This window comes from Plectropomus leopardus, chromosome 13 (genome assembly GCF_008729295.1).
Source record: "Plectropomus leopardus isolate mb chromosome 13, YSFRI_Pleo_2.0, whole genome shotgun sequence".
Taxonomy (NCBI): domain Eukaryota; kingdom Metazoa; phylum Chordata; class Actinopteri; order Perciformes; family Serranidae; genus Plectropomus; species Plectropomus leopardus.
Window position 1 is genome coordinate 12,389,218 of NC_056475.1, and position 271,393 is coordinate 12,660,610.

The window sequence follows — 271,393 nt, forward strand, 5'->3', positions numbered from 1 at the left end:
TCTCCGCTTTAACATATGGCATAGATGTACCACCGTCTGAAAAGATCATTGGTTTTATCTCAATAAGTAACTGATGCTGTCAATAGTTTTTTAAAGCATTTTATATATGTTTTTTTTATATTAAGGCAGCAACCAGTTTCATTTTCTACAAAAAATCACTCACAGATGTCACAGCAAATGCATCACTTTTAAACACCGGTTTAATGCAGTAATGCAGAGACATGTATCATAAAATACAGCCTATGAGTCAATCACAGACTATGTGTCTTTCCCATGCACATAACAGCACTCTCCAATCAGAGTATCCACCATGTAAACAGCTACCACTGAGGAGAAGACAGCTGGGACAGATGCCCACACACCAAACAGCGATGCTCCTGCCTCTGAACTGCTCCTGCACCTTCTCTCTTGTCTCCTCCCCCCCTGCAGGGCTGCGCTAATAGTGGAAACTGGGGCTCTGGGTTTGGGCAGAGGTCCAGGCATTGGCTGCAAGTGTCAGAACAGGTTTGTGACCCCTGTAGCTGTCCTGGCTGAAGCACTGTCTGGACAGACTTCCTATTGTCTGTATGGTTGTTCACTCAGCAGGTTGTGGAACCTTGAGCGCCCAAACATGGAGCTCCCTTGCCTGTATGAGGTGCAGGGCGTTGTCCCTGCAGCCGAGGTGGGCACAAGACAGGTTTTCTGTTCCCAGCAGGAGCAGAGACTGACTTGGCATGATGCAGGAGTATGTGAAGATTAGTCTCAGCTATTGTGATGAAAATGATTGTTCTTTGGGGAAGTGTGAGTAATTACAACTTCAATTAATGTAATTATGGTATGGCAAAAACCTAAACTGAAATGCAATTAATGAAAATGAATAACAAATTAGACAGCAAGGCATCAAACAAACATGGCACATACAGTCTGTTCTTAGTATTTGCAGTGAGGGAATGTTTATATATCAGAACTTAAAATATTAAAATGAAGTGATTTATAAAGCAGTGTACAACATACCAGAACAGTTATCATCCACAATACATCCACAACAATAGTAAGGAGAAAACTGGGAAATTGCAGCAAATAACAGTGCTTCAAGTAATACTGTATTGAGTTGGGTGTTGAATTGTGTGTGTGTGTGTGTGTGTGTGTGTGTGTGTGTGTGTGTGTGTGTGTGTGTGAGAGAGAGAGAGAGAGAGGAAACCAATGCTGCTCGTCCTCCCTCACAGGGATTTAAGGATAAGAGACACCAGAGGAGGTGACTCCCCATTACTGGTGACTTTGTCTTACATGTCCTTCTCACATACATGCAATCAGCATTCAAGTCAAACACGTCAACCAAGTCACAACAATACACAATAAGTTATCAAGAAGGGGTTAGACATGATCTATGGCACATGGCCCTTCATTCATTGAGGAAAATACTACCTGATATGTACCGAAAGATTTTATCCTGGTATTCTCTGAGTTGTTTTAAGGAAGTTGTCTGAAAATCTTTTTGGATATCACATCAAAACATTAACAAACTCGCAACCTACGTCATATGTCAAGATACTTTTATTTTGCCCTCATGTGACCCTTTTTTTAAAACAATTTCCTTACTCCTTACATTAAAATGCAGAATTATATATTTAACCCTTAACCAAGCCTTCAACCCACTTTCACTGTTGCTCCCAGTAATAAATCTCCACTGTGTAGGATTTATTGGTGCTAGCAGTGAGGCTGCAGAACTGAAAAGAGTGTGTAGGAGAAGGTCGGTGACCGACTCAAAAACAAAAATGACCCCATCAAGAGCCAGGGTTTGGTTTGTCTTGTCAGGGCAACTGTAGAACAACATTGCAGACCCTGTGGAAGAGGACTTGCTCTGCATGTAGCTAAGACATAGTTATAAATATTATATACCATGTCTGCTAATAGATGCTCCTAAACCCTACATGGTAGCCCTTCAATACTTTGAGTGATTGTTGATACTATCACATTACTTCCATATTCATTTTTTAAAACATATACATGACTGCTTGTCTGAAATAGCATTTAAACAAGTCAACCATTTTTAATTCTAAAAATGTACCAACCAGCCTTTAACTGGATTTTAATGCAATAAAATTTTAAAAGGTATTAGTCCCAGTAATTCACTGATACATTATATTATTGAGGATCGATTCCTTATAAGCCCTTAGGTGTTTCTTCATCTCACCTAAGCAACCGTGTCTCTTTTTGTTGTTGTATTTCTGTTGTTTTTTTATGCAAATAAATCTTAAATCTTAAAATTGCATTGTTGTTACATTTAACAGGTCCCAAATGATTAAAATAGTGTACTTGGAAAAGCGTTTGAAGAATTTGCCGTTAAATATTAACTAAATTAATAGGAAAGTTTGGGACCTATGAAAAGGAAAAGTTTTTTATTTTGTGATCTGCTATACAAAACACCCAAATCAAGTAATCCTTTAACCAAGGGGGTTTTGTTGTTGCTGTTTTTTTATTCAGCTTTGAGGTCAGTGGAGATAATTTCATCTTCAACAAAACAGAGTAACACAGCAGCCTTCCATTCCTGTATCAGCAAGTAAGCACCATGGAGAATATGCAACCCAAACACCTTTTGATGACTGCATTCCCATGACATAAATGGTAACTCAACCAACAGCCAAATCATCTGAAGACTTCATTCTGCCTTTCATACCTCAGTCCCTTTCTCCTCTGAGTTTCTTTGATGTATTTCAGCAGGTGAAGAAAAAAATGAGCTGGCAGGGAGACCTTTATTTTCTCTGTGTGCATGCATAAAATTTGTCCTGCCTTTCAGCGTGTGGTTGCATCTATGTGTTAACTTGTATAATTGTGTGTGTTCATTGCATTCATTTGTTTGTGTGCGTGAGTAAAAGCCTGTGTTTATGCATATATTGTATGTATGCTGCTTTGTATGTCTGCCTGAATATTGTTCGACACTGATTGAGGCACCTGTATGTCCGTGTTGAGCGTGGGCATACGTGCATGTGTGTTTGTTGTGTTTGTGAGTCTGGCAGGCAGCATTGTTCACAGCAGTGGTGAAGGACACATCTCCATGGCCTGTGTACTTTTCCCCTCTGCCTGCTTCTATAAATAGCTTCCAATGTTTTTGCAGTGTGTTGTGTTTATGTCTGTGTCTCTCTCTGTGTGTGTGTGTGTGTGTGTGTGTGTGTGTGTGTGTGTGTGTGTGTTTGTGTGTGTGTGTGTGTGTTACCCTCTCTCTCAGAGATATTTACCAGGCTGTTGATGAAGGGAAGGTGAAAGAGAGACATGAAGAATAAAAGGGAAGAATTAATAATGAGGAAAACATAGTGCAAAGAGGGGGTGGACTTCATGAATGGGCGAAACACCTGCCTGCACAAATAAATTATAACTTTTAAAATAATATAGCATCAATCACATCCACACACTCCTTGTCCCAAGTAGCAGAGAAAGGTACATGAAATATTGAGTCGTATGACTTAATGCCACCAGAGGGCAGTACAGGAAGGCAGCTGAGGGTCCCTGTTTCCATCCTTGAAGCAAATCTGCCCATATTGATGTGACTGAATAAAAAAACTGTTAGTTGTCTAAATTCTTAAAGTGACACGGGACAGGATAAAGGAATGAGGAAACAGTAATAGTCAGCATTTATCAGTTTACTGTGGTTAGTTACTCTGATCACGAGGGTCATTTCCTCAGTTATCTCTCTGACTAATGATGGTAGTTTCTGTCCTTAATAAGGGACTATTTTAGCACACAGGAGAAATATATCATATTTGGACCTTTGGACACCTGTAGGACAATACCAGTTGGCCAAAACCTCTTGACATGCTGCTCTGATTAATTTATAGTGATGAGAATGTGCTGTTTAAATATTCAAACAATAACCTGCCACACCATATTATCAGTGAAGTTACATTGTTTGGCAATTTTATTCTGCATTTTTTTCAACCAAAAACAATCTTGATGGTATTTCTCAAACATTTTTGTGACATTTAATGCATCAATGACAATTTGATTAATTGAGAAAAAAATGATCAGCTTATGAAACTAGAATAAAAATATTCATGTCGTCCATTGTCTTGTTTTGCGCAACAGGCAGTCAAAAACCCAAAGATATTCAGTCTTTATCATATGTAGCACAAAAAAGCATCAAATGTTAAAATTTGAGAGGCTGGGGCTAACAAATGTGTTAGAGTTACCTATAACCTATGAAGTAAGAGCCAGGCTAGACTAAAACTTGACATCTCAAATACTCATAATACAGTTTTCTCAGTTAGTTTGATACATTTCTAAGATTTGTCTAAAATTCTCATAACTAATTGTTCAGCCTGCACATCATCTAGTTTTGTGCACATCATAAAAGCAGTTTCTCATTGTTTTGAACAAACTTCAAATACCTCTGAGCATTCAAGTGACTGTGTACAACTGTCTTTTTCCTACATTATCAGTTGCTTTTGTCATGTTTATCAGAATGTATTATACTAGTACTCTAATGCTGGTATTCCATAATGTGGTGCTGTATCTACGGAAATAATCTGATTGCTTTTAAGGATGATTTAAGAACGTGATTGAGAAAAACTTTAACTGTATGTATGTCTACTACACACAAAGCTAACCATAACATTTTCTGATGCTACTCATGGCCAAGTTTAGCCATATGCTGTGTACCTGTATCAACAATTGTGAATTGTTGTAGTTTTACATGTTTTTCTTCTGTACAGCTCTGTACATTATCTAAATAGAATGAGCTAACAAAGCCCACAGTGCAGAGATAACATTATCAGCCGTCAGTAATCAAATCTTATTCCGCTTTGTTTGTGACAGTCATGTGGCCTTTAGGCAAACAGACTGCCTGCATGAATATCAGATGGACTGTTTTGATGTGCCGTGTCACATAATCATTAACCTAAATGATAATAATCTGTAGCTCACAGGCTCTTAGAATCTAACCACACTGACCCATTAGGTCTGTTGTGTCTCCAGTTTGTTTGTCGGGTTCATGCAGCAGAATAATTTCTGCGCATACTACCAGAAATATACAACCCCTGACCAGGGGCGGAGCTAGATGTTGCATTCATCAGCCCAAATCTAGAAGGGAGGGGGTCTGGGGGCATTATTCATTGTTTAGTTTCAAACTATCATATTGTTGCTATATGTGTATTTCATATGTTTTCAGAAAAAAGAAAATGACAAACATATTGGGGGAAAAAACAAACATGTAGATCCAGGGCTTTTAAGAAAACATTCAGGGCTGGACCCCCAGAAGCCACTGCTCGCTCCTACCCTGCTCTTAACTAACTTATATGTTACTATAATTTATCATAATCAGTTTTAAATTGCCTGCAGTGAAAGATCTATTTTATTAACACGTGCATCTTTAAAACTAGATTTCAGTTGAATTATTTACTAGTGGGAAGCACACAGTCATGCATATTCTTCTGTCCCTCTCTTCCTCAGGTGTAACAACACACTGTAGGGAGTGTTGACGACCATTGACAGACTTTATATCTGAGAACAACATCCTGTTATCTTTATACTTATGAAGATTACTTGTCTTAGAGAACAAACATGGTAGGAAATAACTATTATGACAAGAGCACCGTTGAGGGCATTTTGTGGTGTGATTATGTCCATGGTGGTTAGGAAATACCTGCAATGTGAAACCTTTAATGTGAGTACCTATAATCACAGCAGAGGGTCCTTAAGGAAATGATTGCTTTTATTCAACAATAACCTATGTATCGTCTTGAAAGCTTTCCTCAGTACTGGTGTGCAATTACAAAAATAGAAAAGAAAAAAAAACAGAACAAACTTGATTAGTAGTCTATATACTACTGAGTTCTTTTTTATGTTCACTGATTTGTTATACACGGTTGAAAGAAATACTTTGGCCAAACAAAGCATGACATATGAGTATATTTGTTTACTACAAACTGAAATTACATGTATTATGTGCAGAAGGAGATCATTAAAAATGATCAGTAATTATACAAAAGTCATGATCGTTATGTTTTAAACTAAATCAAGGAAAATAAACTGATAAGAATAGATACTGAATGAAGTAGTAGCCGAGTGACAGGCAGCAATAATTTGAATCAATTGATCACATAATAATTAATTAAAAATGATGCAAGATGCAAGCTAAGTCGATGCTTTTAATTCTTTTGCGTAAATATCCCAAACACATCAATCTATATATTTGCTGTATCTTTTTATTCTTCTTTGGGGTTATATACGAGCTGCAGCCTGTATCCCAGCACTCATTAGGTGACAGAAAAAGACTGTTTTGCTAAAAAGAAACTGGCATTGTCTCATCTCTATTATGCAGATTTAATTACACAGACAAGAAAAGTTGTTTCTTTTTTTTTTTTTTATCCCTGTGTCTTGCTTGTATGTAATCCTTGTTATAAACAAGTTTCCAGACAGTCCATGTGTATCGGTAACTGCTGTGTAAACTCCTCTGAGGATGTTCTTTCCTGGGATTGAAGACATGTCTGCGTGCTGATGATAATTGCCTGTCAGAACCACAATCACTTTGAAAAATGCCCCATTGGCTATTTCTTTTTAAATTAGTGAGGCAACTTACTGAGAAGAAGATACTTTCGTCTTTGAAGTGTTATTGGGAGAAGGCTGGTGTGGACTGAGATACAGCGTACTCAGGAAGTTCACAGACACATGGTTTGTGTCCTGCGACTGTATTGTTGTATAACAAGGTTCAGCAAGTGCATGGCGCCCACTCTATCTAAACATATGGACGTTTCTCATTGTAATCCCCTTTATAATAACTGATTTTAAAGGGGGAGTTCACCCCCAAATAAAATAAGAACAAAGAATGCATATTTCCTTTCACCTGTATCATTATTTATCATTCTAGATCATTTTTGTGCGAGTTGCAGTATGTTGATATTAGCCATAGAGATTTCTGCCTTCTTTCAAATACAATGGAACTAGATTGCACTCAGTTTGTGGTGTGAAAAGTGCAAAAAAAAAAATAGAGTGGACAAAGAGAACTGCAGGTATCAAAAAACATTTCAATTCACAGTAAGTAGCATGTAGCTCACAGATTTACCAAGGCTGCCAGGCAAACAAAGTAGCACTGGATAATGGTCACGGGACAGTCAACGAAAAAATACATTTGAGAATTTCAACAGCGACGTCTCTTTTCATTTATCTACTCATTGACAAGAGGTTAATGCTCATGACAGTGAGACATACTTGTACATTAATAGCACCCCCCTTGACTGAGAGGTAACGTAGGCTAGCTCAGTGGTCTAGGTGATGTATTGTTTTGCACCTCGAGAACCACATGCAAAGTTAGTTCCATTATACAGAGGAGAAGGCAGATATCGCTACGGCCGATATCTCCAACACTTGACGACTCACACCAAAACAATCTAGATTGATAAACAGCACTTTAGGTAAGAGGAAAAATATGTATTTATAATTTGAGGGGAATTGTGACTTTAAGGAATTATTTTAAAATGTTAAGTGTTCACATAAAAAAAAAAAAACGCTGTCAAATATTGATATTGGACTCTTAAATCTAGTCTTGATCCAAACCCAAACTCACTGTTATTTGCTCTCTGCATCTGTTATTATTCTTCGAGGCCCTCCCTCATCCCCACCTCACCTCCACCCTCCTTTGACTCCGCTAAGTATTTACAAAGGGTCTCATACGGGAAGCGCTTCGTCACTTACTGCAGAGCGCCCTGGACGCGGACCAAGAGCAACGAAAACAAACTATCTTTCATGTCCACAGGGTCTGGTGTCTCTCTTTCTTCTCTCTATGCCAGGCCCTCCGCTGAGTCCATTGTTTGTTGCTTTAAGAGGAACTAGATGACTTATAATTCATCAGGAACACACTAAACCCCAGCGGCCTCTTGACATTTCAGCCTGCTGTTGTACTGGATGGTTTCAACACCTAACATTTGAAAATACTGGTCTGGGGCTCGATGTGTTAGTGTAGTTGATAAGGATCTCCTCAGAGCAGGGAATGAAAAAGAGAGTTCAAGCTCTTGTGTCAGGACTATGAGGGTCTGCTGGTGTGTATGTCATCACTGTGTTTGTGTGTGTGTGTGTGTGTGTGTGTGTGTGTGTGTGTGTGCGCGTGTGCATGTGTAGGACAGTATATCAGATTGTAACAGATAGAATTGTTCAAGCCCCCCGAGCAGAGCCGCCCACCTCCTTCCTCTGTCGTTTGCTGGACGTCCTGAAACTAATGTGGATTTCACGGTTTCACAGTGGTGGATGTCAGCTGCCAACAGTTTATCCAAACAGTTTTCTGCTTTCTATTGATTTTTCAACAATGTGTCAGATTAACTGGCTGCCAGCACAAAAGGCTGTTAAATGGATGCCTTGACATTTTGAATTTTCGTCTGTCATTTTTTCTTTGCCAGCCACTTGTCACAACGTGGAGGAAGCTACTATCTGCCTCGTGTCTTTTGGACTTCAACAAAGCTTTATTAGCATCCCTCATTGAACATGTGTGTTTGCTAGAAAGCTAATGAACTAGCTAATGGGAGGACAGTTAGCTGCAAGAATAATATAATTACAGGAGATGACTTTATTTCCTTTTCCAGGCTGAGGAAAGATACACCAGTGAAACTTAAAGAGTATCACACATAATGTCAGAATTATGGAAAAAGAAAAAAAATCATCACTGACATTCAGACTGAGTGAAAGTTGCCCTCGAGTTAATGAATGAACCTGCAAAATTACTACTTATTGCCACATTTCTGCACTTTTTTCAGCAATAAACAAATATATTTATATATGGGGATAGGGGTTATATTAGGTTTCAATGAAAATAAACCAATAAACAAAATCATAAAAAAGGCTGTGGGCGTTATCGATTGGCAAGCAAAAGCTGCATGAACACACTGAGTCCCGTTTCACACATCACGCATCAGGAGCGCATGAGCAGCGCCAATTTTTTACGCATGACGCACGTGTTTGTCAGCAGAAATAGACACTGAATGGTGTTTTGATGATTATATTGACTCTATGCCACTTTTTACTGCAGTTTAAAAATCTCTCTCTGTCACAGAGATGAGGAAATACAAAGACATCTGTTTTATTCCAACTTCCCTGCTTCCCTTTCACAATAAAATCCCCCTGACAGTGTCTCTGAAAAGAATTCCATCAGTTGCCTATAAAACTGCATTTTTTAATAAGTGGAATAAAATAGTAATATCTGTGGGCAGTGACGCAGCAGCGACATTGCAACAAAGCTGCATGTGTGAACACCACAAGCATGAAACACACTGCAGTTTGGCGAGGCTGAAGTCACGCACCTCTGACACGCAGTATAAAATGGATCTAAAAAAGGCTGTGGGCGTTATCAGTGTATCCACCCCCCATATTATGAATTAGCAAGCAAAAGCTGCATGACTGCCCTGATGCACGTGACCTCGTGGAAAGGTTTTCTTTGTTCAAAGGCAGATCATGACATTGACTCCCCAGGGCACATACATGCAAAATGCCCCACAGACTTTTTCTTTTTTTTGTTGTTTCCATGTATTTGTAGTCATCATTTGTTGTTTTGTGTCTCTCTGGTAATTATGTGTCTCCTTGTGGTAGTTTGCATCTCTGTAGTGGTTTGTATCTCTTTGAGCTCATGTTGTGTCTTTTTTGCTTGCTTTGTTTGTCTTTGTGGTTGTTTTGTCCCCTTTTGTGGTGATTTTGTGTCTTTTTGTGGTTTTTTAGCTGTTCTTTGTGGTTTTTTAGCTGCTCTTTGTGGGATTTTTTTTGTGCCTCTGTCATTTTGAGTCTCTTTATGGTCGACATTTTGCAGGTGAAGGGAAGGCCAGGTGGCCCCCTGGCACTCTGTGTTCCTGTGCCCAGTATGCTCATTCAGTGATTCATCCCTGTCTCTAATATTCGCTACGCCCAGGTTTCAGAGTGCACAAAATCACTCTAAGACAGAACAGCTAAAGAAAGCAAAGAAGTCTCAAAAGTGCAGAGAAAGCAGAGTTTCTGGTTGACAATTTCTACTAACAAGAGGTCTGCATGACGCTGAGAAAGGACCAGAATGCCCTGAGTGTGTGTTTCCTCTCCTCTCTTAATACTTAGGAAAGGGCGCCACCACACCCTGATTGGCCCAGATGGGAAATGCACCAAGCTGGTCTCAATTCCTAATCAGGGGTCAGTCTGCACACCATGTGCAACAGGTGATCTGAATAAACCTCCAATCAACTCAAGAGAAATGTGACATTCAGCCAAAAATGAAGTGGGAAAATGGAAAAGACAGCAAGTATCAAAGAATGGGTAACTGCTACAACTAAAGATAATTAAATGAAATAAAGTTTAAATGAATTGAATATTTTATGTGATAAAAGCATAACATTTAATTAGATTACTACTGACTATTTACAAAAAAAAAGGAAAAGAAAAAGAAAAACATGACGGATGGGTTTTCCCTTTCAAGAGAATATATGATGCATATGGTACATTTTACTGAATATTACCATTATATCCTCTTAATCAAAAAATGCTAAATTCGAAAACAGCCTTATTGGGGATATTTAACAGAATATGTTGTTTTTATGACCCACATCACTTTCAGAATATTGTCATATTTGGAATAATAGGGGAATATTGGTGTGCATGTAACCGTAGCCATTGTTGGAGGGCCTCCCCCCAGGCCCAAATGCAAGCACACTGACTGCACTTTCTATATTCACGCCGCTGAGCCTGCGATCAAAATATGTTTTCAAAAATTCTGCTCGCAGGTCCTCTTTTCTACATCTATCTTATCTTTCATATAGGAGCTAGATTTAATGCTAAAATCTTTCACTTTTTGATCGAAAATGCGATGGTCTTCAAGTTAGCACTGAAATGCCTTTATTTTTCTTTTTTTTATGAATTCCCAGTCAGGAGCTACTTTTTGCCTGAGGATAGTTTGTGGATTGACTCCAGTTCATTACAAAACACATTTAATGTGAAGCCAGTGTTTTTTGGACTGAGAAACGATCTCTGCTATTTAGAAGATAATCCAGTTTGCCTTCAATTTCTTCACTTCCTGTATGAGGAGAAACTTTCATACCAGACCCCGGGGAAAGTGTGTTGTATCACAATTAGTGTGAAAGATGTGATGTTATTCTATACAACAGCGTATACTTCAAGATTTAGGTCTGATAACACAGGTGCCTTTCTACATAAAAATCTTGCCTACTGCAGCTTAAATAACTGCTGCTTGTAAAAACACCAGGCGCTGTGGCAGGTGCACAGAAAAGTTTGCCTGACTCCCCTGTGGCACACTCAGCTATGAAACTTTGTCCTGCTGTTTCCAAAACGCCATCTGAGGGTGTGAGGCTGGATGGCAGACATAGGAAATAAAATCCTGAATTTTTACAAGAGCAAACGCTCCTTTTTAAGGTCCCTGAAGTTATAGTGGGAGAGGTTAGTAGTATAACTATACACCAGATTGAGCCAGTTAGGCCCTCAAAATGTGCTGGAAAAATAACATTTAGATTACAAAACAAAATGATTTTTAAAAGGGCCTCATGGGGAAAGAGTGAAAATGAGAGCTTTGTGAAGAAAGCCAGGTGCATGAAGTCTCTCCAGGTGCTTTTTGCTTTGTGCAGCTAAATTGATTTCCATTATTATGAATATGTCTGTTTGTTTGGCTTATTTCCAGGGTGTGTTTGTGTGAATCAGGCAGATGAGAGAGTTTAGACACCAATGGAAGGTTTTAGATTAGAAGGCAGACACAGCAGCAAGACAGAAAATAGCAGGAGGATACGGTCAGATTATGATAGAGTAAAAAAAACAGTCAATAAAGAGATGTAAAGCAGAAAATGATGAGTAGTCGATTCATCAACCCTTGTTTCTCAATCGGAGGCCTTGAAATAAACCCACAAGGACAGTCTGTATTTACTGTGCTGTCATAATAATCCCTGTCTTTTCTCTTCATTTTGTGGAGCTACAACATGAATTTAAAAATAATTCAAAATGTAAGATCATATAAGATAAGATTTTATAAGATTTTATAAGATAAGATAAGATTTTATAAGATAAGATCTTATAAGATAAGATTTTATAAAATAAGATAAGATAATCCTTTATTAGTCCCACAGTGGGACGAATAAAGTGCTGCTTGGTAAACAGTTGCCTATTTGCACATCCAGCAACTTTAGCATTTAATTGGAGTCATATTTCTGGCCAACCCATAAATATAAGTCCAATATTTACTCTCTCTCGTTAGCTCTGTATTTGTTAATGACAAACAAAGGCAAATATCTGGTTCTTTAGCTGCTAAATGTTTCGCTATATTCACCAACTGGTTGCAAAGTTTGTCTTTCTGCCGTTTGGTGCATTTAAGCACACTTTTTTTTTTTTTGGAAACAGCTTCCTGCTGCGACTGGAAACAATGCTGATGAGATGAGTAAGAGTGAACCAGACCACTATCACTATAGTTAAGTACAATCAAAACAATGAGCTGAAAGATAGCAGAGAATTCTCTGTAGGTTGTTTGCTATGAGACCCGTTGCACATTACATATTTGGTTCAATGTCATTAAAAAATAATGATTAATGCAGCTTTTCAATGATTCAAGTGTGAGAAGATACTTTGTCACAACAACTGCACAACTCTTTTTGAAAACATCTGCATCAGCATTTGGATTTTGCCGATCTTCGAGTCATTGCAGATATTTCTCTGGGATTCAAATCTGGGCTTTGAGGCTGCTGAAGGACTTTCACATTCTTGTTGTGAAGCCACTCCAACATTGATTTGGCAGCATGTTTGAGTCCTGTTGGAGGAGAAATTTTTTGGCCCCACTCTTAGGCCTTTGGCACACAGAAACTTACTCTCTTCGAGATTTGCCTGCGTTTGGATCCCTGCATTGTTCCTCTGGACCTCTGGCAAAGTCTCCCGGTCCTCTCTGGCCAAGACTGAAACTGCACCATCGCGCTTCGAGGTATGGATGGTGTTTGAGGGTTGATAAGCTCTGCCCAGTTTCAGCAGACACTTTGCATCAGCTGCTTTTTGAATTCTGTTTCATCAGATCGCAACTCTTTTGCATCATGCTCTCATCCTTTCACACATCTTTTGACAAACTCCAGGCTGCTGCCGTGTGTTGTTTCAGGAGAGGCTGACTTCTGAATTTATTTGAAGGCCTGTGCTGACAGTTTCTGCTCTGGCAAGTTATTCTATCATGATTGAAGAACACTGGAGTTTGTCAGAGTGGTCTTGAGATTCTTGGCCACGTTTCTGATCAAGGTCTTTCTTGGCAGGTTTGCTCCGTTTGGTCAAAAACCAGTTATAGGAGGAGTCCTGGTCCTTAAAGACTGGGTCAGCTGCCAACTTTGCAAATGTAAAAACTCAAAATGACAGATCCATGGTAAGATGCAGTGGAAATGAGGCTAAATGTGGTGCCCAGAAACCAAGGAAATTAATTCTAATGAATTTGGTTTCCTCCAACGCCACCAGAAGGCCAAAATTTTTCACGAATCTTGTGAATTTTATCAGCTATCTAATTGATGTTTTGGCACCAAATTTGTACTTAGGTGGTTCCCAGATTATAAATCCATTGGCTTCATCATGAGGTTCACTTTTAAAATATGAAGGTAAATGACAAAATAGGTGTTTATATTTCTGAAAATATTTCACAATTTGGGTATTTTGAATAGGTGTAGAAATATGTGTCTGTAACATTTTCAAATGCAGAAAACTTGAAAAGAAATACTTTCAGAGGGCACACAGGGAAAAAGATCACTGCATACAAATAAAGAGAATTTTATGTTTCATGAATACAAAGCTGGACTTACTTTAGTTTCTTGAGTAGCTGCTGATTTTAATCAACTCATCCTTAAACTCCAAAGATGTAGCAGGATCAAGGACAAAAGTAATTCCGTTTTTTTAACTTGGTTTTAAAAATGACCAATAAATCTACCTTCTCCCTTCTCTCATCTGAGAGGCTTCTTCAGTTCTAAAGGACTAGTTGGAAGTTGCAGGCTCTAAACCCTGTATGGGTGTGAACCCTTACAGAGTCGTTGAGTTCACAGGTGAGCCCTGAGTTTCACAGTCGTCAGCGTCACGTGTGTCGTTGACCCACCTGACCATCATTAGGGTCGGATGGGTCCAGGTTTAAATGGGTGTTAAGCTGTGAAGGGAACTTAGGACTGCAATTTAAAGGGGTCATGAGTGGTGTTGTAGGCCACTTTCTTTCTCAGAGAATTAATTAGAATTAGTATGATCTGGATGACTGAGAATCTTTACGGTGACATTTTCTAAAGTTTTCAAAATGATTTGTTATTATGATAATCCAGATCTATTGTTAACTGAGTGCTAAAAAAGCATTTTGTCTTTTTCAGTGACTTTTCTTTCTTTGTAAATCAGTTAGAAAAGGCCAATGAGAGCTCAGTTTGTGTGAACAGAGAGGCAGACAGTTTTGTGTACACAGAAAGCACTGCTTTATTGACTGCACTGGACTGGACTGGATTGGTCTGGACTGGATCAGATGGGACTGGGACTCCATCAGATGAGGGTGGGAGTTGAAGGGGCGGGATCAGAGTTGGGGGAGGGAGGGGCCAGACAGGTTAGGGGGTGGGATCATAGTGGGATGCAGCCATCGTTAAGGCAACACAAACAGCATGCAGATACAGTCACAGGAAACATCGTCATCATCATCATCATATTGCTTTTCAAAGTCTCGCTTAAAACATCGAAATTGTACAAAAAGGAAGAAAATAGGTTTTTCGCACTAATGAAAAATACATTTTGTTGATTTTTCCCTCCTACAAAGAAGATTCTAATACAAGAAAATAAATATAGCAAAAAAAGCCAAAAATAATTTAAAATAGCTCTTCTTTTTCATATATGTTCAATAGTTCTCTTTGCTATTAACAAATGGCACAACATTCTTTGAAACAAAGAATACAGAAGGATAAACTCCTGCAACATTCATATTATTGTATTGAAGAACCGATGCAGAGTGGAGGAGAAACTGGACACCACAGCAGAGATTTAACACCTTTATAAGGACAAATATGACAGGAGGAGGAGGAGGAAAAGCCTGTGTCCAGCTCCGCTTTGATTTCTGATTGGTACTAAAATAGTGCCTAAATACGACCAAATATAATATGACTATATATGATGTACAACAATCCCATGTTGTAGAATGATAAACAATAATATTTATTTAATGTCATGAGAGACAGAGAGAGGGAAGAGAAACTGTTCAAAGAAGCAACTTAATCTTAAACTTATGCCAAAAATGGAGGACATACTAAGTGCTTGAAATAACGCTAACATAAAAATTGGATATTCATAAGTGCTTACGGGAGAAAGTATTGAGGAAAAGTTGCTGTAATAAAAAGTTGCTGAAATTTTGCTAACCAAAACTCCACTGAATTCTTGTTTCATAATGTGTTTTAAACCTGAGGGAGAAAACTTTGAATTGCAGGTCAGGAGAGGGGAGCGAGAATTTTTGTGTTATTAATGAGAATCAGAAACTGCCTGCTCTGCACTGACGAGTGATACTGAGAGGAAAGGAAAGAAAGTGAATAAAAGGAGTGAAGTGGAGCAGAGAGTGAGAGAGAAAAAACAACACAAAGATAGCAGGTAAAGAGATTCATGATTATGAACAGGGAGGAGAGAGATGGAAATGCTTCAGAGCACAACTTCTTACATCTGTTTTGGGTCTTTGTCCACACCAAACTGGTGTTTTTCTAAATCAAAACAAACATTTTTCGAGAGCTGTCACCAGAGTGGATACACGCCAGTCTCTGCAGATGATAAAAACTTTCATAAAACACTGATGTAACCATGGATAGGCAATAAGTGGCAGTAAAGTTAAGACTTTTTGTTGCCTCTTCTCTCTGTGATCACTCATTTTAAATGTTAACATAAGATTCCACTATAAACATGTTGTCATCAAACTTCACCTGCCACTGTGCCTGAATGTGATAGCTGTTGTACTTCGAAAACCAACTTATTTAGATCTGTAGAAGCAACTTTCAAAGTTTTATTCGGACTTTGGATTGAGTCGCTACTTGTAATCTCTCCTCTCATCCAGCCACTTTGCTGTCACAGTGCTACTCTCTGTAACTGAAGTCTTTGTCTTGCACATGTGCACATGTAAAAAGCTGATAAGAAAATCAATTACGTGTCTACATGGCCTTGAAATTGGCTTTCTCCAGTAGAAGTGCATCTGAGAAAAACAATTTTTTCGAATCCCCTATCCTAACTACGGAAAGAAGAAATCAGTTCATCAACGGTTAAGCCGGATACTTCAATGTATGTAAACAAACCAAACTTTATTTATAAGGCTCAATGTCAAAGATCACACACTTGCCTTGAATTTAGGAATCATCGGGTATACCTAACTAGCTAGAAACTGTGTATTTTTAATGTTTAAGAAACTGGCAACTGAGTGATCGTTTAAATGACCAGCAGAGTGACCAGAGACTGACATATGACCAAGACAAGATTTCGCTATCCTATTGTTCAAGCATTTTAGTGTGGACGGAGATCTGAATGAAAATGCTGGTGTGGACTTGTGTTGTTTTCTTACAAAAATGGTGTTTTCAAAATGAGCCAGCTTAGTGTGGATGCAGCCACTAGGGAGAGAACATATTCATTTGGCCACAGACATACAGCCTGTATTATCAGAATAACACACACATGCATGCACGGTAGCACGCACACCAAAAAGAAACTAATCGGTTTAACTTTAAAAAAAGGCTGCCTTAAAATTTTACGTCAACTGAATCTGAACGGACAGGCTGAGGTAATTCTGTAATGATTCAACTTCTCTCCAGTTCAACCAACTTTAAGGCAGCCTAAACACTAACTTCTTTGAGTTTAAAAGAAATAGTTTGTTTTTACAGTGCACACACAGATAGAAGGAATGCTCTCTCCCCAATTTATGCAATCAAAACACACTTCCCTTCCCTGCATGTTTCAAAGTTTGTCAGCGGAATCAAATAGAAATGCGTTTTTGCCTCAGAGGAAGAAGATAAACACTTGATCTGTGTGTGAAAGAGAAAAAGAAGTCACATTACAAAATCAGTGAAGAGGAACAGCGAGGCATGAGATAAAATAACGAAAATCAGGAGACAGGCATTAAGCAGAGACAGACATAGCTGTGGAACTGTGAGTGGGAGAAAGAGCAGAGACAGAAACACAGTACAGAGGGCTTCTTAACAAATGGTCTAAGCCTGCATCTTAAATCTAGATTGTGTCTAGACGTGATTTATCTAGATTACATTTACACCTGGAAGTAAGGAGTCTCCAGTGCCTGAGCTGTAATTTCTCTTTTTCTCATAAAAAAGATTCCATTTGTTATATTTGTGTATAGCTTCTGGCTGAACTTAAATTTAACGTTACCAAATGTTGCTTTGATCATCAGTGAGAGATGGTAGCTTTGGCCAAATGGATCTTTAGTGTGTCTTGGTTGCATTTGCACCTCTAACTTGTTTGCAGTGAAATCTGTGTGAGTCTGAACTTCCCAGAAGGCTGATGGTAAAACCAGATATAATGGGATGCTAAATAAATTGCTAAGATTGTGAGGGAGGAACCATGAATAGGACTGAAGACATTTGTCCATCTAGTTTTCAAGTTACATTTACAAAAATGATATATTAAAAACTGATTCAATTTCAAGACTGAATCAGCATCTGTATTAACTGTTGACTTAAGTCAGTCAAATGTCTCGGTAAAACACATAACAACAGTTGGCGATTAAGACACATAAGTTACAAAAAATTAAAAGCTGGTATAAAAAAAAAAAAGATTTAATTTTTTTTTACCTTCTTGATTGTGACATTCAAAAAGTAAAGCTGGTGTTTTAGATTTTTCTTGTTGTTAACCCAACAAATCCAGTGGAAGGACCAAAACCATTGTTCCTACTAAATATGTATATATTAAAAATCAGCTAACAAAAACATAGTATTTTTTTTTTTCCTACAAAAAGAACAAAAGTATATTACTAAAACAACAGGGCACTGCAGTTTTCAGCAAACATTACTCAGAAAGGAGTAAATAGTGCATTTGTTGGGGACTGTTTTCAGCTGCAGATGAATACACATTTGGCAACGCTCTCTCATACCTCAACAATAGAAAGTTTTTATCCATGAATTTCCAAACAGCTAATATAATAAGCCCCAAATCAACTTACAGTCGCAGTTTAAAACATGTCCTTAATGTTATGAAACTGTCAGTTTCACTCTGAAACTTTTGGGTTAGGTTTAGGCAATAAAACAATGTGCGTAAGTGTAGGAAAAACATAATGCTTTGCAATTAAAAACGTTTTTTTGTCACTAACATAATGTGACGTGCATCACGTGACATACATCACATATAACATGCATAGTATGCTACATATACAAGCATACTATGCAAAATTGTCATAAGAAAAAGTCAGTGTTGACTTTGAGCCACAAATGCCAGTCTCCTGGGTGAAAGTCCAGTGATTGTTTGACCCTTCAACCATAGACGGACTTCTCTGACTTAATTGCTTTTTATACTACGTCATGTCACTGTTTCTTCGGTGATAGGGGGCCGCAATTGGTGCACTTGTAATTAGAGTAGCAGGATGGTGTATGTAGTATTGAGTTAAACCACTATTGTTTGTTTTTGGTACTGACGGAAAATGTCATTCAGTGTGACAACGGTGTTGCTCCTTCATCTATTTTAATTTTAATGGAGGTCTATGGTACAGAAGAATAAGCTCTATCAGACTTTGGATGGAACTTGGTTCTACTTATTAGTGGAATTATTAAATTGTTATAATTTGGCCTTTTCAAAGGATTTGTTAAGAAAAACATAGGGTATTGCCAGTCTTATCTTTGTAAGACTTGTTTGTGTTATCTGAGTCAGGTAATGTTGGCCAAATTGATGCTTTTGTCTGAATACAAATAAAAGCATTAACTAACTACATATAACTACATAGCGAGATTATTATAATTATGATTTATTTTATTATTACTAATAAAAGTCATGGTCCATATTAAAATACTGAATTGTTTTCCAGGCCGATGCCATTTAATGGAAATTTCACCGGTTTTTGTTCTGCTTTCCTGATTGGTTTATTACAGTTTGTAAAGCAAATACTTAGATGGAGACCCTGCTGTAGTGAGAGAAAGAGAAGAGAAAGTACAGAGAGAGAAAAAGAGAGAGACAGAGATGAGGAGGCGAGACGGCAAGTAGAAGGGAAGGGCCTGGTGTTGTTTATATTAGCTGCTTGTTAACTTGACTGTGTGGACAGGCTGCAAACAGAACGCAGGGGAAAGAACAAGTTGTACTCTTTCTCTGTCTGCTTCTCTGGCTCCGGTTCAGTAAACGTCTCCCTCCTCTCCGCTGAGTCTCTCTATCCATCTCTCTCTCTCTCCAGGCCAGAGCAAAGCAGACTGCAACGTTTTCCCCTCCTCACACGTACTTGCACAACACGTGCCTGTCATTATTTGTCCTTAAAGCTACAGACATCCTTTTTCTTCTCTTACTTTTTTTTTCTTTTTTCTTTTTTAATCGTCCTATGCTTCAAGCGATTCGCAAAGAGCCACGTGCCGGCCAAGGAGGCTGATCACCGGACAGAAGAGGAGGAGGAGGAGAGAGGAGGAGTTGTGGGCAGGAGGGACACAACAGGAGTGAGGTTTTTAGGGGGACTTTGCTGGTGATGGGAGGAGAAGTGAGGAAGATGTTGGATGGCGGAGACAGAGTAAGGTGCGCAGTTTATGCAGATTGGAGCTTTAATTAACAAAATAATAACGATCTTGGAGCTGCCCAGGAGGCAGACGTTATCTCACTGTCTGTGTTGAACCTTCAGGGTGGAGCCAAAGACAGTTTCAGGCTGAGTGATGTTGGACCGAAGCCCATTGAAAAGGAAAAGAGTAAAAAAATAGGAGGAAAGCTGGGTTGGGTTTTCTTAAACTTTTACATTAAAATACACATTTGGTCTTAAAAAAACCCTGTGGTTGGTGTTTTTTTTTTGTTGTCAACTCCTTATTTTTCAAGAACATGAGTGATAAGTTGCTTAAAAGAAAATTTGCTTTGTTTTGACCATCGATTTATCATTGCAGTTGTTTACCCACGCAAAACGGAAAATATTCTCGTTTCAGCTTCTCAAATGTAAAGATTTGCTGCCTTTATGACTTCTATAATTATAATATGATTATCTTTGGATACTGGACTGTTGGTTGGACAAAAAAAGCCATCTGAAGATCTTTAGATAGATCTCTATCTTTTCGGATTTCGATTGCCCACTGGTGGCTGGCTGCAGTATACGTCATAAACCGTCTCTATCTATGTTAGCAGATGGGTCATGGGCCAAACTAAAAACTAAATTTTTCCAAAGTTATTTTTGATAGTTCTTATCACACTGATGTATGTTCAAGTCTTTATTTTCCCGGTAAGTTTGGTTTTAAATACTTATTTGATGCTATGAAAAGGGTGTTTGATATCATGATTGACAGCTGCGTGCGCCAAACTGCAGCGCTGCATGTGATTGGTTAGGAGGGTGTTTGCAGGGGAACTCAATACTCCGCACCAACGCTGGCTCCAAATGATGTCGCCAGTGTGAGATGGTGGCGGCAATATCCATGATATTTCAGCTTCACTTTGGTACAGAGGGAGGAAACTAAGATGCTTTGCCTAACTTTATATACAATCATTGGACAAAAAAACATTTAAAGAACCCACAAAATAGTCACTTTTCTGTAATATAGGACAAAGAAAGGCAGCACATCCTCACAGCTAAGAAGCTGAAACTGAGAATATTTGCCATTTTTGCTTAAACAGAAAAAAAACCCAAGTGATTATTGGACCATCCAAACAGTTGCCAATTCATTTCAATAATCAATTATTCACTGTAGCTCTGAAAACATTTGATTTCTATAGGGGCCTAGGCAAAGCATATTTTAACATACTTCTCATTTATGTTTAAGCACTTAATTTAAATGGTTAGTTTAGCCCAGGGGACCTTCCAAGTTCAAACTGTCTGCCTTCGTTTCACTGATCTTGTTTTACCAATTAACTACCTTGCAAGATCATGAATGAACAAGAAAAAAGCCGTCTGATTCAAATCACTCTGTTTCTTTGACTCAACCAATTTAGGCTTAACTTGACAATTGAGCTTGTTTCTGCCTCCCCGGCGGCTCAGCCTGTATGACTAAACCTCCAATCTGTGCAGTGTGTCTGGGTTGTGGATGTTGAGACCTTGAAGCCATAACTTTGCTGTAACGGAGAGGAGAGCAAAGCGCCAGTAAAAACAGAGTAAGCAGATAATGAGTCAGCTTTCTAGTTTGATACGAGCCACAGCGGCCAGCTAAAGCGTTACAAAAGAAAAAAATAACAGCTTCCAAAGGCTTTTTCAAAACACGGAAAATGAAAATGTCTAGTAGTAGTAGTTGAACAGTATTATACATTATTGTAAATGTGTATAAACTCCAGCAGTAGGTAGGTAGTGGGTGGGCATTGAATGGCTGGTGTAGGACAATAAAGCGAGGACTGGACAACTGTGTCAGAAAAAGGAAGCACTACATTGGGTCAGTCTGCATTTCCAAATGATTAAATAGTGACAGTCATTTTGATCCATTTATAGACGGACCATCGATACAATTTTGGTCAAAATTTGAGTTCTAGATGCATTTCAAAAATCCGAATCCATTGCAACAAGTTGTGCTGTCACTCATCTTTGTTGCATCAAATGAATTTATCATGACTTAAGAATCCAAAGCATTTGCCAATCCTGACTTTACTGACCTAAGGACAGCCTCAAACCACTTTCATATTGGTTGAAGGAGCAACGACAGAGGAAGAGAGAAATCCTATGAACAGCATCTTGATGCCCTTCTGGTTCCTCGAAAACCACCTCAGGGCAAAAATCAGTTTTTGTCTTTAAATAACTGAAATTAAACCTTTCCAACCAATAGGGGAAACATCTGAAATTTACAGGATTTTTTAAAAAAGATTTTCTGTCTAAATCAAATAGATGGTTTGTTGCACATATTGGCCAACGTTTTGTGGCTGGATGGTCCTAACTCGCCTTTTTACAAATAAACTTTAAACATGATCTTTGCTCAGCTGAGGAAGTTCTGAAGAACCCAGCCCTGACGGTGCAGTGATGTCTTTCCAAAGAGTTTTACAACAGCGTCAGTACAGTAGACAGCAGCTGTGTGAATTACAGGCGAGGTTCCAATTGCCTGCAGCAATCAGTGTTGGCCTTTAACCAACTTTTCAGCAGAAGGCTAGGTGGAGTGCATCACCATGTGTAGGTGTGTTCCTGACCTGCCATTACGTGCACAATGCCCACCAGCTATATTTCTGTGGTGAAGCATGCATGCCAACTCCTGGAGAGGAGAGGGGGTTTTGCCCTCACACATGCAGAAGCTCACCATTTACAAAACTGTAGTTGTATATTTATCCATTATGCACAATGTCTTAACCATGCACTCTAAATGGTAAGCTTGCACAGGACAACATAACCTCCAATACTCCAGATCTTCCACCGATACTGACACCGATGCTTCACGCTGACCGATATTACAGATTAAACCCAGGAAAGAAAAGAAAAGTCTAATCTGGATATGCGACCTGACAGAGTTGTAAAATTCAAAGATCATCAGAGCACATTTCGGGCTATGAGCCAACACCCACACCAGCATACCACACAGAGGACAGTGATGCTTTGAAGTTGTATTCTAGTGGATATTGATAAAAAGAACCTGTAAAAGACTCCAGTCTACAGTATCTACTAAGCGGAAGGAGATGGCATTGAAGCCACACTGTAAATATAGAATAATAACCAGTTTGTGTTTGCCAAGGCTGCACAGTATCTAGGAAAAAAAATCAAAATGCAATTTGCCTGACAAGGTACTCTGGTGGAGAGTTCTTGGGTTCAAATCTGACTTGCAAACAGGAGAAAATCTTTACAAATAACTCACCTAACCACCTCCACAACTTCTGCAGAGGAAATTCAGCCAGAAAAAGGTGATTTTTTTCCATGACAACACTGTGCAGCCTTAGCATTTGCTACTACATGTTAAGGCCGTACATGTGAGGCCTTGTCTAATACCACTGTCTACAAAGTCAGGCTACTCTGAACACTGAATATTGAAACCAAGATTACATGTTTCTGTCTTAGCAACCCATGAATGGTAACAACCACCCCCAGTGGAAGAATCTGTGGGCTGTAATGACGATATGCCACAGATTCCTCGCTTCAAAACACAAGCTTTGTTGCAGCTATTGTATGAGTTGTGGTCAGTTTCCATGGGGGTTGTAATAACAGTAGCCAATGTAGAAGTCCAAAATCCTCCACCTGTCCTGTATGAAAGCTTTAGACAATACTTTAACACAAAAACCTTTCAAAAGAGGGGGTTTCCAGCCTCTCAATGGCAAAAAAGAGACAAGTGTGGACTATGTGAATCTTCTACGATGGTTACATCTGAAGGACAAAAGGGGACAGAGACACTGCTCTGTCTTTAGTTATAATACTCTCCTGCTGATAGGGGGCGTTTCACTCTGAGTAAGCTCATGCTTCCTGATGCAGTCAGGACCACATACATATAAAAAACTAGTCATCTTGTACATTATAACCCTGTTATACCAGCTCTGGTGTGTGTGTTTGTGTGTGTGTGTGTGTGTGTGTGTGTGTGTGTGTGTGTGTTTGTGTGTGTGTGTGTGTGTGTGTGTGTGTGTGTGTGTATGATAGAGAGAGAGCGGTGTGTTCAGTTCAGCAGCATTTGGCTTTTTCTGAAGGGGGTTAATATGTGTGACTTTAATAACCATCACAAGCCCATTTCTGTGGCGACAGGCTATTCCTATGTAACCCCCCCATGGGTGCAGATGTGGGAGAATCCAGGTTGGGTTCATGGGTGGTGGTGTAGTAGACTAAAGAGCGCCCCCATGTGAATTAGAGGAGGTCACGCAACACCACAACACCGTGCCTGAGCTTACGGCGTTTCCCCATCAAGCTGTGTCGAACCAGGCTGAAATTAAACTGAGCGGACCCGGACAGCAAGAGTTGTTTTGACATCCTTATCTACCATTCCTCAACTTCAAAAACAGAGACGGTGCATGTGTATGTGTGTTTGTGTAGATAAGATGTAAATATGCTGCCTTGATACACAGATCTGTTCTTTGGCGTGGTCACTTCAGAAGACAGGTTCGAAGCTGTCCATACAGAAAGAAAAAAAAAACAACAGAGACTGGACTGGCGCCTCTGTTTATCAGGCCTGGGTCAAGCAGCCCTTAATCACCTGTGATGCTTTATTTCACCCATGGGAACCAGATGGGTGTGTACTTGGCTGCAAGAAAGCTGGGAGATTGAGAAGAATGTCCCTTCTTGTGGGTGACCACGGGGCTAATATTATTTGAAACCTGTCCCACTCATTTGTTGACTCAAACAAGTTCAAATGGGCATTAATTATTGGTTGAGACTATTGAACCCAAGGCTAATGGTCATATGGTCATACTGAGAGAAGGAGCATGCTCAGTAGTAGTTGCGTAGGAGTTCAAACAGTGAAGCTTGTCAAATAAGGAAGTTTCTAGACATACACACATCACGTTATATATATATATACTGTATACGATATAAAATATGTATATATATATATATATATATATATGTATATATATATGTATCTCTGTCTTACGTCGCTTTTTCGATACATTTTTAAACCTTTTATTCTTTTTTTTTAAAGTTTTTTTAACCCCTGAGAATACCATGGACTGCTTTAAGTATAAAATACAACTCTCCGAGAGAACAACAAAAACGTATCTTTTTTTTTGAAAAACAAATTTACAAACAACTCAATTCAAGAACTTAAGAGCGTAGGCCTCTGAAGCTGATTATTACATTGTCATTATTCGTCTAACAGGAGAACAAATGCAGCAGAGCCATCGGTTACAAGAGCGTGGCCATGTCAAACTTAAGTGGAAGCCACATTGGTGCCCACTCAGTGCTCAGCATCTTACTAAACCCATAGCAAAACAGCAAAGATACACATGGATGAGATAAATTAGGACTAGTTTCTCTTGATGCCTAAAAATTGAACGCTGGTGGCCTCATATACTGTAGTAAACATAAATAACTTGTGACTTAGGGTTTTCACTACTTTTTCCAATGATATGGATAAACTGCACGTTATGTCATTTAAATTTCTAAAATGCTTATAAAGCTTGTCTCTCCATTTTTAGTTAATGTGACACAACCTAAGCCAGCAGAGAACTTGAGTCACATTTGGAAGCTCCAAAAAAGCCAGTGAATGGACCGTTGAGATTTGTCACGTCTCCAATTTTGACTAATCAATTCACAGAAAAAGGACAGTCGGTTTCCCACACATTCATTTATTTGTGGGGCATCGTAGGGGCCATAGAGCAAGCGACCAGAGACTTCCGCCAGCCGAGACAGCTAATTCCAGTTTAGCCCTCTGCTAAGTTAAATGTGGATAAAATGATGTAGTCGTTTGGCTCTTCTAGACTTTAGAAATGTTACTGGACCAAATGGAACATTTTTCTGGGATTGTGACCTTAAAAAAATGTATTCACTGATTTGCAGATGTCTCTTTCACAATATAAGTCCATGGGAAAAGTATTTTTGGACCCATGGCACCATATAATGGACCCAGAAGTTGTAATTTCACATTTTGCCACTATTTAAATAGGCACCAAAGCCCAGCGCTGTTTCTGGGGGCTCAAAAACCACCAATCTAAAAGACTTGGTATGAATGGGAGTTGGCTAGCAGGCTGATGTTTTTGTCTTTGTCCTTTCTCCATGCGTATCTATTGTTGCAGTCGGTTCTCTCAAGAAGAGGCAGTGACACGGCGCTCACAGTGTAACCTGGCCAAACCCTGTTTATCGACAGCTCTGGTCTGCAGTGACCTATTTAGAGATGTGGGTAGGGGGCACAGAACAGTAGGCAGCTCTCTGCACTGATAGTACGCTGTGGCTCTGCTTTGCTAACAGATGCTTTGTTGATTAATGGCAAACGCTGCATTTACATCCTTGTTTTCAGGCACTCGGCAATTGTTAAGGTGACAAGGAGCCCAATCCTGGCTACACTCGGTAACCAATCCAACGGGATTTCCTTTTGGTTTGATTGTTACAAATCCGATTGAGAAACGACTGATTGATCTACTCAGTGATTGTTTGGTTGATTGGTAAGGTCGGGGGGTGTTGAGGGAGGCAGGGGCACAGGGCAAGCGACAGAAGGCACAGAGTTTCTACGATGATCTTTCTCCAAATATTCAGGCTAAAAAAACCCCAAAAAACCTAAACTCAGAATTAGGAAGAATTTGAAAGCAGCTGACAAATGTCAGATCAATTATTTCAACAACGGCTGTGATGTGAGCAAAGGGATTTGCTTGTAGTAGTATGTGTGTCAGTATGTCTGTGTGTTTGTGTCTCTGTGTGACAATCTGAACTAGCACCAGGGTTGGGGTCAATCTATTTGCTTTAAAGAAATCAAAATAGCTGCAAACCTGTGGAGATAAATTTGAGAATGACGGCTTTAGTGTACATTTTGAACCGAGTCAACACAACAAGAATTGACCCCAACCCTGATTGAACGCATATTATACACACACACGAGTGCTTACATTACAGCTCTTATGACTTGCTAGTTGTGCTTTTCAAGGCTGAACATATCCCATGTCACCCTCTGTACAGATTCAGACCAGCTCTGGTGTGAAATTGTCTTTCCATTGAACGGTATTCAAGAAAACAAGGACTCATTGGATGCATCTCAGGCCACAAAGACCAAGAGCGAAGCAGACCCTGAAACCAGCTTGAATAATAATAATAATAATGCCCCAAAGTGTTTGTTCCCAAGTCTGGCAGATACCACATACATGAGGCCAGAAATGGGTACTTCAACGCCCAGAAACGAAAAAAAAAAAATCCGAAATAAAAAGCAAGGACTAAAGGTAATGTTTGTTTCCTATTTGTTGAATGTATCGCATCTTGTGGTAAGCTAACAACAAACTAAGGTCCGGTGGAGAAGCTTTACTGTACGACAGGCAAACAGCTACATTCAAATTCCCCCAAAAAACAAAGCAGGTAAGAGCTGAAGAGATTTTCCACTGGTAAATGTGACAGGGATTTGGTTGAACAAAGCCATCCAGCCGTGTTTTGTGGACTGTATATTGGGCACAGATGGAGAAACAATAAGCCAGCGGGACTTTGCTTGAATAACTGGTTGTTTGTGTGGGTTTCTTTGAGTCTCAGGTCTTTAGGATGCCAGCACGCTCCTTCTCAGCAGGTCCTCGTTCCCAGAATGCAACTGCGGCAAGCGGAGTTTGCGTCCTCCAGAGCGCATGTCCGAATCACTCTGCTCGCCATCAGAGAAGTACCCGTCAGTCTCGGCAGCGTCCAGAATGGACGTGTCCTTTCCTGTGAGCGGCAGGCTCACAGATTCCAGCCCTGCTATGCCTCCACCTCCACTGACGCCCCTTCCTTTTGATTTACCCTGGCGGGACAGACGGAGTCGCGGACCTCCACCACGAGTGATCGCCCCCGTGTCAGGCAACGTAGCCCCGGGGCTGGAGGCTGGATGTGGAGATGAGCTTGCAGTGAAACCAGATGCAACGCCATTTCCTGCGTAGACGCTGTCCCACGGGCCGCGGTCCTCCGAGATGTGACAGGAATCCATTTTGGAGATGGGTGGCTGCGGCGGTGGGTCCCTGTGCAGGTCAGAGCTCCTTGTCTGGTGGTGATGAAGGTGGTGATGGTGCAAGGCCTTGGATGACCCCCTGGACCTTTCTCCTTTCCGGCCCACATGGCTTGGCTTTTCCTCCGCCGCGCTCGCCCAGAGGCTCTTTGCGGTGGAGGGGTTGCTGGCGGCGGAGTCGTCTGCTGCGGACAGAAGCGTCTGGGGCTGGCTGGGGGTGGTGGCAGATTGCCCACGTGCACGGGTCTTGTTGCTCCCTCGTGGTTTGCGGCCCAGCTGGGGTGTTTTCCAGGTGGACTGCATGGAATTCTCCATCATAAGGTTTAGAAGGCTCTCCTCGCCTTGCAGCAGCTGGATGACAGGAGGAGAAGAAGAGGAGGTGAGAAGAGGATAGACAGAAATTGGAGATGAAGGAGGAGATGGGCGATGAGAGGATAAGAATGACCCTACTACATTCCTTTGAATTCTCTCGTTACTCATAACATTTGCTTTGAAGGCAGAAACTGATTTTTATCTTTTAAATTTTGGACTTAAAAATAAGGTAGATGTTACCCCCAAATCAAACATTTTCTGAACTGTATTTTTGGTTGTGAATTCATTAAATTTGTAGTAAGATGTCTCTATCTTGCTGCTGAACAGTTATATAGCTACAGGTGTGCAACTGGGATGTTAAGGTAGGTTGTTTATTTTTTATTTATTATTTTATTTTGTTGCTTATTTTTTTAAGAAGCTGCATCTAAAGCAATTACACTGTTTGCAAGACAAGGCATCGGTAGGAGGATGAGAAGCATTTTGTTTTGAGGTAGCAGTTAGTAGAAACAAAGAGACAATCAAGAACTGTAGTCAGATTTTAATAAATGAAAATGATGGCGGTCCCTTGGTCAATTTAGGTATTTCTATAGGCTTTGCAGGATATTCAACAAGCTTTCCAGTCAACAGGTTCTACAACCAAGGCAGTGCATTCAGTGGGTTGTTTAAGAGTCATTGGTTCTGTAAATGTACTGTATCAATATACAAAAATGAATTGAGATCGAAAAAGAATTATTAATTACGTTTTTTTTAAAGCAAGTAATCCAGTACTTTAACTCAAGTAATAATTTGAGTCGGACCAGGAGAATCTGTACTTTGACTCAAGTAACAGAGTTGTGTACTTTGTCCACCACCGACAACAACTAATTAGCATCTTGCTTGGCTTTTTAGTTTGGAAACCTCACATTCTTGCTTGCAATATTTGGGAGCAAAAACTCCCCACCCACTACCACCACCTACCCACAGTTCCAGCAGCTCAGCCGAGGAGCATGTAAGCAGCTGATGTCACGAGTGATTTTGTTGACAAGCAAAGAAATCTAATGACAAAGCTAACAGCTTTCTACATTGGAGTGTTTATTCTTTTCATGTGATTTGTTTGTTGAATCTTTAACTTGCTCTTTCATATTACAGAAAAGGAATTTTATGAATATCAACAATAAGCCACTTCAAGGTGGGACCTGTGGGTTTGTTTGATAAAATTCAGCTCACAACCTGTTAAAATTTCTTTTTATTTTTGCAGATCTTTCTTATTAGGTTTCACATTAACATCTCATCCTGTTTTATTGGAAAACCATGTTCCTGGGTTTTTGGGGTTTTTTTCATCCCTGAAGACATAACCAAACAATGGAGTTATATCATGCATTCTGGTTGAAGCTCCCTGCCAATCAATACACAAACAGAGCACATTCCTGAGAAGAACAGCAGGTCAGCCACAGTGCAACTCTGCTCCGACCATCACCGAACTGATCGACCTACAATGAGAATTGAGAAAAACTCACACAACTCCAAACTCCACTCATTCAGACGAAATACCTCAAAATAAAAGGTGGATGAATGTGGCTTTGAGTTTGGAGGCTTAACTCTTTTCTGTGAATTTGTGACATTTGACAAAAGACCTTTATATAGATGAGTTTCCGTTTTGTAAAATGTAGTTGATAATAATAGAATTTAAAAGCACAGCACAAATGTCTCTAGTCTAGTTATGAGATGTCAGTTTTAACAATACTGCCCTAAATAACAAATTGTCCTCAAAGGGCTCGTTAAATGTGCTATTAGAGCAGCAAGGAGCTAGGAGGGGCCTCTGTTGACTTTGTCAGCATTATGAACTTGAATGCCTAAAACTTAAACACTAATGATCCCTGAAACACTTTGGTGAGTTACTTTTGAGGACAGTTTAAACAGGAGCTTTGATGTCAGCTGGATCAATGAGACTTGACTGGAAAGCACGAGAGCTCACTTCCAACTTCTTTTATCCTCACATGGAGAAACTCACTCTGCCTGTGAATGGGAGGATCTCAGGATTCAAACTAATATTTCTGTCCTAAAAGGAATGCCATTTCTTTTACGAAAACTGGATGCCACTTAAATATGACGGCTTAATAAATTTCTAAAGTCATACATTTGCTCAGAATATTCAAGTTTTGAACGTAAATTCATTTTCTTTTACCGTTTCAATCTCATAGAATATCCAAGTTTTTAACTTGTAAATTTACAATTTTAATCTCAGAAATTACATTAGCCCCCACCTCTGTGCTTTTTTCAACTCTCAATGGCCCAAATACACCATCTTACTTAAATAATATTCTTCTAATAAATTTCTTTAAGACTGTCAACAAATCCAGCTAAAAGACCCAAACTATCAGTGTGTTAGTCCAACTCTCAATACTCTCCTTTTCTATCTGTAGAATTTAGGCTATTAGTTCCTTACTGAACACACAAGTTTTTTAAAGCAGGTCACAAATATAAAGTTTGTTCTTGAAAAAGACTGAACAATTTCATAAAACAGCTGGGCACTGTAGCTTTTAGCAAATGTACCTCAAGTAGTAGGTAGTCTATTTGATGGGGCCTATTTTCAACTGATTAACTTAGATTTGCCATTATGTATTTGTTGTTTAAGTTATTTTGTCATTAACCAAAACTTTCCATTTGTGCTTGTTGCAGTTCCTCATTTCACATAAATGCAAACACAACCTCAAGTAAAATGAATTACATTGAGCAAGAACTTTGACTGAGTTGGACCTTTGTGCTACATTTCAGTGCATTAACATGCAAAAACATACTTGTGAAGAATACACAAGTACGTTGTACACAAAGGTCAGTATGAGATGTTACAATGTATTACAAGTTTTGAAGTTGGTTTGAAACAGTTTACTTCTTGCAGATACCCCGCCTACAGATTTTTTCTGCTTTTGTGGACATCAGTTTTGTCTGGCTTTTGGCCCCTTTGGCCCCTTCTCTCGACTAAGACGAACTTTTTGACAAAGAATGTAACTTTGGATGTCCGTATCAATCACGTCTGCAGGAAGGATAGTTCCTTATTTGGCTTCTGGCTCTAGTTTCATCCACCAGTGAAGTGGACTGGGACTCAGTTCAAGAGGTGATAGACTGTTTGACACTGCTGCTGATTTCAGCTGTTTGAATTTTGCCCATGTGTGCTGCTGTTTACAGCCAAGAGCCCGACTGCAGCTCTGTCTAATGCAATCCTCCTCCTCCATTAACTGGTCTGATCTGTGTATTGGCGCTGAAATGAAGTTCAGCTTGCAGATCACTTTTTATTTTGGCAGCATTGAATTTGTAAAATTTCAACCTGTTGCATTATCAAAGTAGCATCTGCATGTATCAGTTACAATAACAATACAGTAAACTCAAAAACAGCTGAGGCATTGCTCTGCAGGCCTCCTGCTGCTGAAGGCCTACCTGATCGGAGAGCAGGCTCCCGCTCTTGTCCCGATGCTGGGCCCCCAGGGCCCACTGGCTCAGCATGTCATCAGCCGTGTTCTGAACCGGCTGGGCAACCCAGCTGTCGAACAAAGAGTTGTCCAACGGGAAGGACTTGGACAAACTGGGGGGAGGGGGGAGGGACATGAGCAGCAAGAGAGGAAGATGCAGGGAGGAAGAGATGGATTATATTAAGACGGAAACAGAGGGAGGGAAAGAGAGAGTGAGCAGGGGGTGACAAAGGTGGGAGACAAAGTGATGAGAAAGAATTGGTAGGGATGAAGGAAGAAAGATGGAGAGAAGAGGAGAAAGACAAAGCAAACAGGTGAGGGGTGTGGCACATTTTTATAGATAAAAATATAGCCCAGAGATAAAGTTGTAGTAAAAGTGTCATATGATTTGAGGGGAATTGTCTTTCAATTCAGAGACTAGAGACTAAGGAATAAATAGAGACAGAACACCAGAGCTTTTCAGACCTGCAATGCAAAACCTTAAAACCCACAATTCTGTTAAACACGGGGTTAGCGTCAATTCATTAAAGTCGGTTCACTCTATTCAAAAGTGGCACCTGCATTCAAGTAATAATATTTGGGCAAAGTTTTTTTGTCATTACTCAAAAAATGGCAATGAAACAAAATTTTCTTTTAACACATTCGCATTTTTTAAAATTTTAAAACAAGCAACTCAATTTGAAAGACCTCTCCAAAGTGGGGAATTCCAAAACTGAAACATTTATATCACAGAAACAAGGGCAAAATTTGCAATAGCTGCAACCATGTAAGTGCATGCATTCATGCGATCATGCACCCACACACACAGCCTCACACACACTTGACTTCTATGCCAAAATTACTCCTCTGAGGGTGAAAACTGTGGCCACAAAAGGGTGGAAGAATGTTAATGGACTGAATGATTGGCCAACCAACAGATCGAGCTATAGTGCTGCTGGTCGCAACTAATCATCGAAAGTTGACTGGCAGACCTCTGAAGTGTTTTTTATGAATGCTGGTGTTTTTTTTTTTTAATCCCCAATGAGGAGAGAGTGTATGGAGAAAAAGTGCCACGCCCAGCATCTTTTTTTCAGAACAATCCAGCTTTTTGTGGGTTTGCTCTGAGTGCTAAGTTTTCACAAAGAAAACCGCTTGTTGAGCTACTGTATTATATGTCAGTCACAAACTATCACAACAAAGATAGAAAACCCCGATTTTGGGGGCAGATCTGCTGGACACCACACGTTACTGGTGAGTGTCGTGATTTTATCACTGTACACGATGTAAGCGTGTTGTGCGTGAGTAGTCAACCCTCGATGAATGTAGCATTATGTAAGCTTCATAGTTAACGTTAATGTCAAGATATTATTTTCACAGAAACACATGTAGCACATCATTAAAAAAGTGCTGGGATGAAGTGCTCCTCAGCACCCTGCCATCGCTTTCCGATGCATTTCGGATTTTGCTGAAGAAAAACACTATGTGGACACATGCCAAAACCTGCAAAGTCTCCTTGCTTTTGATGCATGTGATGCTCTAATGCACAAAAAGTAAGAACAGAATAATGCATTCAGCTGACAACTGCTGTCTATACAAAACATAAAAAACAACAACAACAACAACAACAACAACAACAACAAAGTATCCCAGTCTGAGTTGGTGTAAAAAAACATATCGAGGTTAGAGGAAGCTAAATCTGAGGTATTTTTCTTTGTTTATGTTAATTATACCAACCACCAAAATGAATATAATAGTAATTTGTCATGTAAAATTTCCAAATTGATGTTACTCTCTCACATAGCACATCTAAATGTGTTTTTTTTCTGGGCCTGACAGAAAGAGAGAAAAAAAACCCCAACTTGACACCCTGACATTTACAGTACGCAGCGATAAGCTCCAAATCCAAACATACTGTTTCTGTCGCCTCATCAATAATGAAGATATAAACCCATTTTACAGCAGAAATCCTGTTTCCTGTCTCCTTCCCAACACTGCTGCTGTGAGTGCATGCATGTGTGTGTGTGTGTGTGTGTGTGTGTGTGTGTGTGTGCGTGTGTATGTATGTGTGTGTGTAATTAGGAGATTTTCATGGTTCCTTTTTCTATCATTGTGGGCCGTGAAAGTGCTGCCAAAGCACTGTGTGCCTGTCTGTGGCATTTTTTGTCTACACGCAAACTCAAACATACACACGATGCAGTGAAGACTGTGAGGCTTTAGGAGAACAGAGAATGGGGGGTGGGGGGTGGATCCATTATATCATGCACTTTTTCCTCTTGTTCCCACAGAAGAGGGTGCCCACAATTTGGCTTGCACTCATCTTTACATCCTCTTACACAAGAGTCGGTAGTCTGATAGCATTTCATTTCAAAGATCACATCCACCTTTTGAACGTCAGCTTTGTTCTGAAACTGTGTCATATTCAGTTTGGTTAGGGTTAGAGTAGCTTTTCGTCATTTGACAATGACTATAAATATAAACAACTATAACTTTTGCAAGATAGAGTACATGTTTGATACGTCCATAAATTATTACCTATAAAAAAGAGAGAGGAGATTACATGGATATTTTACAAATTTGAAACCAACCCCAAAACAGAATTTAACTTAGTTAGAAGCAATTCTCATATTTTGTTCTTTCATAGATGACAAAACTGTCAAAAACATTCTATGTTGGGATCCCAGGTAGTTGCACAAAAAGTTAGGCAGACATTTTACAATTTGAGCACATTTTAGAAATGTTTTTGAGTTGAACGAGCTATGATCAGTCCTCGCTCCCCCTGTGTACTTTGCAGCAAATGATGCCCAATGAAGCTTAAATTTGTTCAGACTCTAAAATGAGCAGTGATTAGCTTAAAAATTGGGTCAGAAATGGACTCAAATCGAACAGTGTATGCCCAGCTTAAGACACAAACCCTAATGTAATAAAATCCTGTGCTTGTAGTTTTTATACCAAAAAGGATGTTCACAGATGGTGGGATGATGATAACAGCAAGACCACCACGAACGATCGCAATTTTGGACTACTAAAATACCCTTCACTATTATTTTTATGAATGACTATCAACAACCACAGGAACCCTGTCAAAACTCAGTGTAGACAAGAAATAATCAAAGCTATTTCCTCTGAAAAACAACCTTTAGTAATTTCAGACCAATCAGAAACAGAACTGTGTTCAAAGGAAAATGCTCTTTGTTGGTAACAGCAGGAAAAAAAATTATGTGAAACAAAATCAAAATGATGTTAGACTCCAGAGGGTGTGTTATCTACTGAATGGAAAAATAATGAAATTTAGTGTTCTGACTTAGCCAGGAACAACTATTAACCTCTGCACGAGAACCCTGGGAGTCCGTCAGATCCACTTTGGGGAAAAACTGCCTCTTAACAACCCATAGGACCATATAAATATAAAAGCAGAGATGCCGATAATGTTAAATATATAAAACTTGCACACAGGCACATTATGAAAAATACCGACAAGTGCCTGCAGATGTTTGTGGTCTGAGCTTGTTTTCTTTTTTCTTTCCTCAACTATCTCTCCAGCCTCCCTGTAAATCTTCAGTGCCTATAATGATCTGCCAAGCGGGACGGCAGGAGGTGCTGTTAGGGTGGCTTTAACACCAGACTACACACACACACACACACACACACACACACAGAGCCGGTCGTTTCCATGACGCAGCATGTCTCTGCAGGAGTCAGGAGAGCTCCGAGGGAGGGAATAGGTGACGGAGGGGAAAAAAAAAAGCCAGTGAAGAAGTGTGAGGAAGACAGGAGGCGATGATGGAGGAGAGAGAAGCAAGTAGAGAGTTCAGAGAGACAAAGGTGGGAGGTAAACCTAAAACATGCCACTTTGTAGTCTTTAGCTATGCTCGAATTCTATCACACACTATGCATTCTTACATTATTTTTTGTATGCTTTACATCTTGGAAGATATAGACAGAAGACTAAGCGTATGCAGACATGCTAGCACCTCTGTGAGGCTGTCCTGAGACACAGCAGTGCTTTAAGCCAAAAGTTGGCATCACCATTGTAGCATGCTCTCAGTGACAGCATTGATGTATAATGTTTAGTGTTCACAATCCTAGCTTAGAGTGTCTAACATTTACTAATTAGCGTTAAACACAAAGCACAGCTGAGGCTGATGGAGATGTTATTACTTTTACAGATTTTCAGTCATAAACTGAAGGACAGCCTAGCTGAGCTACAAGATTAAATCATTTAATCCCCATTCAAGTTAGCAGAGCGCTAAACAGGAAGTAGTGGTGGTTGTCTGTAGTGTGCCTGCTGGGTCCCACAGCGCAGAAGCAGTGAAGATCATTCGGGTAATTTTACACGCAGCAGCTGAACGTTTTTTAATGCACCGCTGAGCAACTTCCATTGGAATGAATGGGGCCCCCATTTCCAATACTGTATCCAGTTCTCTTTACACATCCATGGTGATGACCAGCTGACAAACCACCATCCCTAGTGCCACAAGTGTGGCTTAATGACTTTTCTTTTCAACATCCCATGTTTAAACCATGCTGGTGTCACTTTGTTGTTGCTGCCATTTCACCACTTTACAGTTGAGGGACACTGGGGCATACATTTTACAAATTCATCACAACTATTTAGCTAACACCCACTTTTTCAGATGTAATGAGAGATTTTTTGTATTTTCTGTTCTCCTATTCTGCAAAAGTAGCAGTATATCTTCTTTGTAGTATGAGACTCTTTGGTTTTTCTCTCATCTCTCTATGGATTGTTTCATTTCTGTAGCTCTGAAAGATGATGGGATGTCATTGATTTTAATATCCTTTGCTGTTTCTCTTTTTTTTTTGGTAGTAGCCCAAATAATATTCATTTTCAGAGGAAGTCTACTGATAGTGGAGCTGTACCTTTTAAACCAGGTGACGACACTGACTCCTCCTCCTGCAGCTGCAGCTAACACGTTGAACTACTGTAGGCTAATGCTATGTATCAAAGGCTCTGTTATAGTCCTCTAAATCCCTTGTTTGAGGCTTTGTTGCGTGACAACAACAGTCTGGGGAAGCAGCCAGCTACGATGCGAATGCACACTGGTCCTACAGCTACAAAAAGCCCCAGGATGGCTTTACAGAACAGCTGATGTTGTAGCAATGATTCGCTAGCTAGCGCTGCTAAGGCAGAGTCAGGAATGCGCTAGCAGCAGGACAGGGCCAAGACCAGGCCGGTGACTGAGAGGGAGAGAGTGTGTGTGTTCACAGGTCTAAAGCCCTCACGACAGTCTGATGATTGTTCTCGGGTGCCAGCCGTCGGCCTGGAAACTCGACCAGGGAGACAAAGATAGACACAAGGAAACTGAAACAGAGTAAAAGTGCAGGGGGGGAACACAGCGGTCTCAAGACCCATCAGAGCGATAAAGGGGAGACAAGAGGAGCAGCAAACACAAAAAGAGCAAACTAAACAGCAGAAAAAAAGGGGCAAAATCATAATCGGACAAAATGATGGCAACCAGAATAAAAGGCACAGTGTGAATCAACAGAAATGAACCTGTCAGAGTTGCTCTCTATAACAATACGGACATTTCACTTGCCTACCTGTCTCTCACCATATCGGTTCAAAATGATCTCACATCATTCTGCTCTGTCATTTGGCCTCATTATCTTTTTGGCCACTTGAATGAAATGTAAATTTTCTTTGCTCTATTTCATCTTAATGCTAAAGGAAAAAATTCACCCCAAAACAACCTTAAAAGGGTTCAAACTAAAAAAGCTATTACGATGCAACCTTGACTTTTTCTTCTGTTGTGTTTTCGTTCAGAATAAAAGAGCACTAGCATCTTTCTGGGGATGCTATTCTGCACAGAAATTCAACAATAATAAAGAGGAAAAGCCATCAAACAGGACACAATGAGACCTATTTCTTGAGTTAACAACAGCCTGAATGCACTGCAGAGAGGACTGATAGTGCTCTGAGTGAGTGGCACTTTTTTCTCTTGTTACCAACAGTAAGAACTCAAGGCACTTTTACTTGTACTATTGATATCAGGCACAAAAGATAAAGAGAGGGAGTCATACCAAACAGGCAGATTATTACCTTTGATACCAAATGCCTCTAAAAATGCATGAAATATCACTGAATAATTAACAGATTAGGAAAACCATAGTAAATATTGGTGTGGCTTTCTAATACTGGAGACAGCTCCTGGAGAGTAAAAAGATGCAATTCGATGCTGAACTTGCAATGTTTCTTTTAGACTGGTGAGTAACATCTAATGCTGGCTATTGACAGAAACATATCTTTAGTGTAACTTATGAAAAAACAAACTGTAGGCTTACAGTTCGTGATAAACTTTTTAAATGACGTGATGTGACTGTTTTCTTGTTACTGTGGCGTTGCTAAAACTGAGCGAAGTAAGCTGTAAAGTAAGCTACACACAAACGCCACATGTGAAGGTCATAAGATAGCAGCCTTATTTTGACCGGCTGTATTCTTCCTCTGCTGTCAGTTATGAGTTGCCTTTGTTTATAATTGACGACTGTAAAATGTGGTTGTATGGACACAGTAGTACACCGACATTTCAAGGCTGAAATACTGCCCCCCATTTGGTTGGACTGTGTGGCTGGAAATTACAAATAGCTTCTTTGAGAAAGGTTGTTTGTTAAATTTCGCTACGTAACCTAACATACCTTTCTTTTGCTCCCCGGTTAATTTTTGGTGGATGTGTTCCAGTGAATGTAAATTGCAATGTCCAACAACACTGTAACTGAATTTCTCAGTTTTAAGGGTGAAACTCCTCACTGCATGTGAAGGTGACACCACGAAGACTTCAAAACAATCTCCCTTTTTTCAAATTACCACTGGCATATGGGCCCGACTAATAAACGTCGTGGCTAGGGGACAATACATCTGAGAAGGAGTTCTGGTACATGTCTGTCTTCTTGATCCCAGAACACTAAGAGGAAGACAAAGCCCTGGGAGTCAGGACCAGACCCGACAGAGAACAGATGGCCTGACACACAAACACACACCCTCACACACACTGAGACTGTGAGATATGATCACATACGGCATGCAAAAACAAACACACAGATGACATGCTGAGACAGGGACGATATATATATATATATATATATATATATATATATGTATAACAGCGACAAAGAAAGCCTACATGCGCACACACACACACACACACACACACATGCACACACACACAGACAAATGATGCAACAAGAGCACACCGCATACACAGAAGGGGGCTTGTTTGTCATGGAAACACAATGTGAGAGATGATCTCACAGCATCTATTCAACATCAAGTTGCAGGCCTTATCCCTCATCAGTCAGATGGAAAGACCGAAACAGAGAGGACAAAAGACGGAAAGATAAACACAGAGAGGGAGTGTTATAACACAGAGCCAGAGAGAGAGATGGAAGAGAGAGAGAGAGAGAGAGAGAGAGAAGAGAGAGAGAGAGAGAGAGAGAGAGAGAGAGAGAGAGAGAGAGAGAGAGAGAGAAGAGAGAGAGAGAGAGAGAGAGAAGAGCAATACTGAAAGAGATAAATAGAAAAAGGAGAGGGAGATAATATCAGAACAGGAAGCAAGTGAGGCAGAGCCGAACTATTCTCCTGTCCTGTGTTATCACCTCTCCATTTATTGATCATATTCACTTCGACAGGAAAATACTGTTAGCTCTGCAATGCTCAGCTGTGGTTAAATAAGGAAATGAGAGACAGTCCTGCGTCATTGCTGATAGTCTGTGTGTGTGTGTGTGCGCGTGTGTGTGTGTGTGTGTGTGTGTGTGTGTGTGTGTGTGTGTGTGTGTGTGCGTGTGGTGTGGGTGGGTGTGTGAAAAGCTCCAAACGTCTCTGCCAGATTGAATCTTGATTGTACTTTAAGATACAAATGCACATATAATGGACATGTTGGATTCTATACACTGAATGTTATATATGTGCTAGTGTTTGACTGGATCAGATGTTTAACCCTTTGAAACCTGAGCAAATTGGTTTGATGTCTTTCAAAAACATGTGAGGAAGGCATAGAGCAACTTAACAAGTAATGCAACAAATTAGAAAAACAAATTACAAGAAAATTACCAGGAAATTAAAAAAAAAAAAGCAAAATCTAATATTCATAAATAAAGTTCCTGGAAATTTTCCCTTTTTGGGGGTAATTTTCTGAAATTTATCTCTCTCTGTCTCTCTCTCTCTCTCTCCTTTTATTCAAACATTAATTTTTCGGGTCATCACCTTTACCAGTTTCTTGCAATTTGCTCATTGCCATTTCCCATAGTTTTGTAGATGATAAATCCTTTGCTCAGGTTCAATACATGTGAAGGGCGTCTGAATGCAGCAAAAGAAAAACTGATGTTCATCCAGGTTTCAAAGGGTTAAAGACTGATAATATTTATTATTAGTTTTATTAGTAGTTTCTTGAGAAGGTTATTCTTGTTGAAGTGAAATACCCTCTAAACCTCATTCAAACCATCACAGTGCAAAGAAACTCTCCACTAAACCCATTGTAATAACATTTTTCAAACTATCACTCCCGAAGGCCATGGCAACATTTTTATCTTGCTGAGAACACACAACTGTGGTTTTAACATCAATTCTATGACTATATTTAAATGTGAAGCAGGTCCTTATTAAATGTTCAAATGTTATTTAAACTGTGGATAGGATTCCTACAGAGATAGACCATTTTTTGAAACCCAGTGGAGCCCCAAATTTGCTATTGTCACACCCACCAGACTCTGTTTAAATAAATGGTATTTTTATCATCATTAAACACACTTCATTCAAAGTCCACAGAGACAAAATAAAACTCGCAAAAGCTGTCTTGGTTCATCTTTTGACTGTTTCAACTAACACCAACGCTGGCTTGCTTGAAATAAACTTTTCATTCATCCAGTTAGATGTGAAAACGTGCTCGCTCTATACACGCTAACATTACTGTTTATTTAAATGAAGTCTGGCGGGTTTGGCAATAATGATTTGGGGACCTTACTCTTTAAAAAAAGGTCTATATCTGCAGAGATCCTTTCCATAATGTTGTCAGACACTTGTAATAACAATCTGAGTCTGTCAGCGGCAAAAACAAGCACTTTTTGTTCCTTAAATTGTTCGTGCTTACTTGTCTGTAGGGTTTTCAGTTATACCGCTGCTGACTGCAGCCCTCTCGGTCAATACTAGACCAATTTAAGAAAATGTTGCTCCCATTAGTCACTATGGCACCAAACATGGTAAAATAGAGTTGGAAAAAAACAAAAATATCTCTTTAACTAATACCAAAACTTTCATATTTCAGACCAGATAAATAAATATGTGAGCGAATGCACTAGACACTAGAAAAAAGAGCCTGAAAATAGATAACACAACACATTTCTTATAAAATCCACCAATATACAAGTCCAACTTCAGTAATGTACACAACACTACTTTGCATTCAGACAGGTGATTTGAAGTGACAATACCTTCTACTTACAAGTCTGTGTCTCAAAACTCAAGCCTGCAGCTGACACACAAAGCCAGAACTTCAAACTGAATCTGATTCATTTTTTGATACATAAATATTAACAATAACGTGAGGTTTAACTGTATATAATTCCTACTAAAATGCAATAATCCCCCAAAGTCACAGCCCGTTTGGTTATCAACAGAGCGGCTCTGGGTTTCATCCTTTTGATGACAGCGTGAAGTCTTTGTTGGGCGGTTTTTGCAGCTTTGAGCAACATTCTGTCATGTTCGTTTTCTGAGATCACAGGAAGGAAACGAGCTCTTCACGTGTTGCTTTGGTGCTGCTGTCAGTGTGCCAATATGTCCTGTTTATGTGTTTTTTATGCTATTCATGTGTCTTATTTGTTGCATGTTGATGTGTCTGTTCCGCATGTCAAAACTCCCTATCATTCATACACAAAGTTGTATTTTTCCTATTTAAATTATGTCATTTAGCTGCAGGACACTGATGACTTGAACTCTGACCTCTCTTTGGAGAACGGCAGGAAGGTAAGTGAGAAGGAAATTCACCACTGAGAATCGATTAGGCCGTAAGTGCTACAAATATTATCTATCATGTAGATTAACCGCTTTTATTCATGTACATGCAAAGGAAGATAAAAAACATTTGAGAGCACAGTTAGTCATCAAAACTAGTTGTTTCATGGAGGCTCTCAGATATTAATTAATTAATTAATTAATGTACAGTAATTATCTGTGCAGCCAACAGCTTTTTACAGAATGTCACTGCAGGAATATTCATAACTTATTAGATCTGGATACGTTTAAACAAGGGTTATGTAAGACTACAAATCCGCCCACCTGATGTCCTACATATAGAAGCTATTCACAGCGGAGGAGCTTCTTTTCAGAGGAAGCCTGAAGATATAGAGGACTTTGTTTTCCATTTTGTTCGCCCACACAAACATGCTGTATATCACAAATTGAGTGTTTTTTTCCTGCCTTTCTTGTTTGCATGTTAATTACTTATTTTCTTACATAATAACAAAAACTTCAAATACATTTTGATTTTCTCCTTAAACTTGATGGTTTCATTGCCCAATATGTTGTTGTTGTAAGCAGGTAGAAGTGTTTTTTTATTAATGTATTTAATGACAACTGTAACTCTGTAACTCTAACGGGAGATGGCAAGCAACCACCACAACTGCAATTTTCATGTTTTTTCATTGGGAGTGCTGCGCATTTACACTGTGCTTAATAACTTCAAGACCAACAAGACCAGACGACCAACCATGACATCACTAAACATCAACAATGAAGAAGAAATTAATTCTAAACTCAGGGGGAAAACTATCATCTGGTGGTGTGCACCTCAAAGGTTGTGTCCTTTGCTGCAGCCTGGGGTCAATTCTGACCTGGGGCCCTTTGCTTCATGTCATCTTCCCTCTCTGTTCCATTTCCTGTCTATCCTTGGCTATACTATCAGTAAAATCCAAAAACGCCCTTCATCCAGGGCAAGTACTCCACCTTGTGTAGTCAATTTTACTTCCACGGATATTAGCACCCAGACGCAACCAACCATCTTTGTTCTGTATTAACAATGAACAAAAGTTTAATTTAGTTTAAAACTGTGTCATCTTTGTGATTTAAAAAGCAACAAGAAACTAATAATGGCCTCACAATTTAGTATATTTGCAAATCATTAAAATCAGGAAAAAATACGTTATTTGCAAAAACAAACAAAATTGATCCACTGATCCATTGATCACTACAGGGGAAATTCTTTCACTGCAACAGCCCAAGTTACAGTATCAGTTGCAGCCTCAGGAAATGAATGCCCGCTCTCTCCCCCGTTTCCAGTCTACTCTGTCAGCTGTCAAATAATGGCAAAAATGCCAAAAAACAAAATCTTAAAAATAACCCCATAGATGCATATAACTATATCACTGTGTTAAAAAAACATTTACAATGTTTGAAATTACTTGGGCTGTTACATCAACGCGTTAATCGTGATGCGATTAAGGTCTGTAATTAATGTGTTAATTTTTTTTTTTTTTATCGCGTTAATCGCTCTTGGACATTCCTAATCTTTAAGAGGCTTTATCGGGCTGAGTCAGGGGGTCGCATAATGCTTAGGCTAAACTTTGGCAATGGAAAAACAGCATGACCATTTTACAGGGGACCCTTGACCTCTGACCTCAAGATGTCTGAATGAAAATGGATTCTGTGGATTCTCATCAGTCTCCTCTTCACAGACATGCCCACTTTATGCTCGGCCCCTGTAGTTTTTTGCTGTCATTTGATTCCCAATAAAGACAATCTTGAATGAACTGCTTTATCTTGTCTGTATGGAATTTTAACAGTTTTGGAATGCAAAATAATGGGATAGAAAACATTCGACTAAAAAATGTGAATAATCACGATTAATAATTGAGATTAACTATAGAAATTCTATGACTAATAGTGACTGAAAATCTCAGATATTGCCAGAACAAATATGACAGGTAATAATGTCACTATTTGTACAATAAAGTGCAGACTAGTCACACATATCTAAAAACTGTATAATGTCGGTGCTGGACCAATAAAAGACAGCAATAAAACATGAAGAAAGGTCTGCACACTGTAGCTCCCTAAAGAGCAATTTATTAGCACATCCACAAGTGACGTTTTGAGCTAATGCTTTTCCTCATACTACATCTGAGCATTAGCTCAAAATGTCACTTGTGGATGTGCTAATAAATTGCTCTTAAGGGAGCTGAAGTGTGAGGACTATTTGGACAAAAAGCTTTTTTCAGATGCTATTTAATAGAAGAAAACCTCACAGATGCTCATCAGTTTAAGTGTAAAGGACCCAGTCTGTATTTTATTGACCATGCGGTTTCCCCCTCCCAGAAAAACGACCCTTTATTTGCTCTTCATGCTATAAATCATTTAACTTGTGTTTTTTGCCTTTTTCAAATGGCTTTGAATGGTTATGTAATTTTGGAGGGAAACATTTCCAAAATAAAAGCGATAGCCTGAAAGATATAACCTGAAAGAGAGGAAACACCGTGTTTGATCCTGACAGCGCGCTCTGGTTCTGCCATGAGCCGACAGCACCAGCTCTCATCAAACTGTCACAGCGCCGCTGTCCCATGAAGCAGCTGCATCTGAAAAAATAAACTGAGGATGTTTTCAGGATGTCAGGAAATATGACTTTACGGGAGCCGCCGACACATTGGAGAGTGCCAACCTTCAAAGAGAGCCCGTCTGCCTCAACGGATGCAGATAGAGAGGTAAATAGATGGACATGAACAGAGGGGAAGATACTCAGTTTTAAATCAGAAACTCCCATGTTTCTGAATAGAGAGGCTCTCGTATCTGCACCCCTGATTTAACACATTTGTCAACACATTTCTCCCCTCACTAACGTGAGCCTGGGTTACTTCTGCTCAGTGGAAAATAAAAATAAACGTCGGCCACTGCTCAGTGACAGACAAACTGCTCCAGAGTATCTTTTTGACTTTTATGAGGATGCCTGTGTATTGAAATGTTAATTTGCACCCCGATAATCAGGCAGGTGGCTTGTCTCGTGTTGACAGCTTAAAAGCTACAGATTCAATTGCCACAGCCGCCAGTGTGCGTGTCCATCAACAGTCTATCTTGTGTCCTCCAGCGAGACACTGAGCCTTTATCTTTGTTCACTTTAAGTCACCCTGTCAACTAAATGCCTGTAAACTGTCAATGTTACGAATAAATATCTACATACATACAATCTGCATGCTCACTTTCCACTTAATATCTGTCTCCTGAGTGTCATATGTGGCTGTAATGATTGGTGGTGGGGAATGGATCACCTTTTAGCAGGACAGACAACCATAATCATCCACCCTTGTCCCACTAATGACTAGGATTGGCAGTGACAAGCCTCTCTCCCTTATTCTAGTGATTTCTTTCTCCCAGTCGCTCATTAATGACAGATTAACAGAAACAGAGCTTCTCTGTGTCTTTGCAGTTTTACCATCATTTCTATGCCTGATTTTTCATTTTTTACCTCTCATTTCCAACTATCCATCCTTTTACACATATACATGTCTGGATTATGGGTGTCAATTTTTCTTAAAAAACTCAGGGACACTGTTTAGTCTAGGTGAGGTGAAATATACGCGTTAGCTGGATTTACGGGTCAGCAGTAGTCCCACAATAAATACAGCAGATTTTGATTTTTAGTTCATAGTTAGGTTTCTCTGATTGATAGCCGCAAGACTAGAAAAATGTATTGCGCATGATCAAGCAGCAGTATTGTGCTTTTATTATATTCCCCATGGTAACTGTGTTTACATGTGAGCAGTGGCGGGAACGTCCTGGGTCAGCTGGTCTTTCATACACTGTAACAGACAGCAGGCTTTGCAAGATGTGTGTTACCGAAAATAAGAAGATAACTAAGTCTCTTTTTTTAAAACTTGCTTCATGTTGTCTTCACTCTTACTCTACCAGCAACAAAAAGCACTAAAGCAAACAGCTGCAGTGCCATATTGTACATGACATTTTTTTTTTTCAAATCAGCAATGCACTGGATTATTTTACTTTTTCAACAAAGTCCAAAACTACAAGTCTATAAAACGCCAGATAATATAGACAAATGCGCACTGTCAGTTCCTGGAGAACCACATGACTTGTTGAAATTCCCAAAAAGGATTCATTTTACATTCAAAGAAGATAGAAATGAGCACAAATTGGCAATTTGCAACTGCACCCACATATGTGCATGCATCCTCCCATTGCTACGCTCCTTTTTACTCAATAGTGCAAATGCAAGCACAAATCTTCACACATCTCCACACATACTTAACCTCCATGCCATATGTCAGCCTTCTAGGACGAAAACTGTGCCTGCCAAAGGGTGGGGAAATTTTAATGGATGGACCGGCTAACCAAACAGCTGACAGAGTGAGCTAAGCTGCTGATCACACAAAAGACCTGTCCTTGTTTTATTAGACAAGTGGGAACCACCTTATATTTGGCATTATTAACTCCATAAATGACTTGAAACAATAAATCAATTTTAAAAATCGCACAACCGCAATTCCAAAACAGTTGGGAAATTGTGTAAAATGTAAGAAAAATCAGAATGCAGTGATTTACTCATCCTTTTTCAACTATGACCACTTGAATGTGTGAAAATTTATCCAGATTCTTCAAATCTTTCCATGATATTATGGACTGTAGATGGTGGAATCCCTCATTTCCTCGGCACTGTGCACTGAGAAAGGCTGTTAAACTTGCCCTAACATTATTTTTCAAAAAGTGACCGTTCTTGCTTGTCAACAGCTAAGTCTTTCAAGGATGCTCCTTTCACATCCAATAATGACACTTGAGTCTGTTTCCAGTTAAGCTATTTACAAGTGAAATGTGTGTAATTTGAGCATGACACAACTTCCAAAGTCTTTTGTTGCCCCTGCCTCAACTTTTACGAACTTTGTTGCAGGCATCATATTTAGATGTGTAGTGTAAATTTTACAAAAAGAAAGTTTTATCGGTTTGAACATTAATTATTAACATTTTGTCTCTTTACTGCCTTCAATTGAATGTAGAACTGAACAGATTTGCTGATTTTTGCATTTTGTATTTATTTCCATTTTACAGCGTTCCACCTTTTTTGGAATTGGAGGTTTTATTGCAACTGTAATTGTAATTGTAACAGTAAGTGTAATAATGGCCCTAATAAAGTCTACTCACGACTACATAGGGGATACCAGGCTTTCACTCTTGCTGTTGTAGCCTGTTTCGGTGGTGAGTGAGGTCATCTCTCAACCAGACGATAAAGCTCGATTCCCGTATGGACCTGCACTTATATGCTGCCTTTTTAGTCTTTCGACCTCTCATAGTATGTGTGTGCATATAGTATGTGTGTACATATGTCATATGCCCCCATTCACACACACAGGTGGTCAATGCTACCATACAAGGTGCCACATGCTACTGATATTTTTACGATATCCAGTCTTGCTGCATCTCTCTCCCTCACTTTTCTCGTTGAGTAACATTACTCTGCCAACCTCCAACAGATTGATGCATCAGATGAGACCTGCTGGGCCGAAAAGCACTCAAGTCCTATTAAAATTTTTCCAATGCAACCTGACACTTGGTCTACATTGAGCAATGCACAGGAAATATATGCCAACACTGATGATGGAGACATGAAGTTAAAAAAGAAGCAATAATCCAGCATGGTAGGGTTGCTGATCAAAGCAGAATATAACATGTTTTTGTTAAAGGTTGCAGCACTTTGGATGCATCAATAATTCATTTATGACAAAGTTTCCCCATATAAAGTCTTTACCTAGTCGAAATGAAATAATATCTTGAGATTTGCAACTTTTATAATGTCTTGGTTGTTTTGTCATTGCATTTTGGCCTTATGAAGATGTTGATATAAAATGCTGCCTCAAATAAATTACTGATGCATAAAGGCTATTAAATATGCTGAAACCTTGTGTCAGCAGGATCTTTCCTATGGACACACAAACACACACATGTGGCATATGTTCAGCCAATGAGTTGCATTCTATCAGTTTGGAAACGCTGCAAAACACTGCAGGGCGTACACCCACCCACGCACACATGCACACACAAACACACAATGTACCTAGCTCTTTTAGCAGGGAGCCATTCTCTGGCTTCAATCTCTCCTTTTTCTTCTCAGGACTACTCTTCCTCCTCTCCTTCCCTTTCTCCTTCACTCCATTCTGCTTCCTCTTTTCTCCCTTCTGGGTTTTCTCTGCAGGAGAGACACAGAAGACGGGCTCAGGTTAGGGGTTTAGTTGATTTATTCCATTTATGATAGATTTAAGATGGAAAGTTTCACAGGGACTTCTTCCTTTCAGGTGGACTTTGGACTTTTTTAGTGAGAAACTAGCAAACAAAAATATGAAAGTTTGAGAAATGTAGTGCAGAAAAAAAGATACATATTATTGAAAGTTTTCAGATTATTTGTTGACATTTTAGAAAAGAATTTTATTTGCAACAACCCAGCAGATGTAAGTACATCTAAATATAATTATTATTGTTTTGCAGAAGAGTAAAATGTGTTTGACATTTGGATGTAAACATACAATAGCTAATACGACAGAGTTTCCAGTGGGAGAAATAAACACAGAAAGGAAGATAGGAAAAACTGTGGAGTACAATCTAAACCTGGATTTAAGGCTTGAGGCAGAACAGTTTCTACACAAGAAAAACAAGATCAACTCCTTCATTGAATTGTATTGTGTTCAACCCTCCCAGAACGCTTTATGTTTGAAACAAGTGCAGAAGAGCTGGTGACTGACAGTTTTAAGTCTGATTAAGAAATTATTTTCCAGGACATCATCCTTGCTGAGTACACAGTAATTCTCAAAAGCTGGCCAAGGCCGTGCGCCAATTTGTGGTTACAGAAAAGAGACAGTGTTATTGGCCAAATGTGACTCACCTCCTGATGAGGTTTGGGGATTGAGCCGTAGTTCATCTTCAGTGGCACATTTACCCTTCTGCTCTACCCAGATAAAACCTAAAGGCCTGGGATGCATGTTAATGCTGGTGTTAAAGGTTGTTTAGTATTCTAGTTAAAGTTTGAGGTTGAGGCTGACAGATTCAAGACCCATGTGGCCTTGATGAACGATACCTTACTTAACCTCAGAGTTAAAACTCGAAATAAAGACTACTCCTGGGTTTCCCGGGCATCTCTAAGTGTGGATGGACTGTGTTGCGTGTTCTTGTTTCTCTCTAACCCCTAAATTCCACCAGCTCCGTCAATGGCAACGATTTTCTCAGCGTCAGTGGAGCCGATCATGGATGCTCTAGACAGAGCTGGTGATTCCACTGGGCATGCCTCAGAACATTTCAGAAGTGTCCTGGATGCTGTTCGACGCTCTGCTCTGGGTAAAATATGCGCCTAGTCTATTTTTGCTAGAGATGGACAGCAGCTGCGTCAAGATGCACAGAGCAGATCATACCAAGCAGGAAGTCAAGCAGTGGTGCATCCTGTCAATTTTCAAAATAAAATGCTTTGCATGGACTCGGAATGATGTTTCACTTAACTAAAATGTTACACCAACAGTATCTGCTCCTTCTCCTTGGTGGGTAAAAACATGAATAAAAAGTATTTAAACAGACAGAAAAGAAAAGCATTTATATATGTGTCTTACTCAGCCATGGTAGAATCACAAAAATCATAAAAAAATGATCACAAAATCAAGGGAAAATGACAAAATAAGAACAATTTAAACAAGTCCTGGTGGGATATAGAGCTGCATGGAAGACGGAGCACTGTAAAGAGCATGCCGAACCAACAGGCGGTAAACCCTAGAACGAGTCAGAATGAGTAGGTATAGCTGTGGCTGAAGCAGTTACTCAAGTTACGTGACTTGCAAACAATACCTACATGATCAGTCCCTTTGCTTCTTGGTCCAGAAATGGAAGCCCTGACGTCGTCACATGTTGTAGATTCAAATAACTGTTGTGTTGGTGGGTTTGTCTTCTACCGGTAATGGGTGCAGTTTGCAGGGCCACACCATGAAGGCTTTAAATGTTAAGTGGCTGCAGCTTTACTTGTCTCAATCAGAAGCCTGAAAAAAGTTTTACTAAAGGGCTACCTGGAGTAGTGATATCTGTAGTGCATTCTGAGGCCTCAGTTCTTCAATATCGTGAATGAGTAACTGTGATCTTATCTAAACGTAAAAAAATGTTAGCATGGTGAGAACCAGCACTTGTTTTGCCACGTAAGCCACTGCACAAAATGTTGCCATTTTTGCGTTGTCTCAAAAAGGAGAACTGCGCACACTGCAATGTTACAAACCAAAAAACTCTACAGGTCAACACTGAAAACAGTTTCTAAGCATTGTCCCCCTCAGAGGAGTTGTACGAAAGATCTATTTTCAGTGACCTGAAATGCATGGAAAAAACATTTTCCCCCTGCAAGTAAAAATCAAACATTCTAGCCCCCCTTTCAGATCATGTGAAAAGAAAAACACAACACTGTCAGATACACTGTCAGATTCTGCCTCTCTGGAAAGAGGCCACGCACATACTGCATATATACACTGTACATATACACACACAAACACATCGGCTGTGTGTTCAGATCTGTGAGCGTGCTGACACACACACTGTATGACAAGTAACAGAGCCCTGCAGAGCGCCTCCCTGCTGCGAGCTGTCCTCTCACTCCGGGAGACTTCGCTCTCTCCCTCCAGCTGAGAGTGTGGCAGGTAACACAACAAACACTGATCACATGATCAAAGACTAAATAAGAACAACACCTGACAGTATCATACAGTCAAATACACTGATACTGAAATAATTTAGAACTTAGCACAGTATCACTCTATGCACCCAATTTGATAAGGAGCTATATACAGTCTATACACTGTCTTTATATCTTGCTTAATTTGTTAACAAATCTTCATACAAAAAGGCTTATTTACTCAATATTTTCATTGTTCTGGGGTTAGCAGTGAGGGGTATCTGCGGGTCATTTCCCCCTTGTTCCCATTTTGCTGACACGAGAATGATGCTACATAATTTACTATTAATAATGAATTGGTTACATAAGAAAAACAAAGATTGTTCTGAGTAAGGAGTCACGGGCATGACAAGAGGGAATGTAAGTTTAAAAAAAACCGAAATTAATGTCAAATTTTAATGATTTATTCATTTGAGATTATATCATATGTGTAAAACTATTCTTGTATTTATATTTAACACACTTATAGATTTCTCAGCATTTTAATTTCTTTATTTACATTGTGGTTATGTAGTATGATACACATATTTGTACATATTTCTTATTTTTCTATTTTCTACATATATATTGTGTTATATATTGTAGCATAATGCACAAATTTGAACATTTTTTAACAATAATATTCTTCTTTTTTTTTTTTTAAGTAATTTTTTTAATGTGTACATATAAGAGCAACTGTTTAGGTCACCCAGTTTCCCCCAGGGATCAATGAAGAATTTGTGATTCTGATTTTAATATAAATATTAATGATAAATCAACAAATGAAAATAACGGCCAGTAATCAAATTTCCTGGTATTACTATGTACAGTCAAATTCCAATTTTCAGATAACTAATTTGCAATAATCCCGTTAGGGCTGAAACTCATAAATATTCATTCATAACTGAACAATCTATTGTTTTTACGACAGATTAATTAATCATTTTGTCTATAAAACATTGAAAATGGAGAAAAATGGCTGTCAGATGTTCCCAGATGACAAGACATGATACAACTGAAAGAAAATAACTGACTATTAATAAGCTCCGCATTAAACAGAAACACACAAACACATGCACACTTGACACGCTACACGTCTATACACACAGACACACAGCATGTAAGGAAACGATCCAGACGCATGCAGTCTCACTCCACTGACTCTCACACATACAGCGCAGTGACAATCTCTCTCTGCCTCGCAGTCTATGATATGGAGGCCCTTATTGTTGGGATGTCTTGTTGTAACAGGCTCCTGCTGTTTAGACAAACACAGAGTCCTGACTGCATGGCTCACTAACTCTCCTGCTGCTGTGAATCATGTTTATATACTGTATGTGTGTGTTGGTACAGCAGGTGGCACCTGCAGGCTTCATTACAGTTACATTGAGGTTGAGAAAAGCTCATTTTATTTGTTTACGTGTGTGTTGCACAGCAGTCACTGTGGGGTAAAATGGTTGACCTAGAGCAAGTTTATCAGTAAGTGTTTGCTTAAATAAACAACACTAAAACAGTATGTGAGCAGCTCATTATTTTCACATAAAAAATCTTTAATTTATCTGCATTTTCAAATAAATGGGGACATTCTATTTTTGTCTAACCATAATGCAAAACATGCATGAGAAAATGACAGTACAAAAGCACCACTTATTGTTTTCAACTGTCCTGACATGGAGCGTAATAGGCAGGTCTTTGAATACCGCTTTTTTTCTTCTCATTACTTTCTATTAACGAAGGTAGCTGCCTTCACTCCAAGATGACCCATCTTAACGCACACGGCGCTGAGCAGCACAAGAGCAAGGTGTAGAAACTTTCATTACCTCCGAGGTTATGTTTTCACTTTAGCCTGTTTGTCAACAGAATTACAGAAAAACTAATGGCCCAGTTTTCATGAAACTTGGAGGAGATGTGTCGCGTGGGTCAAGGAAGAACCAATTAAATCTTTCACTTTTCTTAACATTGCAAGTTAGGGCATTTGGCCTTGGAGGACATCTGTGCCCTCTGTGTGCCCTTACAGTTCCTAGATCAAAACCGGTCTCCTCCTATTATAAAATCTGAATATTTTCAGCGAAGCTTTGTAAACAAGACAGAAACAGTCAATGAAGCGGCTCTGGGAGTCAGCAGCAGTGCTTTGAGACATGCTAACAAACTACAGAAGGGGCTGTTGTCATTAGTTTTGTAGTTATCTGGTCATAAATCAAAGCATTGGACAAGTTAGAATGCTGACCTGATGACACTGCTACACGAAAATGCAGAAGATGTTGCAGTGACTACAATTCATCCTGAGGGGAACTTAAATGTCTGCATCAAATGTCATGGCAATCCATCCAATAGTTGTTGTTGTGCAGCTAGGATAAAGAGCATTTACCTTTAGTAAAAGCTTACATATTATACTTGTTCTGTAGCATACTGTAGAGATTCTCCTAAAACTATGTGTGTTGGCTTGCACTGTGTGTGTGGCTGTCATAGCCAGCAGTAGGCTGTCCTCATGCTTGCTTTAGCGTGGACAAGCAGGACATGCATGAATGGAGCTAAGAGAGACCAGAGAGAGATGTCACACTGAGACGACGATTTTGTGTGTGTGTGTGTGTGTGTGTGAGCATGTGTGTATGTTACAGGAGCGAGAGAGCATAGGAGAAGAGACTTTGACAGTGTAGTTCACTACAATACAATACAATGCTCAATGTTTGGAAAGAAAGGCGAAAGAAAGAAGAGAACATTCGTGTGTACTTTATGTTAGTGGAGCCCAAAAAAGTTTCCATTTTTGTTTAGGGATATATTTTGAAAAAAATATATTAGGGGATGTGGAAGAATAAACAATGGAAACTGACAGCGTGGATGCTGATCAGGAAGATGAAAAATGACAGAGTAAGGTGTAACAAGTGTGGAGGGGTTTAATTTCCAAGCCTGTGATGGATCATCACCCGGGCTGTTAGGAGAATGCTCGGATATATCCTCTACTGAAAAGGTATTTAGAGAGAATGCCGCAGTAGCTTGTGAAAATCATGAGTGTGACAAACATGTGGTGAACACAGGACACAGGAAGGACATCAAGGTGGGGGTGCAATTAAGTGTGAATCACGTTTACTAAATGGAAGCGTGGCGATTTTGTTCAGACACAACTCCCTAACAGCAACTAGATTTCTTTTAAGAATATTACACAGATGTAAAAGCATGGATGAATTAAAGTAAGCTTTTTTCCTCTATTTATTATAGCACCTGCCACTTGCAGCTTCTCGCATGCACAGCAGCTTCTCGATGTGTGAATCTCTACTTTAGGTGTGGCTGCACCAGAATACAAAGCTAACATCCTTCCTGTCTCCAGCGTTTACAGCCTGAACAGGCATCATTTACTTTTGCAAGGACTATAGATTAAGAGAAATGCTTGTCAAAATTACTTTTGCAAATGTTTCTCTTCACATAAGAGAAAATCTTACAAAAGAGATATTATTGATAAGACAGACATTGGCAGCCACAGGTTAGTCAAGTGAGATGCTACTGACATCACATTTCCATCTATAGCAGTTAAGATTACAGCGTACTGTTTGATGTGCTTTGCACTCATGATTGTCAGAACCAAATCAATAGACACATGTAGGCTTGTCTGCTAGTGTAACAACTATAATCCTTTTCGACAGCAGGAACTTTTTCAGGGAACCCAGAATTTTAGATATTTTTCTCAGCGTTTCAGCTGAAGGAAACACGGTCTGAATGTAGCTCCTGGTCTGTAGTTCATGTGTATGCAGTCTCCTTTTCTCTAACTACACTTTTCCTTTTCAACATTTGGTCAAACATCACCGTGGTACAGCAGTAAATGATTATATTCAAGAACAACATGATGTGTTCAAACATCACAGTGGTGAAGCAGTAAATTATTATATTTAAGAACAACATGATGTGTTTTTCTTTGTAACAGTGACTACGTTTACATGCACACTAATATTCAACTATTCCTATTAGTGAAATACTATTCCTAATGTGAAAATATTCAGAATTCGATATGGTTCATGGAAACAGTGTATGTGTATTTTCTGATTGTCAAATGAATCTTTCTATCGATCATTTTTTTTCATTTGGAAAATGCACAGCTGCATGTAAACGAGAATATTAGTGGAATATAGTCAGACATAGTCACTGTGTCTCAAACAAAGCCAATGCTTTTTGGTCTGGTGCGCTCAAAGTTTGTGGTTCTTCAGATGGGAAGCTAAAAAAACAAAAACAGAATTAAGCTTTTGAGTTCCTGATTTACTTCCTAATTTTAGTTTCTGCAGCCCCTTTGTTCCTGGTACAAACTGTTTGAAAAGAGTCACTGCAGGGCAATTTAAAACCCTTTCTGTTAAAGCAGAGAACAAATGCTTGATTTTGTTCATCATGACAGTTTTAGTAGAAGTGCATAAAAGATTAAGTGAATATTTATAAGATGCAACTGTGATGTGACTGCACTGTGACATTAAAACTTAAATTTGACATGTATATTAGTGTAAAGGTGGCAGGAGTACAATATGACTATATGAAACTTTTTTTTTATAAAAGAAGGATTTTTTAATGAGTGCAGGTACATTGGCAAGACACTTCTCCCCCCTTTTCCAATTTATTTCATGGCTGTTGCTGAAATTGCAGAGGCCATTAACGCCAGGGGATCTTTGAGAGAGCTCCCAAAGGGAACGCTGCTTCACACAACTCCTAAATTGTAATTTTTTCCTTTTTTTCTTGTTTTGACAGGAGGACCATCTTATCCACTGATCTCCAAGGGACCATTTTTCAACATTTTTCCCCCCATTTTTTTTCCTAATCTGATCTCATTCTTTTATATGTTCTACAGCTCGGAAAACTAGTCTTTGGGTTTTCAAGGACGCCTGCAGGCTCTGCTTTCCCCCTGCAGGTTGTAATCTCAGCACAAATCCAACTATCAGCAGTGGAAACCTTTTTAAACACTTTTTTTGTCAGATCTGTGCTTTTTTTGTGTCTTTTGTCTTTACATTCTGCTGTTGCCTTTCTCACCATTGCTGCAATATTATCCTCCCCTCCAAACCCCCTTCCCTCTCTTGTTTAGAAGGTGCAACAGCACCGGGGGATTCGTCTTTTTGAAGTGTGTGATTAATTTCCCCTCTTTCTAGGTGCACTGAACTGCAGCGTGTGAGTCTGTGTGTGTGTGTGTGTGTGTAGCCACTGTGTCCCATTTCTTACCTGAGCTCATTAGTGCAATATGAGAAAGTTTTTCCTCTCTCTCCCCTTACTGTCTTTTCCTCCCTCTCACCACCCTTTCACACTCCTTTCTCTCTCACCGTCGCCACTACTGTTCCTCTCTCGTCTTTCGCTCTTTCATCCTATTACCTTCTTGTCCCTTCCCATCCTCCTCTTCCTCCGTCCTTATTTTCTCTGTCTTCCTCACGCTCTATCTCTCTCTCTCACACACACACACACACACACACACACACACACACACACACACACACTTGCTGAGAGCAGATCAGAGAGGCCAATACTAACCACTGTCAGCTTGTCACAGCTCGGTTTGAGCCAGAATGTAAATGCAGTGCACTTCCTGCATAACAATAATACTGTGTGTGTGTGTGTGTGTGTGTGTGTGTGTGTGTGTGTTTGGAATAAAACTGAATCTGTATGTTTTATGTTAAGCAATATGTTTCTTCCAAAAGCAAGAACATTAAGGTTTGTAGTCACTGTGTTGAGTTTGTTTTAAGGTTAGCATGTATTAATCAACTGCTACAGAATGATATTATATGCTGTATCATAATGCACACTTTCTTGTAATTTTAGCATCATGCCTCTTTGTCTGCATGCAGGACTACAGGGATATTGTCTGCTCGCCTGTCCGCCTTGCTGGTAACATGCTAGCATTCACAAAGCATGACGAGAGCTGCCCCCGACATGACAGACAGGCAGATAAACATGACAGACAGACAGGTCGACTGGCAGACAGAACGTGGAACATGACAGATTAAGTACTATGAGAGACAGACAGGCGAAGAGAGGTTTATGGTTCTGTTTCAGGTGGGTTAGAGGATAGAGATGTGTTTTCCACATGGAAACAAGCCCGGAGGGAGATGAGGGGAGGAAGGATAGTTGTGCTGGTGCATGGAGAGCTCAGAGTATTTGCAGGTTTCTGAAAATCTGATTTTACAGTTGTAAAATGTTCCTTTGCTGCCTAGAATTGGATGTCAGACCAATTTTGAATGCCAAAGAAAATAAAATATTGGCAAAACAACATTTTTTATATCCCATAGTGTAAGACTGAAAATATTTTGAGCACATTCAGTATATTGAGACATGATATCCATCATGCTCTGCTCATTGTTTTACATCTGTTCTGCATTTACATAGGAGCAAAAATGAATTGGGATCAGAGTTAATTTGAAAAACTGAAGCGCAAGTCAAAACTGGCACACCACTGACAATGATCAGTCGGTCTTCACACAAGAAAAGCCCATATTGATCGTCTGGCTATATTTATGACCCATATTTATGTTTACCGCTCGGTGGCAACCTCTAGTGGCCACAGTAAATATGACAGGGGAAAAAAGGAAATCAGCTGACGTAGTATAATGGCTCATTCATGCTTAAGGTTAGATACATATACAAACATGGACAGAACTTTTATACATAATTTGCGCTCATTTGGTCTGAATTTGTGCTCCGTTTTCTGAAAGCTAGCGGATATAGACAAAACTGAGTCATACGACCGGAGTTTATGGGGCCAGTATTTCAGGCGAGGTACGACAGAATTTTCCATACACATGTTGCTGTATATCTAATGGTCTCACAGACTACCATCGCCTGCAACGCTGCCTCTGTTAAAAGGCAAATTATTGCGGCCTCCTCCACCGTCGCCATGTTTCTTGTTGTCAGAAACTTCTGACTCTGCCCTCTATTGCCCTCTATTGACTGTATTTACCTATGCCAACATAAAGAACAAACGGAAGTATGAGGGCAGAGAAAGTTACAGTGTTTGAAATAAACATATCTATTCTCTGATGTAAAGGGAGTATAAATGCTAAGTATAAAATATAAATAAATATTTACTTTTAAACCTAGTCAATCTGTGGTTTGACCGAGGGAAAATTGCATTAATAATCACTCAAGGTCGATATGTTGTTCTGGGATAGTCATTGGCAAATGACCAATAAAACCATATAAACACAGTTTGGCTGCAGTTTTAGCTAACAAATTAGAACTTTCAGCAAATTTTTCAGTTACTTTTAGTGTCACTTCTATGTTCATTTTGCATGACCAGAAGGACAAAAGAAGAGTGAACTTAACGACCACTGACGGACTGACTGAAGCAGATTGTCGGGTGAGACCAAAAATAAAATAGAGGGGAGAGAAAGAGGATACCCCAAATGAGTACAAAAGAAAGAAAGAAAACAGATGGAGGAGAAAATAGATTAAAGAAGAGGCTAAAGAGAAATAGGGAGTGGAAAATAAGAGAGAAAGATAAAAGAGGCAGAGAAAAGAGGTAGATACAAGGTGAGGGACACGACAAATCATTATAGCAGACAACCTCATCCTTCACTCTCTGGTGCTCTCTCTCTCACATACACTCGCATGCACACGCACACACACACACACACACACACACACACACACACACACACACAAACTATCCTCTCTAATCTAACTCCTGTGGCAGTGAGAATAGATATGGCTGTTTAGTGCCAGCAGCACAGCTCCTGGTACCTGATGGCAACAATCTGCTGAGTCAGCAGCTATGCTCTGCATGTGCATGTGTGTGCGCGCATGTCTGTGTGTGTACACACATTTGGGAGTGTGTGTGTGTTAGTGAGAGACACACAGAGGGAGTTAGAGAAAGTGTTTGTAAGATTTAGTGGCGTGCATAGATGTGTGTGTGAGTGTGTGTGTGTGTGTGTGTGCAGCCTTCCTCTGGGAATGATGAATGCTGCAAATTGAGCACTATAACCACACACACACACACACACCCACACACCCACACACACACACACACACACACACACACACAGACAGCCACAGGGGCAGGCTGACAAGAGTTCACTATCATTACCATGCCAGCAAGACATAACTGGGATTACCATGACAACAAGCTTTCACTGTCATCGTCATGACAGCTGCAGGTCACGACTACGAGAACTAATAGGGTTCCTTAAACGTTATCCAAAGGCAAATGCAGGTCACTTGCGTTGTATCACAACTAAACTCAACTATCGCTGTAACAACAACAGCTTGGACGTCTGGCAGCCAATGAGGAAGTGAGAAGCTAAAAATCTGTGTTTTATTCAATTTGAACCTTTCTTTTAATGATCAAGTTGAGAAGGTTGTTCACTCTCACTTATTTCAGCGGATATATATCTCCAAAAGAAACCTTTCTTTATCTCCCAATGACCTACAGGAAGTTGTTTTATTTCCTCTGGAGTCCTGGTTGCAGTTTCATTTACAGTATGTTTTTTTTTTTTACTTCTAACTTGGTGAATTAAGGATTTATTTCAACCAAACCAGAGACGGTGATTGTTGGAACAGTGGACTTACTAACTAGATTACTAAAAAGAGAAACCAAACCAGGTTTGAGTGAATTTTATTTTGTTCTGCTGAGTTTGAATGAAGTGTGTTTTATGATTACTTAACTTTCGTGACCGTCAGAAACTTGAATTTTCTGTTTAGTAAGGAGAGTAGGTGTGAGAATATTACTTTTTAAAATGTTTTGTGGGTTTCTATTATGCATTTTCTAGTCTGAAAAGCTGAAAGTAAGTAGCCCACTCACCATAAGGGGCAGTGGGGTTTGGCACCACATACTTATACTGTTGTATACTGTATACCCCCCTGTGAAATTTCAGGATGGTATGAAACATTACATACTGCCTAGATAGAATCTCTGTTAATTATACATTTAATAACATTGAAAATACTAAAGCTATGAAAAAGAAATCAATGTATTATTAGATTTCCATTCTAAGGCTGCACAGATTAAAAAACAGGGAATAAACAGGTTTCCAACCTGTAGATGTTGTGGCATTCTCTTCAGGAACAAACCCACTAGAGACGTGAGGTGTGCATTCAAAGACTTTCTGTATAAGCACTGTGTGGAGCTTATTAATTAAAAATTATACTACTTTGCTGTGGTATCAAAAGAGGTATCAAGTGTCATTTTTTTATACTATTATTGTATCAAAGTTTAAGATTCTGGTATGGTGACAACCCTAATACTGTAAGAAAGTGTAAATAAATGTTTATGTATTTATTAATATCATAATAATAATAATATAAATAATAATAATATAAAAATACATTTACTAAGACTGCAATGAGAATTTGCTGCTTTATGAGGAATGTTGTTATCAGGTGAAATTATAATGATGCAAATAATCCAGCGAGGTAAAAGACAAATGTAGTCGACTAAAATAAGTAATAAAAATACCAGTACTCAGATTATAAATGTCATACTGAACAGTTATCAAGCCAACACTGCAGCATCAACTCAGCCTGCCAGCTTCGTCCTTCCTGTTCTCCATCACAGAGCAGCTGCATGAAATGCACCGAGGTCAGTCATCTGTGCAGAGTGGATAGGAAATCGAGCTCCATTTATGTGGATGGTGTGTGTCACAGTATCTGGCTGAACTATTATTCCAGTGTTCTTTGCTGTGCAGGTGTCAAGTGTGGCCTGCTGTGCAAAAATGATGACAGGCTGTTTAAAAAACTGTCCACCCACCACACTCAGTCAACTAACCATTCTGCTCTTGAGCTTTCCAAACTGTACTTTTTTTTTGGGGTGGACAGAGTGTGTGCTGGCAGCCTTGGCTATAGTGCTAGAGTGGATAAAAGGTAACAGGCTTTTACACTGGCGTGTTTAGAACAAGAAACAGCCCACAGACACTCACTCATAGTCACTCACTCTTACCTCCAGCAATGTCCTCTTCCAGTAGTTGTATCTGCAGGTGGAAGATCTTCTCCTGGAGGTCACACAGGGTGTGTTTCATTTTCTCTCTCCGTGTCACCATGTAGCACAGGTTACGCACCTGAAACAAAAAGATAAATTCAGATGTTTTTGCAGGTTCATGAATGCAAAACAGGTGGAGCCTTCCAAGAGTTCCTTTTTTCCCCTCAGCAGCAGTCTGTGACTCGTTGGGTGGATGACTGAAATAAATGATTATTTGTCAATCCATTCAGAGCATAAACTCTATTTGTGGCAGCAGACTGTCTAACTGTGTCGAGGTGCCACAGATTAATCAATGTGTGGGAATCCCTTGAGTATACTTATATCAGACTTAGGTTCATCAGTTGATAGAACTATTAATGTTCCTCTGTGTCTGCTGGATGTATTAATAGCTTATATGTCAGAGGTGTTTGTTTTTCAGCTTGTTCTGCTACTTTTTAGTGACTAAAAGAACTTATCAAAGATAAAGATCAATGCAACAACATTTGACATGAGACAAATTTGTGCATTTAGTAATGAGACAATAAGAGGTAAAAGTCAAGGGGCGACTTCCTGTTTCCTGCCAGTTAACTGGATTGCAAACTCTTCATCCACTTAGATCCATTCTCCAGCTGAGCCCTGCTCCTCCATATTGCCAAATCACTGTCATATGGCCCTATAAGCAGTATATGAGTGTGTATGTGAGTGGATGGAGAGTAAAGAGCTTTGAGATGAACGTGCGCATGTTTATGCTAAGCGCATAGGGATGTTCAAAGAAAAGCTTTGGTTGTAAATGTGCGAGTTACTATTTTGAATTGGCAACACATAAGAGAGAGGACGGTGAGTAAAGAGGGTGAGACTGATATAAAGACACATAGAGAAAGACAGGTAGGGAGAGAGATACAGTGAGAAAGGCTGAGTAAACACACTTTGGCGTAATCCCCTGACAGCTGTGGTTATTAAATGCTATTAAAATCATTTTATCTACACATAAAACAGCGATTACAAATAGCAGATACCCATGTTAGCTGAGAATATTGACAGAAAACTCAAAGAAGGGGGAGAAATTCATTCAATTATTCACTTCATGCACAATTTAATCTGACTGAACTTTAACCTGCAACATTATGAGTCACTCCAAAGTCTGGGATTGATATTGTTTGTTCATATACACTTTTTGTTTGGACCACAAAGTAATATAAAAGGAAGGAGGGATGCTTAAGGTTGGGTTATGTTGGAAAAGAACACATTGGAAGAAGTAAGTGTAGCTCTTTCAAACAGCCACACTTGAAAGCCAGGTAAAAGCTGACTGTCCTTACGATGAACAAGATGCAATATTCTGCTTAAGTAGGGGGATACCAGTTCACACTTTGACACATTATTTCTTGGCTCTCACTCATTGTTTTGCACTTGGCTACATGCATGAAAAGTAACAGAAATTTAAAGCTTCAGATGTTTGAATCCTGCAGACTTTTTCATCTCAACACCAATGGCCAGTCCAGGGTTCCTTCATCTTAAGGCAAGTTAGATTTAAGACTATCAAAAAGGCAACTAATAATAAAATCAAATATCGAATTTTACAATCACGTAGTTTTATATAAAAAAAAAAAGGCGTTGCAGAAAGCACAGTAGAACAGAACTTGAACATTTCTGGCAGGTTTTCTTGGCATTTTGTGTTTCTCACTCGGCATGTGGGATTGGAAAACTTTTTGCATGAAGGACACCAAGCCTCATATGCATCACCTCATACTGGTTTCAGCTATGCCATGAAATCTTGGTTAAATAGCCAGTTTTCGTTGAATTGGCACTTCCCCATGACATCAAGGCTACAGTGACAGAGAGCTAGCAGACATCGGATCAACGGAGCAACCCGTCCAGAGACAAAATAAGAGTGTTTCTTATCTGCTATCGCTTTCTGTTCGTTAATGCGAGTCACTTGGTAATTATTTTTAAAATCTATTAAATGAATTATTTGTGATTTTACTATGCAACATCAGAAAACCTTCCCATGTCTTAGCATGCTTAAGCCCTTTGAAAGGCTGATTTTTGACATTTTATTACTGACTAAATCCTTTTTTTTAGATTAATGAATTCATTGCATTTTAAGACTATTTAAGGAGCCGTGGGAACTCTTCAAGTTGCTGTGTGAAGTGTGCATGATTGCTAGATTGTTAGTAATTATCAGAAACTTTGATGTCAAAAAGTTTAAGTGCTCAGTTGGAGAATACCAATGCCTTAATAATTATTTTTATACTAGCAGTAGTTTCCCATCCACAGTTTGCTACGGTGCTAAAAGGACAGCCAAATCTCGTCCGATTCTGGTATCATCTTGCCCCCAGACAGTTATTTATAGCAACTGATGGTTATTGATCTTATTTATTACTAGTCATGTACATTAGGGGTTGGGAATTAACCTGAGCATATATTGCTTTAGAGACTAATGGAGTTAATGTGAACTGAGAGTAAGAGATATAAACAGGAACACACAGCACTTAATGTACAACTTCACTGTTCTGTAAATGTTTTACAGCAGCATGTATACCACAGTAAAGCTTTATAGCTGTTTAATGTCCTCATAGGTGCTGTTGTATGTTGGGTTCAAAGCTATGCTGTTACAAACTTTAATATTTATGCACATGACAAATAATTGATCATCTTAGTTTAGGTATAGAACCTTCTGTTTTTTGGGAGGGTTATATAATGCACAAACTATCCAACAAATAGTCATGGCAACAAAGTAACTGAGGAAAGAGGGAGGCAGGGAGAGAAACTAATTGAGTCCAAGCCAGAGCACTTGAGTCCCAACCTAACAAGCCAGAAATGGGATCTCTGTCTCTCAAAACTGTAAATCAGTAATCATATGTCTCTAAGCACATACCTGTGTGTGTGTGTGTGTGCGTGTACGTGTGTGTGTGAGCCTGAAGATTTGCCATGGTGCTAATGGGACAGGACAGACTGTGTGTGTGTGTGGGAGTGTAGGAGTCACAGATTCAGGTATTAAAGAAGCAGAACAAACAAGGAAAATACAGATATACTGTAAAAACATAAATCAGAACAAAATTACACTGGTGTAAAAAAACACAACAGGCACAACATCCCAGACTACACCTACCCAAAGTAGTAAGTGTGCACAAGTGTGTGTGTGTTTGTTTGTGTGTGTGTGTGTCAGGAAACATGAGATTAAGAGGCAGAAGAGCAAAGGCTGGGATGAGTTTGCATTCATGATAAAGGAACAGTTTGGGTTTATTTGTTTACTTAAACAGTATATGTGTGGGGGTGTGTGCGTGCGTACTGGCTGTCCAGCAGGCCGATTTTTTATCTGTTGGTCTTGATGGATTCATCAGACCGGCCTATCTGACCCATTCCATCCCTGTTAGAGCGCTGCAGATAAAAATAGCTGCTCAACTGGGACACAATGTGCAGAGCCTGGCTTTGATTAGGACACTCTGTGTGTGTGTGTGTGTGTGTGTGCCATTTTCAAAAACAACTACCTCTGCCTGGACACATAGCAGAGGAGAGGAGAGCAGGTTGGGAGGTAAAGATGAGGAAGAGCAGTGAGAGAGGAGTTTGGAGCAAAACAACCACTCTGTTGAACTTTCCTGGTTTTGTTTACTTTCTCTTTTTTTCTTATATTTCTCTCACTAACTCTGCTTTTTCCCACTTAACTCGGGCCAGCTGTCTTAAACACTTACTGCAGCAAACTGAAAATGAACCAAACCAACATAATTTTAAAAACTGGAACATGGAGATGAAACATAAATATATACTGTCATTAAGTGACGTTACATAATTTGTGGATGCCGTATTTTCCATTACAGTGTTTTGAGGGGTTTGGTATATCAAAAAAATAAAAAATAATACTCCAAACATTTCAGTTTTCCAAGCTTTGATGTTTTGAATGCAACTCAGAAATATTTTATGTAAGCTCAAATGATATTAAGAATTCTTGCTTTGCTGCAAATACATGGGATCCAAGCACAAGTCTTGAGGGGCGTGAATTACCAAAGGCCATTTTTTGACAAATGTCAAAATGTAAAAGAAAAAATCGTGAAACATGCTTTTAGAAGGGTATTGTTTACATTCAAGATTTGGATTTTCAGATATGATTTCCTATTTAAAGCTTTTGTACATTTTTGACATTGGACCAATATTAGATAAATATCTGCAACTTATTTTGCTTTCAATAATCTATTATGCAAGAAGAATTCTGCAAAAGTCAACATGGTGAATAATATGTCTTGGATGTATAAAGGGAACTGGATAGAGCATTTAGGGTGAGGCCCCATCCAGTACTATGAAAGTTGGCTAGTGGTGCATGATGTAAAAAAAAAGTTAAACTGCCACAGTTAAGCTGTGTGGCAAATGTCGCACTAGAGACTTCAGCTGGCCGAGCTACTTCCAGTGTAGCGCTCCGCCAACTTGAATAGGGCTAATATGATTAAATCATGCAGCTCTTCTTGACTCTCCAATTTGTACTGAGCTGAATGGAACAAATTCTGATAGTGACACAAGTCTTTTCAGTGGGACTGTGACGCTAAATAAATGTACCAATGGGACAAAATTGTTTTGGGCTGCATTGTAGAACATGACAATGTAATAACACTGTTACGCCACAACAAAAATTGGCTTCAAAGCCCGCCGCACTTCCTGGGGGCCTAGTCTGTTATGCTAACACACTTTATGCTTAATTGTATTTTTTCAAAATGTCAATACCTGTCTTCAAACCAAATCTTTGTCCCAAGGCAGTAGAGTTTTTAAGATACAGTGACTTGAATTGAATTCATTTTTCCTTTGATACAAAAAGCCTCTGACCTTTTCTCTCTTCTGTCTGTTCGAGACTCCTGACTTCACCAGCTCTCTCCTTTGTCATTATTTCCTCCACGATTCAATCCTTCTACCTGCACTGAAACATATTATCCCAAAGACTCATCTGTAATTCTGTCAGGCTTTTTATTCCCCCATAACTCTATCTGTGTTTGTCTCTATCTGAGTCTATTCATTCATAGTAAGCGGCTATCTGTCTCTAAATCAGCGTACACAGCAGTTTCTTTGCCCCACTTGCATACATTCACCCACAGACACAAATCCGAAAACATGTGTCGAGAGTTAAATTTGTTTTAGTGAAATATTCCACAGCTGTCTACACTGGGGATGGAGGTGGTAGAATGCGTCTTCTGGTGGATAAGTCATCAAAGATAAAAAAAAGTCTAGCAAATTTTTCAACAAACACCTTTTAGAGCCTCAGAAACACACATCACTCTGACAGAGCGCAAATGTAATCAAAGCAAAACATCACGTTTGCGTCAGGACGGAGGAGCAGATGAGATTTCATTGTTTTTCTTCTGAGAGAGATGTTATTGTGGTTGCACTTTAGAAAAGTATCAATATTTTTTATAAGTCTGATAATCAGGAGGGACTATTTGTCTCTGGATATCTTCCCCTGACTGAAGTCAAATAAAAACAGGCCCTTTTTATGCTGAGAGGCTTTTACCTGAAAGCGGAGGTGTTGTGAATATGTCTTTGCACAGATATTGGGAAAATCAGCCAGTGAGCAATGATCACACGCTCATAGAAATTGTATAAATGTAATATATGTCTCCTTTACCTTCACCGGTCAGGTGAGATGTCATTTGTTGCACCTTCACAAAGTCAATATGACACATTTGTGGACACTGGACATTCATTAATTTTGCCACTGTAAATTAAACTTGACAGGTAATTTGCTTTTTTGGCAGGTGAACCAGAGAGGTCATTTAAAACACTGTAAAAGTCAGAAGTAATAAAATAACATCAATCCATCAATGTGCAACATTTACAATACTAGAACTGTTTTGTTTTTTGTTCAATGCCTGACGCCAGGAAACAGCATTTCTGCTTTTCTCCCTCTAACCATCCATCTCCTGTTCTTCATACTACTTCATCCATCCTCCATCCTCCCTTAATCCCTGGACGACTGAGCCCACCTCCTTTCTATCTCATCCATCCATGACACGACAGGCCGCAGATAATCAGCATTACAAGTGTATTAACTGTGCTGAGCAAAGCCACCGCCTCTCATACCGCGCCGCCTCCCTCTAACCTTCACACTGTGAGAATCTCTCACCCTCTCTCTCTGTCAGTGTCATCACCTCTCATGTCTCTACTGTCCGTACAATGAATGCACATTTAAAGGATTGCACACATGTATGCACAAACATGTTCACAATCACTGACTGTTTATTTTTCTCTCACACTCCTTCTCTCTCCATCGCGTGCACACACACACACACACACACACACACACACACACACACACACACACACACACACAGTGGTCAGAAGAGCACTGGCTGTCATCAACCACTAATTACTTCAACAGGTGTCTGGCATGAGGGCACCATGCCCTTTGTGTGTGTGTGTGTGTGTGTGTGTGTGTGAGAGATAGAGGGAGGGATTGGGTACTTTTCCATAAAAAATATTACAAGTTTTAGGCTCATTTTCAAACACACATTTTTTTTTACATAAACACAAATTTATTTTAAGACATTTAAGATGGATACAGACAAATTTTCCCTCCTAGTGTTTCTAAGTGGTATTATTGTTGATGCTGCTGTATCAAAGATAACTGGATCATTTTTCATTTTCCTCAGAGTAGCAACTACCAACAACTAGGGGTGTCTTGATACATGCGATATTTAAAAATGAAATATTGATATCATGTTGATAATGCACACATGATCATATTGTGCAAATAATTCATCTCCTCTCAAGTAATTTCCGTTTATTTCTGTCCTCACTTTGTCTCCCTCCCCCAATGCCATCTGGTTGCTTTTTCACAATCGATTCCAAGCAATTGATCTCTATGAAAAATTTGAACCATTACAATTAAATACTTTTTCTTCAACTCCCTTCACTCATATTTTGAGTGTAATCCATTTGCCAAAAAACAGAGAAAAAAATGCACATTAAATAAAGCACATAATTTATAAAGCATAAATGATCTTTTCTCTTTTTAAAATTTCCTATAGATGTCATAATAAATCATTTTCGTGAACTCTTCTGACCACAATAGTCATGTAGTGAAAATCCTTTATCGTGTCAGCAACAACACAGCACAAAAGCGTGAGTCATCCTTCGGTTTGCCAGGAGGCTGCACACGGTGCCAGGCAGAAGTGCAAATGACAACGAGGCTTTTTGGGAACTAACCTATACACCAATGTGGTTCTTATTTTATATATAGTCATTACATCCAGCAATCAATGTTTACTTCATAATGAATTAAATTTGCCTATTGGCCTATTGCCAGTGTAAGTATTCAGTTAAAAAATAAAGTTTACCACTAAAAATTACATTAAAAGTTATTGCGACTATCAATTTTGAACAATAAACGTCACTTAACACACTTTGACTTGTCATAGCAGGAAATAGTCATTAACATTAATGATGGCTCTGTTTTGTTCAAGCATCCCACTGAGCCACGACAGTGTGATAGGGGGCCCTAATCATTTATTATAAACATTTCCATCGACATTTATTGCATGTACTCTTTTTAATATGCTTTCTCAACTCTTTCCACCTCAGCCTGACAGCTATTAAAACTTTAGGATTTTTTTTCTTTCCATTTTTGACATTTCCACTCAGGTTATCTAATGCACACTTTCAAAACATGCATAACAACATGTGGGTGGAAACATACAGTTTTTAATGGCTGTCTCTTTGTGTCTTTCCATTCGGAGGTGGTGTGTAGGTGAATTTGTGTATGCACAAGAAAGACAGTGTGTTTCCATATGTGTGTGTGCTGCCCCAGGCGGAGAGGCAGCAGCTACGTCAGAACTAATTCCCAAACTGATCTCTGAGATAGAGATAAACCCAGCGGGCCCAGGCAGGGAATGCATGTGTGCGTATTGTGTGTGTCTAAGTGTCTGTGACTAAAAATGGATTTCATGGTATTGACTTAAGTGATATGTGACTCACATTTGGCAGATTACTGTGCAGATACTAACAGGGAGAAAGGAAGAGATATAATACAGATAGTAAGACAAAAGAAAAATCTGATAGAAGGATGAAAAGTGCCACTTTTTAATTTCACCAATGAGTTATATCTTTCAGTTAGAGTGTAAAAGTGTAGAAATAAGATAAGAGACAAAGGAGATAACAGTCTCTGTCTTTTTTACTTCTACGACTAACTTCTAGCTCAGATCTACATTGACCTGACCCTCTCAGCTCCCAGCGTATTGACTCCAAACCTGTGCTGCTTACTAATGAGCACCATCGACTGTTCATTGGCCTTGAAACACACAGACACCACTGTGAGGAAGCAGCAGGCTAAAGATCAGGATTATTGATCTTTAATTGGCCCAATATCACCCCAAAACCCAATGTGGAGAGCCCGGGTTAATTACTAACAAGACAATCCCAACTGGAATAATTAAACTGGAGTGTGCTCTTAAATGCAGGCAGCTTGTTATAACAGGAGCTCTGCTGTGATTACAAGACCAAACAGTTAATCAATTGGTCACATGTTGCTCAAGTATGTTTCATCTATTAGTAACACTGTCGGGATTATTGGGCTGATAAACACCACAGTGTGTCGCTAAAGAGTAGTGCAGGGACGAGGTTTTTCATGGGCCAACCAGAAAGATAGCTTTGCCCTGGTTCCCTCAACCAAATACCAATGGGAATTTTCCATTGTATTATGGATTACTGCAGAAAAAAAGCTTTGCGGCAAATATATGTTTATGATACTTTCAAGTCTGTTCTGTAAGACACCATGGTTGCATGATTTCAAAGTCACTACCTCTATCTTCCCCCCAAAAAATTAATTAGATTCGAAAATATTAGAAATTGATAAATCTCTTATTTGGAAGGTTTGAGTTAGAACGGTTTGCAGGAGTGCAGATATAAATATGAGGCTGTAAAGATGGGCTAGTGAGTCTATGAGTTTGCGTGTTGGGCGTCATTAGTTTAATGTCCCTCAACCATCCTCTATTGTGTCATCAAGCCACTTGTCAGCCATATCCTTTCTAAGGCAGGTAAAAATCTTCAAAATTCATGACTGGGTTATTTACTGACGTATCTTATGATCTAACCAAAAACCCACTGAAAAAAACCTTTTACTTTAAGAAGAGTTAATTGGGAGACGTGCAGAAATGCAAACTTGTTTCTTGGTTTGTTCCTGCATCACTCTATTCAAATCCACACCAATAATAACTAAGACAGCTATAAAAAAAAAAAATAAAACAACCAATAAAAGCAAATGTAGGCTGTTGTTGTTCTACAATGATAAAGAAATGACAATAAACACAAGGGATGGATATCAGCACTGCCTCGATTGAGTCTCCATTAGTTTAAAACCAATATTGAACAGAGCACCTCTCAGTGTTTATCCTGGGAATTTAAATTTCTTCAACATTCAACATGTGAGCAACATTATTGTTTCCTTGACTATATGAAGTTGCTTGTATAGTGAGAAATTCTCAGTTATAAAGCATTTAGCAGCTGAAGAAAACACTATAGCACCAAGCAGCATTTTCTCCACACTAACAAGCCTTATGCCATTAGAATTACATTTGACTTTGACTCTCGGTTGGAAGATTTTGCCTGATGACATAGTAAACAAAACCATAATACTGGTAATTAACTACAAAGGACATCTATTAAGTAATATCTAGTCCATCTAGTAAATGGTGTCTTTAAAGGTTCTCCTTCAGAGTCCACACTCAGAAATACAACACCCCTGTGACCTGCACCGGCAAACCAAAAGGCCTGTGCAAAAAGTCATGAATCCTTTTCATGATCCTGCAGGGACAGCTAGATAACTCCACCACCTAGCATCCTCATCTGTCACAACATTACAAATTTATGAAAGAAAATAAAAACCTGTCTGTGAGATGTAAATAATGTGAATCTGGAGCCAGAAAACAAAGTTTAGTTCATGGTTGTCAAATGGTGTGGTTGTGCTTAAAAAACACAAACGATGCTTGAATCACAGTGGGTGAAAAAATAAACAGAGACACTTAAAGCTACTGATGCTGCATTGATGACACAGCCCTGTGGTTAAGAAGGAACTAATTATCAATCAGGACTATTGATCTGCCTCAGCATTTTATTTTTGATAGCCTGATGCAAACTGAGAGCCAGTCAGTGATAAAAGACACCAACATAGAATTGATTGATCTTTATCTCACTGGTTAGTTACAAGTAAGAGCAGTGTTGTAGTGCTCAAGATCATTTTAATACTTGTGACGGATCTCTAGACCACTTTAAAAGGTCTTGGTTGTCTCAATTCGCCCGCTCTTTAACTCAGTGTTGTCTTAAACTCAAACATAGAGGATTTGGAATTTTAGATCAAGACCGATCGAGGCCAAAATGTCTTGGATATCACTATATTTACCGTGCTAAAATTGTGTTGAATAAAAATGGTTAAGGTGATTTCAACTCCTTAGTGTTTTTTTGAATTTGCGCGCTCATAGCACAGAAAAAACAATGTATATATTACACTGTTTAAGAGACAAAAAATAATTATAATTCTGTTTCTCCAAATAAAAAAAGAAAAGAGACTGAGATTAGTATTTTTGTAAATGAAAAAATCTTTAAAGAACAGCTTGTCATTTTGTGAAATATGCTCATGCACTTTCTTGTCAAGTGTTACATAGCATGTCTGTACGGTAGATCTGAAGCCACAGCCAAATATCTTTGCTTAGCATAAAGACTGGAACAGGGAAAAAGCTGACCTGGTCAGGTATCTTATGTTATTTGTGGGATTATGGGCTGGACTATTTCTTAGCTAGAAGCAAGTGACTTCCTCCAGCCTCCACTGGTTAGCAGTCAAAGCTCATTTCCCAAAATGTTGAACTATTCGTTCAAAATATGGTGAGTACTAAGGGATTAATGTCAAACAAGAACCTGAAAAAAATGCTTTTATTTGGGCTGGATTAAGTGGATATCAGACAGCTGCGGCTCAGGAGCAGAACACGTTATACTCCAGGTCTGAAATTGCTGCTTTGGCTATAAAATACTATTACTTGTTTATGAAGCACAAAATACTTTGAGACCAAAATCAATCTCATGTCTCTCGTGTCCTCAGGGACCTTCTGATCCGAGGGTTAAAACATAACATGGTGAAGCAGCATTTTTCACATTTTCCCATCAAGGCGAAAGACATTCCTGCCTTTTTATCACAGTTGAAGCACTTGATCACTGATAGTATTTTAATTCATTATTTCCTGCTCATTCTCTTTTTCAATATTGTCGACTGCCATATGTAAACACTTTGAAACATCTTTGTGTTTAAAAGGTGCTATACAAATAAACTTGCCTTGACTTGCCAAATTCTCCACAAGTCCCTGCAACATAAACAGACTGTATAAAATACTGTGGGCTGAAATAATAGCTGCCGTAAAAGCAGATCTTGGCAGCAGGAACACAAATATCCGTGTTGTGAATCGTAAAGACCTTCAGATAATATCAGCTACCTGGAGGATAAAGTAGCTCAGTGTGAATTTGTTACCTTCCCTCTGTAGTGCCCTTCAGAGGACCCTAAAACAGTTGGTGACTCGATTTCACCCACTGAAGCTGTCAGAGCACAGAGCAATAACACTACTCACAGTGGGGGAACGTCGGCCATCGTGCTTTATCTTGGTCCTTTAACTACTGGTCATGACCCAAAATAGATCATAAGCATGTGAGGCGAGCGGGCGCCCACAAGATAAGAGTAGCAATATCTGGAGTCAATAAGCCTGAATGTAAGGGTGATATTAAATTTCTATCTCGGGTCCTGTGTTCTGAAGGACTTCCTCTCTGTTTTTGCTTTTGTGTTTTTACTCTCCATTGTCTAGAAAGAAATGCTGTTATTTCCCAGCTACTGTTTATTTCATTCTTACCTCTGCTGCTGGAAATATAAAACACATCATTTCTTATGTTTCTGCAGAGTTGAACTAAGGTGGGTAAAAACACAACAAATATTATTTATTTCTTTAAAATGTGGCTTACTGTAACACCTGTTTTGATTAAAGCGCCCACAAAAAATCCTGATGGACACCAATGAATTTTTTGGTCATGAGTGTCTTTTACTTCTTTTGTCAAAATTTCCAGCTGACAGTAAGAAAGGGGAAGCCTTCATTTACATGCTATGATAACTAGAAGCATTGTCAGTTTTTGTTAATTTTGCTTTTGATTGCCCAACACCCATTAACCGATAATTAACTGGTAAATGTTAAAAAGAAAAACGCATAAAGTCATGAAATACAAAAAGCCTTTTCTTTTGGTCCGGTGCGCCATTGACTCAGTGAGGTTTAGCCCCGCACTTCAAAGAACTATCCATTTAGAGGTTGTTCAATTAAAATGTTTCCTGTTGTAAATACTAAGCCTTTTACTTTATTTTCTAATGGCTTTGATGACGGACAGTTGGGCAGCAGGGTTAACATTCAAAATTACAGTGCCCACTGCCCTCTCTTTTGTTCCACTGGTTAGCAAGACTCAACCGCTTCCCAGGTCAGGTGGGAGCTAGCTAGTGGCACTGCTCATTTGGGGGCAGGACAGAACTGCTGCGGAAACATGACTACCCTCCAGTTTCCCCTCATGTAGCCGCAGTGAGTAAGCAACTTTGTTTTGAGCTGCAAAACCTCTTCAGCATTGTTAACTATGCTAGCACTACTGGCCGTGCTGATGCTGCTTAAGGGGCTTTGTGGCTCAAAATTGAGCTGCTTACTCACCTTGGGGGGGACAGGAGGGTGTTCACAGTATTTCCGCAGCAACATTGTCAGTCTAGGGATGGCATTACTAGTGGTGAGCGGTGCCACTAGGTAGATCCCACCAGACCTGAGCGTTGCACAGTGCAGTAAATTAAAGAACAGCAAAAATAAGCTACAGACTGCTGAGTTCAAAAATATCTTTGGCATTTAACTCTCAACATGCCTAATAAGAAGTTCAATAATAATTGCATGTTTTAGTTTATAAGAATAGAGTTTTTTCACAGTATCTCTGGTTCCTTCCAGGAAGAGCACGCTCAGTTTTGGAACAAGAGTTGTACAGCCTCCCCAGCATAAACATGTATGTCAGTTTAAATGCAATTTTGAACCAATAGCTCCAATTAAATGTGTCATGCACCTGCAAAATGTCACTGGAAACAACAGTGGCACAAACGCTGTTCTCTTTGTTTGCAGCATTTAGTGTCAGCGTGGCTACCTTTCGGCTGCATTCACACCAAATAAGGCGTTGCGGTGATTAGCCACAAAGAGTTGTGTGGCGGTGTGGGAGTGACACTTGAATGGCCCATTTGTATTGAAGTGAGGGGTGAAGATTACCTATAGAAAGCCAACCTCCCATCTCAGCGACAATTTGTTTTCAGAAGCTTTGTTTATGTTGGCTTAAAAGATCAGCAGAATTCCTTTTAACTATCATTAGCCTGCTGTATTATCTTTACTGTCTTTACCACAAAAGACATGCACGCACGCCCGCACAACGTGAGTACTTTCCTTTGTAGAATACTAAACAGCATAAATACATGCTGTTAATACATACTTTACTCACTATGATATTTAACAATAAAAAGGGATTGTATTAATTGTTCCTGTGGACTGTGGGCATAAAGCAGTCTGATCACAGGTTGTGTGACTGGCCACCGCAGTGTGACATCAGTTTGCGTTTCTTCCAAAGTGCTTTCTGTTTTAACTTTTTGCCGCAGACCGCTGCATTTTTTTTCCTTCCATTCCCTGTGGCTGAATGGAAGGAGTGATGTTTTTTCTGCAACACCTGCTTTGGTGTGAATGCAGCTTTACAGTGTGCTTTGACTCAAACTATCAGGAGAGACCTAAAATATTGTGGGGTCTGTCACTTTGGATGTTTCCCCGCCACTAGCACCAAAATGACTCCATTTTATCGGACCTGAAGCTAGAGGTGAGAATGAATCTGGATCTGGGTTGATAAAAGTTTAAAAACAGAAGATGGATAACTCATGAATAGCATATGAGAGAGTCTATGTAGGCAGAGATGGACCGGCTGCAAGGCAAGGAGACAGATAGGCAGCGAAACAAGAATAAAACAAGGACAGAGAAAGAGGTTAACCATTGAGAGTGACTTGATTTGGGGTTGAGTGTCTCGCACAAGGACACTTTGACATGTGGACAGTCAGAGTTTGGGATTGAACCACCAAGGAAAACTACCATCTTTTACTTCATCAATGATTTCTTCACCATTTCCATCAGCATCAGAGAACAAAAGGAGCCAATCACCCCATTTTCAAGGAGGTGCACATCAGCTATGCCTGTAAATTTGGCGACTATGTGAATATGATGACGTAGCTACTCTGTAAAGCCTTAGATGTAAGAACAGATACAAAATACAGATTGTAAAAATGAATAAACATGAGGAAAAATGAATGACATGCTGTGTTCATTCAGCTTGTCAAAATTACAAGGCATACAAAAGGAGTGAGGGAAGAAAGGATTAAGGGCATGTGAAAGGGATAGAGGGAGGAGGGAAGGAAGGACAGAAGGAGCTAACAAAGGAAGGAGCGAGGGAAGGGAAGAGGAGAAAGTGGGTCAGACAGGCAGACAGACAGTGGAGGCTGCTGCAGCTGGATACGGCAGACTGAAGCTTTGTGAGACCCTCCCTGATGTGCAACACACACACACACACACACACACACACACACACACACACACACACAAGCGCTACAATCAAGCGCACACACCAGAGTCTTTCACTTCCAAACACTTTCAGACACACACACAAACTACATGATTTATTAGCTCCTGCTAGTCACTCACTGACAGCAAAGCCACGCCCATCTGGGATCCATGGCAACATCATGCTCCAATCATCAAATAAGCTCTTGGCTCTACGTTTTCCTCACATGTACTTTCATCTGTGTGTATTTTATATCACTTTCTTTATCTGTGTGGAAACTTTCACAGTGTGTATAACATTACAAGAATGTATGTGGGATTACACACACACATCATATATACACACAGACGTGCTGGCTGGAGGAGTACGGGGAGGGAGTCTGGAGTTCTGCCAAAGCAATAAACTCTAAATAAACCTTGTGACACCAACACTCTGCTCCTCTTTCTCCTTTCATTCCTCTACATCCAAATGCTCCTCTTTTCTTTTTCCATGTGCACTACTCTACTCCTCCTGTCTTTCTTGCTCCCCCTCCCTGTTCAATCCTTTCCTTTTCTCATCGTCTTCAGTTCCCTACTGTCCCGCCTCTCCCCTCCAACAGCTCCTCTACCTTTCTCCTGTCTTTTACTTATCTCCCCACTCCCTTTCTTCAGGTTCCTCATGCACAGTCTATGTAGAGATTAGGGGAAAAAGAGATGGATGATGGAAAATAGAGCAACAAACAGGCAGAACACACACACACACACACACACACACACACACACACACTAGTTATTACACACACACACACACACACACACACACACACACACACACACACACACACTTTAATTAAAATGAGAATAAAGTGCACATGCACCACACTATGACTAATAGCAAATATGTAAAGATCAAATCCCGGTTATGAAAACCTTATTACTCCAAAGCCCTCGTCTCCATTGGATTGAGGTTTTATTGGGCAAACTGTTTCATGTCAGCAAACAAAACAGGATTTGGGGAGGGATTAAATTGTCTCCAAAATCTCACTTGACAATGTATCCAGACAGCATGGATCGCCTGTCTTGCATGCAGCATGCATAAGCCCTGACAGGATTAAAAAAGAGACCGGTCTGAGCTTTTGGATATTTCTAGTCCGTCTTGCCACAGTTGCTTAAGGAATCCCTGGTGCTGTAACATAATTATAGTCTCCTACTGGTGGTCTGCAGCCCTTCACTCACAGTTACTACATGTTGTACTAAATAATGTTTATCTGAACTTATTCATTAAAAAAAATAAACTGCAAAAGTTAAAATAATATATTTTCATATTATTATAGTATTAAATTTCCATACTACAATTTAATGTGGCAAAAAAAATACCAAGGTTAAAAGTATTATCACAAAATTTATCAAACTTTCTTGAGGAAGCTGAAGCTGTTTTCCAGGGTTTTAATGAACCTTCCAAACACTCAACACTGAACTGCATATTGTAACTGTGTTGGAATCTACCAAATCATTATCTAAGCAATATAAAAACACTTCTCAGGACACTTCTTCTCGGGAAGGGAAGTGAGGGAGGAAGGAAGTAGTTCAGACTCAAATCACACTCAGCAGCAGGAGAAGGGCTTCACACAGCAAGGAGTAAAGCCTAATTGGCTATGTTTTATTGCCCGGCCAGCCAGGGGTAAGTGGAGGTCTGAGGAATGTGTTTGCAGATGCTACAGGGTGCTCAGCGGGGAAGCTTTATTCCATAATGGTGTGAGAGGCTGGCTGGGATAAAATTATAGCATGTGGGAAAGTTGGCAAAACCGTGTTCAGAGCTTTACGCTGAAACTCAGTTATGGAAGTGATGGATTTCTGGCACTAACAGGGTGGGCCCAGCTGACTGTAATCTTTGAAACCTCCCAATTAGTTTCAATTTATTGTACTCTGGATTTACAGACTGAGGACAGGCTTCCCTGCTGAAAGAGAGCAGGGTGGATATTGTATGCTGGCAGCGGCTTTGGTCTGCTCTGAGAGTAAAAGCAAGTTAAGCAGGTGATCATAATAAAACACTCTGCTCTCATCTGTGTTGGTATTTACTACCTCTTTCAGCATCAGACCATCTCTGCCCTCTTACAAGCAGATTAAAGTCCTCTTCACACCACCAACAAATCCAAAGTTGCTGTTAATTTGAACTTGTTCAAACAATGCTGTGACCTTTATTATTGGCGTAAAATTTTAAATGAATCATTGAGGGTTTTTTGAAGTGCTCTGAGTGATGGAGGTCATTTTATGTCTAACTGCGTGGTTACAGCGATCTAATGGTTGGGAGTGGGCGATGCCTGTTATTTTACTTTCATGGTTGATGATCTGAGAAATTTCATCTCACTGATTGATTCATAAACAGCTGCTATTACATCGTCTAATATTAATAAATAAGGAACAGTTTACACCCAAATCTGAAATCCATATTTTTTCTCTTGAAAATAATAGAGCTAGACTGCACTTGGCTTGTGGTGCTCTAGTGCCGAAAAAATACATTTTAACAACTTAAAAAGCAAAATCTCTTACCAGAAATCATGACCCAGTTACTCAACAACCACAGACCTTGTTGTGAGCAGTTTCATGTAGGAACTATTTTCTTTCAACCCCCAACCTTATCACTGTGCAAAGGGAAGCGTGCATCTGTTCAAGGACAAGAGTATCCTACTTTCAACATCACAAGATGTAAACTTTAATGGCGCCCTCCTTGGCTAAGCTGTAACATTTGCTGGCTCAGTGGTGCTGAGTGAGTTTGCAGTAGATGCACGCTTCCTTCTGTGCAGTGATACAGTTGGCTGGTGTAGCTCAGTAGAGAAAAAACAGTTCCTACGAGAAACTGCTCACAACAAGGTCTGTGGATTATCTTGAGTAACTGGGTCATGATTTCTGGAAAGAGACTCTGCAGTTGAGTTTTTCAAATGACATTTTTTGGCACTTTGAGAATCACATGCAACTCACACCAACAAAGTCTAGCTTGATAAAGAGCACTACGCATAAGAGAAAAAATCTGTATTTTTGATGTGGGGATAACCTGTCCCTTTAATTCCAATGACATATCTACGAAGAAGCTCAAAATGACTGACTTCTTAAAGAACGTAAACTTTGGACCCCATCTCACTGCTAATGTTGTGAAACAAACTTGTGAATGTACAAAGATGTCACACATGCAACAGTTGTTGCTGTGCTCTCTGTTTTTGTACTGCAGGTGTTAAAGTGAAGCAGCGACCACCAGATTTCAGTTTGTTTGAGATGTTTTTTTTTTTTTTTATTCAGAGCTTAGTATAACTTCAGTTATTACTGAGTAACTAAAGACCACTACACGACTATATGGAAGGTTGGAAGGTCATAACCGACAATTTCATCTACATTGAACAACATCAATGAGGACACTTCTGCACTAGAAAGAATGCAAACATGCAAAAGTAGGCCACTGGAAACCACAAACATCTTACTTTATGCTTCTATACTGACTCAACAAAGACTTGAGAAACTAACAAAAAAACACTATGATTCTTCAGTGTCATCCTCAGCTAACTGCAAGAATACCCTGAGTAAAATTCCCTCAATGCAAATACTATAAACCATCTTATAAATGCCCACTTTTTGCAGCCTTGAAGAACCTCATATTCTAGCAAATAAACACCCGTCTCCAATAAATGCCTGGTCAAGAGACTGTTTACTCTGCAGGTCATAAAACTGCTCACAAAACACTAAAATGTGCCTGAAGCAGCCGTGATAACATCACTGAAGAATGTCGCTAATATAATTTAGGTCTTTAATATTTAAACTGGACACAGTCAACTATAATGCTGCACAATAAATATGAGATGTTTCTATATAGCATCTTGATTTGATGTGCAGAAAAAAAATAAAGTCTGCTTTGGTTTAGAGATCTAAAGTGGTTATCTGTGGCTGATTCCATGGCTGAAATAAATTAAGTTTTGATTAGAAGTCTTACTTAAAAATAAACAATAAAAGTAGCTGAAAGGAAACAGACTCTGTGTCTGAATCTAATACATTCTGTCTTTTGCCTGTATAATGCTGGAAATATTGCTTTCACTAGGAGATTTGTGTAGGTAGACAAACACACACACAAACACATACATACACACACACGCACGCGCGCGCGCACACACACACACACACACACACACACACACACACACACGCACACCCTGAGTGTAAAATAGCAGTGAAACTTAGATAAATCAATACAGCAGGTAGGTACATTTATGAGACAAAAATCTTTGCCAGTGGAAAACTTGTTTTCTCTGACTGTCAGTCAATACAATCAAAATCAAATCTGATTGGCTGCCTGCTGAGTTGATCGATTTGAAGTGGTGGCACCAAAACTTCTCCAAAATTTATTTTCTGTTTCTCTGTTGTCTGTGTGGTTAGTAGCATGATTAGATTTAAAAATGAAGGGTTGCATGCTTAAAAACACTCAAGTACTGATTTTAAATTAAGTTGCACTTACATGTTATGAGTTGCCACTGTATAAGTGATAATGCGTGTACCTGATCAATAAATATTCATCCCTGCAGCTCCAACAAAATATTCAAAGGAAAAAAAAAAATAGAAATGAAAACGCAATCAAGAACCCATTGGCTTCTAATGTTTTTATCAGGTGAGTAATCGCTCTTGGTTTGTCTTCTGTTCTTGCGTCGTTTATATTTATGTTGTACTTAAGCCATTACAGCAGTATAACAAAACCCACCCTCTGATGGCTAATTATTATGAGCCATCATAGCTGTGAGTTAAAAGCCAGAAAACAAAATGCATTTTAAAATGGGATTTAAAAACAGGCAGTGTAGGTTCCTGCATAACAGGTAGAGGCAACTCGTTGCAGAGTTTGGGGGCTTTAAAAATGCACAGTCTCCTTGTGCTTTAACTTAAGCTTCCTCATCTTTATTCTTCACTTCCACCACCAGTGTTTGGACTCTATCAGAGGAATATTCCTCAACTAATTATGGCATCACTACCCTCTAGGTATACACATCATGATGGGGTCTAATCGCCAAAGACTTTTCCACTATTCTTCTCCATCCTGCACTAATTATTGTTCACTCTAAATGAAGTCTCTCCTGATTGAAATGGTGCTCTTCACACCTCATTGTGATCCAGCAGATAATGTTACTGCTGCTTGACTGTTACTGCCCCTTCACAGGCCCTGCCTGTGAACTGAACTTGTGATCAAAACTGTATCACATCAGTTTCTACACTGACAGGATATATGTGGGCAGGAAGATGAGATAATAACACTGCCCCTCCCTCGCTGTAACCACTGAGGTGCTCTTGAGCAAGGCGCTTAACCCTGAACTGCTCAAGTGACGCTGCTTCCTTGTAAACTGTGTGATTTTACTGGTGTGGTTTACTGATCAGCCTGCAAGTGTAAATGTGTGTAACTGACAGACAGGTTCTCGATTGCAGGTGCTTTACAAGACGCCAATATAAATAAAGCAAAATTATTAACATGGTACAAGTCAAATAAGGACCTAAAGCTCAAAAACAAGTCTAAGTACCCCAAAAGACCTCATGCATAAACTTCCTCACAAACCTTCTGCAGTAGCTTTTAATCTTACATATAGTCAGCTATATGAAGCGCTATTTGAATTGCCTGCTTTGACAAGCTCTCTGAGAATGTTATTAAATTGGACCTTAGAGGGCGGCGCTTGCCATCGAGTCCTGTGAAGTGAGATTTTACGGTTGAGTTAGGGCATTGTGTCGGCTGGTAGCGTCTGAGAGACCCTACTGTAAAATATTAAAGGCCCAGGTCAACTGGGGGGCCCTCATATCGCTCTCATTACTTATTGACGCACCCCTATCTGTGTGCAGCGCAGCTAGTGAGCCTGTAGGAGTGTGCTGCAAGGGACAAAGTGGACATGGCTGACATGGGCAAACACTCGCCGGCGCACAAAAGTACACACACGTTTATGCAGGAATAGACTCGAATGGAAACTTTAAACGCACACAAGTGTAGCAGCAATGAAGCGGTCACATAGAAAAGTAATAAACATAATAAACATTTCAGCTGTATAACATGGCCCATGTGTGTACAGCACTAGTGTTTATAACTGCATTTGTGTGTTTAGGTTGCATGTAAGCTTATCAGTGTGCGCCAATGTGTGCATTTCATTTCATGCAAAAACATGCTTGCACGGGTGCGTTTTCATAGGTGATTACTGTATGACATGATATCTGTGGTAAACACATATGCGCAGGGACATGCACTTTCATACATTTATGTCTACATGTGTGAGGGCACATATGCTCGGTGCCAGGTGGTGTGTGTTTTCTGTGTGTTGGCTGCCATGCTGCTCCTATTGTCTCATCAAAGTGATGTGAATTTAAGGTTTAACTTGCAGTGAATTATTTATCCCTGCAGCAGCCTTGGCACCTGCACTGGCCAAGGGTCTGAAAACATATACTACAGACACACACACACACACACACACACACACACGCAAACACACCGTACATGTATGTATGCACACACACAGTGCTACAACACACTGACGCGCAAAATTATACAGCTGAAGCAGCTATAAATATTTATCCTTCTTCCGCCTCATATTTATTTCATCCAACAGAGCTCATATCAGAGGGGCAGCGGGATGGTGAGGATATCCAGGGAGAGAAGGAGGGAGAGAGGAGGAGGTGCTAGCGAGACAAATAGATAGAGATGGAGGAGGAAGAAAAAAGAGAGAAAGTGAGAGAGGAGGATGAAATAAAAAAATATTTCCAGGTGATAAAATACAGCAAAATGAGGCAACATAATAAGAAAAAGGATGCAACGGACAGAATAAAAGGAAAATATCAACTAAAAGTTCTGTATTGGTGGATGTGTAGGAAAAAAGATGCTGACAGACAAAAGATGTAAGAGAACATAAAAACAGGTTAGACGCAGAGTGATAGGAGGTGAGTGGAGAGTTGAAGTCACTCGGGAGTGTCAGTGTTGCTACTATCGAGCAGTCTAAACGGCAGCCATTGGAGTGCACAATTGAAGCTGGCCTAGCATGACACTTAGCGGGGATAAAAGGCTGCGTGGTCTGGCCTGTCGCTCTGGCTGGAAAAGGCCGGCTGCTGGGTTGCAGCAGCCAGGCGAGAAATGTCACAGAAAATATCAATCTGTTTCCAAAAATAAAAGCAGAGAAAGAGACACAGTCAGAAGAGGCTTTGTTTCACCAAAAGCTGAAGACAAAGTTTGCCTCTTGAGAGTCCTATTCTGTTACGTTATGCATATTTCAGCAATATGTAAATGTCTCCAAGCAATGGGGGGGGGGGGGTATTGGAAATAATATATTTGATTTTGAATCTATTGACTGTTGTCTATGACTTGCAGTTATGTTTAATTCCAGTTAAAAGTGAAGTGTGCAAGATTTAGGCAGATTTGGTGGTGTCTAGTGGTGAGGATTGCAGACTGCAACCAGCTAAAACTTCTCCATGCAAGAATTCCTTCAGTGTTCATTAAGGTTCTTACTGGGAGCTGAATTATCTGCAGAAGTCACTTCCTTTCCAAAACAGACGGAGCCAGTGATTAAAACTGCTTTTCACATTACAAATCAGTGTTTTTGTTATGCTGCTCATTGCAGTTTTCTTCAAACTACAGTGGCATGAAAATGTGAAAGACCCTATCTGGAGCTATTGTTTGGTTTGTGTGATTTTTCTTTCTTGTAAATTTCATGTCAGAATACAACTCAAAAATCGTTAATAATATACATGTTCTGTGTTTTGCCATGGGGTTGTAGCTGTGCCTATGTGCAATAAACTTTAAATTATTTAGTTGTTGATATTTGTGAATAAGGACCGTAATATAACAAAAGTTAGAGGGAAATGTGTATTTTTAGCTCCTGGAGGAATCAAGGAAAATGAACATATATGGACTCAATAAAATGATTTGTTTGTATTATCTAGCTTGAATCTTTATAACAAGAGTTCCTCGCAGATTCCTTATAGCAAAAAGTTTTTGGCAAATATATCCTCCGTGATTTATTACATCCTGCGACTAACATGTCAGAATGTCTTGTGAATCTCTCAAATGTAGATCTGGCTCTTTACACCAAAAGACATGTACTTTTATTGAAGTTGGCATAATTAAGCGTTTCTGATCCCTTCCTCGTGCCCTGGAAGGCAGCTCAGTGACCTTGTGGCAGAGCATCACAAAGGTTGGAGCGAAAGGAGCTGCTCTCTGTAAGCTTTGAAGCCTTGGGGCTGTGTTACACAGTCGAGCTTAGCATGCAGCATTTTAAACAGCAGTGGATCTCAACAGGCGGTTTCTAGCAGAGCGAACGCAGCTCGAGGCTACCTGAAGGTGTAAAGCCTGTTCTCGCCTTCAGCTCATATGCAATGCTGCAGCCAGATTCACGAGCAGATCAAAGAAGGGAGCAAAGGAGCATTTTCACATTTGCAGAGGATTTCAGAAGATTGTACTTGTCATTTCTAATATTTTGTAACTCCATAGTTTGACCCCTCCTTATAATTGTAAGCTTTTACACCCATGGCTATCCCATTTCTCAAACTGAGGACTAAAGGCATTTTCTTTTAATTTTGCCTCTTATTCACACTTGATTCTAGGTGTCACTTCTTTATTAATTTAATATTTGTGGCTCAAACAATCAATTATATTTCATATATTTTTAATTCTTTCTGGCATGTGTTTAGTCTTTTTATGTTCTTTTCCCTATGAATCACCTTGTAACAAATTAATGTCACAATTTTTGAATATGTATGCCAGAACAACTTCATCTAAATTTACTATAATTCAAGTTGGCTTTTTCATAATAGCTGTAGTATCTTGCCCTATATACATATATGCTTTAAATTTTAGCGATTTTCTATAGCTTTAAAACACAAATACGGCTTTGCGACGGCTTGTTCATTCCAAACTGGGAAAACCTCATAGACTCATATAGATCTCATATAAAAATCATGGATGAAGCCACCATGAGGTCAACCACTGGTCTATAAACTGCTGGCTTAAAGCCTCCAGTTTGGCATTTTGGCCTTTGCCACTTTGGATTTTTGGAGCCAAAAGTGGCCATATTTGGACGAGAGGGTCACGTTGTGGAGGAGCAAGGGGTGGATCTTACTAACAGACTGTGGTGACGTATCATTCAAAGTGTCCACTACCTTAATTATGCGTAAATTTAAGCCTTAATAACATTAATAACAGTTTTCATGAATGAGGAAATAGCTTTAGAGACCAAAACTGTATTTTTTTTGTACGAGGCTATAAGCATGTTCATTTCTAATGTAATTTAACATGGGGGTCTATAGGACTTAATTTGCTTTTGGAGCCAGCCTGAAGTATCTGTTTCAGAAACTAGTTTTTGGGTCTTCAGTGGTAGCTTCATTTTTCAGCCCTGGAAGTTGCTCCTTGATACATCCATGGAAAAGCACGCAATGCATTTTTCTTTCAGTAGTATGTACATGTAGTATCATGACGGTTGGGCCCTTGTCATAAATTGAGGAACCATAAGCCTCATTGAAAATCCAATATATTTAGAGCTACAAACAAAATTTCAACAACAATAACAACAAATGCATTAAAAGTTGTTTAAATTGCAACCTGAAGATGTGATCTATAAAATCTAACCGAGCCAAAAGGTGGAGACTTTCACCTACGAAGATGTTACTGACCAAACCTGCAGTTATAAAAACATCTCTCACCTATAGTACCATCTTTCAAATACATAAAGCAGTCCTGATATTTTGTTCAACCTTTTGTTTGATTTAAAATGTGAAATAAGCCTCACAATATCAAATGATTTTATTAATCCCTCTGGATAAGTAGGGTTACGTTGCAGCTGGTCTCATCTGAATGAGCTCAGACAAAGCGTTGTGATGCGTTGTGTTTGATCATTCCTCTAAAAACTGTACTTCCAAAATCCCATCAATCAAAACATTTTTTGATGTCTGGGAAGTCTCTCTGGAGAATCCATCAGCAAGCACGAACACAGGCCAAAATCCTGCAGCAGGGAGCTCGTAAACTACAGCGAGAACCAGACTGCTTCCCCTCAGGAGTCTACGTTACTCTACCGGTCACTCTGGAAGCAAGCCAACCATGATTTCCAGGTCCTTTCTAAATCTACAAATGGAACCTGGTTGCCTGGTAAAACACTTAAAGTGGCTGTTGAATGTTGAGATGTAACAGTAATCGTTGCTGGTGGACAGAAAAGGCCCTTGTCTTGGATCTCTCTTAGTACCCTGAAGCATCTTGGAAACAGACAGAGTAAGATGAAGAAGTAAGGATTGTGTGTAGTGAGCCAGTATTAGGTTTGGAGCAGAGCTGTGTGTGGGGAGCCAGGTTGACGTTGATCCAACAGGGTGGGTCTGTCTGCTGCATGACTCGGCCCGTCTGGCCCGCAGCGAGAAGCCCCCCTCCCCCTGCAGTTATGTGTGTAGGTGTAACAGTGTGTGCATGCAAGCAATACCTCTTTCGGTATGCATGTGGGCGGTGAATGATTTTGTATATGTGTGCATGACCGTGTGTGTTCATGCAAGTGGCAGTGGAGCGTGTAAGTCGACATCACTGTGTGTATATAAATGTGTATGTGTGTGAAAGAGAAAGATGGATGTTATAACCAAACAGGCAGAGCACCAAAGTCAGTGTCGCTCTGTCCACGTCTCTGTCCTCTCTCTGACCCTACCTAACGTTGCGTAACACTAGAGACGGTTTCATGCCAGATGAGCGGCTGGGGAAGGGTGCATGAGGTTATGTCTAAAAGAATCAGACAGATATAATGATAAGAAATGAAAGGAAAAAGAAGGAGTGTCAAATGACAAATCCCTCACCACCTTGTAAGTCTCCCCCTCATCTGTCTCTGTCTTTGTTGTCTGTTCTCTTTTCTGCTACTGAACTGAATGTGCTGCAAAGTGAAATGACTTAGAGAGAAGCATCAGGTCAAACGAAAACTGGTGCATTACATATATAATGTACAAAGAAACATGCAAACAATCTTACAAGAGATGCACAACATTCCACTGATTTTACACATTAAATTGAGTTTGCTAGGCATGAGGAGTGCTACTCAGCCAGTGAAAGTAGGTCTGTAATGTCCTCCGTGGCTCTGGAGGAATTTTGTGAGGTTGGACTATATATCTTGGACACATTTCTAACAAAAAGGAAGGACACAGACATTTAAAAATTTTATATTAAAGCTCTACTAAAGATCATTGTTTAAGGTTAAGGAGGAATTTACATGGAATAAGTAACTTTAAGTGGTAAAACGACCCGATTTGATGCTTTAAGGATGACAGAGGTTCTAAATATTGCTTGTTGATTAAGAAAAATCAGATATTAAATTCATAGACAAGATCCGGAGATGATTAAGACAAGCAACAAGCAACAAGCTTACAGCTGGAACAGTCCTGAAGTTAACCGGAGGAAACCAGAAGCCTATGAAAGAATGTCATCCCGAATGCTGTATGAGCACTGTGCAGAGTGGCAGCAATGAGCTAGCTAGGAGGATACACACACAGGAACTCACATGCACTAACATGCATGCTTAGCCTGAACAACGACCAAAAAACAAAAGAGCAGAGGAGCTCAGAATACAACACACAAAGAGGTAGCATAACTTCACTCTCTGCTCAGGATGGCGTCACTACATTTCATAGAAAATAGTTGATGGCTGCTATGTTTATGCTTGGGATATTATATAGAGCCCATTTAAGGGGTTGGGGACAGATTATGAGATCAAGACAGCATTGTTAAAATTTTATGAAATGTTATAAAATGTCTGTAAGTAATTGTCATTTGTTTGGCACTTAAAAAAGGTTTCATCATTTATGCATGCTATCATTAGTAAAAACTCAGACTGATAAATGTACACTTTACATTTTTTACTTTTGTTCCAGTTTCTTTTATGTCAAACAAAAATGTTATGTCAAAAATATAAGTATTTCAATCTTTGTATAACAAGATTGATGGCACCATTTGTGCTTGTTGTAAAGGCTTATTGTTACATGTTACAAGCAATACGTGATTTCTGAATATAATTAGGAAAGGCAGAGCATAAATGAAAATAGCAAGTTGCCACCAGTAAAAAAAACAACTAAAAATGACTGTATAAATAAATGAAAAAATAATGTAATCCTTGGATGATTTCATAAAAAAGAGATTATGAAATAAAGAAGAGTCAAGTGGTTTTCTCTGGTTCCCTCTGTTAAAAAAATAAAATAAAATAGAAGAAACTGAAAGTGTAAGACTTGTTTGGGGGGTTATGTGGATCTTGGCATTTTGCATTGTGAATTTGAGTCAACACAGGCTGCAAAACTTGTAGGAAATCCAAATACGTTGGCAGTCTGAGATAATAAAGATACAAGCAAGCCTCATTTGTCAAAAAGCTTTTTTTTGTCTAAAGCATCTTCAGAATGTTCCTCTCTTTAACCTTCCCCTGCCTGGACTTTGGCAGCACTGTGAATAAAAACTTCTGATCACAAGCTTGTGTATACATATATTTCCCCTCATTCTTTACTTTGCTTCGAAACTTCCTCTCTGCTCGTTTCAAACAGAACAAAAACCGAGGGGGGTTTGTGGAAAGAAAACAAACTGTGAAACTGTTACCTGTAGCCAAGGAAAACTAGCTGATGAGCTTTTTCTCCTCCCCTCGCCTCAGCACACAGTGTACCGACAGAGTTTACCTGACAGATATCAGTGCTCAACCACCCGGCTGCTTACAAATCTGCAGCTAAAGGCTCGGGGTGCTGCCGCTGCTGCCCTCTGTCAAGGTTTGGCTCCTTAAAACTTGACTGCCCCAAAACTTCCCTCCCAAATCCGTGCTTTCTCACTCTCTGGTCTCATCTTTCTTCAACTCTCTTTCCCATAAATACCCTCCTTCTCATCACATTTCTCTTCTCTTACCCTCCTTCCATGCTTGTGAGTGCTCAGTAGTGAAAGAAGATATATAAAACATATGTTAGCTGCTCATAATCAAAATTTTTCCCTGCTCTCCCTTTCCCTAAGTGGACTGTTTCATAAGTGTACTGTTCTGCTCTGAGGGCCTCCTGGGTGTGGGACTGCTGACCTGCTGGGCTGAGTGTGCTGCCAAGTCTTTACCGTGAGAGAGCGAAGGAGAGCAGAGGGCAGGGCACAGACCGGCACTGTGCCACCGGACACTTTGCCAGCCTTGGCTGGAGTACCGATGTACCGACGGGAGGGAAAAGACTAACTGCAATTGTTCGACTCAAGTAGTTATAGATGTGAAAACACCCGAGAGGAAATGAGTAAGGAAAAGGGATTCTTTCACACCTGCTTTCCCTCCGTCAGCCCCAGCTCTCCCCTGCCTCCTGTCCCTGGCATTTCCCCCTGTTTCACCCACCTCCTCCCCGGGCTCCAGCACCTCTCCTACAGTCTTTAGCCCTGTCCTTTCACTGTAAAGTCCAGTCCTGCTCCTTTCTCTCTGTGTGCTTCCAGAGCCTGAGCCTCCACCCTGCGCTTCTCCTCCTCCCCCTTCTCTTTGGCTGTAACCTACTTTCACCCAGCTCCAGCTTTCTCCCCACTCGCCTCAACTTCTGCACACTTCTCCGGCTAAAACCCTGACCCTTTGCTTCAGGACTTAACCTCATCTCAGTCCTTTTCCAAAACCCAGCTAGTGAATGTAAATACACTTTTAACAGCAGTTTAGTCCTCTGTAGAGGATCCAGTAAAAAGTAGAGGTCTATGAATGAATCCAAATCCTTGGGCTGGGTATCAGTACTTGATACTTCTGAGGTACCAACCAAAATAACCCAACTCCAAGTGATATTGAAACTTCCTCAGACAAACCATACCAGTATTCGATCCTTTTTGTACACAGATCTAGAAAAAAAAAAAAAGTATTTTTAAGTGTTCTTTGATTTGATGCTACATGTGATCAGCTCACTAACCGCAGCAGCTGTAACCCTTACAGTCTATGGGGTGGTGAAGTCGATTGTGGTGTATTTGATACAGTTCAGCCAAGCAGCAACCTCCAGGAACGAAAACTGAAACCAACATGTAAGTGTCAAAAACTGCAGTTCCTTGAATGGCCACTTAAGGCTGAAGAAGGCTGGATGCCAAAACACGTCTAAGTATCCATTGTTTTTTAATCTGGTTCTACTTTTAGAACCTGCCAATGTAATAACAGCATTTTAAGATGAGTGCCTTCGTTCCTTCCTGTTTTTTCTAATTTGTTCATGTCCTTCACCGAAAAGCACTGTCTTTTTTGTACTTTTTTTGTACTATTACTAGTTTCAAGAAGCTCTCCAAAGTCATTTTTTGAGTCAACTGAATTTAGAAACAAGTCTAATCTAGAAAATAATTTATTTCTACTTAATTTTAACAAGCCAATTTTTACTTTTTTTGGCTCATGTCTTGGATATTTAGGTCTAAACATTACTTATCTAAATGGCTGATTTAATATTTCTTTTCACACACACACACACACACACACCACACACACACACACACACACACACACACACACACACACACACACACACACACACACCGCATCTTTACCTGATCTGAAAACACCACACAAACCGGGATAAAAAACGAGCAACATTTAGCAGCTAACTTATGCTACCCAATCACCGTGCCACACATTGCTTCGACATGTTGCACGCTGATTGGATGAGTGATGTGGGTGAAAGGGGGCTTTGGGGCGGCACTCAGGAGAGGAGTACAGAAATGGAGAAAGCTCACCAGTGCATTAGGGACAGCACGGTGCAATTCGTTCCATTGGCAGCACTTCAAAGAGGAAGAGGAGGGGGATAATCCACCCCAACATTAGCCCCCCGGATTCTTCCACCACCACCACCAACATGCACACACACACACACACACACACACACACACACATACACACGTTTATTCACAAAAGCAGCAGGCTGGAGGGTTTGGTCGTGGGGTCTGATTGGGTTGGGGTCTGGGGATGACGGGGATGGAAGGATGGAGGGGATTTTTCAATTTGCCAGCAAATCAGAGATGATTGGAATACTCTCTCGTGCACAGATACACACACTCGCCTATACACACACACACTCAAATACAATGCCATACACACAAACACATGTCCATCTCCATGGAGAAGACCTCACACTGGAACTCAGAGAAGAAAAACAAAAAAAAAACCCAGACTAAACACAAAAATCGAGCAGAACATTTGCTTACAACACTGAGTATAGCCGAACTATAGTAATATGGGTTAAAAACATGGGTCACCAGTGAGGCTCTGTTTCTTAAATCTATGTGTGAGAAACAGAAGCAAATATCAGGAGAAAGAAAAGAGAAGATGAAAGAAAGGGAGTGCAGGGTGGAGGAAAGTGAAGGAGACAGAAGAAGAGAAAGAGAGCTTGTATATCGACAGCCACAAGCATCAGTAGCGGTGAGCTGTCAACACTCGCTCAGCCAATACGCGACCAACTGATGATCAATCCTCCTCATGGGAGACCTGCCAGCAGCAAACACAATCAATCCTCCTCTCTATGTCAGACCTTCGAGCAATGTTAAAGAGGAATGCTGCTCGATTCGAAGCAGCCTGAGATTCAACAACTTGTTGTCGTTCAAACCACCTCTGAATGTAGTAAACATGTCACCACCCATTGATGACACAGTCCCCCCCCGTGGGAACCATCAGTAACAAACGTCACCTTGTTTTCATCTGCATTTGTGGACTAACAAGCGATACTTTAACAATGCTTCACCGCAAGAGATGCAGGATTCCTTAAAGTTCAGACAAGGTCCTGCTACTGTTTAAAATACCCTGTGTATGAAAGCAAAAAGCTCTCAATGCACTGCAGTTTCAGAAAAACACAAGTGACAGTTGCCATCGTCAGCCCTAAAACAAGCTTTTAGCCACGCACTGGACTGGTCTGACACACTGGATGAATTGTGGGATACACTCAGCTCTAAAAAGCATTTAAAAGCTGCATTAGGGTAAGTGTGCATCAAGTGTGGGTGATGTTTACTGTGTGTTAGCATTTTTTTAGACATGGGACATACTTACTAAGTACCTGGAGGCGCATTAGAGTGAAATGCTTAAGATGTTAAATTTGGGTAATTACAAGCATGTTTATCTGTTTTACTGTCCCCTCTACTGTTATATTGTGTTTACAAATGACTAACTCCTCAATTAAACAGGCATAATTCCAAACCGGTATTACAGATGGATGAACAACTAAATGAACAATCAGATCAATTTACAAGCAACTGTTCATGTGGTGCTTTACATTTTGTCAGATCAATGGTTAATTGTTATTTTCTCCTTATTGTCTTCAGTTGTTTTACCTTTTATTGATGGGATAAGTTAACCTTGGAGATTTGAAGCGGTATGGTCCACTTCTACAACACACACTCAGACACGTCAATAAAGAAGTAGTCTAGGGGGAAAACAGTTATGGAGTCAATAGATACACTGACTGGTCAGGAAGTTAGCGTGGCCTGCAACAATCAATAAACCCTGACCACTGGAGACCACTGTGGTGTAGCTTCTGTTACACAAGTCTATAGGAAAAAAACACCTCTTTACAGTAATCAGGGCTCCTACAGCTTAAGGCAAGTTAGATTTTAGTCCTTTTAAGACATTTTCAATGCCACTCGGGATTAAATTTAGGAGCAATTTTATGATAACCAAAACTGAAGGAGAAAAAAAAACTGACATAAATTTCTCAGGGTTAGGGACAGTTTTACCCATTGTTTAACATAAAGCATGACCTTTTTGGTCAAGTTAAAAAGTCAGACGATCTACTTCAAATGCTGGGGGAAAAAAAAAAATCTTACACCCTGATCTGCATGACATTACTGCAAGAGACATTCAGTAAATTATTTTTAAAACATAGATATTATTATCAAAATATTTTCGAGATTTTAGAATGCAACATTTGAAAAAATGATTCATGATATCCCACTTCCTACGTCACTGCATTTTTAAGACTAAAAGACTGATTTAAGACATTTTAATGCCAATTAAGGACTTATTTTTAGATGAATTACTTTAATGCCTTTTAAGACTTTTTAAAGATCTGCAGGAACCCTAAGTAATGTTTCCATCAAAGAAATTATTATATATTGAAAGCAGTGTGCATAGCTACTGACTCACAACCCAATGTAGACCTAATGTAGTTGGGTCTTTCCTTTATCTTTTGGCTTGCATTTCAAGAGGAAAACAGATTGATGGCACAGTGAACTTTCTGTCTAGATCATGAATTGGATCAGCCACTTGTAAACTGTTACAACCCACCTGCTTTGTGGGAAATTATTTTTCACTCCATCATTTCAAGTTAAGAGGTGAGAAATTGTTATCTAAAAGCCAAATTAACCCAGTGGGATGCTGGGTGATGCACGCTGATCCACTGGTCTAATCAGAACTCTTTTAGGCCACTCAACATGTATTACCAGCTGAGGCTAAATGGGAAAACCAATGAGCAATTAAAATATGTCACCCAATTATTTGCAGTGTTTGTATGTTATTATTATACTTTGTTAGAGAATAGTGGGTCATTTGGTTGATATGCAGCCACCTAATTGCCAAAAGGTTGTCCCACTGTGAGCCAAATTAAATCAATGAAGCTGAACCAAACCAAGGCGAGCCAACTGCACCATATCAAATCACATGCCAAAGAAATAAAGGAAAAAAGTATTTAGGACACCAGATGATTTGGTTTATCTTACAGTCTGCTGAAAGAAAATACATCCAAACTGGTTGTTAAGAGGATTTGTGGGGGAAACTTTCTCAACACAGATTCTTTTTGGCATATTTAGTATCAGAAAGTAAGCAAATACCATAGGATGTTTCTTAGATTGTGGTATTGATATAAAACATTTGTCCAAACATGAGAGGCAAAATAGCAGTCTCGCCATGTGTCCTTGGCAGGCCAGAGTTAACTGTATCCCCCTAAACTCGGGTTGCAGTAGATGTTTGGCTGTGGGCGGCCCGCTGTCATTCAGATTTTGTAGGGTAGATTGCAGGGTCAGAAAGAGGTTTTGAGAGCACCGCTGCAGAGAATGCCAATCAACTATCAGAGCACTGCGAACATGAGCCTGGAGTGAGGTTATGGGCATGGGCGCAACCAATCCGAGAAACCAAGCAAGGAAATTTACATAGTGGTTAGCATTCAGCTGCCAAGGTTGAGCTATGATACTGAAGGCAGAAGGGAAATACTTCACCATTCTGACTGACCTCAAAACTGTACTACTATAGTTGAGGTTCACACTGAACTGCAGTATGCATTTATTAAATACCTGATACTGATGATTACAATGATCACGTCTCCCTGATCACAGCTCCCCAAAGGAAGACTGCAAGTTGCATGAAAGCTTTTTTCTTTAACGTTTTCTTTTTTTTCTTGAGAAAAAAAAAAGAAAAAAAAATAAGAAATAGAAAAGAAATAAAACTAAATCCCCAGTAACTCCCCCAGTTTGGAATCAGTCCAGGTTACAATAGTGAGTATACTGTACAGGTTGAAACATAGCAAGAACCCTGTTAAACAAGACAACCCAAAAATATCCAGAGCATCTTGTGGTAAATTGCATTGATCTTTCGCAATTTAATGGACAACTTTTTGAGTCTGCCAAGACCAAAGAGGTCTTCGTCTTCTCCCTGGCCTCCTTGAACTTTTGTTTCCACAACCACAGAACCTGTTGTCCATCTGGCCTGCCAATGCCTGTCTGCTTTTTCCCAAGTTTTCTGAACTAACTAAGCTTGAAAGGCCTCATTCTTCATCTTAACTGCTTCCTTAACCTCCACTAGCTGTGTCTACGGTTGCCGCCACAAGTTTGGCCACAGGTCCAAGCAGCTGCTTCACAAGGCAGGCTTTGAACACAACTCACTGAGACATCCTGTCTCCAACCTTCATGCAGATGCAGGTATTCTTTGGGAGGTGTGAGTTTATGACCTTGTAGACAGGAGCCTCAGCCAAATATCGCCATTTCACTGGAACTGCACATTTCCCAGTTCTGTCGGGAAGAAACCGCCCACTATCTGATCCACCAACCAACCAAAAGGTGATAACCAGTGAACAGCTAGTGTACGAGATGTATATCCAAAGATATGATGTTACAACTATAATGGATTGTTGCTCTTTGGCCCAAGATGTTCTGTTACCTTGATCAAACACACAAAATCACACTATGCCTGGCAGCCCGGCCTCAAAGTAGCTTTTGGATCCCATACTTGACTTTTGGGTAACACCACAGTAAACCCATTTGCGGCAATGACGTAGTACAAAGAGCCATTAAGTCTGCTCGGTGTTGAAGGGAGGGGTGGTTGATGGTAGGGCTGTACCCTTCTCTGAATTGAGTCAGTCGAATCAGATTTGGCTGTTAAACATGAATATTCAACGATTCATTTTGTTTTTTCATACAAAGTGTTATAGTCTGAACAGGGCTCAGCAGGGTTAAGTGTGACAGTTGCATTCATGTGATATAGTAAACACGCTAACAGTGCTAATGAACGGTTGAAAATGCGCAAGAACTAGACATATAAAAATAAGCTGGAGGCTGGGTCATGTTAAGTTGTCGTGAGCTGGAAAAACACCACTTCTAAGAAGAAGAGGGAAGACGATATTATTTCGGAGCCTTACAGTGCAGAGCCTCTCTTCCTCTGTGCTGCTGCATCACGTCTGCTGCAGCCTCTACCAGAGGGTAGTGTGACAGTCAGGAGCACTCATTCTGCAGCAAAGTCCAGGGACTAAAACGTCCCAAGAGGCACAGTGCACAGCACACTGATAAGCAAAAAAAAAAAAACAAAACCAAAACCCCAAAAACGTCTGCTTGACCTGGAGCAGTCGGGGGGATCCAACTGATGATTTGAATCTCCGACTTTCAGGGGGCAGCCCCAGTTAATTCGAAGCTCAATGCCAAAGTACCACTTGGGTTTCGATCAGGTAGGATGTTTCCTTCTAGGACCTTAATGTTGAGGTTCCTCAGCAGAACTATGGAGTCCCTTGGCAGCATCCTCTCTAGGACCCTCCAGCAGACTGCTAAAAATAAGCCTTCCTCAATATGACATGCAGCTGCACAAACATTAGCATATTTCTCTCTGGGGAACTCGAACACAGTGGCGCTCAGCAAGGGACTCATGATAATGTACTCTGAGTCTTTCAGAAAAAAACAGGATTCAGTCCCAACTACATCTAGCTGGTACCACTCAACACTACTCTATTGGTAACTTTCCATATCCCAGGAGACATGCATATGCTATTTCTTTGCTCTGGGTCACCTAAGACTGAATTTGAAGTCCATCTGTCCAAAAGCCAGTAGCACATGAACCAAAGCACACCTGATGAAAAAGCCCACTGTGCCAAATGGCTTTTACATATAGCGAATAAAGTGTCACCAAACGAATTCGGTGCGGTGGGTGGATATTCGCTTCAATTTCCAACACGGAGGTATCATTCATTCACTCATCATACAGCCATTTCATTATGCCTTCATCCTTCCGGCTATTCATTCATTTAACATTAATATTCATGAAAGCAAAAAATCAACTTTATATGATACTGTCAATGATCTTTTTAATTAACATTCTAAAAAATGTAAATTACTCCTTAAATATCATCAACACTGGCTGGATCGAGCTCTGAGCAGCATACACCAGAGTGTGCAAACACACACACAGATTTGCACACAAAATGAAAAAAATACCTCCTGTCTGAATAATGCACTGTGCAAAGCAACAAGTTTCACTGACACACACACACACACACACACACACACACACACACACACACACACAGGCACACGCACACGCACATATCTCCGACTCACCCTCTCCAGGTCTTGTCGGAGGTGTGTGAAGAGTTTGAGGCGTCTGTAGAGGACGTCCTGCTCCTGCTGGGCCAAGTTGTCCACCTCATCCCTCTTTAAGGTCACCAGAGGTCGATTAAAGTTGGCCTTCCTCTTCATCTTCCAGAACTGATATAAGAAGTCCACCTGGGAGAGAGGACAAAATAATTTATTTTTTTTTAAATTACAATGTTCTAATGAAAATCAATGGACTGACATGTCAATTGCTTCTAATTAAAAAAAACAAGAAAATCCATTTTTACACTTGAAAATTTTACACAGGGAGAAATTGTCCTAAAAAAAACTGTTCTAAATGTACAAATCTCAGTCAAAAAATAAAAATTATTCCACTGAAGCTACTGGGTTTTCATTTTGTAAAATAATGTTTTCTCACAGTTGTACTCTTCCTTTTTAGTGAAAAAAGCTCTTGCCTGCAGCCAGAACCATATTTGGAAAGCAAAGGCCAGTTAATCTAGGCGAGCTCCAAACAAAAGCCTGTGATTTATCAGACAGTTTACCTGTGAATAGGGAGCACTTTATCTGATGCACTAGAGCCAGCACTCTAAATGCAACTCGTCAATACCACATCCAATTACATCAAATTAATTGTGGAAGTCTTGACTAATGATTAACTGTGCATTAAAATTCTGGGGAAAGATCAGAATGGAGACCTTATCATGTTTCCATTTGTTATTATTTTTTATTTTATGAGATTCTAAGCCAACATGAAAACATTGTAAAGTGCTTCATTGATTTATTGTGTTTGGTCAGACCAAGTAATATTTTCCAGCCAAGTACAAGAGGCTTCACTTACTTCATGTACAGAAATGGAACTTTCCATCTGCGTCACAGTATTTGCATATTTGTTGTCTATTAGCATGAACAAGTGTTGCTATTCTGACTCGCTTCATCAGAGAGTTGTGTGTCGACCCTGTCTGTGTGCTTAATACTTATGCTTTATTTATACCTGACTCACTGTCTGGGGGAGTAGGTTATTTTTGGTGCTTATGGAGGCATACAGTGAATTACAAGTGTGTGCTATTATGTCTTATCATTTCATATGACAAATCAGAGTTTTTCAGCTTACCTGAGAGATGGGCAACGCCAAGTTTTCGGCCACCTCCCTGGGGTCCACTAGTTGGTAAAACTCATCCTCCAGCTCCTGGAGCTTCTGTTTTCTCTGGCTCACCTTCTCCCTTTCCAGCTGGTCCCGCTCAGCTCGCTCCGATGCCGACACCGAAATCGGGTATAATACCGATCTTTGCTCCGGGTCGCTGCTGATGTTTGGCTGGTGCTGTTGGTCTGGCCGGAGCTCAGAACTGACGCCAGTGGTGGCCAACTCAGGTCTGGCTGCGCCGTGTGCTCCATTGGTGGTGGAAGTGGTGGCGTGGTTGCCGTTGCTCACACTGGTCAAACTGGAGAAGTTGTTGGTGGTTGCACTGCTGTTGCTGGCAGTGCAGCTGTGCTCCAGGCAGAAGGACTTGAAACGCACCTCGTCGTTCTCTGCCAGGATGGTCCTCATCTCCAGGCCGTGGTCGAAGGCGCACGTCACATGGAAGGCCACGATACAGGAGGGCATGGAGCACTGAGAGGGAAGAAGAGACAGATTATACAGTTAAGGACAGAGAAAAGGGGAAAAGGGACAAGAAGGAACTGCAGAGTGATGCAGGGAGCCGAAAGATGGATGACGCACAGGAATTACAAAGGAGAGAAAAAACAGAGAATGGAAGGCGAAACAGGGAAAGAGAAATCCCATTTGAGTGTGAAACAACTGCCTGTGGGTTCATTAAAATAAGGCAGATTGAAATGCCTGATAGAAAACAAACTGTTTTTGTTATTATCTTGGAGCGACTTCCCTTTGACTCTCACTTTCTGAGGAACACATGGATGTAAACACACACACACACACACACACACACACACACACACACTTTTTTCTTCAATTTCTCAGACACTTTGTCACAGCTATTTGTTTTAAAGTGTCATTTTCGGTCCATTTCTTGTGTTATCAAGGTTCCAATACAAGTGCAGCAAAGCAGAAAGACAAGCCAAGTCACAACAAACACGGTTCCCCCATTTCTGCTGACATTTCGGTAAGTTGGGATGTGTGTGTGTGTGCGTGTGTGTGTGTGTGTGTGTGTGTGTGTGTGTGTGTATCTCAGTGCTATCCATTACAGGTCATACTAAGAGGCGACCTCCCACTGAGTCCCTCCAGGCATGGTGTGATTTTGTGTGTGTGAGCCCTTGCGGCTGTGTGTTGTTGTCACCGTGTGCTCATATGTGCACATTTGTCAGCGTTTGCGTTTGTGTGTGTGTGTGTGTGTGTGTGCATGCAGGTCTGTGCTTGTACTTTTCAGAGGAGTTCAGCATTCAGCAGGATGGTGACTCTCCTCACTGTGTTGTTTATGTGCGTGGTGACAACAACCTGACTGATCCTACTGACTCCACCGTCTGGAAAACAACTTCTGTCTAACGTTTCTACAAACAACCTTTCCACCCTCACTCTCTGTCTCAACGGCTTTCTGCGACTAGAAAATTTCCACTTTAAAAGCAAAATATACAGCAGCTCTTTGGTAACATTAAAACTCTTACAAATAATGCTTAAAAGAGGCAAGCCTTACATCAAAAATTTAAAGCTTTTAGCTGATTTTACACATAATAGTAATAAAAGTGGGCAGTTAAGCTTATCCAGCAGTTATCCTCATGGTGTGTGGCCACCAAAGCGTTATTTCACAGCTGAAAATGCCAGGCCCTCCTCAGGAAACGCCCAGCTGGGAATGCTTGAGAGCGCTTTGGAGGTGCAGTGTTTTCTCAGCTGAGACATTTTGGTTGCGTCTGGTTGCTATGACACAGAATATTTGCGGAAATAAAAAAGTCGGCTTAAGGTAGAGTGCTTGCTCTGGATGATGGGAAGGCTGAAACACATGGGGGGAGAGGATGGACCCACCAATCTCTGAGGGTTCATGAGAGGAAACATATCTTACTGTAAAGACATACACACACACATTATCTGCTGTTATGAATGGCTGAGTAAAAAGTCACAGTGACGAGCAGCTGCTGTGTTTCACCGACAACTGAATGCTCTGTGCAAAATGCACTGTTAGTGTCTCGTTACTCTGCTGGTGTTTGTAGCATTACGTAATCACACGGCACTCCTATGCAATTAATTTCAAAAACACACTGGCCTCAGGAAAAAAACACTTCATTGGACATGATCCCTTATTCATGTATTATCTTGTTGAGAAAACCTTTAACAGGAATTACTTATTACTAAAGAAAAAGTTAGTAAGTAAGTAATCCTTAAGAGTGGTTGACTGGTATCACACTTTAAAATACTTCCTAATGTGGTTTATATGATGTGGCTAAAATGTAGAAAAATACATTTATAACTTTCAAGGCTATTATATTTTATTTTTGCTGTAATCACCTTGAACTCAGGCTAGTCGATGCTGCATTTTTCTTCATCACTCGCTGTCACACCCTCAACAACAATACACTGAATTTGAACTAAAATAGGTCATCAGTACATGAGGTAAACCAGTTTATCATCACAGGCGCATAAAATCTGTCTGTCTGCAACCTGAGTGTTGCTTTGAGGTCTACCTGTACTCCTTTTTTGTTTGGTAGGGACCACAATAAAATGCACAACACATAAGGTACGTTTCTGTAATTTTGTTTCTCAGTATTGAGGCCTAAAGATAAACAGAAACATCATGCTTGAACCTAAACTTACATCATGTCGCATATGAATGCATATGAATCCGCCACTCTTGTTGACCTGATCTGCAACAAAGTTGTCAATATAAAAGTGATCAGTTGTGTAAAAAAGTGTTCCTGTTGGAGATTATTCAGAGTAACTACTGTGTTTGGAAAGAGATGTGGCTTTTGAATCTTTTTAAAGTAAGTTTTTTAAAAAATTCCAAGTTCTTATTCTGTGTCCTTGTGTTAATTGTTTATTGTTGGAGGTATGTGTTTGGATTTTGGCTGGCAAAAACTCTGCCTATCCAAAGAATCTTGGTCATGGACCAATTGAGTCATTCCACCCTCATCTCCCTCATCCTGATCTAACAACACAGGTGAAGGACATGTGAAGGCAAACAGTCCATTGAAGCTCCATGATGCACTGTGTTGTTATAACCAGATCAACTTTTAGCGATTCAATCACATGTTAGGGATTTGATTTAAACCCCGCTTGTAACTAAACCCCCTCCACATGTTCTGTTTCTGTCACAAATATGTCTCGTTACTAGAGCTAAAAACTACAACTTCTGTTTCGCTGACTTCAAAGCTGCTTTCCCAGTGTTTAGTCTCTTGTAATATTGTTTGTTTTGTTTCTTTTATTGGTGAAACTTAACATCTCACCAATGTTTAGTCTTCATATGACATATGACTCATATCACAACTATTGATACATCATCTTGTTAAAAAAGTGGAGTTACAGTCCACACCGTATAGATCTGTTTTATCACTGACATCCCAAAATGTCAGAGTGAGCCCGCTGCAGCTGCTCTCACTTATTTGGTGTCAAAAGGCGAAAGGTTGAGCGCAGCGGGGAGTCTGCTAGATGTGTTGTTTGGTGCAGGACGAGTCATCGCAAAAAATACTCAACTGGCCTTTTCGACTGCACCTGCTCAGTTCTGGCAGGGAATAAGGTTGTTATCACTGCCCACGCCAAGTGATTTCTTTTAGGTGTTTGCAGATACCAGCACGTTGTTTTATTTAACCCTTTGCATAAGGTTACCAAGAAAAAAAAAGATATTAATCATATTTTTAATTAATCCTATTTTATTTATCAAACTGCTGAAAGTGGCATTTTGGATGTAAGTGAAAGTTAGATTTCCTCTAATGTACCTCTGCGACCAACAGTAGACTTTCCTCCCTGCTACAGTTTTTTTTCTTTTGTACAGAATTCAGCTAATATCCAAATGTCTCATCCCTATTTATATGTTTAATTATTAGGCACATTAAATACCTGTAAGTAGGAGTAAATCGCTTGATAAATATCTTATTCTTCACACTAAGGAAAGAAACTTTGTATACCTCGGTTGGTACTTTAGAGCAGTCATGATAGGGCTGAGAAACTGTCACAATACTTGAGTGCCGTGTTGCAATGTCTGTATTGCACTCCTGCAAGTGTTGTGATTCAATATTACAATTTATTGGAATTTTTGTTTATTTTTTAAACACCAGACCATCGGGAAAAGTTAAAACATACACTTCTATAGTCTGTATATCATAAAACGTATGTATAAAATAATGCACATCTCATGATTGTTTCAGTGACATCATATACATTAGCGGCATCAGTATATGATGCCGCTAACAAACAACTGTTTCACTGTCTTAATTTTAGCAATTTTATTTAGTTTGGCACATTGTGACCTTGATATAAGAAAGCTGTTACATGCAATTTTTTGTGTACTTTTTACATTGTATGTTTTATGTGGCATAGAATGAATAACAAGATATATTAAACTGCCATATTAAGTTGTCCCAGCTCATCAAGCTTACAGTTTTGCCTAGATAACAATTCATCTGTTGCAGCTCACAAAATATCAAAATTGCCCTCCTCTTGTCTATTTTGTTTTGTTCGATTTTAGTTTTTAAAATGGGTTTTTATTGTAGAGCTGGGTATGCAATGATTGGCTGAGCCCCTTGCCCCATTCTCGCTCTATCTCTCTGTTTAAGAGACCAAAATGAGACAAGAATTTGCGAGCTAGTTGGCTAGTCACCCCTTAGTCCCTTTGCCTCTCCCCGCTGCTGAGAGACTTATAATGGTGAAGAGAGCGGGTGGGAGCTCCAGACACAGATCTCACAGTCGCAGCTGCAGCAACTCAAATTCAGCCGGCGCAAACCACTGCAGTAAGAAAAAGTCTGGTGATTCTGCTTATTCAATTAAATATTGTTAAAAGAAAAATGCCTATGCTTAAATTGATTAATTTTCTTCCCACCCCTAATTCACAAATCTAATTGTTTTGTAGCTTGATAAACATGGGCTCTGGTGCGTTTCTGACGAGGACAGAATCCCTGCTGACTCAACATTCATATTCTTGATTTCTATGAATTTCAAACACACCTACGCTAATTTTTATTCATTATTATTTTAATTATCTTTGATGTTCGACACAGACGCATCTCAAACTGTTTTGATCTGTCTCAAAACAAACACATCACCTAAGACCCTTACTTCCCACACACATCTGGTGAGCATTTCTCAATTATTAAGTGGTGAGCACTGGACACAGGCTTATGAGGACGGCAGCAATTTCAATGCTTTTTAAAATCTACTTGAAAAATCTAGTTTGGCAGAATTTAAGAACTCAAACTGGTATACCTTGGGGTGGAAAAATCTAGGTCTACCTTTTTTATTTCTAACCCTGCCAAGTGAAGAAATCCTGATGAAATCATTGATTTTAAGACTTACAGTATTTCTGTGCCAATATCAACCACACAATTCTGAACCTTGGATAGAGAGAGAGTCTGACACCTGAGGAATATTGATGATTTGTTCGGCTATATTTTTATCTATTCATTTTCAAAACCTTTGATTTTCCCCAAACCTACAAACATTTTATGCCCAGTGGGGAATCTAAGCCTATTTTTACCCCCCGTGGACATTGATTTTTCTGATTTAAGCCTTTCATGTGGTGCCCTATATGGTGTTGGCCTACACTAACAACAGTGTGGCAACAGTGCGATCAGCTGAGCTAAACCATAAATAAGGACAAAGCAGAAGTCAAGTGCAATTTAAAATACTGTAGACCCCATCCACTTAGGGCAGAGGAAGACCATTACATGTGGTAAAAATCTCCGACAGCAGCGGACCTTAAATTAAGGGGTTTTTTTTTCATCAGGATGTAGGTTTACTTTAGGTGCGTTCAACCTGCTTTGTGTCACAATATGTGTATTTCATTTTATTAGAATAACTTTTCCCCAAACGTCTGTCTGTGTCCTTATTTTTTGAAGTAAGTGTAATTGATTTTTTTCTCTCTATGCTCCTATCTAACTCTCTTGAATAAAAAAGTATATTTTTTTTTAGAAAAAAATAAGTCTGCAATGTAAAGATTAAACTACTTAACATCCAGGTTTCCTGTTTTAGTCCCCCTCTTTGTGACTGTTAAAATCAGCTTATTCCACGCTGTATGAGAGAACTTTATACTGAATGTATTGTCATTATATTGCAGCATTTCATTGTAGCTATGTAATGTTTATACTTTTATACAAAATCACATGAGGTTCTTATCCATAGTCATAGTCTACCTATCAGTAGACAGTGCCATTACAAAAACTAAGTAATGTACTCCTATGGACAGAGGTGACAGCAAAACACATTTTAGCCACCCGAAAAACTGTAACAGTTTCCATGTATGCTATATTGGGAATATTTTCACTGCTTTACTTTTCTGTCAGACAGCCCATTCCAACAGGGAAGCAGTTAATGGAGGAAAGGAAAAACAGTAATTTTATCTCGCTGATCACCAGAGTTGCCGATCTACCACTGCCTCCATCAGTTACTTTGTTATTGTGCGACTTTGGTGAATCCAAACTAACCACATTAAACACCAAAGTCACTCAATAAAATAAAGTAATTAACTGATTGAGGCAGCAGTAGATCAGCAGCTCTGGTGTTTAGCGATGTTAAATGATGTTTTTTCATAATGGAGCCTGGCTTTCAAGAGAGCGGAAAACAGCCTCAGTTCCCCATCGAAAATTGCTGTCTAATGGCAAGGTAAAGCAGTGGAAAAATGCTGAAAATAGCCTACTCTTAAACTGATATTGATTTTTAAATTTTTTTATGTACATTTTTGGGGTTGCCAAAATATGTTTTGCAGCTTCCTCCATCCACAGCAGTACATTGCTCAGCTTCCTTGCCAGTACTCCTGCCTGCCTTTGCAAACTAGAGCCATGCCGACTGACATCTACTGTATGTAATACACTGACTATAGATCAGAACTTCATACAGCCCCACTTAAAAAGATCCAATCTATCCCTTTAACCCAAGAACCCCCACAATTTTGAGGTTGAACTGTTAAATAGAAATGCTCTAGATGTCTTGTGTTTTTTTTAACACATTACCCCTAAAATTCAACCTGGATTATTTGATATCTTGTAAACTTTGGGATCTCTACTGGGCTCGAAAGTAAAGCTTTGTATGTTGGTACAATCTTAAGTTGCATCGCAAAAGGTTTTAGCCAAATAACTGTAGTTTTAGCTGCAGTATTCACCTGCTGTACCTATTGCATGTCTACAAAAAAAAATTAAAGGCCTGCCATGTTCCTCTGTAAAGAAGACAAACTAACCATGAAGCTGAGGTACTTTCTTAATTAGCAGCTTGTGTCACCCTATCACTGACTCTCAGCTTTAACAAATACAGTACAGGTTTGACTGGTTGACCTTTCCAGTACACCTTCCTTTAATAAAGCACTAATTAGGAGTCTCATTACACTTGCAGAACTTGCAAGTTATTACAGGAAGTCATTAAATACAAAATATTTAGGTCTGAACACTGAGAGACACCCGAGTATCATTATTGGAGGAACTGCCAGCACATGAAAAGAGACTCAGCAAGGTGTCATTAGCCGAACGAAAGTTTGTTACCACCAAATTACCAAAAGATGAAATGACCAAAGACTTGAAGAATCTGCAGTGTGATTTATACTATAACTAGAATTTGTTGTATGCCTCCACAAACCACTGAATATACACCTACACTTCACATCCACGTCTGTGAAGCAGCACAGAAGATCTATACAATAACAATGTCATCACTTTATCATTGTATCCTGCTAGAAATTTGTGGGAACTTTTGTTCCAATTAATGTATGAATTCTTGAGTTATGGCCAAAAACATGTCCCGTGAGTTCACCGTGACCTTGACCTTTGACTACCAAATTCTAATCAGCTAATTCTTAAGTGACGCTTGTGCCAAATTTGAGGAAACTCCTCGATAGCCATCTTTAGATATTGTGTTCATGGGAAAGAGACAACCTCAAGGTCACCTTGACCTTTGACCACCAACTTCTCATCACTTAAGCCATGACTTGTGCCAAATCTACAAAATCCCCTCCAGGTGTTTTTGAGATAACACTTCTGAGAGAATGACATGGATGTAAGGTCACAGTGACCTTGACCTTTGATCACAAAATTTCCAGTCAATTCATTGTTAAGTACAAGTGGACGTTTGTGCCAAATAAAACATAAAATAATTTAAATTGTGATTTCATACTTTTCCATACATTAACAGCCTACACAGGACTCCTGCTGTTCAAGGTGCCGCATCGCGCTGCATCTCTACCTCGTGTGTGAGGTGGCAGCTCATCAGTGAGTGTGTTTGTACAGCCACCTGCCTCCAGCCATGGAAACAGGAGAGAGAGACTCATTCCCTGCAGGCAATTCTGGCTCAAGGACTTGCCGTTAATCTAAAGCATCAATAATGTGACAACAAACACCCCTCGCGCTGCACAAACAAGTATCTGGACACACTTGTAGGTACACACCTTCATATACATCCAGCACAAATGTGTATACAGCAAGCGTAGTGCTTTAGCAATCCAGTTCACCTTGGGGGCACTTTTAAAGCTGAACGGTCCACAAGCTAATAGCTGTAAAGTGGGTTGGTGTTAGTGTGTCAGCGGGGGGTTTGTTTGCGTACTCTGCAGCATGTTAAAGAGGTGCTGGGTTCAAATAAATCCCCCCGCACCCAGCGGGAGGCTAAGAACTATGATGATCGCTGTCGTTGAGAGATGTCAGTTTATGTCAGTGTGCTGAGTTTATCATTTGAAACTATTCCACAAGAGCGATGCTGTGCTTGTGTGCATGTACACGAGTATACTTCTCTGTGTGGGTGTGCCTGTAAGGCTTTATTTCAGAATGTACATCTCTCTGTTTGTCAGGATGAGTGGGTCTTATATTGATAATAATATTGAATTTCACACACAATTAAAACTTTCACTAATTTCCTTCAAGCTTGTTTTCATTCCAGCACCACCTCCAGATGATGTACATGCATGCAGATGGCATGAAGATTGGAATTATGATGAGATGAAGAAGAAAAAAGGAAGAAGAGGAGAATTTGAAATGAACAGTGCATTAGTTTGGCTCTTAATAGTGGAGGGCAGCTGTCAGAGCAAAATTCAAACATGACAACAGCATGCATGGATAGCAGAGTCCAAAATCAAATAAGATGATTATTACGTTCCTTTTTAAGAAAATTGTGACCAACAACTGCATAAAAACTGACAATGCATCTCAAATTGTTCCCACTGTACAGACATGAAGCCAAAATACCCTGGACACAGCCATTGTCATCTTGTGCTTTTGATGTTATTCGGAGCCCGAGTCTGCACAGTCGCAATCCCCATGGTATCAAGTTCACGCTGTGTCAACCAACTGCTAGCACCCCCATCGGCACACACGATTGTCAATCATAACAGCAAACCCCCCTTTAATGGCATCAAATAAGTAATTAAATCCAAACTTATCTGAAAAATAAACACTTGAAGAAATATCAGCTTGGTTAAAACTTCCTAAAATGATGGAAACAGTCTTTGGGAAAAATGTATTTCATGCGTACATTCATGTGTGAGTTTTGACCCTTGTCCCACCTGCAAACATGTTGGAGGCGGGGTTTATGACCTGTACTGCAGCCAGAGGGCTATCAGGATGTTTTGGCTTCATTTTTGGGGAGCTTTCATGTTGTGCATCTTTTTTATACAGTTTATGTAACTTTGGGACAATACACAGATTTGGAGATATTTTTTCAATCTGTTAAAAATACAATCTAACAAGCACAAGTGGGATGCTAAACGAAGGGTTAATTACCTATTTTAAGGTTAATGTTGACATAGCCATTAAGAGTAGGCAATAAATTGTGCTTTATCAGTGATCAGTCAATGTTTTAGGCATGATTATAGAAAAACAACCTGAAAACGAACAAGTAATTCATAGCAGATCTTAATTGGATATTGAGTGTTGCTCATATTTTCATTTAATTTTTTTCTGAGGTCACTTTTTAACAACCTAAGGCACAGTGGATTTAGTGATTAGTGTTTATGTGATGTACCTGTATGCAGGTTCCTGTGTGTTCTCGACACAGGCTGCAGGACAGAGCCCAGCGGCTGGCGGGGATGTGGGACACCTTGGTAATTGGCTCCATCTTCTCTGGACAGCCTATACTCACCTGCAGGGAACAGGAAGAAACATAAACATATATCTGATTACAACACAAAGCACCATTTGTGATAAAGTATCAAACAATCAACATTGTGTGAAGGTTGATCCTACTTGTTCATTATCATCCTAGGAACACGTGTGGCTGCTATGTTAACAGTTTCATCTTGATATTTTTTATCGCTGCAAAAATAATCTCCATTGACAGGAAATTTATCACCACAAATGTTGACAATAAATTATTAATTTGACTCACTGATTCACCAAAATGACAAACATACTCAGGTTCCAGTTTCTCGAATGTGAAAATTTACGGGTTTTCTCTGTTTCATATTGAAATTAAAAATATAAATTAAATATCTTCAGCCTTTGGAGTGTTGGCTGGCTAAAACAACCCATCTGAAGGCATCTTCAAGGGCTCTGGGATATCTGTGATGGGTTTTTTCACCACTTAAAATTTAAAATTTAATCTTGTAGTCGTGGTGTTAGATTATATCATTAACACAAATATGTAAAAAAAATAGCAGCTGGAGATTATGCTTTACCAATCTTTTTTAGCAAGCACAAAATCTCTGATTTGATTTCCGTCTTTATTTTGTAAAACGATCACAATTACTACCAAACCTTCTCCTGAATGATAATAATCAACCCATTGTGGCCAGAATAATAATTTCTTCAGCATCTTCCAATTCCAAAAGCCAAGATGTTGAATTAGAAAGTCTGTCCTTGGACCCAGAGCAGGGACACCTGTGCTCCTTGGAAAAACATGATTGTAAAACCCAGTGTGACTCACTCTCTCTGAGCGGTCTATTCAGAACGGCTTTGGCCCCCAAACCCTTTTCCACCAAATACAACCAAAAAGTCATTGACCTGTGCCAACCAGCGATGCAGAATAGAGTGGAGAGCACTCATCACCAAAGTGCCATTACTTCCTTCCTTCCTCCGCTGCCTGTTTCTTTCCAAAAACCATTCCACCTCTTTCACATTCACTTATTCTCATATTTGCGGCATTGCCCTCTTTCCTTGTCCTTCACACTTACATTAACAAGCTGACGACTGATTTCCGCAGGTCATGCCCCTCCCTCTCTCCGTCCACTCATCCTTTTATCTGATTTTCTGCTCCTCCTCTCGTTTGCTCACAAGCACATGGCCTCAGCTTTTTCTGTTATTATTGATGTCTTTTGTGCTGCACACTCGATCGGAGTAGGGGTCAATTTTCACTCCATTGAGGATGTCAATAGAAAGTGCAACTCAGACAATGATGCCACAGCTGTCACCGTCAATGTTCGCTTCTTTTACACGGCTGATGTGCGAATCGCTCGATGGCAAAAGGATTTTCACTTTATGAATGCTGTAGTTAATTGATTGGATGGTTCTCAACCGTGATGCCCACACATACAGCACATACTGTACACACAAATACACACTCTCAAAGAGGTTGCACATAAAACAATTGCTGCACTCCTCCTCTGTTGGTTTGTCAATACTCCAAAAGTCAGGGCTGTAGTTTTCCATGAGTGTATATATATAGCTTCTTTGCCACTGCACAAAAAAACACAAACATTCACTAATATCTGGCTTTTTTACTGAATTGGAAACAATCAGCATTTACTCCCAGATCAAATGACTCTGTAGCAGCCACAGGTATTTATTGTCTCCAGCCCCGATTAGCTTCCATTGGCAGTGATGGAAGTACAACACCCAGATGGACACACAAATTTTAGCCTCAGCACAGCCATGATGCAATGATGGGCTGCCAGAAAACGTCTGTCTGTCTCCACCCAAGCAGTACTCATCATCATCCAAATTATTCTATATCAAGTTTGAAAAAGAGCCTGAATAGGTGAAATAAAAAAGACACCACCATAACATTTTCATTGGCCTCCATGCTGCTTTCTACTGTTTACTAACCCATTTACTGGCCAGTCTATGATATCAAATGTGTCATACAAGAAACAAAATGTACACACACACACACCCCCACACACACGCACAGAAAAGACAGACTCTTTTGCTGCAGAGTTGTGTATAAAGCTCCCGTCTACTGGCTATGGGAGGGGAGTCTATTTTTAACGTTTTTCCTATGTTTACAAAAACCTGCATTCAGGTGCTAACTTTGGTGGGAAAGGGGTATCTGTTGGGGATGGGGGAAAAAATTGTTACAGCACAGTATGATGATATTTTGCTAGATAATATTCTATCCATACACAGACATATCATTTTGCCAAAAGAAAAATACAAAAATTATTAATACTGCAAATGCACGTTAACTTTTGGCAGCCAATTAGAACAATACAATCCTGCTTTTTATTTTGCACTAGATACATTTTGCTCCAATAAAAATGATGAAAATGAGATGAAAAGACTGAAAACTTTATCTTACTAAATAAAAACATGTTTACAAAGTTTTTCCTTAATTGTAGTTGAAAAAAGGGTAACAAATCGCAATGCAACTTATCACAATACTCAGAATATCACAAATATTTAATATTGTAATAAATTGCAAGGTGACCTAATTGTATTGTAATTATATTGTGTCTGGGGGCCTCTGGTGATTCCCACCTCCTAGTATGTGTGTGTAAGCACATGCAGGCCTTAAACACGCTCATTCCCTGATGAGCATATTCCAGCCCCAATTACTTCACATTTCAAAGGAAGTAGATGGAAAACTGACAAAATTTGAAATCACTTAAGTGGAAATGGGTGGAAATCACAGCATTAAATGAAAAGGCATTTTAAAAGAGGGACTTTTTGTGAATGTGTGTGTGTGTGTGTGTGTGTGTGTGTGTGTTGTGAAAAGCCGTTTAAAGAGGGACCTCTCTCTAGGGGTTGAAGGCAGAGGGCAGGCTGCAGCTATACACACAGCACCGCAGGGGGTTTGTATCGTTTGAAGGCTGGGTGGTGTGTTCTTGCACACAAACACACACATACACAAACATGCATCCAATCCAGCACTCTCTATGAATGGCACTCTCACACACAGTGCCTCTTTTCTGGAAATTTCCACTACTATCATATTCAGTGAGACTCTACTCCCCAGTGTTGTGATATGTGTGTGTGTGTGTGTGTGAGTGTGTGTGTTTATTTGTGTAGACGTCTGCTATTAACGCCTCTTTAGCTCAAGCACACGCAAACATCTATGCAAGGACACAAGCACAAACACACACACAGCACAGACATGCAAATTATCTTTTTTTTTTCTCTAGCCTTCCACGGTAGGAAGAGAAAACAAAAGCGAACGGAGCAACGAAAACAATTAGCCCAATCAAGGGTGACAGAAGGCAATTAGAAGTAAAAGGTTTGAGCTGCCAAAAGTCACTCTATTACTGAGGAATCTGCTGGTGGAGTGTGTTGCTGAATAGGCTGAAGACACATGACTGACTGTCTTAACAGTTTAAAGGTGTGTGCAAGGCATGAAGCAACATCCGTCCCTGAACTGCCAGAATAAGCACCTGCTTTACGTCCATTTGGAGCTTTCAGATGAGACGTTTCTGAAAAAGGTATCATCAAGACACATCAAGTGGAATGAGCGGCTGCTTGGCTGCACGCTTGACAAACAGGTTCCTTGTGAATCAATTTACATTATCTGCAGACTGATGAGAGCAGGGTCTTGACTGAAGACGCTACATGATATATTTTAAGCATTTACTGTAAACAAGGAAACACAAATTGAAGAAAAACTGACTGGTCTGAGTGTTTGTCAAAATCTAGGCCACATTTCCTGCTGTTGTTTGGTATATTTTTTTAAATGTCCTCCCATGCCATTTGAACACTGAAATATTTTTGGTTTTGCTGTAATTATTCCTCCTCTGAGCCAAAGCTAAAATGAGGCTTTAAAAGTCAGGGTTAAAAAAAATCAAATTGTGTTTCTGTGGTCTGCATTTCCTAGCTAATCTGCAATGTTGGGACAGTTTCTGGTATTACAAATAGATTTGCTAACCACAAAATGCTGCATTCACATGGATTCAGGCAGACAGCAAATAAGATATCATTTTATTTGATTTTATATCATCTTATTTTATTTTTAAGTGCTTTATTTAGCTTGACAAAGATAGAAAAATGAAAACAAATTATACAATTGTGCCAAATCAAGCCCTACCCTCCGCTACCACGCTCCACTCCATGGTCAATAGATAAAAAAAACTTCACAATGATGAATAAGTACAAAAATAAATAAATGAATACATTAATTAATTAAAAAATGTAGTTAGCATTTTGACAGAGTAGAGGAGGATGCTAAAATAAGGTGAGGTTGGCAGAGGATATAGGTTAAGGTTACCATAGATGGAATTGCTTTCCAAAATGTAAACTATGCCATCCTCTGTGAAGGAATTTATAACTGGATGTTATGTAGCTCCCTCACACAAGGAAAAAACTATCCGGACGATGAGGCGCTAATAATTTTGATGCAACAAAAGCTGGAATTATATGATCACAGTTTGAAATCCTATTGAGATATCACAAGCAAAGCTGACACATGGCATTCAATCAGCACAGAGGTGGGTGGAATACCAGGTAGGTAATATAATAAATGTGTTATAGTATACTAGATAACAAGCTATCTGGCTAGCTATTAAGTAAGGGTGTAAAACAAAAGTTTCATCATTACACGATATTATATTGATTCTTTGGATATCAATATGATATTTGCAAAAACCACACATTCTGCTATGATACTATTTTAGGGGCCTGTGATTGATATGAGACAATAGTACATTTCTTCACTGCCCTTTGTTTTGGCTGCTTACCATTATGGTGCTAGGATGCTTGCTATGTTGTGAATTTTAAGCAAGGAGATGTGCTCGAATAAAGACGGAGACACTGAGGTGCCATGGGAATTTTAAAATAAAGGTGTATCTTAAAGATTATGATATGTATTGATGTTTTCACTTTGCATCTATAATATTAGATCATTGATCATTAAATCTGTAAATCTAGCCAGATCAGTTGTTGAATCCCTTTAATTAACCATCACCATGGCAACATCATCCTACATGTTTCATTTGCCGTGCCGTGGCTTTTTTTTTTCACGCGGTGTCCAGCAGGTTTTGTCCATCTACCATTTGCCTGAATCCATTTTAATGCAGCATAAACCCTGTGCCTCCCCTTGGGTCTTACCTCAGGGATCCATAAGGCACAGCTGACGTGGACCCACTTGGTTCCACTGCGGGTGGGCTTGAGGGCCCCCCCTCTCTTGGGGCAGAGCAGACATTTGGGTTGGACTCCCAGAGCGCAGGTCCGACACAGCCAGTTCCCCTGGGGGACCTTCAGGATGCCATAACAGGCCTGTGACAGGGACAAAGAAAAAAAGACGTTAGGACAGGTGAGACCTACAAAGAGAGACACTTTATAGTATCATATATGTTAATTACTTCGCTTAAGAAGAGAGGGTATGCACTTTCTGTTATTTTGGGACAAAGCCAGGCTCATTGTTTCACTGCTATTTCAAGACTTCATACTTAGCTTTCTGGATTCTATCAGTAAATTCATAACTAGTGGACATCTACCTACTGGCAATAAAACAAATAAGTGTCCATCCCAAGATTTTATGCTATTCCTTTAACATTTTGCCCAATAAGACTTTGGAAAGTTGTTAAGGAAAAAAAACGTAATATTAAAAGAGTATACAAGACAGTTAATGCTTTCAGTCCACTATAAAAATCAACTTGGAGCAACTGGTGATGTGCCTTTGAAACACAATCTGTTCCAGTCAATATTTACTGTTATCACCTTTATTATTTCATCTTTCTTTGTTAAAGCCATCTGAGCTTTGATAGTCAGCTTTTGTGCATTCACAGGCTGTGACATCAGGAAATTAAACCCAGATCACACACAGTGAATACACATGGACATTGTGAAACAGACAACAATTTGGAGGTTTGAATAATCCCAAAAGCACATGTACAGTATGTTTCTCACTTTTTTGAATTAATAAATAAGTAAGAGACTGGAACCAGACTGGAAAGAACAACGTTTTACAACAGGCTGGATTTGAACTCAGACAGGATTTTAACCAGCTATGCCACAAGTTACCCCATCATCTTGTTTTCATGTCAGAATCCCCAAACCTTTTATTTCTGTAAGCAGTATACTTTCAGTGGTTTTCGCTTCTAAACGGACAACTTGTGGAGTAATTACATTCTGCTGCTTATTTCTTCTGTCACATAAAATTTGCAAATTCACAAATTTCAAAGTGACACATGGCAAAACACTCAGATTTGTCTCATTTCACAGCTCTTTCGATGTCAAGCTCGCTGCTGCTCCGAAAATCAAAAGAACGCCAAAACACTGTTAAACAATCCCTTTACATATTTTTGTCCCACCCAAAACTTTTCTTTGGACCAGAATTACAATGACCTACGGACGCAAGACATTTTCAAAATGCCACTTAGTGTTGTTTTAAAAACACAGCAGGTTATTGTATCATCAGCACTACACCCATTTCCCCTTCCGCTAACATACGGTGGTGCCCTGAATGTTTCTCATGCCAGCATTATACCTCACTGACTTTTATTTGATAAGATTCAGTGCCCACAGTCAGAGACAGAGAATGATTTTATTGTTGGATATAATTTACTGTCTGGACGTATCTCTGTTGTGGGGTGTGAATCATTCTTGACATCAATGTCTCCTCCATCACTATAACATCTACGTCAGATCTATCAGATTTCATTTCTAACAGGTCAAATCATTCTATGTTTTTTTTTTTGGTTGAAGCCCAAAATAAATTTCAAGGCCAGAGCCCCCCTGAGCATCCCCAAACAAAATTTAAAGACCGACTGCTGCTACATTCAAGCCAGGTCTCAGTATGTAATCACTCACATTACTCTACAGGAGGGAGGACACATAGCATGTTATATGACCACAAAAAAATTGAACACGACGTATAAGAAGAAGATAAAATACCGAAAAGGTACAAAAACAAACTCTGCACTGACAGGAGGAAAGAAAATGAGACATCAAAGTCTCCGTCTTCATTAACAGCAATTAAAGCTCTTCATTGATCAAAAGGATTTTACTGATCAAACAAAACGCTTCAGTAAGAAGGGGCTGTTTTTCTACCTGCTGAAGGTTAAAAAGGCCGCCTTAGAAGGAAAGCAACAGTCAGTGTTGAATGTGTTCACCCCATAAAGGCAAAAATATTACTAATACTCCTCCCAATTTCTTTCACTGATTGTTAATTTTGTTTCTGTGCCACGCACAGTCCACTACAAAAGAACTACAATCAAGCCAGCCGCAACCATCTCACCAACATGAAAATATGCTAGCTTTAAATTGGATATTCAACAGACATTTATTCCAGACCCAGGAGCATCTTCTTTGTTTCACTTTTACCAAAAGTTGGCAGCAGGAGGCTGAAAAGCTCACCCCTCAGACCTTGCGTTTACAGCTCCGGGCTTACACTGACCCTCAATTGTATAATGAATTAGCCAAATAAGCCAAGGTAACAAACCCGAAACTCCTATCCCAAAATCCGGGGACTGCAAAAAAGCAGAGACACATATAAAGTACACATAGTGAAACTATGATAACCTAAACTGTACCAAAAAGATTTGTCCAAATGGCATCAAAATATGTTTTTGATGTGGCCGTTTTCCTACTTCTATGGTCTTGTTAAAACAGTCACATAAAAAAAGATTTTAAGACAGCAGTGTTTCTTTGACCAGCTGTCAGTGTTTCAGCAGTTTGGTTGAATTTTGCTGATCTTGCCCTGCTGGTAGTGAGTGGTTGGCTTGGAGGTAAATTACTGCCACCCATAAATTTGGAGCATCTAGCCAGGCATTACACATTGCCCCTTTGAGCTGATCCTTAAATAAACTCAGTAATTGTCAAAAAAAACAAAAAACATCCTAGTGCATGAAAGACATGAAAGATTTCCAAATTTTGAGACTGGGATGATCTCGTCATCCTTCTGTCTCTAAATTAGTCCACTTTTAGGTGAGAGACCAACATGAGATTTGGTCTGCAGTTGGAGGCAACTATTTCCATCCAGTGTCATAACAGCAGGTAAACAGGGGCAGTCTGATGACACTGAAGGTGTGTAAATGCCAACGGGGCCGACAGAACAATTAACACTATGTCACTGTGTAACAAACACAGCAGCAGTATCCTCAAGCCTCAGGTTGTCACAGGAAGCATTTGTGAAATTGCTACAATACGTGTACTTTCATGCAGCTGATAAATGAAGTCTGAGGGGGAAAAATTATGTGGAGCTGCTGTGAGGAAAACAAAACCTTGTCTTTGAACAACCTTGATTTTGTATTTATGCTTTCAGCAGTTTTTTTTTCCTCAGAGTGACTTTCTTAATGTGTGAAAAAGTTTTTAAAAAGCCAAAAGAAAAACTTAAAAATACATGCACAAACACATATTCTTCAACAGAGTCTCTTAACCCCTAATTTCTGACCTGATGAACGCAGACATTGCACTTGTCACAGAAGACCATCTCGTTGCCGTCCTCTCCCTCTGGCGAGCGGCAGACATCACACACCACGTCTTCATCATACTCGATGCCCAGACCTTCCTCCGTCTCGATGGCCTGCCGCATCTTCTCCTCACACACACTTTCCAGCTCGACCAGGACACACTCCATCGTCAGCTCGTCCAGCTCTGGTAATGCTGGTGGCGAGAAGGCAGCAAGGACAACTTGATTAGGTTTCGTTCATCCTCAACCAGAAGATCAAAACCAATCATCCAACTGTGGTAAGCAAGGAAAGATTGGGATGGGGAGGATATTTTAATGCAGATCTTCTCTACTGTTGAAAATAAATTTAAAAAAAAAAAGTGTTGAAAGCAGATGGGAGCGATGAATATTTGAGAGAATACTGAGCCTGTACAGAGCAATTAAAACTAAGAGTGCAGTAACAGGGTCAATGCTCGGAGGCTTCTTTTACTTCTTGTTATCAAGAAGGATAACAGTAACGGGAAGCTGCTCATAGAAAGCTTAAAATGAGTGAGCCAATTTACCAAATCCCAGTTATTTTTGGCCAAAACACGTTGTCTCACACTTTAATTGGAAATGCTCACAGCTTTCCTTCACATGTGCACCTCGCACAGGTCACTTTCTGTTTTCCCTGGGCCAGCTTTGGATGAAATGTGCAGAAAATTAGCTGCAGGATGTGGGAGTTTGCGGAGCTGCAGTTAACTATTTGCTAACCAGGGAGAAGCAGAGAGACGCTACATGTGCTCCATCGCTACAAGCCCATTCGCTATCAAAGCCAAAAACAACGAGATTTGTCATTAAGCCCTTCTTGCCGACAGCTCAGTTCACTGTGCCAATACGTGTCGGCATTAGTATTCCTGCTCCATTTGCATCTCAAAGTAATGCCTTGCTCTAAGGCTGCTTAATAGTTGATGAAAACTGATTTAACTGGCAAATGCAAGCTTTCTTCCTCATAAAATATAAAGTATTTGAGGTACCAGGAAAGTAAACAGTCTGGTTTCCAGGATGGTGGCAAACAGATGTGGAATATTATTATCTCATTAAATGCAACAAAATTACAATGATTATACAAAATGGGTAACGGCAACGCATTAAATCTAGTATGAAAAAGTATCATTTTTTCCAGAAATAAAGATGATTATTTGGATAACTTTTGAAAAGCAGAGCAAAACATTTTAGATGATAATACTTGAAAAATGTAATATGGCACAAATCCTGATTACAGTCTGTGAATGAAGAACATGCCAACACAAATCAAGTTACAATCTGTAGAGTCGAGTAAATCTTTCACAGCCACAATGTCTGAATTTTGTATTTACATAGAAATCATTGAGTGGGTTATCATCTCTAGATTCAGCATTGCCTCTTGTTGCCTCTCCCAAATTCTCCAACACGCAATAAAGAAACTTCTGCTGTCCTAAAATCTGTATTTAAAGATTTTTTATTGATTCAGTTGATGGATCAGAATTCAGCTGGGTCTTTTTTGGCTGAGCATCCTGTCACTATTATTTATGTAACTCAAACCTTTTCCATCCAAAAATAAAATACATTTAAAAAAACAACTACTTTATTTCGTGGTTCTTGAGCATCTTGTTACCAACAGGGTTGATTTACAACTTGAGCTGTAGATGTAAAGCTAAGACACAAATCCAAACAAAACACTGTTACACTTTCAAATGATGTAACATAAACCTCAATATGAAAGTGAGCACCTGCTGCTGATGTTGAAAACAGATCAACTTTATTTTTTTTTAACTTTACTTTTATTATTTTTTTTTTTCATATATTGGTCTTGAATTTGGACATTAACAAAAGCTTTGGCATGAATAAAGAAGTAAAAAGGAACTGCGTGACTGTAGATATTGTGGATTTAGAAGCGGCTTTTGAAGCAGAAGAGAAAAGGGAAGTAGAGTTAGATATTAACCTGCTGTGACATTTACATCATGAGCTGGACACACACAGGCGGGGAAGAAACAACACTACCAATCACACACGAGTGTGTGAGTGTGTGTGTGTACTTTCAGTGTATTTGCTTATTATTTATCTTCTGTGCGTATGTTTCTGTGCTTGTACATATGACCGCTGTGTGCACATGCAGGTGCACATTTATCATTGGGTGTATGTGGTCCTGACTGCTCTTATCTGTCTGAAAGCAACATAGCGTCCAGTAGCGCTTTTCAATACACATTTGACTCTGCACATCAGCCCAGCGTAGCAAGGATTTGTTTTGATATAACAGTACTACCTGCTCGAAAAGTGTGTTTTTAAACTGATTATGCGCTTGTGTTTGTGAATGAAAAGAACATTTTTCTGTTTGCTCAGCGTTATTGTGATCACAAACTTCCTTGTACTGTTGTATGAGTTTTTAGATTTGTCTCAGCGTTGCATTAATGTATGCCAATCCTCTCCAGCTTGTTAGCAATGTCCTGCCAGACCTTCTCATTTCTTGTTGCACCAGCCAAGTCACCCTGCAAGGTCCTCTTGCTCCAACAGCAAGCACGGCTTGTATTTCATCCGCAGACCTAACACTTTTCACTTTCTTTTCTCTCTTTTTTTTTTTTTTTTTTCAATGCAGCTGATGAAGTATCTGCTATGTCTGGCAACAGCAGCAGAAGCTGATTCATGTCAAGGTTGTCTACAGGTATCAGACACTTTAATTTAATCCTTTTTAAGACATTTTTCAGATCAAACCAAATTTAAGACTGGCTTGTGGACGAATAATCTTTTTCTTTCTACAGCATTGCAGGTAAGAAAAAACACAAGTAAAATATAGTGTATGTGGTCTTGTGCAGAGGTAGGTTTCATGTAGGAATATGGTTGATGGACTGAGTTAAAATTAACCTACATTTTTTCTACAGGTAAGTGCAAGTATAAAGTACAAAGCCAGTTTTAGATTCAGTAGTCGATTTGTAACATCATAAATATGGAAAAGGAGAAAGGAATTTAAAATTGATTAATTAAACTAGACAAAATGTTTGTGGCAACTAAGACCTCACAAATTTAAATTTAGGAACCTTTTATGACTTTTAAGGCCTGAAATGTATTAAATTAAGGACATTTTGAGACTTTTAAAGGACCTGCAGATGTCCTGATGTCGCGGAATCATTGCTGAATGTCGAGACTGAATAATAACGTAAATCAAAGCAAAATGGTTTGAAGCAGCACAGCCAAAAGTGCCAAACACACACACTCAAGACAGACACATAGACTGAACTGTTTCCTTCACATTTCAGTATTTCCCATTACTTTATTTCTGCCCATTACCCCTTCATTCTGTGCCTTCATGTACTTTGATAATCCCAATCAACATAGTTTATGAATCCATTATAATGCCATGAAGCCTGGTGTCCCAAACCAAGTGTTTTCTGTATTACTACTGACACACAATTGTACGCATGTACACATTAAGTGGAGGACTGAGATAGAAAATGCTGAATCATCCCATGACAAGTCGAGAGCCATAGAGTCTCGCCCAGCAGAACCAATCAAACGTCTGTTTGTTTGGTCTAGCATTGAAGGTTATGAGAAACAACCCGCCTCTGCTCCAGCAAGAGCCTGTGTGTGTGTGTGTGTGTGTGTGTGTGTGTGTGTGTGTGTGTGCGCGTGCGTACGTGCGTGCACACGCGTGTGTGTGTTTGAATTAAGGAGAATATGTCCCAGAAATAAAGGCCTGAAACCCCAGCGGGGATTTATAAACACAATTACGACGCTTTATCTGAAAGGAGCCGATCAGATATCAAATAAAATGGTGGAGATGGGAGAGATGCTCGGGGTCAGCAGTTGTCACCATGGCAAAATGGAGGAAAAAGCACGGCAGAGGAGCAGGAAAGTGATAGTAACTGTAGAAGAAGAGAAACAGAGAAGACAGAGGACGCAGGTGATGCTAAGGGAAGAGAGGAGGGAATAACCAGAGGAAAGACAGATTTCAGAAACCAGATTTTGATACCATTTAAGACTTTTTAAAATGATACTTGGGGTTGAATTTTTAACTTCTAACAACAGATAAACAGTTTTACAAGTTGGTTTTTGGTGGAACATATCAAATAAAAGTTCATGTGATTGTGAAGGGGCAGGTTTTCTTACTGGTCCACTTTTTTTATACAGCTGGTTATGTATTATCCCAACTTAACAGTGATGAAGCAACTTTTTAGTTTATCAATAAGTCAACTGACAGAAAATTTAAAAGAACTCTCACAATCAGTTCATTTTTAAAGTCATTTATCAGGAAAAAATGCAAACATTGCTTGTTTTAGCTCAGAAAATGTTTAGATTAGCTTATTTTCTCTGTTTCATATTCTTGTAAATATAATATATTTGGATTTTGAACTGTTGAAAGAGAAAAACTAAGCAATTTAAAGCAGGAATTTGGATATTGTGAATTGCATTTTCACTTGAGATATGGATATGCCCTTTAAAGGAATGTTTATTCCCCCAAATAATTGTCTGTATATGTATAACTGTGTCACCTTGAGTTATAGCAGAAACTTCTCTCTTTTTTTCTGTATTATATTTCAGCACTTAGAACTATGTTGTGTATTGGAAAATCTTTTTTTCCGTTCAGTGTCAAAGTGTTTCCTGGCTATCATTTATCAAATTAGGAGTCAGTTTGCACTCACCCATCTGTCTGAACTCATGGTTGACCAGCTCCAGCCAGGCAACATCCAGGTCATCCAGGTCATAGCAGGTGTAACGCTGGGTGGGAGGAGGCTGTGCGCTGCTCTCCCTCTCCTGCCTGTTGTTGGAAATACTGCCTGTCGCCTCAGTCGGCAGCAACCTGGAACAAACACAAAGATACACGCAGAGAGTTTATCATATGGTCCTTGAAAAGCCTTAAAATGCCACAAAATGAAAGTAAATAAGACTAATATTGAACATGTTGATGGTTATTGATTCCAACTGTTGACTGACAAATTAATTAAGCCATAACATGGAGTGATGTGGTGGCTGGCACTTGAAAGCTCATGTATAAGCACACTGTTCACACTTGTCCTGATACAAGAATGTTAATGCTTTAATGCCGCATTAACAACATTTAGCGCTGCATCCATCAGAAAAGTGAAGAAAGAGGCTTTGAATTTTAATAGTTTTCAAAGTCAACTCTATTGTCAGTTCTGCCATATTTAAAGAACATGGACGAGACTGAAATGCTGCAGTTATGCAAAGACATGTTGCGATTACGTATTATCAGTCCCAGGGGCAGCATATACAGGGTGAACAGAGCAGGTCCCAAAACTGACCCTTGTGGTATTCCATGTATGGACTGAGCAGTTTCTTGAAGAAATTTCTCCTACAGAAACAAAATATGTCCTGCCAGCTCTGTATGAGGAAAACCAGTCCCGAGCAGTTCCAGTAATACCCACCCAGCGTTTTAGTCTGTCTATAAAGAAGGAATGGTCAACTGTGTCAAATGCTGCACTGAGATCAAGCAACATTAGCACAGAACAAGCACTAGAGTCGCAACCATTATTAAATAATTTCTTCAATCCATGTTGGAGCCCTTAATATGAGACCAATGTTACATGTTAAACTCTGGATGTCAGACAGAATATTACACTGGATTACCATAATAAAAGTTATCCATACAAGTCATCTTTCTCCGCCCTTGAGAGTTTATGAAATCTTGTCAACTGCACATACACAACTGTGGTCCCTTTAAAACCCTGTATATTCTGTACATGCTCTGTGACAAACAACAAAATCCAGCAGTTCTCATGACAACAGGATTTATCGGGACGCCCTTCTCATGTCTGGGGCTCTCCCTTACAGTCATGTCCTGACCTCATGGTCCAGAATGACTGAATCAGTGTTTGACGGATGCCAAAAAAGTCAAGAAAAAAAAGGCAATTGAAACAATGACAAATCAAGTGGTTTAAGGCAGCAGTGACAGGGAGATCCTCCAGGCAGTGTCTGGTCCCTGGAGCCTCGGGTCTGAATGTCTCTCTGTCAACAACAGCAGGAAATGGGGTCAGGAACTCTGCTCGACCCACTGGGAGCCAATAAAGACTCAAACATGCTCACACACACTTGTCCACACACACACACACAAACTCACACACGGGCCAATGTAAAACATCTGGATGCTCAAAGAGCTGATAGATACAAATAGAGATGCACAAAATACAGCATCCACCCACAAAACACACACACGGCATCGGGCAGGCAGACACCACACCCGAGTAATCAGAGAGAAACACACTCACACACCATTTCTCCACAACAGCTCTGTGTTTTGCATCGTAAAAGACACACACACACACCAATGATTCACACGCTCGCTTGGCAGAGCCGTGACCTTTGTGTGAAAAGGTGAAGTGCGTCAGTGATCAAAACAACAAAACAAAACAACCTTTAGCTCTCTGTTTAGCTCGCTGTCTTCAATGGCCTCATTATCATACCGCTTCAGTTATTATCATCATCCTCCGTCACCGCCGTCGCCCTCACATCAAGCAGCACTGTGATCATCATCCTCATCATTATCATTATCCTTCCCATTATCATCACCACCACTGCCGTCGACATCACAACAGCTGCCACAATTTAATTCACTAATCTTCACTAGAATGGCATCTCATGTGTGTTGACAACGCAGTTAGGATATGAAATGAAAATAACAAAACCAATCAAATAAATAATTTTAACTGTCAATTTGGACTGTCACTGAAATAAAATCAGAGTGGGAGTTATTCTATTATACTATAAAATATGTAAATTGGAGCAATTAGAGAATATTACACAATGAAACATCTAATTGTCTACAACGAGATGGTAACATTCATTTTTAATTCCAACAATACTTATTCCTCCTTACATTTGCATCCTTTTCTTATCCTTCCTCATTTGTCTCCTCGCCATTTATTTCCAAATTCCTTTTCACACTGTTCTTTCACATTCATCGTCTTCTTACATTATCCCATTGCTCCTACTTCTTTGTCTCTTCTTAATTCACATCCATTTTTCTTTCACTTCCACCTTCCAACTCTTCTTCCTTAGATGCTTTTCTGATAGTAAAAACATGCAAATCTCTCTGTGGACACACAAAATGTTGCCCTGCATATACAGTACATGAACTTCTCTGGCCGAATTTTTCTGTAGCTTGTATTTCCTGATCAATCAATGTCACTACCCAAATAATAACAGTATCAGTGATTTTTTCCCTTTTGATACTGCATCCATTAATCTAATAAAAAGCACTGATCTGATCTATTTCTGTTTGCCAATTTTGACCACCAGTGCAGGATCAATAGAGACAAATGTGTAATCATTAAGAAATACAAATTCTACTATCTTTCTGTGAGGACAAAAAGAAAAAAATGAACCTTGTCTTGGCCTGGTATCAGGCTGATATCTGATACTGGGCAAACAGGCCTGGCCAGTAGACTGTCAGGGGAGTTAGGGGAGAAAAGAAGGAGACAAAGACACACATACAAAGGGAGAATAGGTTTCATACTGGAAACACTGGGCTGGTTGTTTCTGTTATGTAACGTTAAAAGCTACTTCAGTGTCTTATTGCATTGTTGGGTGGTGTTATTGCATTATCAAAGGAAAGGCCTGGTGTTATTCTATAGTTTGTTATTATCAACAAACCCCCTGAAAAGACCAAAACCAACAGCGTGTTCTCTCAAATACTTTCCAACTGCCAACAGCCCCAAGCCCATTAGCTCTCACTGAAGACGTGAATCTCTAAAAACAAGGGACAAAGATTAAGTTTTTTTTTTTTTACAGGCTAAAAACTGCAATTTTTAGGAAATGTTATTTAAGCAAGAATAAAGGGCAGTCGACACTACAACAAAAACGATATGAGTGTCCATGCTGATGAATGACAATGTTCAAAGAACAGCAGCGCCTGTAAATTCAGATGGATTAATACAGACTGCGAGTGTTTTTTTACACTCATCAAACCAGTCTGTAAGTGATCACAGCAAAATTGTGGGGACAAAATTAATTTGGGTTAGAGCAATTTTTTAAGATATTATAATTTTTTCACATTATAGAAAACAGGTAAACATTGTAACCATGGAATTCAAGTGTAAAAAAAAAAGGTTTTGTCCGTACATCTGTTTTAATACTGTGGTTACAACCTATAGGGAAAGTCTATAATGAGGTCTATGAAAAGTCTTCAGGTTAAAACAAAGTACTTGAGGGCTTTACATACGTTATATCAGTGTTTTTGTAAAGGCAAAAGAAAGAGCCCCTTCCTTCACCATTTGACTTCCAGTTAAAAATAATACGTGTGCGAGCCACCAGTGAAGCAAATGTTGTGACATTTGCCTGCAGAGTTGTGACCTTGCAAAACAATATATTTGTAGTTATTGTTAAAGTTATCGATGTGGATTCACTTGTTGGGGACTCTTAAACATGCAGATTGAAACATGTTTGCCGCTCTGATGATGATCAAAAACAGAAGAAACTTTTAATGAAAGGGTGTGGCTCACCTGTGTGTTTTTGTAGTTTTTGGAGGTCTGTAGCACAGAGGAATAGACTAAACTAAACTTGCTTGTTTTGGTGTTCTTGTGGGGTTTGCTGATAGTAGGAAAAATACAGAGTAAAGCCAGGCAAAAACTGACTTCTGAGTCAATAATGTAATAACCAGTCAGTAGTGTCACACACTGAGATGTTATCAGATAATGTTGTTGGAGTTTATGACATTAAAAGGTTTGTTTATTTTTATTACATTACCTTTTATGACTTTTACTGGTGTTTGTGGGGTTTCTAGCTATGACTGGTAGTGTTGATTTGTTCTAGCAATATGGAGATGTAAAAAGAAAAAGAAAGAAAGAAGTGAAAATGTGAAAGAAAATTAGACAGAAAGAAAAAGACAGGGGGAACACAGCCAACACTTAGACTCTGAGTAGTGATATCTTTACCAAAAGTGAAGGTAAATTTAAAGCAAAAATACAAACCTAATCTGAAGCCTGCCCCGTTCAACTGATGTCAATTCAAACAACCATTCAAAGAGTTTTAAAAGGGACATAATGATCATAAAGGGTAAATTTAGTGCTTGTTTCTACCGTACCTGTCAAATGCCTAAGAATCATCTCTTGATGACTCACGTGGTGACATTTAAGTTGAGCTTCCAGTTTCTTATGTCAGAGGTAGAGGACACAAAACATGAAGTGAGACATGAAAGGAAAGCATCGCCTCATAATAATGTCAAGTCATCACATCTAACAGGATGTGACTCAATGGGGGTCAGAGTACAATGTGTTCTTCCACCGCTAAGTATCATGTATCACAAACACACACACACACACACACACACACACACACACACACACACACACACACACACCTTACATAATGTAGGTAAACAAAACCATGTGCATAAGGCATCCTGTTTGTCCAGGTTTTTGTCATGATTACAAAGGCAAAGAGATAAGTAAAGTATAAGATAAAGTGCAGAGTAATTTGTCAACATTGAAGACAATTACAGCTCTCTACCAGACTGTCAATAGATTTTCTGTCTTTTTATGGATGTTCTGACCAATTCTGGGAAATGTATATGAGCCAAAGCTTTTCTTGACTTCCCTAACTGTCATGTGATGCACATACAATGTCAGTATCTGTATCTGATTTCACAGCACTGACCTTTACAAGCTTAAAAAGCATCAATCTGAATGGGGCATGCTTCTCACTTCAGATGTTCTTTTAGATTAATGAACTTCCACAAGGCATTTTGTAAAATATTTATGAAATACAACATCATCATACTTTTTTTTAGAAGGATAAATACTTATCTTACTGTCGTCCCTGTTGTTTGATTGTCCGCAATGCTTTCTTAGAGAAGAGAAGTGGTTTTCCATGTCTGAGTTGAGAAATATTGTAAAATAAGACGTAAAAACTAGAAAATTCAATTATAACTGCAGACTTTTAATTAAGATTTTTCAAGAGGAAAAGGAAGCACAGTAGATGGTAGAACTGTAATGGTTTGTGTATTTGTACCTAGCCGTCACAGTCCAGGGTCATGGTTGTGCGCATGCAGTTGACGCTGAAAACATGGCATGTACACTGAAGTTTGTAAACTTTTAGGTGCACACCTTTGGCAACAGGGGCTGAGCTTAACACAAGTAAATTGCCGAGCGCAAATAAATCGGCAAAGCTAAAAGACATGCCTGCAAGTTAGCTGTCAGCTACAGCAGCAACAGTGTTGTCAGTGTTGCTCCATCGTTTTTGGGGACGTGAATGGAAACACATTAAACATGTTACTCCACATTCAACAGCAGCACCCACATGTGCTGATCACCGAGAAGACGAGATAAGAAACCGAAGCCTAACTCTTTACTTCTGCTTTCAAGCGAAAGATACAAAAGTTGAACAGGTTTTTTTTAAACTACTTTTTTTCTTAATATATTTATTTTGTATTTTCAGATTTATAGCATTAGAGATGCTTTTCAGTTTAATAGCCTATTTTAACTTGTTTCCTTTTGGGAAAATGGATAAATGTGTTGGAAATGTTCCTTTTTATTTTCCCCAGCAAGAGGATTTTATCTGTCTTTGACACTTGCACTGCTGTCTGTCAAAATAAACGAGAAGAAGCATATTCTTTTATGTGACTTTTGCACACGGCGAAACCCCTAGTAGAAGGTATCCTAAATGCACACTGAGGTAGATAAAATATTAGGAGTAAAGTGTGTCTAATTTTGTGATCAAAGATTTCTAATTTATACAGCTTTTTAATCACCGAGGTCACTGAGTTTTCCCCTTTTTTAAAACCAGTTAATTGATATAGTATGAATATTTTAGCTAATGATAATAATGATGATAGTAATAATAACAATAACAATAAAGAAAACTTCAAAATCACTTCTGAGGAGTCCTAATGAGGAGAGCAGCGCAGTGGGAATATTTGGATGTTCCCTCGTTGGAATCATAACAATACGACAGCTGAGTTTCCTTTGATCTTAATGGTGCGTCCCATGAAATATTTATCAGGGGGAACTACACACTGTGGGGCTCTGATTCTTAAAACAATAAAACACCAAAGTCCCCCCTCCATCCCTCCTCTAGCTCTGAGGCCCTGAGGAGAAGTGTCTCTGGTTTACTACGCGGGATGTGCCTCTGGGGAGCAGAAGAGTGGGAACTGTAAAGTATATCTTGTGGCAGAACACTGCTGAATGGGATGTTATATGAGCACGGGCAGGGAGTGATTTATATGTTTGTGACTGCTTGAATGAAAGTTTGAGACACAGAACTGATGCAAATAATTCTTGCACTTTTGCTTCAGTGGAATATGCCAAGATTTTGTCTGACATAAACCCAGTTCAGACCAAAGATTTGCAATAAGACAATGAAATGCGTCTACAGAGACAGATGTTGTACAGTCTCCATTGCTTAAACTCTCTTTACTTCCATTTTTACTTCAAGACTTTCAGGCTTATTTTATATCTGAATATAATTTGCAGCTTCTTAAAATAAGAATCAGGATAGTGATAGTAAGAGACTGGCTGACAATGCATTTTTAGAAGTGATGAAACAGTGAAAAACATTTTAAAAAAAGTTTCAGGAGAAACACAAACAAAAAATGTGGCTTTTAAACTTTTTCTTACTATATGCAAATGAGGCTTAGACAGATATAGGACATAATATAATTACCTAAATTACATTACAGCTTTTAGTCTTTCTTAATTTGTCAATTTAAAGGAAATACTATAAGCATACTGCACTATGACTCAGCTCAGTTAATGTCCAAATATTTGCAGCAATTTATACTAGCTGCAAAATCTGTAAATAAACATTGTCATTCATAAGTTAATATTTATAATAAAACACTTTATGGCAGGAAAATCAGGTTTGCATTTTGGTTCTCTTTGACTGTCATTTAGCAGAGAAGTAATAAAATAAATAAATAAATATATAATAACAAATATTTATACTGGTATTGTCTCCAATATTTCGGGTAATACTGAGAAGTATTTCCAATATTTTGTCCGTCTCATTAATATCAATAAGAATAGACTAAATATTAGCAAACACTTCTATGTATCACACAATTTAACTCAACAGCAACACAAACTACAGCCTCAAAAATGATCATAGAGTTGAATCAGCACATTTAAAACAAAACCAAAGATAAAAACTTTCATGAAGTTTTATTGAAGGACTGTTTCTGACTGCGTTAGTTTTAGCTGGGTGTACGTACCAAACTGGTAACAAAGGACATATTGCCCTGCTTTTGAGTGAAACTGACAATGAAAGGACAAAGCAAGCAAAAGGAGCAGAGAAAGCTAAACAGATCAAAACTGAAAAAAATAGAAGGTAAGGGAAAAAGTCAGCCAACCTCTTTACTTTCCGCACTGCCATATGTTCCTCACCACTGTGTGAATCTCACTTTCCTCCTTTTCATAAAACGTCAATAATAATCTCCTCTCAAGGAGGGATGAAGTGGATGGTGTTTACATAAGACATTTCCAGTGTGGGCAGAGCGACAGCGGCGGAGCTCAGCTCTCAGTCTGACTCTCTGCCCACACAGGACACATCTAGTTTACACAGACATCAACTACTGACAGATCACTCATGAGGAGCAGGAAGTCCTTCTGAACGATGCTGTAAATGTATATGAGGCTAAAAGGGAAAAAAGGGGGAGGGAGGAGGGCACGGATGACAGAGAAATAAAGAAAGACATGATTTGGGGAGGAAAATGAGGGATTACAGGAAAGAAATGTAGGATGGAAGAAATGAAATGATCTAAAAGAAAGAATAAAAGCTTCAAACTTCAACTGAGAGATGCTGACTGCTGTAAACATCTGGCATTATGCTTTATTTACAACTGACAACTACTGTACTTTGCTAGCTGCCAAATTCAAGCCTGTTTTTTTTTTTTTTTTAAATCAACTTGCAGAAATAGTCTTAATTAGCTACAGCTGATTAAATTTACCAGCAACAGCTGTCAGCTGGTAATATTGACAATTGCCTGCGGAAACTTTCACCTCCTCACAACATGTAAAGACAGCTTTGTTAATAATCTGAGCTATAATTAAAATCACAGCACTTGAAGGTTCAGGGTTTCCTACACTGTTTTATGGTGAGGAGAGTCAGACTAAATTATTAAATTTCCGTGATATATCATAACAGGCTTATTAAGCTTCAGGGAGAACGAGCAGTGGCGCTAAAATCTTACAGCAAAGCCAATGTATTTAATAAAGAAGTTGATCGTTCATTCTGATTCATCTCAGCAGGTGATTAATTAATGAATCACATCCTATTATACGTTCGCTTTGCAAAACCTAATCAGAGCAGCATGTCGCAATTTTGGGGGGGATAAAAGAGTTTTTACAAATTGAGAAAAGTGGATTCAATCAGCCCAATCAGTTGCAATCAGGTGGGGATGTGAGAAAAAAAACCTCACTGCTGTTGCAGGTCAGACGGCAGGCTGAAGAACACCAGTTGGACACAATTTAGAGTCTTTCAATCCAGAGTCTTTCATGATCTGAGACTCAACTTGACAATATCAAGAAAGACCTGTAACTCAACCTGGACTTTAACATTATTGACTCATGACTTTACTTGGACTTGGATGCTTGTGACTTGAAGACATTTGATACCTTACTACAAGACCAAAGATAGAAAGTAGGTTATATGAGTACCACAAATCAATTGATTTCTCTTTATTTCCTGATTCACCTAACATGCTCGCTGTTCATTTCCGGCAAGTCAACACTTAATTCCCCCAATCCACTTTGTTTGAACCAACTCGACAGCATCCAGTCAAGCTGCAGGAAAGAAGAAAAAGTGTTCATGTTTTGGGTTTTTTTTTGGTGAATTTAATATATTATAACTCTGCTGGCAAAATGGCATTTGGTAAAGAGCGGATTATGACATGTTTAGTACTCAAAACTCAAATTTAAGAACCTAGGACTTACTAGTCTTGAACTGCAACTTGACTTGGGACTTGCTTATCTTGACTAGGGACTTTACTGCCAAGACTTCAGACTTCCTTGTGATTTGCAAGACAATGACTTGGTCCCATCTGTAATTAAAAGTCTGTATTTTTTAACTAGTTGGATTGATTGACCGGAAAGTGAATGTTGCACTCTATGACATCACGATTTCAGCATAGGAATGATTTATCAATCAGCTATAAAAGGGAAGGAGGGTACTCCAAGAGGAAAGAAGGAATGATATACTGATACAAATCAATTAAGAAACTCATGCCTGAGCAAAGCAAGAAAGGAAGCTTAGGATGGAGAAAGCTGTGAAAAAGGAGAAGAGGGGTTTAAAATACAGCTGGTGCAGGAAGTAATAAAATGAGAAGGAACAGAAGAGAGAGGATACAGAAAGATGCTTCTCCTCTAGTCAATTTTAATTCCAAAAGTAGATGTCAAGTTCAGTTCATTTAAAGTCAAGACTTTAAATTCTTTCAACAAGCTCCTCTCTTCTTTTGAATTCCCCCAATGCGATACAATATCCCTTTAAACATGTTAAGTGAATGTAAAAGCAGCTTCCAAAGCTGCAGTGCACATTATCTGCACGATAACAGCACTGCAGCCAGCGGACTACGTGTCTGCAACATCACAGAAGGAGAAGTTTCTTTTACTTTTGCTGCAAAAAACTTGACGATAAGGGTGTTACTCTGCATGCAAGATTAAGCCACTTGTTCAGACATACCATTCTTGTCTGATGCAAACAATCACTTCCCTGTAGTGTACACACTGTGTGTGTGTGTGTGTGTGTGTGTGTGTGTGTGTGCGCTTGTGTGTTTGAAATAATCTCTCATTCTTGAAATACCTCACTGTCACAGTACGGCTGAGAAAACCGGCTATTCCCTTTTCTTCCCTGTAATCCCTCTCTTTCTTCCCTGAGTTTTCACACCAGACTGTGTGTGTGTGTGTGTGTGTGTGTGTGTGTGTGTGTGTGTGTGTGAGACAGTGTGTAGTGCCAACAGCCCCTTATCCTTGGGCAACCCGCACAAACCCCCTACTCTAAAATACAATCCCATATCAGCATGCAGACTGAAGCAGGATCCAGGCCAGCATCCAGCAGGGCACAGGGTTACCCACCCCAGGGTCCAGGGGCAACCCTGTGTGGTGCGTGTGTATGTGTGTAGGATTTGTGAGAATTAAATATTTTTGCCTGCAGGTTTTCATATCTGTCCGTCCATCTTGGCATCCCATGTCACAGAGATGGGTGATACAGTATGGAGAAAAAAGTGGATGTATGACTGTCTGCATATGCAAAGAGATACCTAAAGTTTAATATAGACTAATCTGCCAGCTGACAGGAATCTAAGTCCAATATTCAATCTCCTTCAAGCTTTGTTTTTGGTCTCCACCAGCTGTCTCTTTAGCTGCTACATGCACTATTATATTCTCTAGTTACTTACTAACTTTCTATAAATTTGACTGTTTAGAAAAGGGCTGCAATTAATAACAAATTATGTTGATTTATTTTTAGATTAATATCTAGGTGTTTGGTCTGTCGGAAAATGCCGACAGTGACAGTTTACTGTTATACACCAGAAAAGAAATCATAAAATATTGACTTTGCTTTCTGAAAAAAATCCCTCAAACTGATTAATAAATCAAATGAGTTGATGATTAGTTTAATAGTTGACTACTAATCAACTGACTGTTGCAGCTCTAGTTGACTAAGGTTGCATTGCAAAAGAATATGACCAGTATTTGACTTAGGACAACATATGTACATGGCCCAAATCAGAATTTAAAAGATCAGGTTGCATGCAATTTATGCTTTTTACACTTTTGTGAGTCACATGTTTTGTTTTATCAGCTTTTTCTGCAAAAACAGCTGCCTGCTGCTTTTCAAAATTACTCTATGAGAGCAGTGATTGAACCAAAACAGTGAAGTTGCAGTCAGAAAATTAAAAATATGAGCTCACAAAAGGCAATAAAGTACCATTCAGAGCTGAGTGGTGCTGTAGAGTCAGGTGATTTGAGTGATTATAGCAGTCTGTTTAAGTCATGTTAGAAAAAATTACTTCCACAAATAGACAGGTAGCCTGAGTGAATGTGGAAATTATTCAGGCTCTAAAAACACAGTATGAAATTGGTTATGACATACTTTTAGGGATTTATTTTTATTTTTTGGTCCAACCTCAACTTTGGATGTGAAACTGCTCTGTAACCCCTGTCTGCAATACTTGCTATCTTAACATAATAAATGAACAGCCTTGCCATCCAATTACTTCTTGCTTTGTAATTAGATAAAATATATAATTTAATGAAATAATAAATAAATTAAATAAATAACATAAAATGCCACAGCAGTGATGGTAGCTTGTTTACTTTTCCCTTCAACCCAGAGTCGTCTGTGTCCTCAAAACTGACACTTACACACAGTGGGAGGGCACACAGAACCAGACAGATGTTAATAAATTGTTGATGCCCACGCAGACACACACACACACACAAAATTGGATTGTTAGTGTTGCTTTGGAGAAGTGAGTCATCTTCATGTCATATTTATGTGGAGAAAACACACAGGGAGTCATCTTTGTTATATTTATGTGAAATAAATGATGTAACTATATCTCAAACACACACACAATCACACACACACACGCATGCACACAGAAATGATTGTACCGTGATCCTTGAGAGCGGTGAGTCATCTTAATGTCATATTCATGTCAATGAAATCAATCATCTCCCGAAAGACACAAACATCATTTGCACAGTGACCTTTCAGAGATGACTCACCCGTGTTTCTGTGTTTAATAGCAATCGGATAGAGTACCACACAAACAAACATACACACACACAGAAATACAGACAAATACAGAAAATGTGAAGCATCATCTTTAGAGCATGACTATCCCATTGCATGTGTCTTGCATCGATCTAAACCTCTATTTAACTTTACAAACACTCAATAAAACGTATCAAATCAGATGATTACATTAAATGAAACATGAATAATAGCACGATTGAGGGGAAAAAAACGGCAAACAAGTGGCAGCAGAAGACAGAATATCTGTTGGAAATTTGAAAAACTGTAATACCTAAAATATACTCAAAGTAAGTTTTCTTGTAGCAGGAAAAGAAGTTTACTTGGGGGATTAAAAAGAAAAAAAAAAACATAATAGTTAGTATAGGTATCTATTCCAACTTTCCAACAGAAACACCAAGGAGGGGATGTTAGAGAGCTGCCCACACTGTTTGACTGACAGTTGATCTCTGAGAGATGCAGTGTAGAAGCTCCACAGTAATGAGCACTGAGCACCAAAGATGGAGAGAACATTTTTTTTTAAAAATGGCAATCCAGAAAATTTCCATTTTTAGTAGGAGCTCATGAATGAAAAATGCGGCTTCGTTATAGGTCCCCCCCTCTCTGTATGTCAATGCCACTCACTCTTTCTCCATCTCCTACTCGTTGTGTTTTTTTTTGCATGTTTTAAAATATCTGTCCATCACAACCAGAAATATCACTGTCAAGTCTGCGTCTGTGTAAGGAATGCACAATTGAGTTAAAAAAAATAAAGATATGGCTTAAAATCATGTGACCCTTTTTGCTGTTTATGGTATGATTTATTATTTTAACCTTTGAATGAAAGCTTAAAATACCTACAGCCAAGAACAACTCAACCAGGACTACTGATTTAAAAACTTTATTTATATCTATTCTATGTGTTTTGTTACTTTTACTGTAAGAAGTTAAATTTCCTGTACCCTGCAGATGGAAACAGATCTAAAATAAAACGTCTAAGAGCTAGACGGAAGTTTAGCCAATAACGTGTTGCAGTAAACGCAAAGTTATAAAATATTACTTAAGGGGCATACCATCACAATAACACTAACTAACCGACCAGTGGCAGTGGAAACTATTAACTCCTTGTGTTCTGCAAGGTGAAATTAGTGTTTCTGTCAAAGGAGTCTGGTGGCTGCAGACGGGGCAGCCCCAAAAACATATGTCAACCTCCTCAAAAAGGACCACCTAAAAAAAAGTCATTTTAGTTTAAGTGTGCGCTCTATTAAGATTATTCTTACCGCTTTACCTTTTCATCAGACAGCCCTTTCTGACGGGGAACTGAAGTCCTTGTCCTTGTCCTCTATGGTCTCCTCAAAGCCACCAGACTCCATTGACAGAAACACTAATTTTACCTCACAGCACACTGGGAGTTCCCGGTCTGCTGCCTCCTTGATTGATTAGTTTGTTTTTGTTACTGAGGTGTCCATGGCCATGTGTGGGTTTATAATTAGCAACAACATCATGCAGAAATCTGCATCGCGTAACATGGGAAAGAAATTTTTTTGCATTTTTTATGAGGCTAAACCATACATACTTTGACAAAAAATGAATTTTTGGGATTGAACACATTAGGAACACTACTTGAAAGAATGGTATAATAACCACTAAAAAATGTTGGGTGAAGCAAACCTTTAATTTTCACAAAAATAACACATATTACTTCACCTTAATGTAATTATTTTCAAATCAGAGTATGAATTTGATTGCCCACTTTGATGTCCCGACACAAGTTTCCCTGATTAAAGACAATTTTAAAGAACTGGTACTTAATTATGTAAAAACAACAACATTCAATATAAAGGGTTACAGTTATAAGTAAAACTGTAGTCGAATACCACTTAGTGAGAGAATATGATAAAAAAAAAATCTACATGAAAAAACATTTAGTGGATGTGTAGAGAAGAGCTGTAGTTGTCTAAGCAGAATTTGTGAACTTCACAGTCAAATGCAGCCTTTCTGAAGCCATAAAGTTGGCCGTTAGGTCAAAGTTGAAGGAAATTAACGTCTCATTCCCATCACTCATGGAGTTAAGGGGATTGTTTATCAGGGACTCTTTGTACACAGGAAGCCAGTGTCAGTGTGTTTTACAGTGAGCTGCCATTTTGTTCTGTGGTTCAGATGCAAGTACAGTCTGCCCGTTGTCATGGATATGACTCAGACTTATTAACACCACTACTCTAAAGCTCTGCGGGCTACTGCACACACACACAAAGACACACTACATTTGCTCACACTGCCAAGTGCGCAAACAGATACTAAAATGCACACACACACACAATTAAAACTCAAGTTCCCAAGAGTGCAAAATCTAACACACATGACCACACACACTTCTAAATAGATGCACACACACACACACACACACACACACACACACACACACACACGAGTCTTAGTGTGTCACCCTGTTTGCCTTCCCTCTCCCCTCTCAAAACTCCCACAGTTCCTCTACAAACAGTAAAAAAAAAAAGAAACACCAAAACTAACCCCGCCCCCAGCTCCTTTCTTTCAGCCCTGTCCTCAGAATGTGCAAACAATGTTAAACAAAAGAGACGAGGCCCAAAATAACAAGAGGAAAAGAAATGTAGGGGGCAGTGGAGAGAGAGAGAGAAAGAGAGAGAGAGTGAGAGAGAGAGACAGACAGACAGAGAGATGGGGCGCAGTGTTTGTGCCTGCAGCAGGGTTTGGGCAAACGAGGCGGGGGAGTGTTTTCATTCATATTTTCCACCCAGTTAGTTAGGAGCCAGAGAGGAGACAGGAGTGAGAGACCGACACAGTGAGAGGGGCGAGAGACTCAGAAAGAGAGGCTAAAAAGTGGAAGTCAGGGCAGACAGGAGACACCAAAGATCTGTTTCATGTTTTGTGGCCGACTTCCACTTCAGCTCTCTTTCTGTCAGCGTTGCCAGATGGGTAATGGTAAACTGGTACCAGCAGCTTTAAATTACTGTATGCTGAGGTGAAATACTGTATGTGACTCATAACCACAAGAAAAATTGGTGGGGAGTTGTAATTTTTAGGGCTGTCAAATGATTCATCGCAGAATTTCAATAGTTCATTGCGATTAATTGCATTTTTTAATCGCATGTTTTCGAATCGATTTTTTTAATCAATTTTCACTACAAATGAGTCAATATTGACAAGGGGAAAAAATCTTATTAGATTGTCTTGATTAGGATGCAGATGACAGCAAAAATCCGCATTAAACTAGCAAAAAGTGGGCATGTATGCAAAGGGGAGACTAATGGGTACACTAAAATTTAGCCTAACATTGAAACACTATTTACCCCCCTTCCTGAGAAGCTAGCATGACATGGCTGGTACCACTGGACCTCAGGTCTTCTGTTTTGAGATGATACCAGTATCATTACTCTTAGCCCAGTACGGCCTCTTAAAGATGGAAATGTCAGCCAGCGATTAATACAATATAAAAATTCTTTTAAAAGTGTTATGTACAGACCTTCATCATGATTAACATGTAAACATCGACAGTCCTAGTTATTTTACAAAACATGTATTGAAACATCTCCTCGTCATGCCTATTAAACTATCCAAATTGATTTTGAGAGGTATGGGTCCATCAGTCCATTATTTTGACAATTTTGGTCATAGCCAACTTTTACAAAATTAAGCTGCAAGACAGCATGGCTGGAGCCCTGTTTATCTTCTGCATGACAACAGTTTCATCCATAGACGTAGCTAATTAAATAAATAACTGGGTTACCCCGTTCATTCAAAACAACTTGGCTTGATCACAGAATTCCTTAGTGAGAACGTCAAAGCGCCACAATGAGAGCTCTTCTCACGGGTCATGTTGAGATTAGCGAAGTGCTAATGAATGAACAAAGTCACGCCTTCAACGCCATATCCAGGTCCCTTAATACATCCATGATCTTGGGTTGTTTCAAAATTTACAAAGATGAAAAAGAAAAATCAAAACTGAATTCCATTGAATCTTTCACCCAACCAATTTAGGTTCAGCTTTTGATATTTGAAATGATACAGGTTTAAGTAGTGTGAAAATACATATTTACAACTTGTAACTACACCCTGAATATGAGAAGATATCAGGGACAAAAATAATCATTAAATAGTTCACACTTTGTGCAGTAAAATCTCAATTAAATTATCCTGGAAGAAGAAACAGTAACTTTCCGGCACACTGGCAGAAAAAAAAACAACTAACAGCCAAGTGCTTGGTTACTGCACAAGCTGTTCAAGAGAAATTCGATTATCACTTTATGCCTTTTTTGGAACAAGACCACTTTCACTTTAATAGTTGAAAAGAAAGCAGTGAGAGACTGAAAAGCATTAGCACACTGGACGTGTATGGTGCCCTTATGAATTTCAATTGACTTCCCACTGCTGGGTGGGGGAGGTTGAGATGTAGAAAAAAATAATCTGTTTCTGGGTTGTACTGTCCCTTTAAGAAAATATGCAGGCAATTTTTTAGTAAAATCAGACCTATTACTTCACTTTAATGTCATTATGTTCAAGCTAGTGTAATCAAAGTATGAACTGAGTGCCCACTTTAATGCCAACAACACCTTAAAAAAACACAAGGATCCCAGGGGGAAAGAAAATGTCAGAGTGTTGGCACTTACTTGTGTAAAGAGTGTATATTTTAAAGGCTCGTTGATGTGAACAAGTTTTGGGAAGCAACAGCTTAACAAGCTTTCCACAGTCACCCAGTCCTCGAGGCAGGAGAGGAATGTCACCCAACTGAGCCACAATGTTCCCTATGTTCCTTTTAGGAGGGAACACTAATACCTCTTTATATAAATGATTACACAACAATGGGCCAGTTCGCAAGACGGGCCGCTGTGTGTGTGTGTGTGTGTGTTGGGAAGACAGGGCGGGTGGCTGGCTGGCTGAAACACACACACACACACACACACACACACACACACACACACACGCACTCATTCAGACAGAAAAGAACATGAAAAAGGAAGAAAAACAAACACAGACAACCAACACACAAAAACACATACAGACATAGAAGCACACTAAATACAAACACAAGTAAACACAAACTGACAGCAAAAGTGTGTGCACACACACACGCGCGCGCGCACGCACACACATGCGCACACACACACACTGATGGGAGATGCCTTCATTGTGCAGATTTGTCATCAGAAACTCCTCCCTCATGAGGCTCTCTGCTCTGCAAACACACGCCAACTCATTTTAAATCCTTACATGAAAATGTTATTGTTCATGTAAATATTTCTAAGGTACATGGAAGTCTATCTGCCCAACTTTAGTCTATCAATTAGAGTAAATTAGAAAAAGAGAGCGGCATTCAGCGGCAGAGTGAAGCAGGGGTTGTTTTCTCAAAAGTCTTTTAGGTTTTAAAAAACTATCAACTTCGTGTCATTTTACCTGAGTCTCTTACTAGACTCAAATCTATGAGCAAAAGTCATATTACTTCTCTATCTCAAATGCTGTTTATGTCCAATTCCTACCCTATACATGATGTAACTTAAAAATAGTAAGATCAGGACATTTTTGCCTCTTTTTTGGTGGCGGGATGGCCCATTTTACAAAGCGATCCCGTGAAACTGCTGCAATGATGACCGTTCACTACACCACCTAGGCTTTTTTAGACAGAGGCAAACAGCGCAATGTAATTTCGCCCCAGTTTGAGACAGATTTTAGACAGCATGCCTACGATTTGGAAGCAAAAGAGGCGTGATGTGTAACACAACAGCAACGGCCTCCGTAGTGAGACATATAACATACCCATTGGGCAGCATTTCTAAACTAATAATATCTTTTACTACAATTATTTACTATCCTTGTTGCATGGCGGCTGATCTTATCCTCTGCTTAGGTGGTAAGGAGCTTTCGGTTGCAGTTCTTACTCTTTGGTTTAGCTGCTAACTGCTTTATAAATTTGGCAGTGGGTGGCACACATAACACATCCTCTAAACATCATGCCTGTCCCGTTCATGGGCTGTTCTTGCCAGCTGTTTACAGCTTCTGGCTCTGCCCCTGGCTGCATGAAAAACAAAACTCATTAAGGGCTGCATTGGTGGAAGTTTGCTGTTACAACTTCAAGCAAGAAGATGAACTATAATTCAGTCAACTTTGGGTGACAGCATGCAGTTTGAAGGCTTAGAAACACCAAAACACTGAACAGCAGCCCTTTCTGATAGTAGAAGATAGATTTTCTCAACCCTAAAAAGCCATTTTATCCTCCATTGATCGAAAGGCAGATAGTAGATATGCTGTCCATGTTACAAAGGAATCTATCAGCAATGTGTGCTTGTTTGTTTGATCAGCAAACATGCATTGACATGTTATTTCTTCTCATTGAAATGAATGAGGGGTTTGTTGTTTTTTTTCCATGTGGATCTGAACAGCCATATTCAGCCCTCAAAGTGACCAATAAGCTAAAATATATGTGTATATCCTCCAGGTGTTATCTGATGGCTGCTGTTGAATGTTTTGCTGCTATTGAGGAGATTATTTCCTGATGAGAATAAAGCGTCTTGACTTCTGTGTTTCAGAAATAAACCACAGAAATACAATGTCACAGTGGTAAGACCTCTTAATGCTTCCCAATGACCACTTAAAAGAGCTCGGCAGGAGTGTGGGAGTGAGTGAAACCCAGTTTTGGAAAAAGCAGCAGCTAAATCTTCTGGTTATCGCTGATTCTTGTTATAATGTGTTTTAGATGATTATTTCTCTTTTATTGACTTAGTGAATTGGATTTCCTCTCAAGGATCAATCAAGTATGACTTATATTTTTCTTTTATCTTCTTATTTCATTGACAACACGTTTAAAAGATGCTATACAATGTGTACTTATATTATTTATTTGCCCAAAAAGTTTTCTAAATTCGAGGTTGTCTTATCACCAATGTCATTTTTTATTTGAGCTCAAAATACAAATGTGCCTTTATGGAGTCTTCCATTACTCCCCACAACTGGTACTACAGGTCTGTTACATATTAGTAGGCATTTTACAGCTGGACACCAGATTTCAAAGAAAAAATAAACACATGTTGGACTGTCACATGCTATCTGGGGATGCGTTAAAAGTCCCAAGATCAATGTAAGGATGATGAAAAACAAGAAGATTGCTGTGCCACATTTTGACAGCTTTAGCTGCCCTTTGGTTCACTCTGAGATTACAGCCAGGATTTTAAAATGTGACTCCTCATACAGATCCAATAAAACGCTGCAGAAAAATAGACTGCGGAGCAAATAAAAGGTCTTGTGGAAAAACATGTTGACAGGCTTTCAGTCTGATAACACTGCCTAGCCTCTGTTCTTCTCTCTCTGTGTGTGTGTGTGTGTGTGTGTGTGTGTGTGTGTGTTTTATTATCGCAGTGTTTATGAATATGAGATGTGTTAGTGCTTATGCAAGTTTCTCTGAAAGCGAAATGCATCTGCAGTGTGGGTCTTTGTGCATATAGGTGTATGTGTGTGTATGTAAAAGCAAGCTCTATTTTGTTTTTGAGGGCTCTGGCCCTTATTACATGCATGAGGCAAATCACAAATTGTGCAACCATATATGTGTGTATGTGTGTGTTTGTGTGCATGTGTTTTGCTTCTGTGCTTTTGTAAGACAGATCAGAGTAAGCGTGTGGGAGTTGTTTTAAAAAGCTCCCTTAAAAGATAAGAGACCAGAGAGAAAGGGAAAAGAGACGGGGGGTGAGAGAGAGAGAGAGAGAAAGCAAAGAATGTATAAGGCGCTGAGATGAGGTAGAGATGAAAAAAGCCAAAGAGAGACAGTAAAAGGAAAGAAAAAGAAAGGTCACACAGACAAAGAAGGTGGTAATTTTGTTTTGGATGATGTCATGAAAGTTCCAATCTTTACATGGTGTGTGTGTGTGTGCGGTGTGTTTCGGTGTGTAAATTGCTTTTCACCTGCCGTGGGATAAGCATGAGTCACTTTTCTCCAGGAACAAATGTAATCTTCTATAGTGTGCACATGAAAGATGTGTTTATGTGTATATAAACACAACACTAAGCCCTTCCTACACCGACTTGATAGCAAGGATTACATTTCTATAAGAGGCTTCAGTATACAGATGCACAGACAGGCAGGCTGAGCTGCGTTTTCATCATCTCTTTGCCACAAAATCCATCAGTGATGCACTCTCACACCTGTGACCTTCACAGTATGTAATAGGTTTGGAGATGGAAAGCATTTTATCGAATCGGAATGCAGCAGCAAATCTGCTGATCAAATTTGAATCCTTTCGGATCCCTTATTAAACTGAAAATTTAAAAAGTTAAACATCAAAAGAGTAAACTCCATAAACAGAAATTGACAGATTATTTTAAAAAAAGATTTTGGTAGTTTAGTAGTTTTGAGCAAGCTTTGGTTGCATGCAGGTAAACAGTTTACATGGAGAGTAAACGAGGCAGAATGCCTTGGTCGAAATGTAGTCCCTATACCCGCTGGCTACTGACAGATTATTTAGCTTTTTATTAGACTTGTTTTTTTTAACCTATTTGCATACATATGCCAGTGTTTCCTACACGTTCATCTGTTTGTGGTACACCACTAAAATATCAGCCTTTGCCACCACATTAAGATTTTTTTAGAGCTGTAGTTCTCTCTCTTTATCTTGCAGCAGAGCGTACTCTGGGCACAGATGGAGCAGCAGAGCTCCAAGCAAAGTGAAAGTGAAACTAAGTTGTTTGTTAATTCATATAGTTAGTGTTGCCAATAACTTTACCAACCTACTTTAGATTAAATGGGTTGCATTCCCATAGAAAACACACATCCTAAGGTCCAGCGCATGGTTTGACTAGCAAAATAAAATTGCTTTTACTCACCTTCTTCCTTTTTCATGTTCTTTTCTGTCTGAATGAGTGTGCGTGTGTGTCTGTGTGTGTGTGTGTGTGTGTGTGTGTGTGTGTGTGTGTGTTTCAGCCAGCCACCCGCCCTGTCTTCCCAACACACACACACACACACAGTGGCCCGTCTTGCGAACTGGCCCATTGTTGTGTAATCATTTATATAAAGAGGTATTAGTGTTCCCTCCTAAAAGGAACATAGGGAACATTGTGGCTCAGTTGGGTGACATTCCTCTCCTGCCGCAGCGGCTGCTCCTCAAATCCATAGATCTGATCTGACTACAAACTGATCATGTGGAGGCTTGAATGTGATGATCAAAGAGTTTGTTTCCAAATTCTCCATCCTGCGACTCAACTCAACAAACTGCTGATGAGGAAAAAAGTGTCTTGCATAAACAATAACTGGCATCTCGGACTGGATATCTGCTGGCTACATTGGGATCCCCTAATAATTGGCTGTTGCCCCCAAAGGCTAAATCATCATCTGATTGTCCAAAGACTGACCTAAGATCTATAACCAGATTTTGTTGGCTGGGCAACCAGAACTACTTCATTTTTTTGTAATGCAACTAATGGCAACCTGTGGCTACAACCTCAAAGTGACACGAGGAGCAAAAGATATGAAATGATGATTATAAATTTGAATATATGAATTTGACCAGTGGAAATAAAATGTCTAGCCTTTATTTGTACACATTATTTCTCACCAGTTACTTGTTCCATGAACTTGAGGTTCTGTTTCAGAACTATAAGTTTGATAAACTCAAAATATCAATACATATATGGAACTTTAACTGGGAGACTCAACAGAAATGTTTGTTGCAAACCAAGACTTGTGAATTTGTTGTTCTTGTTGAACTGCAAGAACCCACAGTTCACTTGCAAAGTGTTGTTAGAGAGTGGTGCTTCTTTCCCTGACAAATGACTTTTGGCCAAGTACAGACATTTGCTTGTCAAGAACACATTAACCAGTCAACAAACCAAAAGTTTAATTTTGGCCTTTTGGCAAGTTACTTAGGCCATTAACATTAATTAGCCACAGCTGATACAATCTGCTGGCGGCTGCGTTTCTCATTATAATTTAACCAGCAAAAGCGACGGTCAGCCTGAAGCATCCTGGTGGGCTGGTGGATTAGATGCATGCCATGTCCCCAGTTTAATACTGGCTGAGACCTTTGTTGCATGTTGTTTCTGTCTCACTCCATCTCCACGTTTCCTGTCTGTAGCTCTACAGTCATTAGCAAATTTTAAAAAAGAGTCCAGCTTCCAAAATGTTTGACAAGATTTCATAGAATATTCAATAAGAGATTTGTTAGCCTTGGAGTTTAGCTAATCTGGGTATTTTAGTAACCTGGATCCAAATCCAAAAGAGAACCAGCCATTAGAGCCCAATCCTATTATCGTTGATGTAGTTCGTCTTATGGTCACAATCCTCCATTTGCACTCTTTTCATTTGCACGCTTTTATTTTTGGTTTTACTTTGTTCTGCAGGCTGCTATCTGCTCCAGCAATGACCCGATTTCCCCATAGGGGTGATTAAATCAAATTTAATCAAATCAAATCTAATATAATCTGTGATTTATAATACCACTATCTACTATTTCAGAAGAACAGCCAGAAGACTCTCCTAACTCCCTCCTTCTCCCTGTCAAAGCCCAGTGTGCTGCCCTGAATACAGACAAGCGGATAAGAAAAACAACAAAAAAAAGAGAAACGGTATAAGTACAGAATGAAGAATCGTTTCTCCCCTGGCGCCCAAAACACCGCACACACATGCACGTACGCATGCATGCACACATGCGCGCACACACACACAGAGCAAGAGAAAATGATGGGAGCAGACAGTCAAGTGTTTTCAGTTCTGTGAAACATATACAGGTCATGAATATTAACAAAAAACAGTTGGTGGCTAAGGAAGAGAGACAGACAGAGAGAGAGAGAGAAAGAGAGAGAGAGATGTGTTTTTGCTGTCATGTTGTCAAGCAAGACGCGTGTGTGTGTGTGTCTGTCAGGGAATGAGAAAGAGGGAGAGAGAGTGTGTTTCAGGGAAAGACTATACAACCAATTAGCTGCAATAAACTGTCCTGAACTGGTTCATTGTCAACACTCTTAACAAGCGCAAAAAAAAAAAACACTGAAGAGGGAGAGACAGAGAAAGTCATGAGCTCTACACACACACACACACACACACACACACACACACACACACACACACACAGTCTGTCTATGAACACTATCAGTCAGCTTGTGTATGAGAAGGTGAGAGAGTTCGAAGCAAAGAGTGGGAGACAAAACAAGGGATAGGGACTCCACTGTCCATATACTTTTCTGTTCCTTTACCTTCTTTGTTTGGGCTTGGCTCTTTGTTCTGACACACTTGATGACATTTAGACTAAAGTCAAAGTCTGGGGAAGTCCCCATACAATGCCCCTGTGCACAAAGCCAGGTCCATAAAGACATGGTTTTCCCAGTGTGATGTGGAAGAACTCGACTAACATGACACAGAAAACCTGTGGGATAAACCAAAGGCCGACTCTGAGCCAGGCACATATTGCCATCATCAGTGGGCAACCTTCTAATGCTCTTGTGGCTAAATGAGAGCAAATCTCTGCTGCCAGTTTTCCAAAATTGTGTGTAAAACTTTCCCTGGAGAGTAGAGACTGTCAGCAAAGCAAATGAATTCCCGTGATTTCGAAATGAATGTTCAACCAGTACATATGGAGGTAATGTCCGGGTGCACACACTTTTGGCATCTGTTTATGGCAACAGCCTGTCTACTTATATACAGATATTTTTGAAAACGGATGTTTCCTCAAGATTTTGGCCCCTCATCCACATGCAAACAGAGTTTTGGTCACTAAAACAGAAATTTTTTAAAAACGCCTTCTTAGATGTAGATTTTTCAAAACTCCCCTTCCTGTTTATCTGTGTAAGACATGTACAACACAGCATTTGGGAAACAATAACATAATATTTTCAATTCAAGCATACTGATCATTGCTTTGTGTGGTGAGTATATGCTAGAAACAACAATTTGTGGAATACCTGTTTGCTAACGTTTGCTAGCACTGCTTAGTACGCTGCTCAACTGACTACTTTAGACTTGATCTTATTATTGCTGCACCATTTCTTGGACGAATGGAGGCTTCTGCTGCGACCAATGTCTTTGCTCCGCCTCAGCATCCGTGGTTTAAAGTCCACCAGAATTGATGGTTTTGGATCAGACCCTATCGGACCAACAGATGGTGGGACACTTTCCAAAGTGGGATTGTTCGATGAGGAATGAAGGATAAGTGAAGCATGTCCAGAGCATCACTCATGTTTGAATGAGTTCCTTTATTTTCCTATCAAATGGAAATCAACTGTGAGAAGATCTCTATGAGGACGTGTTTTAAAAAAGGGAATGTTAGCCTGTACGCCCTGACAGAGGGAGTCTGCTGAAGACAGCAAGCGTTTGGAGTTGTTTTTGCATTCTAGTGTGTACAGAGGTATTTTGTAAAACAAAGGTTGTGTGGGCAGAATTACTTTTTAAAACAGAGGGTGAAAATATCCAGTTTTTACTCTTTTGCCTTTTTGTTACCTGGTCAAAACTAGGAATGTAAATTAAGAGAAATGTGGCAAAGAAAGAATGCAAAAGACAGATGTTTAGCCACAAGGCAAAACTAAACAGAAACTTAGCTTGGTCCTTATTTTGTTGTCAGTACATGCAACATTAATGTGATGACAGACAAAACTCTCAGGTGGAGTAGTGGTGACACACAAACACTGCTCAAATCTCTGTGACCCGAGTGACACACTTATGGTATCAAGCGCATTTGATATGGAAGAGTGTCACTCAAAAAGACATGGTTGTAGAGCACCAAAACAGCACGACTCCAACATTATCACCGCAGGATGGTAGCAATGTCTGCCAAATTCAAATTCTGACTTGAGCCTGACTTGGACCAGTCCTGACTGTTAGCCAATGCTAACAAATCCCAGATGAGATCAAATCCAAAGAGCTGGTGAAAGCAGATGAGGAGAAAAGTGGGGGCATTGCAAGAAATATTGAGAGTATGAAATGCAAAGAGAGAGACAGAGGGATGATTCAAACAGACAGAAAGTGAGAGCGCTTACTCCCACTTCTCTCAATGTCTGCTCTTCTGTGTCTCCTCAAGACAAAAGTTAATAGGCCAACTTTCTGCCTGTGCTCCTCCAGCAGCCCGATACTGAGGGCTGCTTCACTGCAGAGCCTCCAGCTACCCTGTCGGCAATTTGTCTTTTTGCCAACGCAAGGGTTTTTTCCCCACTTTTTTTTTCTCCTTTTGCTAAATCAACATTTCTCGAGCAAATACAGCACAAACCTGCAATCTGGTTTATTCGAGGTGCTAAGTGTAGCATTTTGAACATCAGTAAATCATTAGCATATTCATTTGGAGAGATTAGTCTAATTACCATATACAAACAAGGCCCGTGCCAAAATGTATGGTAGCCTCTGCTGTCCATGTGCGGCAATGAGGCAAATGTCACCAGAAATCAGAAACATGAGGTGATGCTGCTTTAAATTAATTAGTTATGTTCCCCAGTTAATTAGTTAATTAGTTGCAGTTGGTAACTGTTTTTTTGAATCAGCCTGAATCCCACCCCCTGCCTGAGCAAGCCACATCTCAGCGTGGCAGCACATAATTTAGGTCTGGTGTTGTATAATAGGCAGGATTAATAATTGGAGATGTCATCCTCCTACATAGCTAGCTAGCTATAAGGGTTGGGGGATATGTTCAAATTTTCCAACCGGCCACCTACAGCCTAACAACCAGTGATGGCGATATATTTTAGCAGGTGTGTATGTTTGTAAGGTGAATTTGCTACGTTTCACAACCTCCGTTAGGTTTTCACTCTGATTAAATAAAGTAATAAACTCAAAAAATGTCAAGAACGTAAATATTCTTACCTGAATTCAAGTTTCTCTCTTTCACTGAGCTAGGACTAGCTTATTTGCCTTGTTAAGTCAACGTAAAACACACTTTATTTGCATGCAACAGTAACAAAATAAAACTCATAAAACTGTCTTGGTTAGTCTTTCTACTGTACCAACAATAACAAATTCTGGTCAAGCCAGTAATTCACCAAGTTAGATGTGAAAATATGTTGTTTTCCATGCTGTCTCTCTCTGCCGGCTGAGAAGCAGCTGTCACTTGTTATTCAGAAGCATTCCAGGAAAAAAGCAGAATGAAAAGACAGAAATCGCCCCCAAAGTAAAACAACTGGTTATGTAGTCAGTCAATCATCAATCTATTTGTCTAAATACCCAATGCAACATGCTACTGTACCTCGCTACATTCACTAAAGGTGGCAACAAACTTGGATGAGTAAGTTGCCTTAAATCAACTAATTTCTTTGATCAAGAATATTAACTGTTGCCATTAATCACTTTCTGCTGTGGGACTGGATGCGTAAGTCCACAAAAAACCCAAAACAAATATAAAAAGAGCCCCACCTCCTAAAAAAAAAACATCAAACATGAACAGTTTCAAGCTGAGTGAAACTAAATGGTCAATCAGTCTGTGCTGTCCCACTGATGATTTTTCTTGAGTCACAAAATAAATCTGTTAAAAAAAAAAAAAAAAGCATTGAGGTTTTTCTCAATCCTTTAATTTAATGTCTTTTACTTTAATGTCACTTCCTCATTAACCTTCTTCCCCTGTTAATTACAAACGAGACCACAGTGGAGTCGTAGCCAGATGTGTGAAAGACTGAGTGGTTGGAGTTTTCTTTTTGTACCTCACCTCCTTCTCTGCAGCTGGCAGTGCATGCACACAGACACACACACAGACACACAGACACACACACACACACACACACACACACACACACACACAGAAACACACACCGGGCCTGCAGTTTAAGGATAAGAGGGGGGTCGATGAAACTGGCAGTAAAATGTGAGATGTATACTGCTGAAGTTTGAAAGGTTGGTTGGAGGGAGCAGAAAGCAGAAATTACTGACACAAGAAAGGAACATTTTGCCAATCTCAGCATGATACTTTCCTTTATAACACAGATATTTGTGACTGGAAAAAGGAAATTCAGCTTCATTCCGCAAAGACTTGCAGCTGTCACGGTGGTTTCACAGCTGTCCGAACATCAACGCAGCCACAGTTTGTTATTATTGATATATTGATCCGAGTTCCCTGTGATCATGGAAGAATCACCAGAACTGTGAATTACGATGGGTTTGTACTTCGAGACCGGCAGAAAGCAAAGTTGTTGGTGACATGAAGATTGAAACTCCCTTGTAGTAACTCCTGAGCACTGTTAAGTTACTTCATGTTGTATTTATGTTCATTCTACATTTCCCCTTAACAGTATAAAAGAAGAACTTGCTCTTCCACAGTTGGTGCTAATGAAAATAAAGAGGGCCGTATGTATAATTACATTCATGAACTTTTTTAACCTCGTTATTTTCATACAAGACATTCAAGATCTCTCTTTACATCACCCTGCCCTCAAGATGTGTCAAAGATTATGGTTCAAAAATAACTAAGATTCATGAATTCAGATATTTCTATGTGCTTTGGTTGATATATTACACTAATCTTCTGGTACTGGGTTTAAATATCAGAGGTATGCAAAAAGTTACCAACCCAGGTACCAGAAGTAAATGTTGGCATTGAACATTTCAAACTTCTAACTCGTATTATATCAGCATTTATAAAGTGACTCAGAATATGAGCTGACTTTGTCTTCAGAAGATGGAGGGGACGGTGGATGGTGTGACACCTTAGTGAGACGCCTGCTGAGCTGCAGACCACTATTTGAAACCAACAAAAAACAAATTTGTTGTGTTTTAGCAAGCTTTGTTTCCAACAGCTTTTCAAGGAGCCAAGCCTGGGTGTTTCGTATCGACCTGTTGGCAGGCATAGTGCCATGAAAAGCGGTTATTTTTTACTGAGACATCGCTGCTTTCCTGCCGGGATTGTGTCCCCAAAACTGGAGTGTTTCAAACCAGGCATATTCTTTTCCTATCCATTACCAAGTGGTTTTTGTGCCTTACCCTTACCACATGTTAACCACAGCGTTGTTGAAATGCAGAGTTTCATTGTATCTGCTACACAATATAAAAATGTAACATGTGCATGGTTTACACAAAAATACGGTGCCAAAATGTTTTCTGGTGATTCGACTGAAGTTACAATACTGTGGTGAGATGATGCTGGACGCTTTTTCAGTCTATTTCCAACTGCTAGTTAGAACTGTTTGACATTGCTTTTGTACTGCATGAAGAACACATGCATTGGTGCATTAAGTTAAACCTAAACTAAATATCCTTTAATATGATTTGGTTTTCATTTTTTGACACAATTCTACAGTTACCAAAATGACTATTTTGTAAAATAAGTGTACTTTCATTTGATCTGTATTGGACAGAAAATTTGCTCAAACTGAACTGCTGCATTTAATGACTGAGCAGTTTAAACTTCTTAATTTCCTCAGTGTTATAAAATACTACAGACTAGCTGCTTTGGTAAACACACGTCTCTCTTTCCACCTGCTGCGAGGGTTTGGGCAGAGTGTGTAACAGCTGAAAGGAAAGTCATTTCTAATAGACTGCTTTGCTGAACAGTCCAATAATTGGCTTGGATTCTGAGAAAAACTGAACATTCCCGAGTGGAAAAAAAGCGTCAACCCGACCAGACTGAGAAAAGATGAGGAACGATCTACTAATAATCTGCGGAAGCTTTGATTCTTTTGATGCCATCGACTGTTGTGATTCGTCTCCTGTGATGCTTCAAATTTCAAGGAAGCTGATCCAAATCTGAACCACAGGGGGCTACAGCTGAACGCTTTTTAGTACTATGAATATTAACACATCAATCATTATTTTGGTCTTCTTTTCTGTTTTTTTTTACAGGCCCAGGGGAGCCTAGGATGTTTACATACCCAGTATTAAATGGGACCGATATCAGTTGTTGTGGCATTTGTTATTGTCTGTGTTCCTTTTCTTCCTGTGACTGTAAAACTAATTTCCTCTGGAGGGACAGTAAAGATGACCTTGGATGTTTTTTCTGAATTAATCGCCGTTGTCATGGGAAAACTCTCATTTTAGTCATGTTCCAGGTTTATACTCAAATTTTAACGCAAAAACCTAAAAGACACATTCCTAGTGTTTTCTAGTAATTCAAGGTTTAAAAAAATTACACCAGTGTTTACAACATGAAGTTTTGTTACCTTGAAAATAGCAGCCCAGTGTCAGCTTCATTACCAGAGACACTGTGGGAAACCCCTGTAGGCTTTGAAACTGAGGCGATGGGGGTGGAATAACTGGTTGAAGCAATGAGGCTTTGCATGCACGCACACTTATAGGCATGTCCAAACACACACACCACACATATGTACACATGAAGAGTGAGGGGGCTACCCGAGCCTGTCTCCATACATCGCACGCACACGTGCGCGCACACACACACACACACACACACACACACACACACACACACAAACACACTTCCACCCTCTTCCTGCATTCCTTTCCTGTCTGACACACTTCCAGTAAAGCCCACCAGCACTTCAAAAACAGCCCACCACCACCAACCCTCCACAGACGACAGCGGCTGCTAAAAATATGCCCAGCCCTGTCGCACAAAGACACAAACACTACCTTCTTATTAGAAACGAAGAGAAAAACAGGCCACAGGTGCAGCCAAACGATACCAAGAAGTCAGGCACTGGTCAGATTTTACAATTTAAAATTCAAGTTTGCTTGTAAAAGTAGTAGTGAAGAAAAGTAATTTAAAGTTAATTTCTCACCAAAAACACGAAACACCACCCAGTTTCAGCTTCTAAACAGCAAAAATGTTACATTATAAAATATCTTTGGGTTTGGACAAATTTATTGGACAAATAAAACATTTTCAAGCTATAACCTTCAAGATATAACCTACAACTTTTGTGGGAGTTTGTAAACTGATGTTTTGACATAGTTTACTGTTCTTTATTGTTCAGTTTTATTTATGAACAATGTCCAACTTTTTTCGGATTCTTTGTTCACCATGTTGGCATGCAAGAAAAACTAAGCTCTCTTCAAAAAGGTAACACGTGGTGAGTAATTGATACACAAATGGTGACTTTGTGGGTGAGGTATTCCTTTAATTTAATTTTGTCTATCTCCAGTTAATAAAAACGGTGCTATGGATGTTAAAAGCTAAGCCAAAAGTGATAATTATTCCTCAACAAGTAAACAATAACAACAGGTGCAGACGAGACAGAATAAGGTGCCAGTACTCAATTTTCCTCTTTTTATTTCCAGGAAATTAAGGATTTTCTTAATGCAGAGGAAAATGCATCAAGAGCTTCCTCACCCACCACTGGGCTGTTTTGATGAGCTTTGTTTCAATTTCTTCTTTGCGTTAGTAGCAGGGCACACCACTTCAAGTCTGTTCCTTAGAGGTACATTCCCACTTGCTTTAATTCTGTGCCTGAAAGGTTCGATTAAACCCACATTCACAGACAACGGCGGATAGGCAACACAAGGGAGAGGAGCGGAGAGACGAACGAGGCTTATACTGTTACTTGATAAAGTGATGGCAAAGCTCTGTTGTGTGTCCATCTCTCTCTCTCTTTCCCTCTCTTTGTCATTCCCAGCAGATCTACAGTCTTTGTGCCGCTCCACTCAACCGCCTCATCTACCTGTTTGTTTACTTATTCCCTCAGTTCCTCACCCATCAACATCCCTCCTCACAGCGTCTCTATCCCTCCATTTTGCCTCTTTGTCTGTCCCGCATTCATCTCTCTCCCTCTGTTTCTCCATTACTTCTTCTTTCTCTCTTTTATTCCAGTTCTTTTGTTTATCCATGATGCAGTGAAGAGAGAGTGAGACAGAAGTTCATCTTTAACATGGGCTACTGTTAGATAAAGGCACCAGAGAGAAAAGGCAGTTAGCACATATCAGTGTGTGGTTTCGGGGGTTTTCTCTGCTTGGTTATCAGTATCTGGGGGGTGCCGCTCTCATGAGGGACAGAATCCATATGCAAATATGTGCTTTTAAAACCATATTTGCACCAAAATTTGTTTGGGTATAAAGTAAATAAAGACCTGAAAAATAAAAATCAAAACTACAATCCTATTCTCAAGATCCTATACCTCCAACCCACGTTGTTCTAAGATCACCTAAACACAGACCAAATCATGACCGAAATTTGAGTTTATCAAGACAGAGATGAGACCAATACCAAACTTGAGCACTTGAGTACACAGCTACCTCGCAAAAACACTGTACTGCTACCATCTTAACATATATGAAGAATATGCAGTGGTTGACTGCTGTCTGACTTAAATAATTCATAAATCTCTTAGGAACTTTCAGCATCTTCAATTTAGATAATCATTGTTTTAAATATCAACATTTTTGAGAATGAGTTGCGGTTAGAAAATGATCAAGCTATATCATGCTACAGAGTTACAAAACTCATCACACATGTTCCTTTTTACTGCAACAGGAATGTATGCTCCTTTTTCCAAACCCAAAATTCAAAAGACATGCAGCAGACTTTTCTGCTTAACAACTAACCAAGTTCTGGCTCCTACGGCTCCTCTTTTTTTCTGCATTGTGCAGAATCAAAAGATAGCTGCTTATTAGGTAACGGACTGAAATGTTTAGATTTGTCTGTCACTTTTGGTTTAAGGAAAAACACCTGCAGGAAAACTGTGACTGCATTTGAGCAATATTTACAAGAAAAACAATGAAAAACCCTCCTTTATACTGCACGGTGTGTCTACTGTCACCAATAAAATAAAATCGCTGTTTGAGAAATTTCTGCAAGTCACTCTCTCGTATATTTGCTACTTAGATAAATGGCAAGAGAGCCATACAATCAGACACACTTTGGTCTAAATGCTCAAAAAAAGTTTTATGTGTCCATCAATCTATCATGCCTATCTAGGGTGATCTACCTTTTTTCCTATCTATTAATCCATCCATCTAAATCCAAGGAGGGGATTTTATGAGAGGCCTGTGCCTTGGGGCTCCGCTGGGTGACAAAGCAGCAGTAAACAGTGTTTACTCTCCTGGAGGCGGTTGGGTTTATAAGTGGCCAGCCAGGGTGCAGCAGCCTCCCTTATGTGACCATTAAAGTCAATGGCCACATAAGGGAGCCTGGTGTAGCAACCAGGCTGAGGGCGTCGGTGGAGGGAACGAAGAGAGGGAAGCAGTAATATGAGAACTGGTGCTGATAACAATGCATGCACAAACCTCTATCAAACCTGCAGAAGTGTCTTAAAGATCAGGGGGGGGGGGGCAAGGCAAACAAAAAAAGATGATCGTTGCAGGTTGACACATTAAGTGTACTCAAATTGAGCGCACGCACGCACACACACACACACACACACACACACACACACACACACACACACACACACACACAGAGCAGTGAAAGAAAGAAGGGGAACTCCACTATCTGGTATCTACTCCTGTGTCTCACTCTCTCTCTGTCTGTTTCTCACGCGCGCGCACACACACACACACACACACACACACACACACACACACACACACACACACACACACACACACACACACACACACACACACACACACACACACAGAGCAGTCAAGTGCGGCTGGCAGATGGTAGATTCGTAAAAGGCGGACGGCATGGTCCAGATGTTGCTGAACCCACAGTGCAGAAGGCAAATGGCTTTGATGTGCTTTACCACAGAGGAACTACTGTAGGAGATGAGAGGATGCTAACTGGTCCTTTAAAGTGAAGACAGAGAGTGAAGTGGAGTAAATATCTTTGTTTGTGTGTCTAAATAAGAGAGAGTGAGTTAGTATAGCAGAGCGAGGCGAGAGGTGGATGATATTCCCATGTGAGATGTATCAGTGTTTACGAGAAAATACCAGAGGGATAACTCATATGTATCTCACACACACACACACACACACACACACACACACACACACACACACACACACGGATACCCACGGATACCCACAAAACACGCATAACTGTGTATCCACGAAGCAGGCGCCCATACACACACACAGTCCAGACTCCCACACATGGTTCCTTGGGTTTATTCACATGACACATGACATCCATGTGGGGAACAACAAAGACACTTATATATATATATGCACACACACACACACACACACATACACACACACACACACAGCACATGAAACCGACCCACATTGAGCCTGGGGGTAGCCTGCAGTAAACATCACCAGCCACACATGCCACACATGCTGGGTTGTGATCCAGGGAATTGCTTTAATACCCACAAACACACCGAGCTGTTTTTCTCACAATGTAATTTAAGAAAAGCAGCATTCATTTATCAACTCGCAACAGTTCTCCTTGTCAGACTTTTTCCGTAATTTAAGCATAGCGCTCTTGGTAAAGCCACAAAATAAGTTTGTTTTTTTTTGTTGTTGTTTTGTTTTTTATGTCAATGGCGCTAAATAGTAGCACCCTGGTTGAATAAAGGTTAAACAAATAAAAATCTGCAAACTGAATCTCGGGGTAGGGAATGTGGAGTGGGCACATGCCAGCGCATTTAGGTTTTGGCACACGGCTTTGCCAGCTCTAACGCACACAACTCAGCAGGTCAAAAACTATTGTTTGGAGGTGAAATTTTTAAATTTCTCTAGTTCCAGTCCTCAGGCTGAGGCCAGTCTTTGCCCGCGAGCAAACCATTCAGAGGTGAATGGGTTTAGCTTTAAGTCTGACTCACCCGCTGGAATCAGAAAATGGGCTCAGTTCTGGCCAATGCTCAGTCACTGCGGTCAGAGAGTCGGCCTGCCAGTCGCACAGGGAACCAGTCATTCAGCCACCTTGCCAGTTCTGACTTCTCTGACATTTCAGCGAGGTCAGCCAGCCAGTCGGCAAGCCAGCCAGTCAGTCAATACAGTCAGGCAGCTGGCCCTAAAATGTGGTCAAAGATGGACCACTCAAGCAGTCATTCTGCTATTTGGTTGGATAATGGCCATTAGTACAAGAAGAAAGTTCACTAAGACTGCCAAATGTCAGTCAGCAAACAAGGCAGCTTGTCTTTTATGTGATTAATAAAGCTCCCGGTGACCTAGCCACACGCTGCGGTGATGAGAGCGTAGAGGATTTTCTTCTCATTTTCATTCAACCACCCATTGACCCTTTACCCATCCATTCAGTCAGTCAGGGAAACGGTTGTTCTGCCAGGCAGTCGACAAGCATGCCACCCAAGCAAGTGGTCACTGCGGTCGGTTAGCCAGTCAGGCAGTGAGCCTGAAATGTGGTAAGTGACAGCCCCACTGACCCAGTCAAGTGGTGAAGAGGCAGAAAATGTGTGCTTGGATAATGGCAGAGAATACAAGGTCTGATGTTACCTCGTTTTTCATTAAGTCAAGAAACAAGTCAATCAGCCGGCAGAGCAGCCAGTCAGCCAAGAGGCAAGCAGTTTAATCAATCAGCTAATCAGTCAGCCATTCGTCTTATCCATCAATACACCCGTCAGCCAGCGAACTGGTCAGTCACTCCGCCAGTCAATGACTCAATCAACCAGGCATGGCTCAGTCAGAAAAGTTGTCTCCGTTAACTGTGGTGAAAGATGGACCCAGTGACTCCATGAACTCATCCAGAAATGAGAATGTATTATTATGTTGCTTTATTTGCCATTACAGTTCCCCTCCAGCCTCAGTGGGAAGTTTATCAAGCCCCTTCCCCCAGGACGCAGATCAAAAGCTATTTCTCACTATAACATGTTATTAGTTTTGTCATTTGGGGACCTACCAGATACAGGCGCAAGAGTCCAATTTGGCTCTGTAGCCCATACTTTAAGAAATACAGTTCTCATATTCACTCGTCCATGCAGCCAAAAGCAACCAAATCAGCCTGTGGTCAGAAATACACCCGGTGACCGCTCATAGCAATGTGGTGATGAGTAATTGTGGGTGAATTTGGCTTTTGTTAGAGTCCTGACTGTCCATCAACAGGTTAGTAAGTCATCCACTCAAGTAATTGCTGAGGTTAATCATCCCTGGCTGCCACTCACATCATCAAGGAATCCATTTTGTTCTTATACAGTCATCAGTCGTTATTAAGTTACCCATCAGGCAGTCAGCTGTTTAATAAGACATGTGCAACTAAGCCAGATCTTATTCCCCATTTGACCAATTTTACCTCACAAAACACTTGGGCTGGGAATTGTTTTAAAACTTACTGTGCCAGTACTAACACCAGTACTCTTTAAGTGATACAGATACCAATAGAGTACTTCATTTGATACCCATTACGTGAATGGAGTCGCGTGTAGTATCAGCCCATTCTCAATCTGAATTTGTAAAATAGCACCACTTTGTCAGCGCTTTTGGTGCAAGTGCGCGATGCCACAAGGCACCTTTCATGAGCATATCAAACACTGCTGGATGGCATCAGGTGAGAAAGCGGTAAGACAGAACCAGTCAGGTTGTCATTATACGCTGGAGGATGGCCGAATGGCTGGACGGCTTTTGCCATGTAAACATGATGCGCGCACAGGCAGCGTCACTCGACAATGTGGCTGGACAGTAAAATACTGCTAGTAACGGCGTGATATAAGAAGCACGAGGGCGCCTATAGGATGTAGTTGGAAGGGTTGGCGGATGGGTCCCATAATCATTGGACAATTATTATGCAGTAGTCCAGTGTTTGCTTCCAGTACGAATGTGATGTTTTTTATTGACACTCTACCATGTAGCTCTTAGGCCTAAACCTAACCATCTATGCCCTTGTTTCCTAAACCTAACCACCGATGTTGGTTGCCATGTGCTCCTGTTGTCTAAACATAATCACATGCAGCGTCATCCTATGATGTGTATTTGTTGGCATCATGGTTGCGGCATCAGAGAGCGTGAACAGCAGATGCAGAAGGATACCTAGAGCGTAATAACTTGACGTTGAAGTCCACTGACAAAGCAGCAACATGTGACGAGCAGGGATGAGAACACCTTGGTAGATGTTCACCTTTTTTGGATTTTACGTTTCACCATGGAGGCATGCAAGAAAAGCAAAGTTTTCTTCCCAAATTCAGTGTAACACAGGGTGAGTGATTGATATTCAAATTGTATTTGGTAAGTATTCTTTCAAATCACAAGTACACTAAGAAATATATCACAACACCTACCGGTCAATTACATATTGGACAAAAAAGCCCACACAAAGAAGACAAAAAACCTACATTAGTATGACAAGATGAAGATGGAGAAAGTTAACCAAAAAATTTAAAAAACTTGTATTCAACCAGTAACTAACTAAAACTAAAGAGCATGATGAGGTCTGCCTACATGATATTCCAGTTTCCAAATACAGTAGGACAAAATAAACAAATAAAAACTGATATTGTTTCAGATTCTAGAGATGCTTGCTTTCAAAAGCTTTTGTATCTCTTTCACATGAGTCTGAGGTACAGTAAGCCTGATGCAACGTGTAGTAACTACAGCCAGACAGTAAATCATTAATTCATACACTCTGAAAAGTCTTCCAATCATCAAATCCATCTGTCACATCACATATCCATCAGGTCTGCATCTCCCAGAGCAGCAGCTTCAACACATAGTACATGTATGTGTCCTTCATTCATCCATCTAACCGACTACATTAGAGGAGCCTCAATACAATAGACTACCAACAAACCTCAACGGTGTGTGGAAGCCATTAGTTCACATACACCCACTGACCCTGTGCACGATGAGGCTGATGATGCGACTCTTAGTCATCCTATTATCTGATGAAGAGCTTTGGAAAGAGCAGACAAATCTCAGGGGAATTTCCAGATGTTGTTGTGGACATACGGCTACATACAAACAGACACACTTTGATGAAATGTGTGTACATACAATGTACACTCATAAAAGCAAACATTCTCACACACATGATGACTTACTCATTCACTGGTGGACGAGTCTGCAGCTGGGCAGAATCCCCAATGGGCTAACAGTCATCTAACCACCACTCGTTTCCTCCCTCCCTTGCTGTTTTCCAAGTGTTTATAGTTTGTCCTTCATGTACTTGCATCAGTGATTCTGTCATGACAATTCACTGGCTATTTCTCTTTATCACATACATTAAGGAGTTAAAACAAATGTCACATTTATTTCAAGTGTTCCTGACTCTCTTTATTCCAGACAGGGCAAGATAAAGACTTTGATCATTTATACAAGGAAGAAAAAAATCATCAGAGAGATTATAAAGGAATATGTAAATATGCCTTCTTGTTAAAAGTTCTTGCACACATAGATTGTGTTAGACTATTTCATTTTGCGTTTTCAGACTAAACAGTTCTGGGTACTCCTTGAGAAGAACTGCCCATTGGGTAGCTCCTGTGAGAGCTCCACACCTTCGACAGGATTAAAAAAATCTGCCACCACGTATTGATCTTATATTTTTTAAGCTGGACTGTTCATTAAGTGCTCAGCGTTTGGTTATTCATTGCACCTCTTGGAGTGCAGAGTGTACTCTGGGTACAGATGGAGCAGCAGAACTCCCAGTGCAGTGAAAGTGAAACTTAACCGTGCATTGCGCTGGGTCTGAAAGTTTGCTTTCACTTCCTCTACAGCAGCTGCTCCTCTCTTCCATCGATCGGATCTGGCCATCTCTGACTGGATCAACAGATCAATTATCCAACCCATGAGTCAAAGAACTCAAACAGCTGCTGTGGAAAAAAAAAAGCTTGTGATGAGCTCCAGCTGTGATGTGTTCATGGACATTCAAAAATGTCCAAATTCAGGGAGGGGACAAAGTATTTTAAAAAAAGCTACCACCACACTTAGATTCTAATTCTGTGGGAGAGACTGTTAAAGGGTTTTTTATGATTGAGCTTCCAACAAGAACGCTGAAGTGATGTACTACACGAGGGCCTGCGGATGGTATAGCAACGTCACTTTCAGTCTGACGAGTCAAAAATCATTCTACCATCACACATGCTCAGTAAAGCCTGGACTTCATTATTCATTTGTCAGCTGTCCTTACAATGTGTATGTGTTATGTGTTCTGTTGTTTACAAGGCTAACAGATTTAAAAAGTGGCAGTAGCTGGTGATGCATAGGCTGTGTTTGACCATTCACCTTTAACTTACGGTACAAAAACTAAAAAAAGTCCCTTCAAAATGGTGTACTAAGAACAGTGTTCCTTGCTGTTACATTGGGGGTACATCAAAAACAGCAGTTCTTAGAAACAAAAATGTTCCTCTAGTCCGAAACGCCTTAGGACGTTGGACTATTCTACTTCAACTTGAGTCGAACTGTAGTGTTAAGGTGACTTTTTTGAGCTGATAACAGTGTTAAAAAAACCAGGAAGGGCATTTTGTAATGTTCCAACTTAGTTATGAGAAGCCACAGAGAGTCCTCTCCAAACAAATAATGAAGATATTTTTCTATTCTCAAACCACATCAACACACTAATGAGCTAACTTGTGGCTCTCTGTGTCCCCCTGATTAATGAAAAGTGTTAACAATTGCAAAAAGCTATTTCAGGCAACAGGCAAATGAAAAATAACATTATTAAACTCTGGATATGACAAGAGCCTTGGTGGAGAAAAATTACCAGCAATAGCTGAAAATGTCAAGGTATATATTCTAAGCTTTAAATACAGCTAAAGCTTTGCAAAGCGTGACATTTAGACTGTCCTCCATCTTCACTATCCAGCTATTTGTCCTTCTCTCCATCTCTCAGTCTATCTTAGTGCCCTCGGGCTCTCTTCAATCCATTATCTGTACGTGTGTGTGTGCGTGTGACAGTCACTGAGTCATTAGTTGCCGATTAGCCTTGTGACCCACTGTCTACACTGTCTGACTTACCCAGTGTAAGAATGTGTTTCTCCTTGTGTGTGGACCAGATGTATTTGTTTATATCAACAGAGACCATGCTTTACATACTGTGTGATGTTCCATAGGAATCCCATCTATTCAAATTATGCTGGCTGGCACTTCCTTTCTGTCCCCACACCTGAATGCAAAGCTTTACACGTGCGCTTCGCCTCTCTAAAGCCCCATTCCAGCTTCATCAGTTTTACTGGGGAAGGTCCAGGCCAATTATAATTCTTTTATCCAGGCTGGACCTGCCAAGTCTACAGCTCTTACAAGTCCAGAAAACTTGACAAATTACTGAATGTTTTTTCAGCAGTACTCAGTTTCAGCTGAGATCTCTGTAATGTTATAATGTGTTCAGTATTTGGCAGCTGTCAGATTGTCATAACACATGCAGGCTAATAGTCTAAATTGACTTTGGAACAGGTCTGCTGCTGTGTTTCAGTTGTGTTTGCTGGAGATATATTTTCTATGCATGTAAGCCTGCAGTACTTTTACTAAAAACTCAACACGTCTGCAGGCGGCATCTTCAAAAATATCTAGCCAAATTGCTGGGATGTTAGCCATCAACGGCTTAAGGTTGTTTTTTTTTTTAAAGGGACAGCATCTTTTTTTTTATGCTGCGCCACATTTTCTAGGTTTACTCCACATGATTAGACTCCATGTTATATTGAATTTGTGTGTACACCTAGAGGTCTTAAAAAGCAACAGCATCACATCCTCTCTTAGCGTTCATACTTTCCATCTCCTCTGGGTAGGGGTCAGAGCTTGCTGACCAAATGTTTTACATAGCATCCGTGCCTGCCTGACTCAAGTTTTGCATATGATCACAGCTGCCAGAAACCTGATAAATATTCCACCACTGACGACCATACGATGTATGTCACTGTCCTGCAATCACCACTGATCTTCACTGATCTTTACATGTCAAGAGTACCATGGATTCTTTGTCAACCAACCAATCCATTCCTTCAAATGTTACAAGTCTGTGAAATATTTGTGTGCCCACTGCACAGTTGAGAAGTTAAAAGTACAATTTCACAAAAAAAAAGCACAATCAATCTTTTATCCAGCAGCAGACAAGCCACTTTGGTAAGGAGTCTCCATGTGATGCTCCCCGCGGCCGCAGCTTTACACGCCGTTCAGAAAGCCAATGTGTTCAGCCAAACCACAAACAACGGGTTCACATTCACCGACTCGGCCACCAGTCCAAGGGGGAAAAAATGAAGCAATAAATAAAATAACCACTATCTCATTTCTTTCATTTTGTGAAAAGGCGCAGATCTTCTCATGTGTGTGTGTAATTATTTCCCTCTCCGGCTCAGCGTTGTCATTGGGGACCGAGGCTGTCGAGTCGCTGCCAAAGCCCCATTCACTGTCTGCACATAGCCAGTGTTACGCAACGGCTAATTACTTCCACTCAGCCCCGACAAAACCATGGAGAGGGAGAGCAACAGAGAGAGAAGGGAAAAAAAGGGGGAAGTCAGTGATAAAATAAAATAGACAGAGGGGAGGAGTGACGGACAGAGAGGGGGACAAGCAAGAGGAAAGAAAAAGAACATAATTATAAAGGTGATGAGGGGCAGTGGGTGGAGAAAGACATGGAGAAACATGAGAGGAAAAAAAGACAGAAGGAGGAAAAAGAGGGACAGAAAGTAAAGGACAGAAAGAAAGTGGGTGGAGAAGGACAGGGAGACAGAGAGGGAAGGAGAGCTCCTCATCTTGCTCTTCTCTCTGCATCTCTCCTGCAGTGTTTTGGTAAGAGGAGGCACAAAAAAAACAACATCAAACCATAATGACCTCTTCACCATCCGCCACAACAGTTTTACCGAAAATCATGCCGCAGCAGCCAAATTGGTCCAAAGAGAGAGAGCGAAAGAGAGAGAGAGAGAGAGAAATGTGGAAGAGCAGTGTTGTCAAAGCCAGACAGGGCCCGCAGCCCTTTTCCTCTCCAACAATTTTTGGAGATGATGTCATTATTCATAAAAAAATAAAAAACAGAAAAAGAAAAATGTGTCTGTGCCTGCGGCTCAACTAGAGCAAAAGTAAGAGGGGAAGGTGGGAGTGGAAGCAGGGAAGCCAGGGAAAGGGAGAGAGACGAAGACATGGACAAGTGCAGAAGAAAAAAAAGAAACAGGAGAGAGGATAAAAATAACTTAAAGGAAAGAAACATGACATAAATGGAGAGAGAGAGAGAGAGAGAGAGAGTAGGAGAGGGAAACTACCTCAATTTATACTTTTACTCCTCTCATGTTTGGATTAACAGAATACCTTTAGTATGAGCAAAATTTAGAATGAAAGCAGCGCCCTGTTTGCCAACAGCAGCAGCAAAAGACGCACATGTATTATATGGCATATGTAATAAATAAGAAAAAAAACAGCTTAAAAACCATCAGGTGGCACATTATAAATATTATTGTAAGGGAATAAGGGCATCTTGAAGGCATAATAACTAGATATATTGATTGGTGAGCTTAAAAGGTGCTGGAATGCAGACTGGTTGAGCCAGGCCGTTATCCAGTCTTTGTGCTAAGCTAACCGACCACTACCTTATATTGACACATAATAGCTGCATCAATCTTCTAATCAATACTTTACACCAATATGCACTATTGTTTTTCTGAGGAGAGATCACGTCCAACCATGTCAAAACCAAATTGCTAAAATAAATGTTGGCATTGTACATTTCAGCAAACCACGGATATGCTAAATTTGTATGTTTCTTATGTAGTGATTATGTTGAAACTTCAATTTAGAGCAGATAAATTATTCATGCAGCAACTCAAACTCCTCAAACAGCTGCTGATGGAAAAAAAAAAACAACACAGGACGAATTCTGTCAGCGCTGCGTTCTCTGAACCAAAAAAACATCCATATTTAGAGAGGGGACACAGAATGATAAAAAAAGAGACACAGACAAGAAAAAAATTACTTATGAACATAAATCCTTCTTAAGCGCTCTGTACATTAGTTGCCAGATGCTGCACAGCACAACATGCTGTGCAGGCTATTGTTTTAAAGCAGCAAATAACTGATTTCTGCAAAAACTGCTGTTTTATTCAGGTATGAACCTACTTTAAAGGTTTTTATCAGATCAGTGCATAGACTTGAATAGTAGTCACATTTTAGGCAGTATTGCGGGCATTTCGGATACTGGTATCGGTATCTAAACAAATTTACAGAAAATCCACCAGCTTGTCTTTAAAAATACCTAGTTTTGTTGGTTGTTGATCTTGAACAGTCGACTTCAGCTGGGCTAGCTGGCACCTGTTTTGGTAATCTGCACTACAACACTTCAGAAAGAAGTATAATTGTAATGTATTCAGGGTTTGAGGAAATGTACAATGCCAACATTCAAACACTGCACAGCACTGAATTAATGCTGTAACACTGCACTGAAAGTCTTACTCATTCTTTTGTTCTCCACTAAACGATGCATACTTTTTACAGCAGATATTTGAACATCCTGTTATAACACAAAGGATCAAATCTACTGTGGAATATTGTATTCACACCAATGGAGGCCTTAGGCATTTTTCTTGAAGGACAAGCCTATTCAGGACTTCAAAAACCGTATTGAGCCAGTTTCTGTGAAACTGTAACACAATTTTTGTATTTGTTGCACGGACATATCCTCATTGCCATAACCAGCAGCATTTTTTGTGTTGAACCTCCCCTAGGTGAACTATTGCAAAAGTGCAGTCACTTTCAAATTTGATGTTTTTTACATAAGAAAATGAAATGTAAGTTTTACAGCACTTGTTTGTGCTTAATGGATTAACTGAATCAAGAGACTTTTGATATATATTCATCTTGCTTGGTTATAAGACTTTTTACCTAATACTGAGAAGCCATCACTTTCTGTGCAGGAATACGGTTTCCTACCGCTAATTCTGCCCGACCACAGAAACTTGTTTGGGTAAAACCAAGGAAGTCTCAAGCCTCGCTGGTGATTTCAGCCCAAACATATCAAAAGGACAGAGCGAGGAAAGACAGAAAGATGCAGAGAGAGAGAAAAGTAGTGGCTCTGAGATGACAGACGACAGAAAAAAAGATGAACAAATCGCTGTCAGGGACTCTGACAGAAACCATCAGCTCAGTCACACTTACACTCACCCCTCTTCTCCTCTATCTCCCCATCTATCCATCATCACTCCATTTCAGCATCACTGTACATCACTTCATCATCCGACACATGCAAGATAATATATTAGCCCCCATTCATCCATCTATCCTTATCTATCTCTGCTATTGCTCTTTCTCTCCCAATCTGCTCATCTATCTCTCTGCCTTCAGGCTCTCTTCAATCTGTTAGCTCCATACTGTTTGTGTGTGTGTGTGCATGTGTCACATATGTGTGTCTGCTGAGATATTAACCTATTAGACAATGTAAACAGTCAGGGCGACACATTTATCCTTTCAAATCTTAGAATCAGAAAGAAGATCCAGATTTTTTTTGCTGTATTTTCATCTTAATTATTTATTACCTTTGTCTTCTGCCCTCATTGACTCTGAGGGAGTCGTTCATTCTTCTGTCTTTGTTGAACTGCATATTATCTTGTTTTCTATTATGGAACCTTTATTCATCATTGCAAGTAAAACTGTTACTGCAAGTCTTTTCACTTGATAGTCAATGATGCAATTCAGGTTCTCCAGTTTCCTCGTAATGTATTGCCATTTCATTTGGCAACACTTGATGTGATTTATGCCTTGTTTCTTTTATTCTGAAGTGTTTATTTTATGTTCTTGGATCTGACTGACTTCTCTTTTCTTTTTCACTTGCCCAGTTAGAGGTGCTATTAAGCATAACAGAGCAGTTTCACTTTTTATGACACAATCACAAATCAGACTCTACTTTTTTTTTTTGAGGGTGCTGTTACGGCCCTAAAAAGACAACTAAGCAAATATATTTTTATTCCTATTTCAAATGGACTCTTACTGAATGAACCTATTCAGTGGATTGTTTACTTGCTGCTACATAGTGACACTTTTTCGCTCTAGTCACTGAGTAATCAACTGAGGACAAAGGACGACAAACTGCACAAATGTCTCCAGTAATATGAAATAGTAAAGCAAAGGCCTTAAACTCCAGTAAAGAGTAGAAACAAGAAGAACACACAATTAAACTCTGACAAAATGGGGGTGACCTCGAGCTCACATGGTAGAGTGTGTGTTTCGGCACCTAAGAGCACAAGGAGATAAGAATGCTGGGTTCAAATACGAGGCAGAAGCACCGCCAAAAGCTCTGAAGCCAGGAAGCCGCTTGCAGAACTCAACTGATGGCTTCTTGGCTCTGCGCTCTTTGCAGAAGGGAAAACGGAGCTCTGCAGAGCCACAAAGTTCAGAAAGGAGGTCGGCATTGCAAAGTGCCCCAAAGCTGGAAAGCCAGCCACGAAGCTACGTTGATTTTCCAGCAAGCAAAACTGTTGCTGCCGTGCTGATTGTTTCGGCCTATCTAGTCTGTGTTTTCCTTTTTATTTTACTTAGCCTAATATTACTGCTGTTTGTAATTTTGTTTTTTAAAAAATAAGGCACTTATTTCACATATTTGTCAGTTGTGTCTCAACAAAGAGTGAAAAATACAAGCAGACACACCCATACACACACACACACACACACACAGACACACACAAGCAGGTAGAAAGACAGATAAAGACTTATTCCTATGTGTGATTAGAATAAGGCAGAGGAGCAGAATCTGTTGTTCACTTCAGCTTGTTTAAAACTTTAACTTTTGTTATTACAGAAAGAGTAAAGTACTGAAAAAATGTAAAGGTTCAAATGTGGACGGCATCCAGTCCTAATGAATACAGAACATTTGACTACATCTCACATGGCTGAATTATTTGTCTGTTGTATTCCAAAGAGAACGTGTGTGTGGCCTCCCTGTGTGACATGTCTATCTAACAGGCATTACCAGGCAGTCTGGGCATTTTCATTAGTTCCTTGAATGCCAAACAAACCACATGGGTATGTGCAGCAGCTGCAATAGTACTAGAGAGCCACAGCAACCCATAGCAACTCACTTGGGCATGAGAGAGACAGAGAGAGAGAGAGAGAGAGAGAGAGAGAGAGAGAGAGAGAGAGAGAGGGGCGGAGAGGGAGCGTGCCCAGACTGATCTACAATATGAGTGAATATAAGTGGGTCGAAGTGCATGCCTGCACACATCTGCCCACCAGCTTGCTTCTGTCAGTTGTGTCTCAACTGTGTGTGTGTGTGTGTTAATGTTTCATTGCTGCACGTGCATCCAAAACCTGATTCCCAGTGTGTGTGTGTGTGTGTGTGTGTGTGTGTGTGCGTGTGTGTGTGTGTGTGTGTGTGTGTGTACAACTGAGTTCAAAAAGCAGAGGGTCTCAGTTTGTGTCCTTGTAGGCTTCTGCATTTAGGTGCATGTGTGCATGTATTCCATTAACATGTATATAAGGCGAATAAGTGTTCCCACAGTCTTTTTATCGCAAATCAATGCCAATTTATTTCCTGAACATTTCCAAAATGTTGATAAATGTACGACAGCTGTGCATAAAAAAAAGGTTACGTTGGATAATTCCAGAAAAAACTAATCTTTCTGGTTTCTCCACACACTCACTGTATCATGTTTTTTCAAAGTTACTGCAGCAAATGTAGCTTTCAAGGCTGCATCGTTTACAATCTCAAATTTGACAAGTTTTCCAAAGTTCAATGACAATTTGGCAATTTTCCAAAACAACTATTAGTCATGGCAAACAGAAGTTCAGGTCTCATAACCCTTGCAAGATCTTTGTGACCGTGGGAACTCTGCCAGTGTGTTTAGATGGTGACATAATGTCTCTGCAGCCAGAGGCTCAGCTGCTAGTGAATCACTTTTTTAAACGAAAAAACAATACATGACGTGCTATCCTCACGTACTTGATTGCTGTTTATTTGTGTCTATGCGTCATGCATTGGGTGTGCGTCCTACCTGACCACAGGCTCTGGTATGGCCTCCAGGCTGGCAGGGACTTGCACTCCCTTCTCCCACTCTTGTCTCCAAGGATCCGAGAGCACGTAGAAGTCGTCCGGGCCGAGCTGGGCCGAGTCCGGCAGCTTCATGGCTGTGATAAAGTCGGTACGAAATACCTGCACAGAGATTTAAAAAAGTGGAGAGAGGGTTTAATTATTAGTCAAAATATGCAGTATACCTCCACTCATTTTGGGGTGCTCACAGGGCAAAATTCAGTTTCTCAGCGTCTTTAGATGGAGGGATTGAGTTAAAGCGGAAGGGTCATTAAATATTCGCACAGCCTGTTGGCTCATTCTCATGAAGAAATCTTCACTGATAAAATCTCATGCATGATTCCATGGTTTGGCTTGAACATAAATCCACTGGGACCTCTAAATGACGCATTTTTTACATTTCTGCTGCTCAACACTTAACATCAGTTTAACATTAGAGCAGGTGAAGATTATGTAGAACAGATGCGTGAAGGCGTTGAGTAGCATTTGTCTAGCAAAGCCTTAATCCCTCATTCTGCAGTGTTAACTAGATCCATATCTTTGGCTTGCTTAAGTAGTAAGTCATCACCTCTGTAGTTTTCCCCTGGATGTCTGAGTGGTTTTCCGTTGCAGTTTTTCTGACCTTTTTTTAAGTTTGTGGTGCTACTTTTGGGTGCAAAGTCACATATGGAGGCTTTGACTGTCATCATTGCATCGCTTTGGATGATGCTGAGAGGGAAGGATGTCTCATTTCATTACAAACTCTATCATCAAATCTTTTCCTTGCATCTCTCAGCAAGTGGTCTCCTCATTTCCCCCACTTACAGCTTTTCCTCACATCGTATTCCCTACCATGTAAGACATGATGAAGAGAAGTGATGAAAGGCTGTAAAGCGAGAGAAATGAAGAGACGTTTAAGAGAATTGAGACCTACCACTATGACTGACAGAGCAAGTAGAGGGATGGGAAGGAAAAGGAAGGAGGAAGAAGCGAGGGAATGACTGATAAGCTGATGTGCCATGGTCACGGTAACCACTAACTAAATTGTTATTAACCCAGAAACCTTTATGGGTTAACCCTTTGAAATCTGAGCAATTTGGCTTGATTTTTGTAAAATAAAAAATAAAAAATAAAAAAAAAAAAACATGGGAAAAAGACAATGAGCAACAAAAGAAAAAATGACCTAAAAATTGGCAATAAATAAATTATTGAAAACTATAATAATATTACACAAAATGAATTAGTCAAAAAAATATATATAAAAACAGACATTTTTCCCTTTTTAATCAAATCTGCTATCTCTAAATCTATTGATTTCTTGCTCATTGCCTTGTTGCTTATGTTTTTGAAAGAAGTCACACAAATTTGCTCAGTGTTTAAAGGTTTAAATACTGAAAGGTGTCTGAAAGCACCACAAGAAAAGTCACTCCAGGTTTCAAAGGGTTAATGCCAAGTACATAAAATACATGTACAAAGAGTGTGCACGTAGGAGGATTGTGAAAAAACAAACAAGGTGAGCGTTTTGGAAGACCTGAGGGAGTGGGTGTATTCAAGCAGACAATCATTCTCACACCAACCAAATGTGAACACACACACACACAAATGTGAACACACACACACACACACACACACACACACACACACACACACACACACACACACACACACATATACAGTCTCTCTCTCCATCTGCTCTAACAGGGACCTGAAGCAATGATATTATCAGTCATATAGTCAAGGACATCAGCCAAGAACACACACAGGAAAACAAGCAACACACACACACACACAAACACACACAGACAGCAGCAGTGCCAAATCAACCGTATGACTTCACTCTACATTTTATCATTACTTTCTAAGCCTCCTTATCCCTGCTTTATTAGCTCTTCTCCTCCATCCTACTCCCTCACTCCCCCTCCGTCTCTCCATTAACCTCTCCCCCCCCCCACTCCCCTCCCCCCTACTCTTACTCAGCCCACTAAATGTGGATTTTATTACCTGCTTTATTTTGACCTAAGAGACACAAAGTAGAAAAGTGTCAAAAAAGAGATTTGTGAAAAGAAAAACAAGGTAATATGAGGGAGATAGAGGAACGCTAGAAAGAGTGTGAAATAAAATGAATTGTTAGAGGAGAGAAGTGAATAAAATATTATTAGGAAATTTCGACAAACGAGAGAACACTGAGAGACAGTTTTCCATAATATTTTACATGTCACTATAATGCAAGAGCTTTTGATTTATTGTTCACCAAAGGCTGTGAATCATTTGAAATATTTTATATGGGTACGGATCAAACTGTAACCTCTGGAGCTGAAAATGAAGCTAAAATGGAAATGCCAAAAACTGCAGTTCTTTGAAAAGTCACTTGAGGCAAGCTCCAAAACAGAGTCAAACCCCTATAGACAACCATGTCATAAAATGCCCAATTTTACATCAGATTAAAATATGTTTACAGCCTGGTGAAAATAGTGGGTTTGGTCTCTATAGCTAATATCATTATTCATAACTGTGCAGGAGGTTATTTTTATATTTTAACTCACTCATCCTTTAAAAGTTACTCAGTGGCGCATGAAGCCAAAAGTGCTCTATTTCTGCAGTATCAAAGTACCCAGATCTACGCTGTTATGGGGCCCACGGAGCTTCCAGTCTAGTGCTTAACTAACTTAAATGGGGATAAAATGATTTGATTTGCTAGCTCTTCTATACTTTAATTTTATTGGACCAAATGGATTAAATCCTGATGGTGAAAAGAGTGATTTCTCTTTTTTTTTTTGGTTCGACACTCTAGAAAATGACCCCCTGAATTACAGACATCTTTTTTCCCCAAGTCTTTTTGGGCCCTATGGCATTACATGATGGACTCTGACTGTGTAATTCCACTTTTGGACACTATGTAAAACCAGCTTTAAACCAAGGGTGCTGTTCCTGGGGGCTTGGTTGCAACAGTCTATAAGTCAGATCCACCCTTCACTCCTCCACATCTTCACTCTATTGTCCAAATATAGTCACCTCTGATGAAAAAAAAAGGTGGCTATAAAGTCTACTAATCTAATACTAATCTAGTCTACTAATACAATACTTGACCTTTCTGTATCAAATGATGCAAAATTATACTTTTTTCAAAAGTCTAGTCTTATATTCTTATAGAATTAAACACATGTCTCTATAAAACCCTTTGTGCTCCAAGAACCTCCATTAGAAGTTTTAAAAAACACAGTCTAAACTCTGGTTCCCCCTGATTTAAACAGGAAAATGTGATTACAAATCTGATCAAAAATAAGTAAACAAGACAGTCTACAGTCATGCAAGCAGATCTGTGAAGCAGTTTGAGCTTGAACATTAGCATGCTAACATGTAGATGTTTAGAAGGTATAATGTTCACCAAATTATTGCTATCATGGCTTAAAAAGACAGAAATCCATTTAATTTGATAAGTGGCTGGTATTCAAAAGTTTTTAACAATGATTCCCAGCACTATTTGTGTCACTTCAAAAGTTTGCATGCTATTCGCCTACAAGTTGAAAAAAAACCCAGTTACTCTGCAATAGAGATAAAAAGAGACAGAAACAAAGAGGGATAAAAAGAGAGTGTGGAGTAATATGCCATATATTTGTCTTGATCCAAAGAGGAACTGAACTTTCAGACTGGACAGCTGGAAAGAAATGACCGTGGAGGGGAGGACAGAAGAGGATAGAAGAGGAAAGGAAAGAAGAGAAGAGGAGAGGAGAGGGACGTTTAACTAAGTGAAGAAGGAAGAGGGAGGACAAGAGGAGAAAGAGAAGACAAATCACCAAGTATGAGAGGAACAAGGAAAAGAAAGAGAGAAAAGGGATTGATATTATTGAGGAAAGAGGGATGAAAGACAAGGACAGACGAGGAAAAAACTGGTGTGTTTGTGCATCCGTGTGTGCACACGTGTGTGTGCGTGTGTGTGTGTCACAGAGGAGTATATGAAAAGGCCATATGTAAAAGCAGCATCCTTGCTTCTGCTGCTTGGCTGCCTCCACTGTCTGCCAGCCAGCACAAATAAATAATGCAATGGAGTAAGGGGCCATGTGTGTGTGTGTGCGCGAGTGTGTGTGTGTGTGTGTGTGTGTGTGTGTGTGTGTGTGCACGCGTGCGCGTGTAAGTGTGTGTGAGAGCCAAGGCCATGATAAATCATGCCTTCCCCTTTGGCAATATGAGAGGAGGACAGACAGAGACAGAGGGTGGTCCATTCCTCCTTAATCTTTTTCTGTCTTTCTGTCTTTTTCTTTCTTTTCTCCCATTTTACCTTATACACCAGTGAGGAGAGGAGTGGAAGAAAAGGAGATGAGTAGAAAAATGGAGGAAAAAAGAAGGGGAAAGTAGGAGATGAGAGGTGACGAGACAAGAAGAGAGGATATGGACATTAAAGATAGGGAAGGAGAAGAGAGGAGAGCACGGAAAAAGGAAGGCAAAAGAGAAAGGAAAAAGGAGTAGAGTACAGAAAAGGGGAGGAAAGGGAGGAGAAGGAAGTACAAAGGTGGAGGAGAGGAGAAAAGGAAAGGGGGGCAAAAGGTTAACAGGGTAGAAAAAGAAAGTAAAATGTTGTGGAGAAGAGAGGATTAAAGAGGGGAAAAGGGAAAGGGGACAAAATCAGAAGGGGGAGAAAGAGGGAGAGGAGAGGAGTGGAGATAAGAAGTGAGGAGAGCAGAGGTTAAAAAGGAGGACAGGAAAGGGGAGGGGAGGGGAAGAAAATGAGAAGACAAGGAAAGAGAAGAAAAGAGCAAAGAGGGGGAGAGGAAAGAAGATGGTTGAGAGGAGGGGAGGACAGGATGAAAGAGAAAAACTAAGGAAACAAGTGGCAAAGGTAGGAGAGGAGATATAAGAGAAGAAAACTGAGGAAAAAAGGAGATGAGAGAAGAGGAAATAAGAAGTGAGGAGAAGAGCAGATCAAAAGGAGGAGGAAAAGGGAGGAGTGGGGAGGAAAATGCAAAGAGAAAGTGAGGAGAAAACAGGAGAGGAAAAGGAGGGGAAGAGAAAAAAGTAGAAAGAGAAGAGCTGAGAGGAGTAAAGAGATAATAGGTGGTGAGCAGAAGCAGAAGAAAAGGAGGAGAGGAGAGGATGTCAGTATATCAGTTTTATTGCGGTGTGTTTGTACAGGAATGACTGCAGCTAATTAATGTGTAGGAAACACTATTACAAGCTCCTGCAGTTTTATGTTCTGCCTTGTTTCTCTCTCTCCCTCTCCAGCTCGTCTCCATCCTGCTCTCCCTCCCATCCCCCGCCCGCCCTCTTCGTCTTTTTACTCTTTCTGTGACAGACAGTTGGGAGCCATCGAGCCTCAGTGATGGATGACAGGCACACAGATGGAAAAGGACCATCATAAAAAGATGAGGTAGACAGGCGGAGAGTCAGACAGGTAGAGAGGCAGACAAGCAGTTTCCAAACTGTCAAGCAAATTTTACGCAAAATATAAAACACAAATGAGGTGCATTTCCCTCGGCTTTCACAGAGTCAGACTAGATATAACGCCGCTCAGCTGTATGCCGCCGCGCACCAGTCAAGTTGCACTTACAGTTTACATCCACGCTTCACACACATCTTCCCCCTGACAGCACAGATGATTTATAAAATCAGCACTCTTTCAAGGTGGTTCTTAAGGGTTCTTGAGTCATGGCTAAAAACGTCACCATAACCTTGACCCTTTGCGACCAGATTATAATCATCTCATTCTTGAGTCCAAGTGAACGTTGAAAATTTGAGGAAATTCCCTCAAGGCCGTCATCAGAAATTGTGAAAACAGAACAGATGTAAGGTCACAGTGACCTTAAACACCAACTTTAATCAACTCATTATTGAGCTGGAATGAATGCTTGTGTCAAATTTGAAGAAATTCCCTCATGGTGTTCTTGAGAAATTGTTTTTGCAAGAATGAGACAAATGCATGGTCACCATGACCTTGACCTTTGACCACCAAAATCATTACTTTATCCTTGAGTCCACTTGAACCTTTGCACCAAATATGAAGAAATTCCCTCAAGGTGTTCTTGAAATATCGCATTCACAAGAACAATCACAGTTACTTTCACCTTTGACTTTTGACCACCACAATCTCATCAGCTCATTCTTGAGTCCAAAAGGTTGTGCGATAAAAATTGCCTCAAAGTTTTCTCGAGATATTGGGCTCAGAAGAATGAGATAGATGAGGACCTTGAACTTTGACCACCAAAATTAAAATAGCTCATTGTTCAATCCAAGTAAATGTGTGTGTCAAATTTGAAAAAAAAAAAAACCCTCAATACGTTCTTGAGACATATATAAGAATGTGCTGGCTGGCCAGACGAACGGACAACCTGAAAACATAATGCCTATGGCCTCAGCTATTACCCGGAGGCATAAAAAAACATAGGAGAAAAACAGAGTCCTTCCAGAGCTGATTAGATTTGAGTAAACTGTTTGTCTTCTGCAGAGTCCGATAATATCTGTTATATTTCATGTTAAGGTAAAAACAAAGAAATGTATTCAGCTGTTTTATAACAGAGTAAATGATGGAGACTCATGTACAGGAGTGACAGTACAAATGTCTTTTCTGGCTGCTTTTGGTGGACACAGACTCAGTTGTGCAATGAGCCCACGGAAACTGTCAGCAATTACTCAAAAAGTGCATTGCTTTTTCCATCTATTTCATGCTTTATTTATCTGCTGGAGAGATTTTCCGCATCGATCAACTTTAATAACTTTGTTCTAAAGAACATGTGATTGAATTTTGCCATTTCCACTCAGCTTTCCAAATTTGATAAATCATGATTTGCAAATGAAAAATATTGAGTGGATGCAACTCCTGCAGAACGGAGGAATGACACAGTGAATTTCGAACAGATAAGACAGAAAATCCCCTTTGGCATGGAGTTAATTTATATGCCATCACCATCATGCATTTTATTCAGCTGCTTGCAGTCATTTCATTGCATTGCTCATCGGATTTGTTTACACATGTTCTATTTTTCTGTTGTAACAAGGTGAAAGCACCTAATTATTTGATGAAAACGCCAACAGTAGCTCAATTCACTCTTTCTACAATTATCTACACACCAGAGACATCGCTTAAATCTGCCTCCCTCTTCTGAGCAGCTTCTGCATCATTCAGTTTGGGAATCCTAAAACTCAAATGATAAATTTTCCCTCTAAACCATGATTAAGCAACAATCAAATGATTTAGTTTCTGTCTGCAGAGAGCCTGTGCTTCATTTCCCCAAATGTGACAAGCTGTCATGCTGCAAACGTCGCACTAATTTGCATTTCAATAACTCAAGTTTTAATTTTTTTGTTCCGTCATCAGTTTGGTTTGCATCACAAGCCATCCAATCATGCAGTGCAGAGTGATCGATGACCTCTCACTGAAGCTGAATAGATGAGATTCAGCTGCTCAGATAAAGCTCCACAGAAACTGTAGTTCAACATTACCATGAGAGTGAGATAACACACACACACACACACAAACACACAAAGAAACTGTTGCATATACACACACAGAGCATCAGAGGCTCGAGCATGATCAAACAAACACAAGTTGTCTCTGTCACGCAGTCAAACACACACACACACAAACACACTTTCCTCTGGCCAGTCAGTCAGTCAGTAGGTCAGTGTGTTATGTTGAGTTATGGGCTGTATGCATGCAGCGCTCTCATTAAGTCCAATCTAGATCTGGACTGATGACATGAGCAGGGGCTGTGTGTGTGTGTGTGTGTGTGTGTGTGTGTGTGTGTGTGTGTGTGTGTGTGTGTGTGTGTGTGTGTGTGTACTGGTAGGGGGGCTGACGGCCTGACAGGCATTAATAATCACAGTCAAAAACACAGGCACTCATGGGACAGCACTGTGTTGAGGAATTACTCTCTATAATCTCTAGTACTACTACGACTACAACTACAGTACTACAAATTTCAATAAAGAGATCTCTAAGAGAACTTATGACAACTGCTTAATAATATGACAACTACCACTACTACCCACTACTAATAGTGCTGCTCTTGACACCAGTATTACTATAAAGACTTTTCATTTACTTCTATCAAAACTATCACAATTGATACAACTACTACGATTACTCAGGTTCCAAATATGACTATTACTGTTCCAGTACCACTGCTGTTATTACTAATACTGTAGCAGCTTCCAGTGGTGCTACACGTACTACTGCTGCTGCTGGTACAAAGCTACTATGCTTCTAACACTACTCTTAATTAGTAACTCATTTTATTTACTGCAAATTAAATTAGCCAGCCCACATGGACTTATAAGACTTAATGAACTTGTTTCAGTGGTGAAAAATTTAACTTCTTAAATTTTCTTGTTAGAATCAAAACGAGAAATACTTTACTGACCCTCAAGGAGAAATAAGGTCACATCACAGCTGATCTTGTAAAGAAAAAATATAAAAAAAGAAAAATAAATGCTATTTTGCTACACTGTATACTATATAACTATATAACACTATTCATAGAGGGAAAAAAACATGAAATATGTACAAAAACAATGGCCATTGTACTATAATGCATAAACCAAGCTCAATGAATAAAATCTGCCGCAAAATGGTCCCTAATGCCAGTAAAGCAACATAATATTAACTTATTACCAAATAATAAAGTATGCATCGTGAGACTTCAAGTTGCTAACAACTGATTCTAATTCTAACATTTTTACCACTCCTTACATGAGTCAAAGTACTTCTGCTACCACTTATTATAGTGTTATTACTGCTGGTATAAATATTACTGCTGCCTTTGCTTCTACTACTACAACTACTACTACTATTTTGGTTGGGCAATGTAGAGAAAATCAAATATCACAATACTGTTGACCAAATACCTTGATGTCAATGTTGCAAAGGTACTGAAGGGTTGACTACTGGTGCTGTCACAAAACTACTGGTGCTATCTTTAGAAACTTAAGATAGCACGTTATACAAAACTAAGACATCTTGTCTCATATTACAGTATCTGTATAATATCAATACATTGCTCAGCTCTACTACTATTCATCCTGCTATAAATAATAATACTATGTTGGCAACACACTTTTGTTGCTGCTGGTACCAATGCTGCCAATAAGTACCACTGTACCAATGCAGCTGCTGCAACTACTGGCATTTCTGTAACCCCCCATACTACAACTTGTACAAAATATGCAGTAATTACATGTTTATACAGCATTAGTGAACCACAAAGACAAAATAAACTGCCACTGCATATGGATAAATAATACAAAATCTGTCAGAGTTTGTACAGGAGCAGGACAGGATATTCCAACCTGGACTCCTCCAGGAATAATTCTCACCGTGTTGTGCAGCTCCTAGCTTCTACCAGCTCTGATTCAGCTTGTTTGTATGCTGTATGAGGCCTCTCTGTCTTATTTTTGGGACTGACTCTAATCTCTGACCATCTGTGGAGCGCTGATAGATTAGCAGTCGGCTTCGACCTGAGCTGAACAGAACAGAAACCACAGAGGATGACTGTTTAAATCTGACATTTCAAACCAGGAAGCACGCACACTCACTCCGGCAGATAGATACACACACACACACGATCCCACTAACACCAAAGCAGAAAAACACTTGCATAAACACAGACACAAATACACACAGATGTACAGTACTGACACAAGTTACCACATGCATATGGTGAAAGAAAAATACACATGACACACACACACACACACATGGATGTATAAAGGCTCACACAAATGCATTAAACACAAAAACACACACTCCAGCACACCCAGCCAGGGTTGCCTCCCCACACAATAGACCTTGTCATTATGGTACTGCTGAGCCAGTTTCCTTGAAGCACAGTGACAAAGTGCTTTAAGTGCTTTTAAAGGCCAGCTGACATCACACACTAGCGTAACACTCGATGGTTATCTTGAAAAACAATCAGCATTGTTCATGTGTGACTTTGAAAGGGATAAGAGTACTGATAGAAAGAAAAGTAGAGAGAGGATGCTCCGTCCTTCAGTTTTCACCACGCTCTTATTATTAGACTGCTAAACTCCAGCTCTACTGTGATTATGGGTGCAACAGTGGTGTGATAGTTATCAGCACCCCATAAGGTGCTAACGACCCATAAGGGCAGCTCAATGTACCGAATGTACAATGAAGTAGCAACATGTTTTTGATCAAAAATAACTTTAGCACTCAAATCACAATCAAATCAAAGCAACTACCAACTACATCAGGCAACATAAATCAAGTGTGACACGAGATAGCTCAACAGAGTTTTATGTAACTGCCAAAAGGTCATGACTCAAAGGAATGTTAATTCACCACCGAAACTGCATACTATAACACTACACTGAATTGAAATAACAAGATCCAAGTAAAAAATACAGATTGATCGACAGATATAGTTATAAACCTGTGATAAGGGAAGATATGTTTTTAGTCAAAGAAAACAGGTTGGGTTGTGTCGGCTTCCCATTAATTGACAGAGTGAATCCCAATTTCTGCAAAAACGAAACATTTTAAATTACCAACATTTTAAAAACTATAAAATACTGAACCTTTACAAATGTTTTAAATCACCACAGACAGAGAAACTAGTTTATTCTGACATTCCTGTTGAACTTTCTGAAATGAAACTTTATATGGTTCCCAAAGTGAGTTAAATGGCAACCTGGAATGCCTTAAAGAAAAAACGTTGGTATTTTTTTTAACTGAACCTATTTTCCCACGTTTCTGCATCTGAGTGACTGATGAGAATAATACATACATTTTTTTTTAAGTGATCCAGCAATGAAGAAGAGCACTGCAGCTGACAGCTGCAAATCAGGCTCCAATGTAATCACTAAGGAAATAGCGCAACATCAATGTACGTCCACTAAAAGTGCTGTTTTTTAAAGAAAGCACTCTACAGAGAAATAAACTTTTTCTTTCCCTTTTTCTTTCCCCTTTCCGCTTGCCGGTCTGTTTATTATTGTCGTCCTGCAACAAGTCAGCTCGCCAAACTTCAGAACGAGACTTCTCCTTAAGTGAGACTTGTTTGGACACAAACAGGTCGGATCAAGTGAACGGTCGGTGTCAACAACAAGCACTTTTAGCAGACGTACTGAAGATAACATTGCGGCTGCAGGCTGTCAGCTGCAGCTGTCTTGCTCAATACAGTTTCATAAATGACTGTTCCCATTAGTCACTCAGACACAAAAAGATGGGACAATAGATTCTAGGTTGAAAAATACCATTTCAGGATGGGTCAACAGTCACCACGCAAACAAAAACCTTTCTATTTTATTATCAAACATATAAAAACAGTATAAATTTGAGGTATTACAAATATGCAGTAAATGACATGACAGCTAACAGTTGGTGGTTGTCATAGTAGCGCTTTCCCGCATGTGAGTTTTCTAAGAGCAAATAAGTTACAGCAACTGTCAGTGCAGTGATGGAAAGATTTGTCAATGTAAACAGAGCTCAAAAAAATACTGATATACCTGAGCACTTAACATGTGCCGACTAAACCTGAGCTGACCAAAGAAACGATAGGATAAAAAAAAAAAAGTGAAAGAACTTTGCTGACAACTTTTTGTGAATATACAAGGTACAAGGTAGCTGCCTATGCAATCTCATTTGCAGAGAAAAACGTCAGATGCAGTAACATTTGGAGACACAACACCCACATTGACAACAAGGATATTAAATACTCGAAGCAAATTCGAGAGGTAACGACAAAGAAGAATTAACTGAATTTGAATCTGCTAATCTGCACTGTAGATTGATGAGGAAGTGCAATGAAAAACAAAATGAAGGAGTGTTTTAAAAGTTCTGAAACTGCTGCTATAATTAATCAGATAGAGAAAAAGAATAAGGAAAAAGGATAAAGGAAATCCTTTTAAGACAATGCAGCTGAATTATATTTCCCATGCAAAAAGTCAACTAGTTCACTTAAAGGACATGAGGATGATGCCATGACTCTACTGACTGAACTGTGAAGGACTACATGCAGCCTCTGGCATGTGACAAATTCTGGTGAACGAGGTTTATAATGTTCACTCTGTGCTGTCAAAAAGTAATACAGGAGCAGAACCAGCAGCAGTGTGCAGTGAGTCAGACATCATACCTGAGCCTCAAATGGCTTAACATTTGACTTAACAGAATGAAAAGGATACCAAAAGAGACCTGCTGAACACACACAAGAAGAAACATGGCGGTAAAGATGAAAGCAGTCACACAGTGTGAAAGGGAAGAGAGGGAAAGAAAAGGAAATGAAAGGGAGGGGAAGTGCGGAGGTGAGAGGAGAGGAATAAGAAGAAATAAATAAGGAGAGGAGTAATTCTTATTCTTCCTCTGGGCATCATGGCTACCTGGCTCTCCACAGTGCGTCATGGCAGATGTCGACTCACAGAGAGAGGAGGCTAATTTTAGCAGCCACATCACAGCACAGGGACGGGCTTTAATGATTGGCTGCTTGGAAGGTCCACAGGACTCGGGGAGAAGTGTGTGTGCGTGTGTTATTTGTGTGTGTGTGTTTGAGAGTGTTGAGTGGGTGATTAAGAGTGAGAAAAAGACAGAGAAGGAGAGAAAGGGCTTGATGAGGGAGTGACAGAATGAGAGAGAGGAGAAGAGAGCAGTGACTCAGTGATTTGAGCAGGAAACACAATCTCCCTAACACGCACCGAGACCAGAATCTAGAACCACAAAGCCAACAGAATGTAGTGACTTTAACCAATTATAACATAGTATAAGAATTTAATCCAAGGATAATACATGTACAGTGCACATGTAGCATTGTCTGGTGTGACACATCATCTTGATAAAATAACGTTTGCATTGTATTCATGGAGCCGAAAAGAACAAAGACTTCTTTTCTTTAGCAAAAAGATGAACAAAATAACAAAACAGTAACTTAAAATGCCACTGGGCTTAGGAAATTATTCCATTATATTCATAACAAAACAGTACAACTACAGTTCAATATGAACAAACCTGACATAAGCATGTCTCAAGAGTAATTTTTTAATGAATATAATTACATTTCAATAAACATACACACAGGGATGCTGTATAAAATATTAAATACTTTAAGGTCCAGTGTGTAGGATTTTAGGGGAAAATATAATCAGAAACTGAATTTAATATAATAGGTGTGTTTTCTTTAAAGTATAATCACCTGAAAAAAGGAACTGTTGTGTTTTCATAACCTTAGAATGAGCTGTTTATATCTACATAGGGAGCGAGTCCTCGTCTTCAGAGATCATCATGTTGCACCGCTACATTTCTACGGTAGCCCAAAGCGGACAAACCAAACACTACCTCTGGATAGGGTCATTTGTGTTTTTGCACCAGCCCCCCTAATGAGAAGCCCCTCTGTGACGAGCCAAGCAGTGTCAGAATTATACTATTTTTTTAATGTGAAATTGATTTGTTCAGGGGTTTAAATCACTAGGTCTGATTGTTTTGAAGGAAGAGACCTGCGGATAATTTGGCCATTGGTAAAAACTTCCTGGACAATGAGCACTAATGTAATTCTAACCGGGAGAAGTTTCAGCTGGTTGCAATCTGCAGTCTGCACTGCTAGATGCTACTAAATCCTACTTACTGCCTCTCTTAACACAAAACAAAGCAAAATGGAGCTGGCACAAGGACAGTGAGCTGCATGAGGAACAACTTGCACATTATGATGAGGCTTAAGATCAGTAAACCAGCTCGTAAAGTTAAAACAAAACTAGAACAAAACTAGAATAACTTTGGGATCCCCAAAGAGTAAGATTTACATAAGTTGTTAGTGTTTCTACCAAGTTTTAACACTCAGCTTCAAAGAGGACTCACCTCTCCTCAGCAAGGCTTCCCACCAACTGAGAAGAGCAGCGTGAATCACACAGGTAGTGAGTGCAGAAGGGAGAGAATAAAGGGAGAAAAGAAGCAAAAGTGCAAATTCAACTGGCTAGCATCTATTTCTGACATTCTTCCAGGAGAAGCCTTTTATTCTACAACTTGTATTTTACCTCTATGTTTTCACACACAAGGGAAAAGTAGACAGAAAAGATAAGCCATCTAGAAGACAAATATGCACTGAGAAATTGTCCCGGATCAGCCAAGAAACTGCCCAGGAACATAATCAAGACTGGATTAGCACACAGCCCCAGGTGTTCTTACAGTAAATATCCATGACATTTTTCACAACACGCTACTCTCTATCTTGATACATTACACTGGTGGTTTAACCTTTGACCAGTTTATAAAAGCATCAAAACAAGTGTTCAAAAACACTTTCTTTTCCAGAAAAAACACTCTGCACTCCAGGCAGCAGCAACCACCATTAGCTTTACACTAGAATTACCGCCTCAGGGTTGTATACCTCCGTGAACCAAGTCAAATTGCAGTTACAGTTTACATCCATGTCTGTGAAAACATGGATGGTTCTCCATGGAAGCACAAAAGATAATAAATAAAAGGTGTGCATGCAAAATTTGTGTCACAAGTTCCTCCCCTTCTATTCTATAATGATATTTTGGACTGGCCAGAAGAATGTTTTTTAAGAAGACTATAATGTCAAAATGAAGTTGAACTTTCACCTTCTGATTACAAAATGTCATCACTTCATCCTATTAGACGTTTGTGAGAAATGCTGTCATAATTAAGTATGAATCTTGAGTTATGACCAAAAACATTTTTATGAAGTCAAAATGACCTTGATCTTAGACCACTAAATTCTTATCACTTCACTCTCGAGTGGATGTTTGTATTAATTTTGAAGAAACTGAAGAAATGACACAAAGAGTTTGTGTCAGTTTTGTAAAAAATCCACCAAGGTGTTCCTGAGACAGCGGGTTCACAAGAATGAGACAGACGAGGTCACAGTAACCTTGACCTTTGACCACTAAAACCGAATAAGTTCATCATGATGTTCAAATGGACGTTTGTGCCAAATTCTAGGAAATTTCCTTTAGATATCACGTTCACATGAATGGGATGGACAGACAACCTGAAAACATAATAAAATAATAAACTAGCAAAAGAGGACATGAGCACTAAGCATCCAAGGTGTTGCTAACGTTAAAATCAATAAGACTCCTAAACAAATAAAGCCAAAACAGCACTACAGTACAGTGTGTTTCTTAATAAGCACATGCAGAATAACGTCAAATTAAACAGTACACACACAGTATATTAAAAATACCACTTTACATGTGTAGCACAACCTTTTCATGACAAAACTGGTTCTATTTATGCAAACTCTTTGACAACCCACCTGTGATTTACACAGCTGAGCCCTGAGGTGCAATTCAGAAGTATTTTTCCCCCTCTATGGAGTCAGACATAGTTCAGACAGCGGTTTATTCTTTGTATGAGCGCTGCAGAACAGGCACCATGCAGGGCGAAGAGAGCACAGGCCTGAAGAAACCTTTCAGTGCCCTCGCTCCGCGGCTGCTTCAGCTCAGGACGGATGAGAGGGGGAAAGAGGCGTAAAAGCAAAAGTGAAGGGAGTCACCATTATTATGCAGAAACATTATCTCTCGCTAAACTGAATCGCTCGCATCAACAGCCTTTACCGACTCGACACTTCTCGTATAACACATAAAGGGTTTGATAGCGGTATGAAAAGGATTTCCTCTTGCTTCTTTCTATAGTCCCCTCTCCCGTCTCAGAACTGAAATGTCACATCCGTAGCTATTAGCCAAACTTGGTACCGCCGAGCTCTGAAAAGGCACTCAGCCTACAATTTATGCCCCTCATTAGCGTGAGACGAGACAGTGAACAAGTCCTTTTGAGATGTCTCTGAACGCCGGCTCCTCATCACAAGCCCCTGGCCTGAATGATGCGTGGAGCGACGGCGCTCCCCTCCACGCCAAGGGCAGGCTGATTGCCAAGGCTTCACTCAAAGGTCATGCAATTAAGCTTTGTTCCCGCTTCAATAAGGATTTGACTGACTGCGCTCTGCCGTTTGAACAGATGTGATTTTTGGCCTCTAGCAAGCTAAAATTCTGCCCTCTGTTCACATATTCAAATAAATTAATCTGAGAAAGAGGAATCCTTAAAAAAGAATGAAAAAATGATTATCTGTGCAGCTTGTCCACAACTTTAAATATCAATATTCAGGTCTGCAGTAGCTTAGAGGTTAATATGTAAGCTGGGTTTTGAGAGAAAGGCTTCTTGGACTAGAGTCTGGTCAGAGTATAGCTCTTCTCCCTGAATGTCCTTGGGCAAGGCATTTAACCTGCAAACTGCTTCACTGGAGCTACTAAATGACCATATGTCGAAGACGGTAAATGTACTGGGCAGCTTGTATGTGCTGAACAGCTCGTGTAACAGCATGAATTTTAAAGGATGTCTCCTGCATTTCTAAACCTGGACCCTATTTTCCAATACATTTTGCTCTAAGTGACTGTATAATCAAAAACTTTTGAAACTGGTCCAGTTTTGTGCAAGAGGGCAGCAGCTGGCAGCAAATACTAGCGTTACTATATTCTCTCCCTCTCTCACTCATATTTCCACAGTTGTCTTCCTGCCACAAGTCAAATCTTGTGAAATTATAGAACAAGACTTCCACTTACTGAGACAACAGCGCCTTTCACACTGCCTGTTCAAGGTGGGAATAGTATGCCTCGCCGTTCAGTATGTGAGGTAGAATTACATGAGAGGTGCAATGAGAGGTGAGAGTTGAGTCGCCTTTGAGCCAGATACAGAGGTATTCACAGTGCTGAATTACGGTCTGTGTAAAAGAGAAGCCGGCATGATGGGATCATGGGTGGCACGGGTGGGACTTTGTGATGGTGTGTTATGTATGTGACCCACTGCCTGGAGTAAGTGTTGACTAATATTGTTTTTTTTTAGGGCCAATACTGATACCCATTATTAGTAGTTAATGAGACCAATAATCGATATTTGGAACCAATATACGTTTACAATAAAAAATAAAATATTCTTCTAAAATGTTTTAATATTATATCTTAATATTTAGAATTTGGAATTTAACAAACTCCACCGTCAAACTTTGTTGAAATGCCTTTAGCAAATCTTTAATCAAAACTGAATGTTCATATCACAGACACATCATATACAGCAAGTTCCCAGCAACTTTTTTTTATAAAGTTAAGTGAAAATTCAAATAAAAAATAAATAAATAACAATAGCTCGCATGCTGGCACTTTCTTTGCATTTTTTCATTTATTAATTTCATTGGCGATCAAAACAAAATACTGATGATTGGCAAAATGCCAAATATTGGCCTTAAAAGTCGGCCAGGTTAATAATCTGTTGTTTCTTAGCCAGGAGATTTAAAAAGCAAATAGTAGCAATGAGCAGCTAACTAACAAGAACAGTGGCCTTAGATTGTCCTCAAGTTTGCAAAACAATGAGATTTGAGAGAATCTTAACATCCAAGCAGAGGGTAAGATTAGCCGCCAAATAACAGCGACGATAAATGATTGTTATTGCCTTGTTATGCCTTTATTGTTTATAAAGCGCTGCACACACTTTTGTTATATGTCACACTAGAGGCTGACGCTGTTGTGTTAGCTGTCACGACCATCACGTTTCTTTTGCCAATGCTGTCTAAAGTCACACACTGGCACAGCACGATGCCACCACTGTTAGTGTAAAAATGCAAAAACAAAATAAAGAAGGAACTTCGCAGTGACCCTATAATGCAACTTCTGTGTAAAAAGAGCTGAACACAAGCAGACTGGACCAAGGCAAAGATAAAAACGCACTTATGGCTCTTCTAATAACAATCTGAGCTTGTCTCTAGCAAAAGTAACCAATTTTGATGGACATACAGTGACAGTGTATGAGTGGTGATGTTCTTAAATTGCCCTGTATGTTTACTTTGTGGCCTTTGCAAGACTGCCAGTTACTGCTTTCTTGCTGAATACGGGACCAATTTCAAAAATTGTAAGCAAGCGTTGCTGATAAAGAGCACACGATTGTATCAATTGTAAGTGGTTATGAAAGGAATAAGAGAAAAACAACACCACTAATTCAATATAAAAATTCAAGCTTTTAAACAGCAACTGGCACAACAAAAGGTATGTATCCCCCCAAAACCACTCAAGTGGATCTGCTCAGTGGAGGCTGCGCTTGTACTCTGCAGCTCCCAGGTGTGAATGTGTGTAAAATCATGAATATGAAGCAAGATGTTTCTGAGAGAGAGAGAGAGAGAGAGAGAGAGAGAGAGAGAACATGCTCAGAAAACCTCCCCTCAATAAATAAAGGTTAAAAAACTGGGTCACTGACAAGAAAGAGTGCAGGAGACTTAAGAGGCAGGAGCAATAAGCCAATTTCCCCCCACGGAGTCTGATGCAAATATCATTCTTCGTATGGCGGACCAGGCAGACGATCTGGTAAAATGGCAAGCAAAAGCTGGGGGGGGGTGTGACCTAGTTTTGGAGATGTGTGGCTGAAAAAAACAACCAAAACAACTACATGATTAATGCTGCTTCGCATGTCTGCCTCTGCTGCAACTTGAGTCTGTTGTCACGCTTTTTAGCAGCCGAATTTACTAATGGGGAATAACGAAGTTGATTAAGATGGAAGCAAGCCCGTAGCTGCCTGCTCTGATGCTCAGCGGGTTTACGTGACATGCAGCTTTAACAAATATACATCAAGAACAGAACCAGGATACGGTATCAGAAGTCAAAACAGCATTGGACAGATCTGTAGCTCGTGTCAGATGAGTGGTTTCTGTCACAAAGAACAATATTTTTGTCAGTTACTTTTTGTATACTTTTCTGTATTGCTCTGATACACCAGACTCCACCCATCTGGTGCTGTGTGCAGACCAAAATAAACCCTATGACTTGTGAATAGGAGTTGGGCCGCAGAGTCCTATAACAACACAGCAACTTCTAAGCTGGCCCTTATATTGACGCCCACTCTAACGCTAAGAGGTTCAGAGTCATTTTAAGTAACAACCGCTCATGAAAATATCTATTTTCTTAATATTTTCAAAGAGGGAAATGTCTGCTGTCAGAGACTACTGCAGTAATATATCACCAATCTGTGATGTTCAGTGTGTTCCAGGAGCAATTTTATTTTCAACTGCGGTACTTGAGCTTTTTTGGTCCCTCAATCTGTCTCATCTGCTTCTACTACAGTCAGTGATTCAGGACATTCACAAGAATGAGTTTGCGTAACACCCAGAAATTGAGATCTTCTTCCAGCTGAGAAAAGTGAGAGACACAACATGTCTTGTGGACAGATTGCTGGTCTATTAATGCTGTTCTTAGCTGTTTAGGTATCAGTAGCACATGAGGGGTCTAAAAAGAATCCTTCACTCTTGAATTTGTCTGCTGTATATCTGTGGAAATAGAATTTAAGCAAATTCAGTTAAGGTTTTGCAGGGGGAAAAATGTAACCAGATACAAAACAAAATCATACATAGTCACGCATATGTGAAAAATACTAAAATATAGAAGGAACATGTTTAAAGAATCTTTTAGTTTAAAAATTGTAATTTCGAATCATTTGCATAGTTGAATGTTGCTTTACATTAAGGAGTTGTGTCCAACAAAGCATTTTTCCTAAGGCCAATGTCTTTTTTGTTAATGCTTTGCAATAACAGCGCCACATAATTACAATATGCTTCAAATGGCAACAGCAACAGGAGGTGCTGAGCGTCTATTTTGCGCTGAGCACAGCACATTCAGCTTTTTTTCCAAGTGCCGAAAATTAAAAAATGTTCACTTTTGAGTAAAACACAGCGCTTGTCATTGTCACTTTTTACCCAGCTGTTCAGTCAGTCAGTCAGTCATTTTCTGTAACTGCTTGGGTCGCAGGGGAGGCTGGAGCCAATCCCAGCTGTCATTGGGTGGAAGGCAGGTACACCCTGGACAGTTCGCCAGACCATCGCAGGGTTGACACATATAGACAAACAACAGTCACACCTAAGGACTGTGGGAGGAAGCTGGAAACCCTGGAGAGAACCCACACAGACACAGGGAGCATGCAAACTCAGGGAACATGCAAACTCCACACAGAAGGGCCCCTGCCTGGAACGAACCCTGTTCCAACTGGGATTTGAACCAGGGACCCTCTTGCTATGAGGCAACAGTGCAAACCACAAAGCCACCGTGCCGCCCCCCAGCTGTTCACTCACAAAAAACAGACAAATACCATGGAAACCAACCGTCAAATCTTTAATGTACAAGTGCTGAACAAAAACAATGTAGGAGAAATATGTGAATATACTATAAATACTTTAATATACTTTTTCTGCCATGAACCCACATACACCAGTAGCCTCATCTTCTCTCCCTAAGTATTCTACCTTGCACCAACATTTTCACTTTCCCGAATATTGCATATGACAGCAACCAGAGGCAGCCAAAGTGTCTCAGCTGGGAAAAAAGCTGCATCCCCAAAGCTCTCTAAAGCGCTCCCAGCTGGGTGTTTCCTGTGGAGTACCCGGCATTTTCAGCTGGGAAATAACGCTTTGGTTGACACAGTGGCCAAGACTGTAATGTGGTTGAACTTGCTTTCTAAGTACTACTGCTCCCGTTCTTTGCGTACAAAGTGACACATTTTCTGACCTTTTAGTGGTTAAATAAATATTGTGTTTTGATGATGCTGAGTTTAGTCACTAGCGAACATAAGATGACTTAACAGAAGGTGCAGTTTTCTGAAGTAATAACTTCTACAGTTTCTTTTTGTGTAGAAATAGAGCTGCAATGATTAATGGATTAGCTGTCCACTATTAAATAAATCACCAACTAAATGATGATTGATTGAACAGCCTAAGTGAGTAAAATTCTCTGACTCCAGCTTCTTAATCGTGAATATTTAAATTTTTTTTCACTAATTTATGACAGTAAACTGAACATCTTTGTGTTGGGGACAAATTTAAGGCATTTGATGACATCATCTTTGGGAAACAATGCTCAACATATTTCACCATTTTCTGGCATTTCACAGACTTAGCAACTAAAAAATTTACCAAGAATAATGGCATCAAGCCATCAGTGACATGAGTATGAAAACAGGAGATGACCAGATGATGTGATCTAAATCTGCATTGTGGCTTAAACATGATTACAACTATCTGAAAACCTTGCAGACTTCAGTTTTTGATCTTCCTTTAAAACTTTCATCAAAGTGATGAGTTGCACGATGTTTCAATACTTCTCGCTCCCCCTCTGTCCTTGAAACTATGGTGATGATGTTGGTGGTGTGTGTGTGTGTGTGTGTGTGTGTGTGTGTGTGTGTACAGGGAAGCAGAGGTAATGCAGAATTGGCTGCCAAAACCTTATTATCATTAATCTTTTAGAACAAACACCTGAGCATCAATAGTGCACACTGTAATATGAGGCAAGCGATAACGATGACAAACACCTTGAACAGCACGGACACTGATGCAAGCACAGAAAAAAACTTCAGAACGACAACTCTGAAGTGCAGGACAGCGAGAAGTCAGAATAGGAAAAAAAAAAGTTGTTTTGGGCAACTACTGTTGTGCCAGTTCAATTCGTGTTTTTCGCAGCATCTTTATCTGATGGGCACACTTTCCTTTCTGTTGCACTTTTTCATTAAAGTTTTTTTTCACTTAATCCTTTTGTTTCTTTGTTTCTCCCATGCTGTACATCTTCTGTTTTCTCTCAGGAGATTACAAACACAGCCAGGTACAGCCTCTGATGTTATACCTCACTGTACTGCTCCTCTCTCTCCTTCCATACTTTTAAATCCATCTTTCCCTCCAATCACTTCCATCTCACTCTGTCAACCTAAGCAACCTTTTCAACACCTTTTCTTTGTAAACAATGTGTTTATGTTGTTTTAGATTTCACCACCTGGTAGGTAAGCAACAGGAGCAATACTGACAGCTTAATAGAACCGCTGGAGGCTATGTTGACTCGTGTGTGTGTGTGTGTGTGTGTGTGTGTGTGTGTGTGTTTGCATATGTTTATTTGCACTCATCTCCCCACTGGTATGTGTCGACATGCAAAGCTCTCCACCATCCATCCAGGCTGCTCATCCACTCACTGAGCTTGGCACATGGAGTGAGAGAGAAACTGTAACACCAACTCTGCGCATTCCTGTAGCTGTTTGCATCTGGTTGCCATGGAGTTTCACAGCTGTTTCTACCAGACCCTAATGAGCTACAACAGCTGCGAGCCGGCTAGGACATGCACACACACAAACAAACACACACACACACACACACACACATGCACACACACACACACACACACACACACACACACACACATATACATACACATGCTAGTATCTGTAAACATGATTACTTAACCATTAATACATGTGGACATTCAGCAGTACTCCAGAGGGTTGGAACTTGTTATGTCTTGCAAGGATGTTGGCACATTGGTGAGTTAACACAATAAAGCCTATCACCCCTTTGACCGCGATCAGCTTATAAAATCTGCACATCTGGATGCACATACAACTGCCTTGGAACTATGACTCTGAGCTTAACATAGGAGTTGTTGAAAACACCTGAGAATGGTTCACAGAGCCTCTCAATAGCCTGCGGAAATTTTCCAATGTCCTAATTTGATGACGATATTACCTCGACAAGTGCAAACAATGACGAAGGAAAAAGATCAGGCCGCACACTCTGTTATTCATCAGTTGGCTGCTGTTTTAAACTTGAATTATGTGCTTTTCAAACACTCTTGCTTGACTCCTACAGTGTTTACTTTCAGTAAAAGCTATTGCACTCTCTAGTTTATTTATAACCACTGATTATTACTGATATCCACTAACATTCTATGCCAGTAAAGCCATTCACAATGATTTTCACCTGCTGTGATTATGTAAAAGTGATGCTAATGTCCACATGTTTACACAACATGATGTTTTACGATTTCTGATATTAGTAAGAAAATAGAAAAACCACCCAGTTGTACATCCATGCTGTGAAAACATGGTTGCTTCACACACATCATCTCCAGGCAGAACAGAAGATCTATACAATCAGCACAGTTTCAAGGTGGACACCCAAGTGTAACCAATTCAGTATCTGACCAAATGTCTCCCCTTTTATTTCTGACATATGACAATGAATGATGGCAAGGATGGCAAAGATTGCAGCGATAACATTTTGCAACATTATGATGTCATAGTAAAGTTGACATTTGACTTTTTGGATGTAAAATGTCATCACTTCATCATTTTATCCTATTACACATCTCTGTGATTTTTTTTTCATATTTAGCATATGAATTTTTGAATTATGGCCCAAACATGTTTTGTGAAGTCACAGCGACCTTGACCGTTGACCAGCAAAATCTAATCAGTTCAAGTCCAAGTGGACATTTGTGCCAAATTTTGGGAAACTCTCTCAATGCTTTCTTAAGAAATTGTTTTTAAGACAATGAGACACAGTGGCCCTGACCTCTGACCACCAAATTTTCCTCAGTTCCTCGTTGAGTCCAAATTAATGTTTGTGACAAATGTGAAGATATTGTGTTCATTAGAAAAGAAAAAAACTCTGGCTATGCTCACTGGTACGCAGATATAAAAATGGAAATTAAAGATGAAAACAGAGAAACTTCCCATCTTGGCAGGCTAGCATGGGTGTAGATTTTCAGGGGGGATGCAGAGGACACGCCCCCCCTCAAAATCTGAAAAATGCACATTAGTCCTCCCCAAGTGTGGTACAACTATCATGGAATATTTTACTATTGAAGATGCAAATATTAAACACTTTTAGGCTTATACTTTGCTAACTGGCTGACAGATGTCCAGTAAAATCACACAGCAGGATATATCAAACATGGATCCTGTCAACATATTAAATACAAGTCAACTACATTTTACCACGAAAACAATTCAACGATTAAAAGAGTCACACTCGATTGAGCCACACCTGTATGACCACTGCATGTCCACCACAGATAAACATACAACCCACTGAATACCAGCAAAAAATGCATATCGAGTTTATGTATATTCAGAATCTTAAAAGGTTGTGGTTTACTTTTACAGGCCCTGAAAAAGTCCTGCAGCTTCCACCCCTCCTTCACACATCCCTTTCAGGTTATCGTGCAGTCACATACACTAACTGCAGGCACATCTGACATGCACCTTCACACACGAGCATAAACAAACTCTTATTTATGCACATTAAACAATGGCGATACAGAGCGAGTTTCACACCTGCTCAGCTAGAATCTTTTTTGGCAACCCCCATCAATACCACTTCCTTCCTCCCATGGTGCACTGTTCAACAGCCTCCTCTGCGGTGTGGTAACAGTAGAGTCTGCTCAAATAAAATTTGGCTTAACCTATTTGCCTGTAGACTGGTTTCATCATTTAAAATACTTTTGACCAGGTTGAAATTTGTGAAACAATGACATTTGATCAAAACCCTGATCGAGTCATCATCCTTTCAGCACACCAATGAAATGTGCAGGAGAGCAATGTTTAAGCAGGCCTTCAACTAGTTTGATGTCAGCTTGGAATCTGTTACACAGAGTGCAAAGCAAAGACACAACATTACGTAGAGGGAAACTGTAACTGAAAAGCCGAAGTTAACACCCATGATGCCGACAGTTTAGAAAGAAAAATCCCTAAAAAGTATGTTTAGTGCCTTTGCAAGGCACTTAACACTCCACTTTACAGCTGTAATTGAGTTTTTGTACATAATCTCTTAATAATTGTTGCTCTTATCACAAGTCACAGCTTTTTGCCAGGCTGTAAACTGCAAACTAAATAATGATAAAAATAAGACTTGAACTTGTGATATTATCTTGGGAGATACAGCAGATGCTTAGACTAGATTTTGGCATCAAGAATAACTTAAAAAAAAATCAGTTTTGGATTCTGTTCTTGACATATAAACCACTTTTCAAAGGGTTTCCCCCAGATACGCTGAGATTTGGTAACACCAAAAGAATCATTTGGTTCACTCTTGACCCATATTGCATCATCTTTGACAATTCATTCATTAATGTTTGATTTAAAGCTCATTAAACGTACTTTTGATGAGATCTGGAGACCTATTGTTAAGATGGGTTGTGCAGACAAAAGTGTGTATCCCATACTAGAAATCAAAGGCTCCAATCTGCCCAACAACACGTGATGCTCATTAAAAATGCAATGCAATATACAGAAAAAAAAGTGAAATATCAAAAAAAAGAGGTTGCTGAAAGCACAATGAGGCCAGTTGCTATTATTGCTGTTATTTTCAAAAAGATCGTTATCTGTATTCCTTTTCTTTAGCTAACCCTTCAAGAAACATCGTAAACAAACACTTTCTACTCCTGAAATCTCCATATATATTACCTGATGATTCAAATGAAAAAAAAATGAATACAGACATTCCCCTGTCCAAGTGTGTGGGAAAAAAATTTAATGCCACAAGCCTGAGAGAAACCCCCAGAGTGCAAAGTGCGAGTGTGTTCTTTCCATCTCGATAAAATGTGTCAAGCAACCTCTAACAAATATGTGTAAGTGCATCCTATGCCCATGTTGCAGTGTTTTGACAAGTGTCACACAATCCCCTGGGGGAGAGCAGGGGGATTTTTCTGAAGAAGAGGAGCTCTGTTTTTGTCATTCACTCTGACTGGTGACTCAGTGACACTGCAGCTACATTACATTACAGTGCATTTTTAAAAAAGGGGGGTTTGTTATTCACACCAGATGCATGACAGCCCAAATGCTTTTTTTGTTTTGTTTTTTTTTCTTGTGCTCAAACGCTGCCCCTAACCATTAACCACAAGACCGAATAGTGCTATCTGTGTGTGCGTACTGTATATCATAATGACTTCCTGTTTGTCTACAAAATGTTCAAAATCCTCAATGCGAGCCCTCATTTAAACTGAGATAATAACAGCTATACGGAAAAAAACGGAAGCATTTGAGTGTGTCCTCCTTCCATCAAGTAAAGCTCTTGAAACCACTTCTAAGAAAATTCAAGCTGGAGTGAAAGACTCGCTAAAGCGCAAATAGAGACGGCTCATTTTTAGAAAAGAGCTACGCTGTCATTACAAGTCCGTAGTGTTTACCATTCGCCACACCTCCCTTAACCGAGGGTAAGTATCATTCTGTAAACTTGTCTGTATTGTGAGACACTGTTTAATTTTCTTCCCAACAGGGATGCACTGATGAGGACTTTTCATTGCCTAAGAAAACATCACCCTGTTTTGACCTTGCTTTAACTTTTCGTTAATCATTTTAAAAGCACTTAGTTGCTGTGATGTCTGGCTGCCACCATCAACAAACAACATTTACGTCTACCAGAAACTCCACAAACACAGCCAACATACGCCTTCACACTAACATTTGTGTTAAAAAGAAACTACAAACTATGTAATGTATGAAAATGAAAGCAGTGTGTAAATGAGTATAATGATTTGGTGGGTGTGTGGGGGTAAATATACTGCAACCCAGTCCACCAGCACAGTTTTGACACACCACTGATAAGCATCATTTGCTAACAACAATGAAACTTTGACTTCTATTCTTGCTTAGGAGCTAGTTCAACACCAAATGCCACATGTAAATGTGACATTTGGTGTTGGTTGTTGTTTCTCTGGTCTATATTAGCCTGATTGATCTACTGCTTAGATACAAAGAAAGCCTCTACATTCTTTTAATTAGTCAGGTCAAAAAGGAGAACAGACTACATCATGCTCACTGCCTCAAAAAAAAGAAAAAGAAAAAATGCTGAGACTACCAACTCCTCTTTAAAAGCAGCTGTGGTTTCCAGTGTCTGTTTTCTGTTTGTGTCACGGCTGCTGCCCATTGTCTGTAAAGTAATAAAAGTAGCTGAGTCCGTGGGGACTTGGCTTGGGAGGGGAATGGTTGCCAGTTCCAAGTCCCTGTACAGACCAAGTGTGAAGTGTGGACTGGCAGCTGGAGAGATGCAAATTTGCCTCCTTGGCATCGCTGTGGTTCCCTTGAGCAAGGCACTGAACTCACCAAAGACTGCTCCAGGTGCACCATAATAAGGCTAATCCTGCCCTACCCCTCTAAATATGCATGTGTTTAAAAAAGAGGTTGTGCGATCAGAATCAGACCAGTATTGTTTTTTCAGGGCGGATACCGATACAGAATATTAGTACTAAATGAGACTGATAACCAATATTTGGAACCGATATGCTTTTACAACAAAAATTAGAATATTTCTTTCTAATTTCAATTTTTTTCTAAATTTTGAATTTTGAATATAACAAACTCCAATACAAAATTTTGTTTAAATGCCTTTTCCAAATGTTTAAACTGAACCTTCATCATCATATACAGCAAGTTCTTGGCAACTTTTCAGTTCAGTTCAGTTCAGTACAAATTTAAATAAAAAATGAATGAATAAAAATATCTCCCTGAGGTTTTACAAAGTAAAAGCTCCTCTCATGCTGACACTGCATGTGTTGCAGGTTGCCTTCCCCGGTGTTGGTTGAGTGTAATATGTACACTTTTTCATTATCTAATTTTATCAGCAATGATGAATCGGCATCTTTCTAAAAGAGACAATAAAAAAAACAACTTGGCATGAACTTGGCAGGTGCGCAAAAGAACTGACGGACACTCAAGAGTTAACTGTGTAACAAGTGAAAGTGAGGAACTTGACCTAAAATGTTTGCTCCAGCTTAAGAAATGTCAGTGAAAAACATGTCATTTAATCGGGGTCATGACCTCTGACCTGTAAAGCATACAACAAGTTGTTGCTGTTGCCTCTGGGCACTGACAGCTGTTTTTAACACCTCCTGGTTGGAGTCCTGACATGCAACAAGTTGTTTCAGAAGAATTTAACAAGAGTTGAAAGATAATTCGTTGTCACTACATCACAGGGTTCCCACACATTTTCACTGATTTTCACTTTTCCATGATTTTCCAGGAGCAATGGCAAATTTAATGACCATTCACAACATATAACAAAGACAGATCTGTATACTAAAATTCACTCCAAATATGAATTAGTACCGAAGCGTCTCAGGTCATAACGTAAAAAAGCAAGATGTTTTTCATGTTTTAACAAGATATTGACAGGTTATTATGTCATACATACTTATTATGTTATAACAACACACTTTTCTTATTAAAAAAGATACAATTCATCCCATAACATGGAAGTATCTTGTGAAAACGTGAAAAACAATGTTATAACAAGAAACTTTTCTTACCTAAAAATTAATTTTATAACACACAACAAATTTTCATACCTTTTCCAGACCTTGAATGAGTTTTACTAACATCATGATTTTCCAAGCCTGAACAATTTGATTGTGAATTTCAAAGATTTTTCCAGGTTTTCTCAAAAGAAGTAATGCTTTAGAGATTTGAGCTGTTGCCCACTTTACATACGAATGGATTAAGAGCACTGACTACACATGCAGCCAAAATGTTACATGACTCAGCTGACTAAAGGCTTCAGTTGGCTTCTAATGATCTCAGTCAAACAATGAGTCACCCACCACGGCAGATTATGTGTTTGTAGTCTTGACGCAATGCATTGTTTGAAAAAAGCTACAGCTGCACAGTGCTGAACAGTCAGTCCTCCAAGTCGTTCATGGTGATGCACTCAGCTGTTTTGCAACTTTTCAGACTCTCTAAGCAACTTTATTTCGGAGAAGCAACTAGCAACAAATGTAGTGACTTATTTAGACCACCGGGGAAAAGAGAGAGAGTTCAGTAGAAACGAGATTCGATGGTTAAATTGATGCTCTCGCTCTCTGGATTGGAAGCACAAGAAAGTGGTATACTAGCACCATAGCCCTCCTGCCATTCAAATGTTTTGTTGAGGAATTCACTATTGAATCTAATTCTGTAAAGTTTTAATGCTTGCATTATTGCACTATTACTTCCTATTATGCAAATGAGTCTATGAAGTCATGTGGTGGCTTTGAGCGACTGTTGAATCTGAAAAAAGCTGGCAACACTTGTTGTACTCATGCGTAGTTATCTACAGAAAAAAAAAAAAAGCTTTAGAGAGGAGTTAATGTAAAAGAAAGCTGATGTATTTGTTGTATGTTGATGGGTTTCCAGAATAATGTATGGTAAATGTGCTGGAGGCGTTGGATTAAGAACAAAGTCAACAGATTCAATAAAATTACATTATGAGTTGCACAACAGCATTAACTTCATAACATCTCCATTTCAAATACAATTCTTGAATTAAATTTCTCTACTCTATATGTGCCAGCTGAAGTACCATCAACATGTCATTCCTTTCCACAGCTTAGGGGGAAAAACAACAAAACAGGGACAACACATCATCAATAAATAAAAAGAATCAACAAGTAATGCAAGAGAGCCCCAAAGAAGTGCAAGTAGCTAAAAGCTAGAAGCCGAGAACAGTATGATCCGTCAATGTCACTCCAGCAGCTCGTAGACAAAATGCCAACACACTTTTCATACTCGACAAGTTAAGCTTTTCCGACATCAGCTCAGATGCACATTCTTAACTTCAAAACTTTGCACTGAACCTCTGTCAGATGTCACCACCCCTTTTTCTTTGTTCGACCTTTCTTGTCACTCACTGCTACCAAAAAAAAGCAGAAAAACGAATGAAAAACATCATCCTTTTTACGAAAGAGCAGTGCGCCCCGGAGCAAAGCAAGGAGGCAGGGTTATGAAAGGGAACGTGGCCCCTGGCTCTTCAGCTGAGGCCCGGGTCAGAGCAGAGAGCTACAGTAGTAATTACTGAGAGACTGATTGCTGACAGGACCTTCCAACAGCCTGTGGTTAACTGGATGGAGCTGAGGGGGAGGAAGCTTCAAATGCACAGGCATGACAGATGCTCTGCTGATGACTTGTACTTCAGGGTGGTTCGGGGGCATGCATGCCATTTTGCTGTATTCATCCTCCTTTCAAAAGTTACAAAAAAGAAACATTTGTGCTCTTAAACTTTAGATGGTTTTTGACATTTTTCGGAGGAAGGATGGGGAGGCGAGAGCAAATTACCCTCTAAAATGGTTTAATTTATTTTGTAAAAGATCTTTGTTTTAAATGCTCCATCGAACATCTTTTTAGAATTTGAGAAGTGCCATCAGAGGCTGTTACCTCCTCTCCTTTATTCAGAAAAATCTCCCCTGCTAATTTTTAAAAGTAGATGTAATTTGCTCCAAATGGCAGATAGTTATTTTTGGAATGAAACTCTTCAAACAGCAAGTTCTCCTTAAACAGATTTGAACCCATTTCACTGACGGAGTGGGAGGAATGTGTGATTGTGGCAGGCGAGGCATCGCCACAGCTGGTTCAGTGCACCATTTTCCAACTGGATTATGCCAGTTTCTTCCTCAGGGTGGTCATTTGAGAGCCCTTGGGATCGTTTGTCGTGACCAAATGGATGTAGCAACCTGGTATTTTAGCCAACCAGTCTGTGCCATCCATGCGCCTGGTTGATTTAGCTGTGGTGACAAAGATGGCTGTATTTACATTGGACAGAAATGTTTGTTCCACTTAAGAACTAATATATAGCTGCAGTGGCTGGATCAGGGTTTTCACAATCTAAAATTTTATTTTATTTTACTTTTTATTGAACTCATATTTAAGTCTTATTGAGATCAATGATCTCTTCTTTTAAGGGAGACCTGGCCAGGACAGCAGCACGAAAAAAGTTACAGACAAACAGGGACCACAATAAAAACAGAAGAGAATACACAGTAACGTGTATTTGTTTAAAAAACACCCACGCACGATGACAAGTACCAACCGACTGATTCGTCCTCGTACTTATGAGAGCTTTAAAATCAGCAAGAGAGACCAGTACTATAGTTTCAAATCTTTTTGAAGGCTTTATCACATATGGGAGCCGAGCACATAAAAGCTTTGTTTCCCAGCTCAGTTCATGCTCGAGGAACAGACAACGAGACTAAATCCTGAGATCGCAGACTACAGCTACAGTCAGATCTTTGTTCAATCAAATTGCAGATGTAAGAGGGGATTTTACTCAGTGAGGCCTTATAAATAAACAAATGCCAATGACTAAAATCTAGGTATGATGAATGCTGATGAATGACACTTAGCTTGCTTTGCCAAGTAAGTTGAGGCCAGGAGCCAGTTATTAAACAAACATTAATCATTCATATAATAAATAAATTGCGGTCCTAACTCATCTTTATCAAGATGTGAATCCAGTCGTAGCAGCCCCGCACAGGTAAGGTTTACACCGGGCCATTTCTAGGATTGTAGGACATTTAAGGACGGTTTAGTCTGGACCTCTATCAAGGTGTCTGGGGGACCCTCCACAAAACTTTTTGCTAATTTTTTATGCTTTTTTTATGCACTCTGGCACCTAATTTACATTCAAAGTACAAAGAACTAGAATCACCACCTAACCCTAACCAAAGATACAACCAGTACAGTTCAAGGTTGACAAACAAGTTTAGTGTCACCCACTCAGTATCCGACCAAATGTCCCCCCTTCTGTTCCTGCTGAATAATGGCCAATAAAGTGTTTTTGTACAACATTATGATGTCACCGTGAAGATGACTTTTGCCTTTTTGGATGTAAAATGTCACATTTGTGTGATGGTCTTATTTGACGTATGACTTAAAACAAGTGAGGTCACAGTGACCTTGACCTTTGACCACCGAAATTCTAATCAGTTCATTGCTGAGTCCAAGTGGACGTTTGTGCCAAATTTGAAGGAATTCCTTCACAGCTTTTTTGAGATACTGCGTTCACGAGAATGAGACAGGCGTAGCTCAACATGACCTTTGACCACCAAAATTTAATCAATTTATTGTTGATTCCAAGTGGACGTTTGTGCCAAATTTTATGAAATTCTGTCAAGGTGTTCTCGAGCTATTGAATTCACGAAAATGCGACAGTGTCACTTATAATTGTATATTCTTTGAAAGTAGAATGGTCTTTCTTTTCCATTAGCTGTGGTGTGCAGGGTTTTGTGGTTCAAAATTACAGCATTCAACTCTCAGTAACAACTCTGCCACCTGAACTTGTCCAGAAACCATACACAGCCCTGACTTAAGGGTTTACATTAGCTTCTGGGTTTTAAAAGCTGCACATCATGCCAGTGTTCAGCAGCAACCCTAACAACCAGACATAATATTGGAGTCTGACTCTTTATGACAATTCGGCAAAGCCACAACAAATAACAGACAACAAGTGAAGTGAAGCAAAAAAGTGAGCATGTAATGGCCAAAACAGAGGCTGTGTTTCATTAAAACAGTTTTTGTGTCCTGTATGTGTCTGAGTCACGAAAGCAATATGCCACATTAATTTACCTCTGATGGTTTCTTGTGCTGGTGGCGGACCCATGTGCTGCTGGTGCCCGTATTCCTGGATGACCTGGACCACGACGTCACCTGACCTGCAGAAAAAAAAAAGAAAAAAAACATGAGCGGTGTACTTCAGAAGAAAATCTTTTTTACTAAATGCTCCGTAAGTGTTCTTTTGAGTAACTAGTTGTCATTAAAAATGGATAACACACCACTGTTTACTTCCAATGGACTTGCAAACATTTCTGATACTGTTAGTCTTACAATTATTTCCGGAAATATATTCCTACTTGTATGAGGAAAGACTGTATACCCCCTTTTACTGCATTTATGTATTATTTTGCCTAAAATACATAGTAAAATTGAATAAAAGGATTTTAAAAACTGTATACATTTTTATCTTAGTTTTTGCTCTTTAAAGGTCTCTTACCTTGATCTTATCTGTTTACCTTATTGTTTATCTTTTGTTTGGGTGCTTAATTGCTTTAAAAAATCTTTTTGTTATCTCTTAATTTTAAGTATAATGGCACCTCCACTGTTCCTGTTCTGTTTTTTTTCCTGTGTTGGACTTTTTCTTAGAATTTTTCCAACATTGTTGATTGAATTCTGCTCTTTAGCGTATTATATCTAATCCCTGTCTTGTATATTTTTCTTCTGCAAAATAAAGAAACACAAGAAATAACGCCTCACAGGAGTAATGGCCAGAAAAGTGTTTTTACAGAACATAATTATAATTATTTTACAGTAAGCTGACCTTTGACCTTTTTGAATATAAAATGGCATCACTTCAGAACTTAGACATTAGACATTTGTGTGACATTTTTTAATATTTAGCAAATAAATTCTTGAGTTAAGGCCAAAATCAAGAAATTTTAAGCAGCTCATTCTTGAGACCAAGTGGACGCTTTTGCTAAATTTGAGGAAATTCCCTAAAGTTGCCCTTGAGATATCGCATCTATGAGAATAGATGGTTACAGTGACCTTTAACCAACAAAATATAATAAGTTCATCACTGAGTCAAAGTGAATGTTTGTGCCAAATTTGAAGAAATTCCCTTAGTTTTCTTAAGATCACAATGACCTTGACCTTTAACCTTTGATCACCAAAATTAAATCAGTTAAGTGCTGAGTCCAAGTGGACATTTGTGCCAAATTTAAACAAATTTCTCCAAGGTGTTCTTGAGATACTGCGTTAATGACAAAGGGTCAGACAGAGGGACGGACAAACAACCTGAAAACACAATGCCACGACTACGGTTGGCGTGGAAGCATGAAAAGTGTTCTTATAAGAACCAGAGGAGAAAACAAACATTTTTCTGGTCGACAAATTAGCGCAGCTTGTCATACAGTTGTAAAGACAAAGCGTTCACTCATCTGGAGCAGAACATCAGACAAATCTGCGTTTGATTTGTCAAGAATGTGCATTCATTAGCGTAAATGTTGATTTGAAGTGGGGGAAAATGAAGAACAGGTCTCTGGCTGTAGATCAGACTTCACGTTCACAGCGTGCGTTCAAATTCACTCCAAAGGAACTTTATTGTCCCAATGGAGAAATTTGTTATGCACAGAGGGTTTACAATAAAAACACTGTAACATCAGCCATCATGAACCAGCAGGGGATCAGTTGCTTACTAGAAAGCAGAGAGCTGCTCATCAATGTAAAAAATGTTCTTAAATGAGCAGTGATGGAGTTCAATGCCTTTGTAATTTATACTGATGGAGGCGATTCAAACACCGCAGAGAAGCACTAAAAGAAAGAAGCCAAACAAAAGCCTTGCCCGTGACTTTTCTGACGCCCGTGGCACTACCACTGAGTCAGGCCTTTAATTGAAGCAGACTGATGATGATCTATTAAGAGGTTTAATAAGTAATGACAGTATAAATAGCATCTTGTTAGGCAGTTAGTCCACTGTGGTCCTTTACAACCTCATTAATACACAACTTAATGGCAATTAACCAGACGCTGGAGCCAATATCCCACCCACCGCTTCAATCAGCGGCCCTGTGTGTGTTTTTCTCCGTGCCCATGTATGTGAACAGCAGACTGTGTGTATTTTCATTTAAGCTGTTACTCCAGATTTTTTTTTAAATCGCAAAACTACTGCAGCAGATATTGCCCAGAGCTCGTTTTCATCTGTGCACCGCGAAGGAGGCTGTCATTAGAAATTGCATCACTTTAGCAATTAAATTACATCACACTGGCATAATGGAGAACACAAATTTGCCAATACTGTGTAATATAGCACATTGTGACTGTGACTGTGTGTATGTGTGTGTGCGTGTGCTACCACCCACTCAACATATTTCCCTCGCCACCACAGCCGTGCTGCCACCGTGCTAATTTTACTTGTGACGTCTAAACAACTAACAGTGCCGAGGGCAGAACTGCTGTCAAGCTTGTCTTCAAAATTACAGACTCCTGCACTCTACACACACACGCATAATTCATACATACACATATATTCTGTATATATGGAGCCGCTGACACTTCCGTGTATTTGCTCATAGTCACATACGCCCAGGAACACACACACTTTGCTTTGCATTGAGTCGGAGTCTCAATCTCTCAGAGATGCACAACTTAATTTACTCACTATTCAACAGAGACACATAGACACACTGCCACAGCATGACAGAAAAAATGGAGTGAATTCATAGCTATGAGTGAGCGCAATCAAATGATTTCAAACCGGTCCTCCACTCAGCTGTTCTGAGTGGTGGCGTCGAAGTGTACAACCAAGCAGCAGCCTCCGGGAGTGGAAAATGAAGCCAATGTGGAAGTAACAAAAACTGGAGTTCCACTAACGGCCACTTGAGGCTGGCTCCAAAAGCCAGACTGATACAAAAAAAAAAAAAATTCAACGGTTTAGGTCTCTATACCTAATTTCAACATTCATGACAACTGTATGATGGGGAACTTTTTTTTTTTTTTAATTTTTAGAACTCACCCATTTTATCAAGGCTTAAAGTTAAGCATAATTAAGGGAGTGGTTGCTTTGCACTACAGTCTATGGGTCAGATCCACCCCCCTTGCTCCTCCATAGCTCCTCTCTTTCGTTCAAATATGGTCATTTGTGGCGCCAAAACTCCAAGAAAGCAGCGGTCAAAATGCCAAACTCGAGGCTTAAAAATGGGAGTCCACAAACCAATGGGTGACATCACGTTGGCTATGTCTATTACTTATACAGTCTTTGGTACCACCTAGCAGACTATAGCTGGACACAATGTGAGCTCTATGTGCATGAGTTAGGGTTTGGCAGCTGGACGGGTTTATTAGCTACAGAGTGCACTGTCAGTAGTATTTTTGGGAGCAATTTCTGTCACTTTATTTCGCTAATTTAATGGTCTGCCTTTTGAAGAATAAGTAAAAGCCGATGTTCAGTGGGCAGAGCAACAGTAGCAAGAGTGGTGATTGCTGGAACAGTGGACTGAACAAAATGGTTTTGTTGAGTTTTATCTTGTTTGGGTCATGTTTGAATTAACTGTGTTTTGTAATGAGTCAACAAGGAAATTACGCTAGTTTAAACACTGGAAACCTGGATCAACATTATGCTTCTTGTGCTGCTTTCAGACACCTTTCACAAGTATTTAAACCTTTGAACCATGAGCAAATTGGTGACTTTTTTTCCTTCGAAATATGAGCTTAAAAAAAGCAGAAATGTTTCACAAATTGCAAGAAATTAGTGGATTTGGAAAATTACATTTTTTTTTTAAATTAGGGGAAAATGTCTACATGAAAGAAAAGCTAGGGAAAAAAACCCGTACCTGCACAAATATATCTTGACATATCACCCAACCCTAGTGTAAGAGACCCTGTCTGTATCCTTTGCAAGTAAATTGGGGCAGAAAGATTCTACACTGTCCAAGATAAACACATCAAAACCACAAAAAACACTGACACAGTGGGAGGGTTGGGGTGGCATTTTAAACAGGTGTGTCTATGTGTGCATCAGGCCGCTGTTGCATGAGTGTGCGCTCATTGTTTTAATATTTTAACACATCTCAATTTCTAAGACACCTGAACATCTGTGGGAGAATTTAGAGCGACGTGTTTGACAGCAGCACTCTCTCCACCTCCATCATCAAAACACCAAAGAGACTTGGAGGAACTCTGCCAAGAAGCAATGAAGCTGTTGTGGAGGCTCGAGGTGGAACAACATCTCACTAAGACACATTATGTTGCTTCTTTTCATTTGTCACAGATCTGTATATTCAGCAGGACTGTGTGCCAATCTGTCAGACATCTTAGAGTGCACTCATGCATCTGCACTCCACTAGAGAATGTGTGTGTGTCTGTGTGTTACAGGTTATATCCACACACCCCACGAGGCAGCTGCACCACATCATCACTGTGTGGCCAGATAACCAAACAGGCCACAGCGCAGGAGGAGGTTACCATCATGGCCGTGTGTTAATTAAAAGCCCCGCTTGGTGCACGGCAGGCAAAATTATCATGGGCATCCTTCAATTAGAAACCTGATAACCTTCAGTCAACAGATGCAGCTGGAGCCCACACTGCACTGGCCAGGGGAAGCTAACAGCTAACAGCTAATTATAAAGCAGTAGAGAGTGCAGCCTTCAGCACAGGGTGGCTCAGTCAGGTCTGAAAAAACAGCCTGTTAAACTTGCTGTAAAATAATTTATACATGCGGACCTGTGACCACAGAACAGTTAAACCTGTACGAGGTCAGACCAACCTCTGGCTGCAGTAAAACAGGTTTTCCAGCGTGAGTCACTACATCACCCAGAATTCATCTCCATAGATCTGAATTTTAAATGAGCTAAAAAGTTGTTTGTTTGTTTGTTTTTTTTCAAGGCAATGAGTTAGGACTCATCTTAGAAGCCTGCAGCTTTATTCTGAGAATTCATTTAACTTTCAAAAGCAACGTCTGACAAATGAACTGTTAAAAAAAATCCCTTTTCTATTATGAAGAGCCATTGAATTTTCCATTACACTCTAATAAAAGTTTGATTTTGTGTTGATTCCAGAGAAAGAAAATCTCAAATGAAAATATGTTATTCTGAAGTACAGAAAATGTGATAAAAGACAACTGAGAGTATATTTAATAATGCTTAATTTTGAGGCATCTAGCTGAGAAACTTGACTGTGAAACAATAGAAAAAACACTAATGTCTTTGGAAAAGCAAAAAAAAAAAATCTTGTTTGAAATGCAACAATCTTCGATAGTCAAAGAAGGCAGATTAAAGGAAAACTTCACCTGTAAAATGACAATATGTATATCAGTTACCACCACAATAAAAATAGAATAAATAGATAAATAAAATTGCACATATGCATAAATATATTGCCCGTTACATTCTCACTAAAAAATTACAATTTCAAATATATCAGTACAAACAGTCCTATGCGTGGCTTAGTAGCGTGTTTGAACTCTGCTCAGGTGGACCTCATACGCACATAAATGTCCAGGTACATTCAGGGTTCGCCACTCCGAGGCAAAAGTGTTATATATTTTAATGTTTTAGTGAAATTACATGTGTTTGAGAAGTTCTGAGCATACAACTGGATAAATGATACTTGGATTATACTGCAAAAGTTGTGTTAAAGTTAGTAAACAGATGTTTTGATATAGTTTTGCTGATGTTTAATGCAGTTCCTGTCCTCAATCTGTGACGAATGTTCACCTTTTTTTGGATTCTTTGTTCACCATAGAGGCATGTGAGAAAAGCAGAAATTCAAAGTAACACGCAGTGAGTAACGGAAGTACAAATTGTCATTTGGCATATTCAGTAATCTTTTAAGCCACTTGGCGCTGGTTTCTCTGGTTACATTCGATAAACTAATTCAGCATGCTTTCAAAACAATATCTTAAATCCTCAAAAGTTCAGCAGGGCTTTTAGACACAAAACCAAAAGTAAGGTTCACTCTTGCACTCGACAGTTTGTTTTCTAGTTCACTGATGTATCTATTTTTCTGTCTGTGCTGGCCTGACAGTGTCAGAGAAATGGCCAAACAAATATATTTGCTTGTTATTGTAAAATGCACGTTGCAAAATGCCAAGAATTAGTCATGTTGAACTGCCAAAAGCCAAGAAGAATGACATTTAAAATTAAATTAAAATTGCAAGCTGTCTTCAGTGACTAAATCTTTTTACTTGGTGGACAGTTATCAGCTGTGAAAGCCAAGTGTTCTTGTGTAACACTGTACCGCTCTTCAAAGACTGTTTATTATCAAACCGTTTTCCAGCAGAAGCTGCCAGTGTCTGTGATGTGTAAGACTGGCCAGATGTTCTCATAATCATGCAGTGTCTTCCCTCAGTCTGTCTGTCTCACAGACTGTATATAAAGACATAAACAGCCCAGGGGACATGAGTCTTCACACAGTCAGACTTTATATCCAGTCTTTGGTCTGTCTTTGGTTTTGTCATGACTGGATCTATCAGCCTGCACGTATCATATACTATAGGTTTATAAGTCAGCCTATTAACTGCACATACTTAACATTACTTCCAAAGCAAATGAGCCAGATTTGCAAATAAAATGGCACACAGCAAACGTGGGTTCTGATGAATTTGTGGCCTCATTCTGTGAGTATGAAGCATCTGATTTACAAAGGCAGGAGATCATTATGCTGTCAGCTCCTGGACTGCACTCACGACGGACGAGGCGCAGATCAGCTGAAGGATTTGTCACCAAGTTCAGAAAATAATATGACGCAGTGTGATCTTGCAAAATATTTATTTTACCACAGTGCAACTCCACCCAAGTTAAAGTGTCACTCATAAAATGGCAATATTAAAAATGTTATCAATTATGTAAAAGTTAAGACAGAGGAGATGCAAAAGGAAACCAGTTTGAGAAGCAGCTGATGTCTCACTGGAGTACAAAGGTAATTTTTTTTAAACTTTTTTTTTTCAACTAAATATCCTGTTTCCTGTGTATTTGCAAAAGATCAGATAGCATGTTTACTAATGATAATTGCTCTATTTTCTACTTTCTAAAACTGTTTTTATTTATGTAGGCCTATAATTGTATAAATGTATTTTCATATAAATGACTGAGTGCACATCTTTTAGAGCGCACTTACTCTCTATGTGTTGTAGCATTGATTTCTGAAAATAAATATTAATTCATATTTCTTTTCCCATTACAATTCTTTCTAAGTGTGTAAATCTCTGCACTGTCTTTAAACGCTTTTGCAGGGACAGAGAATTTTCAAAATCTCCAATATTTAATAATATATGACAAGATAAGATAAGATAATCCTCATCAGTCCCACAATGGGGAAAGTTGCATTGTTATAGCAGCAAGGTGTGTACAAGATAAATATTTAAAGAAAAGGATGCCAAATTCTGCAGTTAAAAATATCTACACAAACTGCACATGAAAATAATTGCACACTGTAATAATTGTACATTGCATAAAGCATCTTTAACCATGCTTTATGGCTACTTGGGCTATTTTTTCATATTTCTATTGTGGCTATGTTTAAAAAGGGGAAGTCTTAATGAGCAGAGGAGGCACAACAGTGAGACAGGAGGAAAGTCTATATGGAGAGTGAATACAAGAAATACCCTGCGGGAGTTGACTAAAACCAGGCAGCAGCTCACTGTACAACAGCAGCACAGGAACTCACTTTTCTGACACTTCCAGGTTTCTTACTTCCTAACACACACACACAAACACACACACACACACACACACGCACACACACACACACACACACACACACACACACACACACACACACACACTCCCTCCCCTTCACTGAATCTCTCTCTCCAACTTACTGTCTGTGGTGTCGGAGTCGTTGCTGCTCGTGGAGTATTTTCTCCTCTTCTTTTCGCTCTCCATCTGTCAGGGTGGCAGGCAGGGAGGGAGTGAGGGAGGGAGGGAGGGAGAAGGGGCGGTAAGAGAGAGAAAAATGACGAGTGAGAAGATGTTCACCATGAAAACACAAGTGTTAATGAAATAATGCCCTGATGGCACCAATCTGTCAGAGCGTCCAGCTGGCAGCCTGCCAGAATAAACTGACTTGATCACCGTCACATATTAGCACTTCGGACACGCCGGGAACTTCACAATGATACAGTTGTTCTGTTTCTTCACGTACAGTGGGAGTCCTTGCACATGTGGACTATGTATTCATCCGGCATTAGTGCTGCATTCATTGGGAACTATTGTACAAGACCCCTTTTATGCATCTGCTTTAATACTTAGTGCTTCTTTCTTTTTTATAATCGAGCAAAAAACAACCCAAACTTTTCTTGACTACCTGGCACTTTTTGAAGCTTTCAAGACCCCCTCCAGTTAAAATCACATTTTTAACCTTGTTAACATGTCCATATGGTGTTTTTTTTATATGCTACAAGACATATCATGAGCAAAAGAAGCAGTTAATCTCATAGCTGAGCATTTCCCAGGGTTCCCTGCAGCTTAAGGCAAGGTAGATTTACGACCTTTTTAATGCAATTTTCTAATCATCAAACTTGAAGGATAGTTTTATTTTGCCCAGATGTTTATTGTAACATAAAACATGACTTATGAAAAGAAAAAGTTGAATGAATGAATGAACATGTATTATTATAAAAGTATCTATTTAGTTTAACAACAGAAGTGGGAAAATTTCTGTCCAGTTTTCTGGGCCATTTTATGTTTCTCAATCTGCATGTGAGATTCCACTATTTGGATTTCCATCATGATGAGTTTCAGAAAAGGAATTTATTAAATCACTTAACAAAAAAATATATGTTACCAATTATTTTGACACTTTATAATGCATTGTCAGAAAAAAAATCAATTCATATAATCTTACTTCCAATGTCTGGGCATTTTTAAGACTTTTGAAAGATTGATTTAAATCAATTTAATACCATTTAAGGCCTTAATTTAACTTTTGAGACTTTTTAAGGATCTGTGGGGGAACCTGATTTCCCCCTTGGAACTGCAGGGTGCCTATGACTCAAAAACACAGATTCAGACAGCCAGAGTTTGTTACGTCACTCACGTAAGGAATCAATCTTGTAAACATGTGGGACGGGGCTTTCCACAATGCCATTGCTAAATGAGGTGAAGCCAGGTGTGGCTACGAATCATATTTTGCAAGTTCCTCTTTCAATCAACTTTCCAGAGCTGGCATGACAGGGTGTTTTTCATTATTATTATGTAATTTTATTGAAAAGAGATGAGTTTAGGGGTTTAGTTAACGCCTGGAGAAGAACTTAAAGCAGTACACAGAAGCTTTGTTTCTTTTTTTCCTGCCAACCTCATGAAATCCATCTTGATCTATATAGAATTGTTTTATTTTGTGCTATACGTAAAGGTTCTCAGTGCAGAAGGACCAACACAATTAAAACAACAGAGAGAGGGAACACATGCGAGTTAAGAAGTGATGTCTATGGGAAAAAGCAAAATTTGAAGTAACTTGCTTTTGTGGACTTTTCTGGAGTCTACATGCTTAAATGACCCTAAATTACACCCATTTTCCCAAAAGTGTGACAACATGCATGATGCACTCAATCCACAGTTTTCTAAAACTTTTTTGCTGAAGTATGAGTCTGACTTCAGAGCTGCAGAGGACAGAGGGGCATGAGAGAAGAGAGGAGGGAGAGCAATATAGGGGTGCAGGACATCTACTGTATCTTGGAGATAGACACAAAATCGGACTTAATTTTCTGTCAAGACAGCAGAGGGAGGAAAGAAGAAAGAGATGTTTAGACGAGACAAATAAAGGAGATGTTTCAGGCAAAGAGCTATCCAAGAAAGAGTCAGAGAGACAAAGGAGGAACGTCAGAAAGCAAGGACAGAGCGGGTCAGAGAGAAAAATGTCAGAAATAAATCAAACAGCGAAGAACTTGAAATCTGACTTTTCAGTTGGTAAAAAATGTTTTAAAAATATTGATTCATCAAATGAAAGCTGCAACAGCACTTCTTACATTTTCCAACAATCTGATTGATGAGTAGTTCTAATGGTAGAATCGGTATCTCCAAATCTCTACAAGTGGAGACATTTATAATGTCCCACAGTAAAAACCAGGGATACTCAACCTGCTTTGATTGGGGGCCACTTTTGCAAAATGACAGGAGGCCAGGGGCCAGTGTCTCTAGGATTTTAACATTTCTAGGACCTCAGGAAGTTTCTCGGATGTTAGGACATTTTTCAGATTTAAGGACATTTATCGGATTTTAGGACATTTCTAGGATTTTGGGGCATTTCCTGGATTTAAGGAGGTTTCCCAAGATTTTAGGATGTTTCTAGGATTTTAGGGCAATAGGGACATAGCCAGAACGTTCTTTGGGGGGTGCGGGGTTCATTTACTGGCACTTTTTTGATGAACAAGTTCTATTTTGATGCTGTTCTGTGCACTCTGGCACCGTGTGAATACTAAAAATTAATTAATTAATTAATTTAAAAAACAATTCCCAGTGTGAATCACTTTATTTTTAGCGTACATTAAATATGGTTGAGGGGCCACCTGGTTACCTATTGGGACCTAATTTAAGATTAAATAAATCATATCTGAAAAAACTATTATGATGAAAGTGTCCCTGACCAGTATTAAAGTGAAAAGAAAAAAGAAAAAATGCACATCAAAAGACTAAAAAAACACAGCCTAACATATTTTTTAATCCCTTGCCCTCGTCGTTTGAGGGTCGAAGGAAGAAAATATATAGAGCTCCACTAAGAGGAAAAAAAAGGAGGGCATGGGTCAAGAGAGTCTGAAAGAGAGAGAAATGAAGCAAAAGAGAGCAGCAGATAGAGTCAAGAAGTCAAAAGGAGGTTTTAGCGTACCGCTAGATCGAGGCAGGAAGGCTAAAAGAGGAGGAGGTGGGTTACAACCTTCAGTGTGCGGAACGGAGATTTATGTGGCCGTAAAACTGGGCTATTCCCTCTTATATGGGGCTCTTCCTGTACCCCGGCCTCCCGCCTGCCCTGCACACACTTAACTACTCTGACATTTATGCTGACAGAAAAACACAGCGCTTCCTCGCCGCCTCTGACTATTTCCATTCCTAAGTCCTGTCATCTTTACCCTTTCCCTTTTTCTCCTTTCACCTCCCCCCTTCCCATCTTCCCATCCTTACAATAACACGGGCACAGGGAGTCTGTGGACTAAGGTTAAGTACATTATTGACTTCCACAGCCTCTCTCTCGCCTCTCTCTCCATCTTTCTGCCTCTTCCACCATCTGTCTAGCTCTACCTCGTCTTCCTGCCTTTGAGGAGAGTGGTTAAGTACATCATTGACTTCCTCCAGCTACGTCTGTCTGACTTCAAGTCTGCACGCTTGGATCCATCTCAGGGTTTCCCCTCGCCTATTAAACTCTCAGGCGACCCACTTAAACCACACTCAGGGTACCAAAAGTTGTTGTTGTTTTAAAGAAGCCGAGTCCCTGACTACCCAAAGGAAAATGTGAACACTACAAAAAGATGTGACATAAATTAGTTGTGAGGATCCATTTGATACGCTGGCTTTCTAAACGAGTCACTTTACAAGTTGTTTGAAGCATTTACAAGACAACAGTGTATTCTGCGGCGGAAATGGCAAGGGGCTAAACCAAACACAGGGGACTGAATGTGAACTTCTCATTTGTGATTTCTCAAACCAGAAAGAAAAAGACAGTTTTGGCCAGAAACATTTACCCAGGTGTCTCCCACATATTTGGTAGCTATACCTGTGGCTGCAGCTGTGGAGGGTCATTTTTCATGATTAGTTTAACTGAGCGCGGCTCCGTCCATCCATCAACATGATAGCTTTGATTTGTTGCATTACATATAAGAAACTCCTACACTGTTATAAATGGAAAGGTCAGGTTTATGAAAAGCATTTATCATGAGCTGGGAGGCATTTGAATACCTCTAGAATGAAAAAAAAAAAAAAAAATAATATATTATATATATATATATATATATATATATATATATATATAGCTTGTGAGACAAGAGGATTCGCTGGGATAGCAATTTTAGCTAGTCCCACTGTTGCTCTGTGGATAATACGAGTCTCTTTTCTCCGATTACCCATCAGCGCAGCAACCTGGGTTCAATTCCCAGCTGCAGCGCTTCCAGCTTGGCGAAGAAACTCCATCAAATACATCTGACAGAGCTTGAGGGTGGGAAACCTGTAGAGCTGTAACGCTGGCTCCCAGAAGATGTCATAGATCAACAGCCAGGGAAGTGAAATACGTCTTTCTGACATGTCAGAGTTGGAAAAAAACAGATGTAAATGCTGAAATTCCATAAACCTCCACGTAGTAATTTATTGTGCATGCAGATTTGGCTGAAAAACACATGCAAACAGAGCTTTAACATTCTGGACTCTAATGGGTCTGACACACCAAGCCGACGGTCAGTTGTTGGTCAGTGTTCGGCCGTCATATATCATCTATCGCCCTAGTTTTTGCAGTGAGTCCCCGCAATTTTGGCACTTGTAAGCATCATGAATGTATTAAAAAAACCTGGATATGACCATGAAGGCAGGGCCCCATTCATTCCCATGAGAGCTGCTCAGTGAAGCATGAAGCAAAAACGCTCTATTTCCACAGTGATGAAAATACCTGAATCTTTCACATTATCGAATCCGTAGAGCATGCGCACTGTGCCTGAGTGGGTTTCTTTCACTGGCAGAACGACTGACTTCTGGTGAAGCGCTTTGCTAGCTCGAATGGCAATCAAATAATTTATTCTTGCAGCTCTTACTCCAAATTTTATCAAACTGAATGGATGAAATCCTGATAGTGAAAGGAATAATTTCACTGAGGTTTTGACGTTCATAAAAATGAGTCGATGGGGAAAAAGTCTTCCTGGACCCTACGGCATCATGTGGAGGACCCTGATGGTGTACATCTACTTTTGGCTGTAATGTAAAAATTGCTTTAAAGCCTGGCATGCTTCCTGGTGGTCCTGGGGACAGTTTCATCTCTGGTTTTTAATCGCCCTAAGATTTCACTGTGCAGGAAGCAGTGTTATGCCCACTTCCTGTTTACTTATTCTCACCATCATGCCGAAACAGGGCATCGAAACTAGTTTCCGAAACATTTCAGTCAAGTGCCTACTTTTATCGTTTGATATGATTTCAGTCCGAGTTTGAGAGACAGAGATCAGCTGTATACTCTTTGAGGTGGCAGGTGGTGGCGGCCAACTGCAGGCTGTAGTTCAAGCAACAGCCCAAGAGACGGCAAAATTACGTGATTTTCATAATTTGGAGTTTGCCAGGGGGTAAGGAGAATATCTCTGCACTAGTTAGATGGAGGAAAGTCTACCACAGTTCATCTACACATATTACCTGCATTGTTTTAATACACAGCTGGTTGAAAACCGTCGAAATATCCCTTTATGACTGGAGGAACTGACCATCAAATACTAATATTGTTGCTTGAAAAATCTCCATAAGTAAGGTTCAAGTGCTTTTAAATTGAATGAAAAGATAAATCCATTAAGTCTGCCAGCTTTGCATGCTTATATTCATAACTGGCAAAAATAATTACCTTAAGTGCATCATTCACCATCTCCTTTCTGTTCACCAAGGCCTCGTATTAGCTGCTGCTTGAAAACAGCATAATCGTTTTTATTTTTATGCACTGTAGACACTTACTTTAAAGCCAATTATTTCACAACAGGTTTTGCATTTAACAGATGGTTGACACTTGAGTTTGGAATAAAAACTTCTATTCAGTCAACCAGACTCTTGTCTTTGCAAAGGAGGGGGGAAGTTTTCACACTGACATATCAGAGAGCTTGTGGCTAGCTGCTGACATTTGGTTTTCATTCGGTTTGCTGACAATGCTAACCAGCCGTTGCTTGGTTAAGTGTGAAAACTTATTCCCTGTTGTGTGGAGACAGCCCTCAGTGATTCTCTCTATAATTTAGGTTTTTTTCTTTGTTACAGCAGCAGTTGGAGAATAATTTAAGTTTTGGTTCTACTTCTGTCCCGGTTTGATTCCACTTTCTGTGTTTTAGTTGTAAAACTGTTTTCGGAGTATGACTGTTATGATAAAAGCATGACTTTCAAGGAGGAGACAAACACTTGCATGATTGTATGTCGACACAGAGGGATAGACTGGACTGAATTACAAAGATTTCCTCTCAGTGTTGCACTGTTTCTTTTACATGCTGCCTCTTTTCTTGACAGTGAGAAACCATCACCAGCAGCCACTCTAACGAATTGTGGCTGCCAAAGTTGTTTAGTCTGCCAGCCACTTTCACAACAAAAAACAATGGCCTAGATGTACTATTTTACTGTGTAAATGGGAAATTAAAATTGTTTCCATTCCATTTATTGACTTTTTTTAAACTATGCTCTGGGTTTTCAACAGAATAACAATCTATGTGTGGCGGAGGCTGACAACAATTGAGGGCGAGGAGGTCAGCAAACTTACTGCTCTGTTTTGTTTTGTATTGTTTTTGTGTGTGTCCTTTTTTTGGTTATAGCAGTGTTGAAAACACCAGATCATAAAACACAAGTAGGGTGTCGGCAAATGATGTCAGGTATTAGAGCTGTACCAGACTCAGAATTCTGTCAGTCGAATCAGATTCAGCAGTTCAATACTAATAATCGATGATTCGTTTTAAAGTTTGAACGGGGCTGAGCGAGACATTTAGTGTGACAGCAGTATTCATGTGATATAGTAAACAAGCCAGTGGCACTAACGAGTGATCACAAATGCGCAACAGCATTTTATGCAGAGACGAGATGTCAAGCAAAAACCAGAGGCTGTATCACATTAACTTGCCATGAACTGCAAATTCACCACTTCTAAGCAGAAGACAGCATCCTCACAGAGATTTAAGGTGCAGAGTCTCTTCCTCCTCCATGCCGCTGCATCGTGTCCGCAACTGCTCGTACCAAAGAGTGTCGTGAAAGTCAAGAGCGCTCATTCCATAGCAAAATCGCTGAGTGCTTTTAAAGCCGGTGAAATGAACAGTTTGGTGGCATTTTCACTGCGCCTGGCATTCTGCTGCTCCGTCTGTGCCCAGAGTGTGCTCTGGACAGTATATATATATATTCCAATAATACTCCTACTGAATGGTACAGCTCCAAAAAAAATCAAAATCAATAAGTTATGGCAGATGTTTAAATCGCAGCAGGCAACCACAACTGAATGAATGTGTGGGAACCCCTGATGCTGACTAACTGATTTATGCAAAACATTATTGTCATGCATTTACGGGCCGTTGGTATCTTTAGGGACCAGATAAGGGGGTTCAGTGTCTCTATAACATGTAGTTGATATGGAGGCTGAACCTGTGATTGTAAGCTGACAGGACAGTCTCTTTAACCTTTTGTTCTAATGGCAGCCCGGTATTTCTGAATGCATATGTAAAGGGGAGAATCGCTGGCCCGTTAAAGTGAAAGAACTGGCGGTAATTGGAAATGTCACTGTATCTCCTTAAAACCACCCTCCCTTCATTTTTTTGGAGCAGGATCACCCAAAGCACGAGGCAGACTAACTGCTCTGCAAATGCCAAGAAAAGTCTCCAAGTTCATTTTCTCTCCCGTTCTTCTTTCCCTCCACCTGATATCCTTCTTTCTCCTTCCACTCTATCTCCCATCCTTAGTTTCAGAGTCTACTGTATGTCTCTCTGTCTCTCTTTCTCTCATGCAGTACAGACAACCCTGTCTCAATCAGTCCAGTGAACCAGAGCCCAGACTGTAGATTGAGATATTTCTTGTTCTCTGGAGAGATGGGGAGTGGATGAACGAGAAAAGGGGAGACGGGAAAGACTCACAAATGTACAACTTCATCTGAATCAGTCCAGTGAACCAGACTCCAGGTCTGCACTAGGTTACTTCCTGAACACGAAAGCAAAAGAAAGAGACAAAAAGAAAACACAAAGAGAGAAAGAGCAAGAGAGAGAGAGAGAGAGAGAGAGAGAGAGAGAGAGAGAGAGCAAAACAGTCTGTGACTGTCTGCTGTCTTGCCAAACAGCTATAACAGATGGTACAGGAATTGAATGCTTCTATCTCTGGAGCCAGAATTTAAATGCTTTAACTCACATCTTTTTATAATTGTACCATTTTTAATTTGACTTTTGACTTTGCTATTTGCCAAGACTGCTGACTGAAATAGCAAATCTACTTAAAACCACTTCTTTTACATTTGTTGTTCAAACCACTCCGTGTCAGGAAGGTCTTCCCTAAAAAAAAACTCTATAGCACACAGGAAGTGATATCAGCTGGCTTAATTCAAAAAGATGTATCCCGTAAGGAGAACAATGACAATGTAGCATTAGGCTTTAATTGCGCCACTGTTATCTGTGCAGATACAATAAAGCCATTAAGTTTAACAGGTCAAACATGAAATGTTTGTATAGTTGTCTTCCCTTTGAGTATCAACTTCCAAAAGAAAGCGTCCACAGCAGTCACATTAGAACTACACCTATACGCTATTACTGCCTATACATACAAAAATAGATCTGTTTATTTCAAATATGGCAACCATTATGTCCAAATACTTTCATGCATCCTTTATGTTGACAAAGACACATTCACATCATGGCACTAGAGGGCAGAGTCAAAAGTTTCTAACAACAATATAAAGGAGGTTGTAACAATGTACCTCTTAATGGAGGCACTGTTGATGATAGTGATGGTTTCTGAATCCATAAAATACATCACAATATTTAAAATTCCTTTCACATCATAACTGTTTGTTTCATTGTTTAAATATTTTCATCATGTCCTACAGTAATGTGTCACTTAACCTATGATACAATGCCCCCACAATTTCCAGTGGTACTGCTTCAATTCGTCCATATCGATAAGCCATCAAAAACTGTGCACAGAGGGCTCCACCTGTGTCCATATTTGTATCTAACATTGAGCATAAAGGAGCCTTTACATTATCTGGTAATAAAACACAAACACTAACTTCTACTTATACAAATCCGATACACAATATGAATGGACACAAACTTTTTTTTTTTTTTGCACACACTGAAGTGACCTCTTTCCACAGCCTCTTTTCAATACTACAATAAAAAACTGTATTGCATCATTATATACTGTTGTTTTGTATTGCAAGTCTTTGGTACAGTAGGGAGTGTGTAGCAAGAGACTGGACTTAGGCTGGACGGGTTTGACTTGTTATAAGATACTCCTGGATACTCCTAATCCTGGAGGCCAGGATAGTGGGTGATATGTTGAGATGTGCCACTTTGAGATGATCCTACAAGAATGTTGGGTTTGTTGTTTTTTGATCCATCTTTTGCCCATAAAACAAACTGCCTCAAGGGAAAAGCCAGCTGGCCAGTATCAAGGGAGGTTTACTAGCTAAGATTACTGTCATGCTAATGACGCAGATTGCAGTCCTGGATCCATGGATAAGTCAAACTTGTTCCCTACTCACACCAGGGAAACAGAGTGAAGCGACAAACATCCCACAACACAGAGAGGTTTTACACCACATTTCCAAAATGTCTTGCAGTGGCTTTATGCAACTTATGTTGATTGTGTGGGATTATATTTTTGTTCTGTGTATTAGATCTTATATATAAAGTTTCAACAGTATTCTGTTATGTTGCGTCATTATTCTGCATTATACAACAAAATGTTTGATAATAAATTATTCATTTAATTAATTTTTTTAAGTAAAAAAATGTCAAAAGGCCAGCTTCTTCTGTGTGAGTGTTTGCGGTTTCTCGTCTATGATAATGAATGGAGTATGTTTAGGTGATGGTGTTTTTTAGTTGGACAAAACAAGCAATTTGAAGACTTGAGAAACTAGAGAAAAGTTATCTTATGGACCAAACAACTTATCAGTTCATGGAGAAATAACAGGTTGATTAATCATTGTTGAAAACAATCTTTGGTTACATATCTAATCACACTGAAGTATTGCTGTATAACAGAAGGGCATTGTAAACTGCCTTGTCATACCATTGGTTTATTGTTACATCATGATCCCATACTGTACCAGCACTGTCTAAACCTGCACTTTGTCAGAGTCGAAGCAGGACAATAGCTGGAGGCAACCAACTGTCAGAGTCAATGTTGTACGAGGAGGCGAAGACTATAAAACAGAGAGAAATACAACCACATTGTGACATAATGTGGTTTTGGTTTGGCTGAACATTTCTGACAAATAAAAAATATGTCTCCTAGCTAAACGAAGGAAGTCATGAATTTTGGAAAGGAGCAGAGAGAAAGGAGAGAATCACAAATCAATACAGGAGTGAGGAGACAGATCAATCAAAAGAGGAACAAAGAATAATACCGCAAAAGATGGAGAATGACAGAAAGTTGAGTTAAACTGACAAACTATTGTATATAATGCTAAGAAACATAAACAAATCAAAGAAAGACTGCAGGAAACGGACAGAAGAGCTCCCCTAATCGCCACAAAAAACAAAATTATATTTCAGAAATTTAAAGTATATATAACAAGCTGTTATATGCACAACACACAAAAAAACACCTTAAACTTTAAACTCCCTACACCCTGTTGTAATCACCATGCTAAATTAAGCCGAACTAGCTTTGCAAATGAGCTCATTAATTTAAATAATAAGCTGATGTTGTGAATATGAACTATGTGTCTTAAAGCAACTAGCAGAAACTCTTTCAACAAAATTAGTTTTTCCTTGTCAATGTGCAAATTTAATAAGGGAACTATAACTAATAAGGAACCTGGAGTGCAAGTATAAAGTTTGTCTAACATCACGTGACGTGTTGCTCCCGAGGATGTGTACACACACAGACAAGCAGACGCCACCATGGGGACACATTGTCTCCCGCCCAACGTGATTGCTGTAGTGGGTATAAAAATAGCAGAATCGTGCGTGCAGACGTATAGAATTTGTACATGCATCGGCAAATATACAAACACATGAAAACACTCCCATTGTAACAGTTGTCACACTATCCGCTGCCCTGTGGCCAAGCTATGTTACATTAAAGAGCTATGTGACTGTGGCTGTGGAGTCCTTTTCATGCATGGCTCACATCAGCCAGGGGGCAAAGAATGGCAGCCAGACAATGCACAGTGTACACACACTCCCACACACGCTCACATGTACAAACAAAACAGAGGAAATGGCCAACAGTGCGGCTAATAACTGAACCAGCAGGATTTGGTGTGATTGATCCGGAGGTAATCATCAGTCTGCTGAGGGTGAAGAAGTAAACATCAGCTAAGAATGCTTCACTTCTCAGTGTTTAAGGGCCACTCAATTTGTAATCCAAATTAATCCAGATTAGTTAAATGCAATCTAGTGTAGTCTAGATTACTTGAGCATAGTCCATCAGTATTTACTTTTAAAAGATCTGCACACTCACACAGTTGTTTTCTAATTACTCTGGCTGGCGGCACTCATAGAAAAGTTAAAAGTAGATGGAGCTTCATCACATGTAACAGTAAGAATAATAACGGGGTAAATTGCCCTAATGAGTTCAACAAGTCCAACAATCAAGCCCAGTCTGTACACACCCACAGAGTCTTGACAAGATGTAGCAACACACGTGTAACACCTGTTTTAGTGGATTAAGGGTGTGTAAGGGTTTTCATCATGTGGATAATTAACACTGTGAATTAAATCAGAAAAATTCAGTCAAATCAAACCATAACCTAGCGGGAACATATCCAAACCCAAACAGAGACAATCGGACTGAATATCTAAAACTCAAACCGAAAATCCAAACCTTGCTCAGACTGCTCATGTCCTGTTGGGTTTAGACAGCAGCCTCCAGCTCTCATTTTAATTCTATCAGCTGGTGTGAGCCACATTTTCTGTGCATAGTTTAGTGTCAGCCCAAAACATTTACAATAAGACAAACAGTGAAAAGGTTGACTAATGCATGCTGGGAAAGCTGAAGTCGCCTGGGGAGCTAATTAATTGGCTGACTATGACACTGCCGAGAGCACCATGTCTGACTGAGCGTTTAAAGGGGACATTTCTCTGAAATGTGCAACAGAGCAGGCCTGAAAAAACAGCCGTATCTGGACACCTAACTGCAGGTGGGAGAGAAAATCATGTGTCAGCTATTTTACCAGTTCACAAGATCTGTAACGCGCCTTCGTGCTATTAAAGTCGGGTAAGCTTCAGCACAGAAACCCAGTTTGGATTCCGGCTGGAAAAAGTGGGGTGAAAGCAGCCATTTCTGCTCAAAGACTAATAGTGTATAGTTGATACTGTTTGAGGGTGTGCTCACACTCACAGCGTGTTCATAGCAGCTTATTCACACTCTGGAGCATTTCTTCCTTTTAGTATTGCTCATTTGGGCAGGTGAGAACAATGCCAGTCAAGCTGAGAGAACCTGCACTCAGTAATCCAAAAAGTGGTTAAAAAAAAAACAACACAATCCAGTCCTCTGACAAACCCTCTGGTTTCACTGGATAGGAGATCAAGTTTCTTCACACTGAACCAGCTAAAGCCCCACTTGACTTGTGTTCAAAAACGTGTAGCAAATATGTTGTATAGAAAAGTGTGAATACCATTTTTTTTAAAAGTCACAAAAAATACATGGGATTTGCATGTAGTTATCTGCCGGTGCAGATGAACAGACAGAATATGACAGCAGCAATCACCGTATACATGACTGTAGTTGTCACTCAAACGTTTCCACGGCAATGAGTCTAACAGACTCAAGGCCTGCCTGTCAGCGGCTTGCAGCGCCTACCCTCGCAGACTGATGATGACAGAGAACACGTCATAGTACCTATGACTAAAGTCCACGAGGGCTTAATGTGTGCAAGCACAGGCTTCAAACTTTTCAAAACTGAAAAGGTTTGGACGTTTGGGAACATTTGTGGAAACTTCAGAGCCTGGAAGCTATAGGCAACAAACCGACTCTTATTAATTCGATTTAGGCCCTTGAAGGTATTGATGTTTCTCTTGGTGGATGGTGGTATGGTGGTTTACTACCCATGCCAGATCCCCAATTACAGGCCCAATTAAAATCTTTTTTACTGGACTTAACAGTACCCCACGAGGTATTCTACACACAGTGTTATGGGTTTGTGCATGATGAAAGGTACTGCATGATTTTTTGCATGAAGTGTATAAACTAAACACAGAGTAGAAAACACAGTGATGGGAAGGTTAATTCATATGATCCAACGGTCAATCTGCAGATTTCCCACACATTCGTTTATTTGTGGCGGCCTGCCACGATGACAAGTGACATGATAAACATGATTACAGTATACAGCAGAGAAAGTAACAGATTTAGCACTTCAGCTAATGCAGCCATTCAAGCTTCATCTGGATCATTATCAAGGGAGCAGGTGCCACTGTAGGAGATTATGAGAAATTAAGTGTCGCTGTTCGGTTTTAAAACATCTTGGCAGCAGCATACAGTCTATCTAAGGCAAGAATAAATGTATATAAAGTACTGTTCTTCGGCTCCATCAAACCTGCCTATTAAACTGTGTGACTGGGGGTGTGTCATATTATCATTTCTTCAGATTTTCTGTTTATTACGTCACTTTCCGATGAATCCATTGATTGTTTGATCTATGTGATGCCTACAGTCTAAAACCCTTAAGATATCCCACCTACAACAATACTAAACTAAGAAAAGCAGCAAATACTCACATTAAAAAAGCTGGAGCCAGCTAATGTTTGGTGGTTTTGCTCTATAAATTACTTAATCTATTATCAGAACTGTTAGCAATTAACTGCCTGTTGATTGACTAACGGATTCAGCGCTGAACTGGCATTACATTCAACCATTCTATCAATCAATGCTCGAGCGCAGGAAACAGACATATATTTGTAGAAATATGCTAAAGATGATTCAAATTAACGATCTGGTCTCTTCTGAATGAAAACGACAGGATGTTTGCTGGACTTTTTGTCTGTCTGTCTTCAAGCTTCCAAATCCGTCTGACTGGCTGCGTCCCATTTGTCATTCTGTCCATCCGTCTGTCTGCCTGTAAGCTTGCCATCTGTCTCTCTGTCTGTCTGACTGCTTGACTCTTTGCCTCTCTGCCCATCTACCCATTTGCCTGCCATCTGTTTGTCTGTCTGCAACTATGTCACCCCTCTGCTTGGCTGCCTGTCTGTCCGTCCGTCCGTCTGTCTCTCCTCTAGATGACAGTGCATTTACTTCAGCAGAAACACTGTTGTGGTTTTTCAGCACTTTGCAGCACTTAAGGTCAGCACACTACAACGGTTGCCATGATGGTGATCTATTATTAAGAGACTGAAGCTGCAGAGACCCAGCAGGCAACACACACACACACACACATACACAGTGCTCTCTCGAGATGAGTAGGCAGTCTGGCTGTCAGGACATTAAGTGACTGCTTGAACATCTGGACACACACACACACACACACACACACACACACACACACACACACAAAGACATAAAGATACATATTTGTTTTTTTTAATGTATAAAGCATTTAAAAATTGTCTGAATAAGGCAAAACCATGAAGGTGCAGGCTTGCACACACACGAACACACACACACACACACACACACACACACACACACACACACACACACAGATACACACACACAATGACACGAGCATCACCAACAATCTGCGGAAATGAAACTATTTACCAATCAGTGTGCGCACACACACACACAAACAAAAATGTCCGGTGCTCAGAGCTCCTTGAAGAGCCAGAGGTCAGTCAGTTTGATAAAGAATCCTTGCATATAAATTGCTTCATAACAAGCCATCTCTCTGAGGCAGAGCTGCGTGTGTGTGCGTGTGAGTATGTTTTCCAGGAAGGAGGTTTGTATTTCAGTGCATTTATTATGGGTTTTTATTTGTGAGCCAATGTGTGTGTCTTTTTTTAAGGGATGTCATTTTTGGTTCGGTTTGGTTTCATTAGCCCGGCACCCATTAATCAGTAACTTATAGTTTTTCTTTTTAAGAAACAAAAGCAAAAGTGGTATTTCCTTTAGTCCAGCACTCTATTAACTCAATGAGCTTTAATGCTGCATTTTTAAGTCCTATCTATTTTAAGGTGGAGAATTTTTGTGTTTTGTGATGTAAATGTCCTGCCGATAAACAACTGACCAGTCCTGTTAACATGTCACACGCCATCCCTTTTGCAAGATAACATTGCTGTGAAAACATGGTGGCCAATCTTCAGTCTCACCCAATAAGTTAACAGCTTCCATTGGAAAATAGATAGACTTACACTTGTATAGCACTTTTTTTCAACCAATCAAAGCACTTTCACACTACGACTCACATTTACCCATTCACACACGTATTCATACACTGGTAGCCAAGGCTACCATACAAGGTGCCACCTGATACTGAGTTTTTTTTATACATTCATTCACAATCATACACCGATGACAGCCATCAGGAGGGGTTCAGTATCTGCCGAGGATACCTCGACATGTAGACTGAAGCCTTGCTGGAGGAGCCCAGGATCAAACTGCCAACCCTCCGATTAGCAGACGATCTGCTCTATCTCCTGAATCACAGCCGCCCATTGTTAACTATGTTAGCACCACTAGCCATGCTGATTCTGCTAACAATGCTGACATAGCTAACAGTGGCTAACAATACTAAAGGGGGTGTGCAGCTCAAAAGTGAGCCACTTACTCACCGCGGTGACCTGGGTGACCAAAAAATGAAATCAAAGGCAAGACATCTGCAGCACAAAACATTCAAATTTCACCTCCTCTAAATGGATAGCTCTTTGAAATGCAGGTCTAAGGCTCACTGAGTCAATGGAGCGAGGGACTTATGGGAAAGGTCTTAACTAACTAATCATTTAGCATTTTCATGCGTAGTGCAGTAAATTGAAGAGTAGCAAAATTGATCTGTAGACCATGCAGACAAACCAACATACATAACCAGTAAAAAATTATTTTTGGCTGTTAACCGATTTTAACCGTTGACATCCATGGTCTCTTTCTTTCTCTATGATCCCGATGTTTGTGTGTGTGTGTGTGTGTGTGTGTGTGTTGACTGAATTCAGTAAAACCTGCATGGGGAACAAAACCCCTAAAAAAAGCCTTTGGCAACAACCAACCAGGGAAATGCAGAGCTGCTCTCCCTTCTCTGTTTCTTTCTTGCTTTCTTCCCATCATTCACTCTTTCACCTTCAACCTCACACTGCCTCCCTTATCATCTCTTTCCATCACCATATCTCTCCTTCGCTGCTACTCTCTACATCCTGCAGTCATCTATCCGTCCATCATTTCTGCCTCTCCCTCTCTCTCACCTGTCCTTCCTCTTCCTCCCTGTTTGTTCTCATCTCACTTTCTGACACTGAATATTTCCTCTTCTTCATGAGGAAAAATGACAGGAAGGATGAGATGAGATGGACAGGCGTGTTTGTGTGTGTGTTGTGTGCCCTCGCCTGTGCAGTGTTAATGCTGTGTGTACAAGCAAGACAGCTACAGCTTGAAGGCATGCAGGGAAGACTGCAACACAAACACATACACACACGTCCAAGTCTATATTCACTCACTTTCCTTCAGTCTCCTCCCAAGCCTATCTCCCACACACACACACACACACACACACACACACACACACACACTCACACAAAAAGCTATTTTTGGACAGAGCCGCTTGAGAAAAGGTAGGCAAAAGAGAGAGGTTCACACCAACGAGTTTGACAGGTATAGAGAGGAAGAGCAACCAAAAAAGAGAATCAAAAAGATTTATAAAGTGAGGTTGGGAGACCAGTAAGAGAAAAGGCAGAGGAAGAAAGAGAACAGAGAGACAGTGAGAAAAAGACAAAGAAAGACAGATGAGAGAGAAGGAGAGAAACAGAGATGGGGAGAAATAGGGCAACTATTATGAATGAGCTGAAAGAATCAAAATGTCACAGTGGGTGTGTGTGTGCAGCTTGGAATTTGTGTGTGTACAAACGTGTGATGTTGGGTATCAAGTATTTACCCCAACATCAAACACATGTGTGAGCGCGCACGCACACACACACACACAGTAAAGATGTATGCGCTTGCTAAGAAAAAAAGAAAGGAAGAAAAAAATACATCTGACACACATCACACACATCAAACATCCTCATCAGCGCCATGCTAACAGGTGTGCAAGAAGGAAGACAGCAACCTACTCACATAGCCAGACATGAAAGCTCAAAACACACACACACACATTTCCATTGCTCAGTCTATGGATAAAATAGGCAGAAATCATCCTTCAACATCCTGTCATTTCAAGAGAAAGAGGCAACTGGAAACTGCTCTCAGTTGAATACCAGGTTTATGATTTAGACGACTGAAGAGCTGCATTTTACATCAACTCACTTCTACTGCACCATTAAATGTGCTGGTGTGATCAGTCTATGGAGTGATTAGTCTATTGACAGTAAATTAACATCAAATTATTTGGATACTTGATTGATCACATAAGTCATTTATCAAGCAAAAATGGCAAATATTTGCAGGTTCCTGTTTCTACATCTTGAGGATTTGATGCTTTTCTCCGTCGAGCAGCAATGGCTCTGTGGATGGCAATTTAAGTATGTCACTTTAATCCAGACTTAAATATTTTAACACCTATTAGACAAACTGCCATGACATTTTGTACAAACATTTGTGGGTCCAAAAGGATCAAGCTTGCAGATTTTTGTGATCATCTGTCTTTTCTTACTAATGCCGACAGCAGGTTGACAGTTTTGGTTTTTCAGTGAAATATGTCAACATCTATTGGAGGGACTGCCATTAAATTGGGTAATTTTGCTGACTTTTCATCTAGTGCCATCATCAGGTCAAAATGTTCATTTGTGCAGTACTTTGGTATATGATTATACTGAGAACCAGACATATCTGGTCCACCCCCCCATTCAGACAGATTTCCAGCAGACCTGGTCTAGGGCCAATCAAAACCATTCATCCAATATGGGGAGTGTTTCAGACACTGACTGAACACCTGCAGAGCCTTTCTGCTCTATGCAATATATGTGATATTTGACTTGCATACCCTTGCTTGGAGAAAGGCATTTTTGAAGACAAACATGATGGCTTGAGGGACAAAACTTCTAGATGTAGTGAAGTTTTTCAGTCCTCTATCTCACATACACCGGTGTCCTAAAATCAATAATGTGAACAAACATATTCTGAGTAGAAAATGACAGAAGACCAAAGCTGCTCTGCTAACTGTTCTTCTCATTATGCAGTTAGTGTAGACACTGTGTTGTTGGACTGTTGGTCAGATTAAAACGAGCAATTTAAGGATGTTTCTTTGGGCTCCAAGACTTGACAAAACTTGTGATTGTGACAGTTTTTCAAAATTTTATTCACACTGGAGAGACCAAACAAAGAATCAAGCAAAAAAATTGACTGATAAAAAAATAATGAAAGCAATCATAAGTTGCAGCCCCAACTATTGTTAAACTTTATACTCCTGCAGTGAAAAAAGTACACTCTGCTTTCAGGATATTTGAAAAACAAGAACTGAAAGCCTTGAAAGAAAAGCAGAATAAAGCCGATCGCCGCTGGACCCTTGATTGAATACATTTCTGAGTGAAATTCATTATGAGTTGCTGAGCATCGGAGCCCACTGACGCAGTGAGAGCTGCAACAAAAAGGTGGAAAACCACAAATAACCCTGAAGTACAAAAACCAAAGCGTACAACTGTGCTCAACTTCTCAGCCTGCAACTTTAATGTTGTGCTCACAACCTAACTCGATAACACGCCAACATCTCCTGACTGACTGGAAGCCTCAGAGCCACTTAAGATCTGCCATGAGTCACTCTCTGATGCGGCTATCAGCATCACCATTCCCATCAGCCCTCTCCCCTGTGCCCCCCCCCCCACTAAACACTCCCCGGGGATCCTTCAGACGGAATAAAGCTCTCTTTTTATGTCAAATAGTGAAAAATACTGTCTCCCTAAAGTGAATTAGTTTTTTGTGTTGCTCTCAGGGGAGCAAAGCTACCCTAAGTGAAGTGTAAAATAACAAAGAAAGAAATAAAGGCACCCCTCTAGCTGTAGCATGTTTTAAATGAGGAACAGTAACAACGCTAGCCTGGTCCTTTAGGGAACTGAAAGATATTGGAGATTATCCTCAAATGAAACATCTTGCACATTTGAGTGTTTCCCCACAGGTACCCTATTTTGGGAGGGGCAAGTTTTAGACAAATTGTGTAACCCTTTTCACGATCTATTGATGAAATGTTCAGAGGTGATGTGTGAATGGGAGCAGGGATCAATATTCAGGGAAATTTGTAATGCCAATTTCCCACCTCAAGACCTAGTAACATTTTAAGAAAAGTTTGTACAGATGTGTTGTGATAGGGTTGGATATATTTCAACAATTCAGATTCTTCTTATCGGCATAAAAAACAAAATTTATCGCTTTGTTCAACGTTGTCCACTCCACAAAGAGTGCCTTTGCATAGTTTTTTCAGAAACTGATATGCATAACAGCAATTTTTGTTTTTAAGTGTACCTGATGCATGGTATTTTGGATTTGGCTCTATTTTGGAATCGAGTTTCAGTTCCCAAACATAGTTGTGAATCAAAGCTGTAACATTGGAAGGACATGTACATTAAGGGTTACATCCATCTGACAAAAGATGCTTTGATCAGGAGCGAGCAAACCAATCAAAAGACTCTTGTTTACACTTAAGGATTTATGCCGATGCTTTCTTGATGATTTGATAACTAAAAAGCAATTAAAGGTCTTTCATTTGCATGTGTCAGATGACACATCATACAAAGAGGTTATGCATACCTATCCATATCCATATGGCCTTAATGCTTCTTTTTGTTACACTCGGAGGAAACATAATAGGACAATTACTTTTACAGTGGCTGACATTCAATATTTTGTGTGCTTTTGAGTGCTGAGCATAAAGAGCAAGGATTGTCTCAACAGTGAACTGTGAACTTCAGAAACTTAATAAGTAAATAACAAGTTGAGTAGATGGCTGTAGGGAGGGACGTGTGAAGGGTTGAAGGGTTGAACTGATATCAGGACACACACACACACACACACACACACACACACACACAAACACACACACAGCATATAATTGTGCACAATATGGACACACACATGCGGTATCCACACCAAGTAAAGAGGCGTCGGGCCAAACAAATGAGCCACAGAAATCAAATAGATTTCCTTTATCACCTTGCTGGCTCCAGCCACCAGAACATTAACACAATATTTATTGATGCTGCCACTGCTCCTGCTGCTGCCGCTGCATCATGGGAGCAGGAATGAGAGAGTGGAAAACAGAAGAGAGTGAGAGAGACACAGAGAGAGAGAGCGAGGAGGAGGAAGAAATGAATAAAAATGAAAAAAAGAAGAAGAGGCTGAGGTCCAAATAATTTTCCAACTAAGCCTCCCGCTCTGTCTCCTGAAATCTGCTGACAAACAATGAAGGAGGTGAGTCGGAGCCAGCGAGGCTGGGGCCCTGCCAAAAACCCAGGAGGAGAGAGTGCAAAAAGGGGAGGACAGGTGGGAGGGAGGGGAGGGAGGGAGAGAAAAAGAATCACAGAGAGAGATGGAGGATTGATCCATCGCTCCCGTCTCCACTGCCATCAGGAGTTCATTAGCTCCTGGAAGAGAGTGAAGGGGGGATGAAAAGGATGGAGAGATGGAGGATCAGCACTCTGCCCTTCACTCCCAGCAACCCCTGACTACCACCTCCCTGTTTATCTACCTGCACCTCCACCTCCCCCGCCCCTCCTTTCATCCTCCTTTCCTCTGCCTTCTGTCCCCGCTGGCTTCGTCTTCCCTATTTTCTCATTTGTTTACTTTATTTATTTATTAATTGCAAACTTTTTCTCTATGATTTAAGTTGATTTTCAATATAAAAAAGAAAGAAGAAAGAGCTAAGCTCTCCTGCCTTCACTTATGCATTTTTATATATTTGATGATTTCAAATATACATTAAGTGCAAAAAAAATCTTCCAAAGATGGCACAGTGAGTCAGAAGCTTATTTCCATCTTGGATTACCGGGTGTTCAAACAGCAAAGGAAGGTCTGACATACTGTTTCTGTCTGTTGTTTACTCGCCCTCTATCCCCGCACACACACACACACACTAACTCCTGCAACTCGTCCCATCAGGAGCTCAGGCAGCATCTGTCAGCCTGTCCATCACTGTGTTTAAAGCCTTCAGACTTTTTTATTTTCTCCCTAAAGAAGAGTAGGAGGCAGCAGGCGGACAGAGAGAGAAAAGTTTGACATTTAGGATGATGGACGGAGAAAGTATCTAATGGATTATGACACATTTCTGGATGTAAATGTATTGTTGGATAGTTGTTTGTATGGTAAAGTAAAGACGCCACTTAAAAAGACACATTTCTCGTGAACTGATGTCTGAGGCACTTGCAGATGCCTAATGAAAATGCCAGTGCCAGCTTTGACTTCTTGCATGCACTTTGAAATTTAGTCTATAAATGTGGAAAAAACTAGGATTGCCGCCTTGTAGTTGTGTGCCTCAGCAAACCACTCAAGTTGCACTAGCAGTCTATATCCACACTGTGAAAACATAGACGCCTCTCAAATATCTTCTCCACAGCAGCACGAGATCTTTACAATCAGTACAGTTTCACCAAAGATTAATGTCATCAATTCAGTATCTGATCAAATTTCTCCCCCTCCGTTCTTGAATTACTACACTGAGTATTGGCCAGAGAGGTGTGTTTGCAGAACATTAAGATGTCACAATGAGTTGAAATTCAAACTTTTGGATATAAAATGTCATCACTTCATTGTATCTGATTAGACATTTGTGTAAAATTTTATCATAATCAGCTATGAATTCTTGAGTTTGGGCCAAAAACATGTTTTGTGAGGTCACAATCACGTTGAGCTTTGACCACTAAATTTTAATCAGTTCAAATGCAAGTGCACATTTGTGCCAAATTTGAAGAAATTCCCTTAATTTGTTCTTGTGAAATTGTGAATGAGTCTGATGAAAAGTGAAAGTGACCTTGACCTCTGACCACCAAAATTTAAGCATTTCATCATTGAGTCCAAGTGAACATTTGTGCCAAATTTGAAAAAAAAAATCCCTGAAGTTGATCTTGAACTTTTAAATTTGCAAGAATGGGACAGACAGGTTGACGGACAGACGGACAGACAAAGTGAAAACATAATGCCCCCCGCTTCTGCTCTCGCCAGTATGAAGCATTGGATTTTTTGGTGATATCCAATACGCCCATATGTAGGAATAGGGATTGAAACCCGGTTCAATTGTGGATCCAGTTCTGCTTTTTTTAAAACCTGAAAATCAATAACATTTGAGCTTATCGATACCACTATAGAGTCCTGTGGGTCCTCTAATGCAACATCACATCTCGAGTCGAGTCACGTCATTTAAATCCAACCACTGGGCCGCATACTTTACATCAAATTAAACCTAAATGCAGTTACCTTGTCTGTCTTCGGGGTACAAAAAATTAAAAAAAAAAAAAAAAAAAAAAAAACTTCAACTCCATCAGCTGCTGCTGCGGCACAGCCAGCACCATCCTCATCATCATCCACTCACAGCAGCAGTGGTAAGCACACCCAGACTTTGTAATAAGTCCTGCCAGTTAAAAATAGTAATCAAATGTTGAAATTTGAGTTGAAATCGACAGGGTAACAGCTAGTTAGCAAAATAAACACGTTTCTATAAGGTTTCATTGTAATACGTTTAAATGACTCTTTGGCAAAGGTATATAAAACGTCATCATGATGTGTTCAAATGTAACATCAAGAAAAAGAAAATTAAATTTTTGCAGAGAAACTTGAACAATACAATAGTTGTTTGGGTGAGAAATTTGTTTTCCCCGCAAGATAAAATGGATAGTAAGGATGAAATTAAAACCTGTTTAACATCCTATTATGAGCACTAATCATCTTATCATTAAAACTACTGATGCCAAGATCTTTCAAATTAAATATTCATATTAAAATACAATGATTATTTCCTCATTAGTAATAACATAACTGAAAGTGACAGTAAAACCAGTTCTGTTAAAAATGTTTTGTCGCCTTGTCTTTCCACCAAATAATAGAAAATCAATAGTGGTATCAATAAAGACTCGGATCATTAAGGAGTCTGGATAAATGTATCAATATAAATAAAAATTAAAGATCCCCATCCTTACCGATATGTAACAACTCATATGACAGATAGCCACTACTCCGAAACTAATTTTAATGATCATCAAGTGTCTCCTGTAGTGGAATTAACATCATATTATGCATACTCTTATCATGATGGCCCACCAGCAGATGCACACATAAAATACAATGCTTTTCAGTGTATGGAATTTATAATTCACTGTGCAAAATAAGAAAAATACTTTAGCGTAGGTTGATGAATTCAGCATGTTGGCCAACTCCCACATTTCATTTTAAAGCCATTATCTGCCAACACAGATGATGTAAAGATATTATCTTGCATCAAGTGTCAAATCAACCATCACAATTTCCCATAACCTAAGTGAAAACTCCAAATTGCCTGTTTTGTCTGACCAATGGTCTGAAACCCTAATATATTCCAATGATATACTGTAAAACAGAGACAAACACAAAACCCTTAACTCAAGCATCCATGATAAATGAATAATACCCTACATTTACAGAAATATCACCTGAACACAAAATATGAAATTTATAGAGTCCAACTGTAGGTAGAGGTGAAATGAAAACACATGAAATAAGCATAAAGAAAACTAAGCCATGCTGAGATATGCTCTAATGGTATCACTGTCAACTTAGTGATAACAACAGACATCACTGTGTACTATCCCAAAAAATGGATCATTAATTTTATCTGAAAAACTACCTGCTGCACCAGAACTGCTCTTATTCACTCAGCAATCATGGGCAGCGTCTGCAGGACGAAGAGTTATGAGGCACATTCCAATTACCCCTGCAAAAAAAAAAATCTTTGTGTGAAATATGTGTACCACTTCCTTCCTCACCAGTGATGTGTGCAGGTGTGCAGACTTTGCAATTATCCTTTACTAACAAGGCTGAGTCACAGCGGCACAGGAGAGAAAAAAAAAATCTAAAAATTAAAACACCCCCTCTCCCCTTGAGGTCTGACGTCATCTCCTGCCCACTGAACAGCAGGTTAGCGTGTGCGCGCACACACACACACACACACTCAAGAACGCACTAATGAGGTTCTACGCCACAGCAGGGTCGTCTACTGAGAGCAAACACTGACAAAACACACACGGGTTAATGCATAAAAACATGCCTGCAGCGTTCAATCCACCACGTGGCTGGTTTCATGTTGCAAAACTTGTAAAGCGAGACAAAACCTGCTGCACGTGAGGAAACCAGAACAACCCCACAAACTGAACACACTGGCAGGTGTTTTCATGTGTTTCTGTTTGCATTATCTAGTATGTTACCTTAACCTACGTACAAGTGTAATAAAAGTCATTTAAAAGTCTTAGAAAGTCCCTTTTTATATAAGAATTCCAATTGCAGAAAAAGTTATTATTATGTCCAGAAGTGTGGACTCAAGTCACATGACTTTGAGTCCAGTCATAAATCTGATGATTTAAGACTCAATTTGACAAAAAAATAAAACACTTGACTTGGACTTGAACACAAATGACTTGGCAATTCACCTAGACTTGAGCCTTTGACTTGAAAGAACTTGAAACTATCCCCCAAGCACAAAGATTAAAAAGTTCTGAAGTTCTAAAATGTTATTTTAGAAGTTTACCACAAATCAATTCATTTTTATCTTTTTTATTTCATTTGGAAATAAAACAAGCAACAATACAAAATCGCTTTAAAGGAAGAATAGTCCTACAGAAAATGTTTTACATCATTTTTCTGATGTGAGATGCGATGATTAAAAACTAACAAAAATCATTCTGTTGTGGTTATTAGTGAAATGTCACTCAGCACTTCCTTTTTTGTGGTTAAGTTTCACTTGTTTTAACAAACTTGCAACAAATATGGACATTTCAAGAGCCATTCATTTTTGTCAACCAATCTGATTGGCTGTCAGATTGGTTAAAACAGTATGTCGACTTACTGGGAGTGAAGATTGATAATGTTAGTTGATTCAGGATATAAATTATTGCATGGCACACTTTTTAAAAGGCTTTTTAGTCATTGAGCTCAGGGGAAGATATCAAGTAATTTCATATCAAAAGGCTTAACTACAAGTGAATTCATGAGTCATGTGACTTGAATCCACACCTGTGCAAAACAATAACTTGGTCCCACCTCTAATAACATCCCTTAATAAAGACACTCAAGTCCCAGAAGACATTTCCATTTTCATGTCCCTTTTTTTCAAGGGTTGTAAAATCTAAAAGGCACAACCAGAAATTTAGATCAATCAGTATCGATATCAGAAATTCAATATGGGGCTGTTCTCGACTCACAAAATTACAGCACTCCGTGCTACACACCAAATAGAACACACACACACACACACACACACACACACACACACACACACACAAATCCTACTCAGCTAGTAGTAATACCCTTGTGGCCAACATGCTGGTTAGTTAGTTAGTAAGCAGAGCAGAGCGCAGCAGCGAGCTAGTGACATGACAGCTAGCCAACCCGCCTGCAGGCAGCCACACACACACACACACACACACACACACACATACACACACACATAAATCCTTCTGCTCAGTTGGTTCCCATCCTTCTTATCTCACACATATTTCTGCATCACACACACACTTGCCCTGCAGCCCTCTTTAGCAAAGTATGTAAAAACACGCATGTGCACATAGGGGGTCGTGTGTGTACCTGCGTGCGTGTGACAGATTGAGGTTACGGTTATATGTGACGTCAGCGGTCCATTCATGAACAACAACCCTCCTCCTCCTCCTTCTCTTCACTACGTAGCAGCTAATGCGATACACCGCACCACGTGGGGGTCCTTACCCCCTTTCCCAGCCAATCCGAGCTCAGCGCTTAATGCAGCAGACACAAATACACACACTACGCTACACCCCCGCCCACACACACACGTGTGCATATATACACATGTTTGGCTTATAAGGACTGCGTGCTTGAGTTTCACATGACCCACTGTACAGGGAGAGGTCATACATACATGCGCACATTCCTCCTGGCTGAGCTCCTAAGTCAGATGATGGGAGAAATTAAAGTCGAGAGGTGATGAGGAGACGAGGAGGGAGAGGATGGAGAGATGGATGGATGGTTGGGGAGTAAAAAGAGCAGAAGATGTATGGAAGAGAAGGCAGGATAAGGGATGGATGAGAAATGAGGGAATGAAACATGGATGATTGGCTGGCGGAAGAGCTGTCATCAAAAAAAAAAAAAAAAAACGGAAGCAAAATGAAAACAGCTCTCATCCCTGTTCACTTGCCTTGTAAACAACCACTGTCTCTAGGCGAGAGAGGCGAGCCTCAAGGGAGCGAGGGAAGGAGGAGGAGGAGAGCAAGAGAATGAGTGAAAACAAGATAGCACTGCATCAGGAAAGATATGAAAGACAGAGAGGGGGATAGAGGGATAGAGAGAGAGTTGTTATGCCCCCACACACCATGACTCATCTCCGGTTTCATACCCAGCAGGAGGAGGGTTGTGTGTTTGTGTGTGTCTGTGTGTGCAAGTGTGTTGGGAGAGTTTGAAGAGCATGGTACGTGCATCTGTACTTGAATATGTATTTAGAGTGAGCGAGAGGCACACAGAGTTGTTGGTTTGTGTGCACGATTTAAGCTTGTGTGTGTGAGGTGAGAGAGAGAGGCAGAGTGGGGGGTGCTGCTGTCACAACTGGGATCATTTAACAAGTCCCCAGACGATTCTAGCTTAATTGATTCAAGGCTACAGCCAGTTCAGCTTCACGTGCGCCATCAAAAAATGTTAGATGAATTGCTTGCATCCGTTAATGATCAGCACTAATAGGAAGACATAATGTTCTTTAGGGGTTGGCCAGGCAATTATGAACAGTAGGTGGCCACACTGCACCCCTCCAGAGTAAATGCCCCACTTACACCACATTACTGACACCTGACTCCCAGCATCTGCATCCACATGTTTGTTTTGTTGTTGTTTTTCTTTTCAGGTAGGATGCTCTCAGCCCAGGGATGCAGCCAGAGCTCTGACTTTGAGGAGGTAAACAACAGCCACTCCCCCCTCTTCTACAGCCAGCTAGATCTGCACAGCACGAAGCAGGAGGAGGAGGAGGAGGAGGAGGAGGAGGAGGAGGAGAGGGTGAAGGAGGCAGAGAGGAGTTGCTCTAATTCCTTGATGTGTGTGTGTATATGTGTGGTTGCGTGCTCAGCCTCTCTAAAAGCAGTGCCGCTCCCCCCTTTCCTCCCTTTTTTTCACTGACGAGTGAAGGAACCTGCAGATCCTTTCAGGCAGTGATATTTATGATACTCATTTTATAATTCACAGTAAAAATAAAGTGATTCACACTGGGAATTGATTTTGTACTTTTAGTATACAAAAGGTGCTAAAGTGCACAAAACAGCACCAAAATAGAGCTTGCTTATCAAAAAAAAGTGCCAGTAAAGGATCCCCCAAACCCCCTGACAGCGGTCTGAGCTATGCCCCGAATGTTGTAAAATCATGGAAATGTGCTAAAATCATAGAAATGTCCTCAAATCCCAGAAGAAACATCATAAACTCCTAGAAATCTTAGAAATGTCTTCAGATCCTTGAAAAATGCTCAAATCCATGAAACTGACAGATTTTTTTCTTCGTATGATATTTGACTAATCCAAAGACTTAAATAGAAACTTAAATGACAAGAAAAGAAAAATGCTAAAATCATAGAAATCTCCTAAAATCCTCAAAACATCCTAAAATAATAGAAACATCCTAAAATGACAGCAATATCCTAAAATCCCAAAAACATCCAGAACTCCTAGAAATGTCCTAAAATCCTAAAAACATGCGTGGGGCTGCTGCCACTGGCCCCTGGCCCCCTGTCATTTTGCAAAAGTGCCCCCCAAGCCAAGCAAGTTGGGTATCTCTGCTTTAGGGACTGTTTGGTGCCTCCACCCTGCAGACCTGCAGCTCCCCTCACAACTTCATCTCATCTACTACTGTAGTAACTGTACAGTAACGTGTGTGTAAAAAACGTGTGTGTGTGCATGCACATTCGCCTGCAAGTTACTTCTCGCATTCCTCGCTACGCTGCTGCAAATGGCCCTATTTGTCGCAATTACGCGCAAAAAATAACCCCACTTGGATACTGTCCAACTCACCCGCTCGCGCACTTGATTCCCAATGGGGCGCGTTCACGTTTGCAGCTACAACATGGCCAAGTTTACCCGGTTAATTTCATCCCTATGCGTGCACAAGCTTGCAAACCGGTTATTTGTCTCTTCTGCACTGCAACACATAAAACACATACCCCCAGCACCCCACCCCCCTTGACCCACATGCACCGCTCACTGTAAGCGCCCCTGCCCGCTCACTGTGACTGACAAGCCCGCTGCAAAAGTGCGTGCAGAGCCCTGCTGCTAGCCTAGCACCGATAGCACTTGCAGCAGCAAAGTGTCCTGTAACACTCCCACTTTTACATTTTTATCATATTCACTCGCATATTAGTGGCAGGCAGATTATTTTTTACCTTGATCGCAGTCAGCTTCGGGTGCAGAGACGTCCACAGTCCTGGACGGTGGGCGATTTCCACAGATTAGGAGATCATTGGGAGCCAGGCACATGTAGTTTTACAGTGGAGGGGTTTAGCAGTTTGCCCACTCAGTGCCCCCTGGCAGGCTGCTAGCAGTGCTGCTAAAACGACTCTGGATCCACGTTGGGTGACAGGACTTGTCCCCTTCCCCTCCCTTCCCCTCACGGTGCGTGTTGACAGCGCGTCAGCTCTGCAAAGACCGGCCGCCGAGTCCAAATCCGAGATAAAATCCAAAAAAAGTGGCAGCCAGACTTGAGTTGCAGCCTTTTTGCAAGTCAACAAACACAGTGGTGTCGCCGCTTGGTCCTCCTGTCGGTTCACGGTGTGGCAGGCTGCGAGGTGCGCACAACACACCGCTCACAGGAAAGCATGTCGCATTTTGCAAAAGCAGCCCAAACGTGGTGTCAAAATCCCGACGATGTTTTCCTCTCCGGTGCCAGCGGTACAAGGAGGAGGGGACGGAGAAGCAGGAGGAGGAGGAGGGGTAAAAAAAAAAAAAAAAAAAGAAAAGGATGCTTTATTTCCAAACGATGAGTCAGAAAAGATTGCAAGCCAGTTTCGCAACGTCCCTCCTTCAAAAATAAAACATTGAGTTCTCCTCGTCTTCACTTGCTGCCTTGCCTCGTTTTCACTCCTCCAGCCCGGTGTACGTGCACACACCGCTCTGCACAAATGCACAGGCGGGTCTTGTCTTGCAACCTCTCCCCCCACCCCTGGAGAGAAAAAAAAGACAACACAGAGAAAAATCAGCTCTTATCATCAGCTTGAAAACTCTTTTGGCGCCATATTTATGGCGTACTTTCAATTCACTGTTACCGCAAGCTGCACTTCCTACTCTGAGAAATGCTAGATTACTGCGCCTCGGAGAGGAGAGGATGGGGATTGAACCTTCACCTGCCAATTCTCTGTCAGTTGCACAGGCTTAGACTTAGTGGTGGAAAGTGTTGAAATGGGACATAAAAAGCTGTATTCAGTGGCAGTGGTTATCATGTGGGACCAGTTAACAATTTTAAAGCCTGAGCAAGGAGGTTTGATTTCTTAAAAAATAAAATAAAACAATAAAAATAAAATAAAAAATGTGAATAAAAGAATGAACACTTTAACAAGGAAAGGGCCCAAAACTGGGAAAAAAAAGTATATAATAAATAAGTTACAAGAAAATTATAGTACTGACAAGATCAAGCCACGCTGAACGTATTTAATGCCATAGGGCACCCTTTTATTCAATATCAGGAGACAACATAAGTGAAAGGCCATTTGATGATCAACTGAATGTAGCATTTTTTTATTTAGTCTTGGTTTACTAGGTTGTGTGCATTGGGTTTTTAATCCCCTTTTTTCTGTTGTCCTTTTTTTTCATTTTAAAAAAGTTAAAAAAAGTTATGTAACTGCGCTGATTATCTTCATGCTGCATTTGCACATTTGCCAATAATTTTTATGTTTGTGTATAATTTCTAATCATTCATGCACATTAACCTCACTCTAAATAAAATGCTTTAAACAGTGTTTAATTGTTATGCATGCACTTATTTTTTTCTGTAAATGTATAATTGCAAATATAATTTGAGGGACATTTTTCCATTGTTTTCAGATAAAAAGAAATTTAGTTTCTAAAAATAATTAATACGTTTATTAATTAATTGAGGATTCAGTTGTGTAATTTGCAGTACATCAGCTTTCAATGATGTATAATATAATAATATAATTTATATTTATTAGGATATTCATTTTAGTCCAGAGAGTACATTTAATTGCACAGATATGAAAAAAGGAATTCTTGATTTCCTCTTGTGGATATTAAGAGTGCTGCAGCATTGTTGCAGGACGTTGCATTGTATTAACTGTTTGACTTATAAAAATATTTTCACAATACACTTCTTTTTATGGGAAAGGGTTTAAATGAGTATTTAATGCATCCAGGTAAAATTGGCTTACATTTTCTGAAGTGAAACCATCATGTTTATAGGCTTCGAGTTACCATAATTTCATATGTTTTGCTATTATGTGCTGTTCTGTTACAGTTTTAAGTAATTTCCATGTTCCAGTACTCCCATTAAATTATTATAGAGGACTTGAAAAAAAAATAATTAGACTAGTTGTGTAAATTGGTCAACAACAAAACAAATGGCTGTTTGAAATTAATTTATCGAACAATCAGGCTTCAGTTAGCCTGTTGAACCAGAAATTTGAAGTTCATATGTGAAAAGTTGGCCGTACTCCTGTCACTGCTGTTAATGTTACGTTTAGACACAGCAGAGCCGCTCTCCACCGGGTCAGTTTAACCTCTGCCCACTTAGCAGGAACTGACACACAGCAGCAGCAGGTAACATCTGATGCAGAGACGCTTAGCAGTCCCAACAAAATCACAACGATGGCTTCACTCTTAAAACTGGCATTATGTTAACTTAAACTACCCCTTGTTTCCTATGACTGACATGTGACTGGAACCCTTTACGTAAGAAGAATTTAGCTACAATTCAGAGTCATCTACAACTTGCAATTTATTGTACTCCTTCCATGTCAATCTCAATCCGTCCACCTATTTTTAAAGGCGATGCCTAATTCCCACCATCACCACTAACTGCTGTCAGCATAATTGGCAGCTGGAGCTTCACTTCAAAGTGAAGGCCTGTAGTTGCACTTTACTGTAAGTGATAATATCTCCCCACCAGTGATTGATTTGCTCACAGTGATCCAAAGGGAATGGTTGGCAAGTAAATTACCTTCCTTCACATTTTCTCTAAAATCTATATTTAAAAGGGGAGGAGGGTGTTTGATCAATGTGTAATCTACTACCATCCCCTGTCTCTAAATCACTGTCCTCTGCCTGCCACCGAGCAAAACTACATTTTCTCCTACTTTCTCTACAGTGTGACATTTGTGGAATGCAGATTTCACACAAAAAATGTGTCTTAATTCCCTACGAAAACTCTCTGTGTCTTTACATGTAACTATATAACTATACATGTGACAGACAGCTGATCAACTTAACTCTTGTGTTTCGTCTTCGCTCAGCTTTTTTATTTCTAAAATGTCTGGTCAATATACATAGATGGAGAGCCAGGAGGCACACTAAAATTAAGGTCATTTGGATGAACAAATGGGACAATGCTACTCAAACATGCACACACACACACACACACACACACACACACACGCACACGCACACAAACCCACTAGCGCGCAGGCAAAAATGTCAGGTGCACAAATGCTCATATCAGCTGTATCTGGTGTCACTCAGGAAGTGGAGACAGACAGAGAGAGGGTGTGATGCTGTTTTGCACAAAGTGAAATGCGACGATGAAGGACACAGAGGAGGGATTTCTCTGGCATACACTCAAATGCAACAGCAGCATCTCACAGTTTGTCCTCCCCTCCTACTCCTCCCCCTCCTCCTCCACATGACACAGGTAGGCAGCATCCCCTGAGGAAACAGCCTGTGACCCTCTCCATGGTCCTTTTTTAATGTGAGCTAATGCAGTTTACTATCTGATGAGATGCACACATTGTTTATTTAGGAATCAGAGCCACTCAGATATGGGTCAAATAGTGGCTGTAGTTTGTGTAGGGTTTACAGCTGCATTGTTATCAATATGTGGTTAACGGTGCAGCATGAATCAATATTAAGATATTAGAATTGGAGACAACACCATCAAAAGCTATAGACTCAGAAAATACCAAACACTGGATCAACCGTCTGAGAGTGAGTCTCTCTAATATTTAAGTTAAAGGGGGTGGGATTTATTGCAAGGTTGCTGTATTAGATTACATTACAGTGAAAAGGTTTCATTTTTGTTCATGTGTAAAATGTGTGGTACTTATATGGTATTAAAATTGTTCCTTCACATAATATCTTTGAATAAAATAATCCCGGCCAAACTTTAAGCTTCATTTTTATGCAGGACAACCACCACTTAGTCCACCTCTTGGCAAGGTGCTGGAAAAATCAACGAGTCCAAACTGGTAGAAAAGCTTTCTGCAAACTTACATCAGTGCAGTTTTTCTTTTAAATACCATTACTTTTATTATTTATATCTCTCCTTTATTCAGTAAGTTGGCAGTATTTATGATTGTGAATCATATCTAGAATGGCATAGCTTTTGGTGTTTTTCTAAGCACAACTCCACCATGTATTATCCATATATTGTGCAATACCACAACAACAAAAAATGTACTGCATATGGATGACAGTTACTTCGTGAACTGTGCCATTGTACATTATTCGTGGCATGCGCTGTGCTGTGGCAAAACTGAAAATCAAAGAATCACAAAAGCATGGATTTTCAAAGCTTCCTCTGCTCCTAATATTTAAAGACAGTGTCGGTAGCAGAGCTATGTCAAAAAGCACAAAGAGGGACAAACACAAAACGTGTGATTCCCTTCATGTTCAGTTCCTTCATCACCTTGGGACTTTGGAGAGTCTATTTGGTTTAAAGTAATCCAGTCGAGTTAATTATTTCCAAACATTTTCATCTTTTTCTTCTCTTGTTCTCACGAGATGTAAACTCTTGTCAGAGTAACTTGCTGGTAATATTAATCACGACCACTCTCCGACCACCACAATCACCGCTAACAACAACAACACGTGCACAGCATCAGCCAACATGACATGATTTTTCCATGACATCGGTTGTATTGGATTTTCATAACCGCACATTCAAATAAGATCAATATGTGAATACTGAGATGACAGTATTCATCTAGAGGCAGCTGTGTGGCGGTGTTATAGCAGAGGGGTTTCTGAGGGGATGCACGCACTGTTTCATGGCCCCAATAGCCATGTCAAATGCAATTAGGCCAATAGATGAGTATGTATCCTAATTCTTTAAACAATAGGTCAGGATTCAGGACCTGAAATAGCTGGCAGGCCCTGCTGCTCCAGCATCCCTACATGTCAAAAGCACTAGTTTTAATTAGTCTTGGTCCCAGGGTGACAGGCTACATTTATCATGTGGGTCCCAAGCCTAAAATCTTTATGCACCCCTCCTCGATGAGAAGCTAAAGTCAATGCAATGTCAAGTGCAGCCTGATTCTCACACAGCTCCGTACTACTATGCATTTTGCAGCAAGTTTCAGAGATGCTCTGCTCTGATTTTGTTTTTAACTATTCTTTTCATGCTCCGTCTTTATGAGGCAAATAAGCTAGTTTTTTTCCACTTTACCTTCTACATACTAACACACAACTAAAATAGCTGTGAGATGTAATCATAATTTAACGTTAGGATTTAGTTTTTGATCTGGAGAGCAGAGTTGTGCCATTGCAGCTTAAGGTTTAGATTTCCTACTTGGCAGTTTTACAGTGGTTAGCCATCTATCACTGGAGAAATGGTTTAGACAGCTCGTGTAAAATGAAGCTTCATAGATTTGAAAGTTTATTTTTTTGACCTTAATTTAACACGAAGTCTGTAGAGATTGAAATTCTATGCAGGACCCACATTCACAGAATAAAAAGTAGGGACAACAGAAAAGCAGAAGAGATGTTATCGCCTTTGACAGCATTTGATTTTCTTGGGCATGTGGTGTTCTCATGTTGGTATTTTTTATGTTTACAGTTAAAGTTGTGGCCTAGATTTGCTCATTTTGAATAAAATCAATAAAATCAATAGGCACCTTGTTTGAAAACAAGGGGATTATCTGTGATGAGAGTGAGTTTGAACAGGAAATAACATAAACAGGAAGAACAGGAAGTACATAAGAGGAAGTATGATGTAATGTATTTTGTCATGCAGAGGCGTGATTCTAATTTTAGGTTAAGTTCATTTTGATCACAAACATGACATGATGGGGTTAGGGAAAGATCATGGTTTAGGTGAAAATAACTATCTGGTTAAGCTTAAGGAGCAATTGTGGTAAATGTTCTTCCTTTGCTCTCAACAGACAAAAGTGTAAGTCCTGCATTAAAGGGCTTTTGTCACGTGAACGTAAACATAAGTTGTTTTGGGATCGTTCATTCACTGGCGATCACTCGAAGTCCAATACAGTTGTCCTCCTGTTGGTGGGTTTGGTCGTTTGTGGGTCTTCAGGTGACTGAAGAGTCCCGTTCTCCTCACAGTAACCTTGATATCCACAGACACTCTACGGAGTGGGTTAATCCTTTATCGTTGGCACTCCCCCAGGACTCCGGCTGAAAAGGCTACCTGTTGTCTGTGTGTTTCCCAATTACAGTTTTCTCCTGAGTAAGCATACATTAGGTGACTCATCAAGAACGGCTGTCTGCCAGAGCTGGCTGGAACGCAGTGTATTATTTCAGCATCAGTGTATATTTCAGGCTGAGTGAGAGGGGGAGAGCGAGGCCATAAACCTAATGGGTTAGTTCACTCAATAAAGCAGTGACTTGTATGACTTGGAAGCTGCCCAAACTACAACATACTCAGTGCCACTGGCGGTTTTTCTGGGGGAATTTGAGAGGAGGTGAAAGTGTGTTTTTATGTGTACTTACTTGCGTGTTTCCTTGTCTCTCTCAGACTGACTGATGAGGAGAGAAAACAGAGAACAGTCTGAGTAGAGAACATTTTAGGGACCGTGCTTAGAGCTGAAATTTAGCAGTTAAAGTAAAGGTTAAGAATGTATAAATGAGTGTTTATTTGTGTACATATCTGCATGTATGTGCAACTACCTGTTCAGTGCACAGACACTGTGTGCATCCAGTGTGCAGTGGAAAGCCTCAGACAGACTCATGTTTCTGCGTTAACTGAGTTTGGTCATGTCTCTCTTCTCTGCGGTGTGATGGTGAAACATTTGATTCAGATCGTCAGGAGAGTTCGGCCTGTTGGAAAGAAGTTTTGTTACCACTAACAGTAAACTGACACTGTGTGGAAATACAATTACAATGTTCAGAGCTCCATGGAAAACAGGATGAAGCTGAAACATGTGGGAGACGTTTAAGAGTGGAGTAATTTAAAAACCAACAGCATTTTTCAACATCTTTTTCTCAAAATAACACCTACAGGACACTTTTTATTATAGTCTGTCTGATGCACAGAGAAGTGCTTTTTGTCATATATTTCCTGCATTTGTTTTGTTGTTGTTTGTTTTGTGTTGGGTTTTTTGGGGGGTTGATTTGAAAGTGAAATCACAATTTCAAAAAGTGTTTAAAATTTAGAGGGATTTAGTGGCATTGAGTGGTGAGTATGGCACATTGCAACTTGCTGAAACTTCTCCCTGTTAGGATTCCTTTGGTGTTTTTTTATGAGTTTTTCACCAGGAGCTGAATTATCTCCTTCTCTGAAACAAATGCACCCGACAATTTAAACCTGTAAAAACACAGAATAAAGCATGTTTAAAAAGCATGTTTCACATTAAGGTGTTTTACTAATCCTGCTCATCACAGATGGGCCTCTTACTACAGTGGTCGATGCACATGGATGGCCCTATCTAGAGCCAGTGTTTGGTTTTTCCATTCCGGATTACTGTAGAAACATGACAGTGCATCATGGCGAACTCCGTGGATGAGGACCCATTAATGTTAAAACTGATGCAGAAGGTAATAATGCATAAAATCTCATCTGGGCTTTATATTTTTGCCTCTAGTTTAGTCCATCAAGTTAAGGTTCACTTAACCAGCATGCAGATTTTTTAGTCAATGTGTTTTACATTCACAGTGACTCAAATTCAAACTAAGAGTTCACCGGTGACTCACAAGAGCAGCCTGTAGAGTTCGGTATCTGATTCTGGAAGTAGTGTTCAGTATTTATACCTCACTGGCTGCATAGCTTTATATGTGGAGAATGAATGCCGTACATTTCTAAAGGTGAGACAGTCCTTTTGTCAGCACTCATGAATGTTTCTGTCAGGTTGCACATTAAAGGAACTCCTGTCTGGATCTGCACAGACATTATTTCATCTCTGCATGTTTGACTGTTGTTCCAACCTGCACAGTTTCTCTTTAGTTGTGTCTCCACTGTTCCCTTAAAAACTGCTGGGAAACTGATTCCTGGTGTTTCACAAAGGATTTTATAAAACAAATATTAACTGTTTGTAAGATTGGTGCTTCTCTTTTAAACCAAATCATCAATTTTATATGTAGGACATTATTTAGAATTTAGCCTTTACGTACTTATTGTACTTTTTTTATTTTTTATACTGTCATAATGAAAACAATGACAAACATTCTCACTTTTTTGCAATAATCTTCTCAATTAAGTGCATATGGAAACTTCCATTGTGTCTAATTAAGTTTATATTTTAAAACAGAAATAATTATTTTGCAGATGTCTCTGATTGATTATTTATTTTCCCTGCAGAATATTAGGCTGACAGATAATTGGATTTGGAAAAAAAAAAAAGTATTTTGTTGGTATTTAATTCCTTCTAGGCCCTTTTTCTATTCCTATGTTTCTGTCTGTTACAATGATGAACATAAGACATTTTGACATCATGTGCAGTTAAATCAGTTTTCAGTTTTTTTGTAGAAACAAAACCGGCGAGCGTTCTGTGTGTCTGTCCATCTGACTTCATGTTGGCATGCTTTCCTCTGGAATCCCTCTGCATATCAATGACTTCATGTCAAAACAAGCCCCAAATCCCTCTCTGCTGTATGTGTGTATGTGTGTGTGTTTGAGAATCTCACAGGGGTTAGTTCAAATATCTGCGTAGCAAAAATGAAAGCAGACTGCGTGTGTGTTTGTGCATATCTGTGAGCCTGACTGACTGTCCATAAGCCTCTTTACATAGGCTGGAGGTTAAAAGTCTTAAAGTCCAGCGTTTTTCTCTGATCATATTCCTGGCAGGCTGGTCAAGTGCAGAGAAGGATGTCGCTCAAGTGGGAAGAAGGCAGAGAAATGAAAGTAAGTGTGTGTGTGCGTGTGTGCTGCAGACATTTCACCACCACTCTACCTGCTTTGTGAATATTATATCTTCTGGCACAGCAAGAAACACAGAGAGATCAAGCTGGAGGGAGGAGGAAGAAGCCTAAAGCTGTGTTGGCTCACCTGCAGTCTGCAGTTATTCAATGTTTCTCAGTGACAGCTTTAGAGTCAGCGAGGGGCTACTGCTTTAATTTTAGCACAATACAGTGGGCCTTTTTCACAGCAGACATTTTGACATATCACAGCAAGAAAAAGCTCTGGTGTAATTAGTAACAATATGATGATCTGTTCCATTTGGGTGAGCTAAGTCACTGTTATGGCTCACTGAGACACTTACAGGACAAAATATCTTCTGTGCATTGCATATTCTAATTTTAATCAGCTATGACAATATCAGCTGGTTATCTTAACACATTACAATATCCAACAGACACTTATAAGTGGAGGCCACCAGTATATGACCTATAACAAGTGATGACACTTAAATGTCCACTGTGCAGTATTTAGGGGGCTATATTGGCAGACACGGCCTATGGTACGACAAGTGTTTTCTTAAGTGTATAATTACCTAAAAATTTAAATTGTTGCGTTTTTGTTACCTTAGAATGAACCATTTATGTCTGCATAGGGAGCAGATTCTCGTCATGTTGCACCGCCATGTTAGTACAGCAGCCCAGAACAGACAAACCAAACACTGGCTCTAGATAGAGACATGCACATTTTGATGTTGGCCAGCGTAGTTAGCAGCACCTGCGGAGCAAGAGGATCGGAAAACACAGAAATGTCAAGACCTGAAACTGCTTTATTCAGTGTTTTTACTAGTTTAAATGACAGGATCCGTTTTTCTTAAAAGGAAGAGACCTCACGTTAGGATCGTAAGGTTCTAACTGAGTTATATTCTCATTCTGTGACAACTTATTATGTGAGGTGTTTTTTTTAAGGTATGTGATTAAATCTAAAATGACCATGTCTTTGCCATCACAGCTTCTAAAATTCACTTCTTAAAACCCCTTTGTACAGACTTTCTTTTAATGTCATCTTATAATTAGTTTTTTTATGTATCTTTTATTCTGTCTTGATCCTGCTTATTATTATTATTTTTATTAGTATTATTATTAGCATTTATATATTTATTTCATATTTATTTAACCTTTATTTAACCAGGAATAGTCCCATTGAGATTCAGAATTTATTTCCCAAGAGTCACAAAGAATTTCACATAAAAGAACAAGCAGACTAAACACACAACAGCAAAAGTTCAAACAAACAGCATAAAAAATCACACACAGGTAACAAAGTTAAAACAATTAGCAGCATTCAGAAACCTATCCTTTGCATTCAGTGTCCAAAAGGTCCTTAGTCCTGGTTTTAAAATCTACCAGGCTGATAAAAGAGTCTAGTTTAGGGTGACTCTGCAGCTGACACCAAGATCTGATCTGTGATAATCTGTGTTTAGTATCTGTATTTTGTTATTGTATTTTTCTTGCATGTTTCTGCCTCTAATTTTTGTTTTCCTTAATTCTGCATTAAGACTGGCCTTTGTACAGCACTTTGTAAACTCTGTGTGAAAGGTGCTATATAAATTGGGGTATTATTTTAAGGTATTGCAGGTCGGTGGCGCTCAGCTGCGCCGCTGTGTGGCGCTGTTTGAAACGCGCTACACTGAAAAACAACCTCTGGGACGCCTCGCAGGAAGGAAGTTGCTCTCGTTGACTCTACATTAGAAAACCAAGATGGCTAACCTGGACGTGGAAGATTTCATTCAACAAAACAGAGCTGTGGCAGAGCAGGTAGAAACGTTTCGAGGTTACTGGGAGAGTGAGAAACACTGGGACGCCAGGAGGGAGTTCATCCTGCGGAACATTAACGACTTCGAGGAGCCGCATCTGGACCACCTGCTCTCCCTGTCCATGGTCTGGGCTAACAACGTCTTCCTCGGCTGTCGGTGCGTAAACACAACCTGCTCTCGCGGTTACAGTTTAGTACAAATGCGCCCTTATTTGACACGTGTTTGTGTTATTTTTTTAACCTGAGCTGGGGGAGATAAAAACCGCTCCGCAGTCCCGAGTGTTTAGCTACAGTTGCAGAGTTTAAGCTAACGGTCCGGAGCTCAGTTTCAATGAAGCCGTTTAAGTTCATGTTCGGTAAACTAGCCAAATTAATAACTTATTTATCACAACTGAAGTCGTTCCTCTTCTAAAATTTAGATATATAGTATGATATAACTTATGAAAGTCCACAAAACTCACCTTTGTGCGTTGTGTTGTATGTTTTTGCAAGTATAGAAGTCTTCTTCGTGTCACTCTCAACTCAGCCTGGCTCACTGCTGCCCCCTGTGTCCGGACAACGGCAAAGCAAATTAAACAAATTGGCTCGTGAGACTGCGGTTGCTTTTTTTAAAAAAATCAAAATGCTGATAATTATGGACTAATAAGACTTATTAAAGTCAAAGCTATCTGTGCCAAAAATTGCATAATGATATTAAACATTTTGACTTTGGCCTGTTTAAAAAAACAGATAATGGCCTCATGGCCTAAATAAATAAATAAAAAAAAAAAACATGAAAGATTAATTATTATGATTTTTTTTCACTGCTACACAGTAAATGCCTTTGTAAGTGATCCGGAAACTTGGTCTTTCACAATAATCTTATTATGTAAGATACTTTTGTTGCTTTGCTTCATCTTATTTTATTTTAATGTCTAAAAATATGTGTTGGACTATGGTCTCAAATATTTGTATAACTGTAGCAGCACAAAACTGCCAATTGAATTATGTCAGTCAACTATCAAAATAGTCGTAGATCAATTTTCTTTCAAGCCTGAGTAGTCGTGGGTCATTATATTAAAGGAGCATTTCTTTTCACCAATGGCAGGTACAGTGCAGAGCTTTTGGAGAAAGTGAAGGAAATGGCTGAGGGCATCATAGTGGAGGACGCACCTGTCTTCAAGACAAGAGATGAGATTGTTAAGAAGCAACAGGTACGTCTGTGGACACACACACACACACACACACAAACACAAACACAGATATGATTACAGAGAAATTCCTTCATGAGTTCCTCTCTCTTCCATCACAGGGTCGCTGACTGGCTCATGCGTGTCGGATTAAGCATGAAGACTGATGGACTCGGCTGTTATGTACTGTACAGGCTGTGCTTGTAACAAGACGGACTACATTTCACATGGTTTTACAATCCTGCACTGTTTATCGCGGATGTAAGCAATGTGAACATCAAAAAGTGTTTTATCAAAAGCAGAAAGACTGTTAGTCAGCATTTACTTGTGTAAAGAGATCAAATATGTGGGAGCTTCACTGCTCGTTTATTTTCACATTTTTACTTTGTACTTGTGTTTGTTTTTTTTTTTAATAAATTCAGATGACACATGCAACTGGATCTTGTCATAATGTTGTGGTTAAAGAATAGAAAAAGACTTTCTTCTCAGGGATTTTTTAAAATCCCTTTATAAAAGATATATCATGCTGATTCTGTGCCATTAAGATATTTTTTGTGAATAAACAATCCATGGAGGACATAACATTTTTCTTATCACTACTTCAATGCTCTGTAACATAATATTTTCGACTGTGTTTTTTTTTTGCTGCTTAATAGTCAAATTGGTTGAACAAAACAAACCAGAACATTTATGTAGTTTTCTCAGTTTTGGGTTGTTTTTGCATCTTTCTTAATACTATTCAGAAAAGAATTTAGATTATTTTCCTTCCTAAAAGTGACAATCTAACCATTTCTGAGCACAAAGCCAACCCTGATCATGACAGGAAGGAGAGGAAATTGTATTAAATTAACAAATTAAAGGTTGTAACAAACAGATTAAAGATTGGTTTTAAGAATAAAAACAAAATTTCAGTAATTACTCAGTTTCACCCACAATAGCAGACAGTGAATGTTACTTGCAATAAAATAGAAAAACTGCATTAATGGGAGAACAAATTAAGTTCAAATGTTTTTTGATATAAACACTGCGATGAAAAAAAGCGCAAAAAAATACAAACTGTCTCAAACTCTGAAAAATGTGTTTATTATGTTTATACAGCATATTGTTATAAGTATACATTTTTTGTTTTTAATTCACAAAATCTTTATAACATATCCCTTCTGCTTTTTAGGTATAATAATTTGCTAGCCACAATATGACCTTTACTGTCTCAGAAAAAAAGGAACTCTGTTTTGTGACTGTCTTTCGTGGATTATTTAGCTGGAGTTGGGCAGGGTTAACTCATGACTTCATACTCAAGTGGTCTTTTAATTGTGTATCACATACAATTAAAAAAAGGAGACAAAAAGCAGGCATGAAAACAACTTATGCCTTTGGGAAAACAGTTGATGTCCCACTGTTGAAACAGAGCTGCGTGCGAGTGCGGTCTTCCCCGCAGCAGTTTGCTCTGTCAGTCTTATTAACTGTTTTCGTTTAGAGCAAAAAAAAAAAGACTGGACTGCTTTTATCCTCTGCTCATTTGTTAATTTAAATGTCATCTGTGTCATTTTAAGAGAAGGATCAAAAGCACTGACTCTTCATTCAGGCTGACACGCGTCACAGGCAACAAAGCATTCGGAAGTTGTTTACTTTCTGTGGCGAACGGAATAGGAAAACCGCGTGGGCACGGGCTGAAGATGAACACTATCTTTAGCTCTGCATTTATTTTCGATTTTCTGAGTTAGAAAACTAGCACAACAGAACAAACATATAGGAATAAGTCAAGTTATTTCTACCAACTTCATACTGATTCTAGTTGCCTTTAATAGCCTCATACTTGCTAGCCCCGTCGTTCAAGCCACGCTCGCCATGATAAACGCACCATAATAACATCATATAGCAACACCATTCAACAAAATCTTCAAGCACTGTTGAACTCCTAAGCTCTACAAACATTTTGATAACAAATACAGACACTGGGACATAGAACAACAGCGGGAAGATTGAATCAAATGTCAATTGCAATAAATATATGATTTCCTTGGCTCTGCCGGGATTCCCGCATCCTTTTCAACCACACCGTTTGGATCCACGGTCCAACTTTATCCTGTCCCATCCTGGTGTTAATATTTATTTTCTAATAACGCTCCCTCTCTAACATAATCTTCTACCACGGACCAGAAATGACTGGAATAAAAGCTCAGTGCTGCCTAGCCGGGGAGTCATGATTCATCAGTGCAAGGGAGACTTGGCGCTGTTGCAGCCTGTGACGTCTGTGAGCCCAAACCTACAACGTCTCTTAAAATAACAGAGATATGCTGAAACAGATTGGGGATCGTTCTTCATAAACTGCATCTGTGGCTAACATGGAGAGTAACGATGATACTGAATTTAAAAAGAGTTTTCTGGGTTGTTTTTTTTCTTCAAAATGTGCTAATTTGGTCATCAACCTGCCCTTTCCCAACAGCCAAGTTGAGTGCACACCAGCAGACGTTACAAAAAAAGAAAAGAAATATTTCCAAAGAAAACAAAAAGTCTGTAAAACTCAAACACTAACAGCATCAATCCAACCAAACGACAAAGATATATTACAAATTCTGTTAGCAATAACTTATTTCACATCATGCAATAAAAAAAAGTAAAATTAAGGACAAGAGACACAAAGATAAGATTGATTCCCCCTCCCTCGGTTTCCTCAAATGTGTTGGCAAGCAAGTTAATGTCCTTTCTGGTTTGGTTGTTCTCTTGATCTTTTTTTCAGGGTGGCACTTGAGTTCTTCTGATATAGTTGCTGTTTTTTTTTTTCTTGATGAGGTAAAAATGAAAGACTGAAGTACGGGGATTATGAAGAGAGGGTGGTGGAGAGGAAGGATTAGAGAGTGAGAAGCTCAGACGTCCACCCAGCTCTGCTCCACGATGGCCGTCACCCTCTTCTCGTACTCCCTCTTGTTTTCCTGATAGAGCTGTGCGGCCTGACTGTTGGCTGGGCTGTTAGGGTTTGGCTCATCCAGCAACGACTGCTCGAAAAAAAAAGTGAGAAAAGTGATGAAAATATCCATATGTCCTCTGTCTTATCAGCATTAAATAACCAGGACAGATTCTCTGACTGGGTTGGACTACTGATAAATGTACCTGAATACAACTCATAAAGCAAAACTTATACTAACTCAGAATTTGTTCACATTTTTAACACGTTTCCCCTACCTTCTGTTAAACTAAAACATCACTTCATTTGATAATTCTGCAGGTGTGCTTTCTTTAAAGGCAGAAAAAACAACCAACCTGGATTGAGGTGAGTATGGACGACACATCGTACGTGGGGCTCCAGCGGTTCTGAAGGATGTCTAAACATATACTGCCATCTGCGTAAACTGGTAAACAGAGAGAAAACACAGTCTAGCATCAGAGCGCAAAATTTAACGGAATTCTCTGAAAATTGGCAAAAGAAAAAATGCATGTTAATGTGCTTTTTGATCGACTGCTATAAGATACAGTAGGTGGCACGAATACTAAGAACAAACTATACACAGATCTGCCATGTTTTCACATTGCAGTTGACTGCAGCATTGCAGAAAAAACAAAGCAAGTCGCCAGTAAATAAGAAGAGCTTATGATCTGGTGGAATTGCCAAATACAAGACACAAAATGAAGTGATAAAACTTGTAAGCCAAGCCTTTCAACATCAAATGTAAATCCATCACAATGGCTGTACAAAATCTTAAAAAGAATCTATTACTTCACTGATTTAACCTGCTAAATTTATTTCAGTCATGGACTGGGAAAGGAGATGAATGGGAGGAAGCAGCTTGAATAAGGAGGAACTTCAAGCCTTAAGACAATGGAGGAACAAACTGTGCAAAAAGGGTACTATACTTCATACAAACAAATGTTGAAGTTAGCTCCAGGGTTCATACAGACAGAGGCAAATCAAATTCAGTGATGTTTTACTACTTTTTCAAGCACTAATTTTTATTATCAAAGTTAGAATTGTTTTCTCCACAACCATCTGTTGCCAGGGAATTGTTCAAATCCAAAAACACATGCTAACAGGGCCTAAAATTAACTCATTAGTAATATAATATAGGAACCAAGAATAAATAAATAAATAAACAAACAGATTTTTTTTGTTGTCCCATCAATAGTTAGGCAAAAATGCCTGTTTTTTAACACCAAATTATAGCTCAAACTCATGCTCCGTTGAAAGGTTTTGCAGACTAGCAAACATTTTGGTGCCGACTATTTACGGGCATTTACCAAGCCGTTGGCACACAGATCTCTTACAGCTCATATGGCATTTGAAAACAATTGCAAGCATGGCTGTTCTTGACTTCCTCATTTAAACATTTATCTAATATGTTCCAAAAAGAAATTATGATTCTGTTCTCCTCTAAATTATATTTAAGTACTTTATAAAGGACCAAGTTATAAAACGTCTGATTACCAAGGTATTCCAGTACTTAAATTTCTGAGTGTCAAATTAAGTACTTGAAGCACCTCAAGCATCTTGTACGAACCCTGTGGCTATGAATAAAGTGAGGGCAGACGTTAATTTCCATTTTCAAATCCCTGGTTCGAATCTGTGAATGTGTGAGTGTGTTAGGGCAGCTGTACCGCTTACCATTTGGGTGAAACATTCTGGAGACAAACCGAACTGTGGGAGGCTTGTTTGGGTACTCCTCTGAAAACTCTATCAGCAGCTTAAACGTTCCTGCAGAGAGACAGAGACGGAGGAGGAGGAGGGCGAAAGACAGAGCGACAGAAAGAGAGCGAGGGGGAGAGTGTGTGAGGGGTGCACACAAGTAATTTTGTGAGGAGAATACAGATGTGAAGGATGGAGGGGGTCGGAGAAAGCGAGAGAAACAATTACGTTTCTAAAAATACAGGCGGCTCGACCAGACAGAGGACCTAATCCTTCACTGAGGCAGAGATGTCGACTCTGCAGGCTAAAAGGAGAATAAAGGAGAGCGAAGCCTAACAAGAGAAAACAATAAACCCTGAGTCAGCGCTTCTCATGCCTGACCTAAGTCATAATTACAAAAAAAGTGTGTATGTGTGCATTAATATGTGCGTGTCTCTTGCCCTGATGTATTATACTGCAGAGCTGCAAGTTTGTCACCAAGTGAACACACCTAATTAATGTTCAGCTACTCAGTGACTGCTACTGATGCCAGCCATTCATTTAAAGAGGTGAAGAAAACGTAATTATACGATTGATACAGATCTGAGTAAACACACATAGCTTAGCTATATGTCACTGACTGTAAAGAAGTCCACCTGTACGCTATTTTCAATTTAATGTTAAACACCTTGAAAATATTGGAGTCTGTTATGAGTTTTTGTTGTTAGCTCATTAAATTCTTGTTGTAATAAATCAATGATTATGAGGTTTAAAAAGAAGACTTGCAGCTTTAAATTGAGCGGTACTAAAATCCAGATCAGGTGGAAACTGTAGGAATTATAAATTATGAATTGTAGATCAGTCAGTACTTTGATTTATTACCTTCACTGATGATACAAAGTAATCATGTTATCAGTCTACAAATTTCTGTTGTTCAAGTTAATAATTCAGAGCATACTGTAATTTAAGACTATAGCCCTCTGCACATGGGACTGATATCACCGAGGGACCTTACAGTATATGATTTAGAAATTACCTCCACGTCTTTGTTGCGCTGGGCACTCACAAAGGATGAGCAACGTCTGTATTTTACACAAAATTACTTATTATAGCCAATGGATATGATGCACACAGTCATTTGTAACTCCACTCTGCACAACACAGAAACCCTTCAGAGCACCACCAGCAGTGGTTTACAGCAGTAACCTCTTTTTTCTTTTAAGCCTGCGTTATTGCCATTAGTCATCCATCTTATCATCTTTTGAGATTTTGCCCTTCAGATTGATTTGAGCTTGCTCTCTCTGCAAACCTGTCTCCATGCTTTTTAGCAGGATGATGCCTCCATGCCTGCACTCAAAATGCTGTCAAAAATTTTCATTTCTACAAGCCAACATGGCCACTGTAATTCTCTACTGGGAAAGAGGCAGAAATGAGGCGCAAAGAAAACGGAAAACCAAAATGCAACATCAAATCACAAAGATGCTGATTCACAAAGGAGCTGTAGTAATATTACATGAACTCTGTGTTTGGCAGAATATGGTAGGTAATTTGAAGTGGAATTTTTACTTGAAAAATAATGTGCATGGCAGATTTGCACGATTAAGATCACAGACGACACCTGACATTATTACAAATTAGCAGAAGTCCCCATGTAATCCTCGTCCTGTGTGAATCGGGTTAAGAGTATTAAGAGTTTGGTATAGAGTCATGTTTATGCTTTAGGTCGTTAAGTGCTTGAACATTAATCTGATTATTTTATTGGCTGTTGCGTACATTTCCCACATAAGGTGCCAAATGTATGCAACAGCCAATAAAATTGATTGATGTAAGAAATGATTGAAAATAGAAAATATATTTTATAAAGATTTTAACTGGATAATCTAGCCCTTTGACACTGTCCCACTGCCGTGCACAAACATAATCAGAAGGGTCAAAGGTTGTAAACTCATCGTCATCGTTTCATTTCAAATCAAATGTGTATGCAAAGTCATAACCTCTGAAAAAAAGTCAGTTCGCAAAATGCATTGTAACTTTATTTAGAGCATGTAAACTTATTATTACAAAGTTGAAAAAACGTTTCAATGAAATCATTTAAAACCCTTTTTAGAGGTTTTCTCTCCAGTTTGTGGTCATTTTATCACAGTGTTTTTCTGAAAAATATCAATTTCAGGTTTGGGAATGTTTTTGTGTGTGATTTTTGATTGCTCAGGTGTGTATCCCACCATCAGTTTTATAGCAAATACCCAGAAGGCTGTAATAGGTAGTATGAATAATGCACCTCCAAAATAATAACAGAGCAGGAGAAAGTTAAATCAAACTCAGAGCTTTGGATAAAAAGTGCTCCCACTGAGGCGGCACTTTATGGACAAGATGAATCAAAATGGAGAACTTACCGTCTTCAAACGGTGTTCCCACAGGCCTGCACAAGGCAAAGAGAGAGACAAACAAAATTATTTCCAAATTCCAAAAAATCCCCAATGCTACCAATTTGGCTTGTAGGGGAAACATAACCATTACCATCTATCCTTCAAGGACTTGCTCTGCACAGACACAAGAATCTTTATTTACTCAGCTCCTCACATTCACACAGTCTGTGTAAAGAGGCCAATTAAACCAGCTGCCCAATCATTTAACATTGCTGGCAGCTTCCTCTTTGACTTTGAATTAGGTGAGGACTATTAGCAAGTTCTATTTTAAACCCAAGTGTGTTGCTTTGGTTTGATTTTGTGGCACGTTGTTGCTTCTTGTCGAGTTTTCAATTACTTTCTAGTATTGCTTGTGCTCTGGATGTTTTATTAGTTTTTGGTTTGAGTTTTGAATTTCATAAAAATCTGTAAGCCCTTGTTAAAAAAGCATGTTTCTTATTGCTCTTACATGAGTCATTCTACTTCAAACTGCACCTCCTGAAAAAAGTCACAATTTTAGTTTAGTCCGTATTGAGGGTTCTTTCCTTTCTTGCTCCCCTTCCTTAAACTCCACCCCCAACAGCGTCTCCCAGCCCGTTCTTCCATCAAACACCCACTGTGTTTCCACCTGCTGATTTTCCAGACTGTTCTGTGTAACAATCAGTGCTACAATCAGAATTTCTTTTTATTTCTAAAGCTGGAGAACAAGAATGCAAAAGGGTGGCTGGGTTGGAGGACTCTGTGCATTACAATCACAGTGGCACACTAAAGACAGCAGGGTGGAGTTGGATTTAGAGCATGACTCACCCAAAAATAACTGCGTTCCAAAGCATGATGTTGTTCTCTGATGGTGCTCCACTCACACCGGTGGGAGGATCTTCTTGAAGTCTGGGTTAGATGGAGAGAAAGAGATGCAGGGAAGGGAGATGGGCATAAAGAAAGAGGCAACAGAAAGACAGAGGATGACAGATGGATAGACAGCAAGAAAGAGAAACAAACAAAGAAGAACAGCAAAAAAGACACAAACAAAAGGCAGAAGGAAGAGAGGCAGACAGAAAAAAGGGAGACAGTGAAAATAAACGAGGAAAAATTGGGAGCAAAAAGAGGCAAACAGAGATAAATGAAAATATAAAAGATGAAAAAAAATGAGGATGGAAAAAGAAGAAGGAAAACAGAGAAGGGGGAGAAAGAAGAAGAAAGGGAAGTAACATTAAGATGGGAGAGAGCGTGAGGATTTTAATTAACACCTTGACTGCAGGATAATTATTAGTCAAAACACGAACCGCTGTATCAACATGACTTAGCAGACAGCCAGGCTCGCAGGATCAGCTGCACACTGCCCATCCTGCTGTCACATGTCACTTAACATAAGCTGGTATCATTGACTCTCCTCTAAAGCACTACTATACCATGATCTGAGCATCACCCCCTAAGAGCTTTAGTAAACGATACAACCCTCACCTGAAATAACCTCTGGCTAACATTAACATGGTCAGGCTACCCGGATAAACCACAAACAAATATACAAACCAAAAGACAAAGGAGAGGCACCCTGATGTTGTCAATTAATGTTTGTTTTGTTATTCTGAATCACTGATCTATAAGAAATTCTGATGACCGAATTGGAGCCCAGCCCATGAAAGCTCTGGACACACAGTGTGTGTTCGTTTCCCAAGAAAAACAATCTGGTGCAGAGGAGGTGATGTGTTTTACATTTGCAGCAGCAGCAGCAGCAGCAGCAGCACCAGTGTGCTTAGAATGAACAGAGGAGCTTAACAGGAAGCAGGACAGACAAAGACAGGTCATCGAGAAAAACTCAAACTAGTAGAGTTAGCTCAATTTCCAGTCTTGCCAGTCTGGTGTATGAGCTTAAACTGGTTTGATTTGCATACCAGATGAACTGCCATGTGTCATTATGACACATTCTGGCTAATTAAAAAGTAGCCTACATCAACAATCTGTGACGATGGTGTCACAGCGCTAAATCCAACTTGTATTGCGTTAGCAATATTAATGAACACACCAACATGTTTAACATAACGTTATGGGTTGTTTTTTTTTATAAAAAGACTAAAGGGGCCGCTTGTGACAGGCTGTATGCAAATTAATGCCATGCTGAAACAAGCAACAGGGAGGAGATCACTTTAATAGAGATGGAACAGGGGAAGATGCACACGTTGTTTTTGTTTACTTCAAAGTTTGCGGGGATTTTTGACAAGAAAAACATGGCAGTTAGTCTTTAAGAAAACTGAAACTGTGATAATATGGCAACATTTTGGATCTGGAACCGACAAAAGAGGGTTAGGTGACTTAACTCTTACATAGGCTCTCTCGGTCTATACAACTCCATTTATACCCAGCTGGATAAAAACAGAGAAAATCCTGATATCAGAGAACCTGAAACTAGCAAATGTTTGTCTTTTATGCATGAAAGAAATGGTATTACTGCAAATCTTAATAGTTGGTGATTAATCTTTTGATGAATTTAAAGTTAGACATTTGCTACAGTTTCAATACATGTTAATTTAGGAACATGACATGGGTATTTTTCTTAATTTTTTGGCATTTACATGCCAAGTGATTCGTCTCAGGATAACCAAAAAATAATAATATTAATGGTTTACTCATTAATGAAAATTATCATTAACTCCAGCTTCACAAAGAAATCAGCCCACAGCTGTTTGACTGATAAGGTCTCTGCGAATTGCAGCACAAAACTGCCACAGCAACAACTGCCTAGCAACAAAGACGTCAACAAATCAAAACACGCAGATGTCGCAGGCCAACAATTTAAAATCGAGTTTCCGACAGCAGTCTCCGGTTTGTTAAACTATTGATCAGTGTGGGCTATGAAACAGGCACACATGGCAAATAAAAGCAGAACCTAGAATAGACTACAATTCACTCTGCTGGGTCCCTTGCTGATACTCAGAGTAGATTACTGTGTCACGTTAAAGGTCTTGCTTCAGATCACCAATGCATGTAGGCCAGGTCCAGAATCACCACAGACTATTTAGCCTACAATCCCACTCCAAGTATAAAAGCTGATATAATAAGGGCTTACAGCTATAAAGCAAGGTAGGCTGATTTGTGTGTCTGTGTGTGGATGTAGATCCATGTCTAAGTCCCTCGCTGCAGACAGACCCACTGCAATTAACCTCATTTACTGTAATCTGCCTGAGCTCTCTACTGGTGGAGGGAAGCTACTAAACTTCAGCTCGAGATAGACTAATTGTTACTTCATTTTACTTGGAAACCATGGATTACTGACTAGTGTGCGGATAGCAGATATATATTATATTTTATATATTTTTTATTTTTTCTCAGTTTGTGTGGGTGTGGATTATGGGGTGCTATGTGATAGCACATTTTGATAACAAGATGAAGTAATTGGTTGATAAATCAATTGATATTCAAATAAATTATCAAGAAAAAAAAACTGCTAACCATTCTCTCATTGGCTTTTCCAGTTTTACACCCTTGTTAAAAGAATAGCCTGGGATTTTTAAAGCGGGGCTGTATGAGATACTTGTGTGTTTTCAGTGTATTACATGCAGTAGCCGGTGTGCAGAAACAGATGAGGCATGCGCCCCACAGCTCAACATTGCCACGCTGTATAAAGGGATTGATATCAAAACGTTTTTTAGTCACTTTATATTAGGCCAGCCTAAAAATACAATACCAGTCTGAATGGACGTTGTATTGAGTGTTTTCAACATAAAGTTTCAGTCGGGTTGTGTAACAGCCACTAACAGCACTTTGTGACCCCAACAGCTGACCTCTTAATACTCTTAATATAGCGTCCACTTTGATAAATATTGTTTTTTTTAGTTGAGTCTTTTTTAAAAGAGGCTAAAATACATTCTGAGCATACCGACCGCTAGCTACTGTATGTAACACATGCACTGTATGTATGGACATAACTCAAAATTTCCTGGAATTTACAGGCTGAGAAATTAATCAGCAGAATTGAATTTAATAATGAAATAATTGTTAGCTGCAGCCCTAGTACAATTTCTGTACCCAAAACAGTAAATGCAGTCAAGGAAACCCTTCATGGCATGCAGTCAACTCAGTAACTGACATACAACTTCTGTAACTAGACTGCCTGTTCAAGGTGGGAATATCGTGCTGTTATACTGTGTCTCCGTTATACTGTGTCACTGTTCTGTATTTAAGGTACGATTTCAGAATGGGGGGGGCAGGGTTGTCTCACCTTTAATCTGCCCTGAGAGTTAGTAACAGCGCCAAACAGTGTCTGATGTCTCAAAGAAGGACAGCAACCATGAAAGTCCAAAAACTGGATAAAACAAATTGAATTTGGAAGTTCCTTGCCCTCCCAGCAGAGGATGAGATTAGCCGCCATATAACAGAGAAGGTGAATGCTTGCTGTTATGCCATATTAATGCCATTTTTATTGTTCAGAAAGTAATTATATTCCATGTCACACAAAAGAACGACGCTGTTATGTTAAATGTCACGCTGCATTTGGTTCTGCTGTGCCTGCATGCTATTTAAAATGACACACTCAAGTGGCATGATGCCACCGTTGTTCTGGTTCTGGTTCTGTGTGAACATGTAAAGGGGTCATAAATAAGGGACTTAACAGCAGCCCTACTGCACGATCTCTGTGTCTGCTACAAATCATCTAGCTTATTGAGCACAAACATCCAGGGTCACAGAACAACAAACAAAGTAAACTCAACACATACACTCAATGCCAGTAAGACTTTAACTGTATAAAAATAGATTTTACATTGAGGAACATGTTGCTCTAGTTTTCGTTTTATCAAACCAAACCAGACTAGCTTACAAACTGCTGTAAGATAACATAAAGCTGAGTACTAACAATCTGAGGAGCATTTAGACTGAAAAAAGAAGCAAAGGGTCTCAAAGTGTAAGGGGATGGTTGTAGGTTCCATAATGTATTTTGCTTCTAAAAAATATATTTGAGGAAGAAATGAAAGTTGTGCTTTGCTGAATATAAAATTCAGATGTTTTGGAGCAACGAAATTGCTTATTTAAGCAGTGTTTCAACACCAGAGTGTCATTTCACATACAAGTCACTGAGCAAAAACATCACACACACACACGGGTGTTGTTGTTCAATTACATAGCTCAGTTTCAAGATGCATGTTGCACAAATAATTTGACTAACAGATCAAAGAAGGAAGGTTAGGCAATATCACACAAGGCTGAGTTTAATCAGCCAGCCTTGGTGTGGACACAAAGGCTGATCCAGGAATGTGCCATTGTGTTTTCCTTGCAGCGGTGTGTTACAGTTTACCACCTGGGGACTGGCACAGCAGAGTAGAGTTACAGTGACACCTTATCTGCCCTGCTTTAACGGCTGCTCTTAGTAGAACAGCTTAGGATCTTTTTTCCACTGACAGGTGTGTGAGAATAACACACAAACACACACACAGACTGTGGACTGTGATGCCATATGGAGCAAGGTAACAGATTGGGAATGGCAGGTATTACAAGCCAAGTGTGATTCTCCCAGGACAATCTAACATACTCTTGTCTTCACAGCAAGAGTTTGGAATATAATAAACAGGAAGTGGATATTGGGCTTGTTTAAATATACCAGTACGGAATTTTTCAGGCTATAACACGAGGTGGCAGGCATATAAACAGTGATGTAATGTTACGAAGTAATATTACTTTGTTACATTACTTTGGTATTTTTTGAGAGTATCTGTACTAGTGTTGTAACGGTATGAGATTTCCATGGTAAGTGTCTCAGAAAGTACTGCATTTTTATGGTATCATGGTATCAAATATTTATTAATATTATCAGGCTACATAACCCTTAAAGGAATAAAACAGAAGGGTTATTTTTGGTTAAACAAATATTTTATTGCTGTAACTTAAACTTGAAACCATTTTTTAAATGGAAGTATATGTAAAACATGTCCGTTTTGAAAATAACTAAAAAAAATCATTCATATTCTCTGTCCAGTTGCATTTTCCCCCAATACTACAGATAAGCAAATGTAAATAATATAACTGTTAACTATCATTTCATGATATACCGTCAAACTGGTACACCATTGCAACCCTAATCTGTACTTACTTGAGATTTTGTATTTCTTTCAATTCTTACTTTTACACCACTACATGTCCTAAAGAAACTGGATACTTCTCCACTACATTTACTCTAAGGATTTTACTTACTTACTACAAAATAGGGAAGAAGGGAGGAAGTAAGAAAAGGATGGAAGTACTAATGGAGGAATAGGAGGAAAGGAAAAACCAGATTTTGTTCGTTAATTCCTTTAAAGTTGTACAAAAAGACCTTGTTCTTCTTCAAGTGTTTTGTTAGGCTTGATTTTTACGGTAGGGTATGTTATGAAAGTAAACTTTATAATTCTGCCCGCTTACTCTTTTATTTCCAGCATTTACTTGTGCATTTATGTTCACTACTTTTACATAAATAAGTGTACTTTAAATATTGAAGTACAGTAAATAATAGATAGTTTAAGACTTATTCTCTGATAATATTCTAAAATGTGACTTTAACTTCTGCCAAAGTCATTTTCTCGAAAGATTTCTGTACTGTTACTCATGTGTGGCTCTCAGGTACTTCGTCCACCACTGCATATCAAGCCATCCTAAATATTGAGATGGAGCACCCCCTGATCTCACACTCTCACACACACACACACACACACACACACACGGAGTTGTACAACACCTGTGAGCCACGTTGCTCCCAGGGGGTGGATTGAAACCATTGCTGTCTGGCTGGTTGAATTTAGCTGCCTTTAAAGCAGCAGCATTTAAACCCAAAGCTTACAGACTGCACTGGGTGATTAAGATAAATCGTATCATATTTCTCTTATAATCAGGATCAGTTAAGGCAAGACAAAGGGGTTATTGAATCTTTAGTCCAGCGACATTTAGACCACCTCAGGTAACCTCAGCTAGCACCTACGCTAACAAACAAACTAGACAGGAAAAAAGACTAACGTTATCCCCTGGGTGGAAAACACTGCATAAAGCCAAAATGCCTTCTTCGGATACCGCTAAATAAAACTGACAACACACAACCATCCCCTTATCGGCCATATAGCTGCCATTTGCAGAGACAAACAAAAAACAGCACGTTTACTTCACAATTACTCCAGTCAAGCTTTATATACAATATTCTCAGCAACAGCAGCTAACGCTCGGCTAGCTTAGCAAGCTACCGCTATCAGCTAACGCTGCTAGCTACACAAACAGAAGAGAGGACTGCTAAAACGTTGCGGTACCTTTTAAAATCTCTCATAAGCCGTCTCCTCGCCGGGGTCGACATTATTCAAAATGTAATTTAAAAAAACCTAAAACAGGATCATAAACCGAATACGACCCGAAACCAAATCCGGTGTTTCTTCCGCTTGTAGACCCTTTCTTCTTCTCCCAAAACAACTGGCTAGCTAGCTGTTTCTGGTGACGTCGGTTGCTTACAGGGCTGGCAGCAGAGGTACAGCCCCTTTTATGACATAAACCGATGTTAAAAAATGTTAATTATAACGCTCCCCAAATTAAATCCAACTCTATTTTTGTAAATGTGAGGCATAAGATACACCTAATTTAACAATATTTAAAAAAAAATAAATAAATAAAAATAAATAAAATACAATATCAATATGCTGCAAGACAAACAAACCAGCAGTTATCATAAGGCATTTAAAACAGGGCTCCTGCATAAGAGAGCATAAAAGATGAGTTTTGAAAAGAAAAAGTTACATGATCTATTTTGAATATTGAAAAATCAGTAATTTTTAGAGTGGAACACATGAAAATATTATATTATCATAAAATACAATCTATTTAGTTTACCAATAAAAGTGGGAATATCTGGCATTTCTGGACAGTTTTCTGTGCAATTTTGTGTTTCTCAATCTGCATGTGAGATTCCACTTTCCATCATGACAGGTTTAAGAAAAGGAATTTATTAAACTATTAACAAAAAATAGATATTGCCGATCATTTTGGGATTTTACAATGCAACATCAGAAAACACAAATTTTCATAAAATCTTACTTCCCATGTTTGAGCATTTTTAAAGATTTTTGAAAATTTGATTTAAGTGCATTTAATTCCAGTTAAGGCCTTATTTTTAGATGAATGAATTCAATGCCTTTTAAGTCTTTTTAAGGATCTCCTGTAACCCTGATTTAAAAACATCCAAACCTTGAAGTTGTGTGATATGATGCCATTTAATATCTCAGTGTGTATCATCCTAACATAAAGACACAATCTTGTTGCAGTATTTCAGTAGGGTTTTAAAGCATTTGTGTGATACACATTTCAAGTTTTATTTGTCACATAGGCCTGTCTCTACATTGTGCAGTGAAATGTTTGTTTCCGCCTCTGGCACTGTGCTGTAATCACATCATAGCATGTAAAGCATCTGATAAAGTTACTGTAGACTTGGCAGAAAGTGTTGCAGAAATCAACCAAGTCCAAGATCACATGACATACAGCTCAATACTGTGAGTCACACACACTGAGTTAGTTAGTCCCACTGCAGGGCTTCAGTGCAATCCCACTCAAAGCTCCAGCAAAAATAACTGTCTGTTTAATCTAGATTAATCATTCTCTTGACCATTTCCACGAGCCAGTCCAGATTGCAGCTGTCAATGGACTCGCTGCCCTGTTAGCATTTCACTATTGAGAGAATGTAGGTCACACATAGACAAAAGGGCCTGACTGTGGCGTTAGTCTTTTCTGGCTCCCCCAAGAGCCAGGAATGAGAAGCATGCCCTTTATATAATGCAAAACACATTTACATGATGTGCTGCTATCTCCGCTCTTAGGGGAGGAAAATGGTTTATTTATGTGATTTCGTCACCAGTAGAAAACTTGATTTTATCAGCATTGAAAAAATAGTGAAAGAGTTTTTATTCAGGGAGGTTGATGAGGACTGAGAAACTGCTTGGATCGGGCCTTAAATCAACAATTAAACATTTTTAAGCCTCTTGAAGTAGCATTTGTTTGTTTTGTAATTCTCTGTCTGGCTGGTCCATGGAGAAAAATGTGACCCTGTGTCTGTATGTCTGTCAGTCAGAGGCTGGACAAAGGCCTGGTTTCAGCCGAAATAGGCAGGAAGAGAGTTTCACCAGTGAGCTCAGGTGCTTTTATTAGAAAGTGCATACAAATGGTACATTGCTTTCTCTACCAATAGAGACAAACCAATTCTGTTTCTCTCTAGTGTACCATCTCATAAGATACCTATATGAACCAATGTACTGTATATATGACCACAACTGAGGGAGAATTTAAGGGAAATAAATTGTGTATGAACTGCTGAATGCTTTAATAACACAGCTATGATACATTTTCCCTCTTCATTCCATGAGCTGGGTTAGAAAATGTTATTCTAGATGATGATTTTGGAGGTCATGTTTTAGTTTTTGCATTGATAACTATTGTAGATTATTTAAAATAAATCCTGAAATACTTAAAACATGCTACTTTTCTTGTGTAGACTAAAAGCTGCACTTGAGAGACTTTGAAAAACTATAAATATATTCTATCATAAAAAAATTAAAGCTCTATTGCATAGGATTAAGGGGGGTATATTTGCAGAGATGGAATGACTCACCTTGAGTTCTGTGGGTTCTAACTGACACTGTGAAATCTGAAACCGAAAAAAAATGCAAAATGCATGAAAACTGATATCTAAACACTTTTAACATCACAGATCTATGGTGAGAAACAAAGTTCAGCTGCTGTTGTGCGTTTGTTTGTGTGCCATTATTGCGTTAAAATGTGTATAGATTTTAAAATGGGGCTGATATTTCAGAATTAAATGTCAGATATTTTTGTCAATTTTAATTAAACTCATTTCCTAATCACAGCTGCATAAAATGATTTACTCAAATGAATTTCATTTGCTCTTTGGGCATTGTTTCATTACCTCTTTCCTGCAGCTGAACAGGTGCAGTCTTCAAACTAAACATTTTCTTTTCAGCATTCACAAAGTGTGTTGGCTGAACGTTATTGTGGCTTAATGTTATGTTTCCCTCCCTTTCTCTCCCTCATGTTCTGTGGATGGAAAGGTCACTGAGACCTTTTTACCTCACTCATCAGTCTTACTCTAATGACCCATTAGTCTCCACAGAAACCTGCTGGCAGCAGCTGGAAGACTCCAGTCTGAGTATTAGGGTGGGGCCGTGATGGAGCCATCAACGTGCACTGCGACTATCAGCGTTAATGAGGAGCAAGGTTTTAAGATGGTACAAGCTAATTGTCTCATTAGACCTGAGATGTCACGTTACATCTGCATGGGCAATTGTGGTAATTAAATTACACAGCTGACTGGTTGAGTGTTTGGGCAGTCGGTCAAGCCTGCAGTACGATGGAGTGTCTCGGTCAAATTTTAGTATCTATGAAGGGCAATGGTGCTCTAAGTGGCACAAATGAAGTTTAAATTGATTAAAATGATGCCATCATTGGGTCAGGACAAAATTAGACTGAATCTTTTCATAAGATGGTGTGAGAGTGAAAATATTCACTAAAGGAAGATGGTATCTGTTGGTCAGTCCACTATTTTGGCACAGACTAAAATAATAACAGCTCTTGGATATGTTGTCGTGAAATTTGCTACAAACATTTATGTTCCACACAGTATGCACTTTGATGATTCTTGATTTTTTTCCTCAGGTGCCATCATCAAGTTTTTGGACATTCCCATTAGCATCAGTTGTTTTTTGTGTTTTATACTAACTGGCAAATGTTACCATGCTAACTCGTCAGTTAATGTGGTAAACATGGTTGACATTATATCTGATAAACATCAGCATGTTAGCATTGTTACTGTGAACATGTTTGCATGCTGATGTTAGCATTTTACTAAAACCACCACTGTGTCAAAGTGCAGTCTCTTAGAGCTGCTAATGTGGATGCAGACTCATCGTCTTGTTATCATGTCAGCTATCTCAGATCTAAAGCAGGATGTCTTAATATCCGTGTGCCTGTATAAAACATAGTGTCTCACAGAGGACCACAGAGAGAGACAGAGAGAGAACATAGACACCTAGTCATCAATGTAACCACATGCACACATTTTTGTTTTTCCACACAGTAACACGAATGATGGTGGATCCACCCAGCATTATTATCTGTCCTGGGGTACAGGACAGATAATAAACTGATATGACACATTTTTTTTTCCCATTGCCAATATCTTAAAGCAATACTTCATGCCCCAAATGACCAATCGGTATATGGGTTATTTACCCCATGTTACCTCACATGATTCATAAATGAATGAAGAATCAAAAAATAAGAGAAAATTTTTGATTAATTCAAGTAAAGGCGACCATGTTTCACAACAGCACACTATATCAAAATATTCATTTACAAACTCTCACACAGCTTATGTAGTATATGTCAAATCTCAGTTATCCAGATGTATGTGCAGACGGTCAGCCTCTTCCAACAGGTACTTGAATGAGAAGTGCAACTCTATGCTCTCTTCAAAGCGGGACTTCATTGACAAAAAACGTATTTTTACCTCACATAACGCTGGAGTTTTGATATAGCTTTTCTACTGTTGAACATGAACCCCTGTAACTTTGATTCATCAAGAGTTTTCTGGGTTTTGATAGATTTTTGTCCACCATGGAAGCATGCAAGAAGAACAATGTTTTCTTCACTATTTCATCATTGCACAGGGTGAATAACTGACAAATGTTCAGTTGGGGGGTGAATTATTCCAGTGAACTGGCTGGTACACCCAGGCTGAAGAAGAAACCAACAAAAGTAGACTATTTTGGGGCACTCAGTAGCTCAGCCGGTAGAGTAGGCGCCCAATGTAAAGAGGCGAAGTCCTCGCCGCAGTGGCCACGAGTTTGATTCCAGCCTTGGCCCTTTTCTGCATGTAATCCCCTCTCTGCCCCCCTTTCACAGTTTCCTATCAAATAAAGGTCAAAAGACCCAAAAAGAATCATTGAAAAAAGTAGGCTATATTGGTCTTGGAGGTACATGTCAAAATCATGACAGATACTACATATGGCTTTTTACCTCTGTTGCATTCTTTAAGAGCTTTGACAGAAGTCACAGCAGTGGAGATCTACATGACAAGTTTCCACCTTGTAAATTTGTCTTTTTTTGTGTGATTTGAGTAAACTGATCATTTAAAACGAGTCATTGGTGAGTAGATGCTGATGTAGTGTTTCTGTGTCTAATGTGGCAACAGAGTGCTCCTGCTATTATTTTATTGCTGTTTTGGAAGCCTCTTACAATCTCCACAGTTAGGGGACATGTGGAACTTTGAAGATGATTTACAAAACCAAATACAAATACTGTGAATTACTGCAATTCATTATTTAATACTGATGCAACAATCTGCTTTTTGTAGCAATACGTTTATAGAATATGTATCACTGAGGCTGAAAAACAAAGAAGTTGTACCCAACCCTGGCTGTCAGAGGCAGAGAGTAATATCACACAAACAAACAAGTACAGTTTACTGTTTCAGCATCTTTGTTGCCTTCTGTCAAACTTCTTTCTTTATAAATCTAATCTCAGTTAAGTCTTTGCACTCTCCACCTCTATCAGGGCTTGGATTCATGTTTGATTATTGTTACATCATGGAAAAGAGAAGTGTTTGTTTGTCTGACTCACTGCAAAGTTATGTGGTGGTTTAATTTTCTTCTCAAACAGCACAGATCATCCTAGAAAGACAATGGGTACATGGTGGCACTGCAATGGGCAGAACAGAACAAGAGAAGGCAGCAAAGGCTGAACTATTATGAGACATCATTTTGAGGATGAATTGAAAATCGCATCTTGATATCCCAAAAACACCACATGCACACTGAAAGAAAAAAGACAAAAGTGGCTGAAATATGCAGACAGGGCAACATATTTGAACTCTGATAACTGATAAAATGTATATACAGCCTGAAAAAGAGCACTCAGGTGACTTGTCGTCTTTTTTCATTAATTTGTGCTTGTCCTTGTATCTCATGACTCACACAAATCTAACCAAAAGTAGCCACTTCCTCTATATTACAGTTTATATTTGACCTTGGGGGAAAGCAGTAAATAAGTGGGCTTTGAGTTATGATTGTTTTGTCAAACTAGTTTCTAACTGAAATTTTTAGTAAGTGAAATCTGCATACTGTAACGTTTGTGATTTAAAAGGCAAAAGTGCAATTTTTTACTCAAAATATAAAAATCTAATGAAAAATCTTGAAGTCTAAATCTAGGTTTTTACTTACAAGGAATTTGCTTTGGGTTCTGGTGCATATTTAAACTTGCAATAAACATTAAGAGGAATAAATTACAAAAATACTACAAAGAAAAATTACTACAATACAATATACACTAGCTGTTTCAGAATAAGAAAGCTATACAGTTTTGTACAAGATGTGTAAACTATATAGTGTATAAGCTTTCATTAAACAAAAAAAAACATTCAAACTGTATGTTTTTATTTAATTCAGCATAACTGCACATACTTTGGGAAACAAAAGAGGGTTTCCCTCTTATAAGGAGCCTTTCTCGTGTTTTCACACGTTTTTCCTCAGTATCTTTGGACAAGCAACCTGACTTTCCTCTTTGTTAACACCAGATGGAGCTCAAGATATCAGATGGGAACAGTAACCTGCTGTTGTCATGGTTTCAGGTATCCTGGAGACACAATATTGGATGCTAATTGGTGGGAAAAGAAGGAGAGAGAGGTAGAGGTTGTTGCTCCCTCTCTTCCCTTTTTTTGTGTTAGATCTCTATATTTAGTCCGACGTGTAAAAACATAACTTACATTTACTCCAAATGACAAATAATGTGAGATAGATGGAGGAATAATGTGGAACAAATATCTAGACAATAATAACTCTAAAAAGGATGAAGATAGTTTTTAAAACCATGGAAAACATAGTACAAAATGTACACTATGTTGCTGTATTATGTTCATATTTACGATTCTTAAACTTAGTCATTTTCTGTATTGATTTCTATTATTCACATGACTGCAATAACATACTTTTTTTTAAAAAAAGTTTTAAAAAAGTAAAAATATTCAAAATCTATGTTTATTATATGTATCTTACACTATTAAGTATTTCCCTTTTGCAATCAGCCTCTCTCTCTTTTTCTCCCTGTTTGGAGTTTCTCAAGGCTATTTAGAGGGTAATCATCACATGACTTCCCAATGCACCACTGATGAAATGCCATGTATGCCTGATAAGCTATTGTTATACAACTCAGTGGTCAATAATTTGGAGGGGACACATTATTTGTTTGTCTCACCTCTAGTGTTTTGACTGGTTCTATTCTCCTCTGATATCACAAATAGTATCATAACCAAAATATCCAAAACAACTCATGTACCACCACCACAACACAGACATAACTCTGATGATGCTTTATCCAAACCTCCCTGGCGCACACAAAGAATTTAAATTTAGATGTTGAACAGCAGCAGCAGCAGCAGCAGGTACCCAAATAGATCTCATTACCAAATGGGCACAACAACAAAGACAAAGGCCCACTCATAAACTGCATTTGATTGACGGTGATAAAAGAATCATGTACTCTGGCTTAATGGCATGTTGGACCTCACGGTGGCTCCGTCCCACCACAGTGCAGCTGTGTTACTTTGGATTAAGCTCTTGTATTGTGTTGCCTGCCTTTGTCTCCTGCCTCTTTAGTGGTGGTCAACATGTCCCCACTCCCATATCTAGAAAACAAACATTTAGGACTTCGTCACCAGTAGAGACATGTGCGGGGTTAGGTAAAGCTGAACGATGAAAGCTTACCAACTGTGTAATCCCCGTGTTAAAAATATCTTTTCATGTGATTAAGTTTTGTTTATACTTTGTAGTGTGAGCCATGCACACACAAACAAAGGATGTCGCAGGCATGGATCCGCGTGAACTGATGAAGAAATTAAAACAACTTTATGCAACTTTTGGTTGATTGTTGAGTCTCATTCCCAGGTTGTCAAATACTGATGCATTTGATTGATGGTCGGAGCATCAACACAAAACATCGGTTTTTGATGACTTGGGAGTGAGACTTAACTATCAACTAAAAGTTGATCAAAAAAGTTGCATCATGTTTCTTTTAAATGTAGAGAAAAGGAAAAAAGTTTTCGGCTAATTAGGCTATTTCTATTAAGGGCATGTGCACTTTTGTTAGATATAGAGAACAATCTAAAAGTACGCTAAAATGAAATGCAGGCCGGTCACATGAGGAGGGTGAGTGAGCTGTTGAGGGTGTGCCCGGTTGGACGCCTGCCAAGTTCACTGGCCGGGGAAGCCAGGGCCACAACAATCAGACTGCCCGACTGAGCTTGTTTCCAAAGTGATCGATGAAATGTTAATGTGGAAAACAACGATCCAGAGAATGCTTATCATGATCTAAAATAGGCCACAGGGTCACTGTTTAAGAGACTTGAATCTTGGCGCAGTGGAGGCTTGTCAGGAGTCAGACAGCTGCGAAATTTAATGCGATAAAATGCATCATGATATCGATTTTCTGAGAGAATGGAGATTAATAAAACAATGATCTGGAATTCAAATTGATTTTCATGATCCAAAGGGAGATTTTTCTTTTTTCATTCAAGAAAGCAGATGATGCCATTGTTTCTAGCCTTTGCAAAGCAGAAAATCGGTTGCCTGTTTTTACTGTGAGCCTGCAAACAGAGATTTTCAATTATGAGGAGAGCGCTCTCGAAAATGTGGATGATTACATGGTTTGTTGCTGCAGAAGAGGCTTAATCAGGAAAAAAGAAAACACCATGGTGCAGCAGTGTCTGGTTCTGCCTGGCACATTTTAATCTGTTTTTTAATAAAGAACTTATTGAGAGAGGCGTCATTATAGCACACACACATCCTCTGTGAGGCTGTGTGATGGCTGCAGAGCTGCACCAAAGTGAACGATGTATTCATTTTGATTTCCCCTTCACTGGTTGTGATGAATAACAGACCACAGATTACAAAAATGATGACTGTAATCTGCAAGAAAATAGTGTTTATAACTCAACTAATGAGACTGTTTGGGAGGTATTACTTAAGCTAATGATATAAGAGCATAATTCTGCAAGTAATCAATATTCTTAAGAAGTAACCTTCGTATTATGGGGTCGTGAGCCAGCAGTGCAACATTAAAACAAAGGGACCTTCCCTCCTGTTTAATTTGAGCATATTGCCTCCGCCTTTTCACACCCTCTTTTATCTTGCCTGGTGTTTCATCGTGTTAACAAAGGGACCCAACAGGTTTAATTTAAAATACGATGGTTATTAATTAACATGATTCATGTGTCTGTGCTTCAGTAAGCGGCCCTGAAAGGAAGAGCAGATTCAGTCTTTGATCGCTTTTGTTTGATCTGTGGCGGCTTTTTGTGGCAGAGACTGAGCTTGCATTTTGACTGGTAGGCCAAATGGACCAGGCATGGGTGGATTATCAGAGAATGGGGCCTTGGGCACAGAAATGCAAAGGGCCCCTCCACCTCTCCTACACAGGAGTGAGAGAGTTTGTGGGGGTTTTGCATCTCTTTGTAGTTGTTATGTATCTTTGCAGGGTTTTGTGTCTTTTTGTCATTTTGGTCTTACTGAGGTGCTTTTGTGTCTGAGGTAATTGTCTGTCTCTTTCTGGTTGTTTTGTTTCACTTTGTAGTCATTTCATGTCTCCTGGCTGCTGTTTTATGTATTTTTGTAATCATATTGTGTGCCTATGTGGTTGTTTTGATTCTATTCCTGGTTCCTGGTTTGTATGTGTTAATTTGAGTGACATTTTGCAGGTGAAGGCTGTTCAGTAATCCATCCATGGGACCAGGAAATACACTGCAGCTGGGTTTGTGTCAAGCTTTCTCTCTCTGTCTGTCTGTCTGTCTCTCTCTCTCTCTCTCTCTCTCACACACACACACACACACACACACACACATACAGTGTATTGTTATTTATTTTAAGGTGACCTAAGACTTACAACATCCCTGATGAGTGTCTGGCACAGGTCCCTCCCACTGAGTTATGGTGGCCTAATAGAAACAAAAAAGAACCAGGTTAAAGCCTGTTGTCATTTTACTTCAAAGAGCAGAAATCCTACAGATCTAGTAAAGAGGCAGTACACTACTACACTACTTTTCATTTGTTTGGCTTGAGAATGCAAACGTGAATAAGCAGTCTCCCCCCTGATGCCAGTCCACGGTACAGTATTGATAGTTCAGCAATACAGTCTGTAGACTTACATCTGTGTCTTGTGATTTTGTAGGTTAAGAGGATGGTAATTAATAATCATAAATATTAATTGGCCTGCTGCTATCCTGCAGTAATAGTCAGCATGAATTATTCACTTGCGAATCATTACCAACTGAAAGTACACTGATATGGAAACTTATAAAAGCAGTGTTAGGGCAAATTTAGATCACAGCTAGCTGAGGAGAATAGCATAACATTTTCTTCAAGGAACACACTGTACCTGTGATATACCCTCTGCAGCCTCAGACATGTACATCCTCTTTGCATTATGAAGTCAAGACAACAGGAAATTATTGTGTCTGTATTTTTATTTTACTCCGGAGGAGTGTAATTTGTAATCAGACATGTTTAACAATCAGGACATAATAGTGCAATTACAGGGACTATTTGTAGCAGCAAATCAATACACATTTGGTGCATTAGTGATTTAACGTCAGCGGGATAGCATGTGTGGGGGATTGACTCAAAATAAACTAAAACGATGTGACTCATTGATTTGTATTTGTTAGGTTTTGGACAACACTGGAGGTCTAGAGCAAAAGGGAATTTACTGTCAGGCTTTGGACACACAGACAACACGTGTTAGTAGGATCAATTTCTGGTTTGGGCCATTTTTTAGACCTATTTTTAATCATGACCTCTTTAAGCTGAATTTTGGGCAGATGAATGAATAGCACAAGGCTTTAGGACTAGTCATGTGAATAAGATCAATGATGATAAGGATGAAATTTTGCATATCTACACATCAAAAATGTCACACAAGAAATGATGTCCCATGTTAAGTGGTGATTGAATCATTCATTTGAATCATATTCGTAAATAAACTCAACCTTATGGACACTGGTGTGTCACTGGGAGGGATTGGTCGTTGTCTTTTGCTTTGTTTACCTAATGTGGGCTCCTTGTAAAACGCTGACATCATTGCCACACCATAAAATTCCTAACATGATCGCAGGGAGTGATGTATTCTCTCTCGTGTATGTTGGCAACTTCTCTTATTAAACGCCGAGCCAATGAAAGTGCAGAGGAAGCAGCGCCCTGAGCCAATGGCAGACTCGCCGTCACCGGTCTCCGGTTGCTATTTATGTCGGGCGTCGCTCTGCTGCTGCGTCAAGCTGAACACAATCAACCAAAGATAAACGCTCTGGACCGGAAGTTGGTTAATCACAAATGGAGAGGAATCGTGCCATTGAAGCTCTTGCTCCAGTTTGGCTGATTCAAAAATCAGTAGACTTTGCATTAGACTTAAGTAGACTTCGACCAAGATGCAACCAGATGCTTTATTGTGTAGCCATACTACATGGTATAAATACTGTTACAACTAAAAGTCATGCATTCAAAATTAACTTTACAGCAAAATTTTTGCAGTCAGGGTCCCTCAGCTCTGCAACTTCATAGAATCCATGACACATTATATATTACTTCTTAAAACCTTAAAAAAGAAGCTTTTTATCAGTGTTAGTATACCATTTTTTATTGCAATATTTGCCTCTGAAATGTAGAGTAGAAGTAAACATAGACACTGTTTGTTGGCTTATGTAGTCTACATAATAAATGTTTGTTATATATAATTTTTGTTCTTTGATTCTAGCTGTATTGTATTTCCTTGTATGTGCACAATAAACTGTATAATAATAATAATAATAATAATAATAATAATAATAATAATAATAATTATTATTATTATTATTATTATTATAAACTTCAAAAACCTATAAACCTAAAAAGTTTCTAGTTTTTGC

General features: G+C 39.6%; 3 protein-coding genes across 3 annotated transcripts; 1 reads left to right on the forward strand and 2 right to left on the reverse strand.

Annotated features, from left to right (window-relative positions):
• Positions 1-22,535: 22,535 nt before the first annotated feature.
• On the reverse strand, positions 22,536-233,674 carry jade2 (jade family PHD finger 2). Its single transcript, XM_042499142.1, has 14 exons — positions 233,619-233,674; positions 204,967-205,030; positions 197,223-197,308; positions 165,102-165,259; positions 119,459-119,616; positions 114,807-115,018; positions 111,521-111,688; positions 106,296-106,412; positions 96,321-96,818; positions 95,216-95,380; positions 59,864-59,981; positions 47,358-47,496; positions 31,302-31,446; positions 22,536-27,926 (listed from the first exon to the last, which is right to left on the reverse strand). Exons 2-14 carry the CDS (start codon positions 205,028-205,030, stop codon positions 27,138-27,140), a joined length of 2,817 nt encoding a protein of 938 aa, XP_042355076.1. The 5' UTR covers positions 233,619-233,674; the 3' UTR covers positions 22,536-27,137.
• A 10,529-nt stretch (positions 233,675-244,203) lies between these two features.
• cdkn2aipnl (CDKN2A interacting protein N-terminal like) lies at positions 244,204-245,880 on the forward strand. Its single transcript, XM_042499858.1, has 3 exons — positions 244,204-244,433; positions 245,364-245,469; positions 245,568-245,880. Exons 1-3 carry the CDS (start codon positions 244,222-244,224, stop codon positions 245,574-245,576), a joined length of 327 nt encoding a protein of 108 aa, XP_042355792.1. The 5' UTR covers positions 244,204-244,221; the 3' UTR covers positions 245,577-245,880.
• Positions 245,881-248,167: 2,287 nt separating this feature from the next.
• Positions 248,168-259,877, reverse strand: ube2b (ubiquitin-conjugating enzyme E2B (RAD6 homolog)). The gene is made up of 6 exons (XM_042498806.1): positions 259,707-259,877; positions 253,255-253,335; positions 252,436-252,461; positions 250,043-250,132; positions 248,707-248,795; positions 248,168-248,441 (listed from the first exon to the last, which is right to left on the reverse strand). The coding sequence occupies exons 1-6, from the start codon at positions 259,748-259,750 to the stop codon at positions 248,313-248,315; spliced, it is 459 nt and encodes a 152-aa protein (XP_042354740.1). The 5' UTR covers positions 259,751-259,877; the 3' UTR covers positions 248,168-248,312.
• Between the last annotated feature and the right edge of the window lie 11,516 nt (positions 259,878-271,393).

Excerpts from the sequence above, each read along its gene's own strand:
- jade2 (XM_042499142.1), bottom strand. The coding sequence starts at position 205,030 with ATGGAGAGCGAAAAGAAGAGGAGAAAATACTCCACGAGCAGCAACGAC. Across the intron at positions 197,309-204,966 it reads CGACTCCGACACCACAGACA|GTCAGGTGACGTCGTGGTCC; the intron begins GTAAGTTGGAGA and ends TTTTTTCTGCAG. Across the intron at positions 31,447-47,357 it reads CTAAAAGAGCTAGGTACATT|TTTGTCCAAGTCCTTCCCGT; the intron begins GTGTGTTTGTGT and ends CCCTCCCCCCAG.
- cdkn2aipnl (XM_042499858.1), top strand. The coding sequence starts at position 244,222 with ATGGCTAACCTGGACGTGGAAGATTTCATTCAACAAAACAGAGCTGTG. Across the intron at positions 244,434-245,363 it reads AACGTCTTCCTCGGCTGTCG|GTACAGTGCAGAGCTTTTGG; the intron begins GTGCGTAAACAC and ends CACCAATGGCAG.
- ube2b (XM_042498806.1), bottom strand. The coding sequence starts at position 259,750 with ATGTCGACCCCGGCGAGGAGACGGCTTATGAGAGATTTTAAAAG. Across the intron at positions 253,336-259,706 it reads CTTATGAGAGATTTTAAAAG|ACTTCAAGAAGATCCTCCCA; the intron begins GTACCGCAACGT and ends CATCTAACCCAG. Across the intron at positions 252,462-253,254 it reads TGGAACGCAGTTATTTTTGG|GCCTGTGGGAACACCGTTTG; the intron begins GTGAGTCATGCT and ends TGCCTTGTGCAG.